We start from the raw sequence: 281,961 nt of genomic DNA, 5'->3' as shown, positions 1-281,961 counted from the left end.
TGTGGCGTGGGGCCCTGAACAATTGCCCTGCTTGCAACCCCCTAATGCTGGCCCTGGCTTTGTTGTGGCACAGCTGGGCCGGGGAGTTTTTATAGCAAGTTGGGAGGTGGGGGGGGGGCTTCAGAAAAAAAAGGTTGAGACCCCCTGTAGTAGGAGACAGTGTGAGCGGGTCACACTCGGGGCTCTTCAGGAGAACAGGATCCTGCCCCCTTTCAGAGCAGGTGTCTCTGACGGAGCAAACAGGGCCCCAGCAGCCGTTCAGGGCTGGGGAGATTCACCCACCGCTGGGGCACGAAGGGGCCTGTCTCAGGGGAGGGAGGGGCTCCGAGTTTTGTAACGGGGTTACAATAAATCCCCCCCCCCACGACTCCATTTCAGTCTCATTTCTCTCCCCTCCCCTCCCCGACAACCCAGCCCCAGGGACACAACAGGGAACCCCCCCTGGGGCCCGCCCATGCCCCCCCCCGGCCGCTCTCCCCCCTGCCCGAACCCCCGCGCTGGCCCCGGGCGCAGATCCTGGGCAGAGCCCGGGCAGCGACTCGCCGCTGGGGCCGCAGCTCCGGTCCCTCCGCCAGGCGCTTCCCAGCCAGGGAGCAGCTTCCCGGGGCGGCGGGAGCTGGGGCTGCGGGGCCGCTTGTGCAGAGTCACTGTCCTGCCCGGCCCCGGCCCCGGCCCTTTCCCCGGGTCCCCCCATCACCTGCGGGCTCCGGCTCGGGGGCTGGTGCGGGCCGAGCCCGGGGCGGAGCGGAGCGGAGCGGGTGGTTAGCGCCGGTCTCTCCCCGCACAGACCCCGCCGGGGAGCAGCAGCGGCTCGGCCCGGCCCCCGGCTCGCAATGGAGGAGCTGACCCGGGAAGATAAACAGAGGCAGAGCGTGGGCAGGCTCCTAGGAAGGGAGGATGCTCAGTACCAGCTGCTGAAGCTGCTGCCGGGACTCTGCCCGCCCTTGGCATGACACTGAGTTTTTTATTCCTTGTAGAGCCTCATCATTCCCCTTCATGAACACCCTGCCGATGGATGCCGCTGTGCTACTTAACTGATATTTTTAACAGCAAATAATCATTGAAAGTATTAATAGTTCCTAGCAGCTTCAGTATTCATGACTCACCATGTTTCTAGCAGAGCACTCCCTGTTTGCATTGCAACATTCGTTTTAGTTCTATACTTTTGTTCCTTTTTTTCTTTTTTTCTTTTAAATACACAGGTTTATCCTTTGGGATCATGTGATATTCAGGCTGACGGATTTCCAGGTTTGTTGTCTCCGATGAAGCGGGCTGTAGCTCACGGAAAGCTCATGCTCAAATAAATTGGTTAGTCTCTAAGGTGCCTCAAGTCCTCCTTTTCTTTTTGCGAAAACTTCTTCAGTTTCCTCCCATGCGGATTCCCTTTCTTACCTGTTATTTTGCCTCCCTGTCCAGCACCAGCACCCAAGTGCTTTTCCATGTCAACAATGGTGTGAAGAACCTGGTTCCCAAATATTCACTGCAGGCCAGATTTTTAAAGGATGAAAGCACCTGGATGCTTCTGAAAATCCCAGTTGCCTAATTACCTTTAAAAATCTGGCCCAAAGGACACTATAGTATCTGTATCTTGTATGAAATCCTAATCAAAGGCAAATTTCTACTGTATTTTTTTTTTACTAAATATAGGCACACCACCCTGAGATAAATTGATAACCAGGAGTATTCAAAAATCCATACACCTAAGATGGTGCACATTCCTAGAGCATTCAATACCACTTTGGACTTCCAGGAACACGATTTCCCCCTCCCTTTGTAATTGAAAACTTACTAAAAATCCTTAGTTTTAAGAATAATTCCTTATCTTGCAAACACTGAAGTGTCCACTTTACTCTTCTGTTACTTTGCTGTCATGACTGCTATCATGTCCCCTTTCAGTTGTTAGGCAAAAAGATTCTTTTCCCCAAGAATCAGGCAACCACAGACAATACTGAAGGGGGGGGTTATTCACAGTACTGGGAAGACTGACAAGCCACTTCAAAAATATGGTGCCATATTATATTATATTATGGCCAGTTATATACATTCTCTTATCAATTCATTTGCATTTATCTGTACATACGGAGACAGACATTGTTACAAATCAAGAGAAAACCCTGAACAAAGATAAAAATAAGAATGGTACGTACATATAGAGGTCATCCTAATTGCATCAAACATCTATAACTACCTTGTGGGGGAAGGAGGTGGGGTGGGAGTGGGTAGGGATGAGTGCTTACAGACATCCTGTGGGCTGTGAAAGGGCGGTTAGCATTGGTCTAAAAACTGAGTTACTGGGCGGGCATTGACCATATAAGCTGAGCTAAGGTATCAGGTATTGACAGAAACTATGTTCTTGCTTTTCAGCAGTTTCTGTCTTTTCGGCTGGCTGAATTTTAACTCTTTCCAGGCTGCCAGCTGCTGGTGTAGGCGACATGGTCATGGCTACTGTAAAGAAGGGCAAGCCTGAGCTCAGGAAGAAGGTGTACCTGGCAGTGGTAATTTGGCAGCGGAAATCGTATCGGAGAAAAGACGGGGTGTTCCTCTGTTTTGAAGACAACATGGGAGTGATAGTAAATAACAAAGGGGAAATGAAAGGCTCCACAATCACAGGCCCTGTGGCTAAGGAATGCGCAGATCTGTGGCCCAGGATAGCCTCCGATTGCTGGCAGCATCGCATAAACCTGCTCCATCCTCGTTGTAAAGATAAAATAAAAGTGGTTGCACCAAAAAACAAAACAAAACAAAGCAAACAAACAAAAAAACCCCACAGTCTTCTCTTCTCCAAAGTAAACAAAGTCCATTTTTTTCAGTCTTCCTTGCACATCACGGTTTTCTAGCCCTCTAACCATTTTTGTTGCTCTCCTCTGGACTTTCTCCAGTTTGTCCACATCTTTCCTGAAGTGTGGTGCCCAGAACTGGACACAGTACTCCACTTGAGGCCTTATCAGTGCTGAGTAGAGAGGAAGAATTACTTCTTGTGTCTTACTTATAAAACTCCTGCTAATACATCTCTGACACTGAGCGCTCTTGTATTCACACCCTACACACTATTGTAATAATCTTTGTACAAAATAGGCCTTGTGAGATAGCATTTGAAAACAAATAACTCACTGATCATTAATCATCATGCATCATGTATGTATGTGTTGGGTATTAAGAGTTATGGACATATGCTGGAATGAGAATTAAAATGTCTGCAAACAAGGTGTGTCAGGTGGAGTTGATAAACAGGTCTATCCTAAACAAAGGAATGTGTGTTCACCTCAATTTACATATAAGCAATAAAGAGACACATCAAGCTATCAAGAGGGTGGAGGCAAACCTCACACAAACAAGTGGGGGAGAAGACAGCATGGCCTCTGCACCAAGGAGATGGAAGCTTGGTCTGGGTTTTACTCTTCAGAAGAAGGCATTTCAAAGGTTTACTAGGCTATAAAGACAGAGGGGCTGAACCTCATGTGATAAACAATTGAATCAACTGATTGTATGCAATATTACTGTGTTATAAGAGAGTCTAGAGTGAGGTCTTTTCTGAAAGCTAGTGACACATTGATTAATATTATTGTGAATTAACACTGTGAAAGGAATCATGGATACTCATTTATATTAGGCTGTGGAGTCTGCCCAGAGAGGAGGGAATGTCACAGCTATCTACCCAAGATCCATAAACCTGGAAATCCTGGGCGCCCCATCATCTCAGGCATTGGCACTCTGACAGCAGGATTGTCTGGCTGTGTAGACTCCCTCCTCAGGTCCTACGCTACCAGCACTCCCAGCTATCTTCGAGACACCACTGACTTCCTGAGGAAACTACAATCCATCGGTGACCTTCCAGAAAACACTATCCTGGCCACTATGGATGTAGAAGCCCTCTACACCAACATTCCGCACAAAGATGGACTACAAGCCGTCAGGAACACTATCCCCGATAATGTCACGGCAAACATGGTGGCTGAACTTTGTGACTTTGTCCTCACCCATAACTATTTCACATTTGGGGACAATGTATACCTTCAAATCAGCGGCACTGCTATGGGTACCCGCATGGCCGCACAGTATGCCAACATTTTTATGGCTGACTTAGAACAACGCTTCCTCAGCTCTCATCCCCTAATGCCCCTACTCTACTTGCACTATAATGATGACATCTTCATCATCTGGACCCGTGGAAAAGAAGCCCTTGAGGAATTCCACCATGATTTCCACAATTTCCATCCCACCATCAACCTCAGCCTGGACCAGTCCACACAAGAGATCCACTTCCTGGACACTACGGTGCTAATAAGTGATGGTCACATAAACACCACCCTATACCGGAAACCTATTTTTTCCCCTTGTTTATTCCCCCCCCCCACTGTTCCTCAGATGTTCTTGTTAACTGCTGGAAATGGCCCACCTTGATTATCTCTACAAAGGGTTTTCTCCGCCTCCCCCCACTGCCCACTCTCCTGCTGGTAATAGCTCATCTTAAGTGATCACTCTCCTTACAGTGTGCATGATAAACATCTATTTTTTCATGTTCTGTGTGTATATAAATCTCCTCATTGTATTTTCCACTGAATGCATCCGATGAAGTGAGCTGTAGCTCGCGAAAGCTTATGCTCAAATAAATTGGTTAGTCTCTAAGGTGCCATAAGTACTCCTTTTCTTTTTGCGAATACAGACTAACAGGGCTGCTACTCTGAAATGAGCTATCTACTTGTCTCCTATTTAAATTAAGCATGGTGGAATCGAACAATGGAAGCCCCATTTACATAGAAATCACACAGGAGGATGGCAAAAATAAGGAGTTTTAGCCCACGAAAGCTTATATTCAAATAAATTTGTCAGTCTCTAAGGTGCCACAAATACTCCTTGTTCTTTTTGCTGATACAGACTAACACAGTTACCACTCTGAAACGGGAGGATGGGAAGCTCACAGGAAGGAAAGAACAGCCTGAGGTCCTCCTGCCCCTTGAAACAAGTTAATTGAACTTTGGGAGATATCTTTAGTATCCATTACTAGACAGATACAAGAGGGCAGAACTCCCAATCCCGTATTGTCCCCAAATCCAGTGCTCTCCAACGTCCAGCTCAGAGAAATAATATGGTTCCTTTGTTCCTCTAAAGACACAAAAACACATCACAGTGTGTCATTAGCTTTCAGAAAAGACCTAACTTAAGCTTCTCCTGCTGGGTGTAGACTCTGTGCTGTCTTCTCCCCCACTTGTTTGTGTGAGGTTTGCCTCTATGTGATAGCTATATGTAAATTGAGGTGAACACACATGCCTTTCTTTAGGATAGACCTATTTATCAACTCCCCCTGCATACCTGGTTTGAAGACTTTTTAATTAACATTCCAGCATATGTCCATAACTCTTAATACCCACCACATACATACATGATGCATGATTATTAATGATCAGTGAGCTATTTTTTTCAAATGCTTGTACAAAGATTATTACAATAGTGTGTAGGGTGTGAATACAAGGGTGATTAGTGTCAGAGGAGTGTTAGCAGGAGTGTTATAAGCAAGACACAAGAAGTCATTCTTCCACTCTACTCAGCACTGATAAGGCTTCAGGTGGAGTACTATGTCCAGTTCTGGGCGCCACACTTCAGGAAAGAAGTGGACAAATTGGACAAAGTCCAGAGGAGAGCAACAAAAATGGTTAGAGGGCTAGAAAACCGTGACCTGTGAGGAAGATTGAAAAAAGTGGGTTTGTTTAGTCTGGAGAAGAGAAGTCTGAGAGGGGACATGATAACATTCTTCAAGTAGGGAAAAAGTTGTTATAAAGAGGAAGGTGGTAAATATTCCACTGACTCAAGTCTCCTTTAGCAGCTCAATACATCCTATTGGCTAGGCAATGGGATGCCCTGGGCCTTCAAGAACACAGCCCTGGGAAGAGGGGGCTGAGATGTACCCTTCTGCAAAGGGAGGGAAGAAGCCCCTTTGACCCACAACACCTTATTTTTGCAACCACTCCTGCTGGCTCAGCCTATCTGGGGTGACTTTCATCCCTTCCGCCCCTCCTTATCTCTGGCGTCTCCCCTCTGCCACCATCTGGCAGAGCATCTGCCCCATTCTTAACCCCCCTGGCTCCTACCCCCGCCACCATCCCTGATTTTGCCCCTGGGCCCCTCTCCTCCCCCTGCTGCCAGCTGCCTGACCCTCCTGGGCAGTCAGTTCTCCCCCTGCAGAGATTCTGCCCCTTCCTCCCCTCCGATTGCCCCCTCTTAGCCCCTGGGAACAGCAGGGAGACTCAGTGTCATGCCAAGGGCGGGCAGAGTCCCGGCAGCAGCTTCAGCAGCTGGTACTGAGCATCCTCCCTTCCTAGGAGCCTGCCCACGCTCGGGCTCTGTTTATCTTCCTGGGTCAGCTCCTCCATTGCGAGCCGGGGGCCGGGCCGAGCCGCTGCTGCTCCCCGGCGGGGTCTGTGCGGGGAGAGACCGGCGCTAACCCCCCGCTCCGCTCCGCCCCGGGCTCGGCCCGCACCAGCCCCCGAGCCGGAGCCCGCAGGTGATGGGGGGACCCGGGGAAAGGGCCGGGGCCGGGGCCGGGCAGGACAGTGACTCTGCACAAGCGGCCCCGCAGCCCCAGCTCCCGCCGCCCCGGGAAGCTGCTCCCTGGCTGGGAAGCGCCCGGCGGAGGGACCGGAGCTGCGGCCCCAGCGGCGAGTCGCTGCCCGGGCTCTGCCCAGGATCTGCGCCCGGGGCCAGCGCGGGGTTCGGGCAGGGGGGAGAGCGGCCGGGGGGGGGCATGGGCGGGCCCCAGGGGGGTTCCCTGTTGTGTCCCTGGGGCTGGGTTGTCGGGGAGGGGAGGGGAGAGAAATGAGACTGAAATGGAGTCGGGGGGGGGGGGATTTATTGTAACCCCGTTACAAAACTCAGAGCCCCTCCCTCCCCTGAGACAGGCCCCTTCGTGCCCCAGCGGTGGGTGAATCTCCCCAGCCCTGAACGGCTGCTGGGGCCCTGTTTGCTCCGTCAGAGACACCTGCTCTGAAAGGGGGCAGGATCCTGTTCTCCTGAAGAGCCCCGAGTGTGACCTGCTCACACTGTCTCACACGTGTGCCAGGCAGCCTGAATGACCTGCTCTTGGTGTCGTGTGGGGGGGTTACAGTGAGATCAGTCTGCTCAGATTTTGTTTCTCTTCTACATACCTAGGCTTGGAAGGATGAGATTTTAGGGGGTAAAGACCAGTTTCACCTTACACACACAAACGGATGAGAAAGTACAATAAGGGCTTTATTATCCGGCATGTTGGGGGAATGGGGGGTGCCGGTTAATCAAATATTCCCGTTCACTGGGAGTAATACTTACCCACGGAATACTAATTTTCAAAGAATTAGAATACAATAAAACGAATACCGTATAAAACAGTAGACAGGTACTCAACAATCCAGTCATGGTACTGCACTGCAGAGTGGTCGGTTTCTTGAAGCACGTAGGTGTATACAGAGAAAGTTTTCTATACAGCAGGTTATCTAATGACACTGCCTATCACTCTGGGCAGCGCATGGCCTACACCCAGATCACTAAAAATACACAACACTAAAACGATACTGAACAGAATTTAATCTTTCTGGGATGATTCAGAAGGCACTTCAGGATCTTGCAGTGCCTCAAGGTCATCATCATCGACATCAATTATCATTGTAGACGTAGAAGGTGTAGGAGATTGGGCTGAATCTGTTATGACACACCCTGGAAGCTGCTTTTTTGAATAAATCCCTGATATCCTCTTGCTGACTTGTCTTCTGCCTCTTTGGCATAAAAACAGAATGCAAAATGTGCAATTGCATAACCTCCTGGGCAGTATACTTGACCCGGTTACTAGATTGAAGATTTGTATTGGGAGAGATCAGAAATGCCAGTTAATAGAGCTTGCTGGTTGATAAAAGTGCCGGACAACACAGCTTTTACTGTATTTCCATTAATAATAATCAAAATATACAGCTAGACAAAGTAAGAAATATGCTGCTTGAGAACTTCTTACAGTGTGATTTAGGGATATATAAGATTTCCTCAGTTTTGGAGGGGAAATATTGCCATGGGTCATTGATTTGATTACAAAAAGAAATATCGGGTTCTAAAAGCTTCTTGAATCTAGCAGAGCCAGGCAGAAAGAAGAAGAATGGCTGAAAACCAGATGAAATTCAAATTGAAAATTAGGCTGATTGACCATTGGGAAAATCTATCACGAGAAGTGGTAGATTTTCCATCTCTTGAGGTCAGCACTGGGTGGATTTCTGGTAGAGGCGTCTGAGTCAAACACAAGGAACTACTCGGTGCAGGAGTAACTGGATGAATTGCTGTGGCTTGTGTTGTTCAGGAGGTCAGACTAGACTTTCTAAATTCAATGGTCTCTTCCCCTTCTGGCCTTAAAAATCCATGACACCAAATGGAGATTGGGTGGATGGGGAATTAAACTCCCCAGTGATCAACTTTCCCCCTGATATCTGAGACGCAAATTGTTTCCTACATATTTAAGGAGCCTCCCTCATCTAGGGGACTAGTGTCTCCCAGAGAGTGATGGGAAAATCACCCAGGGCTACATGTACAAAGGGACTTAGGTATTACAATGATCAGCGTAGCAGCACCTAAGGTTTAGGTGCCTTGAATCACAGTGGGAACCACAACCTGAGTTTGGCTCCCAGGCTCCCTCTATTATTCCTGGGTAGAGCTAAGCACCTAAAAACGGGATCTACAAAACACAGCATGCTGACTGGGGAGTGCCTGAGCTAGCCAATAGAAAATCATAGAATCGTAGGACTGGAAGGGACCTCGAACGGTCATCTAGTCCAATCCCCTGCACTCGGGGCAGGACTATGTATTATCTAGACCATCCCTGACAGGTGTTTGCCTAACCTACTCTTAAAAATCTCCAACGATGGAGATTCCACAACCTCCCTGGGTAATTTATTCCAGTGCTTAACCACCCTGACAGGAAGTTTTTCCTAATGTCCAACCTAAACCTCCCTTGCTGCAATTTAAACCCATTGCTTCTTGTCCTAAAATGCTGAAGAGAGGAGCGAGTCAGATGCCCCACCCCCCAAAGGGACTTAGGTGGCTATCTCTGCTTGGTCATTCTCAGCTGAGAACCCTCTCCTGGAATTTGATGCATAAAACTATGGGGTTTTCCAGGGTACGTCTCTCCGAGGGCATGTCTACACTACAAAATTAAATCGACTTAAATTAGGTCGACCTACAGCTACCGCAGTAATTAAACCGGCTTTTCACGTCCACATTACACTCCTTCTGTCGGTGGTGCTGGAGCACTCCCTGGGCAGTGGGGCTCCGGCTGTCAGTCCCACACAGGCACTGCAGCTGTTAGCCCCGCGCGGCAGGGCTCAGGCTGACGAAGGCAGCAGCAGGTGATGTAAGCAAAGCAGTGTCTGCATGAACACTGCATTAACCTAAATACATTGACCTGAGAGATGCCCCTTTCATGGAGGTGGAGTTATTAACTCCATATACTGGGCGACCTACATCGGTGGGAGCAACATTTCAGTGTAGATGCTCACAGAGTTAGCTCAATGTCAGCACCTCACGTCGATCTAACTCTGTAGTGTAGACCAGGCCTCAGTCTCTCCCGTTAAAGCTGTTCCACCATGTATGAATAAATACATATGCATTGGGCGAGAAAGAGTGAGATTATCTTCAGCCCTCTGGTAGAGCCCTCACCTGGGTTTTAGGAGATCCAGGTTTCAGATCCACTCCTCTCATGTCTATTTTGACCTTTCTGTGTGGGCTGACCCAGTCTGTCTCCTTTGTGTATCTTTTCCTAGAAACATTTGTTGTTGTCGGTGGTTGTAACTTTGTGTGAATTTTCACTTGCTTTCTGAAAATGGAGCTCCCCATTGGGGTAGGACTGCCAGAACCCCAGTGACTACAACACATCCTGCTGGGGGATGGGAAACCCTTTCAGAGAGGGGAGTTTCAGGGGGCTGCTGGTGGGTTTGTGTTAGAAAGGCTGGAGCAGGAAATACACAGGGTCAGGGAGGTGGTGACAGAGTGGGGCAAACCTGCTGGGACATGTTCAGTCTGTGGCATAATGTTCAGAACAGGCCCTTTGTGGGGATGGAAATTCCTCCATTTCTGGAATGGGAAAGAAACCCCCTGGGCAGGGCTGGGAAAACGGACCAGACTCCCAGTGCTAGAGCCTGAACCCACTAGCCCGACGCTGCTCTGGAATTTGAAGGGGGCACATACCAGTGAGGCCCAGGGGAGAGGCCCAGGGGAAAGGCCCCGTCCCCTCACCCCCAGCTGCTGGGAATGGGGAAGGGGTTGGGATTCCTGTCCTTGGACCCTGCTCGAGGGCTCTGCCTCCTGTATCAGCCTCTGGCTAGTAGGTGTGTGATAAATGAGATGACCCTGCCCTCCTCCACCGGCTGAGAGGGACAAGGAACTCTCTCTTTCTCCACTTCTGAAGCTTCCCGGCTGCTCTGAGCAGGTTGGGGGTGGGATTCTGTTACTCTTCCCCGCCCCAAGCTTCCATTTTATCCGCTCTCCTCGACCATGACTAGTGGGATTGTGGCTGGGGCAGCAGGTGCTGAGTGGGGGACTCTTGTTGTTTCAGGGGCCGGTGACCTTCGAGGAGGTGGCTGTGTATTTCACCCAGGGGCAGGGGGCGCTGCTGGACCCCACTCAGAGAGCCCTCTACAGGGACGTCATGCAGGAGAACTACAAGACGGTGACCTCGCTGGGTAAGGGAGTCCTGTCACCTTGGTTATTGGAAGCTGGAGGGGACCGTGATGTGGCCAGTTTAGCTTCTGCTCAGGTTCTTCCCTGGTCACTTAGGTTACATCCACACGGCATCTGGGAGGTGGGATTCCCAGCTCAGGTAGATTTACATGCACTAGTTCTGCTCGAGCTAGCGCCTGAAAAGAGCGGCATTTGTAGCATATTGGGCTAACCACCAGAATATGTGCCCAGGGGCAGGGCAGGATTGTACTCAGGTGGCTAATCCGAGCCACAGCCTGTGCTGCCATGGCCACATTGCTATTGTCAGACACTAGTGCTTGTCCCATCTACCAAGCAGGGGATCACTCCCTCAGCCACAGGAGAGGGGAGTCGGAAACACAAAGAGGTGACAAGCATCAGATTGTCCTGTCTGTACTAATTCATTATTTTTAAAACTTCTGTTTCTGGCTTCACCCTGTGAGGCCGTTGTTATACCTGGTGCAGTACACTGTGAAATTAGAGGAAGAGAGAGGGTTTAAAAGAAAGAGGAGCCTCCATGCTTGGAGGATGAGGAGGAATATCCCAGTTCTAATGGATCATGGTGCACCAGGGACCCACTTCACAAAAGGAAAAAATTAGAGAGGGGTTAGTAAATGTTCCCTTTCTCAGTCTCCCCAGCAGTTACCATGTTGTGTTTCCCCTCTTTGCTGTTCTCCTTTCGTTCCTTTCTTCCCTGGCACAGGGGATGACTCCTGTCTGGATTCTCTCTCTGTATTCCAAAGGGTATTGGGATGGTGAATGAGAAGGAGAATCCAGAGCAGGAAGGTGGTGAGGATGTGGGTCTGCAGGGAATGGTATTGGGAAGATCTGAGGGGAATTTTTATGAGAATCACAAACGAGGAAAAACCAATGGAAATCAGCACAGGTCAGAGAGGCTGCTGGGGTATGACCCAGGGAAGAAATCGTGTGAACCCATAAATGATGGTGGAGATTGCAAGGACCTCAAGGAAACCACAGCCCAGCAGAGAATGCCCATAAAAGAGAGAAAATACACATGCACCAAGTGTGGGAAAAGCTTCATTCAGAGGTCACATCTTATTTCCCATCAGAGGATCCACACTGGAGAGAAACCCTACAAGTGCCTTGTCTGTGCAAAAGGTTTCAATCAGACCACAAACCTTATTTCCCACCAGAGGATCCACACGGGAGAGAAACCCTATAAATGCTTTGACTGTGGGAAAGGTTTCAATCAGGGTTCGCATCTTATTAGGCATGAGAGTACCGACAGAGGTGAAAAACCCTATAAATGTATGTACTGTGTGAAAAACTTCATTCAGAGCGCAGATCTTATTAGGCATGAGAGATCCCACATGGGTGAGAAATCCTATAAATGTCTGGACTGTGGGAGAAGCTTTGTTCTGAGCTCAGTTCTTATTTCACATGAGAGAACGCACACAGGAGAGAAACCCTATAAATGCCTTAAGTGCGGGAAAAGATTCAGCTGGAGCTCAAATCTGATTTCACATCAAAGAACTCATACAGGAGAGAGATCGTATAAGTGCCTGGACTGTGGGAAATGGTTTATTAACAACTCAGCCCTTTGTAAACATCAGAGAATCCATACAGGAGAGAGACCCTATAAATGCCTCGACTGTGGGAAAAGTTTCAGTTGGAGATCAACCTATATCCGACATCAGAGAATCCACATGGGAGAGAAACCTTGAATATGGGAGAAGCTTCAGCTGGGGTCTGCTTGTATCAGGCATCAGCAAACCCATATAGAGAATAGACCTCTTAAATATCTTTAACATGGAAGATGCTTCAAGTGGAATTGAAATTGGAGACTCCACACAGGAGAGAAATTCTATCAATTCCATCCCTAGGACTGGCCATAGTGTCTTAAAAAATAAATCCAATTGCCTTGAACATATCTTTGACTTCTTTCATGCTAAGTCAGACTTGTGAGGGCTGCTGATGAAAATGTTGACAGGTTCCAGAGGGGTAGCCGTGTTAGTCTGTGTCAGCCAGAATAACGAGGAGTCCTTGTGGCACCTTACAGACTAACAAAAGGACTCCTCGTTGTTTTTGATGAAAATGTTGCGGACTTGGAGGGGAGTTTCAGTGAATCCTCGATACTGTGCGATCGTTCTGAACTTAATTCCAGGATTCCATCTATGGGAAAAGCAGCTTGTGGGCTTCTTCCTGCCCAGCTCAGGTTGTTTGCAGATGGGAATTTGAGTTTTCTCCTTTCGTTAGGATGATGTTAAAACTTTTGTAACTAACGTGCTCATATAAGAAGGCTACTTTCTGAGATCTGTCATTTAGCCAGTTCTCAATCCATTTAATGTGTGCTTTATTGATATTGCTATTTTTTTAACCAGAATGTGATGCAGTAAAATGCCTCAAAAAAGTCTTAAGTGTATTCCATCTACCCAGTTATCTTTATCAACCAAATGTTTAATCTCCTCAAAGAATGAAATCAGATTTGTTTGACAAGACCTATTTTCTATAAAGCATATTGCCTGGCATTAATTATGGTCCTATTCTTTAATTAAGTATTAATTATATCCCAAACTACCTTTTCCATTATTTTACCCAGGATTGATATCAGGATAAGTGGCCTATAGTTATCCAGGTCATCCCACTTGCCTTTCTGGAATTCTTCAGGAATGTCCCTGTTATTCCACGATTTTTTAAAAATTAATATCTTTGGGGCAGAGTTCTCCTCAGAAAACTCTTTTAGAGCTGTGAGGTGGAAGTTATTCAGGGCTAGCTGATGGGAAAATGTTATTCCTTAGTAAATGTTGTTGAACATCCTCCTTAGTTACTAATGGACTGAAAAGTATTTCTTCATCTTCATGTGATACAAGCACATCATCCTGTTTCTTTCCAAACACAGAACAGAAATCTTTATTAAAAACACTTCTGCCATTTTTGCATCCCTATTAACAATTTTACTATCTCCAGATAGTAATGGGCCTATACCATTGTTAGGATTTCTTTTGTTCCTAATACACTTTACCAACTCCTTCTTACTGCCCTCAGCCCTGCCATCCATGGGTTATTCCCTGATGTCTTTAGCTTCCCATATCAATTTTCTACACTTCACAATTTCTAATGCATATCAATTGCTATCTATTTCCTCTTTTTTCCCTTCATTCTGTGTTGCTTTTTCATTTCTAATTGCTGCCTTTACTTCACCATGGAACCAGGATGGGCTTTTAGTCAAAGTTGTCCTCTTTCTCAACTGTAGAATCATGTTGGATTTTTGTTTGTTTGTTTATGCTGTTGCCATCTAATAACTCTTCTTACAAAAATCCCCATTTTCAATCACATTTTTTCTGTCCAATTTTTTCTTCCCAGTCAATTTTGCTCATAATTTTCCTTAGCTTTGGGAAATTTCTCCTTTTGAAGCACCAAGCATATACATGTTACTGGTTGGGACTAACCTTTGTTTGCCCATATTGAATGTAATCAGGTCATGATCACTGATCCCTAGGCAATCACCTACTTCCAGTCCAGTGATTATCTATCGTGAGGTCCAAAATAATTACCTCATTTGAGGGGCAATATCTTTTGTTTTAGAAAACTGCCATTTATAATTTTTAGACAATCTCATGATGTTTTACCCCGGCTACATGAAACCTCCAGCATATGTCTCCCAAACTGGAGTAATCCATAATCAACACAATTTTTCTTTCCAGAAATTACAGACAGGTGCTTATGGAGTAACTCCTCTAGTTTGATTCAATGGCCTATCACAGACCCACACTAGGATCTTCTCCTGGGCTTTGTAAGTTAGCACATTGAGCCATGCACCAACATTCTGACCCGTACAGAAAGTATCGGCTCAACAGTTCTCTCATATGTGCTGATTTTTATATTAAAATGTTTTTGGCCCTGCATACCTTGTGGAGTTGGAGTACGAGGAAAGCTAATGGGTGAAAAGATATTGACTGCAGAAATGAGCTGGTTGACGGGACTATTGAGAGCTTCAAGACTGCAGAAAATAAAAGATGAAGTGGTAAGAAAATGTGTAAGGCAAGAAATAATGCTTTTACAGAAGATTAAAAAAAGACAACTTGCAACTGGGTCAAAAATGGACCAGAAATCACACATGGCGCTTGTGACAGTCTGTAACCTAACGTTCACCCCTTTTACAAGACTCGGATACATTTTGTACAAAGTATGCCTTGTGAGGTATTATTTGAAAACTCATAATTTGCTGAACATTATTGCCCTGGTAAAATATGTGTGGCAACATTTTATGTAAAGTTATAAGATTCTACTGTATGACGTGACTGAGACATGTTCCAAGTTTAGAAAAGCAGGCACAAACCAGTTCCTCAGAGGCATAGGGCAAACTGATGCTTTAGCCAGGTGTCAGTGAAATCAAATGGACTGTCACTTGGCTAAGCGGCCATTCTTTGGTAGGAAAAAGGGTGCGAGTGAGAAATTGATATCTTGGCTAAGAAACAGCTGGAGGTTCCCGTCCCCACAGATTTTTTTCTGTCTCCTGAGCCCCAGCTAGAGTTCATTCTCAAAGAGCAGAAAAATGGATAAGCGTCAGAACAGACACCCCAAGTGATCTCCCCTTTCTGTCCACAGCAGCCACAACACCTGAAGAAAAGACACCACTTTGAAGTGGGGGAGGGGTCCTGGCTGAAAGGATTCCAGCCGGCCAGACTGCTAAAGCATGTGGTGAGAGAGATTTTTTGCTTTACATTCATTTCACTTGTTAAGTTAGGTATTAGTTGCGTTTTACCTTGTATTTCTTTGTAACCAACTCTGACTTTTATGCCTCGTTACTTGTAATCATTTAAAATCTACCTTTCTGGAGTTAATAAACCTTGTTTTATTGTTGTATCTCAACCAGTGTGTTTGGATTGAAGTGTTTGGGAAACGCCACTTGAGATAACATGATTTGTACGTATCATTCTCTATTCAGGAATTAACGGGCTTTATATGAGCTTGTGTTGTCCAGGAGGCAAGTCTGGGACTAGGAATTTGGTGGTGTTACTCCGCAGTGTCATTCAGGAGTAGTCGGCTATAGCACTCCTACAATAAGCTGGAGGCACTGTGCATGCTTGAAGCCGTGTGTCAGCAGACCAGAAGTGGCTGCCGTCAGACTGAAGCAGTGTAAAGGCATCCCAGGCTGGAGAATTGAGGGGACGCAGCTGTTCAACAGTCCAGATTGCTGTGACATTACTCAGGGTACAATGCAAACCGGAGTACCAAGCAATGAGAAATAGGGGAAGACTGAGGCTGCGTTGACTAGACATGGTGAAGAATGTCATAGAATAAAATGGACTAAAGAGGACGGAAGCCATGATCGGATATAAGACAGAAGGTGGTGGGAAGACCAACTGCTGCTGAGCTGGTGGATAGGAAACAAAGAAGGAGAAAAAGACACTGAACCACATGCATTCAAGGTCCTGCAGTTCCGACTTACCAATCACTCTAAATCAAGTAATGCCCACTCCGTCTTTCCGAAACAGGTTGTAAACAGAGATTTTAATGTTGCAATCATAAGGATCCTCCCACCAATTTTCAGTAAAGCCAATTCTATCACATTTCTCCTCATCAGGGAGAACCTCCAGCTCCTTCCTGCCTGTCACCCAGATTCCCAGTGTTTGGTACAAAGCAGCTGATTTCTTTCCCCCTCTTCACATCCTTTGCCACATGGGCTCAATTTGTTTGTGGCACGCTAAGTTGCATTTGTACTGCATGTGCCTTCTTAGCACCCTCCCCTGTCACTGCTAATTTAACATGAGCCTAGCTGCTCCCGCTCGTCTCCAGAGAAGATTAGCCCCCCTCTCTGGGAGATGCAGGCTGTCCCATTCAGACAGCCCTCCTCTCCCACAGGAACATAGCCCAGTATTCAACAAAACCCAAACTCCCAGGTTCAGACCTGTTGCACAGCTAATGATTCACCTCCAGTATTTTCCACCTTTTCTCACTCATGGAACCAGAAGGATCCTTTGCGTAGGATTCTAACACACCATTCTACTGGAGTACCAGCTGATGGTTAAGTGAGGGCCAGCTTACTGTTTCAATGTAGACACTTTGGGTCAGTGACCAAAATTATGGTCATTATAGCTCTGGGTTCTGGAGATACAGCACCCCCCACAGAAACAGCTTTTCGTAGAGTAGAGGGATTCTACCAACGTTTTTTTGTGCTGCCCGCGGGGTCAAACCGTGTCCTTCATCCTGACCACAATGGTCACAGTCGTTCGACACTTACCCTACTTAGTGTACGGCAACTGCTCTCCCTTGGGATAAGCAAAACAAAACACAATATTCGCCAGAGACTTTAGCTCTCTTGATAGGTGAGTGTCGGACAGAGTGTCTGTTGCTAGCCAGAAATTATAAACAAGACCTCAAGGGGTTCAAGGCAACAGGTTACAGCCACCGAACCTGAGTAACAGCCAAGCCCTGGACGTTTGAGTCTGGCCCTGGGGAGAAATAGAAGCATGTTGCTAAAATCTGCCTGTCAAAGGGTTCTTTTTTGGGGGAATGGAATCGAAGCTGAGCAGAAATGCACAGGCCCTGAAATAGCTTTAGGAAAGATGGGGATAAAATGGAGAGAGGCCAGAGGAGAGCAGCACAAATGAAAGGTTTAGAAATCCTATGAGGAAAAGTTAAAAAAAAACCGGGCAGGGATATTTGGCTTAGTGTCAAGCTGTCATTCAGCAGCTCGAGCACGAATGCCAACCACGGGGCAGACTGCCGCAGACAGGGCCCAAACCCCAGCCGAGTTCTATACTTAGATTTCACCAACCAGATATTATGTCTAAACTCTTCAGGCCCCAGTAGCCTAACCATGGAATCACAGACAGCCTCCTTGGACACTCATCTTTCTTGCCCTCTAGGTGAGCTTCCTTTGGTGATAGATGGTCCCTTATACCCAAAATCACAACAATATTCACGTTACTCCCAGTCCCATAGGACCGGTCACTTACCCCGGGTCAATTTCACCGTAGATCTTACACCAAAGACAACACTTGTAGTCAATCCAGCAAGATTTATTAACTAAGGAAAAGAAATGGGAGTTATTTACAGGGTTAAAGCAATTAAGCATATACATGTGAATGAGTTACAATCTTTAGTTCCAAAAAGTAAGAAGAGTTTCTATCATAAGTAACCTTTACAAGTCTTTTAGGGCTATCCCAGGCGGTATAGCTGGGGATCCCATGCTTTTGCGTAGAAACCTTGCCCTTGCAAAGTCCAGCAACGTAAAGACAATTTAGTACTTCTTTTCAGGGGATTTTTTTTATTCCTCTTTCTTTGCGACCCCCCTAACAGTAGAAATTTGCCTGCATAGCCTCACCTCATGTTGCTGGGGGCAGGGCAGGAAGAGCAATTAACAGAGTCTTTTGTTTTATGGTGTCCAATGGGTCATCTGCTGCTGATGTGCCTTCCCGAGACCAGTATTTTACCATAGTTGATGTCCGGTAATTTGCCCGGCACCAGAGAAAATGCCATTCCTTCTGTAGGAAGTGAGGTTTTTACACCAGATGATGTTTCTTTCCTGTTTGCTGACTTACACAATTACAGAGCAGACACTTTAGATCCCCTTATAACAAGATTAATGCCTGCACCAGCATCTTACAAGCAGCTTATAAAATCTAAACACACTCTTATAAATTCTACATCTATTTAAGAATACTAACACACAGGGAAGGCAGCCTGATTCCAGTGGGCTTCTTGCCATGAGGACTGTCAGCAGGTAGGTGGGGGATGAGTGTGGTCCATGGGCTATGGGTAAACGAAAGTGTAGTGTTGGATCCTCCTCGGCATGAGCGGGAAGGGGCTGTAAAATTTCACAAGTGTAGGTTGTTTCTATTCAGCAGGCTCTGTGTTTGCAGCTCACCTAAAAACAAGATCTGCCGAAGCAAAAAGAAGAGGATAGATTCTGTCCTACCATTGTCATGTGCCCTTGTCTCTCAGTGCTAGCACGCTCCACACAAGCCGAGTGGAAGTGCGTGTGCGCACTGGACGTACGGGGGCATAGCCCAAATGACTGACATTGTTTTGGTGTGTTTCAGGCTTTTCAGAGGTTTGCGGAACTCCAAGCTCTGGAATGGCCTGAGATACCACCAGGCAGTCTTCACTTGCAATTAACAAAGTTCATTGGTCAGTGAAATTCCTAGATTCTTTTCTAGTGGAAAGGGAACATGTTCTGGTGGGCGTTAGTGGTCCTTTGGGCAATTGTCATCAGTTCAGGCACTGCTGTAGCTAGCTGAAGGCCAAGGATGCTCTGATTCCTAAGCGGTCCTCCCCCCGCCCCCTCCTGGACACATTGTGACGGTGGAATTGGGATGATGGCCGCGCCTCAAAATGGTTGGAGAGTGGAGCTGCTGACAGGGCAGGGAGAGAAATCCCAGATAACGGCCTTTGGCCCAGCACCTTTACAGTTTTAGCCACGCAGGCTACAGTAACTTTAAACTCCTTCTCCACGCCCCACCAAGGGTTCCCTCTAATTTTTCCCATCCACGTGTGCAATGAATTTTGTTATGTGCACCAGTACGGAGGTGATGTGTGACTGGCCCCATCAGTGGTCGTGCTGCTGGTGATTTATAATAATCCATTGTTCAAACAAACTAAAATCTCATGGCAAAGTGTCGGAAAATGGTACAAGTAAAGTAAGAGAGTGTCCTGGCAAATGGTCCTTTGTCTTATGAAGTCTCCAATAAATCTGCACTACGTCCTGTAAAACAAAACTAATATCCTACTATGGGATCAAACAGCCTTCAGCAAATAGAGATTAACCCACAATACAGGACGGGCTGTAAGACACCCCAGGTTCATATAAATGAACATCCCAGAGCATGTTCCAGATGATTCAGAATCAGGAGAACACACTTACCCATTTTCTCCTCTGAACTGTCTACACCTGTCCCATTCGGAGCCTCCTTCTATGGTCATGTTACTTACAAAAATTTTAACGACATCCTAATGAAAGGAGAAAACCCAAACTCCCATCTAAAAACAATCTGAGCTGGGCAGGAAAAAGGCCAGAAGCTGCTTTACCCAAAGATGGAAACTGAGATTTAGGGTCAGAACAATCACACTGTTTGGGATTGAGTCAAATTCCCCCTCCAGGTCTGCAATGCTTTCATCTCCAGCCCTCAGGAGTCTGATTTGGTGGGGGTTGAGATCAGTGTTCCCTCTAATTTTTTCCATCCATGCGTGGAATGAATTTTGTTATGTGCACCAAATTACCGAAGTAATGTGCGGCTGTGTGCCACTAATAGAAACAAAAAACCTAGATATAATATATATTTTTAATAAGATACCATAGGGATAATTACTCCAGCCAGGACAGGCTAGGCATTTTAGAAATCACTGCTCAAAGAATTAAACTTAAGCGAAAGAGAGAAATAAAAATTATGAAATGCATAGACCAGTCAAAAAACTCAAATAACAGCACTTTGAAAGAATAAAATTACAGAGAATATATGTGCATTGCAGGAAGTCTCAAGAAGGAACAACAACAACAATACAAGTATATGTTGGGAGGTGTGTGAGTGTGAGAGAGACACACAACATGTGTGTGTGAGAGAGAGACATGCATTGTCCCTTTAAGTATGTGGTCTTGTAGGTAGACCGGCACTCAAAACAGACACAGCAGCAGCCACCAGAAAGCTCCCTCCATCCCACTCCTGAGCCCTGTCGCGTTCCCCCCGCTCCCCCTCTGCAGAGATGGGGTACAGGGGCAGGGGATACCCTGACATCAGCACCCCCCCTTCCCACCCGCTCTGCATAGCAAGCGGGAGGCTCCTGGGAGCAGTTCCAAGACAGAGGCCAGGAGCAGCGTGGCAGTGGAGGGAGGGGCATCTGAACTGTGCGGCACTTGATAGCTTGCTGGGTGGCTGCTTGGCCGCGCAGCTTACAGGGAACTTAGATTGGGACCACTGTATAACTGAGATGCTCAGGGTTGGTCTAGACTAGAAGTGGTAGAGGTTTGGTCCAGGTCAGGGCTAAACGTGGCAGCTACCAACCCCAACCAGTTTTCCTGCTCTAGACAACCCTCAGAGGCAGAAAGGCCCCTTGGCCCAGCAGCCACGGCTGCAGCAGGGAGGGGCTGATCGTATTCTCTGCCGTGTAAAAAGTTGTGAGTTCTGAATGAAACATTTCCCACATTCAAAGCATCTCTGTGTTCACCATGGATCCTTTGCTGTGAAATAAGAACTGAACTCTGAGTGAAACTCTTCCCACAATCCAGCCATTTATAGGACCCATCTCCAGTGTGGATTCACTGATGTATATTAAGTGGTGACTTGTCACTCAACTTTTTCCCACAGTCGAGGCATTGATGGCGATTTCTCCTACGTGGATTCTCTGGTGCCTAGTCAGGTTTGAACTCTGAGGGAATTTTTTCCCACAGTCAGGGCATTAATAGGGTATTTCTCCTGAATGGATTTGGTGATGCACAATAAGATGTGAGAAATGAATAAAGCTTTTCCCACAGTCAAGGCATTTATAGGGTCTATCTCCCGTGTGGATTTTCTGATGTCCCATAAGGCATGACTTGTCACTAAACTCTTTCCCACACTCAAGGCATTTATAAGGTGTCTCTCCTGTATGGATCCTCTGATGTCGAATTTGGTTTGACCTATGATGGCAATTTATCCCACAGTCCTGGCATTTATATGGTTTCCCTCCCATATGGATGCTGTGCTGTGAAGTAAGATCTGAGTTCTGAAAAAAAGTTTTCGCACAGTAAAGGCATTTATAGGGCTTCTCTCCCGTAGGGGTTCTCTGATGTGTAATAAGGTATGCTTTGCCATTAAATTTTCGCCCACAATCAATGCACTTATAAGGTCTCTCTCCAGTGTGGGTTCTCTGATGTGTACTAAATTGTGATTTGTCACTAAACATTTTTCCACAGTCGAGGTTTATGAGGTTTTTCCTGCCATGTGGGTGTTCTGGTGTCTAGTCAGGTTTGAACTCTGACTGAAGTTTTTCCCACAGTCGGGGCATTTATAGGGTGTTTTTCCTGTATGGATTCTCAGATGCACACTAAGATTTGAACTTTGAAGGAATCTTTTCCCACATACCAGGCACTTATAAGGTCTCTCTCCTGTGTGGGTTCTCTGATGTGCAGTCAGATCTGAGCTCCAACTGAAACTTTTCCCACACTCGAGGCACATATAGGGTCTCTCTCCTGTGTGAGTTCTCTGATGTGCAATTAGATATGAGCTCTGATTGAAACTTTTCCCACATTCCAGGCACTTATAGGGTTTGTCTCCAGTGTGGGTTCTCTTGTGTCTAGTAAGGAGTGAGTTCTGATTGAATCTTCTCCCACAGTCAAGGCATTTATAGGGTTTCTCTCCCGTGTGGAGTCTCTGGTGAATAATAAGGGCTGAACTGTCACTAAATGCTTTCCCACAATCCAGGCATTTGTAGGGTTTCTCTCCTGTATGGAGCATCTGATGTCTAACAAGCTGCATGTTCCAATCAAAACTTTCCCCACAGTCAAGGCACTTATAGACTCTTTCTCCTGTGTGGGTTCTCTGGTGTGAAATAAGATCTGAGCTCTGAATGAAGCTTTTCCCGCATTCCAGGCATTTATAGGGTTTCTCACCTGTGTGGGTTCTCTCATGCCTAAGAAGATGTGAACCTTGAATGAAACCTTTCCCACAGTTAAGGCACTTATAGGGTTTCTCTCCCGTGTGAATCCTCTGGTGTGAAATAAGGTGTGCGGTCTGGCTGAAACCTCTCCCACAGACAAGGCACTTGTAGGGTTTCTCTCCAGTGTGGATCCTCTGATGGGAAATAAGATGTGACCTCCGAATAAAGCTTTTCCCACACTCGGTGCATGTGTTTTTTCTCTCTTCTGTGGTGATTCTCTGCTGGGCTGTTGTTTCCTTGAGGTCCTTGCAATCTCCACCATCATTTATGGGTTCACAAATTTTCTTTCCTGGGTCGTATCCCAGCAGCCTCTCTGACCTGCGCTGGTTTCTGCAGGTTTTTCCTCGTTTATGACTCTCATGAAAATTCCCCTTGGATTTTCCCAATACCGTTCCCTGCAGACCCACGTCCTCACCACCTTCCTGCTCTGGATTCTCCTTCTCATTCACCATCCCAACACGCTCTGGAATACAGAGAGAGAATCCAGACAGGAGTCATCCCCCGTGCCGGGGAAGAAAGGAACAAAAGGGGAACAGCAAAGAGGGGAAACACAACATGGTAACTGCTGGGGAGACTGAGAAAGGGAACATTTACTAACCCCTCTCTAATTTTTCCTTCTGTGAAGTGGGTCCCTGGTGCACCATGATCCATTAGAACTGGGATATTCCTCCTCATCCTCCAAGAATGGAGGCTCCTCCTTCTTTTAAACCCTCTCTCTTCCTCTAATTTCACGGTGTACTGCACCAGGTATAACAACGGCACCACAGGGTGAAGCCAGAAACAGAGGTTTTAAAAATAAATTAAAGAAAAAATGGAGTCTTCATGCTTGGAAGAAATAACCTTTTTGTAACAGATAACACGGAGCACCAGGAGAAATTGGATTCTGCCTCCAGATCCCTTCCAAACACCCAGGGGGAAGTAGAATCTTGGGGCAGGGAGGTCCTACCAGATCTCAGTCAGCGTGGGTGGGTGACATTTGCCCCATAGATGGAGCTATTCCCAGGAAGTGAGGGGAACAGACATGAATGAATACAGACAGGACAACACAATGCTTCTGCCACTCTTTTTAGGCAGGTTTCAGAGTAGCAGCCGTGTTAGTCTGTATTTGCAAAAAGAAAAGGAGTACTTGTGGTACCTCAGAGACTAACAAATGCTCAAATAAATTTGTTAGTCTCTAAGGTGCCACAAGTCCTCCTTTTCTCTTTTTAGGCACTAGCTCTAGCAGAGTTAGTGCATGTACATCTACCTGAGCTGGGAATCCCACCTCCCAGATGCCGTGTAGACGTAACCTAAGGGAATTGGGAAGAACCTGAGCAGAAGCCAAACTGGCCACATCAGAGACTCCCCAGCTTCCAGTAACGCAGGGGACGGGAATCCCTTACCCAGCGAGGTCACCGTCTTGTAATTCTCCTGCATGACGTCCCTGTAGAGGGCTCTCTGACTGGGATCCAGCAGAGCCTTCGGCCCTGGGTGAAATACACAGCCACCTCCTTGAAGGTCACCGGCCCCTGAAACAACAAGAGTCCCCCACTCAGCACCTGCTGCCCCAGCCACAATCCTACCAGTCACGGGGCTGAAGGGTCAATAAAAAGTAAGCTCTTGGTGGGAGGGGGGAGAAAGGGTAGCAGAATCCCACCCTCACCCTGCTCAGAGCAGCCAGGAGGCTGCAGGGAGGGGAGAAAGAGAGAACTCCTTGTCCCTCCCAGCCAGTGGAGGAGGGCAGGGGCCTTCCCCTTTATCACACACCTACTAGCCAGAGGCTGATAGAAGAGGGGGAGCCCCTCAGCAGGGTCCAGGGACAGGAATCCCAACAACCTCCCCATTCCCAGCAGCTGGGGGTGAGGGGACGGGGCCTCTCCCCTGGGCCTCACTGCGGGGTGCCCCCTTCGTATTCCACATCAGCCTCTGCCTGGTGGGTTCAGACTCCAGCAGTGGGAGTCCAGTCCGTTTTCCCAGCCCTGTCCAGGGAGTTTGTTTCCAGTTCCAGAAATGGGAGAATTTCCACCCCGCTCCCAAGGGGCGTCTTCTGAACATACTCAGGTGACTAGCCCAAGCCGCTATCGAGGCCGTATATTTAGGTGCTAACTCTAGCAGAACTAGTGCATATACATCTACCCGGGCTGGGAATCCCACCTCCCAGGGGCTGTGTGGACGTAACCTAAGTGACCGGGGTAGAAACTGAGCAGAAACTAAACTGGGCACACGAGAGCCCCAGGAATGCCACAGACTGAACATGTCCCAGCAGGTTTGTCCCTCCCTGTCACCACCTCCCCGGCCCTGTGTATTTCCTGCTCCAGCCCTTCTAACACAAACCCACCAGCAGCCCCCTGAAGCTCCCCCCTCTGAAGGGGTTTCCTGTCACACAGCAGGATGTGTTGTATTGCTATATTTATGTACAGGATTGGCAGGATTTGATTATTTTTCATCATTTCAATGGTAATGTGAATGTTTAGTTTTAAGGATTTATTTTCAATTTTATTGATTTACATTGTGGGAACTTATGGAGTGGGTCAGACAACAATTATTTAACAACTGTAGATATTGAGAATTTAAGCTTTACAAATGTTAAACACACACAGTCATTATCACATGTCAAAATACACCGAGTAAATATCTTTAAATCAAACTGTAAGAAATTCCTGAGCAGCATTTTATTCCTTTCCCTATCTGTACATTTCGATTATTTCTGATGGAAATATTTTTTCACCCACCTTTTCTGTGTATAGGGAGAAACTGACATTTACGACAAAAATCTCATCCTTCCAAGCCTAGGTATGTAGAAGAGAAACAGAATCTGAGCAGACTGATCTCACTGTAACCCCCCCACAGGACACCAAGAGCAGGTCATTCAGGCTGCCTGGCACACGTGCGTTAGGAGACAGTGTGAGCGGGTCGCACTCGGGGCTCTTCAGGAGAACAGGATCCTGCCCCCTTTCAGAGCAGGTGTCTCTGACGGAGCAAACAGGGCCCCAGCAGCCGTTCAGGGCTGGGGAGATTCACCCACCGCTGGGGCACGAAGGGGCCTGTCTCAGGGGAGGGAGGGGCTCCGAGTTTTGTAACGGGGTTACAATAAATCCCCCCCCCCGACTCCATTTCAGTCTCATTTCTCTCCCCTCCCCTCCCCGACAACCCAGCCCCAGGGACACAACAGGGAACCCCCCCTGGGGCCCGCCCATGCCCCCCCCGGCCGCTCTCCCCCCTGCCCGAACCCCGCGCTGGCCCCGGGCGCAGATCCTGGGCAGAGCCCGGGCAGCGACTCGCCGCTGGGGCCGCAGCTCCGGTCCCTCCGCCAGGCGCTTCCCAGCCAGGGAGCAGCTTCCCGGGGCGGCGGGAGCCGGGGCTGCGGGGCCGCTTGTGCAGAGTCACTGTCCTGCCCGGCCCCGGCCCTTTCCCCGGGTCCCCCCATCACCTGCGGGCTCCGGCTCGGGGGCTGGTGCGGGCCGAGCCCGGGGCGGAGCGGAGCGGAGCGGGGGGTTAGCGCCGGTCTCTCCCCGCACAGACCCCGCCGGGGAGCAGCAGCGGCTCGGCCCGGCCCCCGGCTCGCAATGGAGGAGCTGACCCAGGAAGATAAACAGAGGCAGAGCGAGCGCAGCCCGCCCCCTCCCAGCACGAACCAGGGCCCTGTGGGGGCAGCAGCTAAGGACCCCCCCGGCCCACACCCCGCTCAGCCCGGGGCGCCCCGGCCCGAAATTCCTCCTCTCTGCCCTGTAGAGACCGGCCCGGCCAATCCCACCCACCGCCCGGGTCACTGAGAAACGCGCCCGGGCAGGCTCCCTGGGAGGCCAGGACCCGCCACCCCCGCGGATTTGGGGACCCTCGGCAGCAATCCCCGGTCCCCATAGAAACCCCCCTTCTCCCCTTCGCAGGGATCCTGCGGACTCCTCCTTTCCACCCCCCACTGACAGGCTTCAGTGCAAGAACCGCCCCGAGTGCTGGGGCAGGGGGCTGCCGGGCAATGGGTTTGTCCAGGACCCAGAAAGGGAGCTGGGGACGGAAGGGAATTGCACCCCCTACAGGAAATGATTACACAGTATAATGTTCAAAACAGTGTTCTAGGGGAAGCAGAAAAATACAGTAGCAACAGTATTCAACTAGAAGAGCACCCAGAGTCCAATTTGTGTACAAAAATGAGGTTACTCCACATGATCCTGATGTAGACAGTTTCTCTTTACTTTGTTGCTGGGTGAATTCCAGGTTCCCTGCACTGTTCCTATCCAGCCACCTGGCTACTGGGCAATAGGGACGCCTGCTTATCAGAGGTTTACACAGGGTTACCATATTTCAGGTTCCCCAAAAGAGGACGCTGCTGGAAGGGGGGAGGCTGGAAGTGAAGGGAGGGTGCAGCAGGGGAAGGGTGTGTGTGTGTGTGGGGGGGATATTTGGCAGGGAGGCTGTAGCATTTCAAGTGTAGCCAAGCCCCAAGTGAAGTGCTTTGTACTGTGTCAGACCCTAGCCCTGCATGCTTCTGGGCAGAGAGACCCAGAGCATTCCAACTAAAATCCCATGTTTTCTCCCCACTGCTTCTCTCCCTTTCTTCAGGCCAAAGACAAAGGCTGCAGTGGATTATATCAGCCTAAAATAAAAAAAAACCACTCCTTAAGGTTTGTTTACGCTAGGATTTTAGGTGGAGACGAGGGTTTCTAGGCATTGCATTTCAAGGCCCCTAAATACCCTTGAAAAAGCAATGACTCTGCGAAAGGTTTAAGGGTCATGATGGACAAGCGACTCAGCATGAGCTCCCAGCAGGATGCTGGGGCAACAAGGGCTAATGTGACCCTTGGATGTACAAACACAGGAGTGGGGAGGTCATTTTACCGCTGTCTATGGCACTGGGGAGATCAATACTGAGATAGCAAATACAGTTCTGGTAGCTTCATGTTAAAAAGGATGTTGAAAAATTGGAAATAGTGCAGAAAAGAAATGCACACCTGAAGTCTGGCCAAAATGCACACCAGCTTATGCTGCTCGCGGAGGTGGATTTATTATGCCAACAGGAGAACTCTCTCCTGTCCGTGGTGATGGGATTCGGCCTGACTTCAGGGCTGAACGGGTCTGTGGAAGAGTTCCCTGCCTGGCTTCCTTCTTGGCCATGATCTGCTCCTCTGTTTGCACAGTGCTGAGCACAAGGAAAACCCTTTCTTAGTGGGCCCTTAAGCTGTAATGAACACGATTCATAATAATAGTCAGCCTGGTCCTTTCAGCCTGATCCTTCTGTAGCTCTTTACTATTCATAAGAACATAAGAGCAGCCATACTGGGAAAGACCAAAGGTCCACCTAGCCCAGTAGCCTGTCTTCCCACAGTGGCCAATGCCAGGTGCCCCAGAGGGAATGAACAGAATAGGTAATCATCAAGTGATCCATCCCCTGTCACCCATTCCCAGCTTCTGGCAAACAGAGGCTAGGGCCACCATCCCTGCCCATCCTGGCTAATAGCCATTGATGGACCTGTCCTCTGTGAATTTATCTAGTTCTTTTTTGAACCCTGTTATAGTCTTAGCCTTCACAACGTCCTCTGGCAGAGAGTTCCACAGGGTTTATCCTCCATGTGGATTCTCTGATGTCCCATAAGTTGTGACTTTTCAATAAATTCTTTTCCACACTCAGAGCATTTATAAGGTGTTTCTCCTGTATGGATTATCTGATATCGAATTAGGTTTGACCTACGATTGAAATTCCCACAGTCCTGGCATTTATATGGTTTCTCTCCCATGTGGATTCTGTGATGTGAAATAAGATCTGAGATCTGAAAAAAAGTTTTCCCACAGCAAAGGCATTTATAGGACTTCTCTCTTGTATGGGCAGTAAGGTGTACTTTACCATTAAAATTTCTACCACGGTCAGGGCATTTCAAGGGTCTCTTTCCAGTATGGCTTCTCCAACATGTATTAAATTGTGCTTTATCACTAAACATTTTCCCCCAGTTGCGGCATTTATGAGGTTTTTCTCCCATGTGGATTCTCTGCTGTCTAGTCAGGTTTGAACTATGATTGAAGTTTTTCCCGCAGTCGGGGCATTTATAAGGTGTTTCTCCTGTATGGATTCGCTGATGCACAATAAGATTTGAGCTCTGAAAAAAAGCTTTCCTACAGTAAAGGTATTTATAGAGCTTTCCCCTTGTATGGATTCTCTGATGTGTATTAAAGTGTGCTTTGCCATTAAACTTTTTCCCAGAGTCAATGCATTTCTAAGGTCTGTCTCCTGTGTGAATTCTTTGCTGTCCAATGAGGTGTGAGTTGTCACTAAATCTTTTTCCACACTCAAAGCATTTATAGGGTGTCTCACTCGTGTGGGTTTTCTGGTGTCTAAATAGCTGCGATCTCAAACTGAAGCTTTTCCCACACTTTGTGCTTGTGTTTTTTCTCTCTTGTGTGTGGATTCTCTGCTGGTCTGTGGTTTCCTTGGGGTCTGTGCATCCTTCTCCACAATTAATGGATTTAATCACTTCCTTCCAAAGCTGATTTCTCTCAGACTTGCTACCCTGACTCTCACAGGATCTTCCCTGGTCAACACTGCAGGAAACGTTACATTCATATCTTCCTGATACTATCCCGTAGAGTTCCATTTATTCTGGACTTTCCTGCTGAGAATTCTCCTCTTCATTCTCACTCATCTTCCTTTCACCTGCTGGGATAGAGAGAGAATCCAGACAGGGGTCATTCCCCAAGCCAGGATGAAAGGGGAACAGCAAAGAGGAGAAAGATGACACAGTAACTGTTAGGGAGATTGAGAAAGGTGAAATAGACTTACCCATTGTCTCAGTTTCAGGGCCGCTGAAATTGTACTCCCCCTCTGCAGTCCACCAAGGTCACACACTTTTAGGCTTCAGGCTCCCAACCGTCAGCTCCCGTGGGTGCAGAATGATGCGAGACCTGGGGTTTCACATTGAGCAATGTGCCAGACAAGAATGGACTTTGGGGGGGAAAAGTGTTACGTGGTTTTCCTGGGGGATACATAGTGGGGGTGAATGCAAATTCCCCACCTCCAGTCATGAAGCTATGGCCTGAGAAGGGGACCATGGTCTGCCAATTAAAGGCCCAACCTGTATAAAGGAAAGATTGAATGATTTGTAGATTCCAAAGCCAGAAGGGACCACTGTGATCATCTAGTCTGACCTCCCGTATTGCACAGGCCACGGAACTGCCCCCAAATAATTCCTAGAACAGATCTTTTAGAAAAACAGCTAATCTGGATTTAAAAATTATCAGTGAAGGAGAATCCACGACACTTGGTAAATTATTCCAGTGGTTAATTATTCTCGCTGCTAAATATTTACACCTTATTTCCAATCTGAATGCCTCTAGCGTCAACTTCCAGGCATTGGATCTTGTTAGACCTGTCTCTGCCTGATTGAAAAGCCCAATATTAAATATTTGTTCCCCAGGCAGATACTTATAGACTAATAGACTTTCAAGTACATAAAAGGTTGTTACAAGGAGGAGGGAGAAAAATTGTTTTTAACCTCTGAGGCTAGGACAAGAAGCAATGGGCTTAAATTGCAGCAAGGCCGGTTTAGGTTGGACATTAGGAAAAACTTCCTGTCAGGGTGGTTAAGCACTGGAATAAATTCCCAGGGAGGTTGTGGAATCTCCATCATTGGAGATTTTAAAGAACAGGTTAGACAAATACCTGTCAGGGATGGTCTAAATAATACTTAGTCCTGCCATGAGTGCAGGGGACTAGACTAGATGACCTCTTGAGGTCCCTTCCAATCCTATGATTCTATGATAATCAAGTCACCCTTTAAAATTCTCTTTGTTAAGATAAATAGATTGAGTTCCTTGAGTCTATCACTAGCAGAGAACCGGGACTGAGAGCAGCATGCCAGGCGGGAAAACCTTCATCAACGCCCCCCCTGTGCCCAGCCTGGGTGGGGACTTTCTCCGGTGGCTGGAACCAGCCCCTGGGGCAGCCCCAGGCTCTGCCCACACCAGCCCCTGAGCTGGAGCCTGCAGGTGACTGGGAGAGACCTGTGGAAAAGGGATGGGGATCGGCAAAGTGACTCTGCCCTGAGGGCTGCCGCACCCCCTCGCTTGAAATGATTTCCATCATATGCAGGGTTTGGTTCAATGGCTCTCAGCCGCGCCCCCCCCCCCACTATACAAATTGTTCCAGCTCCCCTGGACTCTGCACAAATGATTCCCTGGATCCTCAGATCTTGCAGCTCCTGGGAATCTGCTCCCAGGGATCTGAGCTGTGTTAAGGGGGGGCGGGCATAATTTCAGAAAAATTCGGGTAGAGGCTGAGGATAAACTATTATCTAGTATATGAAATCCTGCAAACTCCAGGTGTGGGTGGGGAGGGGTGGAAAACATCATGAAGCATACAATGCTATGAAAAGTCTAGGGTGCGGGGGGCTACCCCACAGCAAATGACACCCGAGATGCCAATGAGTTGCTGCTATCTCTTCCCAGGATCTGTTCTAGGGTCCAGACCGGAGAGATTGCACACCAAACCCAACCAGCCAAATTAGACCACAGTGTTACAGCTCTCAGGAGACTAAACTGTGGCAATCCATGGGCAGAGAACCGGTGCCACTGAACCAGCAGTATCTGCCATGGCAGGGATTTGATTGAGATATACCCAGCGGATCCCTGCAGGTGACCCACTCCCCATGCTGCACAGGAATTAGAAAGAAAGAAAGAAAGAAAGAAAGAAAGAAAGAAAGAAAGAAAGAAAGAAAGAAAGAAAGAAAGAAAGAAAGAAAGAAAGAAAGAAAGAAAGAAAGAAAGAAAGAAAGTCCCTGCCAATCTGATCTGGGGGAAAATTCCTTCCTGACCCCAAATACAGTAATCAGTTAGACCCTGAGCATGTGAGCAAGACCCACCAGCCAGACACCTGGGAAAAAGAATTTCCAGTACCACCTCTGAGCATTGCCCCATCCTACCAATGTCCCCACCCTCTGATCCTTTAGAGGAAGGAGAAAGTGTCGGGGGAGGAAGAATACATTGGGGTGGGGGGATGGGTGGCGGGAGGTTAGCCCCCTCCCCCCCCGACCCCGCCCCTTCTGCCTGAATCCCAGAAACATCAGAGATGTCAGGCCTCAAAGGACTGAATGAGGCAGGGTCCTGTGTGAACGTACAGTGCAGTGTGTGACCCCGTCATTAGAGGTTAATGTTCCTAAGGCCCAGACACGTGATGGCAGAAGTAACAGTGCCCGGGCTCCCCTGGATCCTAGGACCGCTACCACCCGTGTCTTTCAGACAGTGAATTCATCACCCACACACTGCACTTCCCCGCTGTACAGTTTATTGTTCACAGGTACACCGTGACGGAGGCGATTTGTACGGTGTGGTGTCTGAAAACGGAAGGCAATATCTGGTTCTTATATTTAACCCCCCAGCACATCTTTGTAGGAACTTGCAGGTATTCTAGTAAATCAGTAATGTGAAAAGTTTGTTTCCCTGGTGGTTGCGCTTCCCGGTCTCCACTTTGAATTCCATGGGTCGGGGGGTGTAGGTATGTGTGGGGTGAGGATTAAGACGCTGGTGTACATTTTGTCATTAGTGGGTACATGCTGCTTCCCGCAGCTTGTAATAAACAGCGCGTTGGGTCATATACCAGAAACCCCTCTCTCCCCATTCGTACATTCGTCCCCACCAAATGTGGAGCCAAAAATCTACCAGGCTCTAAGGATACGTCTGACCCCCTCTGTTTCTGCTGCCACTTCCGCAGCTGGCTGCTCCTCCCAGGGGTCATCAGACAGCTCCCGCCAGTGTGGACCCAGGACGTGCTGCAGCTTCTCCAGCAACGAAACCATCTCAAGACCTGGCGTGAGCCAGGAAGGCCGGAATAAGGGAGGCCCCATCACTTTTTACCAGTCTTAAGGGCTAACGACGGGGAGGGGGGAGTGGGGAGAGTAAGGGGCATGGGCCCGGGGAAGAGGCGTCGTGACGGCGGGGCCTCGGGGAAGAGGTGGAGTGGGGGTGGAGCCTCAGGGAAGGGGCGGAGTGGGTGGCGGGGCCCCGGTTCGTGCGCCGGTGGCTCCCCCACTTCTAGGGAGCTTCTGGCGGTCCTGGTGCAAGCACGGGAGTGGCCGCACTAACCTCCTCCGGCAGCTGCTGGCTCCCCACCGATGTTATCCTAAATTCGGAGGTAAGAAGGTGGCCATCCCGGCTGAACAGGCTGGGGGGGCTCAGGGCTCAGTGCCGTGCCTGGAAAAAGCAGCAGGGGGATGGAGAATTCCCAAAGGTGCGGTTCTCATCCCTGGCTTTCCAGGATTGGCTCTGGAGCTGTTTACCCTGCTCCCTGCGGGGCCGGCCTGAGGGCAAATGGTGCCCTGGGCAAACTTGTAATTTGGTGCCCTGGCTCCCGCGGGCACCAGACCCCGGTGGGTTTCCCCCCTCCGTTCTTCCTTGGCGCCCACAGCTCCCCCCCGTTCACCCCCACTGTCACAGGCCCCCCCGGGTCCCCACCCCACCCCACCGTGAACTCCAGACCCCGCTGCCTCCCCTGCCGTGCCTAGTTTGTATCGAAAGAGGTGCCGGGGCTCACCCCCAGCCCAAATTAAGCACTGGCTGGGTGGCCAGTGCTGGTCGGGCGCCCAGCTCTGAAGGCCACACTGCCGCCAGCAGCAGTGCCATAGGCACCGACTCTGGACAGCCACCTCCCTCCCTCCCCCCAGCGCCTCCCGCCCGCCAGCGGCCCCGCCGATCAACTCCTCCCCCTCCCTCCCAGGGCCTCCCGCAATCAGCTGTTCCGCGGCGGGCAGCAGGCCCTGGGAGGAGGGGGAGGAGCGGGGACGGGGCGCGCTCAGGGGAGGGGGCGGGAACTGGGTGGACAGAGGCGGGGTGAGGGCTTGGGGAAACTGGGTGGGTGGGAGCCCATGGCCATCTTGCAGCTCTCTGGCCATGCCTGGCTCCCCCGGGCTGCCGTTTCAGACTTTGGTGGGGGGTGCAACTTTAACCAGAAAACTAGATTTTTTGCAGATAATAACTTAGGCATTAGCTGACAGGAGCACTGTATCTAAGTCCTAGATAAAGAAAGAAAATAAAATGTATACAGACACCACTTAAAGCCACATTTTAAGTTTATATGGAAGTTTAGAAAAACCAGGAGACAATACAGCAAGATATTCCCAATCCCAAACCTTGAGGGATTAGTTCTGGAGCTTTAACACAGGGATCAGAAACACATGTGTGATACTTTGCAGACTATCTTTAGGAGAGAGAAATAAAAATAAATGAAATCTGCTTAAAATCTGCTTACTTTCTCTAACAGACACACTGTGTTACAGCCATTATCTACTCTATTTTAGTCAATTGTTATATACTCCACTAAACACTTATTTACTTAATTTTAACATATGCGAGTAAGGTTTTTATTTCTCCTTTATTAAGAACAGGAATTTATTTTTCTAATTATTTTGGAGTTTATGTTTACCAATCACAATCACGTACGTGACTCACGAACATTTGACCCCATCATGGCTATTCGGTATCAGACGTGGAACCGCATTTATTGTCCTACTAATTCGAAGTTATTTCACGGGTATAACTAAAAATACCATTTGAAAATAAGTGACCTGCATCTGCACAGTGTCTACAGTTATGTGCTAATTTTTTTTGAACTGGCATTGCTAAGGTGACTACAAGTTAAATTTACATTCTAGGAGGATACTATTATTTGATTGGACCACTTTAAATAATGAAGGACAATGCACACTATGGTAATAAAAGTAATAACAATAATTACTCCAGCCAGGACAAGTTAGGCATTTTAGAACTCACTACTCAAAGAATTAAATGTAAGCATAAGAGAGAAATAAAATGATGAAATGCGCAGACCAGTTGAAAAACTAAAATAACAGCACTGTGACCCTTAACGAACTTGGAAAGACTAAAATGACAAAGAATATATGTGCCTTGAAGTACCAACTATAACAACACTAATATGCGTGTGTGTGTGTGCGTGTGCGTGTGCGAGAGTGTTGGGGGAGTGAGAGAGAGCGTGTGTGCTGGGGGAGTGTCTGAGAGACTGTCTGTGAGACAGTGTGTGAGTGTGTATTGGGGAAGTGTGAGTGTGCCGGAGTGAGTGTGTCAACGCTCGGTCTGTTTAAGCAGAGCATGCACCCAGAGTCACCAGCAGATACATGCTCCCCCGTGACCCCAGCTCAGCAGAGCCTGGGTACGCAGGTGTGGGGAGGGGGACCCCCTGAGATCAGAGCCCCCCAGCCCCACCCCCACTCTGTACAGCAGACAGGAGGCAGGCTCCAGATCCCGAGCTTGGCTGGGGTGGCTCCATGGGGGTGGGAGTGGGGGTGGCAGGAGCAGTGGTGGCTGCAGACCTAGTGGAGCAGGGCAGTGGGGGAGATGGGGCAGCCCCGCGTGGGAGGAGTTACCAGGCTGGGTCCAAATGCCCCCCGCTGCAGCTCTGTCTGTCTGCCCTCTCCTTGCACAGCTGCGCCTACCTGGCTGCCTCTAAGCCCACTTGCTGCCGGCAGGTCAGGTGGGTGGGACCAGCACGGCGCCCCCCTTAAGCACAGTGCCCAGCCCGCCCACCCACCCCTAAAGCGGGCCCTGGCTCCCTGCGCTGGTCATGGGTCTGTTTAATCCCCAACTCTGCCAGGTTGCCCATTATTTTCTGGTACACTGGGTCATTTCCGGTGCTCCGACTGACGTCAAATGTCTGGCTCGCCTCACACCGCAGATTGATCAGAATCTGAGGTGATCCCATGACCAGCGCACTGGGCTAAGGCCTTCTTCTTACCGGTGGCCGTAGCTAACGCAGAAGACGGATCTCTCTGTTTGCAGCTCAGGGGTCAGAACACAACAGCAGGGTCAAACGCCAAGCGGCCCATGGGATTGTGGGATAGCAGTAGTGGACTCTCAGAACACGAGTCTGAAGACCTGAGCCGCAGTTAAGTCCACACTGCAAAATGATGCAGTGTGAACCATGAGTTCCAATAGGACTTGGGCTCAGAGCCACCCACCCCACTTTTTGGGTCCTAGGGCATGGGTCTCAAGGGCTTACTGGCCTGAGTCAGGCAAATTTGTGTATAGATGGAAGCGGGGGGGTTGGGAGAGGATGTGCTTTTATGTTCGATTTTGTAAGCAAGTTGTTTTTAAGTGAGGTGAAACTTGGGGTATGCAAGACAAATCAGGCTCCTGAAAGGGGTAGAGTTGTCTGAAAAGGTTAAGAACCACTGATTTATAGGGTCTCTCTCCTGCATGGACTAGCTGATGTATACAAAGCTGTGAGCTGTGAATGAAACATTTCACACATTCGGAGTATGTATACAGTTGCTCTGCCATGTGGATCCTTTAATGTGAAATATGAACTGAACTCTGACAGAAACTTTTCCCATAGTCCAGGGATTCATAAGGGCTTTCTTCAACATGGGTTCTCCAGTGTGTGGTAAGATGTGATTTGTTACTAAACCTTGCTCACAAGGGGAGGCTTTTATGTTTTTTCCCCTCTCTTGTGGATTCTCTGATGCACAATAAGATCTGAACTCTGAATGAAACTTTTTCCACACTCCAGGCACGTATGGGGTTTTTCGCCTGTGTGGATTCTCTGATGTCTAGTAAGGTTGGAACTCCGAGTGAAGTTTTTCCCACAGTCGAGGCATTTATAGGGTGTTTCTCCTGTATGGCTTCTCTGATGCACAATTAGATCTGAGCTCTGAATGAAACTTTTCCCACAGTCCAGGCATTTATGGGTTTTTTCCCCCCTGTGGGTTCTCTGATGTCTAGTAAGTGTTGAACTTCGAGTGAAGTTTTTCCCACAGTCGGGGCATTTATAGGGTGTTTCTCCTGTATGAACTCTCTGATGCACAATAAGATCTGAGCTCTGAATGAAACTGTTCCCACAGTCCTTGCATACGTAGGGTTTCGCTTCTGAGTGGCTTCTGTGATGTGTAGTAAGTTGTGACTTATCACTAACTTTTTCCCCAGAGTTGAGGCTGGTAGGCACTTTTTCTCCTATATGGATTCTCTGGTGTCTCATAAGGTTTGCACTTCGATTGAAGCCTTTCCCGCAGTCAGGGCATTTATAGGGCGTTTCTCCTGTATGGATTCGCTGGTGCACGAGAAGATTGTAACTTTGAAGGAATTTTTTCCCACAGTCAAGGCATTTATAGGGACTCTCACCCATGTGTGCGCTTTGATGTGTAATAAGTTGTGAGTTGTCACTATAGCTTTTCCCACTATCAAGGTATTTATAGGGTTTATCTCCTATTTGGGTTCTCTGAAGTCCCATAAGGCATGACTTATCACTAAATTCGTTTCCACACTCAGTGCATTTATAGTGAGTCTCTCCTGTATTGGACTCTCTGATATCAAACTAGGTTTGACCTCCGATTGAAATTTTTCCCACAAGCCTATATGGTTTATCTCCTGTGTGGATTCGGTGATGTGAAATAAGATGTGAGCTCTGAAAAAAAGTGTCTCACAGTAAAGTCATTTCTCTCCTGTGTGTGGGTTCTCTGATGCATAATAAGGTTTGCTTCTGCCACTAAACTAACTCCCAGAGTCAATGCATTTATAAGGTCTCTCCTGTGTGAATTCTTTGATGTCCCATAAGGTGCGAGTTGTCACTAAATCTTTTTCCATACTGAACTGAAGTTTTTGCTGCGTGTTGTGCGTGTTTTTTTTCTCTTTTGTGTGGATTCTCTGCTGGGCTGTGGTTTCCTTGAGATCGTTGCACCTCTTCTCACAAATAAGGGATTTAATTACTTCCTTCCACAATTGGTTTCTCTGCTGTCTCTCTGACCTGCAATGACTCTTACGTGATTTTCCCTGATCAACGCTCCAGGAAACATTCCATTTAGATCTTCCTGATAACGTCCCATGCAGCTCCACTTGCTTAGGGGTTCCCTACTGGAGATTCTCCTCTTCATTCTCACTCAGCATCTCTTCACCTGCTAGGATATAGAGAGAATTCAGACTAGAGTCAGTCCCACTGCTACAGTCAAAGGAAACAAAGGGGAATAGCAAAGAGGAGAAAGAAAACACAAGAACTGTTGGGGTTTTGAGAAAGAGAAAGTTTAGTTACCCATCTGTAAGTTTTCCTTCTCTGAAGTGAGCCCCTGGTTCTCAGTGACCCATTACAACTGGGTTACTCCACTTCATCTTAGGAACATGGAGATCAAATAAAATACATTTTTCTAGGATCCCAATGTTGTGCCAGAAGATGGAGGTGTTCTGTGACCATTTTGCCTCTCTAGCTCTCAAGACAACTGCCCAAGTTGAGAAGACAAGCTATAAGTTCTGATGAATAAACTTTACAGAAGGTTAGCCATCTCCAGGCAGAACACTTTTCCTACTTATTCATTTGGTATACAAAAAATGGAAATGAAGGTTTACAGGAAAGCAAGATTCTCAATGGGTGGGAATCCTAAGTTTTCTCCATCTCTCTGTTGGAGAGCTTCATAGGGCAAATAAAGAAGGTTTGAGATTGTGACGTTATGAGTGTAATATAATATCTCATTGAAAGGTGACAGATCTGCTTTGGGTTTCAAGAGGGGGAAACCTTAAGCCATAAGGATTGAGATCCCCAGTTATTGAGTGGAGTCACCCTGAACATGGACATTGGACTGTAACCTCTGGACTATTTCTAAAAGGACTTTTGGCCACTACAAACTCATGTCTGCTATGTATCTGAACCTCAAGAATTGAACACAAGTCTGTATGTATATTGATCTTCTAACCAACACGCTCTCTCTTTTCTTTTTTAATAAATTTTAGTTTAGTTAATCAGAATTGACTGTAAGCATGTATTTGGGGTAAGATCTAAGTTATTATTTGACCTGGGTCTCGGGCTTGGTCCTTTGGGGTCAGGAGAACCTTTTCTTTTATATGATGAAATAAGATTTTCAGAATTTATCATCGTATGTTTGACATGTGTGTCTGGATGGAGGCCTGAGGCTGCGTACTTTAAGGGAACTGCGTTGTTTGGACTTCTGAGTAAGCAGTGAGGTAATAGAGAAGCTGGTTTGTGCTTGGTAAGTCTAAATATTGGAATATCCACCAGCATTTGGGGTTTGTTTGCCCCGTTCTGTTTGCAGTTCACCCTAATTGAGTGACCTCAGCTGGCTCCCACAGGCAGCATCGTCACAGAGATATATCCCCTTCAACTGGAATTTAATGCAAAATGTATGTGGCATCTCCCATTGAGCATCAGAGTCCACTTCAGAGAAGGGAAAACAATGATGGGTAGATAATTTTTACCTTTCTTCTTCTTAGGTACCTGGTGATCTATGATCCATTACAGCAGGAAAGCAGCCAATACTAAAACCAATCTCCACGAAGAAGAGGGAAACTTAAAACGTGAATAAAATTGAGCCAACAGGAAAAACAGCTCTTATTTGAGGGTTTCTTTTTCTTTTCTTCCTTTCCCCAAGATATGACGAAAAACCAAGAGAGAGAGCGCAGAACTCTTTGTCCAAATGCATTTCGGACAAACACCACCACATCTCTTCCCAGTGTCAGGAAAGAGAATACATTGAAGACCAGGGATATATAGCAAAATTACCTGAATGAAGCATTTGTGCTGTTCTGCAAAGGAAATGACCTAAGCTAGCACTCTGACCCAATCAAGAACCTGTCTAGAAAGAGATCCTATATCTCCCTGGTTGTGAGACAAAATAGGATTCTTGTCCTGTCAAGAGCACCATGAAGATCCAATTATCTGAATCGCTAGAAAAGCCCAGTTTTGTGGGCAATTTCTAGATTTGAGCAGGAAGTCCATGAGTTCTCCTGAACATTCATGCTCCAGAAGGGAAAACCTCCCAGGTTCCAGGGGAAACGGCTGAAGTGCTGTGTACCTGGGAGTCCGAGCAAAGGGTATCCTTTACCAGGAGCAAGAGAATATGAGACAAAGCACAATATGGTGATAAAAGTACTAATGAGAATTACTCCAGCCGGGATAGGTTAGGCATTTTAGAACTCACCACTCAAAGAATTAATCTGAAGCGAAAGAAAGAAATAAAATTATGAAATGCACAAACCAGTCAAAAAACTAAAAGAACAGCACTGTGATCCTTAATGAACTTTGAAAGGATAAAATTACAGAGAATATATGTGCCGTGCACATTCTGACAGGAAGTACCAAGAAGTAACAATAATAATGTGGGTGTGTGAGAGAGTGTGTGCTGGGGGGACTGTGTGAGGGAGAGTATGTGTGTGTTGGAGGAGTGTCTGAGAGAGAGTGTGTGTGTGTGTGTTTGTGTGTCAGAGAGTGTGTGTGAGAGAGAGGGAGTGTATGTATGAGGGATTGAGAGTGTGTGTGAGTGTGTGTGTGGGAGAGAGTGAGCGTGACTGTGTGTGTGTGCAACAGTACGCATGTGTGTTTGTGCATGTAGGAGGGAGTGTGTGTGTGACAGAGGGCGCATGTGTGTGTGTGTGTGTTGGGAGGAATCTGAGTGTGCCGGAGTGAGTGTGTCAGGGCTCTGTCTCTTTAAGCAGACCATTCAAGAGCCTGAACACAGCAGCACTGCCCCCCCCCCTGCTCAGTGGAGACCGGGTACACGGTGGGGGGAAGGGGACACCCCACACCAGGGCCAAACACCAAGCAGCCCAGGGGATGGTGGGAGAGCTCGGGTGGACTCTCCGAGCATGACTCTGAAGACCTGGGCCCCAGCTAAGTCCACACTGCAAAATGATGCAGTGTGAACCTCAAGTTCCAACAGGACTTGGACTCAAACACCCCCCCACACACACCCTTTTCAGGTCCTTGGGCCCAGGTCCCGAGGGCTTACCGGCCTGAGTCAGACAAATTTGTGTCCAGATGGAAGGCGAGCGGGGGGTTGGGCACGAACATGAGCCAAGACTTACACTGCCGTGTAAACGTACCCCCACAGGATCTATCTACACTGCAAAGAAAACCCCATGGCAGTGAGTCTCTGAGCCCAGGTCTACTGACTCAGACTACGGGGCCGAAAATAGCAGTGTAAACATTCCCGCTGTAAGAGGGGTGAGTCTCAGACCAGCCTGAGCAGGAACATATATACCGGTATTTTCAGCCCTGTAGCGTGATCCCAAATCAGTGAACCTGAGCTGACACTTGCTGCCGGAGTTTCTCTTTTGCCAGTGTCGATGTACCTTAAGGCTATTATCCAGTACTCATCAGCCTCTCTATATGGCCCAGCCACCAATATAGGGGGGACAAAGTGCCCTACTGAGTGGGCATGGGTTAGACAAGCAGCAGCAGAAAGGGCAGGGATGGTGTCCCTAGCCTCTTGTTTGCCAGAAGCTGGGATTGGGTGACAGAGGATGGATCACTTGATCATTACCTGTTCTGTTCATTACCTTTGGGGCACCTGCCATTGGCCACTGTCAGAGGACAGGATACTGGGCTAGATGGACGTTTGATCTGACCTAGTATGGCCGTTCTTATGTTCAGAAGTCAGCATCTGATTCTCCCTACAAGTGCTTCACACTGCTGTAGACCGTTCCAGGCACTGCCATGGGTTGACTCTGGATTTGTACCAGGCTGAGAGAGAGGGCAATTAGCCTACGTGACACCAAAGTTACTCCTGATTTACACTGGGGCAGATGAGAATCAACCCCATGTGACGCCAAGGGGGGTCACTCCAGATTTACACACGGTTGAGTGAGGGGAATGGGGCCCAAGTGACTCCGGTGGGATCTCGCCCGATTTAAACTGGGCTCAGCAAGAGGCGCACAGTGAGTTTCGACTCTAGGGGAAGTCCGAGAGCGTATGACGAGGCACATCTAAGACACTTTGGGTGACCTCCCTGCATTCCCTCAGCCTACCCGGCCTGGATGGTGTGTGTAACTTTAACAACACATTGTGTGGGTTTGTAATGCTCGCGTGACTCCCCACTTACTGTGCACCTCACGCTTGATTTAGTCAATACCTAGCTTTGACACAGCACTGTACATCAGCCCACGTCAGAGTATTTTGCAAAACTGGTCACTGTTTCTCTCCACGACTGCTCTACCGGCTTTTAAAAAAACATGCAGCAGAGTGACTGTCTGCCTCTGCAAGAGACAGGTGAACTGAAATGCCGGCCAGAAAAAGATTTCCCCTGTACACAAGGGTTTTTCCGTCACAGACTCCTGGAAGGGTCTGAAAAGCTCTGGAATCTGCAGCGCTCAGGGTTGGGGAATTAACACCTGAAAGAGGCTTCCTAGTCAGCCTCCGAGTCCACCAAAGGCCATTTGTTAGTCATTATACTAGACAAAAGATTCTGGACGGTTAAGAAACTGAAGTCTACTTTAATTATTCCAAAGACAGAAATGAAAAGCTCCCGCCCCAGGGCCCTGCTCAGCAAGGTGTGTTTCAGCCCAGCACATTGCTGCTTATGGCTCCAGCAACAGAATTCCCTTCTACCGCTGGCAGAAAAGGGAAGAGAATTCGAGAAAGACGCTGTGCCCTGAGACAGGCAGTTGGATGCTAGGTCGTCAAATGCCCCTGATTTCGGAATTAGGATATGGATGGTTTGGGGTTTTTTTTACTACGGCCCGCCCTAATCAAGGCACGGGGAGACTGTCCTTCCAGCGTGCAGGAGGAGCCTACACTGTCCCAGGTGGTGTTAGCTCCCTGCTAAGAAGATCTAAGAGGTCTCTTCTCTGTGTTCATTTGTTCACACTTGATATGGTCAGAGCCCCGTTGAAGCTTCCCTGTCACTCAAATTCTCTCTCCAGTGTGGTCTTTAACAGAGCGTGAGCTGTGATTGAAACTTTTCCTGCCATCAAGGCATTTACTGCCGTGGTTCGCTGGGGGACCGCAGAGGTCCTCAAGGGGGTATGTGAACTCATCCAGAGAGTTGCCTAGTTTCACAACAGGCTACATGAGAAGCACTAGTGAAGTCAGGACACACTAAAGTTTCATACAGATAATGACTTGTTGACACTGCTGTATATGTTATACCCATACCTGACGTGTTGGGGGGGGAGGTCATGCTGGGTCACATGCCCCCCCCCCCCAGATTTATGCCAGGGTGGGCGGTAGGCTGAGAGGGACGTGCCTGGGTGGCACCCAGAGCAGGGAAGCGAGACCAGGCTGGCAGCACTGGGGGCGTGGGGAAGGCGGCTGAATCTGTCCCTTCCATGCCAGCAGCCACCGTTACCTGCTCTGGTAGCCTGCCTGGGGTGTGCAGAAGGGCGCTCTAGGGGTCAATGGGGCCCAGGTGAGCTGGGGGTGGGATAGGGAGGCAGCGGGGGCCGGGGGTGATGGGTGGGGGCCGGGGGGAGGCAATAGGAACCTGGGGGACCAGGGGAGGCAGCGGGAGGCCAGGGCAATGGGGGGATGGGTGGTGGGACGGAGGAGAAAGCAGGGATCGGGGGGATGGGTGGAGGGCTGGGGGAGGCAGTGAGGGCCAGGATGGGTAGAGGAGGCATCAAAGGCCAGGGGGGGATGGGTGGGAGGACAGGGGAGGCAGCAGGGGCCAGGGCGATGGGTGGTGGGCCGGAAGAGGGGGATGGGGGCGGGGGAGGCAGCGAGGGCTGGGGGGGATGGGTAGGGGAGGCATCAGGGGCCAGGAGTGGTGGGCGGGAGGACAGGGGAGACAGCAGGGGCTGGGGGGATGAGGGATGGGCTGGAGGAGGAAGCAGGGACTGGAGGGGATGGGTAGGGGTCCGGGGGAGGCAGCGGGAGCCGGGGTGATGGGAAGGTTGGAGGGAGGTAGCAGAAGCCAGAGAGTACTGGAGGGCTGGAGGAAGCATCAGAGGCCAGGGGTGATGGTGGAGGGGTTGGGGGAGGCAGTGGGGGCCAGAACACCAAAATACCAGTTCCCCTGGAGTGCCATTTTCCATAATGCTGGCCCTAGGAGGGCCGCCCTTAAGGGTGGGTGACATGGGTGACCGCCCAGGGTGCTGCGGTCGGAGGGGCCCTGTGGTCAAGAGGGGGTTGACTGTGGTGGTGGTGGCGGCAAGGGGGGGGCTGCCATTGTGCCCCCACCCTCAGTAGTTACTAGTCGCCTATGCATCTGTATCAGTGTCTCTCAATCTACAGTTGATGTTTTATAATTATAGGGTAAAAATGAGAAAGGAAGCCATCTTTCAGTACTAGTGGTTGTGACCCTTTTGTATTTTGATGTCTGATTTTGTAAGCAAGTCATTTTTAAGTGAGGTGACACTTGGGGGTAGGCAAGACAAATCAGCCTCCGGAAAAGGGTACAGTCGTCTCGAAAGGTCGAGAGCCACTGATTTATAGGGTCTCTCTCCTGCATGGACTAGCTGATGTATACAAAGCTGTGAGCTGTGAATGAAACATTTCACACATTCAGAGTATGTATACAGTCACTCTGCCATGTGGTTAATGTGAAATGTGGACTTAACTCTGACGGAAATTTTTCCCACAGTCCAGGGATTCATAAGGGCTTTCTCCAACATGGGTTCTCCAGTGTGTGGTGAGATGTGACTTTTACTAAACTTTTGCTCACAAGTGGAGGCTTTTATGGTGTTTTTCCTCTCATGTGGATTTTCTGATGCACAAGAAGATCTGAGCTCTGAATGAAACTATTCCCACAGTCTAGGCACGTATGGGGTCTTTCCCCCGTGTGGATTCTCCGATGTCTAGCAAGGTTGGAACTCCGACTGAAGTATCTCCCACAGTCAGAGCATTTAAAGGGTGTTTCTCCTGTATGGCTTCTCTGATGAACAATAACATCTGAGCTCTGAATGAAACTTTTCCCACAGTCCAGGCATTTATGGGTTTTTTCCCCTGTGTGGGTTCTCTGATGTCTAGTAAGGTTGGAACTTCGACTGAAGTTTTTCCCACAGTCGGGACATTTATAGGGTGTTTCTCCCGTATGAACTCTCTGATGCACAATAAGATCTGAGCTCTGAATGAAACTGTTCCCACAGTCCTTGCATACGTAGGGTTTCGCTTCTGAGTGGCTTCTGTGATGTGTAGTAAGTTGTGACTTATCACTAAACTTTTCCCCAGAGTCGAGGCATTTATGTGGTTTTTCTCGTATGTGGACTATCTGGTGTCTCTCCAGGTTTGAACTTCGATTGAAGCTTTTCCCACAGTCGGGGCATTTATAGGGCATTTCTCCCGTATGGGTTCGCTGATGCGCAATAAGATGTGCACTCTGAAGGAACCGTTTCCCACAGTCAAAGCATTTATAGGGTCTCTCACCCATGTGGGCACTTTGATGTGTAATAAGTTGGGAGTTGTCAATAAAATTTTTCCCACAGTCAAGGTATTTATAGGGCTTCTCTCCTGTATGGACTCTCTGATATCAAACTAGGTTTGACCTCCGACTGAAATTTATCCCACAGACCTGGCATTTATATGGTTTCTCTCCTGTGTGGATTCTGTGATGTGAAATAAGATGTGAGTGCTGAAAAAATGTTTCTCACCGTAAATTCATTTGTAGGCTCTCTCTCCTGTGTGGGGGTTCTCTGATGTGTAATAAAGCGTGCTTCTGTCACTAAACTAACTCCCAGTCAATGCGTTATAGGGTCTCTCCTGTGTGAATTCTTTGATGTCCAATAACGTGCCAGTTGTCATTAAATCTTTTTCCACACTCAATGCATTGATAGAGTTTCTCTCTTGTGTAGGTTTTCTGGTGTCTAATAAAGTGCAATGGCAAACTGACGTTTTTGCCGTGCGTTGTGCGTGTGTTTTTTCTCTCTTGTGTGTGGATTCTCTGCTGGGCTGTGGTTTCCTTGAGATCGTTGCACCTTTTCCCACAAATAAGGGATTTAATTACTTCCTTCCACAGTTGGTTTCTCTGCTGTCTCTCTGACCTGCAATGACTCTCACAAGATTTTCCGTGGTCAACGCTTCAGGAAACGTTCCATTTAGATCTTCCCAATAATGTCCCATGCAGCTCCACTTGCTTAGGGGTTCCCTACTGGAGATTCTCCTCTTCATTCTCATTCAGCATCTCTTCACCTGCTAGGATACAGAGAGAATTCAGACTAGAGTCAGTCCCAGTGCTAGGGTCAAAGGGAAAGAACGGGGAACAGCAAAGAGAAGAAAGAAAACACAAGAACTGTTGGGGTTTTGAGAAAGATAAAAGTTACTTACCTGTCTGCAAGTTTTCCTTCTCTGAAGTGAGCCCCTGGTGCTCAGTGATCCATTACAACTGGGCTACTCCTCTTCATTTTAGGAGCATGGAGATAAAATAAAATAAACTTGTCTAGCGTCACAATGTCGTGCCAGAAGATGGAGGTGTTCCGTGAACATTTTGTCTTTCTAACGCTCAAGACAAATGCCCAAGTTGAGAAGACGAGCTATAAGTTCTACTCCTGTGGGAATTCTGAGCATCTGCGGATGTGCAGAATTCATAGCTCCTGTAGATTCCCCCCCGCCCTGCCCCGGAAAAATACTTTTCTGCCCAAGAACTGCTGCAGTTGAGCCTTTCGCCCACCAGAGGCTGCTGTGGTGCCAGAAAGGCAACCAGCATGAATGCAGCCGGCTGCTCTGGCGCTACAATGATCTCTGGTGGGCAAAAGGCTCAACTGCAGAACATCGGGGGCAGAATGTATTTTCTGTGGGGGGAAAAAGTTCTGTATTAATACAATAACTCCTCACTTAATGTCGTTCCGGTTAACATTGTTTTGTCCCTGACCTATTAGAGAACATACTCATTTAAAGTTGCGTGATGTTTCCTTATAAAGTTTTTTGACCATGGGGGCTTGGAACCAGGGTGGGCTGGCAGCCCTTCCATCAGCTCCCCTCTACCCCAACAATGCCTCCCGCCCCACAGATCAGCAACTCCCTCCTCCCTTCCTGCGCTTCCTGCCCACAGCAATCAGCTGTTTTACAGCATTCAGGTGGCTCTGGGGGGAAAAGGAGGGAGGAGCGATGATGCGCTCGGGGGAGGGGGTGGAGTGGGGGCGGATCGGAGGCAGAGCTGGGGGTTGAGCACCCCTTCCCCCCGCCCCCAGTACTTTGGAAAGTTGGCACCTGTGCAGCCGTGCATGCAGCGTCTGGAGAAGGGAGTGGTGCGCTCCAGAGGGATAGCGTGGGTTCATCGTCACATTCAGTTTCCCCAAGGAGCAGTTCCAGCCGCTGCTCTGCATCTATTGTGTCTCCTCCCTCCTGCCTCCCTCGGTGCTGCCTTGTAGTGTGAGGCTACATTAACAGCGTATTAACCCTTCAGGGCGCAGCCAAGTGCTAGTTCATCATTTAACAGCAAGGAATTCCCTGGGAAATATCCCACCTGATATCAACATGGTTGCTTTAGGAAAAGCTCAGGGAACACATGAGCAGGTCCCCAGACAATCCTCTGATGAGAACTTGTTTAAAACTTATACTGTATATGTATATAATGTCTTTTGTCTGGTGAAAAAAAAATCCCTGGAACCTAACCCCCCACCCCCGCCATTTACATTCGTTCTTATGGGGAAATTGGATTCGCTTTACATCATTTCGCTTAAAGTCACATTTTCGAAGAACATAACTACAACATTAAGCGAGAAGTTACTGTATGCTTAGTAGGGAATCTACTTGTCAGAAACAATTACCAGAATCTTTTTTTTTCTTTTTGTCTTTATTGTTACAGACATACTTGCCGAGAGACATTTTGAAATAAATTACCAAAATAATTGAAACTGGCATAATTATATTGTGTTATTTTGACAAACAAAATATGCAGAATTTTGCAGAATTATAAAATAATGTGTGCAGAATTTTAAATTTTTTGGCACAGAATTCCCCCAGGAGTAACGTTTTGATGAATAAATTTTACAGAAGATTAGCCATCTCCAGGCAGGATATTTCATCTACTTATTCATTTGTTACACAAAAATGGAAATGAAGGTTTTCAGCAAAGCAAGGTCCCAAAAGGTGGGAATCCTAAGTTTTCTCCATCTCTCTGTCGGAGGGTTCCATGGGGGAAATAAAGAAGGATTGAGACATTTCCCCTTCAACTAGAATTTAATGTAAAATTTGTGTCGGGTCTCATGGAGCACCAGAGCCCACTTCAGAGAAGGGGAAACAATGGATGGGTGGATAATTTTTACCTTTCTCCTTCTTAGGTACCTGGTGGTCAATGATCCATTACGGCAAAGAAGTAGCCAATACTAAAACCAATCTCCACAAACAAGAGGGAAACTTAAAAGATCAAGAAAATTGAACCAACAGGAAAAACATAATAGAGGGCTTGTTTTTTTCTCTTATTCCCCCAAGATACGATGAAAAACTAAGAGAGAAAGAGCGCAGAACTCTTTGTCCAAATGCCATTTCAGACAAACACCACCACATCTCTTCCCAGTGACAGGTAAGAGAATATACTGAAGACCAGGTAGTCACATGGCAAAATTATCTGAATGAAGCATTGTGCTGTTTTGGAAAGGAAATTACCTAAGCTAGCACTCAGACCCAACCAAGAACCTGTCTAGAAAGAGATCCTAGATCTCCGTGGTTGTGAGACAAAATAGGATTCTTGTCCTGTCAAGAGCACCATGAAGATCCTGTTATCTGAATCCCTAGAAAAGCCCAGGTTTGTGGGAAGCTTCTAGATTTGAGCAGGAAGTCCATGAGTTCTCCTGAACATTCATGCTCCAGAAGGGAAAACCTTCCAGGTTCCAGGGCAAACGCCTGAGGTGCTGCGTACCTGGGAGCTTGAGGGACACCTGGAACAGACATTTCCTCCAGCCCAGGAAGATCAAGGATGTTGAACTGCCATATCTAGGAATCTGAGAGACCAGTACTGAAAGTGGTCTGAGAAAGGGTGGGTGTGGGTGTGGTCCATCATTTTCAACCAAAATGAAAATGATGCCACATCTGCCTGTCTCCTCCGCCCCCTCCAACCCCTGCATGCATTCTCCCCCATCTCCCACATCAGTTCAGTCCCCGCCCATCAATTTTGCCTCCCCACCTCTTTTCCTACAGCTCCAGAGGTTCTTTGCCCTGTGAGGCACTGTACCTCAAAATAGCAACCTGTATCCCCCATAAGCACCAAAATCATGTAATTGTGATATTTCACACAGAGCATGCCATGTAAGATATGAAAGGTCATGATCTTCTGAAACCCACTGTTCTGTCCAAATATGTGTACCATTAGTGTTTATAAAGTTATGAGATTGTGATATGGCTGTGTGAGTGAGAGGTAACACAGACAGGACAATACACTGCTGTTGCCCCCTTGAAAGCTATGGGGATGAATCCACATCTCCAATATGTTTCTGTCTCCCCGAACTCAGGTTTGGAGTCTCAACTCTGTCTCCCACTGGAGCTAAGGAAGACGGAGCCCACTCCCGCAAAATTGAAGCAAGCAGGGAAGAACCTGAGCAGATGTCCAACAGGGCACATCAGAGATGTGGCAGTTTCCAATAACCAAGGGAAAAAGTAATCCCTTACCCAGTGAGGTCACCGTCTCGTAGTTCTCCTGCATGACGTCCCTGTAGAGGGCTCTCTGAGCGGGGTCCAGCAGAGCCCCCTGCCCCTGGGTGAAATACACAGCCACCTCCTTGAAGGTCACCGGCCCCTGAAACAACAAGAGTCCCCCACTCAGCACCTGCTGCTCCTGCCACAATCCCACTAGTCATGTGCGAGAAGGCTGATAAAATGGAAGCTCTGGGAGGTCACGGAGGTGCAGAATCTCAACCCCACCCTGCACAGAGCAACCAGGAGGCTTCAGGGTGGAGAGAAAGAGAGAGCTCCTTGTCCCTCCCAGCCAATGGAGGAGGGCAGGGGCTTTCCCGTTTATCACACGCCTACTAGCCAGAGGCTGGTATGGGAGGGCAGAGCCCTCGAGCAGGGTCCAGGGACAGGAATCCCAACCCCATTCCCAGCAGCTGGGTGTGAGGGGACAGGGCCTCTCCCCTGGACCTCACTGCTGGGTGCCCCCTTTGTATTTCAGAGCAGCCTCTGCCTGGTGGGTTCAGACTCCAGCACTGGGAGTCTGGTCTGTTTTCCCAGCCTTGTCCGGTGGGGCTGTTCCCTGTTCCACAAATGGGGGAATTTACCTTCCCCATGGGCTTGCTCCAAAAATCAGGCCCCAGATTGAACACATCCCAGCAGTTTATCCCATCCTATAACCCCCCCACACTTTCTCCCTCTGTGTATTTCCTGCCTCTGCCCCTCTAGACTCTTCCCCCCGCACCCCAGCAGCTTCCTGAAAATCCCAGCTTCAGCCAGTCATTTTCCTTCCCCATCCTCTGGGAGGATGGGACAACCTCGAGCAAAACGCGGACATGATTCTGCAGCCTGTCAGGATGAGCAGGGCAACTGGGGATATTTCCAAAGGGGCTTGCGTCCATTTCACACCCACTTCCCTCTCGGTTCTTTCCCTGCAGACAGAGGCTCTAGACTCTGGCAGACGGGGAGAATGCTGGGTCACTTTATTCCAGCGCAGACCTGGCCCCTCTCACCAAGACTAAACCCACCATGACATTTTTAGCAGCTCCCAGTAACAGAGACTCAGAGCCAAATGCTAGAAAAGAGCAAAATCAAAGGGGCTGCTTTGGAGGATTCCCCTAGACAATGTCCCCCTGGGGCAGTGCGTCCGCCCAGCAGTGCGGGTATGGGGCAGAGACAGAAACTGGCTTTTCCTCCCTCTGCTCCTTGCCTTGCTCCCAGGAAATCAATCTGCTCAGGGATGATGCAGGGAATAAATCTGGGCCGGCCTAGGAGCTGGGAACCTCTCTCCTCATTTACTGCTCCTGCTGCCCTGCTCAGTCTCTCTGTCCCTTTCTGTCTCCTTTCCCCTCTGGCTGGGGGGAGATCCTGTTAGTATCCCCTTCACTGTGGCCTGCTCTTCCTGCTCTCATAACCAGATCAGCTCCCATGAGTGCTAACTGGTGTGTGTCGCCAGTGACAGCAGCATCTCTGGGACTCTCAGACACACGGGGAGCAGAGATTGGGGGGGGGGGGGGACACGCACAAGTGGCAAACTCAGACAAAAAAGAGGTGGGAAAAATCCAAGTTGTGAGGAGATTTTTACACCAATAATCAAGAAATAGAGGGCAAAAGGCAGAGTGTGGGGAGATTTGATAGGAGAGTAGAAGAATTAAGGAGAAAGGGGTAGAAAGCAGTGGTTTTAGATCAATATGCCATCAAGATGAAGTTGAGAATGTCTGAGGATATAGTGTTTTAAATTAGAATCATAGAATAACAGAGTTGGAAGGGACCTCTGGAGGCCATCTAGTCCAACCCCCTGCCCAGAGCAGGACCAATCCCAACTAAATCATCCCAGCCAGGGCTTTGTCAAGCCTGACCCTAAAAACTTCTAAGGAAGGGGATCCCACCACCTCCCTAGGTAACGCATTCCAGTATTTCACCACCCTCCTAGTGAAAAAGTTTTTCCTAATATCCAACCTAAATCTCCCCCACTGCAACTTGAGACTATTACTCCTTGTCCTGTCATCTGCTATCACTGAGAATAGTCTAGATCCATCCTCTTTGGATCCACCTTTCAGGTAGGTAAAAGCAGCTATCAAATCCCCCCTCATTCTTCTCTTCCGTAGACTAAACAATCCCAGTTCCCTCAGCCTCTCCTCATAAGTCATGTGTTCCAGACCCCTAATCATTTTTGTTGCCCTTCGCTGGACTCTTTCCAATTTCTCCACATCCTTCTTGTAGTGTGGGGCCCAAAACTAGACACAGTACTCCAGATGAGGCCTCACCAATGTCAAATAGAGGGGAACGATCATGTCCCTCGATCTGCTGCCAATGCCCCTACTTATATACCCCAAAATGCCACTGGCCTTTTTGGCAACAAGGGCACACTGTTGACTCATATCCAGCTTCTCGTCCACTGTCACCCCTAGGTCCTTCTCTGCAGAACTGCTGCCTAGCCATTCGGTCCCTAGTCTGTAGCGGTGCATTGGATTCTTCCGTCCTAAGTGCAGGACTCTGCATTTGTCCTTGTTGAACCTCATCAGATAATTAATTAATTAATTAATTAATATCAGATAATGAGAGAAAACGGGCAAAACATAAAAGGGGTATTAAATCCATTCTAGATAATTAGACCCTGTCTCCCACATCCCTTCTGGGGAGTGAATCAGAGAAATAATTTCCCTCCAAAACACGAAGCTGGTACAGTCAAAAAAGGGTGGGGAAACCCGCTCAAATCTGAGAAAGGGCTTATATCAATATTTGAGAACTACAGGGGAGGAAATGGACTAGATGACCTTCTGGGGTCCCTTCCAACCCTGATATTCTATGATTCTATGATTCTATGAAATGGCAAAAATGGAGAGGATCTGATATTAATATTCAATAAAGGGGAGACAAAGGAGAAAATCTAAGGGAATTGTATACAATCATTTGATAACTAGACGAAGAAAAAGGGGTCCAATTTGCAGGGATTTTATAGAGTATCTGATCATTCAAGAGCGAAAAAGGTCAAAAGGTGAGAGATTTTTATATGATTATTTTACAATTAAAGAGAGAAAAGGGCAATACGTGAGGTGGGTTGTTATGATAATTGGGCCCACAGATTTACGCTAAGTGGGATCTCAACTGTAAAAAGCATGTGAAAGTTCATAGAATATAATGACCTATAATAACAAATGGTGATGGCAAAAAGGTACGAAAGGGAGACAGAGTGATGATGGCAAAAAGGTACGAAAGGGAGACAGAGTGAATTAGTCTCCAAAAAAGGCCTCCTGATATAACTCAAGGACTGTGTTGAAATCCTGCTTGGTGAAAACAGAAGACGTGGAATCAGAAATTAATTAACTAAATGGACATATATTAGGCCTCATTGGTGGAAAAATAATAAAGGGATGTGTCCACCCATCACTCCCTTTTTGGGTCCTTAAAGAAAGAGGCTTTGAGAAGAAAAGATGGAAGAACAGATAGAGGCTACTGGGGCAATGCTTCACCATCATGGTTGCCACCCTCGCCATCTCTTGGGACTCTAGACCTTCTTCGTCCTAATCCTGAGACCAGGGCCAGCCCTAGACCAAATTGCACCCCAAGCGAGGAGTGTCTTTGGTGCCCTCCACTCCCCAATTGTTAAACTTTATTGCACTTGTAGCCCATTTCACACTCTTCAAGTCTTAAAACACAAGTACACATTCACAATGACACAATAAAACAAGGTACACAATATCGCAGCTGGGCTCTCACTTCAGTTGGTTCTTATATCTCACAGACTGACTAGCGATGCCCCGCCCCCTTATCTACCGGCAAGGGCCCGGCTGACAACATTCTAGGAGGCTGCAGGAAAATTCTCAGAACGTCTGGAAGGTTCCACAAGATTCTACAAAGGTCCAGAACATTCTAGGTGGTTAGTGAAAAATGAATCCACATACGGAATACCTGAAACATGTTACTTCAAACATTCTATTTTCCCTTTTGTCGCTAACAAGAAAAACAGCACACCCAAGCCTGGTGTCCCCCAAACCCAGCACCCCAGGCGGCCACCTGCCCCCAGATCCGGCCCTCCTGAGACGTGTCCTGACCAGCCCATACCAGAAAGAGGGATCCCAATGACATTGTCACCCCTACAAGCTCCAAACAGCCACTGAGATTAAACGGGATTGGATTTTAACAGCAGTAGTAACAACTAACTTCTTCTCTTTTACCCATAAGACCAATTATTACCATCTTTGATACTATCTAAGAAACTATCAAACCAGGGGATTTTTCCTTCTAAAAACTGTCCCCAACTAAAGGGAAAGGGAACAAGGAATCTTGTTAAAATGAAAGCCTTAATTAATACTTTAAACATTTCAAATGCTTTAACTTTTTTCCTTCTTTTATCTTTTACAGTAGAACCTCAGAGGTATGAACACCAGAGTTACAAAGTGACCAGTCAACTGCACACCTCAGTTGGAACCGAAAGTATGCAATCAAGCAGCAGCAGAGACCGAAAAAAAAAAAGCAAATACAGTACAGTGTTGTGTTAAATGTAAACTACTAAAAAAAATAAAGGCACAGCAGCATTTTTCTTCAGTACAGTAAAGTTTCGAAGCTGTATTAAGTCAATGTTCAGTTGTAAACTTGAAAAAAACCACACCACGTTTTGTTCAGAGTTACAAACACTTCAGAGTGACGAACAACCTCTGTTTCCGAGGTGTTTGTAACTCTGAGGTTCTACTGTACAAAAGGATAAAATGATTTTTTAATGGTGTGTTTGCCAAGGTACTAAACAAGCGGAGGACTCTGTATTTCAGACCCCGGATTATGTTTAACACAATTTCAGGTTAGACAGTAACGGGGTTACGTTAGCACTTTTAACCCATATTTTCCATGTAAATTAATACAACAGCCCCTTAGGACAATCCCAGGTACGTAGAGAATCCCCTCCTTTTCTATGGGTCCCAGAGGCTCCTCATTTCTATCCTGTAGGCCTGGCTTGACACAAGTAACTACCCTCATTTCTTAGTGGGCGTAATTGGGACAGTGAATGGAAGGTTAAGTTGTAAATAGGGGCTTGACAAACACTATGCTGGGAGTCAGGATGTCTGTGCTAGCAACATCTTGATGAGAGAGACTATGGAAAGATAAACCTGGAAGGTAAAGATCTGGTTGCACCCGAACACCACATGGACAGAGCATGCTGTACAGGGATTGGCTCCTGCAAAGTAACCAAGCCAATCAAAAAATGTGCAGTGTAATGTATAGCAAATGCAATGTAAGGTTTAAATGTCTATAAAGGAAGAGGCTGACCACGTAAACTTTGGATGTGTGGTATGCCCTATACCCACCCCCTACGCTTGTCGCTGTAGGCCAAACAAAGGAACCTGCGTCAGGAAATCCAGAGTCAAACAGAGTGTTTTCAATCCCAGAGAACTGGAGGAACTGGACAATGTGTTCTGGATAAGCCAAACGGAAAAGGTCTTGGAGTGCATCCCAACAATCCCCACCTGCTCTGTAACAGGAGGCGGGAGGCCAATACTAATCCAGCTACATTCTCCCCTTTAGATCCCCCCCATCAGACAATAATTAGAGAGCAAACTCAGTAACTTTTAAAGAGATTTTTGTATCAGTATATAACTGAGAAAGAAAATGAGGAAAATCTGAAAAGATTTACATAAATTGGCTAACTAGACTGGAAGAAAGGCAGTTATATATTATCTAAGGGGTTATATATTAATAGTAACTATTTAGAGAAACAAATAACATTTATGCAGCTAATATATTAATAATCCATAAAGAGAAATGGATCAAAGTCTGAGGGGATTTTATACCAAAATCTTGTGACAAAAGGGAAAAAATCTGAGGGGTGGAACAACAACAACTGATATTGGGAAGAAAAGGGGCAAAATCAGAGAGGATTACAGTATATTGCTACATTGGATAATTATAACAAACAGCAAAACTGGAGGGGATTTATATTAATGTTACCTACAAAATCCACATTAAAAGAACGTTATTAAGGTTGCAAAGTCCAGCACTCAGAGTTAGGCAGGGTCAGAATCCAGGGAGCACGGGCAGTGTTAATTCTGCCCCTTTGTGCGAGTGCCTTATGAATAATCTCTAATGACAGGATCACACATTGCACTGTTCAATAACACAGGATCTTGCCTCATTCAGTCCTTTAAAACCTTACATCTCTGATGTAACAAACATGTCCCTGAGAGCACGTTAAGATTGAAGAAATTTTTGGCCTCTGTAGAATCCCTTTCCATTCATGTCTTAAATTTGTAAAATCTCATGCTTCAGGGCCAGTCACCTGCAGGGGCCAGGAAGGAATTACCCCCCTACTTATTTTAGGATTTTTGGGGGGTGTTCTTTTCTTTTTCCTCTCCTTCTTTTGAAGCAATGGTTCTCAACCAGGGGTATGTGTACTCCTGGGAGTACGCAGAGGTTTTCCAGTGGGTACATCAACTCATCTAGCTATTTGCCTAGTTTTACAATGGGCTACATAAAAAGCACTACCGAAGTCAGTACAAACTAAAATTTCATAAAGACAATGACTTGTTTGTACTGCTGTATAGACTATACACTGAAAAGTACAAGATTTATGTTCCCATAGATTTATTTTATCATTATATGGTAGAAAGGACACAATTTTTCCATACTAGTAGCTGTGACACTTTTGTATTTTTATGTCTGATTTTGTGAGCAAGTCGTTTTTAAATGAGGTGAAACCTGGAGGAACGCAAGACAAATCAGCCTCCTGAAAGTGGTACAGTAGCCTGAAAAGGTTGAGAGCCACCACTCTGAAGCATCAGAGAATTGGAGATGGGACACTGGGCAGGATGGGACAGTCCTCAGAGATGGTACTGAGAATTCTCTTTCTCAGGTGCTTGCTCACATGCTCCAGGTCTAACAGTATTCAGGGTCAGGAAGGAATTTCCCCCAAGTCAGGTTGGCAGGCATCTTCATTTTTGTTTTTTTTTAAACCTTCCTGTGCAGGGCAGGGAGCAAGTCGCCTGCAGGGTTCATCTGGATATATCTCAAGTCAATTCACTAAAACAACGAGGAGTCTGGTGGCACCTTAAAGACTAACAGATTTATTTGGGCATAAGCTTTCGTGGGTAAAAACCCAGTTCTTCCAAATAAATCTGTTAGTCTTTAAGGTACCACCAGACTCCTCGTTGTTTTTGTGGATACAGACTAACACAGCTACCCCTCTGATAGACAATTCATTGCCACTGCAGGGCCCTCCTGTTCTCGGCCCATAGCTTGGTCTCCTGAGGACTGTAATACTGTGGTCTAATTCTGGTTTGGCGTGGAGGTGGCTGGGTGGGGTTCAGTGGCCTGTGAGAGACAAGAGGTCTAATGGGATGATCTGGCAGTCCTTTCTGCCCTTAAACTCCATCAGTCTAGGAGTATTCCACATCTCCCAGGAAATTATGGGGAATATCGCAAAGGCACTAAAGGAGTTAGATTTTTAAAAGAAATAACAACCTCCAGCGAAACTCCTTTGTCACCGATGAAGTGAGCTGTAGCTCACGAAAGCTTATGCTCAAATAAATTGGTTAGTCTCTAAGGTGCCACAAGTCCTCCTTTTCCTTTGTCACCCTTTCTCCACTCACTCCTTTTTCTCTACACCTCTTACGTTTCATCCATCCCCTCCCTAACAACCCATCCTCCGAGGCACAGAGACAGACTGGGACCTGTTCATGGTCCCATACCCATTTCTCCTCCTGAGTTGGGACCCTGGAGCAGATGCTAGGCAGAATGACAGGAGCCACTCATTGCTGTCAGGAGCTTAATATCATCCGCCTCCCGCCATCCCGACTTTGCACTACGTAGTATACACCAGAACCTCAGAGTTACGAACACTTCAGGAATGGAGGTTGTTCGTAACTCTGAAATGTTCGTAACGCTGGTGGCTCTTTCAAAAAGTTTACAACCGAACATTGACTTAATACAGCTATGAAACTTTAGTGGGGAGAAGGAAAACGCTGCTTTTCACCATCTTCATTTAAACGAACCAAGCCCAGAAACAGTTTCCTTACCTTGTCAGAGCTTTTATTTAAACCCCCCCCCCTTTTTTTTTAGTAGTTTAAGTTTAAACACAGGACTGTCGTGGATTCGCTTTTTATGTTTGGCTCTGCTGCTCCTTGATGGCGTATTTCCGCTTCCAAATGAGGCGTGCGGTTGATGGGCCAGTTCGTAACTCCGAGGTCCTACGGCAATCACTTGTACAACGAGGAGTCCGGTGGCGCCTTAAAGACTAACAGATTTGTTTTTGTGGCTACAGACTAACACGGCTACCCCTCTGATACTTAGTCACATATAATGCTCCATCAGCTGACAGGACTTTGCCCCCCCCCCCTGATTTTTTTCCAAACTGATGCTCCTGATTGCTACGAACAAACTCAGATCCTGTTTGTGCAGAGTCACTTTCCTGCCCCCCACCCCAGCACCCCCTTCCCCACCCCACTTCTCTCTCATCACCTGGAGTCTCCGGCTGGTGTCAGGGGCTGCCTCCACACCAGAGAAAGTCCCCACCCAGGCTGGGCACAGGGTGGGGTTAATGCCGGTCTCTCCCCAGCACAGACCCCACTGGGTGGGGGGGGGGGGCAGCAGCTGCTCAGTCCCGGCTCCCGGCTCACAATGGAGGATCTGACCCAGGAAGAGAAGCAGACACAGATCGGTGCCGCCTTCCCCCGTCTGAACGAGAACCAGAACTCTGCGGATAGGCCAGCTAATGACTCGCCCCCTCCCTACACTCCACCCCCCCCCACCCCCCAGATGACACACACAACCCTGCCCTAATACTTCTCTCTCTGTCCTCTCACTCCAGAAGTCTGCAAAACAAAGCACCCGTAAAATCAGTGCCCCTGAGAAAGGTGTCCCCTGCGTCAGGAAGTGAATTCTGGGAGAGGCTGCCCATGGGTAGGGAAAGCAGACCCCCTTCCCCTCCTCTGCCGTCTGCCCCACACAGGGTGGGTGGCTGCCATGCAATGGGTTAATGACTGGGAAACACGTGCATTGAGAACTGGCAGTCCCAGGGAATCCCCACCACCCAGCTACAGACAGGTCCTTATATCTGCCAAATGCATTTATTTAAAAAAGGGGAGAAAATAGTCTAGATCAGTGGGTCTCAACCATTTTCCACTGAATGCATCCGATGAAGTGAGCTGTAGCTCACGAAAGCTTATGCTCAAATAAATTTGTTAGTCTCTAAGGTGCCACAAGTCCTCCGTTTCTTTTTGTGAACCAGGGGTACGTGTACCTTTGGGGGTACATAGTGGTCCTCCAGGGGGTACATCAACTCATCTAGATATTTGCCTAGTTTTCCAACGGACCACATAAAAAGCACTAGTGAAGTCAGGACAAACTAAAATTTCCTACAGACAATGACTTGTTTATCCTGCTCTATAGACTATACACTGAAATGGAAGTCCAATATTTATATTCCAGTTGATTTATTTCATAATTATGTGGTAGAAAGGAAGCAATTTGTCAGTACTAGTGGTTGTGACACTTTTGTATTTTTATGTCTGAGTTTGTAAGCCGGTAGTTTTTTAAGTGAGGTGAAACCTGGGGGTACGCAAGCCAGATCAGACTCCTGAAAGGGGCACAGTCATCTGCAAAGGTTGAGAGATACTAGTCTAAAGTGATTCTAATCCCTGAGCTGGGTTCCTGCCTAAGGGACCTGACCCAGATCCACAAAAGGACGTAAGGGGTGTTGGGATGTGGAGATGAAAGTCTTTCTCACACTGCAGTTTGGGACTTACCTTCTCATTTAGATTGCCCCATAACTTTAAATGACTAAGTAAGAATCTGAGCATAAGTCGAAGTGGGCTCATCAGAGACCCCACCCTAACTAGGGCACGGGAATCCCTTACCACAGTCTCATAATTTTCCTGCATGACATCCCTGTAGAGCCTTTAGTCATGGAGGTTTGTGATAATGATTGTTTTCCTTAAAGCCTCAGCTCCTGGAGTCAAGTGATTATTTCAGCCTTTATTCTTAAAAAAAAAAAAGTTTCTAGCCCTCGTGGCTATAGAGAAAGCTTCAAAATGTGACCCCAGTACACCCTTATAGCTCAAAAAGCAGAAGGCAAATGAAAAGATCCCCAAAGCTCTTATTCTTATATAATCTCGTGATTTTAAAGCCAATCTCGTGATTTTTTGGGGAGCCTGATTCATGATTTTTGAACATTTGGGGGTTGGCAATACTGGCAATTTAATATTTGGGACATTTACCCATCTATGTGGAAATCAAGGGGACTTGTCTTGTCAATAATGGGGTTCAATTTTAATATAACTAATGCCCCCCCAAACATACTTACCCCTCTCCTGTGTGTCACTCTCTTTCCTCCCCTCTCTCCATCTCTGTCTTACTTTTCACCCTTCCCTTTCTGCAAATCCATCCCCAGACAGACAACGGGGAAACTCCACAGGGACCCATCCATGTTCCCCCTGAACCCCATCTCCCTCCCCCTCTATTTCCCTCCTGAATCTCCCAGTTAGGCCCCTGGAAGAGATCCCGGGCAGCGTGAGAGCAGGGACTTGTCCCCGGTAATGCAAGATCAGATTATCCCTCCCTCAGGTGCATTCACAGCCCAGGGAGCAGATACTCCAGGGGGGCTGTGACATCGGAAACTCCTGGGACCATTTGTGCAGAGTCACTTCCCTGCCCGTCCCCAGCACTTTCCCCACACATTCTCACAATCAGCTGGAATCTCCGGCTCAGGAGCTATTGTTGTCAGAGCCCGGGGCTGCCTCAGGGGGCTAGTTCCAGACAAAGTCCCCTCCTCGGCTGTTGACATAGGGTGCGCTGATGTCCCTGGCATAGCCACACTGCTGGGGAACCAGCAGCTGCTCACCAGGGCAGGGGTCCCAGGCCCAGATCACAGTGGAGGCAGCAGTGTTTGACCCAGAAAGATAAACAGAAAGAAACAGAGCTCGTGCTGCCAGGGGGGCTGGAACAATTTGTATAGTGGCGGGTGGGGGGGCTGAGACCCACTGAACGAAACTGAAAACCCTGTATATAATGGAAACCACTTCAAGCCAGGGGGTGCAGGAGCACCCCTACTTCCAGCACCTATGAGTGCAACCTCCCCCCTATGAGCAAGAACCCACCGTAGCCCTCTAAATCAGTGGTTCTCAAGCAGGGGTGTGTGTGCCCCAGGGGTACGCAGAAACAAACAAAAAACCAGGCAAACAAAGACTGTCTTCACCAGGATTTTAGGGGGAGATTTTCAAAGGCACAAATGGCACGTAGACAATGCCTTTTCAGATGCTGAAACTACTTGAAAATCAGAGAATGCAGGCCGTACTTCCGGAATGGGGGATTATATCCTAGAAAGTAGTGACTCAAAGGGATTTAGGGGTCACAGTGGACAAGCAACTCAACCTGAGCTCCCAGTGTGATGCTGTGGCAAAAAGGGCTTATGTGATCCTACAGGGGCGTAGGAGGTGATTTTACCCCTGTACGTGGCCTTGGTGAGACCGCTATTGGAATCCTGTTTACAGGTCTGGGGTCCACATATTTAAAAAGGAGGCTGAAAAATTGGAGAAGGTGCAAAAAAAGAGCCACAGAAGTGATTCAAGGGCTGGAGAAAATGCCTTACTGTGAGAGTTGTAAAGAGCTGGTGCTGATTAGTTCACCAGGTGGAAGATCCAGGGTTGTGTGCTGATTCAGTGCATGTAGGGAGAAAACATGGGGTAGTAAAATGCTCTTTAATCGAGATGAATAAGGTATAACAAAAAACATACCTGGAAGTTATAGCCAGACAAATACAGACGAGAAAAAAGAAAGCACAAATTTGTAAGAGGGAGTGTGATTAAGCATTGGAACAAACTACTGAGGGATTCTGCATTTTTTTGGTATGTCTTCAAACTAAGACCGGAGGACTTTTTTGCAAGATATACTTCAGTCAAACCCAAGATATTGATCTCAATCTGGGGAGCAGTGAGTGAAATTCTCCAGCCTGAGCTGTAAAGCAGGTCATACTGGAGAAGTGTTATGATCCCTTCTGGCTTAAACTCTAAGGATTGATGAATGAATTAACCCCCTCCCTCCATGGGAATTAAACTCCTCCATGATCAACTTTCTCCCTGACATCTGAGATCCAAAGGGTTGCCTCCATATTTAAGAAGACTCCCCCATTTAAAGAAACAGTGGCTCCCACGTGTTAATAGGAAAACCAGTCAGCTCTTAACTGACTGGTTTTTGCTCCAGATAAAGCAGGATAAGGAGTTGGAGTTATTCCCCATTCTCTATGTGCGATCGGGTCTCTTTCCCTAAGCAGAATCCAGGGTGGCTAAAAAGCTCCGTCCTTTCTAGTAATCTTACGGTGTTAACTCCTTGCCTTCCCACCCCTGCCTTCACCCCAAAGGACAACAAATGGGGTGAAACTGTGGCTATACGTTCTCTGCCAACAACAGGGCAGGGGCACAGATGGGTAAGCGAAAGAAAAGATTGACTTGAGATTGTCCAATCCCATTTTCCCCCAGCCCAGCTGTTGCCCCCTCCCTGCTGCTACCCCCTCCAAAGTGCCACAGAAACTTCTGGCTCTAGCTCCCCACCCCTTCCCCTGCATGACCCTGGTCCCCTGGGACTGGCAGGGCCAGGGGATATACAGTTTTCTAGTTATTTATTGAGTATTGATGTAAATTCCCCTCATCTTTTGCTGCTTTCTCTTATGATTATATATCGAATCAAAATCTCCACACATTCCGCTCTCCCTCTGTTTATAAAGGATGGATCTACAATCCCCTTACATGGTGCCCTTTTCCCTCTCCCATTATTCAATATTAATATCAAATCCCTTCAGATTTTGTCATTGTGACCTTTAATTCTCAAATATTGCTTTAGCATCTCCCACCCTCTGACTGGAGGGGCTCCCCACCCTGGGTCACGGCACCAGTTGTCTCGGATGCCAGATGAGATGAGGCAGTGCAGAGCAAATGGGTAGGGTTGGGAAGAGAGCCCTGAAGCGTTCATGTGGCGGGAACACAGGAGCTGTTCTCTTCCAGCATGAGGGCACAGATGGACTGGAGGAGAGGAATGGCACAGCATGTGTCCCAGGTGGAAATTACACAGCCCAGTCCAGCCCTCTCCAACCACCCACCAGTGACCAACAAAATGTCCAGCCCATGCATTAGTCCTTTTCTGTCTTCCTTTTCCCTTCCCCTTTCTCTGCCAAAGCTACATCACCGCTGGCTTCCTGCTGGTTGTGTGACAGGCAGGACAGGGTAAATCAGTACTCTCTGTTCACTGATTGAATATGGGTAAGGAATGCCCCCAGATCTTCCTGCTTTTCTATTACGTTATGAAATATTCAGTGTAGTCTCTGTTTGAGCCCCATTTATCAAAGATTGATGTAAGGTCCCCTAAAAATGTTGCCACGTTTTCTGCCGTATTGCCCCCTGATCATGGGAAGACAGGCTTAAAATTATTCACAGTGAGAAATCTCTTGCGCTCAAATGGGACTCTTCACCATGCATAAAATGAAGCATTAGCCTAAATCTTTGAAGGACTGGGACCTAATTATCTATAATTGATTTAATATCCCCTCAGATGTTTGTCCCTTTTCTCTCATTATCCAATGTTAATGTCTCTCCTCTGATTTTCCCAACTTCCTTTCTCATTACATGTCGATCTAAAAACACTCCTAGCTCTTTCATTATTGAACCCGGATCTTAAATCTCCTCAAACTTTGCCATTTTTACCGCTAATGATTGAATATCGGCATAAAAATTTCCTCCGATTCTAGATTCTTCTCCACACCCATTCTTTTTTAATTACAGAGATTTCTCTTATTCTGGAGGAAAATTATAGGAGTCAGTACACCAGACAGGAGATATTCTGGTGGGGGGAGGACAGGAACTGAAGGTTGTTTGGTCACATCCTTGGATTTTAATTTTTTTGGACAGGACCTAGAGCAGGTATCTTGAAAATGTCACAAGATGCATGATCACTTACCAGAATAATCCTTTCTTACTTTATCTTTACCTTTCCCTCCCCCTTTGCCATCAGATTTTAGTGTTCGAGCAGTGGGAAAATTATGAATAACATTCTGCATGGCTGGACCCCAGTGTGAGAGTCACAGGGTGAGAGGCAGAGGCAGAAATGGGGAAGGAAGTTACTGCCTGACCCTTGCGATGATGGGAAATACAGTCAGGAGGGGGAGAAAGCATATAATGGGAGGTGAGAACTGTTAACTCACTGCCCTGAGGGCAGAGACAGGAAATCTCCTATGAACATTGGGTGAAGGACTACAAATGACACTCCAAGGGGAGTGATGGGCGGGAGGGGTAGGGGTCATCCCCTATTCATAAGAGGACAAGGCAGTGCAGAGTTGAGGAGGAATCTTTGGACATCAACAGGCTTGGCCAGCCCTGAAGTCCAGCCAACCCCATCACTGATTTGAGGATCACGATAACCCATCTGGTGACCCCCCTCGCCATCTACGGCATCAGCTTGAGTGGGAATGAGGGAGACACTCCCTGTCCTCTGGCTACCGTTCAACCTGAGCGCCCGGATTTCCTGTGCTTGGAACGTTTGTTGGGGTGACGGGATCCCGGCATCTCCCATGGATTCTCTGCACTTTTCTACCAACTCTGAAACTTGGCACTAGTGCGGGAGGGACCAGGGGACGCAGTTTGCTGGGCTGGGCGTTCTATCTGATTTCTTACTTTGAAATAATAAAGTAGAATTTAGTTTCTCAAACTCCCAGAGCCCCTTGTCTTGAATAACTGAATAAAAAAGGCCTTGAAAGCCACCTGGGAAATCTCATTGAGGGGGGATTTCCCCTGTCTTGAGGACTGCAGATTCCCCAGCTGCCAGCTCTGTGGGGTTGCAGATCTTTCTGTGAGTCTGTGTGGGGGAAAATCCTCGTCTACAGGGGTAATCTGCCCCGACTGTCATTTCATTACGTGACATTGCTCCAACCCCTCCACCTTTCCCTCCAGGGTGGGTTGGAGGCAGAACGTGGCAGGAGTGTGGAGATCCAAGATTCCTATTGAAAATCCGGGTTTAGTATATGGGGAAGGGCAGAGGTGCCGACTACCTGAGTTTCCGAGGTGGGGAGGGGGCTCGATTCCCGCTTCGCCCCAGGCCCTGCCCCCACTCCACCCCTTCCTCCAAGCCCCTCCCCTGCCTCTTCCTGCCCCCTCCACCCCAGCCCCTCCTGCATGCCCCTGAACAGCTGATCACCAGCAGGCCGGAAGCGCTTGGGGGCAGAGAGGGGAGCTGATTGGCAGGGCTGCTGTGGGGTGCTGAGCACCCACTTTTTTTCCCCCCCACATGCTCCAGGCCTGGAGCACCCATGGAGTCAGTGCCTATGGGGAAGGGGCACTACACCTCCACCTGAAGCCTATGATGCTCTGAGAGGTGAGACATGGGCTCTGTTCTAGGGGAACGCCAGGGAACCTGTAACCTGAGCCCCACCACCCAGGGCTGAAGCCCTCGGGCTTTGGCTTCGGCCCTGGGCAGTGGGGCTCAGGCTTCCACCCCGGATCCCAGCAAGTCTCAGCCAGCCCTGGTGACCCCCTATCAAAGGGGGCCGCGACCCACTTTGGGGTCCTGACCCACCGTTCTGAGAACCGCTGCCTTAGTTAAAACAGCAGCAAAGACACTTAACTGGGGTGAACCGCTCAAATTCAACCCCTGGCTCCCCTACAGGCTTTCACGCCAGCTGCTGAGCAGAGTTAAAAGCTGAGTTGCCTTCTCTTCACTGCTATTTTAACCCAAACTAAGAACACCTTTTGGGGTTTTCTGCCAGGAAAGTAGCTTGCCAAAGGACCTCGCTTTCTCCTGAGGGCAAGGAAAGGCAGCAAAACAAAGCAGTTTTGTTGGGAGCACCCTCGCCTCCCCCACAAAAACTTGAGCAATATGTTACAGGCATGGCAACGCCCTGTCATTAACAAAGCGCTCAGTCCTTTTCTGGGAAGAAGGAAATGAAACAAATTCTCTCTGGCACTCGGAGTCATGGCTGCTGCCGATCCAGCAAAAGCTCTTGAGGATGAAGCTTCTTGTCCCATCTGCCTGGAGTATTTTAATGATCCGGTGACGCTAGACTGCGGGCACAATTTCTGCCAAGCCTGCATCACCCAGTGCTGGGGGAGATCAGATACAGACTACTTCTGCCCCTGCTGCATGGAGATCTTTCCCCAGGGGAACTTCCGAGCCAACAGGCAGCTGGGGACCCTCATAGACCTAATCATCCGACAGCTGAAGGATGAGCAACAACAGGCCAAGCTGGGAGGAGAGAGGGTGTGCTGGAAACACCAGGAGGCTCTGAGACTGTTCTGCGAGGAGGATCAAACCCCCATCTGCCTGGTGTGTGACAGATCCAGGGAACACAGAGCTCACACTATAGTTCCCATTCAAGAGGCTGCCCAGGAGTACAAGGTGAGATGAAATCTGTCTAGTGTGGATCACTCGATGATGACCTGTTCTGCTCATTCCTTCTGGGGCACCTGGCATTGGCCACTGTCAGAAGACAGGACACTGGGCTAGATGGACCTTTGGTCTGACCCAGTTTGGCCGTTCTTTTGTGACCGATTATAGCTGTTTGTGGCGGTGGTGTAGCCGTGTTGGTCCTAGGATAATAGAGAGCCGAAGGCATGAGGTGATCTCTTTCATTGGACCAACTCTTGCTGGCGAGAGACAAGCTTCCAAGAGTACGCAGACCTCTTCTTCAGAAGCTTGAACGCTTGTCTCTCTTGCCAACAGTGGTTCTCAACCAGGGGTACGCAGAGGTCTTCCAGGGGGAACAGCAACTCATCTAGATATTTGCCTAGTTTTACAACAGGCTCCAGAAAAAGCACTAGCGAAGTCAGGACAAACTAAAATTTCAGACAGACAATGACTTGTTTATAGTGCTCTGTAGACGATACACTGAAATGTAAGGACAATATTTATATTCCAATGGATTTATTTTATCGTTATAGGGGAACAAGGAGAAAGTCAGCCCTTTTTCAGGACTAGTGGCTCTGACACTTTTGTATTTTCATGTCTGATTTTGTGAGCAGGTTGTTTTTAAGTGAGGTGAAACTTGGGGGTCCACCAGACAAATCAGCCTCCTGAAAGGGGTACGGTAGTCTGGACAGGTTGAGAGACACTACAACAAAAGATATTACCTCACCCACCTTGTCTCTCAGATTATAGCTGGGAAGTTAACAGATGTCTGCTGTAAGGAGGAATGGGGTGTGTGTGTGTCACTTTGGTTCCCTGTGTTGTGGAATTCAGAACTAGGATGGAGTGACGGGATGGTCAGAACCCAAGTGTTTGTTACTGGAAATGAGAACATCCCCAAAGGGCAACTGAAGTTTCATCCCACAAACCAGACCACAGAGCTACTGGTCTGGGTCATATTTTCCAGTTGTTCTCACTAAGTGTCTTTAAACAGGGCGGAGGGGAGGAGCCCCACAAACTTCTGTTCTCCAATTCTTTCAGGAGCAAATCTGGAGGCGGCTGGATGTTTTGGAGAAGGGGAAAGAAGAGATTCTAGCTCTCATAGCGTGTGAGGAAGAGCAAAGCCAGGAACTGCTGGTAACTGCCGCTGGTATCCTGTAGCCAGGAAATTCACACAGGGAAGTTCCCATGTGAGAAGATAAAGGATGATTCAGTGGTTAGGATGCTAAGCCTGGAATACAGTAGAGCTGGGTTCATTGACCTGCTCTGCCCCAACTCCCTGGGTGGTTTTGGACAAGTTATTGAGTAGCTCTGTGCCTCAGTTTACAAATCTATAGCCTGGGGAGAATAGAACTTCCCTGTTCTGGGAGGGGAGTGGCATCTAGTGGGTAGAGCAGGGGAGGTCTGGGAGTTAGGACTCCTGGGTTCATTTTTAGCTGCAGAGGGGAACAGTGTTTTGTGGCTAGAAAGCATGCGAGCTGGGAGTCAGGACTCCTGGGTTCCATCCTTACAGGAGTACTGTGAACATAAATACAACAAAGACTGTGTGTTCTTCAAATACTACAGTGATGGCAACCGTATAAGTAAATTGTGACATTGAAGCACTAAGGATGGGTTGCCTATAGATATTAAATATTTCCTCTTTGTAAAGCAAAGATCATCTTTTGCTTTAAAGGAACTGAGACTGATCCAGGAAATGGAGAACGAGGGGAAAGGGTTTTCTTGAAATATCTGAATCACATTCATTAAACAGTGACTGGTTATCTCAGTTTTCAGAGGCCCAGTTTGAGACAAAGAGGAACATAAATTCCATTTTTCTTCCTTGAAAGTTACTTTTACAATTACCCTGAAGAACACTTCAGACATTGGACAGTTTGCATGACTCTCTCTCTCTATGTTCCCGGTCTTTCTGTGTCCATCACAGAGACAAATAGAAATTGACAGGGAGACGATGGAGTATCGGTTTGAGCAACTGCAGACATTCCTGCAAGAACAAGAGTGCCTCTTGCTGGCCTGGCTGGATGAACTGGAGAAAGAGGTCACCGCCAGAAAGGATGAAAACGTCCGCCGACTCACTGAGGAGGTTTCCCGTCTCAACACCCTGATCGGGCAGATGGAGGAGAAGTGCGAGCAGCCCGCGAGTGAATTCATGCAGGTGAGACTGTGCGAGAGACACCCCAGGCTCCGGTGCAAGGAATGGAGGGCTCCCGAAGCCACCGTGGCAGGGCCCCGGGCATCACTGATCCCAAAAGCACTCTGCATCTGCACAGCCCAAAAGGGAAATGATTTGGTTCTTTGAGGGCAGAAAAATCTTCCTTTGTCCTGAAATGGAGGGGAAAAAAATTCCCCCCAAGGCCAAACCCCAAACTCTGGTCTCCACCAGAGAGCCCCTGATGGGAACTGAGAGATGAAGTCCTGCAGGGAGCTGCCTTCAGGGAGTATGGATCCAGAATGCAGAGACTGGGCATCAGACTGATTGTGATGCAAAGCAAGTCCCCTCCAGAGCGGGGTCGTGGGTACCCAGCATATGGCACTGAGCTCCTGTTTCTCTCTCTCTCCCCTCTAGGATGTCAGAAGCACTTTGAGCAGGTAGGCCGCTCCTTCTCACTCTCCCTCATGCTTCCCGATGCTGGGAAGGGGCTCAGGCACCAGGAGAGGGAAATGTGTCCTCAGGTCCCAGCAGAGAGAGCGTGGGACGGTCTCCCCGTGCAGCTACTAACCTTCCCTCCATCCCCAACGTCCTGGGGCTGCTGCCATTTCCCCAGAGTCCAGACCGGCCCAGACCTTAGGGTCAGGTGACTCTGAGAACTCAGCTCCAGTCCCATCCGTTCTCCCTGGTGCCGACACTGGGCCATCAGCTGGGAACACCGTGTGTGTGTGTCTGTCTGTCTCTCTAGATGTGAGATGGGGACGTTCCAGCCTCCAGCACCTGCTTCTCCTGAACTGAAATGGAGACTCTGGTTGTTTTCTCAAAATTTCGCTTTCCTCCAGGATGCGCTGAGGAAGCTGAAAGGTAACAGAGAGATCGAAAAGTTCAGGAGGTGTGAGAGCGTTTACACAGGGGCTGATCTAATTCGGATTTCACTGACAGCTGGTTTCACAGCATCCTAATTCTAGTGACTCCGGTGGGGTTAGTCTTGATTAACACCCGTGGGGGAAATCAGCCCCAGGGTCACTTTCTTGCTGGGTGAGAATGAAAGAGCTAAACCACCCTAAATGAGTGTAGCCTTTTATTTTACTTACAGTGAATTTAGTAACGTGGGATTACACCGCCGTAGGTTAGGCTCTGGTGGCTACAGTGTTAAGCTTAACAGAGTGAAAGTCACCTCTGCTACTTGCTCCAGATTTAGAGTCTCTAGGAACACGTAATGACCCAGGGCAGTGACCACACAGACATTCACAAGTACAAGGTCTAGTCTGTTTTACAAGTTTTATTAAAGTTACCATTAAAGTTATGAGTACCCAGGCATATAGAAATTCCATACAGACCTATGCACAAGTTACAAACATAGTTATACTCACATCCTCCTCGATAGTGTTAGGGTCTGATGGGTCTCTCATGGACTGATCGTCAGTGGAGCGATGGCTCCTGCTGGAGTTTCCCAGAGGGAGCTCAATTTTCCTAATGTAGGCAACCCCCTTTTATAATGTGATTCTTTCTTTACCTCATTAGCATTTCTGCACATCATGCACTCTGCGGTTAGAAAAATGTGACCACCAAGTATCTTGTAAGCAAAAAATTACTTTTACTGTTAATTTTTTGCAATATCACTCGTCTTTTCCCGTAACCTTAGGGAATCGGGTTATTCTTTGGTCACTTACTTATATCCGCATTCCTTAACTCTATGGCCTAGTATGGTTAAGCTAAAGTCTGAGAGGCCTGAGCTGGTAGGCCTTGTGTTTCAGCCCTACTTACTTAGATAAAACAGAATTATCCCTTCTAACTACTAATCAATCTATCTTATACGTCTATAATCCTACAATTTAACTCTAATATACAATGATTATATATAACATGTTAGTTATACCATCACACAATAAATGAACAATAAACTAAAATCACTGGCTACATGCTGTTTCTTAACTAGCCATATAAAATTCTAAGTTACTAGAAAGATCTGACTGTGGGTTTTCTGACCAGCCCCTCATTCCCCTCTTGTGACTAAGTCCATGATAGTCATCGACAAAATCTGATTTCCTCTCCGTGCTCTTCTTCCTTTAGTGAATCTGTTGCCTGAACCGAAACTGGAAAGAGGTAAATTTCTAAGGGGTCGTTGGGAGACTGGCATTATTGATGGGACTGTTTTCCTGATGTGAGGAGAACACGTTTGGTTTGGGACAACAGAAGCAGCAGGAATCAAATTAATTGCTGGAGTCAGGGCTACAAAAAGGACCTCACACTGCCAGAGCCTCTAGAAAGTTCTGTCATTGGAGATTTTTAAGAGCAGGTTGGATAGACACCTGTCAGGGATGGTCTAGATAATGCTTGGTCCTGCCTTGAGTGCAGGGGACTGGAGTAGAAGACCTGTTGAGGTCCTTTCCAGTCCCACTATTCTGTGATTCTATGCAATGCCCACTGCAGGGAGTTATTACTAGGTACTATGGTATTGTCAACGCCTGTGATTTTAATCTCAAGTCTCATGATGTCAGTGTTTGGGTTTTTTTTTGGTTTTGTTTTTTTTTAAAGACCCAGCTCTTGGACTCAAGTGATTATGGGAAAATCTCACTTTCATTTACTATTTTTAAAAAAACATCTAGCCCTTGTGGCTGCAGAGAACACCCTCCTCCCCAAAAATATGACCACTGGGTATCTTAAAGGCTCAGAAAGAAGGAGAAAGATAGCAAAAACCCAATGATTATTTTAAAAGAAAATCCATTTGATTGGGGTTGGGCTGATTCATAATGTCTACATGCTTGGGTTTGGTGATGCTTCCAGACAGGCAGGGCCCACCTTACGACTGACTCAGTCACTGTTTAACAATCAGATCGGATGGGTGACTAAATTTTATCTGTGATTTGAAGGACAGAAGTTGATCAGAGCAGAAAATGCATGAGGGGGGAATTAAAAATAGGCTTGGAGAGGGGCTGTAACAAATTACTGCAAGTAGCCACAAGATGGCAGCAGAACCTAAGGGATGAGCCACAGGCCCTTGCTGTGCTGTATGTTAAAGCAAACCTTGCCCCAGGGCTGAGCTCTGCCTCTAACACGGATTTTTTTCATCCTCTCTCTCTGTGCAGCTGAAGTGACACTGGATCCAGACACGGCAAATCCCTGGCTCGCCATGTCCGCAGATGGCAAAAGCGTGCACTGGGGAGTCGCCCGGCAGGATCTGCCCGACCATCCCGAGAGATTTGATCCTGCTCCCTGCGTGCTGGCCTCTAAGGGCTTTGACTCTGGGAGGCATTTCTGGGAGGTGGAAGTTGGAGAAGGGGCAGTCTGGGTTGTGGGAGTAGCCCTGGAGTCTGTTAAGAGGAAAGGAGTGAGCAGGTTTACACCGGAGCAGAGGATCTGGGCTGTGCGGAAATACTGGGAACGGCATTGGGCACTCACCTACCCTGAAACTCCTTTGTATTTACATGGGGTCCCTAGGAGGATCCGGATTTATGTGGACTATGAAGGGGGGTTGGTGGCGTTTTATGATGCTGGCAACGAGGCCCCGATCTTCACTTTCCAACCAGCCCCTTTTGTTGGGGAGAAAATCTGCCCTTTCTTTGAGCTGCTGAGTACAGGCTCCCAGATCAAACTGTGCCCCTGAGACACAGGATAAACCATCCTTGATTGGCCTTGGTCCTACATATGTTAGTAATAGTGCTTTTCCATAGAAGCAACAAGGAGTCAGGTGGCACCTTAAAGACTAACAGATTTATTTGGACATAAGCTTTCGTGGGCTAGAACCCACTTCATCAGATACATGGAGTGAAAATTACAGATGCAGGCATTATTATACTGACACGTGAAGAGAAGGGAGTTACCTCACAAGTGGAGAACCAGTGTTGACAGGGCCAATTCGATCAGGGTTCAATTCAATTCCATAGAAGCAATCATTGTGGTTGCCTCAGGGATGGTTTTGTTGCCAGCGGGGGAGAAGATGGTCCTCAGAATGATAAATAAGAAGCTGGTGAAGTAAACAATCAGTTAGGATGTGCTCGGCACTATGAGAGAAGTTTGGAGGAGCCCTGGCATGCAGATCACAGGGGGAGATTTAAAGATGAATATCTACATGTTCACAGTATGTTAGCACCTAGAGGTCCCAACTAAAATCAGGGCCCCATTGTGCCGGGCGCTCCACAGACACACAGCGGGAGACAGCCCCTGCCCCAGCTGAGATCAGGGATCCATTGTACAGAGTATGAAACAGTCTATGCCAGTAGTTTTCAAACTTTTGTACTGGTGACCCGTTTCACACAGCAAGCCTCTGAGTCCGACCCCCCCCCCTTATAAATTAAAAACACTTTTTAATATATTTAACACCATTATAAATGCCTGAGGCAAAGCAGGGTTTGGGGTGGAGGCTGACAGCTTGTGACCCCCTCCATGTAATAACTTCACGACCCCCTGAGGGGTGCCAACCCCCAGCTTGAGAACCCCTGGTCTATGCCCTGAAGAGTCTGCAATCAACAACATAAAGAGTGGGGGAAAGGCCATTTGTTAGGTGGGGCACCATCTTCTATCTTAGATACTTATCTGGACCCCCCATTATCTCATTGCAATGGAGCTACACTGATTTACACCAGTTGGGGACCTGCCCTTTAACTTCTATCTGTGGTACTTATGGGGACCCCCTTACAATACTACCTGAGCACGTCACAACATTTAATGCACTTATCCTCAGAGAACCCGTCCTTTAGAGAAGTGAAAATATCCCCATTTTACTGAGGTGGAACTGAGGCAGAGCTATATTTGACTACGCAGGGACATCGACTGGCAGGACTACACCAGCGTGGATGCTTTATTCCTGAATAAAAGTGATTTTATTTTGCTTCCCCAAACAATTACACCTCTGCGGTCCTGTCAGTCCATTTCACCACCCTGACAAGCCTGGAGTCGCTTGCCCAAGGTCAGACACATAGTCTATGAGAGAGCAGAGAACTGATCCCAGGTCTCCCTAGACTAATGCCCTGACCATCGGTGCACCCCATCTCTCCGAGCACTTAAGTGACTTTTCATACATAGAGGGAAACCTGGAGCAGGGCTAAGCCCTGAACCCAGATGCACTGCCTTGACTACAGAACCGTCCTCTCTCTTGCTATATTTTTTCCCCTTCCTATCACTAAGCTTCCCTTTTGCATTCTACTCTTAAATTTACATCTTGCTAAATGGAAGCAGAGGAAGGCATTTCTCTACGAATTTATTACCTAATAAACATTGCATTGGCATAGAATTTTTGAATGTTTGGTGGCTATTTATTTGGGAGGAGAGGAAGAGCAAAGCATCATTTGGTCTTATATAAATAAAGGTTCAGACGGGAGAACACAGTACAGGAGTAACTGCACCAGTCCAGGTGGGAGGGCGTACTGCACTCTGTAGCAAAGCGGCTCAGACCCATAACCCTCCAGCAACCCCTGCTTCCTAAGACCCTCACCTTTGCTGATAAGGATTCACAGATGGTGCGTTAGGGACCTCATCCTCCCTCCCCCGCTAGCCTGATCTAAGATCTCATTCAGCTCCATCTTCTGCTCACATAAGCACAAAGCACAGAAACCCCCCCGTTAGAGGAGCATGGGTAGAACTTCAGCATTGCCCCTGCTTTCCCCTTTCTAGACATAAGGCACACCTACTGAGAGCAGCAATCCTTCATCCTCACATAATCACAGATGGGCAGAGCCGAGCCCTTTTATACTCCTCTGGGCTGAAACCCGCCCCTTCTATTGTGATAAGTGAAATAATAGAATTAATAGGATGCACAAGAATCCCTTTTGTCCTGTGGAAATAGGGGATTTTGATTCCCATCTTTGGACCAGAAAGGCTGGGTGTATTTCTTGGGTTTCTGTCAAAGTGAGTTGAATTGACACAAAATTAAATGGATTTCTTTGCTCTGCACGCTGATCCTATTTCAAGGACTTCTCAAAAGCAAGCACGGGAAGGCTTTTCTTTTTAATTCAATGTTAAAACAAATTGTCCTCATCTGTGGGGCAGAGACGTGCCTGCTGAGTTTATCATTTATAGAGTCAGCCACGAGCCTGAGAGAGTAGTGTGTCCTATAGCGCGTACGCTCACATCACCATCTACTATTCTTAAACAGGACATTAGTAGACTGCTCAATACAAAGAATAGCACAGTTAACTGCTTGTAAAAAGCCAAATGTAGAAAATTTCAGTCCCTCATTTCTTCAGCTTCTTCCATCCTCACCTCTGTTGGGGACACTGGGGCATAGCCACTAGGTAACTCGAGGGGATGGAAGACCACGAGTGTCAATGAAGCCCCCTCGCACTAGGCCCAAGTGTCCTTGCCCCCCCCCCTTGCCTGGAGGCACTCGCAGCAGTTATGCTGAGAATCTGCAACAATATGTTGCAGAGTCAGACTGCCTGAAACTAAGCAAGGGCAAACAGGGCAGATATGGAAGAACAATGCTGAATAAAGCAGCTTTATGTACGGTTTAAAAAATGATACCGAGAACAAGGGAACTAGCTGGGCTGGCTATATGGATACTTAGGGCAGCTTGCTATTGGATAAGTATGCTGAAGAAAGGATGTATAAAAGCCTGTGTAACTTCCTGCTCTGTGTACAGGATTTGAGATTCTATTCTCCCTGTATCTTTTTGCAGCTGCAAATAAACTTTTCTGCTTCTCCACCCCATTGTGATTATTGGGTGTAGCACACCAGGTAGCGAACCAACCCCAGCTGTTGTGTAGCCTCTCGGCACTGGGTGCCAGCAACACCTCCAAGGGGATAAACAAACAAACTTACATAGCCCCCCCAAAAAACCTTTACAAGAAAATACAAAATTTAAGGGAATAGTATTTGTTTTATGAAATTTTCATTCAAATTGTTCCTACTTTTAAAGCCACTAATTATCATCATATCTTTCTGTACAAGTTTGTAGAGCAATTTTTCAGAGGAAAGACAGGTAGCTCTTAAAGTGGCCTTTAAGTCTGATTACTTAAAAAAGTAATTAATCTCTAATCTACAGAAACAAGAAACTTTACTTAAATCTGGTATATTTAGTAACAACCTTGGTACCTTCAGACACAGCATGTTTTGCCTGGTCAGAACTATCTGAAGCTCCCTGGAGCAAATAGTTAAAAAGCTTGTTGCACAGAGCCCAACACAACATTGCTACAACTACGCATTCAAATAGGTTAATCACAGAAAAATTCCTGAAGTCCACAGTTCCAAAAGAAATACTAGCATTAGGGCCATCCTACTTCAAGACCCCATACATGTAAATAAGCTTAAGATTCTTTCCTACTCCTCCTTTGCTTTTTGTCATCTTTTTTCCTCTAATCAGCAACAAACCCCCTCAAATTCTCCTTAGAAATCACCCATACCCCCACAACCCCTTTTTTAACTAAACATGAAAGGACTCACATGTCCTCCTTATAGTGCCTATATTCGGACCTGAGTGAGGACCTAGATAGCCTGCTCCTCCCCCTCCCCTCGGCTAGCACTGACCCCAATCTTGTTCAAGTCAACACAGAACAACCCCCCCCTTTGCTACGGCGATATGCAAATTAAGGATTCCAACATTCCACTTTTCATTGGCTCCCTTGGGAAACCAATCAACTAGCGGCAATGTTTGAAAGAAAACAGAAAACATGGAGAAGTGACTTTGCGCCCACTATTAATTAGAAGCTATTGCTTAGATTGTGAACTCCCAGGAGTAAGGCTGGTGTATTCCTACAGCGCCTAGCACAGTGGGGCTTCATTCCTGAGTGGGGTTTGTTTGATACCGCAATACAACTCAATATTTGTTAAAATAATCCTTCAATTTAATCCTTTATCCATTCATAAGGTGTCTATACTATAGACCAGTGGCTCTCAACCTTTCCAGTCTATTGCCCCCCTTTCAGGAGTCTGGTTTATCTTGCGTACCCCCAAGTTTTCACTTCACTTCAAAACTACTGGCTTACAAAATCAGACATGAAAATACAAAAGTGTCAGAGCCACTAGTCCTGAAAAAGTGTTGACTTTCTCGTTTGTACCAATTATAAAATAAATCAGTCAGAATATAAATATTATACTTACATTTCAGTGTTTAGTCTATAAAGCAGGCTAAACAAGTCCTTGACTGTCTGAAATTTTAGTTTGTCCTGACTTCGCTAGCGCTTTTTATGTAGCCTGTTATAAAACTAGGCAAATACCTAGATGAGTTGCTGTACCCCCTGGAAGATCTGCATACCCCTGGTTGAGAACCACTGCTGTAGACCACTATGGGGGAGAAGGGGCATGGTGGTTGTAGACTATTTCACACAATGTCCCTTCTCCATTCCTGTTCAAATCAGAGTCCTTGTCATAATAAAGCAGGGTGGGGAAGAGAAGTGCGTGGCCCAGAAAAGGCCCTTTGAAGAAGGCCAAGAAGCGGAGCAGAAGCTTAAGAGCAAGAACAAAGCAACGAAGAAAAAAAGCCAGGAAGAAACCAAAGGACCTTGTAAAATCAGGAGCCACTTCTGTATTTCTTATGCAGTGGGAAGCATCTAGGGAAAGTCCTCAGAGTCATACTATTGATTCACCGTAAAGAAAGAATCGGAAGGCTCTTTTAAGAGCTAATCCACAACGTTCTCAAGATGAGCTTTAACAGAGATGTCCCCGGTTTTGTTTGATTTCATTGCACGTGTATCGAGCCAAAATCCCCTGTGTGAGATCTCAGCCCTGCGGTGAATGGGAAGAAAGAAGGCACGTAGGGGCTGTGGGAAATCGTGTTTTAGAAAACCTTGCGTTGTTTACCAGGACTAAAAACCTGTTTTGACACCAGCATTAGGGTAATCTTAAAAGTCCTCGGGCTTTGTCAGGCCGTCGGCTTTCCCAAACGGCGTATCATAAACTACATTGCTCATCGCTGCGAGCACTTCAATGAGCAGGGTTTTCTTTGCAACGCTAAATAAGTTTTCTTGATCACCAGGGGTTGTCACTTAAACTCTTCCTTATGACACACTGCACACAACAGTTCGCATACAGAATTTGCTCTTTTGATGAACCCTGGGGGATGGTTCTGAAAAGAACCGTTTTGATTTCCTTCCCCCCCCCCCCCGGCCTGAGCCCTCACTCCATAAGGAAAGTGCCCTTAATAATCTCCTCTAAAATTTGCTTCCTGCGGGTTGCCACCGTCCCCCTGATTTTGCCCGGGCTCCTGCTGACCCTCTTGGGCTGTGCACCAGCCGGTTTCGTTTCCCCGCTGGGGTCATTTGGCCCTGGGGCAGCTGTTCCTGTCTTCGCCGAGCTCTGGCACCTCTTGGCCGCGGCTGATTCCCTCTTTTCCGCTTTCGGGGAGCCGCCTCCCCGCGGGAGCCTGAAAGAGCCCGAGGCGCCGCTGCCGCTGACCCGACGCAGAGCCCCGCGGCTCAGGAGATAACGGAGCACAGTCTTGATGCGGCCCTTGTTCTTCCGCACGTCGTATCCCTCGCCCTCCAGCGTCTTCTTGATGGCGGCCAGAGAGGCGCCTCTGCCGGCGGCGGGGACATCAGCCGCCCGGAGAATGACCTGGCTGAGAGTCGGTTTCTTCCTTCCCTTGCGCGGGGGATTCTCCCCAGCCGGACGGGAGGCTGCAAAAGCCGCGGGGAGAGGACGCGAACCGGGCATGTCCCTGCGAGTCAATCCCAGCTGCTGCCACCCAGACCCGCACGTCGGGCCGCCGCCCTGACACTGAGCCCAGCGGCCGCCGCTGAGGCCAGATAACGAGCAGAGCCCGACGCAGCCGAATCAATCCCCTGCTTTATTCCTGCCCCTGCGCCCTCTCCCCAGCCGGTGTTTCTTCTGCCCCACTCAAGTTGCCCGCAAAAAAGCGCCAGCCCCGATTTGCACAATCGTTTCATCCTCCCCGTTCCAGGACACTGAGCTAGTTCCCCCGCTGGCGTTGTCTGAAGTATTCATGAGTTGCTGTGTGGGATAAGTCACAAAACTGAGCTGTGGCCGCCCATTTGGCTCCTCTACTCAGGAGAGAATTCGTGCTTATCTAATTTTAATCCACATTCCCGCAGCTGCCACCTCTGGAGTTCACTGGGACAGGCTGGGGGGTGTGCGGGAGAATAAAAGAGCAAAGCAATTAGCCTGTTTCTCGGGCTTTGTTGTTGTCTAACTCGTTGTTAAAGAAATCTAAGAAACACACCCAAACACTTGCAAACACCTGGGGATTAACACTCCTTTCTTCCTATTGGACAAAAGAAAAACCTCGCTTCCGATTGGCTCTCATTCTTTACCAATCAGGGCAGGGGTCTTCACATTGTTTTCCTACAAGATTAGGATTGGAAGGGTCTGCTTCATATTGGCTTTGTTGGTTTTTTTATTGGTGGAAGAGGGTCTGGTTATATCAGGAGTTATTTTCGATGCTTACTTCAGAAGCTGATTTTCCTGTGTACTGTGTCTCCTCGTTTACAGTTTAATAACAACCCCATGAACTCGATCCTCACACGTCCCTTCTAAACTAGTTTGAAGGAAACAATTAGTGACAAATTGAGTTACTGGAGAGGTTTCTTTATGGCATTTGAAAGATGGTTATAATGGCTCCAGGAATCAAAGGGATGTAATTCCTGTTCTGGCCCAGCGTCCCCAGATTGTAAATACTTCAGAACATATTTTTAAAGGCAGGTCAGGTTTTTGAAAATAGGATTCTTCAGTAGTAAAGTGGAGTTTGATTTCCTTCTTCCAGGAGTAGTGTTAGGCCTGGTCCTGGATCCTGTTCCACTAAAGTTAATTAGAGCTTTGCCCTTTACTCACATGGGAGAAGGATCCAGCTCTTGAGTCCGCAGTTACAGAGTTAGGATTGCACTGGAAGGAGGTGGAAAAAAGTCTAGGGAATAGAGAAAAGAAAGGAGACCCCTATGCAACATCTGTCCCTACACGTTATTTAATGCTAATTTCTGGCCAATTTATAATAATTCTGCTTCAATAGACTTGGTGCCTTTTTCTAGGGTATATTTTCCCTTTAACGCTTATTTTTTCTCTCTAACGTAATGGGGGACACACAAAAGATTTACAATATTCCTATCACTGATTCTGAGATCAGAATGAAATTTGTTCATTTTTTCTAATAGTTTGTTTTGAGAGGAGAGGAAAATGTTCGAAAGGGCTGGAACCGGAGCAATCTCCCTTGCCTGTTTCCTACCATGGATGTATTTGGAGGTGGTCGCTTAAAAAAAGGCTTGTTTTTCCTCCAACCAGAGTCTAGGACTCCGTGTCGTCCTATCAGTGCCTGCCTTTCCTTCTGAGCCAATCAGCGCTCACTCGTGCCTTTATAAAGATCCCCTAGCAGGCTTTTTTTTTTTTTCTTCACTGTGTGGAGAGAAAAAGTGAATAAAGAATCACTGTTGTGGGTTTTTTTCCCCTTTCTCTATGGTTAGAGCAAAGCAGATGGCTTCTAATCTGTCCCTGCAGAGAGCCCAGTGGAGTAAGCAAGCTGAGAAAAAGGGTTGCACAAGTGCCTATTCCTATGCACCAGCGAAGAGGAAGAAACCCCCCCATGATCATCCTCATACCGAAGTGCAATGGCAGAACCGAGGGTCTCTGAAATCTTCCGAGATGTTGCTTCCTAAACGGCCTTTTCAGCGCCTGAGCAAGGTGGTTTTTCAGAGCTCTGGGGGGAGCCGCCTGCGTGTCCAGTCTCCCACCTACCTGGCCTTGCAGGAGGCCACGGAAGCTTTTCTGGTGCAGTTGTGCGAGGACTGGAAGTTATGCGCTCTGCATGCGAAGAGAGTCACTGTCGCGTCCAGCGATGTACACCTCGTGCGATGCCTGCGCGGGGGAAGACCCTGAAGGCTGTTAATGCGGATCTGTGTGACTGCAGCACCCGGGCGCGAAGCGACTTCAGATTGGTTTAAAAAATTGGTCATTATGATCAAGTAGCTAACGGTTTCTGTTATGTAAAACTAAGGGGGTGTAACTTTCATTTTTTAAATGCGCGACAGTGTCCCATGTCTTATGTCCTTTTGTTTTGTTGAATGACTTTCGAAGTTTTTTTTTTTTTTTTTTTTTTGAATCACGGACAGTGAAAATTAAGCTGCTTTTCTTTATAGGGAGAGGGGGGGATTGATTAGTTTTCTAAAACACTGCCATAGAGAACGGCGTGAAGTCTTTCTACCTCCCTCGCCCACCTCTTTCCCTGTCTCTCCCTCGCCGTAATAATTTAATGCGGAGGTTAAAGGGGTTGGTTTGTGCTTCGAGTAAATATTTCACAGAATGAGCACGTGTGTAGACGCACAATTCTGTAGCAAATATTCCTAAAACGGCGATGGACGCGCCCTTAATCCCTCCTGACACGTTTTAGGGGCGGTGCGCTAAATTCTCAATCAATTAGGTCCTCTGCTGCCGCAAGATTTGATCTGCCACATAGAAGAGTGGTGCGCTCCTGCAGGGCTTTCCTCGTGATTTCAGTACTGCTGCTGTAACATTGCAGCCCTGCGGGACCCTTCACAATGCTACACCCCACGTGCTGTTAGAGTGCAGTTTATCGGTGTTGTGATGCGAAAAAATCGTTTCAGCCTTGTGGTGCGGCTATCACGCCCCCCCTCCCCCGCCACTCTAAGAGGGTGATCATGTCTAAATGATAGCTTGCCTTTTCTGAAGCCCTTCAGCTGGAGTATCTCAAGATTGTAAGAGCTAATCAAGGGTTACAACAGCAAAAACCAAGTGCTGTTACGCCAGCTGTTAAATGCTGTTAAGGATTAAGCGAGAGAGGATAATGGATTTGCTCAGGGCTACCCTCAAACCGGAACGACAACCGTAAACACCCGACTCCCCTTCCCACAATGCTATTAATTTCCATCCCATAGAGCGGAAATTATAAAGTAAGATCCCTTCGCACCGGATTTGGCCACCCTGGAAGTCATTCCTCACTGGTTTGTGTCCCCTGGAGTCATTTCAATGTAAAGCGAAGTGACTGCAAAATCCTACCAAGGTGGTTTGAACTGACGCAAATAAATCATCCTCTCATGACTTTCCCTTTCGTGGGCGTGTAGTACTCCGAAACGGACACACGAGGGCACCCAGTCCTCATAAATGAGAAAACGCTCTGTGTAAATATTTAAATAAAAAGAAAAGGAGGACTTGTGGCCCCTTAGAGACTAACCAATTTATTTGAGCATGAGCTTTCGTGAGCTACAGCTCACTTCATCGGATGCATACTGTGGAAACTGCAGCAGACTTTATATACACACAGAGAATATGAACCAATACCTCCTCCCACCCCACTGTCCTGCTGGTAATAGCTTATCTAAAGTGATCATCAGGTTGGGCCATTTCCAGCACAAATCCAGGTTTTCTCACCCTCCACCCCCCCACACAAATTCACTCTCCTGCTGGTGATAGCCCATCCAAAGTGACCACTCTTTACACAATGTGCATGATAATCAAGTTGGGCCATTTTCTGCACAAATCCAGGTTCTCTCACCCCCTCACCCCCCTCCCAAAAACCACACACACAAACTCACTATCCTGCTGGTAATAGCTCATCCAAAGTGACCATTCTCCCTACAATGTGCATGATAATTAAGGTGGGCCATTTCCAGCACAAATCCAGGTTTTCTCACATCCCCCCCACCCCCATACACACACAAACTCAGTCTCCTGCTGGTAATAGCTCATCCAAACTGACCACTCTCCAAGTTTAAATCCAAGTTAAACCAGAACATGGGGGGGGGGTAGGAAAAAACAAGGGGAAATAGGCTACTTTGCATAATGACTTAGCCACTCCCAGTCTCTATTTAAGCCTAAATTAATAGTATCCAATTTGCAAATGAATTCCAATTCAGCAGTTTCTCGCTGGAGTCTGGATTTGAAGTTTTTTTGTTTTAAGATAGCGACCTTCATGTCTGTGATTGCGTCACCAGAGAGATTGAAGTGTTCTCCGACTGGTTTATGAATGTTATAATTCTTGACATCTGATTTGTGTCCATTTATTCGTTTACGTACTCTGAAAGCTGTCAATATTTAAATAGTGATTCGGGAGTCGGATCCTGGGTCTCCCACCTCCACGGTGGGTGCTCAAACCACCAGGCTGCAGGGTCAGTTTCTCGCTTGCTTAAGAACTAAGTGTTTCTACCCCTGGAACAGCTTCAAGAGGAGAGATTGAGGGAGCCTCACACCAGACTATCCCATAGCTCAGTGGTTCGCGCCCTCCCCTAAGGGGTAGGCAGGTTCAAATTCTTTCTCCCCCCTATGGCAGAGGGGGGAATTGAGCCTATGTCTCCCACATCCTGGAGGAGTGGTTTTAAGCTCTGGGCTAAAGATTATAAAGTGGGTAGCAGTAGCAAAGGAGTTATGGTGGGGTGGGGTGTCGATCACTGACACTGCAAAGGAGTTATGGGGGGGTCAATCAGTGAGGCACTGCAAAGGAGTTATGGGGGAGGGGGGGGTCAATGCCTGTCCTCTGCTGTTCCTGGCTTGTTTGGATCAACAGGAGAACAAACAGGATGGGGATAAATGAAATTAGCTCCAGGAAAAACCTCACCAGACACCTACTCGCTCCTAACCCGCAGCCCCCTGCTATCCCAGCCCTCAGCTTCCCGCTACTCCCCACAGCTCCGCCGCTGTCCCTCAAACCTGACCCGCAGCCCCCTGCTAGCCCCGTTCTCAGCTCGCCCCCTTTCCCCCCCCCCAGCTCTTCTGATCCCCCTCAATCCTGACCCACAGGCCCCCACTATCCCAGCCCTGGGCTTCTCACTGCCCCCCTCTCCACAGCTCTGCTGGTTCCCGCCGCTGTCCCTCCTCTGCCACACCAGATACCTAGGCTAAATCTTTTGGTGCAAGGCACTCAGGGTCTCGCTGTGCCTCACCCAACTCAGGTCAACTGTGATCAGCTTGTGACCAATGGGGAGCGGGGTGTGGGGGGGCAACTAGGAATAACAAAACCCCTGTTGGCAAGTGACTGTGAGAAGCAACTCAGGGGCTTGAGAGCAATTTCAGACACCCTCCCTCCTAGCTTCCACGAGGAATCAACACGGCCACGTGTGTCAATAATGATCATGACCCACCCGCATGTTCTCAGAACCAGGATCTTGCCCGGAGTGGCTCTTGCAAGCTAAGCGGGTCCGGGCAGAATTTCGAAAGGAGACACCAAGAAAGCTGCAGTTGCTACAGGGGGCGGGATAGGGGGCTTCTTTCCCCTGTCAGAGCTTACCCCAATGCCCCAGTGTGACGCCAGGGGGCGCTGTGCTGCAGTGATCAGGGTTGGGGGCTCGGTTGGGGGCGCGTGCCCCTGGCAGTCCCCTCCCAATGCCCCAGCACAATGCCATGCTGCACCAGGTGCTGACTTGCACTTTAGAGATAACCAACTCACCCGCCCCACTTTGCCATTAAAGGCATCCTGGTGCTTTCTCTCCTAGATCGGGTCTGAACCGTGGGGTCTTGGCTAAATACCCCCTTGAATGATTCCATTCTGCCTCCCTCCTCTAAAATCCATGTGTGCCTTATTTGGACCCAGGATTCACCATTCACTTCCTGGTACCCAGCTGCCCCACCCCCAGAGGTGGCTGCAATTCAGTGTTCACAGCCTTACCGTTCTGGTAAAACACAGGCTGTTTACTGCACTGGGTCCCTGTTTCTGAAACCCTTCGCTGCTGCTCTGTATCCCCTCTGGCCAGCGCACAACCATGCCCCCCTGTTACTATACCTCGGGGCATCAGAAGAACATGAAGGAGGGTTGCTTCCAAAATGAATGAATAGTTCAACCAGCTTTAATTTATATCTAATATCTGCACCGGGATTTCATAAAATCAGAGGAATGTAGGGTAGAAGGGGCCTTGAGAAGTCATCAAGTCCAGCCCCTTGCGCTGAGGCAAGACCAAACAGACCTAGACCAGGAGAGTTAGTTTGTGTGTGTGGTTTTTGGAGGGAGGTGGGGGGGGGTGAGAAAACCTGGATTTGTGCTGGAAATGGCCCAACTTGATTATCATACACATTTTAAAGAGAGTGGTCACTTTGGATGGGCTATTACCAGCAGGAGAGTGAGTTTGGGTGGGGGGGGGTGAGAAAACCTGGACTTGTGCTGGATATGGCCCAACTTGATGATCACTTTAGATAAGCTATTACCAGCAGGAGAGTGGGGTGGGGGGAGGTATTGTTTCATGGTCTCTGTGTATATAATGTCTTCTGCAGTTTCCACGGTATGCATCCGATGATGTAGCTCACGAAAGCTTATGCTCAAGTAAATTGGTTAGTCTCTAAGGTGCCACAAGTCCTCCTTTTCTTTTTGCAAATACAGAGTAACACGGCTGCTCCTCTGAAACCTGAAACATAAGAGCGGCCATACTGGGTCAGACCAATGGTCTCTCTAGCCCAGTATCCTGTCTTCCGACAGTGGCCAAGGCCAGATGCTTCAGAGGGAATGAACAGAACAGGGCAATTATCGAGTGATCCATCCGATGTCGTCCACTCCCAGCTTCTGGCAGTCAGAGGCTAGGGCAGAGGTGGGCAGACTATGACCAGCAGGCCACATCCGGCCTGTGGGACCGTCCTGCCAGGCCCCTGAGCTCCTGGCCAGGGAGGCTAGCCTCTGCCCGGCGCCTCCCCTCTCCTGCTGTCCCCCCTCCCTCGCAGCCATGCTGCAGCGTGGGCAGCACAACTGGCTCTGTCTGGGCAACGGGGCTGCGAGCTCCTGCCGCTCTGAGCGGCATGGTAAGGGGGCCGCGGTGGCGCACATGATGGCAAAGGAAGGTTGGGTAGGGGGTCCCGGGGGGCAGTCAGGAGACAGGAGGCGGTTGGATGGGGCGGACGTTCTGAGGAGGGGCGGTCAGGTGTCGGGGAGCAGGGGGCTGTTGGACAGGGGGTGGGAGTCCCAGGGGGCCTGTCAGAGGGCGGGGGTGTGGATAGGGGTCGGGGGGACAGGGAGCGGGGGGGTTGGATGGGGGTGGAGTCCCGGGGGTCAGTTAGAAGTGGGGGGTGCCAGGAGGGGGTAGTCAGGGGACAAGGAGGTTGGATGGGTCAGAGGTTCTGAGGGGGGCAGTCAGGGGGCGGGAAGTGGGAAGAGGTGGATAGGGGGCAGGGGCCAGGCTGTTTGGGGAGGCATACCCTTCCCTACCCGGCCTTCCATACAGTTTTGCACCCGATGTGGCCCTCAGGCCAAAAAGTTTTGCCCACCCCTGGGCTAGGGGCACTCAGAGCATGGTTTTTCATCCCTGCCCATCCTGACTAATAGCCACTGATGGATCTATCCTCCATGAACTTATCTAGTTCGTTTTTGAACTCTGTTATAGTCTTACATCCTCTGGCAAAGAGTTCCACAGGTTGGCTGTGTGTTGTGTGAAGAAATACTTTCATTTCTCCTCATATGGAAGCTGTTCCATACCCCTAATAATTTTTGTTGCCTTTTTCTGTACCTTTTCCAATTCCAATATATCTTTTTTGAAATGGGGCGACCAGATCTGCACGCAGTTCTGCACAAACGGAGAAGACCGTGCGCGCCTTTAGAGGATGCCAAAACTATTTAGGGGGATACTGCCCAGGATGGTCCAGTGGTTAGAGCACTGGCCTAGAAGTTGGGAGACTGGGGCATAATTCTGTGCTCTGCCACAAACTTCTTGTGTGACCTTGGGCACATCAGTTAGTGTCTCTGGGCCCCAGCTTCCCACCCGGTGTTGTGAGGCTTAATATATTACAGCCTGCCTGTGAAATGCTTTGAGATCTACTGGTGAGAAAAGTGTTGTATAAGAATGGGGCGTTATTATTATTAACAGCTCCTTCCCTTGTAGTGTGAAAGTCCATCAAACAAACAAACAGAAAAATCTACAAATGTGCTACTCTTTAGCAGAACCTCAGGGCTACAAACACCTTGGAAATGGAGGTTGCTCTGAACTCTGAAAAGTGCAGAACTCTGAACAAAACTTTATGGTGGTTCTTTCAAAAGTTTACAACTGAACATTGACTTAATACAGCTTTGAATCTTTACTTTGCAGAAGAAAAATGCTGTTTTCCGTTTTTTGGGTTTTTTTTGTCTCTGCAGCTGCCTGAATGCATACTTCCGGTTCCAAATGAGGTGTGGGGTTGACTGGACAGTTCGTAACTCTGGTGTTCGTAACTGTGAGATTCTACTGTAACTCAATATACAGCATGATACAAAGTAAGTCTGAAAGGTGGCATATGACTTCTACCCCTTGATTAGCTCATTCGGTATGTTAGTTTGGAAGCAGTAGCAGGCTCATGATTCTCTGTGTGTTTTCTGGCCGCTAGAAGAGGCCAGAAGCAGACCGACATACCCACAAGCAGAATTTTAAACTGGATTACACTAAATTTGAAGTACCAACTATGGCATGATCCAGCCAGTGGGTGAGTGGGACAAAGAACCACACTGTGTTTGCAGAGCTTGCAACAGCATGAAACCAAGGAAGGAAAAGTTGAGGGTAATTGTCAGGGAAAACTTCCTAACAGTGAGGTGTGCTAGGCTGTGGAATGTTCTTCCCAGGAACAACAGTGAGAGCTCCCAATTCTTGAGATATTCTGGCCAAAATCCTGGGACATGTGGTAAAGGGCATGAATGAATAACACAGCTGGTTTTTGCAGCGTCGTCGTAGAGCGCCGTGTGTGGTGCAAAAGGATTATCTCTCCCCAACAGAAGTTGGTCCAATAAAAGATTCCCCCCCACACACACACACACACCCCTTTTCCCAGCTGATCTTTGACACCCATCACTTCCGTGAATCCGTGACTCAGCTTTCAAAGAGCTAAATAACAACACAAAGATCAGCAGCACACAGACTGTGCAGGAATCTGGGGGGTGTGGGGTAGCTAACACAGTCTCACCTGCAAGAATTCACTCGCTGGCTGCTGGCGCTTCCCCTCCATCTCGCAGACCAGATCGCTGAGGCAAGAGAGCGCCTTAGAGTATTTGGTGGCATTTTCATCCCTCACCTTCACAATCGCCTTGTCCAGCTCGCCCAGCCGGCCCAGGTGGTATCTTTCTTGTTCCTCCAGAAACACGCACAACTGCTGAAATTCAGACACAACCTTCTGCCTCTCGGCTTCCACTTCTTTCTGCAGCAAACATGCACACAGACAGGGAAAAGATCAGGTCAGGGACACACAGAGAGTGGTTGGGACATTTCATAGACTCTTCTGTAGCTCTCTGCAGGATAATTACAGTAAAGGCTTTGTTATCCCGCATGTTGGGGCAACGGGGGCTGTCGCTTAGTCAAAAACTCTGGTTAACGAAAAATTATACTTACCAACGGAATACGAATTTTCAAAGAATTAGAATACAATAAAACGAATACCGTATAAAACAGTAGACAGGTACTCAACAATCCAGTCATGGTACTGCACTGCAGAGTGGTCGGTTTCTTGAAGCACGTTGGTGTATACAGGGAAAGTTTTCTATACAGCAGGTTATCTTATGACACTACATATCACTCTGGGCAGCGCATGGCCTACACCCAGATCACTAAAAATACACAACACTAAAACGATACTGAACAGAATTTAATCTTTCTGGAATGATTCAGAAGGCACTTCAGGATCTTGCAGTGCCTCCGGGACAGCATTATCAACATCAATTATCGTTGTAGACGGAGAAGGCATAGGAGATTGGGCTGAATCTGTTACGATACACCCTGGAAGCTGCTCTTTTGACTAAATCCCTGATATCAGCTTTCTGACTTGTCTTCTGTCTCTTTGTCATAAAAGCAGAGTGCAGAATGGGCAATTGCATAACCTCCTGGGCAGTATACTTGACCCAATTTCTAGATTGAAGATCTGTATTGGAAGAGATCAGAAATGCCAGTTAATAGAGCTTGCTGGTTGATAAAGTGCCGGATAACACAGCTTTTACTGTGTATGGCAACCCATAACAATACAAGTGCAGACATTTCCTGTTGTGAGTTTGTGTGTGTGGTTTTTGGAGGGGGGTGAGGGAGTGAGAGAACCTGGATTTGTGCAGGAAATGGCCCACCTTGATTATCATACACATTGTGAAGAGATTTCAGAGTAACAGCCGTGTTAGTGAGTGGTCACTTTGGATAGGCTATTACCAGCAGGAGAGTGAGTTGGGGGGGGGGGGGCGGAGAGTGAGAAAACCTGGATTTGTGCTGGAAATGGCCCAACTTGATGATCACTTTAGATAAGCTATTACCAGCAGGACAGTGGGGTGGGAGGAGGTATTGTTTCATGGTCTCTGTGTGTATATAATGTCTTCTGCAGTTTCCACAGTATGCATCCGATGAAGTGAGCTGTAGCTCACGAAAGCTCATGCTCAAATACATTGGTTAGTCTCTAAGGTGCCACAAGTCCTCCTGTTCTTTTTGCGAAGACAGACTAACACGGCTGCTCCTCTGAAACCTGTTGACAGAGAATTTTCTGATCGCTTCCCCAGTAGCAAAAGTGCCTCCTCTGGTCAGCAGCCTCCTTAAGCCAGATCCTCTGAATAGCAAGAAGGGGAGGAGGCTGGCCTCAGAAGGAGGGACTTCGGAGAGCAGGCATGGCAGAGAACAAGCATTATTAACCTCATTGTTTGGATGATGCATTTTTCTGCAGTCTCCGTTGTCCTTCTTAGGCTCCATGTACATTTGTGTTAGCACCTAGAGCACAGGCGCTGACTTTCCGAAGTGCTCGACCCGCGGCTCTGCCCCAGGCCCCGCCCCCACCCCACCCCCAAGCCTCACCCCACCCCATCTCTGCCTGCCCCATCCCGCCCCGCCTCTTCCTGCCCCTGCTCCACCCCCACCCCACCTCTTCTTGCCCAGTTCAACCCCCTCCCCCAAGCATGCTGCATCCTCACTCCACCCCCTTCCCCTCCAGAGCCTCCTGCACGCCTCAAAACAGCTGATCTCGGCGGGCCAGAGGCGCAAGGAGGGAGGGGGAGGTGCTGATTGGCAGGGCCTGCCAGTGGGCAGGCAACACTGGGGGGTGGGGTGGGAGCTGATGGGGGGCTGCTGGTGGGTGGTCAGCACCCACCATTTTTCCCCCATAGGTGCTCCAGCCCCAGAGCACCCACGGAGTCTGCGCCTATGCCAAGAGGCCCAGACCCATATAAGTGTATGCAGTACCTATCACAAACAAAGAATCTCTGAACCAGAAGAGAATTTGCAAAAGACAGCAGAGTAAGTAAGTACTGATCTCACTCCAAGTATCAGTGATGTCCTGGAGCTGATAAGCAATAACGGCACCTACCAGAAGTTCCTGGCTTTTCATTTCCCCACTCGATTGAAACGCTAGAATCTCAGCTCTCTCTTTCTTCAAAATCTCCAGGTGGCTCTGAATTTGCACCTAAGAAGTTGGGAGATGAACAAAAATAAAAATGTTTTATGAGCTCTGTTTAAACATACAACATATTTTTGAGGCTTTGCCATCAACAATAACTAATAGATTATTTTTTAGCCCTGTTGCTTATTAATATGGTGTATTCATTACTGTGTTTTAAACCGGGTGCTAATGCCTACAATATTATTAGTTAGAATGTGGTAGCAGCCATAGGCAGTGACTTCTGCAGGCGCCAGTGGGTGCTTGACCTCTGCTGCCCAGCCCTGCCTCCACCCCAGCCCTGCTCCTTCCCACCCCCATTCTAACCCTTTCCCCAAAGTCCCCGCCCCAACTCTGCCCCCTTCCTGCCCCTATTGGACTCCTTCCCCAAATCCCTGCCCCAGCCCCGCCTCCTCCCCTGAGTGCGCCGTGTTCCCGCTCCTCCCCCCTCCCTCCCACAGCTTGTTACGCCGCGAAACAGCTGTTTCACGGCGGCAAGTGCTGGGAGGAGATGCAGGGACACTGCACGCTCAGGGGAAGAGGCGGAGCTGGAGATGAACTGGGGTGGGAGGGCAGGATGCTTGGCTGCCAGTGGGTGCAAAGCACCCACCAATTTTTCCCCGTGGGTGCTCCAGCCTACGGAGTCTGTGCCTATGCTCCCGTCGACGTCTATAATCCACCTCAATGAGCGGCAGAAGTTCTGTTGCCGGGAGCACGTCTCCCATCGACATTGAGTAGTGTGGACATGGCTGTAAACTAACCTAAGGTACATCAACTTAAGTTACGTTACATAACTTAACTAGTTCAACTTAGATTGATTTACAGCACTAGTGTAGACCAGGTCTAAGTCAGTGATACTCAGACATGAGCGGTTCAGGAGCCAAATGAGCGATCAACGTGACCCAAAAGAGCCACAGTCATGTGAATTCATTGTTTCATTTACTACAATATTATTCATATTTAAACAGTAGGACAGGGGAAAGATTTCGTTTGAGCATTGGCCTACTAAACCCAGGGTTGTGAGTTCAATCCTTGAGGGGGCGATTTAGGGATCTGGGGCAAAAATTGGGGATTGGTCCTGCTTTGAGCAGGGGGTTGGACTAGATGACCTCCTGAGATCCCTTTCAACCCTGATATTCTATAATTCTCACAGCAAATAAATTAATAATCTGGTGCAAGTTAATAATTTACTTGGTTAATAAGATAGTAAAAAGCATGCTGATTGATTTAATTGTTAACCCTACAGTGTTTTAAGATCATGTGGTAAAGGAAGACACATTAAAGAACCACTTGTGGCTTGCCAGCTGCGGTCTAACTATCACTGGTCTAAATAGCCAAGGCAGAAGGGGGAAGGGGGAGTTACTCGTCCAAGGCCACCAGCAGGGCTAGAACAAGAATACAGGTGTCCTGAACACCAGTTTCACACTTAAACGCTGCCCCGGGCTGGGTCAAGTTGAGCAGGTGCTAACAAAAAAGAGACCAAATCTTGTGACTAAAAACAAACCCCCCTCTCAGTTGTTCAGGTCTTCCTCTTCCTTATTACCGGTGACGTCATAACCCTGTCATGGGGCTTTCAGGGAAACAAAACAAAACAGGCACAATAAGACCTAAATGCAGAATGGGGCTAGTGGTGAGAAAGCTCCTTGTGAATGGGTGTGTGTGGGGGGAGACGACAGAGAAATAGGAGAGACAGCAGCTCCTGAGGCTGGTAGGGTACAGCTCGCTCCAAATTGGGAATCAGTTACTGCCTGGTTCCTGGCCCAATTCAGGGTGCCAGAGAGGCTGTTCCAGCCCCTCTGGGTCCCATTCTTATCCCCCAACCCAGCTTATGGGTGAACTGATGCAGGGACAGAGCCCCCACACTATTTCCAGTGCAGAGACTCCACCCCGCACGGCAGCCCCGGTTCACCACCCCATGCAGAGTAATCCCATGCCTATGGGGGGAAAATGAGGTTTAGATCCTTTAGTGTGTGTAAAACCGTACTTTAAAAAATTCTTAGTGTATTCCCTTTAGCTATAGAGTTTGCTATGCAAGATCTCGGTAATAATGCAGTGTTTTGCCAGTGATTTCCGCTCTACTCCGTGCTGATTAGGTCTCAGCTGGAGCATTGAGTCCAGTTCTGGGCGCCGCATTTCAGGAAAGATGTGGACACATTGGAGAAAGTCCAGAGAAGAGCAACAAAAATGATTTAAAAAATCTAGAAAACATGACCTACGGGGGAAGATTGAAAAAATTGTGTTTATTTAGTCAGGAGAAAAGAAGACAGAGAGGGGACATGATACCAGTTTTCAAGTACATAAAAGGTTGTTGTTACAAGGAGGAGGGAGAAAAATTGTTCTCCTTAACTTCTGAGGATAGGACAAGAAGCAATGGGCTTAAATTTCAGCAAGGGAGGTTTAGGTTGGACATTAGGAAAAAATTCTGAACTGTCAGGGTAGTTAAGCACTGGAATAAAGTATCTAGGGAATTTGTGGAATCTCTGTCATTGGAGATTTTTAAGAGCAGGTTGGACAAACAGCTGTCAGGGATGGTCTAGATAATACTTAGTCCTGCCACGAGTGCAGGGGACTGGACTAGATGACCTCTCGAGGTCCCTTCCAGTCCTACGATTCTATGGTTCCTACCTTGTACTCCTGGGCAGCCTCTTCTATGGGAACCACCGTGTGAGCCCTGTGCTCCTTGGATCTGTCACACACCACGCAGATGGGGGTTTGATCCTCCTCACAGAAGAGTTTCAGAGCCTCCAGGTGTTTCTCACACACCCTCCCGCCTCGGGGCTCTTTGAACAGCTGCAGGCTGAGCTGTTTGGCCACCTCTGCCACATTGGCCAGCTGCCTGTTGGGCTTGAGGTGTCTCTGGGGGAAGCTGCCCCTGCAGCAGGGGCAGGAGAGGCTGGTCTCCTGTCATCCCAAGCACTGGGTGATGCAGGCTCGGCAGAAGTTGTGCCCGCAGTCTATAATCATCACCGGCTCTTTAAAATAATCCAGGCAGATGGAACAAGTAGCTTCCTCCTGGAGCGTTTTGGCTGGATTTGCAGCAGTCTTTGTACCCGGCTGAGCAGGTGCACACAGAGTTGAGCTGCACTTATCTGCTTCCTGAAGCCCAGGGCTGGGTGGAGCTTTCATCAGCAATCAGCCCCCTTCCTGACGTTGCAAGTTGTTTTGGCCGTTGTTGCAGCAGCAGCCACTGGGCCTGCTCAAGAGAACAGAGCCTGAAGGTTTGTGTGTTTCCCAACTTCTGGCCAGCCTACACGTTTTGCTCCTGGTGGGACTGATTGGTTGCCAGTTCACTGCAGTTTGCACACACCTGGATATATGCTAGCACAGTGACACCCCAGTCATGTTTTGGTTTGCCCCAGTGCAGGGGCTCTCAAACTTTTCAGACGACTGGAGTCTGATTTGTCTTGCCTTCCCCCAAGTTTCCCCTCACTCAAAACCGACTTGCTTACGCCATCAGACATAACCATACAAAAGCGTCACAGCACGCTAGTCCTGAAAAAGGGCTGACTTTCTCCTTGTTCCCCTATAACGATAAAATAAATCCATTGGAATATAAATAGCGTCCTTACATTTTCAGTGTATCGTCTACAGAGCAGTATAAACAAGTCACTTGTCTGTCTCAAATTTTAGTTTGCACTAAACTTTGCTGCTAGTGCTTTTTCTGCAGCCTGTTGTAAAACTAGGCAAATATTTCGAGGAGTTGATGTACCCCCCCCGGGAAGATCTCTGTGTACCCCCAGTGGGACACGTATCCCCGGTTGAGAACCCCTGCCCTAGTGTGGGCCACAAAGCAACCTCAGAGGCAAATATTTATGTCCTGGGAGAAATAGTGCTGGTGTTGCTCATGGGGCTTGAGCAGTGATGAGCTGCCAAAATCTTGACAACGGGTTCCCTCCTCACCCCACGAGGGGGTCGTTGCCCACCCCCGCCCCCCCAGGACTCCTGCCCCATCCAACCCCCTCCCCTGTCCCCTGACTGCCCCCAGAACCGGGCAGGAGGGTCTTGTGGGCCACTGTAGTGGGTGCCCACCCCACCCCTAAGAGCCGGAGGGACCTGCCGGGGGGCGAGGTGGGGAGTCCCGGCGGTGCTTACCTGGGGCAGCTCCCAGGAAGCATCCGGCAGGTCCCTCTGGCTCCTAGGGGCGGGGGAGCATAGCTGGGGGGGAGCAGGGGGAGCAGCCGCTCCCCCCACTGATCACATCAAAAGTGGCGCCTTAGGTGCCGACTCCCTGGGTGCTCCGGGGCTGGAGCACCCACGGGGAAAATTGGTGGGTGCAGAGCCCCCACCGGGAGGGCTGAGAAGCAGGCCGCGGCTTCTCGCTCAGGCCGAGGGTGGTGGAGGCGAGCTGGGGCGGGGAGCGGTTCCCTTGCGCCCCCCCACCCCGGGGTTACCTGCTGCGGCACGGGCGGCCCTCCTCGCGCCCCCTCCCCCCGCCCGAGCTCACCTCCGCTCTGCCTCCCTGGGCCTGAGCGGGAAGCCACCGCCTGCTTCTCAGCCCGCCCCGGCTTCCCACCGAACAGCTGATTCGCAGGAAGCAGCGTGGGGGGGCGCGGAGAAGCGGAGCGGGGCCCCGCGTTCAGGGGAGGAGGCGGAGGCGGAGCAGAGGTGAGCTGGGGCCAGGGGTGGGGTGGGGAGCTGCCAGTGGGTGCTCTGCACCCACCAAATTTTCCCCGTGGGTGCTCCAGCCCTGGAGCATCCCTGGAGTTGGCACCTAAGGCTCCACTTTGGGCCGCTTAAATTTAAAAGCCCGTTTAGAACCGGTTCTACCTCGCGGAACAACCGGTTCTAAAAGGGCATCTAAATTTAACAACCTGCTCCAGCTCAACACTGGGCTTGAGGAGCATCTGTCTAGATTATAATATTGCCAACCTCAAAGGTTGAAAAACCATGACTCAATCCCCTCTTTCCCCCCAAAAAATGTTGAGCTTGGCCCCAAACCCATGAGATTAAAAAAAAATGGAGCAGTTTTTTGGGGGTCTGTCCTCTGATATTTGAACTCCCTCCAGTGTGTGTCAATTAATGTTGCCCCCTCTCCCAAATGTGTGACTTTGGTCTCTGCTGCAGGTGTCCATCCGCCCATCTGAATATCCCCTGCCCAGCAATGAATTCTCCCCTCCCAAAACCCAGATCAATCCTGTCCCCCACTCCCAGATCTGACTGTCACCCAACCTCCACATCTGTCCTTCTCCCTTGTCTGCCCCCCTCAGCTCCTACCTGAATTCTGCCCTCAGATCTGCTGTCATCCAGCTCCCTCCATCAGTTCTGACCCCACATCTGCCCCTCAGACCCTATATCCCCTTTGCAGCTCCTGGGGTTCTTCAACACCTGAGCCAGATGAGCAGGAGAAAGAAGTGGACTCTCAGACCTGGCGGAGCTGCTGTAGTGGGGTCCCCGTTCCCAGGCTGCATGTTGCAGGGATGGGAAGGGGTGGGAGTGGGGGGGGGGGCAAAGCAGAGGAGCCATCCCATTGTTCATAGTAGGGGAAAGGAAGAAAAATGAGGGAATGGATTTGCCTTGAGCTGCTGGGTAGAGCTGAGCAAAAAAATCAATTTTTGATACAGTGACCAAACAAGAAAAAGGAAAAGAAAAGAAAAGAAATTGTTGCGGGTCAACCTGAAATGACTGTTTGCTTGTTTTCTTCTCAGCAAATATTCCAAAGCCATCTCACTTAAAATGACAATCTTCTTGAACTTAATTTTTTTTTCCAACCTGTGTTTGGCAAGCAAGGAGCTGGGAAAGGATTGAGATGCAATGAAGTAAAAAAAGGGACTCAACGTTTATTGCAAAATCAGGGATATTTCTGCTAGTTACAGAAAAGCAGGAAGGACACATTCTGAACAGAAATCCCCTCATTAACAGGTCTGGGGCATGCCTGGCACTGGGCTTTGTTTTATTCTGTGCATCTCACTGGAGTTTCCCATTGACTCACTTCACATTTATTTCATATTCCCGTTATTGCTGGGGTAGTCCCCACCCAAGCCATTGGCTTGTTTGTTAACTTGACTAAAGCAGGGATAGAGATGAGGAAGGGCCAGCCCATGAAGGGCCTGGAGCATCATTCTCATATGCCTCATGTCTCGTTCCCTTTCTGTCACAGAGCAGAGAGAATAGACCATACGTATGTCTACACAGCAACCAGACACCCATGGCTGGCCCATGCCAGCCAACTTGGTCTTGCGGGACGCAGCCTACCAGACTGTTTCATTGCTATGTGGACTTCTGGGCTTGGGCTGGAGTCTGAGCTCTGAGACCCTCCCGCCTTGTGGGGTTTGAGTGCCCTGCCTCAAGCTGGAGCACGGAAGTCTATACCGATATTTTTAGCTCCAGAGCCAGAGCCCTGCGAGCATGAATCAGCTGATCTGGGCTCCGGACTCTCTGCCGTGGCTTTTTAATTGCTGTGTAGACATACCCTACGCTGCTAGGAGAGTCTCCGCGGGAGCATGACCACAGAGACTAGGGAGTGAGTTTCACTTCCTCAAAGCTATTTAGGTACCTATCTCTTACTGAGAATCTGGGTCTAGGAGGTTAGGAAGAGGACAAGACGAAGCTCTGAGTGAACTAGGGAGTCTTCCAGGCTCATCAAAGCTAGAAAGGAAGGGCAGATCTGCACTGCATTTTGGAGCCCAAGGGAGTGAGAGACTCAAGCTCACGGGGCTGATGCTAGTGCTCTGAATGGTGCTGTGTGGATGGGGCTTTGAAATTGAGGCGTGGGCTCTGAAGCCCCTCCTCCTCCCCTGCCTTCAGACCTGAGCTGCAACGTCTACGCACGACGTTTTGGAGCCCTCGCGCACGCCCCGCTAGCCCGAGACCCTTGACCCAGGCTGGGATGATCCACACTGGGGCGTAGACATTCCTGAAGGGCTTGTCTCCATGCAACACTGCACCTGTTTAGCCACACCTGGGATTGAAGCCGCATGTAGTTCAACCCCTTCAAATGCCTGCGCGGACCCTCTTAAATCAAGACAAACGATGCTTTTAAAGTCAATTAGGAGCAAGTTTAAGCTAAAGCCAGTCTTGCCAACCCCTAGTGTTCAAAAATCGTGAGTCAGGGCTCCTCAAAAATCAGGAGATTTTAAAAAAAGATTGTTGTAGCAGCTAGTCATGGATCAGGACCATGTTGGGCAAGGTGCTATACAGACCCAGATTAGAAAATGACCCTTTGATGCAAAGATATTACAGTAATAAATGTTTTAATTTGTTGGAGACTTTAGGAGTCACATTTTCAATCTTTCCTCTGCAACTCGGAGGGCTGAAAACTTCTTTTAGGTATTGAATGAATCTTCTTATTCTGTTTGTGTTATTAACAGTTAATTAATAATTACCATCACTATTATTATTTTAACGGACTGATTTAATAAGAGCGCAGATCCGGATGGAATCATAAGAAAAAAAACACCAAATATCATGACAATCACAAGAAAACCACTTGTGCTGGCAACGCTTAAAATTGAGTCACACCGCTCTTAAGCCAAATTAAGATCATCCAGACTGGTGTTTGCTCCAGGTTCAAATTAAATCAGACCCTGGTGCAAAGCCTGCATGTAGACAAGGCTGCAGAGGCTCGGGGAGGCGGTGCAGGAAATGGCTAGAGAGAGGGGCACATTTCATGGGGGGGGGGTCCCAGTGGGATGTTTCCCCCCTAAGCCTCAAGGGATCAGTGTGAGGTGGACCCCTCCGCCCAAGTAGAAGAAGGGGAACATTTTTTCCCCATTGAAGGAGGCCAACATTATAGTCGTATGGTCATCTTCATAAAATTCCACCTGCCCCCCTTCATAATCAAGACAAACCCCGATTATCCCAGGCCTCCCACTATGGGGTTGGAGGGTCTCAGAGGAGCCCAATGCCTCCCTCCGAAGCCACCAGCGCCCTTGAGACCAGATCCCATCCTCAGGGCTAAGAGTGAGCCATTCCTTCCTCTGCACGGACTCTCTGGCAACCCCCACGGCCCACTCCCTCTGATCCCCAAACTCCACCTCCCAGTAATGTCTCCCTGAAGTGAACCCCTGGGTGCCCAGTACACAGGGAGCAAGATCAAATCTTTTGGGATTCTCGGGCAAGAACTCTTGTGGTATCTCTCCTGATCGCACAGATTTCCCGTCCGCAGACACGATGAGCCACGGGTTCGCGGTGTCAGGATCCAGAATCACATCCTCTGAGAGGGGTGAGAGAGAATCAGAGCGTTAGATCTGGCTGTGTACAGCACATGGGGTCCGAAAGATCTACAGATGCTGGGCTTCTCTCCCGTAGACCATCCCTGGGCAGTGCTCCAAGTATCTAGAGCTGAGAGGGCATCTGGCCAATATTGCCAGCAACCAGAGCTTCATGCGTTCCTCATGTATCTAGGCTCAACAGCCACAGCATTTGGGGTGCTCACCACCTGCATCCCATCTGGGAGTGCCTGGGAACTGTCATCCTCGAGGAATTGCTTTAGGAGACTCCTCAGCCACCAGCGTACCGGGGAAAGGGCATCCGCTCCTGTAGCCCCTTAGTGGTGGGGCTGGTCAAAAGTGTTCCTTCCACTGAAACTGTTCCAGTGGCAATTGTGGGGTTTGTTGAAACGGAAAGGTTCTGCTTTCCTTTATTTATTTTTTTAATTGCTATTTTTTCATTGGAAAACTAAACAACACACATCCGTGCAAAAAAAAACCAGCCCAGACTGATTATTTTTCCGCCGTTGGCCAAAACTTCTTCCATTTTCACTCTCCCTTCCACCTTCCCCCAGCCCAAAAATGTTGCTTTCCAGGTTGTTGTTTGTTTGCTGGCTTTTAAGAAAGGTAACATTTTTCAGCGCAGGGGCGGGGGTCGTCTCCAATTTTCCAGTCATCTCTACTTAACAGCATGGGGCCCTTCCCCTCTGCCCAAGGCCCCACCCCTCCTTTTCTGCCCCCTCTCACCCGCTGGAGCCCAGAGTGGGCACACACACACACACACACACACACACACACACCCCTGTGTGCCCCCAGCCCCAGTGCACCGGCTTCAGGGAGGAGCATGGGCGGGCCATGCAAGGCTGTTTGGGGAGGCACAGCCTTCCTCAGGTTATGCTATCCACCACGCATGCAAAAGCTTCCTCAGTCACTGGAGTGCACCAGGAAACTCATCGGCACCTCCAGTGGTTGTGAGAAAGCATCACACCATGGAGTGTTTTAGGCTCAGGGTTAGGATGGATTGATTACCTTTGAATTCCTCCAGAAGCTCACTTCTCTTAGGGAAAGTCCCATGGATGAGTTTTGGATCGGGAGCAAGAGTCATCTCTGCCTGAAACTTCCCTTCTGACTGCTAGAGATAAAAACAAACCAACCAACTAACCAACCAAACCCAGAGATTGATAATGCCTCTTCATCTGATTGTTCAATCCTAACAGGCTTTATCCTTGGTCTTTGCTTTGGTGTGTAAGCGCGGCGGGGTTGGTGTAAGCTTGAGTGTGACTGGGGGTGCCATCAGGAGAGGAATTAGTAAGGGTGAGACAGGGGGTGGCAGAGGAAGATCCAGGGAGGAACATGAACGTGGTCAAGTTCAGGCTGAATATTGGACAACGTCCAGATTGTGAGATGGGAAAGTATCAGGCTGTGGAATCGTCTCCCAAGAGAACTGCCAGGAGTGGCTGCTCCATCACTTTGGAGTGTGGACACAAGACTGGACAAAAACCTAGGAAATGGCCTGCAGGGAGAAATCTTGTCCATGGGTTGAAGGTGAAACTTCCCCTGGGGAAGGCTGGCTCCCTGTCCCATCTCTTCCACCCACGGCCCTGCCCACACTCTACCCCGGGCACTGCTCAATCCCCACCCCACCAGTGGCCGTGTCCCTCCTCTCCTCCACCCTCTCCTCTGTGGAGGCATGGCGGGGTGCGGAGGGGAGAAGTCGGCGGGGGGGTCTTGTGGGGGAAGGGTGGCGGAAAGGAGGGACACGGCCGGGACCTCCAGAGTGGGGGTGGAGAGGAGGAGAGGAGGGACTCCCCAGGCAGTGGTGGGGCCTCGGGGACGGGGTGGAGCAGGGAGGGGAAGAGTTGGAGCACAGACATGGCTTAGCCTCTCCTGGCCTATTATACCCACCACCTATGATCGTGCCCTAGCCCTGGGAAGATGAAACGGATGGTCTAACCGTGCCTTCCCCCTCAAAATTTATGATTCCTTGCAGTCCCTAGACAATCCACTACCTGTTCTTTGCAGTGTTGTTGTAGCCGGGCTGGTCTCAGGATATTAGAGAGACAAGGTGGAATTGATTGGGCCAACGTCCAAAGAAGAGCCCTGTGTAGCTTGCAGGCTTGTCTCTCTCACCAACAGAAGTTGCTCCAATCAAAGATATTACCTCCCCCACCACGTCTCTCTGTTTCACAACCCAGCATTTCAGGAGAACACACTCTGCCATGGGCGGCAGGTATCGTAGGCAGGGGGAGGCAGTGCCTCCCCAAACAGCCTAGCGTGGCCCCCGCCCAGGCTCTGCCTCCAGGCCAGGCCCCCTCCTGCTGTTCTCAGCGCTCTGCCCTGGCCCAGGTTGGCTGGCCTGCCTCCCGCAGGGACTTAGAGTGGCTGGTGCTGGGGCCGTGCTGCCCAGCTGCCCGGCGCTCCAGGGCTGGCCACTTTGCACACCAGAGCTGGAAACTTGCCCCCTGGCTGCCCAGCGCTGGGGCCAGGGGCAGTGGTGAGGAGCAAAAGGGGGGGGAGGGGTGGCAGAAGGGGAGGAGCCTCAGGCACTACGGGCGGGGCCAGGGGCTAGCCTTTCCCAACGGCTGGGTCACCGGCCGCCTCTGAGCCCTGCACTTAGCGGAGGAAAATATTTTCTGTAGATTTCCATTAGCCCTAACTGCATCTAAGGGTTGGGTATCATTTTTCAAAACATGACCAGATGACTTTGTTTAGTAGTCCCTGGAAAGTCATATCCTCTCAATAGCAGGTTAGGTGGCACAAGAAGGGACTTCTTGAGACCAGCCAGGGTAGAAGAAAAGCAAACCACCACAGCTTTCATTTGAATGGTGGGACTGAGGCTCTTCACACAACACACACTGAAGTGGGCACGGTCCACACAGACGTACAAGACTTGATGGCCAGACATGCTAAGAACTCAGAGCTTCCACAGCCTCTTTGTTTATTTGCAGCTTCTTCGAGGCAATTTTTTTCATTATTTACATGAAAAAATATTTTTTTTCATAATTTTGAGCCAAAAAAAATGAGAATTTGGCAGTTTGGGGCTGATTTTTGTGTGTGGCAGTTTTGGGGCAAAACTTTTTCAAGTGTTGGCACCTTTGTGGGGGGCTGAATATTTTTGGTGTGTATCTGAAAACTGAAAAATAAATCAGGTTTTCATTTTCTTTTAAGTCAAAATTTTCTGTAGAGAAAACAGACATCCCAATTTCCAGGCAGTTCTATTATTTGATACTCTTCCCAGAAAATAAAAAAAAAAAAATAAAGTACACTCTTGTTAAAAAGCAGGAATCAGCATTCAGAGACTTCACAAACCCATCCTGAGCAGACAGATTGTAATCCCTGTTAGAGACAAACCAGACGTCTGCTCTGATCAGAGGCTGTACAGCCGAGTCAAAGGAGCCCTCGCAAAGCAGTAACAGATTGACCAAACACACAGCCCACCAGATCCCTTACCTCCAAGCACAGGGTCTGCAGCTACTTCTCCGAAACTCCCCAATAGCCTTCTCAAGGACACTGGTTTGCAACTGGCTTATATACCTAGCCTCACAAACCCTCTGTTCCCAGCTCTCTCCCAGATTGCGAAACAAAATATATGTCCAGTTCGACAGGATTCCCCGCACGCCTGTTTGAGTTGAAGTTTCTCTGGCGAAAGATCTCTCTGCGCTCAGGGGAGGAGGTGTTTCTGCCTGGTTCCTCTGAGCACTGGGTGATGCAGACTCAGCAGAATTTGTGCTCATGGTTTGTAAACACCAGATTTCATACACAATCCCAGTGGTGCTGGAATACATTGAATAGTGGGGGTGCTGAAAGCCACCCCCTTTTCCCTTGTCTGTCCCCTACCCACAGAGCTGGGGCTGAGAGCAGAGTCATTTCTCTGGAAGGGTGGGACATGGATGGGGCCACAGCCGAGGGCAGGCGCTGGGCCAGCAGCAGGACCCTGGGCACAGGGCTGACAACCAGGACCCCAGGCGCGGGGCTGGGAGCCAGCATGCGGGACTGGGACCAGAGCCTCGGGAGCAGGGCCAGCAGCCAGGACCCCACATGGGGGCCAGAAGTGGAGCCCGGCTGTGGGGCCAACAGCTGGGACCCTGGGTGGGGGTCTGGGAGCGGAGCCCCATGTAAAACCCCTGCACCCCAAATCCCGCGCCTATGTACAATCTAGACAGCTGGGTGGAACAGCTTCCTGTTGGAGTATTTTCCTCGATTCACAGAAGGCAGAACTCCTTCTGTGAAGTTCAGTTCCAATCTCCTCTTCACAGAAATTAACTGAGCCTTGAGCAAGGTTTCCTGGAATGGGCTTGTGCATGTCCTTTGGCTGATTGCATTGTGTCAATTTGAATCAGTCTGTAGGTCAGAGTTAGAGACTTTGGATGACTCAAACAAGAATACCCCATGAGGTGGGGGGGGCCTCATTGAGAGATCACTAGACTGGGCCTCAGGAGACCTGGGCTGTAGTCCGGATGACCTTCCTGCCTCAGCTTCCACACATGTCAAACAGCGATGATGCGAATAACCTCCTTTGCAAAGTGCTACATAAGAGCTAGATATTATCATTAAAGTGAGTGTGTTCCCCGAAGTTGGAAAAGCCACATTCACCCGTGGCATAACTCCTCGGCAGCCAATGGTGTTATCACTGGGATGCATCTGACCCTGAGGAAATCCCTCCATGCAGATCAGAATGCAAACTCCTTGCTTTGCCTGAGAGGTCCATTGGCCATTGACCCTTGGAAGCAAAGGGTTGATGGCCCATTGAAATCAACAGTGAGTCTTTCCACTGATCGTCACAGGTGCTGGATCTTATCAATTAAATGGCACAATGACCTGATGTAGGGTAGGGAGACACACGCTAAGCGAGTGCAATTGCTACCATGTTGGCAACACTTGTGCGCCATCGCTTGTGGACCTGAGGGGTGGCACTAACATAACACATGCTCGTGATGGTGCAGGTGTAGAAAATACCAGATCTAGTGTAGACTGACTCCAAGAGACAACTCTAGGCTTCCCCGCCTCCCCACAGAAAATGTTCCTACTAGGGAAAATCTCCACGCTATTCCAGTGCTTCTCAAACTGTGGGTCGGGTTGGGACCCCAAAGTGGGTCGCAATCCCATTTTAGTGGGGTTGCCAGGGCTGGCTTAGACTTGCTGGGTACTGGGGCAAAAGCCCAAGCTGAGCGCTTCCGCTCTGGGTGGCGGGACTCAGGTTACAGGCCCCCTGCCTGGGACTGAAGCCCTTGGACGGTGGGGCTTTGGCTTTGTTACCCACACAAAATTCTCTGTCACTTGCTCACTCTAGGGCACCCACCTTTACCCAGTTCCAGGGCTCAAGGCTTCCACCTTTACCTAGTTCCTAGGGTTCAAGGCGTAACCCTCTTAATTTAGGCACTCATTTTTATCCCGTTCCTAGGACCCAGGCGTAACCGTATGTTCTAGGGCACCCACCCTTACCCAGTTCCTAGGGCTCTGGCGTAACCCTGTCAATTTAAGCACCCATTCCCTCCGAGCTCCGGGCAGACACCAGTTCCCTCTGGGCCCCAGGCTTAATCTTTTGTGGGCTTACGGGGGTCTTTTACCAGTGAAAGAGTCTTACACAGTAATATCCTACTTAACATCTATTTATTAACAATTACCAAAACCAGAATACAATGCTACACATACAATAAGGCAGTAAGGCAGATGAACTTTTCTTGATGGCCAGTCGGGATCAGGTCCATCTGGGGGACTCCAGTTTCTGTACGGTGTCATTGCCAAAGTGTTGAGGTCTGGCAGCTCTGATCTTTGGGACTGTGTCCTGGAGTTGGTTCCCCAAAGAACTTCCTTTTGGACCCCAGTTTTTATAGTGAAACTTGAGTCCTGCTTAGCTGTACCTCAACCAATCATTTTACTAAAATTTTACTAACCAATCCTAACAAAATTCTCCAACCAATCATAACCCAAAACCTTAATTAATTTACACCTAGCAAAATTAATTATATGGCAGACAGAAACAATCAAAGGACCAGACAGAGATCATACAGACAAACAATAAGGAAGTGGGGACCATAATGACAAAACAATACAGAAATGAGGATTTCCCAACCACAACTACTGATAAGTGGTCTCTTGCCAGACAGGATGCCATCAAACTAAGTTTTCTTTAACCATCTTAAGATCTGTTTCTTTATCTGGTGATAGTAGGTGCCATTGGGTCAGGATCTCCTTCTTAACAACCTGATATTACATTGTTTTAATCTAATTTAGATGGAATGTGAGGATGTGACTTCCTGCTTCTCAGCTAACGGCGGCTGCTCTTTTAATCTGGCTGCAGACAAAGGCAGTAGGCTTTCAGCCTTACGATAAGGCTATAGGCCAAACAATATGGCATCCGATGAAGTGAGCTGTAGCTCACGAAAGCTTATGCTCAAATAAATTGGTTAGTCTCTAAGGTGCCACTAGTACTCCTTTTCTTTTTGCAATATGGCTACAGGAAAAGGCCTTATCCTTACAGTTCCACTCCCCTACCTGGGGTGGTAGGGCTCGGACAGGCTCAAGCTGCGGCCCCACTCATGGAGTCCTGTAGTAATTTTTGTTGTCAGAAGGGGGTCGTGGTGCAATGAAGTTTGAGAACCCCTGGGCTATTGTATAGCCAGAGAATAGTGATTGTGAAGGGGCAGCTAAGGATCATTCACTGAAGGGTAGAAAATAGAGTTGGTCAAGAAATGTGGCTTTTTGTTTATTTGTTTGTTCCCCTTCCCCCTCCACTTGGGTTAATTTTACACAGAAAAGGGGGGAGGTTGCCTACGTTCTGAGTGGAGAATGTTGCCTTTTTTGTAAAAACAACAGCAAAAAAACCCCCATGAAAACCAGAAAACTCACCAGGCAGCAAAACATTTCAGCTGAAAAATGCACCAAACCACACAGGATTTTGGCTAGCAGCATTGCTGCAAACTGGAAAACTTTCGATTTGGGAGTGACAAAAATAAATAAATAAATAAAGTAAATATGAGGAAAGCAAACAGCCATTTTGTGCAAGAAAAAAAAAGTGAATTTCATCAAAAATCCAATTTTCCAGTGAAAAGAGGTTTTGATGGAAATATTTGACCAACCCTAGTAAAAATCATCTCAAGAACATTGTGATTCTCATTAAAAACCTATAAAAAACCCTGGTAAAGACTGAGACTGTATTGCATAGACAGGCCAAATAAACAGGGATGGCTGATTGGGGACAGCAGCCGTAGGCCCAGTTTATAAGATGATGCAACATATTTGCATCTAGTTTCCTTCTAGGATCCAGTTCCCAGTGCAACAATACCTTATCTGGGAGGAACAATTGCATCTCTCTAGCCCTGCTAGTTTTTCCTGTCCCTAGTGCCACATACTTTCCCTGAGAGCTTTTACCAGTTTGAGGGCAGGGACCAATTGTCCTCTGAGAGATGTCAAAGGATAAGACCAAATCTCCCTCATTTGGAGCGTCTTTTCCTGTGTTTTAGGGAGCCCCCAGGGATTAGAATTAGATGAAAAATGGGGTGGGGGGGGAGTTGCATTAAAATGAAATTTCCAAGTTATTTTCATTTCAAAGTGTTTGGAAATACCCAGGTTTAGAACTCTGTTTTTCTCTCTCTCTCAGAAACTTTCTTGGAAATGATTGAGATCCAATAAAGTGAGTGGTAGGTTCTGTAAAATCCGGGGTATTTCTATCAAATACAGAAAAGCAGGGGAAAGTGACTTACACAAAGAACAAATATGACACATTTTAAACACAATTCCCCCACGAAATAAACCTCGAGTGAGATGCACACAGAGCATGTTTTTATTCTGTTGTATCTCACTCACTTCACTTTTGTTTCATGTTGTTCCCATTATTTCTGGTGTATGCACCACACCAGCTGTTGGGTCCTTTGCCTAATTGCTTAAGCAGAAACCACAAGGTATGATGGGTCGTTGGCATTTGTCCTGTGTTCTTCATGTACTTTAGTCTTTCTATCACACATTCGATTGGTCAGTGGGGAAAAAGAAAAAAAAAAGCAAAAAGCCTGGACTGAGGCTTTCAAGCATCTGCTGTGGATTAAAAATAAATGCGGAAACCAACCTTCTGCTTCCATTAATACACCGACCTCAAAAGGAGTCCCACACAGCAAACCAGAATGTGTTATAAGAACGCTTTTAATGACCAGTTTCCCAGGCATACCGTACGTCTACACTGCCATAAAAGACACGCAGCACAAGGGCTGGGTCGAGGCTTGCAGGGCTGACTGAGGCTTGCAGGGCTATACAATTGCATTGTAGACATATGGGCTTGGGCCAGAGCTTGAGCTCTGAGCTCCCACAAGAGGGGAGGGTCTCAGAGCCTGGTCCCACACATCTAGGCTGCAGTTCTAGCCCTGCAGCTCAAGCGTGTGTCAATTAACCTGGGTTCTGAGACTTGGCGTTGTGGGTTTTTATCACAGTGTAGACATAAACCATAGAGTCTAGGCACCAAGGGACTAGGAAGGGCCCATTTCTCAATTACAGTGAGGCAATTATATATAGGGGAAACTCAAGAAACTCTTGACTGTCCCCAAGTGAGCTCAGCCATGAAGGCATCTGAGTCTTGCTGCCTCCTGGGGAATTCCCCTACACACGCCCTGTCCCCGCACAGCCAGATTCCCCCTGGCTTTGTGACAGTGAGAGACTACCATGGTCTATCTCAATGACAGAGAGACATACAAGGGTACTGGTGGGATGGCTGCTGTCTTGGCCAATAGTTACACACAGCAGTGAGTGTGGATGTAACTGGTCTTTCAATATGGAGTGTAGACACACATACCCTATGCACCGCTGCAAGAGTGGGCAAGGCTGTAGTCCAGAATTAGAGCGTCTACAAAGGAGCTACTATGGAATAGTTGTTCAGGCTACTTCCCAGCGTAGACAAGCCCTTAGTCTTGGATACCAAGGAGCTGCCTTCTCTGCCACTGGGCAAGTATTTTGTGACTCATGTTAAGACAGGTTTCAGAGTAACAGTTGTGTTAGTCTGAATCCGCAAAAAGAACAGGAAGACTTGTGGCACCTTAGAGACTAATAAGTGTATTAGAGCATAAGCTTTCGTGGGCTACAGCCCACTTCATTGGATGCATATAATGGAACATATAGTAAGAAGATATATATATATATATATACATACAGAGAAGGTGGAAGTTGCCATACAAACTGTAAGAGGCTAATTAATTAAGATGAGCTATTATCAACAAGGAACAAAACTTTTGTAGTGATAATCAAGATGGCCCATTTAGACAGTTGACAAGAAGGTGTGAGGATACTTAACATGAAGAAATAGATTCAATGTATGTAATGACCCAGCCACTCCCAGTCTCTATTCAAACCCAGGTTAATTGTATCTAGTTTGCAAATTAATTCAAGCTCAGCAGTTTCTCCTTGGAGTCTGTTTTTGAAGCTTTTCTGTTGCAAAATTGCCACCCTTAAGTCTTTCGCTGAGTGGCCAGAGAGGTTGAAGTGTTCTCCTACTGGTTTTTGAATTTTATAATTCCTGATGTCAGATTTGTGTCCATTTATTCTTTTACACAGAGGCTGTCCGGTTTGGCCAATGTACATGGCAGAGGGGCATTGCTGGCACATGATGGCATATATCACATTGGTAGATGTGTAGGTGAACAAGCCCCTGATGTAATTAGGTCCTATGATGTGTGTCACTTGAATAAATATGCGGACAGAGTTGGAATTGGACTTTGTTGCAAGGATAGGTTCCTGGGTTAGTGTTTTTGTTGTGTGGTGTGTGGTTGCTGGAGATTATTTGCTTCAGGTTGGGGGGCTGTCTGTAAGCGAGGACTGGTCTGTCTCCCAAGATCTGGTCGGGGTTCTAGGCATGTGTCTGCACAGATCTGTTCCTGGGCTTTTTCAGGGAGTTTCTTGAGCAGATGGTGTAGTTTCTTTTGGTAATCCTCAGTGGGATCAGAGGATAATGGCCTATAGAATGTCGAGTTAGAGAGCTGCCTAGCAGCCTCTTGTTCATATTGCAACTTATTCATGATGATGACAGCACCTCCTTTGAAGATAGTTGGTCTTCATCTCCCTCTAGTCACTGGTCTATGTACTACACCCTTTAATAAGCCTAGTCCTTTAGTACCCAGTGTTAGCGGCTGGTGCTTTTAGAGTTGAAGGACTCAGGTTCAAACCTCACTATTTCCATAATTTAACCGCAGCTCCCTACAGTGGAAGCTTTTGTAGAAGCTGCTCTTCCATCCCTGCTTCCCTGCTAGGGCTGCTTTCAGAGCAGAGACAAAGCAGGAAAGGGAAGATGAGGAAGCCACTATATTCAGTCCCCTGCGTTGACATCACACCCAGCTCTCCAGCCGCACACAGACAGGGAGAATGGAGGAGACTGTGCCTGTGAGCGGGGATACAGAGTCCTCTACAGTCCAGAAGAGAAATGACACATTTTAGATACACTATTCAGCTGGTAGAAGAAGTAATCCTAGTATCAACTCCAGCCCTGGACGAGAAAGGAAGTGGTAGCCTTGAAGAGAGAGGGCTCAGTGGACATTTCTCTGAATGCTGGTATTTAAAACAGCACGTCAATGTCTACTGGAACTAGAGCATCAGCGTTAAGGTGTTTTGGGTGCTGTTTCTATTCAATATAGAGAGTTTCTATTCAATGTTATGTGTGTGTGAGAGAGAGAGACAGAGAGAGAGAGAAATGGCTGTTTGTGTGATCGTAGCTTGTGATTTCCTTAGTTTGGAATGTTTCTATTTGTATTTTTGTGGTGGGTTTTATTTTGATATGAACGTAGAAGCTTTAGCTGGAAAGTAATTAAAGGGGTTTGGGGTTTTTTTTTGAGGGGGATTGGAAGAAAAAGTTCCACATGGGAACTTACCCTTTTATAGGGTCCCATAGTTTTAATCATTTCTTTCTCCAGGTTAGGTGGCTGAGCATCTGGTGGCTGGAACAAGTGAAAGAGACAAAACTAGTATATTATAATTCTGTATACTGTATTGTAATAGCCCATAGAAGTCCCAGGGGCTAGATCACACAAAAAGTCCCCATGGAAAATGTTGGCTTTTTATCTCCCATTTCCCCCCATATTTTTCTTTTTGTTTTGTTTTGTTTTTCAGCAACCAAAAATTCTCAGCCAAAAACTGCTGAAAAACAAACAAACAAACAAAAAACCCAAAAGTTTGACAACAATTTTTTAAAAAAATTTTGTCTAATTTTTTTTGTTTCAGTTTCCTGATTGGAAATTGAATTTTTTTCAGTTAAATTAGACAAATTCTGATATTGAAAATAATATATTAAAAAAGTTTTGAGGGAAATTGTTTTGACCAGCCCAACTCGAGCCCCAGTGTGTTAAGCTCTTAGTACAAACATGTCAGGAAAAGACAGCCTCCACTTCTCAAAATTTACAATCTCAATAGACATCTAGAGACAAGTGGATATAGCAAAGGATTGGTGAAGGAGCACAAGTGAACCATAAGATTTCATGCTGCCTGGCCCAATTTTATGGCAATGTTTTTAAAAATGTGGTTAAGGTAGTCCCTTAAAAGGAGATTGAACATTTGCAATCAAAATCAAATATTCAATCAAAAAAAATGGAAAATTGGGTTTTGGCCAAAAAAAAAGTAGAAAAATCAAATGCCTGAAAACCAAAATATGGAAACTGAAAAATTTCCATGCAGAAACACTTCCATGGTATCTCAGATGGAGCAGTCCAGAGAGAGACTGGTTGTATAGGTGTGGAGAGGTGAACGTTAGAGTCGGTGAGACCCCCACCCACCCACTCTGGCCAGTCCCCTCTTAGCAGGAGACCATGGCCGGGAATCTCCCTCTCCCTCCAGCCACTAATTCACTAATTTCGTATTGGAGAGACCTGATGGAAAACTAGCTGAGCTGAAAGCCGACCCCAGCATGTCTTTGCTGCTCTTCTGCTGGACCTGGCTGGAAACTTACTGTATTGTCGCCAGACCTCTTTTTCTTCCATATATACTGCTCTATAGGCACACAGCCTTTCAGTCACCTGGGCTTGTGCCTATATTTGCTCCCCCCGGCAGCCTCAGAATCTCCTTTTTGGGTGAACTTTGCACCCAGGGAGCAAAGGGGCAAGAATGAAGCAGACAGCTCTTGTGTGCTATCAATGCCAAGTGAATCGCTATCAGGCAGAGCAACCAACCAACATCTTCATAGAGAGGTTGATCTCCTCTAGCTCTATGCTGGTAGATTCTCAATGATTTAAACAGAAGAACACCATATTTAAATGGTTTTGTTTAAGTTCAAACTACTTCCAACAAAGTCTGATGTCAAGCCAAAAATCTGGGAAAATGAAAAGGGAATGGGGGAAAGTATTTAGAAAAGAAGAAAGACAACAACAGGGGATCTCTCTGGTCAAAGGTTTTGAGTCCTGGGTGCCTACAGTTAAAGTCTTAAATACATAAGTAAACTCCAAAAATCTGTAGGCTCCCCATCCCCCCCCAAAAAAGTTCTAAGTTATCAGCAGCATCTATTCACCTCAGGAGTAGCTGCTGGGTGGACAGTGGTTTTAGAATCAGGACACCTGTTCAGACACCTAGGAATAGATTTAGAAACCTAATTTCAGACACATAGAGAGAGAGAGATTAGATGAAATGATTTTTCCCCCAGGCAAGTTAATTGTTTAATAAAGGACAGAGATGACAAAGGTTAAAAAAATCCATTGACCCCTGCAAAAGAAGCCACATGGCTCTTTTGTACAGATGGCAAGTGCTGATCAAAACTTCTATTTTCTGTCAACCTGAAACTGTGTACCAAGAGTCAAAAGGCCAGTGGTCAGAACTGCACGGAACTGGTTCTTGTTACATCTATGATTCACATGTAAAAAGTGAAAATAAAATGATTTTTTTTAAAATATGGGAAAACAAGATAACTTCCAACACGCTAGAAATTCTCCAATGGAAATTTAAATCGTAAATATTCTGACTTTTACAAAGCTTTGTTGGAACCGTAGAGGATCAAACTGCTTTGTTGAGAGTGGGCTAATCTAAGAAGAAAGTCTGAGACAACACTAGATTATATCAATTATGCCGCCTTCTCAGTAGCAGATAGTGAACAGAGCCGTCATGTTCAGGCGATCAGACTTGACGCGCGAACGAGCAGTGGCTAGAAAAGGTGAGGACCGAAGAGCTTTCAGTCTTCATTCAGGTCGGGCAACAATCTATATAAAGAGGAACTCCGAGGGGCTTGGTGTCTTTTTATGTTGATTAGAAGCGAGAAGGGGAGTGAAGATGTCTGCGCGTGTGCCGAAGAAAGGGGGAAAGAAGCTGATTGCGGAAAGTGCGAAGAAAGGGGATAAGAAGCGTAAGAAGAGTCGCAGAGAGTCGTATTCAATTTATGTCTACAAGGTGCTGAAGCAGGTCCATCCGGACACGGGCATTTCTTCCAAGGCCATGAGTATTATGAATTCTTTCGTGAGCGATCTTTTCGAGCGCATCGCTGCAGAGGCGTCGCGCTTGGCTTTGTACAATAAAAGGTCGACCATCAGCTCTAGAGAGATCCAGACGGCGGTCCGCCTGCTCTTGCCTGGGGAGTTGGCGAAGCATGCTGTGTCGGAAGGCACTAAGGCTGTGACCAAATATACCAGCTCTAAATAAAGTTTTGCGTGCCGTGGCTGTGTTAAGGTGAAACCATCCACCGAATTAAGACCCAAAGGCCCTTTTAAGGGCCACCCACTTTTCCCATAAAAGAGCTGCTCATAGTAAGGGAAAGTAATCTAATTAAATCAGTTACTGATTGAGGTTTCATCAATTAAATACTCATCATTTTTGATTGTAGAGATGGGATAAAAGCAATATTGGGGAAGGAAACTGGTAAAAAGGTTGTTTCTTAACCTATCCGCATAAGAATCCTTCGTGGAAATTAGGTTTGGTTTATAAAATAAGGTTTACCGTGCTATAAAGTCTTTGCGTAGTAGATATTCTGACCGTTTAATAATCTTGCCTTTTATACTGAAATACAGGAATCAAACGCAGCTAGAGAATTTTTTTTTAAATAAACTTCAACTTGTTTTTATGAATATTGCAAACTCTTGAAACGTTTTCATTCGCAAAGGACTTGGAGACCAAGGACTCTTCATTTCCCAAAGGCTGAAAAAGCAGCAGCCCCAAAGCTATAACGAAACAAAAAACACCACAAGCCGAAATGAAAGGGGATGGGGAAGGAATAAAGTATAAACTGCTTTCATCTTCCTCCAAATAACCTGAAGCCACCTGGCTCTTTCTCTCTCTATACCCCTTCTTAGCCCTATGTTAACAAAATCCCCGGATAAAATTTCAGTCTAAAATGGTTGTTTTCCTTTCCGACAATTGCAGCCTGCTGTCACTGTAAAATACCCACACTGTCTGCACGGGGCTGTCGCAGGAGCCTGGGCATAGCCGTGGAGTGATGCTAACTAAGCAGCAACCTACTTGTAAATCTACAGTTAAGGTGCAGACCGCTCGCAAATACACCAGGATTACGCGGGGCAAGATCCACTCCCTGCCTTTCCAGCTGCGGGAAAACCAACCGCGCTCAGAAATATACCGGGCGGATGGCGGCTCCTCCTGCTTGAGATCACTGGTGGTGGTTATAAAACAGCTTCATCAGGTCGGGGCGGCAGCACGCGCGTGACGATTATCTGATGGGGGAGCAGGTCCTTTGGGCTGTGGAAGTCTTTTCGAAAGGCAAATTCCTCCTAAATCTTAAACTGGAGCTTTTCTAAGACAGGGCCACCTACCTACCTCCCCTGCTCCCCCCACATGTACATATTCTAATCTGCCCTTGAAAACGCCGGAATCTTGGCCCTCCACCCCAGCTAGCCCTGGCTTCAGTGGGGGGCAGAGACAGGGCAGTCCTGTCCCGTCCTTGAACCCCTCCCCGGCCACGGGTAGCCACGGAAACCTTTCGAGCATCCTGACATGACAGTATTATGGGCAATACCAGAATGCACGTAATACGTGGGGATTTAGGTTGTTCCCAGACTATTTGTACGTTTCCTCCACCCGTTACATCACATTCTGAGATAAGGCTGTGAAGAATTCTGGGGTTTAAAATTTTCATAGTTCGATACACACAACTGCTATGATTTCTGGTCACTTGCTCACCATATCTGTTGGGGGGGGGGGTTTCCACACTCGTTCCCGTCAGACACTGAGAGAGGTTCCATCATATTTAACCGTATAGCAAACCTGATCGCATATCTCGTCTCTTTCTAAAGGGCAGGGGGCAGACCTGAAAGCCTATTTCTGGTTTCCGAGCGCACCCACTATTTTCTGTTGAAATCAAAAGGAGATTTACCGGAGTGAGCAATGCAGTATTTGGTCCTAAACAATGCACATCAGGGCCTTCGTGCTTAAAGCTCTTCTGGAAATGGTTTAGGGTGGCTCTTAAAAGAGCCGTTGTTGTTTCGTTGCGGTGAATCAATAGATCGGTTAAGATTTCCCCTGGGGAGCCATTGCCCCGCGAGCAGAGGAAACCGCAGAAGTCTTGCCAGCTCCTTTGCCTTCGGCCACGTTCCTCATCTTCCCGGGGGCCTTTGTCCCCGTGCCTTTGTTTTTCTTCTTGATCTTTTTAGCTTCCTGGTTGGCAGGCGGCTTTTTATCTGCTTGTCTCTTCTGCTTTGCCGGCTTCTTGGCCTCCTTGGTCTTGGGCAGCTGCAGAACGAGCTGCGTTTTGCCGACGCCTGGTTCTTTGCAGAGCTTGTAAGAGCCTGGAGCCCCCGTCACTCCAGGCACCTTGCACAGGATGTTGTTGGTGACCAGCTTCTTGAGCGCCGATTTGATGCGGCTTTTGTTCCTCTGGACGTCGACTCCCGTCGCCGCCAGCTCCTTCTCGATGGCCACCAGGGAGAAGCCCTTGCGGCTCTTGGAGAAATCCACGCTCCACAGGATGAGCTGGGCAAAAGCCGGCCGCTGTCTTCGAGGCGGCTTCTTCTTCCTTCTCTTCTTTTTCCTTTGGCTGGTTGGAGCTGGAACTGCAGCGGGAGCTTCCGCTGTGGTTTGCGCTGCATTCATCTCGGCCAAGAGGGGGGCGCCGCTTCTCCAGCCACCAGCACCGCTCCGGTTCCTATTGCTTGGAAGCCTATTGGCTAGCTGCTCCAAGTCGCTGCTCTCGCCGCTCCAGCCGCAGACTAGAAGCCAGGGCTGCTGCCTGCGGCTAATTATAGCCTGGACCCGGACGCAACCGAATCAACCTCCCGGCCCTCCTGCCTCCGCAGCTCTAGGTTCCCCTCCAAAGCACCGAGAACCCGAGTTTCTAAGAGCCCAGGAGGCCTCCTGTCATTCCACAACAGACATCTTGCCGAGATCTGGAGGCTGTTTCATTTTCTGGCGATGGTGTTAAGGAATGAACCTTCTGCTGAGGGGCGGGGGGAGACAGAGAGAAAATAAAACCACCAAAGCCTCGCACACATCTCCAGCGCTACACTCAGGCGGGACCAGTGTTTGATAGGTTTTTCACTTAACGAATGTTAAAATTCGCAGCCTTACCTCTGACAGAAAGAGGAACAGGGATGAATGAACAAATCAACCTATGAAGGAATTCAATAGATGATTTTGTGGGGGTGGGGAGGAATTGTTTTTAAATTAAGCGGGTGAATTTATCAGTCAAGATGATCAGGGATCCAACACCATGCTCTGGGTGTCCCTAAACCTCTGACGGCCAGATGCTGGGACTGGTAGACTGGATAGATCTCAAGGTAATTTCCTTGTTCTGTCCATTCCTTCTGAAGCATCTGGCATTGGCAACTTCAGAAGACAGGCTATTGGGATAGATGGACCATTGGTCTGACCCACTATGCTCATTTGTGTTGATGGTAGAGCATGACAATTTTAGGAGAAAAAAAGAGATCGAGAAAGAAAAGGGGCTCTCTCACTGGTTTATTCAGGATCCTCATTCTCATTGGTTCAGGGGAGTTGGACTCCTACTAGCCAATCAGGATGGAGGAACTGCCCGGCTCTAAGGTTATAACAACAGTCACTCAGCCATTCACTTTTGTTGAGAAAAGAAAGCGGTCCAGTTGATGGGTTGTAAGGAAAGGAAGTTGCTTGGGTGGGTCTACGGTTCTCTGTGGGTAGGCTGAAAAGCTACTCCATGAGATGTAGTAGAAATGTTGCCTTTAGATAATTTGGTTGGTGTGCTGAAGTATCTGAGAACTAAGAATCTTCTATTAGCAGAGAATGAGTCCTGGGAACAGTGAGAAGAGCCCAATAGTTCTGTACCCTCCATAGTTTGCTGTCCACAAAGATTGAAGTGCTGAACAAGCTCTTGTGGGGTCTTGCCCAACATCGAAGCTGTGTTTTTGTGTGAGAAAGCACCACCTAGTAACTAACATGGAATGTAGTATCAAGAACTAAGGCTGTGTCCTGTTTTTGCCTTCCTATCACCTTTATGGGAACGGGCATAGCAAATTCTCCCTGACATAGATAGGAAGAAACTTCTGATAATACATCAGCCCCACTCTTCATTCTATCCAGCTATTGTTAGCTATTTCTTTCATTGATCTGTATGGTCTTCATGATAGAAAATACTCCAGAGGGAGCACTGATTACCGCTAATGCATATTCCACCCGATTGCAATGCATATAATGCCATAGTGGGTACACACAACAAAATAAGAATTTGTCTCAGTATGTGGCCAACTAAGAAGCATACAGCTCGACTGGGTAAATATGTATATGGCTTATGTTCATTTGCACATTTCTGAAAATTTGTTCGTTAAATGAGAAATGTTTAGATACATAAATGGGAGATTTTCAAAGGTATACGTGGCAGTTAAACTCAATCAGAGTTGGGAGTCTTCCTTAGAATTAGGCTGTTCCAGGTAGGCCTAATTGCTATTGGTGACTTTGAAACTCTTTCTTTAAAAGTCTACAAGGACAAAAGGATGCAGAGTTACAGGAGAATTAAGGAAAAACAACGAGGAGTCCTTGTGGCACCTTAGAGACGAACAAATTTTATTTGGGCATAAGCTTTTATGTGCTGGAACCCACTTCATCAGATGCATGAAGTGGAAAATATAGGAGCAGGTATAAATACATGAAAGGGTGGGGGTTGCCTTACCAAGTGTGAGGCACAATCATAAAGGATCTCAGTGCTGTAGGGCTTTTTGTAATTTTTTGGCAGGTGAATGTACTGCTTAATGTTTGTAATCTTCAATCAAGCACATTTGGCATATAGTGACACAGCCCAGTTTTGTGACCTATCCCAGACAGCAACTCATGAATACTTCAGACAACGCCAGCGGGGGAACTAGCTCAGTGTCCTGGAGCGGGGAGGGGGAAACGATTGTGCAAATCGGGGCTGGCGCTTTTTTGCGGGCAACTTGAGTGGGGCAGAAGAAACACCGGCTGGGGAGAGGGCGCAGGGGCAGGAATAAAGCAGGGGATTGATTCGGCTGCGTCGGGCTCTGCTCGCTATCTGGCCTCAGCGGCGGCCGCTGGGCTCCGTGTCAGGGCGGCGGCCCGACGTGCGGGTCTGGGTGGCAGCAGCTGGGATTGACTCGCAGGGACATGCCCGGTTCGCGTCCTCTCCCCGCGGCTTTTGCAGCCTCCCGTCCGGCTGGGGAGAATCCCCCGCGCAAGGGAAGGAAGAAACCGACTCTCAGCCAGGTCATTCTCCGGGCGGCTGATGTCCCCGCCGCCGGCAGAGGCGCCTCTCTGGCCGCCATCGAGAAGACGCTGGAGGGCGAGGGATACGACGTGCGGAAGAACAAGGGCCGCATCAAGACTGTGCTCCGTTATCTCCTGAGCCGCGGGGCTCTGCGTCGGGTCAGCGGCAGCGGCGCCTCGGGCTCTTTCAGGCTCCCGCGGGGAGGCGGCTCCCCGAAAGCGGAAAAGAGGGAAACAGCCGCGGCCAAGAGGCGACAGAGCTCGGCGAAGACAGGAACAGCTGCCCCAGGGCCAAGTGACCCCAGCGGGGAAACGAAACCGGCTGCTGCACGACCCAAGAGGGTCAGCAGGAGCCCGGGCAAAATCAGGGGGACGGTGGGAACGCGCAGGAAGCAGATCTTAGAAGATATTATTAAGGGCACCTTCCTTATGGAGTGAAGGCTCAGGCCAGGGGCGAAAAAACAAAACGGTTCTTTTCAGAACCATCCCCCAGGGCTCATCAGAAGAGCGAACGTCTTTGCTCTCTGGTGCCATATTTTGTATCGCGGCTTTTTCAGAGATAAGGGAGGGCTGTGTGTGTTGTATGTATTCATAGAATAGAAAGCAAACTGCAGCGCTACCATTGATGAATGCATTTTATGATAAGCAGGTCAGGAAAACCAACAGCAGGAAAAGGCAGGGAGCTTTCAAGATTAGTTAGATCCCGCCATTGAATGCGTGTGGCATTGAATGCGTGAAGTAACTGACTTAAAATAAAGGGGGGGGGGGTTGATAAAGAAGGCAACTGACCCATGCTTATATAGTTTTCATCTTCCCTAACGCCTGGGATCTGGTCCTATACAAATACAGGAAAAAAAAAAGTTGTTTTTTTTTAAAAGGTACATTTGTGTTAACGCTCTTTTAGGGAAAGTTTTTGGGGTGGCTCTTAAAAGTGCCTTTGGGTTTATTTATTTTTTCAGCAGAATGAACCGGTAGAATTATGCCTTTTAGGACTTCCCCTCGAGAGATGCTTCCCACTGCACAAAGGATACAGAAGCGACAGTTTCTCCAGTTTCCTCTTCCCGATCCACAAGATCCCCTGCTTTCTTCTTGGCTTTTTTCTTCGCTGCTTTTTTTTTTTTTTCCTCTTGATTTTCTCAGCCCCCTGCTTCTTTGCCGATTTGTCCTTCTTCACCGGCTGAGGGGGTAGCTTCGCTTCTGCGATAAGCTTGTAGGAGCCCGGGACCCTAAGCAAGACATTAGTGGAGACCAGCTTCCCGAGCCCCGCTTTGATATGCGCTTTGTTCTTCTTGACATCGATCCCCTCCGCCGCCAGCTCTTTCCTGATGACTCCCAGGGAGATCTCCCCGGAGTGCTTGGAGAAATCTGCGGTCTGGAGAATGAAGTGGGCAAAACCTTCCCGGTCTTTTCGAGTTATCAGCACCGCCTTCCTCTTCTTCCGCTTGGTTCTCTTGCTGGTTGGTGCCTGGGAAGGGCCAGCCGGCTGATCTGTGTTCATCTGGGTAGACTCAAGAGGCGCTGCGTTCTCTATTTTTTGATAGTTGTTCTCTACTTGCTCCGGCGCAGCCTGAAAATCAAGCTCGTCGCCTCCTGCACCTCAGGGTGCCGCAGATTGAAGCCGGGCCCGGCAGCTGCAGCCCGAGGGGTAGTTATACCCCAGTGTCTGACCCAACCGAATCAGCCTGGTTCCGTCCCCTGCTCCTCAGCACTAACAACCTGCGTGGTATGTTCTCCTGGTGAGGATGTTTCATTCACCAGAGTTTGGTGATCAGATAAACTAAAACAATAAAGCTCTGGCAGGGAAAACATACACAAATCTCGGATCTGCTCCCCGACTAAGGAAACAAAAATCGTGATTTTTGTCTTCAAATTACTGTTAAAATTCCATCATTTTCTCGGGATAGTCTCTAGAATAAGGATAAGAGAAGGGTTTACACTATGGCATTTTAATTTCATGACAGATACTTTAGAGGCGGGGAGACATTGGTTCTATTTTTGCTTGGCTTGCCGGATGAGCTAATGAAAAGGAGAAATGTTTGGATCCTTAATTGCACATCAAGAAAGCGAGGCGTGATGGGTAGATATAGAAGTGAAGAAGGGTGAGACTTGTAGTAGCGAAAGCTTAGGTGGTAGGCGGTCTCAGTCTCCCTTTCGGTCTGCCACTACTTAATAAATGGGAACTCTGCGCTCCTACCTTTCGTTTTTTTTGTAGGGAAAAGAATAGGGAGACAGGTGCTGATTGGTGATATCGCAAAGAAGTGGGTTGAAAAAGAGGAGGAAATAGTTTTATTCCGCATTCTTGTACGAGATGCTGAAGTAGGTTCACATGGGCACCCGGGAATGTTTTCTAAGGTCCTGTTTCAGAGTAGCAGCCGTGTTAGTCTGTATTCACAAAAAGAAAAGGAGGACTTGTGGCACCTTAGAGACTAACCAATTTATTAGAGCATAAGCTTTCGTGAGCTACAGCTCACTTCCTCAGATGCATATCGTGGAAACTGCAGCAGGCTGCATCTTGAATCACCGCAAATTACCTGTCTGAGCTCATTGCTACAGAATTTATCGCGCCCGTCCATATACAGCAAGCTCCAGGGAAGTCGAGGCTGCTTGGATCTTGTCCTGAAGCGTGAGTGGGTTTGTCCTTTCTAGGTCTCCCCCCCTCCCCCACTTGTCTCTTCCCTCTCCTTGTAATGCTAAGTGTAAATGATCTTGTTATTTATATAACTATCCAATCCTAAAGTCTTTTCCTCAATAATTTTGAGTCCTGCTGGGTAATTATTGCGTTAAATCATTCCTGTCCGTTTTAAAGTTATTCCTTTTCGATTATATGGTTATGCTGGATGACACTTTGGTCCTGTAATGTGAGACAACTGTAACACCTGAATTATCAACATCAATCAAACCACTACTTCCCCCCTCCCCCCAATAGTCTGGTGCTGGGAACTCGACATTTGAGGCACCCATAGCCTCTAGCCACTTTTGCAGATTACAGGTTAATACCTTTAAGCCAGAGGCATAAAACAATCGGGTTCTAAATTCTTCACAAATATGAAGGTTTTAATAAAACGAAATAAAATAAAATGTCTCTGTTGTAAAACCTAAAGTATCATATCATAGTTAGCTTCCCCTTTTACTAAAAACCTGTACCTTAAAACAAAATAATTATTTGCCAAACACATGAAAATAATTATTCTTCCTCCCTGTTACATTTTTTTCTGCATGTGTATCCTATAGTTTTCTCTAACTTTTGCACTTTCTACTGAAGTAAATGGATGTTCTGACATTAATTTCAGCCAGGTGAATGAGAGTAGGATGCATCCCTATAGAAATTAAAATAGCAGTACGTTTAAAGTACTTGGTAATGTTTTACTATGACAGAAAACTAGAGATATTTATTTCCTTTTGAAAGTAGACAAATCCTCATAGGCGAGCATGGGGAAGCCTAGGTGTGTTTCTTGTTTGTCTTTGGAAGGGCGCTGCACAAAAAGACAAAGAAGGAAACCATTTAATTTCTTTGTGTGGGATACCTCACTCCGCCTTAATACTGTTCCCTCGATATCTTGAAGGCAGGTACAAAAATTTAATTGTAATTTAAGATTAAACCCAAATTTTGTTTACTTTTGGGGGACAGGCCGATGGATAAATCGAGGGTTTTGTCGATTTCTGGCGGGGGGAGCCCATTCGGTGGATCCCAAAGATGCAGCGAATGAAAACACCTAACAGTCCTAGCCTGGGGACGTCTACATTAATTGAGCAAAAAGCCAGTCGGACTTTTAAAATTAGAGATCAGTGGAGTTTCAGAAACACAGATTTGTGGGACGCTGGGAGGCGAGTGGAGGCTCATTGATTCTGTTGCGTCCGCCGTCGGGGGGAGGTGGTGCGCGCGGCGAGCTGGTTGAGTCGGTTGCGTCGGGTTCTTCTCTATATAAAGCCCGGCAGGGGGCCAGTGAGATCAGTTTGGAGCGGAGAGTCGTGGAAGCTTCGTGGGAGGTTGTCGCTTTGCAGATAAGAGGCGGCGGCAGCAGCAGCGGCAGCCGTAGCCGTTGCAGCTGCAGCAGCAGGCAGGCGGTGGCGGTTCTTGTGGCTGTGAATACAGTGGGGAGACATGCGAGATTTGAGCTCCATCCTCCAGACTTCTTCCTCAGACGTAGCCTTAGCCGCATTTCCACCCAAGAAAAGAGGGAGGCCGTCTCTCCACGACCTCATTCTGCGGGCTGTTTGCGTCTCTACAGCCCGCAAGGGCGCCTCTCTGGCTGCCATCAAAAAGGCGCTCTTGGCCGAGGGATACGACGTGCAGAAGAACAACGGTCGCCTAAAGGCGGCTCTCAGCTCTCTCGTTAGCAAAGGGCTGCTGCAGCGGGTGACGGGCAGCGGCGTCTCGGGATCCTTCAGGATCAACAAGCACCAGAAGAAGGGGGGCGCCTTGAAAACAACGAAGAAAAAAACGGCCGTCAAGAGACCCAAAAACCAGATAGTAGCCAGGAGATCTCCGAAAAAAATTAACGTCCCAGCAGCTAGGAAAGCAAAGGGGCCCGGCAGAGAGACCAAGCTAGCTGTGAAAAAACCCAAGGCTCGCAAGAACCCGGCCAGAGCCAAGGGGAGGGCTGCCCCCCGCGGCAAAGCTGCTGTCAAGAGGCATTAAAAACACATTCCTTGTCCGCTAATATAAACTCAAAGGCTCTTTTAAGAGCCACCCTCAATACTCACTAAATGAGCTAATGTTTCGGCGGGAGAGCAGGGGCGGTGCGGCGTGAGCTTTCACCAACAAAGATGCTTCTTGGAGGGAAATCTTTGATTCGGAATTTTATTCTGAACAATGTAAAAAAAAATCCAAAATTTCCTATGGAAAAATATTCAAAGTTGATTTTTTAAATAGTTAATAAAACTGTCCTCCCCTGAAAAAAGAGTCCCGTGAAAGAAATCCTCACGTAAACACAGACTTTAAAAAGATCGTTTTACTCCGTAGTAATGATCAAAATCGCAACCTCAATACACTTTGACTAGGAAATATATATCCATGTTTGTCTCTTTAACAACGATTCTAGGGGAGAACTGGAGCCCGGGCTTCCACTGGTGCCTGTTTCCTATCAGGTCCAGCAAAGCGGTAACTTACTGCCCCAAGAGAGTGCAGGCCTCCTTCCCCTGCCCAATCCCTGTCCTCCCCCTCAAAAGCTCTACCAATGATTCCTCTTTTCATCCAATGAGCGCCCGCCCTTGCCTCTCTATATATGAGCTCACAACTGTACCGTATTTCCTGTTGTGGTTGTTTGATTGGTGTAGCAATGTTGAGACATTCACTGCCAGGTTGAGGTGAGACCAAGGCAGATTGCTCGGAAATCTACTTGGGGGGAGATGACACAGAGTCAGCAGGCACCTAACGCTGTTCGGAAGCATGATCTTGCTACAAGTGGGATGAAAAAGATTAATCGGTATCGATTTAGCACTTGTGGCGCTGCAAGTGGTTTGCTATTGCGGCTCCTCCCTAAACTGTTTTGCCAGCTAGCGCCTGGTCAGAAAAGTCGCTCCGGATTTCAAGAGCGACCTTCGTTTTCAGAGCTTCGCTGTCCTGGTCCCGTAAAAAACAAACAAACTGAAAAACAATGAAGCTTATCTCGTGGTCTTATTAGAAGACAGTAATTTGTGAGCTGTTCCACTAAGGGAGACACCTTCCCACCGGCCGCTGTCCGAGCGATTTGCTTTGTTCTCACTACAATAGCGGGATACAGTTTGGCTCCTTTAGGGACATTCATGGATTTATGAACAAGGCGCTGTGTTCTTGCTACCACCTGGGAGAAAAATGTAGGAATGAAACAAAGATCCTTTGCTGGGCCACAATACTTAATACTTCCCCTGTAGTAAGAGAAAAAAAGAAAACACCCCCCCCACACACACACACTTTTTGGGGTGCTCCTCTGTGATAAGGATTCTGGTTTCTTTCTCCATGAGCGACATGTGGCGAACAAAAACATTCCCCACCCATTCGGGCATAGCACTTGTGCTTTGAAAATGGATAGAGGTAGAATTAAGGGATTATTTCAGCAAATATTTCATTGTATTGATACATCAAACTGAAACCCCAATTAGGAACAAAGCCCAACTATGCTAGGCGCGGTCGGACCATACAGCCCCGGTCCCTGTGAGCAATGGTTTCTAAGTAAGAGAGGGAGCCATGTCCCCCACCATGAAACAAGTCTATATTTTCCTTCAAAAGTCAGTGCCGTTTGATTGGTTTCCCAAACAAACCAATGAAAAAGCGAATGGGCGAAACGCTTCCGTTTATTTCCATATCCAGGTAGCGAGGAGTTGCTGTTCGCTGCTGGAACACGCCAGGGGGCAGTGTTACCCCAGGGCCGCAGGGTAAGAGGTCTCAGTCTTCCTTCAGGTCGTTTCACGCTCTATAAAAGGAGCTCGGGCCGGGGCACTGGTTCATTGCCTGCCTAGAGAAGTAAGCAGGTGGGAGGCAAGCAAGCAAGCAAGCAAGCATGGATGGATGGATGGATGGATGGATTCATTTTGGTGGTAATGTAGAACTGAAAAGTTTTGTTGCTTATATTTTTAAGGGACCTTATATAGCTAGTTTTCCCAGTCACAGGCTTGTTTTCAATGGTTATGAGTGTAAGAATATATTTACACTGTTGCTTGTTTGAGTGTATCAGTGGAAGAATAATATTGCTGGCTTGGTACAGTAAGTACTTGGCCATGAATTCTAAGAAAGATCCTGAATGTGGTGTGCTTATTATTATGTGGGGAGTGATTTAAGTATGCTTTATTTAAAGGTACTACTAGGGTTGATGCTAAATACACCATCTCTAAGCAAAGTTTTTTAGCTAACCGTTTAAAATTATTAGATTCCGAACATACTCTTCAGGGTTGCCCGTTCTCTGTATTTTTTTTAAGTTCAGTAAAATCTTTAACTGAAGAATATTTTAATATTTATTGAATTAAAAATTGTTAAAGTATAGTGAACTTTTACATAAACTAAGCTTATAAATTTTTGGCATTTATAGGTTCTATTCCAGTAGCAGTAAGACAAAGAAGGACCACAATCTGTATCTGCAGAAAATATGAAATGGTGTAATGATTTGCTGTGGTTAGAAATTTTATGCAGGTGCTCTGCCTAAACTCATTCAATACTTTATCTTTCAGTAAGAATATTGCACAGGGGAGGTGTGAAATAATGAAAGTTTTATGAACCTGATAGCCTTCAGATACGTTAAGGGTTTCTATGAAGAGGATGGTGATCATTTTTCATGTCCATTGAGGGTACAACAAGAAGTATTTGTCTTAATCTTTAACAAGTGAAATTTAGGTTAGTTATTAAGAAAACTGTTCTAACTATAAAGATACTTCAGAAATGGAATAGCCTTACAAGGGAGGTTGTGGAATCTCTGTCATTGGAGGTTTTTAAAGAACAGGTTAGACAAACATTGTCAGGGATGGTCTGTCTAGGTCCTTTCCAGGCCCTACATTTCTATGACTCAATGAAAAAAATCTAGAGTACAAATTAAAAGGGGAAAAAAACTTAAAGGTATGAGGGGGATAAAAGCAAGATCCAAAATAAAATGAGGAAATAATTATCTCTATACTGATAACCACGTTTTTAGTTTAGGTTTCCCTTCCAGCAAATGCTATTAACATTTGTAAAATCAACTTCGAGCTAATTGCTTCCCTTCCTGGACACTCAGAGTGTTTATGGAAACCTTTTTAAAACTCAAAGCCAGGACAGCCTGAGCTACAAACCAGCCCTGTCAACCAAGAATAATAGAGAGACAAAGTGGGTGAGGTAGTATCCTTTATTGGACCAACTTCTGTTGGTGTGAGAGACAAGCTTTTGAGCAACACAGAGCTCTTTTTTGGGTCTCTGTATAAGCTCGTCTCCCTCACCAACAGAAGTTGGACCAATAAAGGATATCACCTCACCCGCCTTTTCTCTCTACTATCCTGGGACCACCACAGCTACACTACCACTGCATACAGTCAAGGCTACTGCAGTTTTATCAACCTGGGTATGTGACCCAGCCACCACTAGAGGGGGATAAAGCAGCACAGTGAGTGGAGTTGGATTACAGATCTATTGATAGGTTTCAGAGGAACAGCCGTGTTAGTCTGTATTCGCAAAAAGAAAAGGAGTACTTGTGGCACCTTAGAGACTAACCAATTTATTTGAGCATGAGCTTTCGTGAGCTACAGCTCACTTCATCTATTGATAAAGCTCAAAGTTCCTTCAGGCGATTTTATCCTTTCAGCCACTCCTAGCCCCCCATCATTTTAACTATCCCTGCCCCACAGGAGGTGGGGCCACCGTGACACCCTGGGAGCAGGCCAGAGATGGTGAGAACTAAGCAGCAAACTGGGCTCATTTTTTTTGGCTCTAAGTAAAGCTTCAAACACGTCTCCAAGAAGTTGCACAAAAAGTCTTTCTGGACATCCCTAAGAAGAGCTGGTGAACACACACACACCAAAGAAGCATCTGAAGAAGGGGGGTTTTTACCCACGAAAGCTTATGCCCAAATAAATCTGTTAGTCTTTAAGGTGCTACTGGATTTCTCGTTGTTTTTGTGGATAGAGACTAACACAGCTACTCCTCTGATACTTGACACACACCAAAGGAAGTTTGCCCTTCAGGCTTTTTCAGTGAGTGGGCGTCCAAATAAATCGCAGCCAGAGCACACGCTTAAACAGGTACCCCACGAACACCTGCCTCTCAGTCACTTCCAGCCAAAAAATGTTAGAGAATGTTCGAGAAGCCAAGAAATTCCCCATCCATGAGAAATGTTAAATTTCCCTCCAAGAGGGCAAAGCATCCTAGCAGCCAGTGAAGAGCAGCGAGAAGGCTCAAAAAGAGCAGCGAGAGTCAGAGCACCAGAACTCTCACAAACGCAGCCATAATTATTAACAAAGAGGACCTCTTGCTGTACACTGGCATAGGGCTGTGTTGGCCACCTCCCCATCTGATGCCAAGCTCTGTAAGGCGCTGACTGTCTTCGGTGTCTATTCTTAGCTTGGCTCCTGTCTCCTCAGCTCTGGCAGATTCCCAGCCAGTTCTCTCTCCTTCCTCTGGGAAGGAGCTGGACTTCCCTGCCCTTCTCCCAACTCTTGGTCAGCGGCTTCCTCTGCCACTGACAAGCCTCAGCTGCCTTTCAGTCAGTTTACCTTTCTCCCCATGGTAAAGAGTTCCTGGCCATTCCTTGGTCTGCCTCTGCTCCCAGCTGATCTGGGTTATCCCCTTCACTGGACCAGTCCCCCCTGCTTCTCAGCCAGCTCAGTAAATGATTTTTCTCTTGTTTGTCTCCCTGAGCGACATGTAATGCTGTCAATCTTTTCCCACAGGGAAGACTAACTGATTCACTCACTGCTCCCCTGCCCTGCCATTTGAGGAGCTTCTGGCATCCCTTGATGCTTGTGTCATATGTTTGATTGTGTTTTATCTTCCCCCACACACCACACTTTCTTAGCCTTTCATCACATCAGTGTGAGTGGCATTTCCCGTTTATGTTGAAGAATCCACGAATGAAACACACGGCAGCTAGGAAAAAATAATAAAGTGGTGGGGGGGAGAGAATAAAAACATACTTTTTTAATAAAAAATTTTTAATTAAATACACGTGCAGCTTAAAAGGAGTTGACTATAGCTGGTGTGAAAAAAAAATTAACCAATTGGTGTGGTGTTTTTTTGTCACACTTTTGGAAGTTTGCTGACCCACTCCAGTTCAGTCACGGTTTGCTAACCCAAGCAAAGCCAACAAACGGCCTACATTTGAGAAGATTATTTTGAAGGCAACTGCCGTGTTTCCATTTGTCCTAAATCGGGGGCTCAAAGGGATTATTATTGTTTGTTAGTTGTACAATACACAAACAATTGTATTGGACCGGTCAACCACACTCCTAAGTTGGAAACAGAAACTACTGTAAACTACTAAAAAAGTAAAGGGAAAATTAAAAAAAAATTTGAGAAGGTAAAATGCTTGTTTCATTTACATTAAGATGGTTAAAAGCATTTTTCTTCTGCATAGTAACATTTCAAAGGTGTATTCAGTCAATGTTTGGTTGTAAACTTTTGAAAGAACCATAATGTTTTGTTCAGCGTGACGAACAAGCTCCATGCCCAAGGTGTGTGCGTAACTCTGAGGTTCTGTATTTTCATAGCGCCAATCATTGATCGGGATGACCCACTGGGCTCGATGCTGTAGAGACAGAGACCAAAACCACAGTCCCTGCCCCAAAGAGCTCAGCATCCAAGTAATAGATTAGTGTCCCTTTCAATAACATTTAACATGCTTGTTTCTCTTTTCCCTTTGCCGCACGTTTCTTATACCTTCCCTTCTCCCTCCAGGTTACCCTGTTCAGTCCCTGCCTTTCTCCCTGAATCCTTCTCCCCCACCAGGTTCCCCTGTCCCGTCCCGACTGTTTTTCCCTTCACCCTGCCTCGCTCTCAGACCCCCATAAGCTGTCATCATGCTACATTGGCCTAGTGTGGGGTTTTAAACGGGCTTGGTGCAATGAGTTTGGCTTATCCAGCTTGATCCTTGGGTGCTCATCGGCAGGCGGGAAACTTTTACGGCTAAGTGACACTTTGTCCCCCTGCCATCGGCCGGGATGCGCCTCGCGTCTGTCAGAAAGTGTTGCTGTTGATTACGGACGGGGTTACGCAGCCTGTGATTGTTCTGGGCTCCATCGTTCATGCACCGCTAGAGGGGGAGGCAAGAAGCTCAATGACCAGCTGCCTTCACTGCCAAACTGCCTATAGGTCACTGGATTGAGAAGGACCCACATTATTCCTCCTAGAAACACCACCCTTGGCCATCCCCCCCCAAGACCTGAGGGGAAAGGGCTGATGAACAGCGAATTCTTACACATTGAAGGGTGCTGCACTAGAGGAGTGGTTCTCAGCCATGTACCCTGGGGGGTACACAGAGGTCTTCCAGGGGCGGCAGGTTTGTATAATTTTTGGTGGTGCCCAGAACAGGTCCAAGTCCCGACCCCCCCCCCACCTGCCTTGTAAGCTGATATATATTTTAAAATAATGTAAAAATGTGAGGGCTTTGGGGTGGGGCTGGTGATGAGGGCTTTGGGGTGTGGGAAGGGCTCAGGCGGAGAGTTGGGGTTCTGGGGTGGGGGGTTCATGATGCAGGAGGGGGCTCAGGGCTGGGGCAGAGGGTTGGGATGCGGGGGGTGAGGGCTTGGGCTGAGGGGTTTGGGGGGTGGGAGGGGCTCAGGGCTAGGGCAGAGAACTGGAGTGGAGGGGGTGAGGGCTCTGGCTGGAGGTGTGGGCTCTGGGTGGGGCAGGCCTGGGGATTAGAAGGAGTTTGGGGTGCAGGCAGGCTGCCCCAGGGTTGGGGCCAGAAAGGAGGACTACCCCCAACCCTCTCCCCCCCCGGCAGCACACTCACCCCACACCACTGTCACTGCACATGCTCCTAGGGCCCCTCTCAGGTCCAGGAAGCCCCCTCACCTCCCCTGTAGTGGGTGCAGTTTTGGGGGGGGGCTGCCATCACATGTGGGCCTCGTCCCCTGCTGCTGCTCCTCACTGGGATGGGGCTGCCCCTTGCCCAGCGTGGGGCAGGAACGGTGACGGCAGGCGGGGGGGGCCCTGTGCTGGTGGAGGGTCCTGCTGGAAAAGGGAAGGGTCCAAGGCAACACTAGTGGCAGGGGGGGCACTAGGACCCTGCGGCGGCAGTTGATGCCTCGAGCCAGGGGAAGCGCAGTGGGGGCCCAGGGGAGGCCCGCGGGCAGCATGTGGGGGCCAGGGGACACTCCGAGGAGGTGCATGGGAACGGCAGGTGGGGCCGGGGGAGAGACCCGGCCTTGAACATTGGTGGAGCCAGGCTCCCAGGCCCTGAATTTGCTGGATCCTGGACACCACGGGCCCATGTAACTCGCCGCCCCTGAGTACCTCATAGCTTTTAGCCCAGTGACTAGGGGTCTCAGCTGGGTGGGGGGGACTCAGCTTGGGCTAGGGCCCCTCCAATTTCAAGTCCCCTTCACCTGAAGGGAGAGAAGGCATTTGAACAGAGATCTCCTACTTCTCATTGACTTCTCCTAACCACTGGGCTGTGGGATGGCCTTAAGCAGGGCTCCCTCAATCTCTCCCTGCTGAAGCTGCTCCACTCTGGATAAATAATTAAAGACTAATTGGAGCAGGGGATTGTGGGTTTCCCCACGTCCCAGCCGAGTGGCCTACCCGCCAGGATGCAGAGGCATTCTCACGGTCGCTCTCTGGCCCGTGGAGCGCTCGTGCCTCCTGATACTGGGGGGGAACGATGTAAAAGGGGGGAGGACACGTCACTTCTGGAGCCCCGGAGCACCCACAGAGTCGGCGCCTGTGGCCCCACTGGTATCCCACACTGCACTGCTGTCTAGAGAGGCAGGAGGAAGAGCGGGGAGCTGCAGGGAGGGGCCACTGCTTTCTGGGGGGGGCTGCCTGGGGGAGGCATGACTCAGCTGTTCCGAGGTTGTGCCTTCTCCCCCACTGTCAGCAGGCTCGGGTCGGCTCAGCTCTGAAGGAATACCGGGGGTCCTCCAGGGACATGGAGACTCGGATTTCAGAGACTCGAGGAAGCCCATTGAGGTACTGAACCCAACGGCTCAGGGACGCAATCTGAGCCAGGATCCCCAGAGCCAGAAAAAAGGGCAAATTCGCTCCCCGGTGAAAGAGGCCAGCAGGAAAGTGAAGACCGGAGTCTTGTTACCAGCATCGAAAAATGTCACCTGCCCCCTGTTCGCACAGCGGGGGATAACGAAAACCTGTGGGTTCAGCTATCCCTGCCCTGCTGTACTTGCAGCCAATGCCAGGCCTGGAGGAAGGAGAAGAAAAGGGAGCCTGGCTCATTTGGGAGCTGACCAGGGGGCAGGCAGGAATTCTCTGCCTGCCTGCAAGGGATGGATCAGCGGCTTGCCAGCCAGCAGATAAGCCCCAAATGTGGGGTAAGTGGACTAAAGAGACTTGTAGGAAGTAACCCCGGTCTTGACCCCATCTCTCCTGTTTAGGGATTGAGCTACACAGGGTCCTGGGCTGGGACCCAGTGGAGAGGGAGGGCCTGGATCCCCCTACCACCAGCTTTGGCCTTACACACTGCAGACCAGCGATCTACCTGGCCATGGAAGACCCTATCACAGATGGCAAATCCCAGAGTCTCCTTAAACAAAAAAATCACATCAGAATTCAATTCCACACAGGAAGACTTGTATCTGAACTGTGATCCTGCTGCACATGCTGAGATGGGAGTTTTTCCTTTAACATGGTGCCCAAGGCCCTTCCTAGCATTATGACGTGTCAGGGGGAGTGAGAAAGAACCATGTACCTGCTCGAGGTGCTTCTGACGTCCTAGAGCGGAGAGAGAGAAAAGAGAGCTCCGTGCCATATACTGGGGATCCCTCCTGCTCTGGAGGGGTCTTGCTTTGCCGTCACCTAAAGTCAGCATCTTGTCAAATGATGACAGATTCAAATGCTCATGCTTCTGAAGGCCCTCTTCCCTGTGCAGGGACCTGGGGTGTCTCTAACACAGTCTCACCTGCAGGAATTCACTCGCTGGCTGCCGGCACTTCCCCTCCATCTCACTGATCAGCTCGCTGAAATAGGAATTCTCCTCGCAGAGCTGGGTGTCAATTTCATTCTGCCACTTTTCAGGCTCCTTGTCCAGCTTTCCCAGGTATACTGAACACAATCTTTCTTTGATTCAGAAGGCCCTGCAGGATCTTGCAGTGCCCCACGGTCGTCATTATCAGCATCAGTTATCACTGTAGATGTAGGAGATTGCGCTGACTAGACTGACCCTATGACACCCTGGAAGTTGCTTTTTTGAATAAAATCCCTGATTTCAGTTTGCTGACTTGTCTGCTGCCTCTTTGCACATTCTGCACTCTGCTTTTATGTCAATTGCATAACTTCCTGGGCAGTATACTTGACCCGGTTACTAGATTGAGGATTTGTATTGGGAGAAATCAGAAATGCCAGTTAATAGCACTTTCTGGTTGATAAAGTGCTGGATAACACAGCTTTTACTGTACCTTCAGTTTTCTAGAAAGTTTGCTGCTTTTTTTTTTTTCATTCAATCAATTGTTTTTTTTTTTTTACAGCCTTAAGTTATAGGGTTGTCATAATCATAGAATATCAGGGTTGGAAGGGACCTCAGGAGGTCACCTAGTCCAACGCCCTGCTCAAAGCAGGACCGATCCCCAACTAAATCATCCTAGCCAGGGCTTTGATATAATAGCAGAGGGAGAAATAAATCAGGCCCCAGAAGCAAACTGCAATGGAATTAAATGGTAGTTAAAATCCAGAACAATTAACTGTGACACTAGACAAAGATTTCCTATCTTGTACTCCTGGGAAGCCTCCTCCATGTGAGCTCAGTGAGTCCGGGATCCATCACACACCAGGCAGATGGGAGGGGTTGATCCTCCTCGTAGAACAGTTTCAGGGCCTCCTGGTGTCTCCCACACCCCCTCTCCCCTCCTGCTCCTTTGGCTGCCTGGAAATTCATTCATCTGGCTATTTCTACAACATTCGCTAGCTGCTGGTTTGGCCTGCTGCTCGTCTGCTGAGCAGTTTCCCTGCACTGGGGGCAGGAGATAGTGGTCTCCATCTCCCCCAGCCAGCACTGGGTGATGCAGGCTCAGCAGAAATTGTGCCCGCAGTTTATAATCATCACTGGGTCTTTAAAATAATCCAGAGCAGATGAAACTTGGAGTAGCCATTGGGAGGGTTTCCCTGCCTGGAACTGACTCATAGTCAGCTGATCTCCTAAGAGTTTACTTTTTTAAAGTGACAGCCCATCCAGCGAGCAAGGGAACCTGGTCTGTCTAAGGAGCACTAGTAAATACACAGCCCACAGCCTGGTTCACTTGGAGCTACTGCTGTGAGAATCTACTTGGATTGTCCTGAAGAGTCTCCAGGTATTGGAGATGAATCTTTAACTAAAGCAGGGGCATGCACCGGGATAAAAATTTGGCTGCGTTTGGAGGGGCACTTTCTATCCTCCCCCCGCCCCTCCCCGTGGCTGGCGGGGGCAGCCAGAGGAGCTGGATCTCCTGCCCCGGCCTGGGGAAGGAGGAGCTCCCACACTCTGAACTCCTCATTTCCGGCCCCACCCCAGATCCCGCACCCCTAGTTGAAGCCCTCACCCCAGGGATGGCTTTAGGGGTAGGCCACCTGGGCGACTGCAAGTGGGGGAGTGAGGAGCAACACCAAGCGCTCTGAGCATCCAGGTCCCCTTCCCCAGCTGGGCTGCTGCTCTCCTCCCCTTCCCTTTCGCAGCCCAGCTGGGGAAGGTGACCAGGATGCAGTGAGCCCTGACACTGCTCCTCGCTGCCCCCCAGGGTCGGGGGAGTGAGCAGCAGTGCCAGCTGCTTGACCTGCATGCAGGTCAGTTTCCCCACGTGGGTGCAGGAAGGGAATGCGTTAGGTTAGGTGTGAAGGAGGGGGTAGGGATTAGGGGCACAGGAGGGGAGTGTAGGGGTTCGGGGCAAAGGGGACACAATAGAGGAGTTGGGGGCAGGGTTTAGGAGCGCACGAGGAGGGTGCTGGAGTTAGAGGCAACGGGGGCACAGTGCAGGGGTTAGGAGTGAAGAGGATGGGGAGCCCATGGGGGCCAGGGGCAATGGGGGGTGCCACACCTGCAGGGGCCAGGGGCATCAACATACAAATTCGCTCAGGGCACAATTTTCCGAATGGCTGGCCCTGAGGCGCTTGCTCTCCCTGCCCCGGTGGACTTCTGGGCAAGCCATGTCCCTGTCCCCATGCCTCAGTTTCCCCACCTGTACTATGGGTATAATGCTACTGCCTTGCTTTGTAAAGAACTTCAGCTTTACTGATACAAAGTGCTAGGTAGGAACTAGATTTGGTATTGCCTGTCAGGAGCAGAAGCAGTGAGCTCTCTCCCCTGGGGAGCAGCAGGGAGCGCCTCTCCCCTACAGAAAGGCAGTATGGGGGCCCTGCTCCATACCCATACATATGCAGCTGAGATGTCTTTACTTGGTGGCGAGGGGAGGCTGTGCTCTTCCCCTCTTACCACAGACAGAATCCCCTGCTGGGGTTGGGTTGGTAACTGGCCCCCCTTCCCCGAGGACTGGGCCTGGGAGTTAACACCTCATTGAATTGCACAAGGTGGTTCCCTCTACTCAGAGCTATTCTCTCAGGTTCTCTGAAAACTTGGGCAGATGTTGCTCCATTGGTTAAACTCAGGGCAGCTCTTCCCCCACCCCCAGAGCTATTTTCTCAGGTTCACTACAAACTCAGACAGACGTCAGTGCCAAGGTGGCCACATTTTTGAGGTTTCCTCCCCCACGAGGGCTAGGTTTTTTGCAGCCTCTAGTAACTTATTCATTAATCACACCCTGCCCAAATACCACTAATGCTTCCCCCTCCCTTCCCCACCAGCCTCCTACCTTCATCAACCACTCTGTTTGCACAGAGGGTTAAAGGGAGGAAGAATTTTAAGTGAAAGAAATTTACAGAAGGACAAAAATCAGGCATCCTAAATTCTCCCCCCTCCCCATTCCCAGTCCATTTCATTTCCAGTATTTTGTATATGGCGTCTGGGGAATCCAAAGCACATGGCTTTGGGTTTGTATCTGTTTGTCTGTAGTGGGGCCTGCACAACTCCTTGTAAATTAGGTGTAAATTATCTAATAGTGGACTCTTTGGTAGGGCTTTTAGGGTATGTCTACACAGATTAAAAGACCTCTGGCACCTGACCGAGGTCAGCTGACTCAGGATCATGGGGCTCAGGCTGAGGGGCTAAAAATCTCTGTGTAGACATTCGGGTTTGGGCTGGTGCCCGAGCCAAACATCAACCCAGCAACTTTTCATCCCCAGAGCATGAGCCTGGTGATCTGGACTCAGTTGACCTGGGGCACCTGTGGGCTTTTTTATCTCTGTGTAGACATACCCTTATAGGGCTGGTTTGAAAAAAAGTAGTAAGCATTTTTTGGGGGGAAAAAACAACCAACCAAAAGCTTTCGAATGAATCAGTATAAAAACTGTGTTGGACAAGCTTGAATTTTGGTTCCATTTGAAATTTCTTCCAGGGTTTGGACAAAACTTGTTTCAGTTTTTGTTTCATACTGAAAACATTCACTTTGGTTTGTGCGTGAATGGTCATTTCATTCACGAAGCTCTCTCCGCACCCCCTTCAGCTCCAGATAAAGGGCTCTGCACAGCCAAACCTGAGCTGTCCTAGCAATTGGTCGTCATAAGGAAACGAGACGTGTGTTAGCTCAAGACACAAGGAGGGAGAAGTTTGCTGCTTCCCTGCTCTCTGGAAGGGGAGCACTTGCTCCCGCTGGGATGAGTTTAACCTACTTTCTGCCTCCAAGACAGCACCAGCTCGGGGGACAGAGAGGAGAGCCTGTACTGCATACACCACCAAAGAGATACAGTTCGCTTCCCGCTGCCGGGACCGATCGCTCCTGCCCGACCTCCCTTGGGTCCCCCAAATAAACCAGTTGTGCGACAGGTCCATTGCATCATGCTCGATCCCAGGGGTTCTCAAACTGGGGGTTGTGATCCTTCAGGGGGGTTAGACGGGGGTCAACTCCCCCTGAGCGCCCATTAAATTAAATTAACCCCCCATTTTTAATTGATACGGGGGGCGGGGGGGGTCACACTTAGAGGCTTGCTGTGTGAACCAATACAAAAAGTTTGAAAATCACTTCTAGTCGATCCCTTCTGCAGTGTGTTGGCTGTGATCCCAGCTGTGCTCTTCCCCCAGACGGATTTACACCGCTTTGGTCCTGTATCTTGCAGTCCCTGGCAGAGACAAGGCAGGCGAGGTAATATCTTTGATTGGACCAACTTCTGTTCCGTCAGCGAGACAAACTTGGGAACTGTCACCAGGAAGCTGCAGTGCTGAACCATGACTCAACTCCACAAAGCCTGTTTACAGGAAGGGAAACTCCCCTTTCTCGTTCAAGGGTCAACACATTTCAGGGAACAGGGAAGTGAAATTAAACTGCTCTTCTGCCTGGGATGAGCCATGGCTGCTGCTGCAAAGGCAAGGCAAAGCCTCCAGGATGAAGCTTCTTGTTCCATCTGCCTGGAGTATTTTAATGATCCGGTGACTATAGACTGTGGGCACAATTTCTGCCGAGCCTGCATCACCCAGTGCTGGGAGGGCTCGGATAAAGACTTCTCCTGCCCTCAGTGCAGAACGACCTTTCCCCAGAGAAACCTCAGGCTGAACAGGCAGCTGGCCAACATGGTAGAAATAGCCAAGCAGCTACATTTGCAATCGACAAAAGATGCCGGAGCCGGGAGAGCATGTGAGAAACACCAGGAGGCTCTGAAACTCTTCTGTCGAGAGGATCAGTCCCCCATCTGCGTGGTGTGTGACAGGTCCAAGGAGCACAGGGCTCACACGGTGGTTCCTGCAGAGGAGGCCGCCCAGGAGTACAAGGTAGGAAGGAATCATTGTCCAGCACAACTGTCTGATTTGACCACGCCTCATTGTGTGTGCTCTTCTGTGCAGTGGGCACAGACCAGGGGGAGAAGGGGCAGGGCCAACTTTAAATGGTGTTGTGCCCTCAGGATTCTGGGCTGGACAGAGACCCCTGGCATAGTTTAGAGCAGTAGTTCTCCACCGGGGGTACCCGTCCCCCTGGGGGCACGCAGAGATCTTGAGTTTTCGACTGAATTAAAGTGTTCATGGAAAGCAGGTGCTTTGTGCAAGGATGTTGGGTTTTTCCTCAGGGGGGAAAGGTTTTTGTTCAAAACTATTTCAGTTTTTGCTAAAAAATATTAGATTTTTTTTGTTGTTGTTTTTTTTTAATGAAAATTTTCCACAGGGGGGGAAAGTCGTTTTCTGGCCAGATCTCATTTCATGTACCTTTATTAGTTGTTAACTACATAACTGCAACATTCTTTCTTTTTCATGTTTAATAAGTTACTGGCATGTGCTCTTAACCGGAACTTCACCTTAGCAAAGTCTTTCGCCTGGGAGTTTGGTTACTTTGCATCAGTGACAGATAAGGCTGTGACCTGCTAAAGAAGACCTATGAAAAGAATCTTAAATGTGTGTATCATACTTAATGTTCCTAGTTCTGCCCAGACAAGAGACAACTGCTGATTTTACACCTTAAGACCTGATCTTGCAGGGATCCATAGCTTAGCTCTGTATTCCCATCATAGTGCCTGGACTGTAAATTCTGTGCTAATCTCAGAGATACTGCACGGAATCTCACCCATAATTTTGATAAATATTTTTGTTGCTGTTTTTATTATCTTAAACTGGCTGGGAGGAGGAGGCGTTCTGACTGGGGGTCATGTAGCTGTTCGTGAAAATTCATTTTCAAATTCTTTTCTTGCGAAATGTCATTAAGTTTTGTGTACGTACATGATCAAGTGCAATATTTAGTTTTATTCTAAACTGTGGATTTTAATACCCCATCCTATATTTACAATAATGTCTCTAGAGCCTAATATTCCTGTCTATTTAACTTGATTGGAGCATGCAGTTTGACTTAACTTTCTGTCTGTCAAATACATGTATATAATAATTATTTTGCTATTGAATGCATGGCTGATAGATGTGACGTCTTCTTCTATCCAGGGTGACATATGAACTTTGCTAGACAAAGCAGATTATCTTTATTCATATATAATTTCTGATGTGTATATACATTTATATACATTATACGGGGGGGAGGGATAGCTCAGTGGTTTGAGCATTGACCTGCTAAACCCAGGGTTGTGAGTTCAATCCTTGAGGGGGCCATTTAGGGATCTGGGGCAAAAATTGGGGATTGGTCCTGCTTTGAGCAGGGGTTGGACTAGATGACCTCCTGAGGTCCCTTCCAACCTTGATATTCTATGATTTTGAAGGACAGAGCTTGTGAGTGTTTTATAACCGAGTTAATAATTGTGAACCTATAAATAACTCTGAAAAATACCCTCAGGTGCACGTAACTTTTCTTTTCTCTAGGGACAAATTAGGAGTCGTTTGGAGATGTTGAAGAAGGAGATGGAAGGCATTGCTGCACTGAAATTGAATGGGGAAATAACAAGCCAGGAGCTGCTGGTACTTACTCATTAGCAAATGAACCTATGTGATGACTCTGAATACCACTGGAGTCGTACAGAGTAATGTGCGATGCTCTATAATGTATTATCACTTATTTATGTGTAACTCTGTAACACTTCTGCCAGTCACAGTTGGGTGCCTCTAAGAGGCAATACTTCCCCTCTCGCAAGCACAAAGTCTCAGTGTAGCAAAAAAACTTTTAATAAAAGGAGGAAAATAATGCAGCATTAATTTTGGGAAACACCGCAAACAGGGTTTATAAACCTGAACCATGAGCAAAAGACCTACCACCAAGGAAGTTGGGCAGTGTCCTTTTCCCCTCAGGTTCTTAAGTCTAGTAACCCAAAAGTCCCTTTAACTGTCCCTTTTCTGCACCCCACTCACAGTTGCTGTCCTTTGACAGTGCAGGCCCAGAGTTCAGAAGTGTATCTGCAGAGTTCACCTCCCACCCTGGGGCGGGGGTGGGAGGAGGCACCTTACTCACTCCACTGCTCAAGTACTCATTCACCGCCACTCTCTACAGGGCTCTGCTCTGGCACTCTCAGCTAGCTGCCCTGCCAGCCGCATCTCTCCACCAGCTGCCCTGCTGACTGCTCACCACACCTCTCCACCAGCTACTGTGCTGGAAGTACCAAGATGCCTTCAGGGCCCCCCACTTAACATAGGTCTTAGTGATTTCAGCTGTTAGTGCAGGGAGCCTCACTGATGATGCACACTGGGCAGTCTCTTGCATCAGAGACACTGTACCAAAGCAGGGCTAATACTTAGACCTAGGTATCAGTGATTTCAGCTCTGTAGTGTGTAACAAGACTCTCAATTGAGTCTAAATTACCTCTGTTATTACACAGTGGAGAGCTGCAGAGTCAAATGGTATCTAGGGCCCTTACACAAGGCCCACACCCTCTCTCCCACTCACTGGGCTTTGGAACCCATGTTCCCAACTTAGCGAATGCTGTTCAGTTGAGGGTGAGTCCCTCAATTGGAAAATGCGAAGTACAGCTCTGCTGCCCTTGATTCACACAGCAAGGATAACAACCCTTTATTACTCCTGCCCCAATAACAAGGAGACTTGGGCTGCCACACCAGCCAAACGTGACCATTTGGGCAAGCAATCCCATCATGCTGAGCACCTAGGCAGGGTGGGTGTGCCCATGCAAATGAGATCATCTCCACCCCTTGTCTATTTAGACTCAGATTTTCAGGATAGCTACTGTCTCACTGAGGGCGGCAGAACCGAGTGGTGGGAAGGGAGACTAGCACCCCCACAATGGAAATAATATGGGGCTCTGCCCCCATATGAACTCATGAGAGGGGAGAGAGGACAGCGCAGGACCCAGATGGGCAGAGGAGCAGGAAGCAGGGCAAAGAGGGGCTAGAACATTCCCGGGAAGCAGGTAGGAACCTCCAGGACCCTCCATCCCAGCCTGCAACCGGCTGTGTCTCCACTGCTCTGCCTCCCGAGTCTCAGTACATCCCTCTCTCCCCCCATTGTCCCTCCAACCCACAATCTCTCGCCGTGTGTTTGTACAGCATCTAGTGTGATCTGAGTTGGAGCTTCTGTAGGGTTGCCCGTGTTGGTGGGACTTGTTCCTGGAGGTTTCATCCCATGATGTAATCTTCAATTAAAAATTAATCTTTAATTCCTGGAGACTCTGGGACTGTTAACCCCCACACCTCTGAGCACTATCCTAATACAACTCATAATAATATGGCCCTGATCTAAAACCTACAGAAGTCAATACAAGTCTTTCCAATGACTTTAGTGGTCTTTGGATCGTGCCTTGGAAATGCTGATAAAGCTCATCAGGAAACATTTAGTTTACACCAGCAGGGTCTGCATGGACCAATTAATGTGTAACGCATTAGTTCACTATGGGAAATCACTCCGTGTAGATAAGCCCTTAGGCCATGTCTATGCTACACCTGTGGCACCATAGTGTAGACGCATCCTACATCGATGGAAGGTTTTTTTCCACCCATGTCGTTAATCCACCTCTCCGTGAGTCAGTGGCTAGCTCAGTGGAAGAATTCTTCCATCAAATTAGCTGTGTCTACATCCTAACCACAGCACTCAGGGAGCGACATTTTTCACAACCCTCAGAGATGTAGCTAGGTCAAGCTAATTTTTACATGCAGACCAGGTCTTATTGATTTAATTACCTAAGCCCCATTTTCAGTACTGATTTAGGCACTCATTGACTTTCCGTTAGAATTTTGGACTCAATTTTTAAAAGCGATTAACGATTTTAGTTGTGTCCTTTTTTGGACTGTGACAAATTTTGTGCACCATAGTTGACCTAACCACTGGATACAGACGTGGCTATCGGTTGAAATCACGATGGGGGATGGAGCTGACACCCCTAGCAAGCCTTCCTGCCTCTTGAAACAGTGCTAATAAAGTTTGCAGATGATACAAAGCTGGGAGGTATTGCTAATTTAGAGAAGGACAGGGATACCCTACAGGAGGATCTGGATGACCTTGTAAACTGGAGTAATAGGAATAGGATGAAATTTAATAGTGAGAAGTGTAAGGTCATGCATTTAGGGATTAATAACAAGAATTTTAGTTATAAGCTAGGGACGCATCAACTAGAAGTAACGGAGGAGGAAAAGGACCTTGGAGTATTGGTTGATCATAGGTTGACTATGAGCTGCCAATGTGATATGGCTGTGAAAAAAGCTAATGTCGTCTTGGGATGCATCAGGAGAGGTATTTCCAGTAGGGATAAGGAGGTTTTAGTACCGTTATATAAGGCACTGGTGAGACCTCACCTGGAATACTGTGTGCAGTTCTGGTCTCCCATGTTTAAGAAGGATGAATTCAAACTGGAACAGGTACAGAGAAGGGCTACTAGGATGATCCGAGGAATGGAAAACTTGTCTTATGAAAGGAGACTCAGGGAGCTTGGCTTGTTTAGCCTAACTAAAAGAAGGTTGAGGGGAGATATGATTGCTCTCTATAAATATATCAGAGGGATAAATACCAGAGAGGGAGAGGAATTATTTAAACTCAGTACCAATGTGGACACAAGAACAAATGGATATAAACTGGCCACTAGGAAATTTAGATTAGAAATTAGACGAAGGTTTCTAACCATCAGAGGAGTGAAGTTTTGGAATAGCCTTCCGAGGGAAGTAGTGGGGGCAAAAGATCTATCTTGCTTTAAGATTAAACTCGATAAGTTTATGGAGGAGATGGTATGATGGGATAACATGGTTTTGGTAATTAAATATTCATGGTAAATAGGCCCAATGGCCTGTGATGGGTTTTTAGATGGGGTAAGATCCAAGTTACCCGGGAAAGAATTTTCTGTAGTATCTGGCTGATGAATCTTGCCCATATGCTCAGGGTTTAGCTGATCGCCATATTTGGGGTCGGGAAGGAATTTTCCTCCAGGGCAGATTGGAAGGCCCTGGAGGTTTTTCGCCTTCCTCTGTAGCATGGGGCATGGGTCACTTGCTGGAGGATTCTCTGCTCCTTGAGGTCTTCAAACTACAATTTGAGGACTTCAATAGCACAGATATAGGTGTGAGGTCTTTTTTAGGAGTGGTGGGTGAAGTTCTGTGGCCTGCGTTGTGCAGGAGGTCGGACTGGATGATCATAATGGTCCCTTCTGACCTAGATATCTATGAATCTATGAATCTATAATGAACTTGGAGAAGATATAAGCAGAGACAAAAAGGCATTTTGTTATCCATAACAAGGCACACTAGCCACAATAGGGTACAGTGCAACTGAAGGCTCAGTAGAATACAGCACCCTTCGATTCCGGGGTGCTGAAACAATTTGTATAGTGGGAGTGCTGACAGCCATTGAACCAAACCTGTAAATCCTGGATATGACGGGAACCACTTCAGCACTCCCTGCACCCCTACTTCCAGCACCTTTGCGTTGATCCTTTGAAAGCTGTGCCTTCCTAGCCCAGAAGGCTACAGCTGCTGGAGACTTAGGCCCGGTCTACACTACAGACCTATATCAGTATAACTATGTCACTCGGGTGTGAAAAATCCGACCTACCTGTGCAGACAGCGCTATGTCGACGGGAGAGCGTCTCCCGCCGACTTAGCTCCCGCCTCTTGGGGAGGTGGATTAACTACTCCGACAGGAGAGCTCTCTCCCGTCGGCTTAGAGTGTCTTCTTTAAAGCGCTACAGTGGTGCAGCTGCATCGGTGCAGCATTTTAAGTATAGATCTGCCCTTAATGTGAGTGAGAAACCTGTTTAGACAAAGAGCAGCAACTTCCTGAAATGACGTTTTAGCCACTAAAAGCCTATTTTGTTGTGTTTTCCTTGTAACCACAATCTGTCTCTTCTAGTCTTACTCATTAGCACTTAAGTCTCAATTCTTTGTTCGCAAACGTACCCATGTTTCATTATAAAACCATCTCAGGGCTGTATATAAAGCTGAAGGGTAAAATCCACAGCTAACCTAGCAGGCTGGTGTGTATTAGCGAACTCGATAATTTTTGTGAGGTGCCAGTGATGGGAGATGGTTTCGGGGATACACAGAACTGGAAACACTTGGTGTCACCATACAAAAGTGGTCCCCAGACTGTGGGGGCGTGCCCCCCTAAGGGGGCGCAGAGGAATGTCCGAGAGGTTGTGGCAGCCTGGGCCAGCCCCCCTCCCCAGGTGCAGGAGGGAGGGAGCGCCACCCAGCCCCGCTCTGTCCCCAGTTCCATTCCAGCTCCAGCTCCTCTCCTGGCTTAGCATTGCCAGATGCCTGGTTTTCGACTGGAAGGCCAGTCGGAAACAGGACCTGGCACTATCCGGTCAGCACTGCTGACTGGACACTGAAAGTCCGGTTACTCGCAGTAACCAGCCTCCGCCACCGGGGACCAGGAAGAGCAGCAGCTGCTGCTGGAGCCTGGAGGAGCACTCAGGGAAGTCTCCGGCTAGAGAGGTATCGATGCCTCACCTATCCTGCCCTGAGCGTGGCTTCTCCTCCCCCATCCTGCCCCACTCACCCTCCCATGCCCCACCCTGGCTCTTGGGGGGTCACAGACCAAGTAAGTGGGGGGGAATTGAAGGAGTAACCGGACTGGTGGCAGGTAGGGTGAGGCCATCGTGCTCTGAGCAGGCTGCTGGAGGGCTTTGAACCAAAGACGGACAGCACAGAGACACCCAAGGTTACAGGGCAGGTGGTGAAAGAGCCCCTTGCTGGTCTGGGTGAACCCCCAAAGCGCCACAGACTCCTTTGGAAATGTTATTGTGTATGGGCCGTCACATGTTTCTCTCCACCCTTTACCTGCTTGTGTCTGCTCATCGCAGCAACAGACGGAGAGCGAGAGGATGAAGATTCTGTCGGAATTTGAGAAACTCCATCTGTTTCTAGAGGAGAAAGAATTGCTCCTGTTGGCCCAGCTGGAAGTGCTGGACAAGGAGATATTGAAGAGGCAGGATGAATTCACCACCAGGCTCACGCAGGAGAAAACTCGTCTCGGGACCCTGATCAGTGAGATGGAGGGGAAGTGCCGGCAGCCACCAAGTGAATTCCTGCAGGTGAGACTATGTGAGAGGTACCCCAGAGCCCTTAGTAAACATGTCCCTGACTCTTTGCTATCGAAGTCCAAGTTCACAATACACCGCATTGCAGAAACATACATTATTTTATTCATTGAGGTCCTGATGGTACAAGGTGCTCAACACACTGGTTCTCTGATTAAACAAACCAGTTAAACACATGAGTTTTTCCATTACTTTCGTAGATTTTATGCCCAGGAGGGATCATTTGGATCAGTTTGTCTGATCTCCTTCATTACGGGCCAGAGAATTTCACCCAGAGATTCCTGTATGTAGCTCACCGCTCTTGCTTGACTTAGAGTGTATTTTTTAGAAAGACGTCCAGTCTTGATTTAAAGGTCGCAAGTAATGGACAATCCGAGAATCTATGATTGCTCAGATTAATAGCCTGCAGACAGGGCCAAGTCAATAGCTCAGGTGAGGCTTACCTGACCTAATGTGACATCAGAGAGAACTCAACCAATCATCTCCCTTTCTCTCCAGCTAATTTGCATGCTATACTTCTATTGGTTGGAATGAGTCCGTGTCATGAGGGACACATTTCAGGAGTTCTCATTGGCAGATTAGCCCACAGCTGGATGCTAACCTGTTGTGATGCCGTGCATAACTCATGTCAACATGTGTCTTTTTTCCCCTCTAGTGGCTGTACAGGTTTATACATATACAGATTTATGAGTCTTCCACTGCGTGCCAGCTAAGGGACCTGGGAGTAAAAGTTTTAAAAGGGACCTAAGGGATGGATCCTCAAAAGTATTTAGACTTCTAAACTCCCCTTAATTTCAGTGGGAGTTAGGTGCCGAAAGCCCTTTGAGGATCTGGACCCAAGTCCCATTTTCAAAAGTCCCTCAGGCATTTTGGACCCTAAATCCCATAGACTTTCAATGAGGCTCAGAATCCTATGTGCCATGGGGCTAGATTTTCAAAGGTTTTTAGGCACCCAGAGGGATTTTCAAATAAGCAAATTAGATACCTCCGAGCAAGAGGGATCTCCAGTATATGGTGTGTGGGACTGAACTCCCTTTTCTTTCTCTCTCCTCTCTAGGACATCAGAAGCACCTTGAGCAGGTACATGGCTCCTTCTCACTCCCCCTCACACTTGAGCCTGCTGGGAAGGTGTTGGGTAAAGGACAAAGCTCCCTGCAGCTCCTAATCTACCTCCAACCCCAGAATTCTGAGCTGTCTTATGTTTCCCCAGTGTCCAGAATGCAGATTCAACTGCAGATACACTATGAATTATCCACTCCTCTGATGGTCTGGATGCCTCAGGAGATCAGAGACAGAATATGGGCTATTCACCTACCTACTTTTACCAGTTAAGGTAGCACAGGCTACCTAGCTAACAAACAACTAGCTGTCTAGTCAATAGCTACCTACCAGTATCTACCTAGGGGTGTTGTCTGCTGCCCATGACCCGAGTAACTTCTGAGTCAATGATTGCAAAACTCCACCTAGGTCAGTAATGGCGTGAAGTCATTTCCATCTGAGGACTGGTCTGTGCCCTGGTTATCCTTTCTGTTAAGCACAGTCTGCATGTTCAGGGTTGTGCCTGTCAATTTGGTGCATGTCTCAGTGAATTTAAAACGTGCCATGAGACAAGGGTGTCGTATTTATCCTCATAAATACATGACTCCTCACTCCTGTTTGCAAGGGGTCAGTGGGTCTCACTCCACCTTCTTCCAGGATGGGCAGTCCCCCCTCACAAAAGCCCTTCATGCCCCTATTGTCAACAATTTCAGCAGAGCAGCCAATGACTGAACGGAGCTGGAAAGGTTCTGTCACCTTGACAGATGTACCTCGCTACCCTCCAGGCATACATGACCCTATGGGGTGGTGGGTTGGAGAATGTCACTGAGCCAGTTCTTTGGCTCATTAGGGAACTGAAAGGCCAGATCCCGCACTGGTGTAAATCAGCAAAACTCCGTTAGTGTCATCAGAGCCAGATTCCCAGCTTGTATAATTAGCCATAACTCCATTAAAGTCATTTCAGCCAGACCCCCCCGCTACTGGGGTATGTTGACCATGACTCCATTTCAGTCAATGGGAGCAGATCCCCAACTGGTGCAAATCAAAGTCAATCCCCAGCTGGTAAAAATGAGCATTACTTCAATGGAGTTAATGGAACAATGCCAATTAACAGTTATAGATCTGAACCTAAGTCTCGACAGCCTGTCAGTTTATCGCCTTCCATTAGAACTAAATTCACTTTAAGAAAAAAGTAGAGCTGGGTGATTTGGGTGGCGTTTTTTTAAAAGAATTTCTTTGAAATTTTGAAATTTCGGATTTAGAAAAAAAGGGATTTTTTAAATCAAAAAAGTCTGATAATTCTTCCTTACCCACTACATTTTTATTGTTGTTGAAATCAGTTAACAATGACTAACAACAGGCCATTTTTCTCCCTAGATACGAGACAGGGAAGTTTCAGAGTCCACCATCCCTTCCTCTGGAACTGAAAAGGAGAGTCAAGGAATTCTCTCAGAAGCACACACTTCTGGAGCACGCTCTGAGTAAATTTAAAGGTAACAAACTCTGGGGCCGTTCTTGGCTATGATTAAAATATTGATTTACTTGTATAGGGATCAAAGCCCCATTGCTGTAGATGTTGTGCACACATATAATGAAAAGATGTCTCCAGAGAGCTCAGAGTCTTGTCACTAGCTTACAGGTTATGCATGGTCTACCTTATAGAAACCCATGAGAACCGTGGCCACCGGTTTGGGTCACTTATCTTTCCTGCCTCATATTTACAAAAGGATAATAACTTTCCTATCTCACCGGGGCAAAGGGGAAGAGGTGATGCTTAAGACAAATTTTCCAACGTTTTTTTTTTCTATGGGAGTTAGGTACCCAGTTCCCCTAAACCACTTTGAAAATTGAAGCCCAAGTAGCTAGTGGTTTGCAAAGCACTGTACAGATACCAAAATTCATTAGATTGTGGCGCCTGGTAGCCCCATGTCCCCCAGCTTATCTGGATGATTTCCCCTTGCAAAGCAATTATCTATTGGCAACAATGCTCGGATCCATCCCAGCATAGGCAACTAGGGAGCAGAGCAAGGCCAGATATAGTTGTTGTTTTTTTTCTACCCCTCCCGCCATGGAAATTTTCAGCAAAACCAAAAATGTTTGCAGTAACATTTTCTCTGGAAAAAATTGATTTTTCAGACCCTCCCCCACTCCCAAAAAATCGAACAAAATTATTTCAGTCAAATAACTAAATATTTAAATTTGGACATATTGCTGCAATGATTCCTGGGAACTGTAGTTTAGGTGACACAGGCTCCCATTCTCCTCTATGGCTTGGGCTCCCTGATTGGATTACATTTCCCATGACCCACCAGGAAGGTATGCTAGGCATCATGGAGTCCCTGACTGTGGTGCATCCTGGGTGATGTAGTCCAGTTCAAGAACCTGTCCCATAAAGGAGAATGGGAACATGAGCAAACCAAATTACAATTCCTATGAGGCACCAGGGCAGCATTTTTGGCCAAAATCTTTTCAGTTTTCAGGTGTTCAGACTGTCAACAAATAAATTGAACATTTCTTTGGAAAGTTGCCACTTTTTGTGAAAAATTTACATTTAGTCGAAAATCCAATGTTTAAGTTGAAAAGTAGTTTGGGATGGAAAATTTTTGACCAGCCTTACTGGGGGGGGTGAGTATGCTCTGTGCAGCTCGTCACTGCTAGAGGGAGAACATGTCTCTGACTCTGAGAGGAGATGCTAGTTCTGTGTTCTCAATGTGTAGCAGGTCCTACCTGTTGAGATCAGCCCAGTAAAAGCTCATATAAAACAAGCCACTTCCCAGGGAGGGTGGATTCCTGCGTCTCGAGACAAGGAAGAAATTTCTGTATCCATGCGGGAGCTCTGCAAAGCAAAGCAAACTCACTCTGGGTCCAGTTTCCAGAGCCCTGGGCCTGCTGCCACGACCATAAGGGCTTTTTCCACTTTGTCCTCTTGTCAGTGGGGGGGAGGAGGGCTCAGGGCTCCGGCCATTGGGGGAGGCCTAAGGAGGAAGGGGCGGGGCTGGGGGCTAGCTGCCCTGAAGGGGGGGTGGTTCACCCACCCATGTGCACAGGGCAAAGATTTCTGATAGCAGAGGGCTCTTTCATCTAGCAAAGGCAGGATGAGAGTCGACGGCTGCAAATTGTAGGTAGACCAATTCAGCCTGGCTATAATGCACCCATTTTTAACAGCGATAATAATTGACCACTGAGGCCCACCTACCTGTGGACATTGTGGATTCTCCATCGCTTGGAAGGTTTTAAATTAAGACTGGGTGTCTCTTTCCAAAAGATTGTAGCCAGAAATTACTGATTTCATGCAGGGTCACTGGGTGAAATTCGCTGACCTGTGTTATGCAGGAGGCCCGACTGCCCATTTTGGTCCCTGATCCAAAAATCTACAATAGACATCTCTCCCCAGTCAGAACAACCGAGATTTCACCTCTTCCATCTTTTTTTTTCCCCTCCCTTCTAGAGTCTCTGTCTGAACCAAAGCTGGACAAAGGTAAATTTCTGGAGCTAATGGGGAATCTCGTTTCAGTTGAGCTGACTCAGGGAAAGCTGATGAGGGGAACCTTCCTATAATGATGAAGTTGTATACATGTATGCATCCATAGGCGCTCACTCTGTGGGTGCTCCGGGGCTGAAGCACCCATAAAAAAAAATAGCAGCCCTGTGATCGGCCCCTCCCCCCCCCCCGAGCCTCCCTCCCACCGCAGATCAGCTGTTAGTGGCGTGCAAGAGGTGCTGGGGGAGGAGCGGGGGGCAGGGTGCACTCGCGGGAGGGGGAGGAACGGGATGGGAAGAGGCAGGGTGGAGGTGGAGCGTGGGCGGGAAGATGTGGGGTGGAACCTTGGGGGAAGGGGTGGAGTGGGTGTGGGGCTTGGGGCAAAGCAGGGGTCGAACACCCCTCAGCAATTCCCAAAGTCGGCACCTGTGTATGGATCTCTGTTTATTGATCATCTTTCTCCCACTCGATGAGAGATGGGAGATGAACACAGATTCCCTTTTATTAGTAGCATTACGGTAGCCCATAGAGGCCCCACCCAAGAACGAGGGCCCCATTGTGCTAGGTTCTGTACATACCCTTCATGCCTTGTCTACCCTGGCAGCGGTGTTTAGAGTATGTGTAGCTACATGCAGCGGTGAGAGGCTCTGGCGGAGGGAAGGCTACGGGACACTAAGTTGCTAAAAGAAAAGGAGGACTTGTGGCCCCTAAGAGACTAACCAATTTATTTGAGCATGAGCTTTCGTGAGCTACAGCTCACTTCATCGGATGCATACCGTGGAAACTGCAGCAGACTTTATATACACACAGAGATCATGAAACAATACCTCCTCCCACCCCACTGTCCTGCTGGTAATAGCTTATCTAAAGTAATCATCAAGTTGGGCCATTTCCAGCACAAATCCAGGTTTTCTCACCCTCCACCCCCCCACACACAAACTCACTCTCCTGCTGGTGATAGCCCATCCAAAGTGACAACTCTCTTCACAATGTGCATGATAATCAAGGTGGGCCATTTCCTGCACAAATCCAGGTTCTCTCACCCCCTCACCCCCCTCCAAAAACCACACACACAAACTCACTATCCTGCTGGTAATAGCTCATCCAAAGTGACCATTCTCCCTACAATGTGCATGGTAATCAAGGTGGGCCATGTCCAGCACAAATCCAGGCTTTCTCACCCCCCCCCCTTTTTTTTTTTTCCTGGGGACACACACACACACACAAACTCACTCTCCTGCTGGCAATAGCTCATCCAAACTGACCACTCTCCAAGTTTAAATCCAAGTTTAACCAGAACGTCTGGGGGGGGGGGGTAGGAAAAACCAAGGAGAAATAGGCTACCTTGCATAATGACTTAGCCACTCCCAGTCTCTATTTAAGCCTAAATTAATAGTATCCAATTTGCAAATGAATTCCAATTCAGCAGTTTCTCGCTGGAGTCTGGATTTGAAGTTTTTTTGTTTTAAGATAGTGACCTTCATGTCTGTGATTGCGTGACCAGAGAGATTGAAGTGTTCTCCGACTGGTTTATGAATGTTATAATTCTTGACATCTGATTTGTGTCCATTTATTCTTTTACGTAGAGACTGTCCAGTTTGACCAATGTAAATGGCAGAGGGGCATTGCTGGCACATGATGGCATATATCACATTGGTGGATGTGCAGGTGAACGAGCCTCTGATAGTGTGGCTGATGTTATTAGGCCCTGTGATGGTGTCCCCTGAATAGATATGTGGGCACAGTTGGCAACGGGCTTTGTTGCAAGGATAAGTTCCTGGGTTAGTGGTTCTGTTGTGTGGTATGTGGTTGTTGGTGAGTATTTGCTTCAGGTTGCGGGGCTGTCTGTAGGCAAGGACTGGCCTGTCTCCCAAGATTTGTGAGAGTGTTGGGTCATCCTTTAGGATAGGTTGTAGATCCTTAATAATGCGTTGGAGGGGTTTTAGTTGGGGGCTGAAGGTGACGGCTAGTGGCGTTCTGTTACTTTCTTTGTTAGGCCTGTCCTGTAGTAGGTGACTTCTGGGAACTCTTCTGGCTCTATCAATCTGTTTCTTCACTTCCGCAGGTGGGTATTGTAGTTGTAAGAAAGCTTGACAGAGATCTTGTAGGTGTTTGTCTCTGTCTGAGGGGTTGGAGCAAATGCGGTTGTATCGCAGAGCTTGGCTGTAGACGATGGATCGTGTGGTGTGGTCAGGGTGAAAGCTGGAGGCATGTAGGTAGGAATAGTGGTCAGTAGGTTTCCGGTATAGGGTGGTGTTTATGTGACCATTGTTTATTAGCACTGTACAGTGTAGACATGGGGGGCGCTGGTTGGACACATAGAGACTCATGTAGGGTGTATCCCCTGGGTGTATCTGGCGTGTCTGTATTCAAGTCACGTAAGCTGTGTCTCCCCATCTGCACGGCTACGTATACCCAGACTCTACGCTTCACTGCAAGTGTAGACATAGCCATAGAGAAAAACAGTCTCTGCCCCAAAGAGCTCATAGTCTGGGGCCTGGTGTACACCCAAAATTTAGGTTGACCTAGCGACGTTGCTCAGGGATGTGAAAAATCCACACCCCTGAAGGATGCAGTTAAGCTGCCTGGTCTTCTTCCATCAACCTAGCAGGGAGGTGTATTAACTACATCTATGGAAAAACCCCTTCCATCACTGTAATGTGTCTCCAGTACGACATTACAGCAGGGTAGCTGCAATGCTGCGACTGTGTCACTGTAGTGCAGACAAGCCCTAAAACAAGGGCTTTCAAAGAGGCCTAAAGGGGTTAGGCACCCAGATCTGTTTGGAAACCTCAGCCCACTGGATGAGACTGACAAAGAATAGGAAGGGAAGAAGGAAAAGATACAGACAGGGGAAGTCACTGGAGCTCGTCAGAAAATGGATTTTCCATCCCATGAAGAAAGTTGGGATTATGGGGGAAAAATTGTCCTGAATCAGGATGAAAAGCAGGATTTTATTATTAATATTATTTTGTTTTTTGTGAAATGAAATTCCGGGAAAAAAATCACTGGGGGGATCAACTGAAACGTTTCGATTCAATACGTTTGAAATGTTTCATTTTGATCTTGACCCGTTTTTTATTTCATTTATTTCAAATATAAAATGACAAATATTTTGAAACAAAAAGTGGCTTTGAAATGCAAAATGAAAACTTTTTGTTCTGAAAACGTTGAGATGGGTCATGTTGACATTTCCAGACCTTTTATTTTTTTCCTCCAAAACAAAACTTAATAAAAATTAAACCAGTTAAATTTTTAAAAATGAATCAGGATGAAAAGCAATTTTTAAAAATGACATTGCAGAAACAAAAATATTCATTTTGGGTCAGTTGAAGTGTTTTGTTTCAATACATTTGAAATGTTTCATTTTGTGTTTGACCCATTTTATTTTATTTTAATATAAAAGGGAGAACAAGAAGTAATTTCAAAATGAAAAATCAAAACTTTTTGTTTTGAAAATGTTGAAATGGGATATTTCCAGCCCCCTACTTTTCCCTCCCCAAAACAAAATTTCATCAAAATCAATACAATTTTAAAAAGTTCAATTTACTCAAAATGGAATTTTCTGACAGAAAACTATTTCAAGGAAAATTTTCCAACCGGTTCTAGAAGTGACTTTCCCAAGGTCACGCAGTTGGTCAGTGGCAGAGATAGAAATAGTACCCCGGATTCTTGACTCTGATCCAGTACCCTTGCCACTAGTTCATGCTGCCTTGCACTTGACAGAGGTGCGGGGATCAAACAAGTTAAGTAATCCTAAATACCATTTAGCTTTATCAACATTGTCTGACTAGAAAGAGCTTTGCTGGTTTCTTTGCATTTATGTCTGCCCTATTTTACATGAAATGAATCTGCAGTTATGTTTGTTAACAACAGAAATATCTTCGTAACGTTGACAGCAGCTACATTTAAAGTGTTTCACTTTTCCTCCTACTAGTGACTATCTGGAGTTGGGGCGGGGACTTCGGGGAAGGGATTGGAATGGGGGTGGGAGGGGGCGGGGCAGGGGTGGAGTTGGGGCGGGGCCAGGGGTAGAGGGGGGTCGAGCCAGTTGGACAAAGGTAAATTTTGGGGACTGATGGTGTAATTGAGTACTGTATTATACCCAGGCTAAAAACAAAAACAAAACAAAAAGAAACCTTTAAGATGGGGTTAATTTGGGATAAAAAAAAAAAACATTACAGGGATGTTGCAATGATCCCAAAACCAACTATTGTAAACCCAGGAAATTCAGAGTTAATCCTAATCCTCCTTCCCTATTTAAAACTTTTTCCCAACCCAACCCCATTTCATTCTCCTCTGTCTAAATCAATGGGTGGGGATTTAGGAGAAGGGGGAGTTTGAAATTCCACCTGAAAAGGGGACTCTAGTTTTGGGCATTTAAGAAGTGATATAAGATCCTAAAGAGCTAGTCAGTACAGTCAGTGAATCACACCATTTCTCAAACACCATTCTGCTCTAAGCAAGAAAGCCCCATGGTTTCCTCCAGGACCTCATGAATTCTCTTAACTGGTCAGATAAATGGACTCTCTAGTCCAGTATCCAATTGGACCAGTGGTCCATCTGGTCCTGTATCCAGTCTCTGATTGAAGCTGCTGGTAGTGGCTACCGAGGAAGGCTGCCAACCCTGCTCCACAGTGGAAATTTGGAATAAGATGCCCATAGGGAAAAATGACTTCCTGACCCCCACCCCCATCAGTTAGTGGTTGGCTTATGCTTGAGACAACAGGATTTATATCTCTTGTACATCTCATGGGTCAGTAACTGGTTGAAAGATAGGAAACAAAGAGTAGGAGTAAACGGTCAGTTTTCACAATGGAGAGAGGTAAACAGCGGAGTCCCTCAAGGATATGTACTGGGACCGGTGCTGTTCAACATAGTCATAAATTATCTGGAAAAAGGGCAAACAATGAGGTGGCAAAGTTTTCAGATGATACAAAACTAGTCAAGATAGTTACGTCCAAAGCTAACCGCGAAGCGTTACAAAGGGATCTCACAAAACTGGGTGACTGGGCAACAAAATGGCAGATGAACTTTAATGGTGATAAATGCAAAATAATGCACATTGGAAAACATAATCCTAACTATACACACAAACTGATGGTGTCTGTATTAGCTGTTAACACTCAAGAGAGAGATCTTGGAGTCATTGTGGCTAGTTCTCTGGAAACATCTGCTCAAGGTGCAGCGACAGTCAAAAAAGCGAACAGAATGTTGGGAATCATTAAGAAAGGGATAAATAATAAGACAGAAAATATCATAATGCCACTATATAAATCCATGGTATGCCCACACCTTAAATACTGCATGTAGTTCTGATTGCCCCATCTCAAAAGAGATACATTGGAATTGGAAAAGGTTCAGAAAAGAGCAACAAAAATGATGAGGGGTATGGAACAGCTGCCAGACAAGGAGACATTAATAAGACTGGAACTGTTCAGCTTAGAAAAGAGATGACTAAGGGGGGATATGATAGAGGTCTACAAAATCATGACTGGTGTGGGGAAAGTGAACGGGGAAGTGTTATTTACCCCTTCATATAACACAAGAACCAGGGGTCACCTGATGAAAATAATAACCAGTGGGTTTAAAACAAGGAAAAGAAAGTACTTCTTCAGACAAGGCACAGTCATCCTGTGGAACTATTGCCGGGAGATGTTGTGAAGACCAAAAGTAAAACTGGGTTCAAAAAAGAATTAGATAAATTCCTGGAGGATAGGTCCATCAATGGCTGTTAGCCAAGATAATCAGGAATGCAACCCACATGCCCTGGGTGTCCCTAAGCCTTTGACTGCCAGAAGCTGGGACTGGACAACAGAGGATCACTCAATCATTTTTTCCGTTCTGTTCATTCCCTCTGAAGCACGTCGCATTGGCCACTGCCGGCAGACAGGACACTAGGCTAGATGGACCATTGGTCTGACCCAGTCTGGCCACTCTTATGTTCTTAGGTACATTTTTTAGTGACAGAGGGGATGCCTTGCAGTCAGTGGCAGTTCTCTATCTGTAATGTGATAATTTTTGAAGACCATGTCCAATCAGTTCTAAAATTTCAGGGAACCTTCCGGGCATCGATGGGAAGAACCCTACTGATTTTGATGGCAGTCAAAAAACCCAAACACCAGAAAATCCTGATTTCCGCTCAGGGCCCATTTGGTACTGCAGGCCGAGGAGCATTGTGACATCAGAAGTATTTCAGCCCGTCATCATTCACGCTCTCCAGTTCCTTTGCAGTCCCATTGGCTGAAATGAGTCAGCAAATGAGGTCACAATGGTACAACTTGGGCTCCTCTGCCAGTAGCATCCAATGGGCGCTGTCAAGGGGAAGTTGTGAAAAGGAAGCTGATAAACCAGCAAAGAGAAGAAGGGGAGCAGTTTAGATGCCTTAACAGTAAAATGTAGGTTGGGTGGCAGGACCTTGCTACGGACTCAGGAATAGACACTCCGGCTCCTCCCACCACCTGCTGGCTGAGCCTATATCAGTGATAAAGTTGGTGACCTGCCAGTTATCCCATCTTGTGCAGCTGAAGGTTTTCCTTTTCCATTAAAGGCAGGAATTTTCAAAGGGATTTAAGGGAGTGCCCCTAACACTCTGATTCTCTCTTCCCTCCCCACCCAACCCCCAGCACACGTGACCCTGGATCCAGACACGGCTCATCCTCATCTCATCCTGTCTGAGGATGGGACAAGCGTGAGATGGGGACCTGCACGGCAGGACGTGCCCGACAACTTCAGAAGATTTGATCCTGTTCCCTGTGTGCTGGGCTGTGAGGGGTTCACCGCGGGGAGACATTGGTGGGAGGTGGAGGTGGACGGGAGCAGCTGGGCCGTGGGGGTGGCCAGAGAGTCTGTGAGGAGAAAGGGAGGGGTCAGCCTGGAGCCAGAGGAGGGGATCTGGGCTGTGGGGCAGCTGAACCCAATTCAGTATGTGGCTCTCACTTCTCCTTGGACAAGCCTGCCACTGGATAGGAGACCCAGGAAGGTCAGGGTCACCCTGGACTGCAAAAGGCGGCAGGTGGCATTTTTCAATGCTGAGAACAACACTCAGATCTTCACTTTCACTGAAGTCGCTTTTGCTGGGAGAATCTTCCCGTTCTGCTGGGTGGCAGACGAAAGCTCCCAGGTCAAAATGTGTCACTGAGCCGCGAGATCAAGTACCCCTCCCCGCCACCCCCCGGGGCCTGGATCTGGCATCTGCTCCCTAGAATCTCAGCACAGCCAGCTGGTGAAATTCTGGTCTGTCCGACCCAGCTTCTAACACTCGCTTCACAGCAGTATCTGACTGCCCACGCCACCTCTTACTGGAGCCCAGAGAGAGCGCAGTTTCTCTAATGTCTGCAGACAGTTCATAGCGCAGACAGATCATGACCCCCTATACTGCAGCATACAGGGGTCAGAGCGCGGGGACAAATCCCTCCCTGGATGAGTGGGAGAGGATCTTTTCTAAGAGGAGAGAGATCAGAGGGATTAGAGGTGGGGGAAACAAAGAGTAACTGGAGAGGATGTTTATAGAAGGAAATATGAGAGGAAAATGTACAGGAGGAAAAGGGATGAGGAAGAATATAAACTCTTTGGAGCAGGGACTGTTTTTCGCTGTATGTCCGTGCAGCGCCCTGCACAACGGGGCCCTGATCTCAGTTGGGGTTATCCTAATACATGTAATAGGCAATGATAGCTACACAAGAAACATTGAGAATCATTCAGAGGATTCATAGACTTGGGGTAGGATTTTCAGAAGTGCCTAAATCCCATTTTCAAAGGAGATGAGTGACTCTTGAGAACCCACAACTCAATGGAAGTCGACGGGACTCTGGCTTTGAAGTCACTTCGGTGCTTTTGAAAATATTAGGTACCATTCTAAACACCCATCCCATTGCTACATCAGCAGTGATTTAAGTGGGGGGGGGGTCTGTGCAGGCCCATGGCACCACCCATGTAGATTGTGGGTGTTGCAGGATGGGAGCCTTTCTTGGCTTCAGAAGGTGGAAATCGCCAAAGGATTGTCGCACGTTCCCTGGTTAGGTGAGATCAAACGGCAGCTTTCTCTATTGTCCTTGCTGCTCACGCAAATGTTCAGCGTTCAAAGCCAACTTGTGTTTATTTTAGGATTCGCATTTACCTAAGTAAGAATAAAATCCATATTTTTAAATACCCTTATTTTCTATTGTGCTTCCTCTCCCCCTATCTATATTATTGAGCATTTGTGGGGAGGAAACATAAATATAGTTCACCAGAGGGGACTGTGACATGAACACCAATGGGGAACACAGCAAACTCAGCAAGGATTGGTGGGTGGAATATGTGGCAGCGGGGGGGGGGGGGGGTTTCTGAGCAAAAGTTTGACTTTTCATCCAAAAACGAAGTTTCAGAAGCTGAAAAGCCCCTGAACATTTGGTTTTCCACTGAACATTTTCAGCTTCAATTGAACGTATTCAGGGGGTTGGTTTCCCAATAAACAACTGAAAATTTCCGAGGATAGCAGACCCTTTTTGTCAAGAATGTTATTTAGAAGAAAGTCCAAATCTGCCACAGAGGGGAAAAAAGTTTTGAGAGCAGTTTTGTGCCCTGCCCTGTTGACAAAATAGATTAGTAGATTTTAGAGGCTGAAGGAACCATTAGATTGTGTTGTCTCTTCAGCTTTCTGCAGTACACAGGCCAGAGAATTTACCCCCTGGGTCCTGCACCCGGCTAAGTTTCACAAGGCCCGACAAATACAAGTGCTCAGCTTTCACCGTCCCCCATTTCCAGCTCCACTTTCTCCCTCAGGTCCTTGCTTCTCCCCCATTCCCAAACTCCACTCCCCCATCCAAGTCCCTTCTTCACACAGTCCCCTCACCACCATGCCCCACAGTCCATGGTACAGCCGGTCCCAGTTCACTTCCCCCGGTCGCACCCAGGTGCCTCATCAGATGTCACCCCTCCCTCCTTCCCCTCACCGCCTTCCCCTTGCCCCATGGTTCCCAGTTGCTGGCCAGAGTGGGGGTGATGGGCCCGGCTGGGGAAGGGGCAGAGCTGGCCAGAAGATGGGGTGAGGGATCCAGCTGTTGGGGACCAGGCTAACACAGGGGTGAAGGGCTGGGCTGCCTGGGACTCCTGGCTGACTGAAATGGGGGCAAAGGGTCTGGTGGGAGGGTGGCTGGCTGGAGTTTAAGTGAAGCAGCTGGCTTTGGGGGGGGCCTATCCGGAGTTGAGGAGAGGGACCCTGCTGAGAGGCTGGCAGGAATGGGGGGGATAGGATGATTAAGACTGGAATTTTCCAAGACCTCTAAGGAGGCTAGGCCACGGGAGGCAGGCGGCCAACTCCCCTAAGCGACTCTGACAATTCCAGTCTGACCAGAGCTGGGGAGAGGGGACAGTCCCAGCGGGCTGAGGTGAGGGTGCAAAGGATTGGAAATTTAAATAATATTTCATTGAACAACGTCCATGCCTCAGTTTCCCCTATGTAGTAAAGAGTTAACAAGGTGGTGGGGGAAAGGGTGTTTTCTTTGCAGAAAGATCCAGGTGGGGCTGACCACTACCTGACTGGGGCTAGGCCCAGACAATGGGCCAGCGATTTGTTAACTGGCAACTGAAATAAAACCTCCAGCTGCAGTGTAAACATACCCTTGGGATGTGATTCATAAATCAGAGACGACCCTGTGCCTGCCAATAGTGGGGAGGAGGGGTGGAGTGAGGGGACAGAGTGAGGGCAGTTGGCTTCTGTGGTATTACTGAGCATGCTCATTCTGTGTGAACATGCTCAGTACAAGCCAAGAAGTAAATCTGGGGGCGGGCAGTTGACCCCTCATTCCCCCCTCCATGCATTGCCTCTGTCCCTTGTGGATCTTCATTAATGTCAGAGGAGTTACAGCGGTGGCTCTCAACCTTTCCCGACGACTGTGCCCATTTCAGGAGGCTGATTTGTCTTGCCTACCCCCAAGTTTCACCTCACTTAAAAGCAACTTGCTTACAAAATCAGACACAAAAATACAAAAGTGTCACAGTCTCACTATTACTGAAAAATTGCTGCCTTTTTCATTTTTACCATATAATTATAAAATAAAGCAATTGGAATATAAATATGGTACTGACATTTCAGTGTACGGTCTACAGAGCAGTATAAACAAGTCATTGTCTGTATGAAATTTTAGTTTGTCCTGACTTCGCTAGTGCTTTTTATGGAACCTGTCGTAAAACTAGGCAAATATCTAGATGAGTTGATGTACCCCCTGGAAGACCTCCGCGTCCTCCCAGAGATACGCGTACCCCTGCTTGAGAACCACTGAGTTACAGCAAAGGAAGATTTGGCTTTTCAGATCCACTTTTCATTCGTTTCTCTGCTGGCTCTGGCTCTGGCCCGCTGACAAAATTACACGTTGCAGCCTAAAGAAAACCCTGAAGCAAACACCAAAATAACACGCACAAACAAGCTTGCGGGGAAAGAAACATCCAGTTGCTGGATAAGACTCAAGCCATGTCTGTGATGAGGAGATTGCAGCTGATCTTCTCTCTTTTACACAGTAGGAGCGGTGGCTTCTGAGAATCCAGCCGAACCTCTCCAATAGGAGGCCGCTTGCACTATCCTTGTGACTAGCTTATAAGATCCAGTGTTCACGGTTGGAGAGAGAACGTTTGCTGTGCCTGCATTAGCCAGTGCTTGGAAGAATCACCTAGAAACATCTCTCTGCTGTGCAGAGAAACCCGGGGGAGCGTTGTAGAACTGGGCAGACCGTTCATTCTGCAATCGGCCAAAAATCCAGAAGCAAAGAGGGTGTGTGAGAACCATCAGGAGGAATTTGCTTTGTTGTCTGAAGAGGGGCCAACAGCTCACCTATGTGATCTGCACAGCGCACAAAGAAACCATGTTACAGCTTCCACAGAGACAGCCGCTGAGCAGTGCGAGGTAGGAAATTGCTGGTGAGTGAAACGTATTATAATAAAAACCACCAGTAGAAATCAAGTAACTAAATGTGAGATCTGCTGCAAGACATTTTACAACAAATCTCTAAATATTTGCTGCATTGTTTATCTTATCAGAGCTAGAATGATGGGATGGTAATTGCTAGGATCACTCTTTCACCGATAAAAAGAAAACCAGCTCCCGATGTCTCCCGAGCAGTCTAGAATTTAGAAACACTCTGCATTATGCAGTAAGTTTGTTGTTCAGTTCCCTTCAAACTGATCCTTCTCTCTTTGCAGTCAATAGCCAGTCTCCTCTTGACTACAGTAGGAACAATGCCTTTTGGGCTCCTGCTATCTGCCTTGGTTGTTTTTTATATCCTCATATTTCCTATATAGCCTTTTGTCTGTTCTTTATCCATACGTATTTTTACTTCTGTGCTAACTGCTCCAACTTCTTCTGTTTCTTTGTTGGGGAAGGAATCCAACATCTCTGCTATTTTTGAGACATCATTAATGGAGAGCAGATTGAATTATTCAACATCTAGAAATGTAACCCCTGTTTTTTCCAGTCGCGAATTATCTACATACGGGAGCTGTGCTTTTTATGAATCTGTTTGTTATTTAAACTCCATGGATTCATAAATACCCAGGAACCACTGGGATCATCAAGTCTGACTTCTGGTATAGAGGCCATAGAACTTCCCTGAAATAATTCCTGTTTGAGCTAGAGCATAGTTTTCAGAAGAAAAATAATAATCTGGTCTTAATTTTAAAATTACCAGGGTTGGAGAATCAACCACCCCCCTTAGTAAATTGTTCCAGTGGCTAATTACCCTCATGTTTAAAAACTAACACCTTGTTTCCAGTCCGAATTTGTCCAGCTTTAACTTCCCATTATTGGATCTTGTTTTTTCTTTGTCTGCTAAATTAGTTGTCTGCTAGGACTTTGACTAAAAGTTTGTGTAAATTAATTTTAGCCTCTGCATCCAGAGGCAATGCATAGAGGGTGGGGGAATGTGGGGTCCACATGCCCCACCCCAGATTTGCTGCTTGGATTGTACTGATCATGCTCACTGAGGAAGCCAGGTGCCCTCACTCTGCGCCCCCCCCTCCACACACACACACAATATCAGCTGGCACCGGTGTCTCTGCCTGGATCCATGTGTCACACCAGATCTCAGTGCAGTTCCAAGTGACCGGGCCAGCTTCCTGCGGGAGGGCGTGGTCCCAGTGCAGTTATCTCTGTGAGACACATTTTGACCGAGGCGTCAGCCCAGCATGTTAATTCCTGCAGCTCCAGTTGCAGGCACAAATTTGTAAGTGACTCCGAAACTCAGGTTTGAGCGTGCACCTGGGCCCTTAGTTTGCAGGTGGGGTATGGTTTGCTCATACACAGGCTGCTACTATGCCTATGCAATGTTCATGGTTTGCTGCTGATGCCTTGTGATTGGACGCCAAAACCACATGGTTTTGTTTCTGTTCCCTGGGTGATTTGACTTAGGGTGACCAGATGTCCCGATTTTATAGGGACGGTCCCGATATTTGGGGCTTTTTCTTATATAGAGGCCTATTGCCCCCCACCCCCGTCCTGATTTTTCACGCTTGCTATCTGGTGACCCTTTTTTTGACTTCCTATGGTTCATAAATCGGGAGTTTCTATTTTAGCGGTGGAGAAAAGGTTCCCCAAGCCCTAATCGCTGGGGTTCAGAGCGTTAACGATTAGACCTGAGAGATTAGAGACATAGATCTGAATTGACCAGCTATTGGTAACTGTGAAACTGAAGTAGTGATCAAAAAATAAGCTTATTCTGGAGCTGGAGGAGTCCCTAGTATGTGGCGTGTGGAGCTGAACTCCCTTTCCTCTCCCTCTGATTTATAGGAGGCCAGAGACACACTGAACAGGTACGTGGCTCCTTCTCACTCCCCCTCAGACTTCACAATGCAGGCCAGGGGCTTGGGCACTGGCTGAAAGACACATCTCCAATGTTACACATCTGGGTGGTGATATTTTATGGTGGGTTTTTGTTGTTTGTTTTCTTAAAGCCCCAGTTCCTGGAGTCATGTGATTACATTAAAATCTCAGCCGCTTCTTTTTTTAAGGCAATTTCTAGCTCTCACGGCTGCAGAGAGAAGCTTTCAAATATGCACCCAAAGAGCTGGAAAGCTATAAAACAGGGAATAAGCAGCTGTCAGGGATGGACATTTTGCCTAGTCCCTGTGTGGGAATGGCGGTGAAAAGACTCCCTAGTATTTATATTATCATGGTACCTATAAGTCCAGCTGAGATCAGGACCCCACTGCATATACACAAAGAGACAGTCCCTGCCCTGGAGAATGTACAGTCCAGACAAGCCAGACAGAAGGTGGGAGGGGAAGTAACTTGCCTTTAGTCACCCAGCAAGTGTGTTGCAGGACACAGGGAGCTGAAGCCTGGTGTCCAGGTTCCCAGTCCAGTGCTCTTTCCACTGCTCCACACTGCCCACCTTTGTGGGTCTTTCCCCATCACTTCCCCAACCTCGAGAGAACTTGCAGACCCATGCCAGGTCCAGGCACAAATGGGCCCCTTGATGTTTTGCTGCCACTTGATCTGAGCAATCAGGTGAAGAGTAATAAATGTGTGGTTAGTGTTTTTCCTCCTCTAGCTGTGAGAAGGGGAAGGTGCATGCTGCAATGGCTCTTTCTCCTGAACCGAGGCAGAGGACGCCGGAGTTCTCCCTCAACCTCCAAACTCTGAGGCAATTCAAAGGTAAGACACACAAATCCCTGCTCCAAAATTTCATCAGGGTGCAGTGCACTTTCCCCAGCCACTGAAGGTTCTGCTGAGTTTCCCATAGGGACCAACTCCATGGATGTTATGGGGCTGGAGCACCCAAGTCCCATGGGAAAAAAATAGTGGGTGCTCAGCACCCTCAGGCAGGTGCTCAGCACCCACTGGTGGGCCCTGCCGATCGGCTCCTCCCCTTCCCCCCAGTGCCTCCAGCCCACCACGGATCAGCTGTCCAGTGGCAAGCAGGAGGTGCTGGGTGGGAGGGGGTGGAGCAAGGGTGGGGTGGAACGGGGCAGGAAGAGGGGGGGAAGGGACAAGAAGGGGTGGGGCAGGGGTCTTGGGAGAAGAGGTAGACTGGGACAAAGACCCACACTCAGACCCATGTGGGTTACCCTGCGTTTAGCCCAGTAAGCCTTACATGGGAAGAGGGGAGCTAGGATGATAGGGCAAACACATAAAGGGTCCCGGCCCTTATCCAGGCTGTATTACAAGGGTGCTAAGGGTTCCAGGCCCAGCCCTAGGAGCCTTAAAAGGGTTACAAAGGGAGTTAGACAGCAATGATTAAATGGCATTGGTAGCTCCTCACCGTAGCTTTTAACTAGGGAAATACCCTGGTTAAAATGCCTCTGAGCAAGGCATTTACAGCTGTTCCCAAAAGCCGTTTTCATGAGCTTTAGGGAAACCATTTGTAGGGGCTGTGTTATATCTCAGACAACAACACAAAATTCAGCCAAGATAAGTGTAAGGTGCTGCACATAGGGATTTAAAACCAAACACCGAATGGGGGATAACTGGCTTGACAGCAGCACTGCAGAGAAGGATCTGGGAGCCGTGGTGGATCGCAGCCTCAGCATGTCTGCAATGCGATGCTGTTGCAAAAAAAAAAAAAAAAAAGCAAATGCAGTTTTAGGCTGCATTAACGAGCAGCATAGCATGTGTAACCCACACACCTCCTGGGTGTGGTGTTCTGTCCCATCTAGCGGCACCGATTCTAGCGGAGAACTGGAGCCCGGGCTTTCACTGGTGCCTGTTTCCTATCAGGTCCAGCAAAGCGGTAACGTACTGCCCAAAGAGAGTGCAGGCCTCCTTCCCCTGCCCAATCCCTGTCCTCCCCCTCAAACGCTTACCAATGATTCCTCTTTTCATCCAATGAGCACCCGCCCTTGCCTCTATATATGAGCTCAAAGTTGCACCGTATTTCCTGTTGTGGTTGTTTGACCGGTGTTTTTTGGTTTTTGTGGTGAAGCGATGTTGAGACATTCACTGCCTGGTTGAGGTGAGACCAAGGTAGGTTGCTCGGAAATCTACTTGCAGGGAGATGCCACAGAGTCAGCAGGCACCTAACGCTGTTCGGAAGCATGATCCTTGCTGCAAGTGGGATGCAGAAGATTAATCGGTATCGATTTAGCACTTGTGGAGCTGCAGGAGGTTTGCTATTGCGGCTCCTCCCTAGAGGGAGCGATTAATGAGTTTGCTCTACAGCCTTAGCTAACAGCCGGTTGTTTTTTAGCTCAGGCTGTAGAGGCTCATGCACTAAGCTCCAGAAGTCCCAGGTTCGATCCCGCCTGCTGACGCCCGGTGTCTGTCAGTGTTACACGCCTTACACGTCATGGGAGGTGATACTACCACTCTGTTCGGCGCTGGTTAGGGCTCAGCTGGAGGACTGTGTCCAGTTTTGGTCGCCAGTGTATAGAAAGGATGTAGAGATACTGGAAAGCAGCCAGAGGCAAGCGACAAAGATGATCAAAGGGGTGGAATGCAGCCATCTGAGCAAAGGAGGAAGGAACTGGGTGTGTTTAGTTTGGAAAAGAGGAGATTAAGGGGGGATATGGTAGCGGTCTTCAAATACTTGAAAGGCTGCCATAAAAAAGAGGGAGAAAAGTTGTTCTCTTGCCACAGAGTGCAGGACACGATTAAATCTCAAGAAAATCTTCCTAACTGTAGGAAGAGTAGGACAATGGAAATGATGCCGAGGGAGGTTGTGGAAGCTCCTTCACTGGAGGTTTTCAAATGGAGGCTGGAGAGCCATGAGTCTTGGATGGTTTAGAAACAACAAATCCTGCATCTGGGCAGGGGGTTAGAGTAGATGACCCTTCCTAACCCTATGGTTCTGTGATTCTAACCACTAGGTCAGATGACCCCAAATTTGGATCATTGACCTTAGCCAGAGCCCCCTTGAAGTGGAGCAAATTTCCAGGCAAACTGAGTAACTACATGGATTTTAGAGCGCTTAGAAGTGAACAGAAAGCTGGTCTAAACCTTAACTATAGCAGACGTGGTGGTGCAATATAACAACAAGGGGAAATCTCCTGACCAATCAACTTTCTTACCTCGAAATTGAAAGGACAAATCAGCACTTTGCAGGAACATTGGGATTTTTAAAAAAAGCACTCATTAGCAACTAGGAAATTCAGGATGAAGGGGCCAAGAAACACAAAGATACAATATTGTTTAAATAAATACATTAGGGCAGAGACAAGGTGGGGGAGGTCATATCTTTTATTGGACCAACTTCTGTTGGTGGGAGAGACATGCTTTCGAGCTACACGGAGCTCTTCTTCAGGTAAAAGATAATCCCTCACCCGCCTTGTCTCTCTAATATCCTGGGACTGACACTGCTACAACACTGCAGACATTCGGGCAGGACATTATAAGAATTACATTGCAAAAATACACAGCATGTGAAAGCAAGGAATTTCTCAGGTCAGGTCACTGATGACCGTAAGCGCCAAATTCTCCTGGCACCAGTGGGTGCTCAACCCCCGGCCCTGCCCCACCCCCATTCCAACCCCTTCCCCAAAGTCCCCGCCCCAACTCCACCCCCTCCCTGCCCCTGTTGGACTCCTTCCCCAAATTCCCACCTGGCCCTGCCTCTTCCCCACCTCCTCCCCTGAGTGTGCCGCGTTCCCACTCCTCCCCCCTCCCTCCCACAGCTCATTATGCCGCAAAACAGCTGTTTTGCGGCAGCGTGCGCTGGGAGAAGAAGCAGGATTGCGGCACACTCAGGGAAGAGGCGGAGGTGAGCTGAGCTGGGGGCGGGGAGCTTGGCTGCCGGAGGGTGCAGCACACCCACCAATTTTTTCCGTGGGTGCTCCAACGGAAGTCAGCGCCTATGCTGATGACAATCTTAACTCTTCCCCCACTGTATGAAAGACTCTGCAATATCTGTATCCATCCACACTAGGAAATATTTGGGTGTCTTGTAAGTTTAAGCTTCTTTCCAGAACTTTAGTTGGTTGATAATTATCAGTGATTTTGTTTTTGGGGGGAGGCAAGAAGGTGAGAAAATGCCTTTTCAACTAAATGGAAATTTACACACACACCCCACTGTCATTAGTTTTGTTTTATTTTATTATTGGAAAATCGAACCCCAAAATGTTTTTAGGTTTTGACAACTGTCAGTTTTATGTATAGATATAACCCCACCACCACCACCAAAAAAAAAAACCTTTACAGGGTAAAAATTTCATTCTCTTCTCATCACAAAGACTTGCTTATAGACTCATAGAAATGTGGGGCTGGAAAGGAGATGAAGTTGTCATCTAGTCCACACACCCCCGCACTGAAGCAGGCTACTCTTGACAGGCATTCTCTAACCTGTTGTTCAAAACCTCTGAGGATGGGGGATGCTAAAATCTAAAATGGTTTGGTCACATTAACCCTTCTTTAGGACCATGTGGAGTCCACAGGAGACGAGCTGCTTTGCCCATTTCTGATTCATCACGGTACATGGGCGTCAATTATCCCACCTTATTTACAAAGATCCTATGCCCCAAGAGTTGCACAAGGGTCCTCGTGCATGGAGCTGGCGTGTCTATGTAAACTTACCTCCTGTGTCTAGTTCACAGGTGTACAAAACTGGTGGGTGCAGTGAGGCAGCATATTTATTATGTATTATTGTGTATGCATGAGAGGAGCTTTTAAAATGATGGTTTATTGTTCTCATTTTCTTAACTCCACTCTCAGTGCAGTGTTCACTTCTACTCCGTCTATGGCTATGGACTAAGAACTTGTATACTTGATCCTAAAAAGACACATTTTACAGAACCAGGAGGGATGGAAGCATAGGTGCTAGAATTAGGGGTGCTGCCATACCCCCTGTCTTTAAGTGGTTTCCATCATATACAGGGTTTACAGTTTGGTTCAATGGCTCTCAGCACCCCCACTTGTTTCAGCTCCCCTGGATAGAAAAAGGGAAAGATGGAAGAGTGAGTACCTAGAGGGCAGAGTTAAGGTTATTTGAATGACCATCACTAATAATGTCCTATCTTTTCAATGTTTCTTGCTTTTAAAACATGTCCTTGTACCTTGCTTTATCCTCACCTCCGAATGTCCCAGTTTTTTAACATTGGTCGTTGATAGCTCCAGCATCCCTGCTAGGCCTTTAACATCCAAGGGTTTGGTGTGGACTTTCTGACTTACCTTTCACCTAGAGAAAAGAAGTTGTTGTCAGGGGGACACTGAGTGCACCCAATTGTAGATGATTATTTTGTACTAATGTCTAACCTCTTGAATATTCTGTCCAACCTTCCCCCCAGTGCTGAGCTCAGCGTCTAACACTCTGATTCTCTCTCTGTTATGCAGTGAATGTGACTCTGGATCCAGACACGGCAGGTCCTGAACTCATCCTCTCTGAGGACCTGAAAGGTGCCAGATGGGGAAAACCAAGTCAGGAGATGCCTGACCGTCTGGAGAGATTTGACACTGATCCCTGCGTGTTGGGCTGTGAGGGATTCACCTCGGGGAGACACTACTGGGAGGTGGAGGTGGATGGGATGTTCTGGACTGTGGGTGTGGCCAGCGAGTCTATGAGGAGGAAAGGACGTATTGTCTTTCAACCCAACACGGGGGTCTTGGGTTTGCAGAAATATCATCACCTCTGTGTGGCGCTCACCAACCCTTCCAACACCTATGTGCCCCTCAAAAAGAACAACAATGAGATCGGCGTCTATTTGGACTATGAACTGGGGCGAGTGTCATTTTACGACCTCAGCAACGAGGAGCTGCTCTTTGCTTTCCCGCCGGTCTCTTTCAATGAGGAGAGAGTTTTCCCTTACTTTTGTGTATTGTTGTCCCACATAAAACTGTCCCCCAGAGGGTGATGCATGGCTGTGATCCCAAGAAACTGGATTCTCTGGCCTGTGGTGTCATACTCTGTATGATCCTAGAAGTTCTTGCTGAACCTCTTCTAGCTTCCATTGCCCTACGCTCTATGACCCTGGAGGATTACAATGTTCTTGCTGAACCTCTTGTCACTTCCATTGCTCTAAGCTCTATGACCCTGGAGGATTACAATGTTCTTGCTGAACTTCTTCTGGCTTCCATTTCCTTAGGTTCTATGACCCTGGAGGATTACAATGTTCTTGCTAAGCCTCTTCTAGCTTCCATTTCCCTAAGCTCTATGACCCTGGAAGACAACGTCTTTCCTGTAGAGCTGCTCCGAGCTATGTTATTAGTCTCCATGCCTCAGAAGGACTCCCATGTTTCCTCACAGAAAATCCGAGGCTCTCAATCCTGGTCTCTGTAGCTCTGCAAGGAGTACAGTGTTGTTGCAGAGTCCTGTTTAGCTTCTTATTTTCTAGTCTCTATGCTCCTGTCAGGGTCCCATGTTCCTTCAGATCCCCTGCTAGCTCTCTGTCTGCAAACTGGACCATCTTGAAGTACAGAACGTGACACGTTTTAATGGCAGAAATTAAGGAAAGAAAATCCTGAGTGGGTGTCTCGATTCAGCCTGTATGACCGTTGTGACAGATATTGCAAATACATGCAGCCTCTTTGGACGCGATTGTTTCCACTTGATAAATGTGATCTGTGTGCTTGAGATGGGCCGGACGACATGGGCCTGTAGTATATTCACAGACCTATGGCTCAGTGTGTATTACAGGTAATTGTATGTTCCCGGCTCACTGGGTGGATTTTCTGGGGAAGCTGGGAAGATCAATGCAAGTTCCTGTGGTTGGTTACACAGACTCCCAGCCTTTGAGCCTGATTTTACCTGCTTCAGGAGCTTGGGAACAAATTTTGGGGTCTAAAGGGTGAGTTTAAACAGACTCTCTCATTTTGAGCCAACAAACTGACATGAACTTTTAATCAATAGGTCAAACCTTGTGAAGGAGTGGAAGGACTAGAACCTGCCAGGGTCTCCATAGGACTGATGGGGGACCTCTGGGAAGCAGAAGTCTGCTTTTCCACTTGTTATTGTTTTATTGATCTGTTTTCTCTGTAAGGCTTTTGTCCTTAAATAAATGCTCTGTGCAAAGTGCCTAATCACTGGTGCACCACTTGAGAGAGAGAGCACAAAACTGCAGTGCTGATTTAGGTCAGACGCCTGTCTTCTCTCTGCTGTGCAATGGTGCGATATAAAGGGCAAGCAGCCACGAAACACTGGCGAGATGCTAAAGATCTGCCCTTCTGGCCTCTATTTATTAAAGTAGAACAATGAGCCAATAACGGCAGTAAAAGCAACATGAAATAAATGTGAAAGGAGTGACTGGGAAATCCCAGTGAGATGCGCAGAATAAAATATGCCCAGTGTTCATCACATCACAGGCTTTTCTAGGCGGGAATTATTTATTTGGGATTTTTTTCCCCTAAAATATGTATTACATTTTGTTGTGCAATTGACTTTTCCCTGTTGCTCAGTATCTGGTAGGAAGATCCTTGATTTTGCAATAAATATTTGTTCCTATTTTTCACATTATTCTATCAGAATCCTTTCTTAGCACCACCCCTGTGACATACACATCTACAGGAACTCCTCACTTAACGTTGTCCCGGTTAATGTTGTTTCGTTGATTCATTGCTGATCAGTTAGAGAACATGCTCATTTAAAGTTGCGCAAGGCTCCCTTATTACGTTGTTTGGCAGCCGCCTGCGTTGTCCACTGCTTGCAGAAAGAGCAGCCCGATGGAGCTAGTTGGTGGGGGCTTGGATGAACTGGCAGCCCCCCATCAGCTCCCCGCTCCCCTAAGTTCCCTGTGTGGCAGCCACCCAGCAGACTATCAATTGCCAGCAGTTCAGGTGTCCCTCCCCCACACTGACCCGTGCTGCCTTGGAGCTGCTCCTGGGAGCCTCCTGCTTGCTGTGCAGGGGGGGGAAAGAGGGGTGCTAATGTCAGGGTGTCCCACTCCCCCCACACCTGCCCCCCCGTTCCTGCCCCCCATCTCAACAGAGCAGGCGGGGAGAGGACAGGGCTCAGGACTGGGAGCTTGTTGGCAGCAACTGCTGTCTCAACTTGCTGATCTACTTAAAAAGGCAATGGACTTAGAGCGCGGTCAGCGTACTTAAAGGGGCAAAGCGCGTCTCTCTCTCACACACATGATGTGTGTCTCTGTCTCTCTCTGACATGCTGTCTCCCCTCCCTCCATTCATGCCGCCTTGTAGCGTGTGAGGCAGGACATTAATAGAATTATAGAACACTTAATTCATGAATCAGGGAATCACTTATCATTCATAAGTGTCCTGCTTATGTCACGCTCCAGTCAGTGTTCTGTTGCTTAGATCCTAACTCTGCATCATTTCTACGGGGACTCCGTCTTCTCCTGACTGATCATGCTGGGGGATCCGCCTGTCTCCAGCACTCAGGACCCTGAGCTACCCCCAATACCTGGGAACCCCGACCAGTTCAAGCCTTCTGGAGTGGGTGAGATCCTTGGCCTCCATGTACTACTTCCTATATATTTAATGTTGTGGGGGTTTTTGTTTGTTTGTTTGTTTTTAAAAAGGAACTAGATTGAGCCCCCTACTCCATTTCATTCCCCCCCAGGTTTCCATACACTCCTCAGGCACTAAAGCCTCTTTATGACTGCTGACCTGGTTTGAATTGTACCCAGTGCCCTACAGGTGAAAGGCCCATATACGCTGGAGGGGATGCAGCCCACAGCTGCGTAGGGCACCAGAAAATGTGGGACAATTTGGTGCCCCAAATTTCCTGGTGCCCTACGCAGTGGCGTAGTTTGCATATGGGTAAGGACAGCCCTGACAGTGGTAGGGGTCTCCAATAGCATCAACCATTGCGTGAGGGCTTCGGCCATTAACTGTAGTCCAGAGTCTGAGGAAGAAGTTGCTACGGGGGGGCTGCACTGGGGTCCTAGGCCCTGCCCACACAGTGGAAGTTAATTTCACCTCCCCTAACTTTGCCCATTTACTTGAGATTCACGCTCACTCGGCATCTTTGTATCACTCTTGCTAACGGATGATTAATTTCCGTGCCCCTCTCTGGGAGATTACAAGGATTCATTAGAGTCCATTATGTACTTTTAACCTTAGACTCACAGGGCTGGAAGGGACCTCGAGAGGTCATCCAGTCCAGTCCCCTGCGCTCAAGGCAGGGCCAAGCATTCTCAGACCGTCCCTGACAGGTGTTTGTCCCACTTACTCTTAAAACTCTCGTTTATTTTTCTGGAACTGTTGGTTCTGGCTCCATCACGAGGGTTGAGTTCTGAAATGTAGTAAATGAAGGCGAAAGTTCCTCTTTGCTTTCTAAGTACAGGTCCTTTCAGTGAGAAACTTCACATGCATTTTTTAATGCCCTTCACATTTTAGGTGCAGTTTTGTGGGTGGTGTTTGAAATTGGGCACTTGTTGAAATTCTGATGTGATGGTCTCATTTTTTTGGTTGGCGTGCATTTTTAAAAGAGCATTGTAAACCCACAGAAAAACTAGCCGACTGGTATTTTGGGTAGATCTGGCATATTGGAAAAGGTTCAGAAAAGGGCAACAAAAATGATTAGGGGTATGGAACAGCTTCCGTATGAGGAGAGATTAATAAGACTGGGACTTTGCAGCTTGGAAAAGAGACGGCTAAGGGGGGATATGATAGAGGTCTATAAAATCATGACTGGTGTAGAGAAAGTAGATAAGGAAGTGTTATTTACTCCTTCTCATAACACAAGAACTAGGGGTCACCAAATGAAATGAATAGGCAGCAGGTTTAAAACAAATAAAAGGAAGTATTTCTTCACACAATGCACAGTCAACCTGTGGAACTCCTTGCCAGAGGATGTTGTGAAGGCCAAGACCATAACAGGGTTCAAAAAAGAGCTGGATAAATTTATGGAGGATAGTTCCATCAACGGCTGTTAGCCAGGATGGGCAGGGATGGTGTCCCTAGCCTCTGTTTGCCAGAAGCTGGGAATGAGCGACAGGGGATGGATCACTTGACAATTACCTGCTCTGTTCATCCCCTCTGGGGCACCTGGCACTGGCCACTGTTGGAAGACAGGATACTGGACTAGATGGACCTTTGGTCTGACCCAGTAGCGCCATTCTTATGTTCTTATATTGGGGAGCAGTATGCAAAGAAGCAGATATAAGAAAACTTTTCTGTAAAACAAAGGCAATAATGCTTCACTGACACTGAGCATTGTTGTGCAGTTTCATTCACCCATGTTGGTAAGTTACTTTCCACAGGTGGACTGCACTCGCGTAATGCAAAATATTAATGCCGCTCTATAAAAGCTTAAAAAAATTTTTTGTGTAAATATATTCCCTCCGGTCTAGTCGCCGATTTAACAAAATCCCCCTTGAAACTTTAAACATCTGTGTATGTCGTTTTTAAAATCTGACTCTAGTAAGGACAAGTTAATTGTGATAAATCAACGTTTGCACAGAGCATTATTTTTCTCTATTAAGTGAGCTCTACATTTGTTGTGGCAGCCCGTACATTTAAATTATGTCTTTTATTCTACCTTAACTACAGGGTGGGAGCTCTGTTGTAGTGAAGGGAGAACCTTGCATTCTGCTTAACAGCCCTTGTTTCTAAGGCCCAGATCCACAAAATAGAATTCACTTTGTGGCCCCTGTTCCATTTTAATTGAAAAATGAATATGGGTTGGGCCAGAGCCAGAGTGAGAATCACGTTCTAGTCCAGTGCTTCGGGCACTCCCCTAAGACCCCTGTTCAAATCCCTTTTCCTCATCAGGCTGGAAAGTTTCCTGAAAGTTTATAAAGAAGTCCTCCTCCATCCTGGCCATTTTGTGTAGTGCTACATGGCCTCTGAAGACACTTACCGGGGTGGCCCAAGATGCGTGATAGGTGTTCCTCCACCTATCTTCCCCCAGTTCCTGTTTCACTCTGGGGCTTAGGTGGAGATAAGCATCTGCAGGGTTAGAGGGAAGCAGCTGTGTATATCCCAAGGGTGAAACAGAAGCACCTACAGACCTCCTACCGTGAAAACTTACTCACCGAGTGAGGTTAGCAGTGTCAAGCTGTCTGCAGTGACTCAGGAGAGTGAGTACCAACCTCGGGGCAGGCTGTTAGGAACCAGGGCACAAACCCCACACTGGTCATGTGTTCTGTACGTAGATTTCACCAGCCAATGATGAAGTGTAAACTCCTCAGGTGCTATAACAGCCTAACTATGGAGTCACAGACAGGCCTCATGGGTACTCTGATATGTCTCACCACCCAGGTGAGCCTGTCTTTGTGCTAGATGGTCTTTTACACCAAGAATCACAGCATTATACAGGTTTCAGAGTGGTAGCCGTGTTTGTATCAGCAAAAAGAAAAGGAGGACTTGTAGCACCTTAGAGACTAACCAATTTATTTGAGCATGAGCTTTCGTGAGATAAAACCCACTTCATCAGATGCATGCAGTGGGAAATACAGTAGGAAGATATATGTACACACAGAGACCATGAAAAAATGGGTGTTGCCATACACACTGTAACAAGAGTGTGTTATCCTGATTATCACTACAAAAGGTTTTTTTTTTCTCCTGCTGATAATAGCTCACCTTAATTGATCACTCTCGTGATAGGAGTGAAATGCAGCGTTCAGGCTAAACACCCGGGCAGCCCTAGCACAGAACAGGCACAAAGAGGGCAGGAAGCTCAGCTCAGACACGGGGTGAATTCAGCCCGTGGTGTTCAGGCAGCTGGTGTTGTCAGTTGTTGGCGGCAGGTGTGTTCTCTCTGCATGCTGCACCGGCTCTGGCCGGAGAGCCGGTACACCATTCAGTTCGGTGGCGAAGTCACTTGGCCAGGTTTATTGTTAACGAAGCATGGTCCTCGTCCCCAGCAAACTCTACGAAGACACTAAGACCTGTATGCCCATGGACTCAGCTGAATGAGCGGGGGCACTTGCCACCCCCCCCAGTAGACAAAGACACCCCCTCTGCGACCCAAGTTACGTATTGCCCCCTGACGTGGTTCGTTACTACCCTACACCTTGTACCTGCTGGTTCGAACAAAACATTTTCATCCCTCATCTTGTCCTGTCCTCCCATCTTTGTTTCACTTGGGCTTGGTGTGTTCCTGTTCCATTTCCCAGTATTGTGTTTATGCCATCCCTTTATGAGGGTTACTTGCATCTTTTTGGAATGTGCATACATGAATACCCTGCACCTAGTATTTCTTGGGAGTGCCTGTTTTTCTTGCTAACTTCATGTACCTGACTGTTGCTCAAAGCCTGAGAGATTAATAAGACTGGGATGTTTCAGCTTGGGGAAGAGACAACTAAGCGGGGATGTGATGGAGGTCTATAAAATCATGACTGGTGTGGATAAGGAAGTGTTATTTATGCCTTTTCCTAACACATGAACTAGGGGTCGCCCAATGACATGAATAGGCAGCAGGTTTAAAACAAACCAAAGGAAGTATTTCTTCCCACAATGCACAGCCAACCTGTGGAACTCTTTGCCAGAGGATGTTGTGAAGGCCAAGATTGTAACAGGGTTCAAAAAAGAACTAGATAAATTCATGCAGGATAGGTCCATCGATGGCTATTAGCCAGGATGGGCAGGGATGGTGTCCCTAGCCTCTGTTTGCCAGAAGCTGGGAATGGGCGACAGAGGATGAATCACTTGATGATTCACTGTTCTGTTCATTCCCTCTGGAGCATCTGGCATTGGCCACTGTTGGAAGAACATAAGAGCGGCCAGACTGGGTCAAACCAAAGGTCCATCTAGCCCAATATCCTGTCTTCCGAAGACAGGGTTCTGAGCTAGATGGACCATTGGTGTGACCCAGTATGGCTGCTCTTATGGTCTCTTGCTAACTTTGCTTTATATTAGCAGAGCTTGACTTTTTTGCTCACTTTAGTTCAGGCTTTGTACCAGGCCCCATGTTTCAGGCTCTCTCCTTCTACTAGAGCTGGGTCAGGCTCTAGCAAGCTGTGCACTGGGTTATTTGCTGGGTCAGTTTCATTGAGGGGGCCGCTTTTGTGCACTCAAAGGAGGGGGGCTTAGATTGGTCTGGGTTTAGCAAATGGAGAGGGCCGGTGTGGGCACACATTGGTGCAGAAGGAAGGAAGAGGAGCTCGTGACGGAGAGATACTTACAGCCCCCATTATGGAGAGACACCCAACTCTCCAGAGCGAGTGTAAAACAGGCCTTGCACATTCTCTTCTCCAATCCCAACCAGCTTTCCCTCCTCTTCTCCCTGTCATGCCCCCACCTTTCCCCCATGTGGTTCTCACTGACCTTTTTCTCCCATCCACATACAGCATAAAGGAAGAGGCCAAAAAAAACATTGGTGATCCCAACAGCCATGGCCTCAGCAGCTCCTGTACAGGGAATCCAAGAGGAAACCATGTGTCCCATCTGCCTGGAGTATCTAACGGACCCCGTGACCATGGACTGTGGGCACAACTTCTGCCAGGGCTGCATCAGTACCTACTGTGACAAATGGGAAGGATATGGCCCCTTGGAGTGTCCCGTCTGCAGAGACCGGATCCAGAAAGGGAACCTCCGGCCCAATTGGCAGCTGGGGAATATAGTAGGGAAAATTAGACAACTGGAATTAAATCCTAGCAAAGAGAATCTGTGCGAGACACACCAGGAGAAACTCAACCTGTTCTGCGAGGAGGACCGGGAAGCCGTGTGTGTGGCTTGTTGGAGATCCCCACAGCACAGATCTCACAGGGTGCTGCTCATGGAGGACACTGCTCAGAAATACAAGGTAGGAAACACTCTGACGTCCGTTAATTCAATCCTTTCCTTTTCAGACTAAATCTATCTTTTCCCCCATAGGCGCCGACTTACTCAGATCCTGGGCGGGGGCTTGACCCCTGCTCTGTCCCAGGCCCCACCCCCGCTCTGCCTCTTCCTACCCCCTCCCTCCGCCTCTTCCTGCCCCTGCTCCTCCCACTCTTCCCCCAGCGCCTCCTTCACGCCAATAAACAGCTGATTGCAGTGGGCGGGAGGCATTGGCAGGGAGGGGGAGGAGCTGATCAGCATGGCCCCCGGTGGGTGGGAGGCGCTATGGGGGAGGGGGAGGCGCTGATCTGTGGGGCCCACTGGTGAGTGTTGAGCACCCACTTTTTTTTTTTCTGTGGGTGCCCCAGCCTCACAGCACCCACGGAGTCAGCGCCTATGTTTTCCCTCAGGGGCGCTGAAGTTTCTCTGAGCCTCTTTCAGAGCAACAGATTCTCCCAGTTTCCCGGATTTCCTTTCCCAGAAGCCAGCTCCATCAATAGCCCTGCCTTACAGAGCTACTCCCTCTGTGCTGAGGTGTCCAGAAGAGGCGCTGTCTCCTTAAAGGGAATTGACGATGACGGCTGCATGGTTCCCGTCAGACCAGAGATGGAGCGGATGAGCCTGCTGCAGCCTAGATGCAGCCAGAAACGAGGTTCAGACAGAAGAGAAAGAGACAGCAGTTCTGCTGCTGGGGAGCTGAATTATGGTGGGTTGGTAGCACTGCTACCATTAAGGTTGAAACTAGTTTACTGTTTGAAAGCCAATTTTTCTAACTGCTCTGAAATCCTCGCTCTTATTCCTGTTGTCTTGAAAATTCCCATCCCTCCTGGGATTCCAGGCTGGTGTTAGTGGGCTACATTGAAGTGGCCTGAGCCAGGTACTCCTGAGATCGAGCTTTGTTACCGATGTGACGTCCTGGAAAACACATGGGGGAAAATAACCCTGGGAAAAGAGAAAAATCAAAAGTCACTTTTCTTTTGTTTAGGATCAAATTCAGCTCCATTTGCAGAGCTTGATGAAAGAGAGCGATGAGATCCCGGCCGTTAAACTGAGGGAGGAAAAGAGACTCCTGGAACTGCTGGTAGGTGCCTTTGTTAATCGCTAGCAGATATTCCCGGGGGCATTGTCAATGTTCTCCTTGCTCTGAGTGATGGGAAAGTGACAGTGGGTAACTTTCCCCTTTCCGCGATGATTAGTTAGTTACTCCTCTGTGTCAAGTAAACTCTGTTCTGGTTTAATGGCGATAAGGCAGGCAAATGGTGAAGGCAGGAGAATGTTTATTTATGAAGACAGATCCTTTCTAGGGATAATTGGAACATACATCACAGGGCTAATAGCCAAGGTGATGCTTCCTCTCAGGTCACTTGGCCCATCGCAGGCAGGCACCATGTGCAACTCTGGTGAGAATCCCTGACCCTCCAGCAAGGGATCTACAGTGAAACGGCCCGTGACTCACCGCATATCCCCAACCTGCCCTTTCCCTCCATGTCCCTTACAGGCGAAAACGGAAGCCGAGAGGCAGAAGATTGTATCTGTATTCACGCAGCTGCACCAGTTTCTGGAGGACCAAGAGCGACTCCCGCTGGCCCAGCTGGAAAAGTTGGACAAGGGGATTAGGAAGAGCCAGGATGAAAACGCCACCAGAGTGTCCAAGGAGATACCCCGTCTCAGCGAGCTGATCGGCGAGATGGAGGAGACGTGCCGGCAGCCGGCCAGCAAATTCCTGCAGGTGAGACTGAGTTAGGGACCCCCCTCGATCCCTGCACAGGTGTCATGGCAACCGAGTCCAGGAGTCAGTAAGTCAGTCGGTGCATTCCTGGGATGGGAATTATGATTGTCCTTTGGAGAGTCACAGATTCCTAGATGTTTGAGATGGAAATGCCCCCTTCGCTCAGACACTCCATGGCCCTGGGGCCAGAGCAGGGTTGCTCCCACCAACTCACTTTCTTTGGTTTTGTGCAGCCAAAGTTCAAACCTCCCAGGGGTTGTGGCTTCCACCGTTTTTCCCCTTGGGAGATGATTCACTAGCCAGATACTTCTCAGAGTGAGGAATTTCGCCCTGATATTCAGCCACAACTTTCCCTTTCGTAGTTTCTTCCCCTTGCTCCTCAGTCTGTCCCCACGTGTCGCACCTGGCAATTCCTGCCCCTCCTTGGTCTCTGGATTCTGCAGGGCAGCAGGCTGGGATACAGGAGAGCTCTGGGCTGTGACTGCAGGAATGGGCAGCATCGGGGCTGACTTTTATTTTTCCCAGGGGGGTGCTCCGCCCCCGCTCTGCCCCGAGGCCCCGCCCTCGCTCCGCCTCTTCCTGCTCCATCCCCTCCCCCCCGAGGCCCCCGCTTGCTGCTCTCCGCCCTCCCCTAGCTGCCAAACAGCTGATTTGGCAGCGCTGCTGCACAGATGTGGCCGGTGGGTGCTGAGCACCCACCTTCTTTTGTTTTTTTTCGATGGGTGCTTGAGCCCTGAAGCACCCACGGAGTTGGCGCCTAAGACGGGCAGGACTAGGGAGGTGGGGGAAGATGAGGGTGGGGGAACAAAGTTACTGGGGCTATGGGAGTGAGGGTGGGAGGAGGAGATATTGTTTCTCTTCCTTGAGCGAAAGACCTGAGTTTTATAAACAGCAGGGTGCCCTGGTCTGGTCACAAACTCTCCACGCTCCTTCATGACCGTGAGAGGAGCACGAAGAGTTAGAGAGTTTTTCCATATGGGCATGAGAGAGAGAGCGAAAGAAAGGGCCCTTCCCGTGAGAACGCTCCTGCACATTCACGCTCCCAATACCATCTCTGTGGCTTTCGTTTTCCACAGATAACTGCAAAAACCAGCTTGGGCACAGACGCCAGCTTCCTCATTTCACCGGGGGGCACTCGACCCCCTGCTGTGCCCCAGGCCCCACCCCCTCCCCCGAGCACGCTTCTCCCTCCCCCCCGGGGCCTCCTGCATGCCGCTGAACAGCTGCTGCGCGGAGAGAGGGAGGCCCTGGGAGGGGGAGGAATTGATCGGCGGGGCCACCCGGGGGCGGGAGGCGCTGGGGGGAGGGGGAGGAACTCCGCTGGTGGGTGCTGAACACCCACGATTTTATTTTTCCTGGGTGCTCCAGCCCCAGAGCACCCATGGAGTCGGCGGCTCTGCATTTGGGGAAAAAATATTTATGAATAAACCGGTCGTAGGTCCCCATCTGCACTGTGCTGAATTCAGAGCGAGCCCCCTCCAGAGCAGGAGGGGCCCTCGACATGTGGGACTGAGCTTCCTTTTCTTTATCGTCCCTCTAGGACCTCAGAAGCACCTTGAGCAGGTACATGGCTCCTCCCTGCTTTGCAGCACCGGGAAAGGACTTGGCCACTATGTTCAAACCCTGTCTCCCCAGGGCACCACAGCTCAGCACGTGGGGCTGGGTCACATTCAGCTACAAATCTCGGTTGAATTTAACATCTGGATGTTCTCACCCTTTGACACGATGCTCTGGAATTATCCATCCTGCGGGAAAGATTCTGAACCTAAAGTGTTTCCTAGAGATGTCCCATCCCTGGGGGGACTGGCTGCCCCAGGGTTCTGGGGATGGAATACAGGCCTTTCACCACTAGGGCACAGATACAATCCCGCTCGGGTTCGCGATCATCAAGAGTCTTTACTGCTTGAGGACTGTTTCACTAACAACAAATAATGGTGTGTCACTAAATGAAATACAAGAAGGTGAAATTTTTTCTCCAGGTGTGAGAAGGGGAAGTTCCAGCAGCCAGCGGAGAAGTCTTTGGAGCTGGAAAAGAGACTCGGAGAGTTGTCTCCGAATAATATTGCTCTAACGGAAACTCTGAAGAAGTTCAAAGGTACCAAGATGGGATCAAGGAGGGCAAAGTGGGACGAGTCTAGAGACTGTGGGAGAAGATGGGCTCTGACCGGCTGGTTCATAATTAAATTATGAATCCATTTACTAAGAAAAGTGAAGCAGACAACCTGAGCAAATCCAGCAAGGTCCCAAGCATCAAGATAGCTCACGCTGAGTCATTCGATCACCTTTGGTAAATTATTAAGGTCCAGATTTTAGCAAAATGGCCTAATTTTTGGAACCTCAGTGTCTCGTCCCGCTGCAGAACTGCAAGCCATGTACTTCAGAACTTCTGTCCTCCACAGCTGCAGGTGAAGTCCGTGGGAGCTGCGGGTGCCCAACCCCTATTTGAAGCAGGCCCCAGGTGCTTCAAGTTCGGCACCCAAAATGTAGACCCTCAATTAAAGGCCACTATCGAAATTGGGACCCAGCCCATCCTTGTGCTCCGGCCCTGTGTGCCAGCTAGTTTGGGCCAAAGGGGCTGTAGGAATGATGCAAACCCCTCTCCCACCCCAAGGGAATCCCTCCAGTACAGAAGCCACTTGTTCCTTCTCCACAGCAGCTGCTGGCACAAGGAGTGTGCCCGGGCACGGAGTGGATTTGGTGAGGGCACGCTGGCGCAGGAAGTGGGTGGACCGGGATAAAGAGGTGTTGTCAGGATGAAGATGTTTCTCTTATACTCTGCTAGCTGGCAAAGCCCCATAGAGGTCGCTCAGCTGACATGAGGATGCAAATCTGGCTGGATTTCAGGACTTCCCTGTGCCAAGTTTTGCATTCGTCACTGAATAGGGAAGACCCAACCTGCCTCCCCTCTATCCCTTTGCCAGTGCAGGGGTGAATCTGGCCCATTGAGCTGAACCTCTTCCTGCCTCAGTTTCTGCATGTGTAAAAGGATACCATTATGCTTTGCATTTCAGTCTATCCAGGGCGAAGACCTTGTTTGTGCTGAGCTCAGTAGAGACACTGAGTAAACAGACCTAATGTTTACAACAAAGGGCTCTGATCCTGCAAATTCTTAACCTCCCATTAATGTCAAAGTGTGTCAAGTCACTTTCATGCTAAAGTCTTTGCAGGATCTGGGTCTAGATTAGGACGAAATGCAGCAGGTGAATGTGACGCACCAGCTGGGATCTGGGGTTGGGAGGGAGCGGATGATGGAGCCATCGAGCTTTCTTACAGCTAATATCTCCTGGGGTGTGGTGAGGGTCAACAGAAGTGGATTCTGTTGATCTGAGAGGCCAGGAGGAAAGAGAAGGTTTGGGATTAGCTTTTCTTAAAGACTTGAGTGTGTGTCTGTCCCTCTCTGTCTGTTTCTCTCTTGCTATTAAACCAAAGTTATGTCAAGTCAGAGTGGGGGTTGTAGAGAGAGGTTTGTGGAAAATTATAATTTAGAGACACTCCCTCATAGGGGACAGTATTATGAATACAGGGATTTAGAGATGTGCCCTGGAAGCTGGGGTTGAGAAAAACAGTGTAGCTGTGTAGCAATCAGGGGCACTGGAACAGGGGGAGCTGGGGGGCCGTGGCCCTATTGCTTTTCACCGGCTGTAAGGGCGAGCGATGGGGACAGAGAGGCGCGAGTGGAGGTGGGGTCTTGTGGAGAAGAGGCGGAGCAGGGGCGGGGCCTCAGGGAGAATGGGCAGCGCGAGGGCGGGGGCTCGGGAAGTAGGGGCGGTGTGTAGCCCAGTGGGCTATCTTGCCTTCATGATATATAGCAGTAATGCAAAGAACCTACAGGCCTGTATCCTGTAAGACGTTAGCTTTAGCAAGTTAGCATAAGGCTTGAGGCCTGTGCCCTTTGCACAGATAAATGGCCAATGGAAAACCCCAAATATTGGGGAGCTGAAAATAGAGTGTTTAAGGGGAAGTTTTGACCACAGGTACATGGTTTAACTGCAGAAGTGTCCTGGCAATGAGCTGACATGTGTAACAGGTACATAAGCTACATTTGCAGATACCTAACCACTAACGGGCCATGGCAACGAACGGACCTATATGAGAATAAGTTGAGAAGGCATGGGATGCATTGTCCTAGGGATGGGGGTTTCACGACCACCACTCCTAAGAGGAAGAGAAGGGTGGTCGAGGACTCCCTCCTCAGGGGGACGGAGTCCTTCATCTGCCGTCCAGACCGAGGGACTCGAAGTGTGCAGCTTGCCTGGAGCTAGAATTCAGGATGTGACAGAGTGTCTGCCGAGACAGATCAAGCCCTCAGACCGCTACCCCTTCCTACTTCTCCACGTGGGCACCAATGATACTGCCAAGAATGACCTTGAGCAGGTCACTGCAGACTACTTGGCTCTGGGAAGAAGGATAAAGGAAGTTTGAGGCGCAAGTCGTGTTCTTGTCCATCTTCCCTGTTGAAAGAAAAGGCCCAGGTAGGGACCATCAAATTGTGGAGGTAAATGCGTGGTTGGGCAGGTGGTATCGGAGAGAGGGCTTTGGATTCCTCGACCATGGGATGTTGTTCCAGGAAGAAGGATTGCTAGGAAGAGATGGGATCCACTAACAAAGGGAGGGAAGAGTATGTTTGCAGACAAGCTTGCTAACCTAGTGAGGAGGGCTTTAAATTAGGTTGGCCGGGGGACTGTGATAAGCCCAGATATAAGTGGAGAAGTGAGATACCGGGAGGAAACACAAGTAGGAGGCGCAAGGGTGGAGGCTCAGGGAGAAGGGGGGCAGGGTCACGGTTTGGTCACCAGTGCCCCCCCGCACACTTTTAGGGAGCACCCTCCGCTCCTGACAGCAGTTCACCCCTGAAGCTCTCTAGGTTGTTTTAATAAAAGCTTTATTCCTTTCTCATGCACTGGTGTGTTGTTTAATGAACTCCAAAGTCGTTACAGGGGTGTTGTTTCAGACGTGAAAACATGCCATCTTATCTCTTCTCTCCTTTCCCCCTCCAGACGCTCTGCCGTCTGAACAGGAGAAAAGAAGAAGGGAATCCCTAGGATCGCACAGATGGGGTGAGATTGCTGGTGGAGATGGTCTTCAAGTGAAGACAGAAATCCCATCGAGCCACTTTCATGAACCCAGAGCTAAAGTTACAAACCAAACTAACACTGCTCGTGCCACGCATCCACACATCCCATTCACAAATAAAATAGAGAATTGTAAATACTAAGGCAACCCTAAGCTCAAGTCACATGAACAATCCTGACACCAACCTTAATACTGAGTCCATGCCCACGCCAAGGAACAGAAACACTTTCACAAACCTGCATCTGAACACTTTCCTCTGACCCTAGGGTAGGGTTGCTGTCACGAAGTCCCTGGGCGATGCTCTGGAATGGCTCCCGACGAAGCCAGGCAGGACTCTGGTGAGGTCTCCTCTCTGTGAGCAGACTGTTTTCAGGGCAAACAGCTCACACAGCTTCCACCTTCCTGGGTCTGACCTCGGAGCATTCAGCCTCCTCTGCCCCTCTGTGCGCTTCCTGCAGCAAGTCCGCCCAGGCGGGGTCCTGGGGAAGCCAGAGGGTCCTGCCCCCCAACTTCGCAGTCAGACGTGACTCTTAGCCAGCCAGTAAAATAGAGGTTTGTTAGATGACAGGAACATGGTCTAACACAGAGCTTTTAGGTGCAGAGAACAGGACCCCTCAGCCAGGTCCATTTTGGGGGGCAGTGAGCCAGACAACCACATCTGCACTTCACTCCTCGTCCCCAGCCAGCCCCAAACTGACTCACTCTCCAGCCCCTCCTCCTCTGGGCTTTGTCCCTTTCCGGGGCCAGGAGGTCACCTGATTCCTTTGTTCTCCAACCCTTTAGCTATCACCTTGCAGTGGGGGAAGGGCCCAGGCCATCAGTTGCCAGGAGACAGAGTGTCAGCCATTTATGTACCCTGGCCCTTTGCTCTGCAACAATTACACTCCCTTATTCCACAACCTAGAGACTTAAGAAATGCATAGGGGAAACTGAGGCACCCCTACAATAATCAGAGGAAACATTAAGAACACTCCCACTTCGTCACAGTTGCCAATTTGGTAATACTTAAAAATTAACCTCCCCTGCCCTGCCTCTTCCCCCTGAGGCCCCACCCCTGCCCCGCCCTTTCCCCCCAAAGCCCCACCCCACTTCTTCCTCCTGAGATCCCTCCCTGGGATCCAGGACTGTCCCATCCAGCACCAGGCTGCTAGGGAGTGTTAGAAATGGTCCCAGCCTCCCCCAGGGCCAAGCTCTGCCCCTAATGCTCCGATTCTCTCTCTCCCCAGTGAATGTGACTTTGACAGGCTCATCCCGAACTCATCATGTCGGAGGATTGGAAAAGTGTGAGATGGGGATTCACAGAGGAGGATCTACCCGACAATCCGGAGCGATTTGACATTTTGCCCTGTGTGCTGGGCTGTGAGGGATTCACCGTGGGGAGACATTGCTGGGAGGTGGAGGTGGGGGGTGGGTGATACTGGGCAGTGGGAGTGGCCAGAGAGTCTGTGAGGAGGAAGGGATGGATCAGCCATAGCCCTAAGGATGGGATCTGGGCTGTGGAGCGGTGTGGAGGTCAATACCAGGCTCTTACGTCCCCTGAGACCCCCCCTGCCCCTGAGCCAGGTCCCCAGCAGGATCCGGGTTTCTCTGGACTGTGAATGGGGGCAGGTGACATTTTTCGATGCTGAGAACCAGGGTCCGATCTTCACTTTCCCACCCGCCTCTTTCACTGGGGGGAGAATCCGACCCTAGCTCTGGGTGGGGAGATCCCAGCTCAGATTATGGCCCTAAGACACGGGGGGAATATCCCCCCCGGGGACCCTGAAATCAGCCTCTCTAGCCTCAGATGTCCTCATCTCCATGACTCCGGCGCCTCTATTGGGAACAATGGATCGTCAAACCATAGAGAGGAAGGAGCGATGGAGATGGAGACGTCAGTTTTTCCCCCTATGGACTGGGCAGCCTATTTCTCACTGCCCTCCGTAGTCAGGAAGACTCTGGGATCCCAGCTCAGATACTGAGACACTGCGGGGAATAGCCCACCAGGAATTAAAAGATGGGTTTCTTTAGCCACCATCATCCTCATCTCCATGACCTTGGAGGACTCCTGTCTCCCCATTCTCCTGGCCCCTCCTATCTCTCACCTCCTGGAAGCTCATCCCTCTCCTTGCCAGCGCTAGGGGTGAGAAGAGGGTGGGTGAAGAACCACTGAAGCTGCAGGAAGTGCAGAGGGGCCCTGAGGGACAGGGGCCGATGCGGGGGTTGCAAGGCAGTGTGGGGCAGAATTGCATGAGTGCAAACCTCAAGAGATCAACAGTTGTGAGACTGCCCTATAAAGCATGAGTTTTTAATAAACACGTTTTTTCTTCCGTCTTTTGACTATTTACCTGCCCTCTCCTCTCCTGCTAGTGTTTGTGGGATAATTTCAGATGACAAAGTTAAACTTTAATGGACAGGCACGTGCATGTCTCTCCTTGGCTGTTCCGATGGAATTCCCATTTCCTTGCTTCCTAAATTAGGGGACCTGCCATCAACCCCCCAATACGGTCTTGCCTCTCTTCCTTCTTAGGCGAAGCCTGTCTTCACAAAACACCACGGCAGCACTGCTGTAGTGCATCCAGTGTAGACGCACACTCCAGCAATAGGAAGGGTTTTCCCATCACTGTAGTTAATCCGCCTTCCAGAGAGGTGGGAAGCTAGGTCCACAGAAGAATTCTTCCACGGATCTATGCTGGGGATTAGATCTTAACTGCATCATTCAGGGGTGTGGGTTTTTCACAGTCCTAATCAACATAGAGGCATTGACCTAACATTTTAGTACAGACACGGCCTAAGCCAACTCTACTGACAGCATAGCCCCCTGGTGCAGATGCAGCCTGACAAAAGGGGTTTTGTTCCCTCTGCAAACTAATGCCACCAGCCCAAAGTTGGGTATGCCGCCAAAAGCCTTTTTCCATCAACAAAGGTGCCTCGATCGGTTACTGGCGGTTTTGTCAGCATAGCAATGCCAGTCAAGGACGTGGGTTCTTTCCCCACCCCAACCAACCCTCCTATGGCAATGTAACTTTTCACTCTAGGCCTGTCCCTAGTTTATCTTTGAGAAAAGAAAAGATGGATGGTAAACAGTGTGAGAACCACTGACCTCATCAATGCATCACGATTCACACTCGCACATAGAACCTGTAGTGTTTGGTAGGGTTGGTGAGTTATATATATATATAATTAAAGAACTTGACATCTACTCCTGCTTTCTGAAAGTAGCTGCAGAAGAACATGGGTCAGGGCAAGGGGTGGCCGACAAAAATGAGGAATGTACCTTATATGCAACAGCAGGGGAGAAAGATGCTTTCTCGCTATGGATGCCAGTGCTACTCCAGTGGGGGCCCTAAACAGGAATACCCCCCCCCATTAAAGCAGGCACGTTCTGATCATAAAAAGTGAATAGGGAGCCCCCCCTGAGCTGCCTGGGGCTCTAAGTAATTGTTTAGTCTGTTTATGGCTAGGGCTGGCTCTGGGCGTTACATCGGAGTCAATTCCTAAGTTCAGGCAGGACTGCAGTAAAAGAACAGGATGTATTCACAACCCCGTGTTGACTTGTAGACGGGAAGGGTGGAACTGGTGTGGGGACTGGGGAGGCAGAATTCATTGCTGGACAGGGGGACAAGCAGCTGTGCGGGTGGCAGGGACACAGAACTAATTAAATGGGGGGAGGGGGTGTTTGAGGAGCAGCTAGAAGCCCTGCAGCAGCCGGAAGCGATTTGTACCAATCTGTGTCACTGGATCTCATTGGGGGTCTCCCAGCTACTGCTCCTGCTGCAGGAGCCAGAATCACCTTCCCTTATAGCTATGGGGGAGAGTTGGCAAGAATCATACATGAGCTGGGCACAGAGGGGGCTTTAATGAAGGTGCCCTCCCCCCTGCACTGGCCCACCCTGCTGGGGGAGCAGCAGCTGCTCCGTTCGGGCTCCCAGATCCTAAAGGAGAAGGCAGCAGCAGCTTGTGACTTAGGCCAAAAAACGGAGACAGATGGAGCAGGGACCAGACACAACAGCTACTGAATCAACTCCCCCAACTCCCCTCCCTGCCAGACCCGCAACCCTGGAGGGATCCCGTGCAGCCAGGGCTGGATTAAGGCACTGGCAATTTAGGGTCCAGTTTGCGTACGTGTGTGTGTGAGGGGGCTCAGAGAAGCTGCCCTTGTCTAGACTGGTAGAGGCAGGGTCTGGGGCAGGGGGCTGCAGAGCTGTCGGTTTATCGCTAGGACCCAGGAGCGGCTGGGGGGCGGCTCTGCGGGGAGCGATCGCGGGGCTCAGGCCCGGCCCAGGAAGTGACTCGCAGCCGCTGCGGGGACTCTGGCTCCCGGCGAGATCCCCGCGCCCCGGCGGCTGGTGCTGGGAGCCCGGAGCCCGGGCTGCAGCCGGGAGAGGGGAACCTCCAGCCGGGCCCTGCCCGCTGCTCCCCGGGAGCCTCTCCCAGGGCAGAGCCCCCAGCCCGGCCAGGGCCCCTTCCCGGCCCGGCCCCTGCCCCTGCCCCGGGGGGCCCCGCTCGGAGGGAAGGTAAGAGAGACCCGCCCTCCCACTGGGCTGCAGGGGGCGGGTTTGGCCCCAGGCTGCTCCCCGCGGAGCCGGCTGCGATTCCCTGCCCCGGGCCCGGGAAAGCTGCCGCCAGCCCCCGGCGTGTGCGGGGCGGGGGGAGCCCGGCCGGGCCGGGCCGGGGGCTGGGACACAGACGCGGGGGGCAGACGGGGGTGGGAGCCGGGGTCACCCGCTGCCCCTCCCAATCTGGTGCTTTGTGCTCCCAGCCCCTGGCCGCGCTGGTGGGAACGGAGGCTGCTGCTCAGTGAGATCTGCTGGCACCGCCCTGGTCCCCCTTGGGCTGACAAGCAGCTCCCGGCTGTTCCTGGGGGGCGGAGGGACAGAATCTGGGCAGGGGCCAAACTGAATGCACGGGGGGGCTGCAACAGCTTGGGGAAGGAGAGAGGCCCACAGTCCAAATGAAGGACTGGGGGTAGGAGCCGGGTACAGGCACTGCCAGACAGAGCAGAGGGGGAAACCCGGAGAGGGGATAAAAGTCCCACCAGATTGGGGAGAGCCAGGTGCAGTGATTGCAAAACGAGGGAGGGGGACGCAGAGGGGCTTTTCCTGCCCCCCTTTTGCAGGATTTTAGCTCCTGCTTCCCAGGGCTGTGTCCTTAAAGGCCATGGGCATAGGGCCCCCCTCCCTTCCTCTTTATGGTGTATCCTAGGCAGATTGACTCTTCCTGGACCAGAGGCAGGGGAATGGGAAATGACAGAGGGGATTGGCCCTGCAGATGATGGATTATCCCCACAGAGCTAGAAAAGAGCCCGAAACCAACCTCCTCCCCCCACCCAGTTTTGCAATCTGCAGTCTGGGCTCAGTGTTGCAGAAATAACACTGCAAAGTGTCTTCCAAGATGGCCTCCGACTCCTTTAAAGACCCTGTTTAATCGATATTCGAGACAAAAGGCTGGGGGGGGAGGCATTGAGAAACTCAGTTCTGCTTTATTATTTCAAAGGAAGAAAGAAAAGCAATCCCCACCCTTCTTCCACCCAATGCTCAGAGCCCAGCACCCCACATATCAGCCCCAGCCCAGCCCATTGTTGGTCCCGGTTCCTGCAGGCACCAGACACAGAGCGACCTTTTAAAGCTGGGAGAAAAAATGTCACTAATCCATGTGAGACGCTGGGATCCCGTCACAAAAGCAGGCACAGAAAACGCAGGGAGCTCGGGTGAACGGGAGCCAGAGAGGAGGGTGACTTTAGGGTCAGCAGCTCCTGTCCCAGCTCGGCTTTGATTCCCCTGGGGGACATCCCTGGCACAGTCCACATTGTCCCCAGCCCATGCTATGGCCACTGGGGATGGGGCGAGCCACTGGGCTGTGTCAGGCTCCTCATCTTCCTCTGGACTCAGCAATCCAGATCAGTCTGGCGTCAGAGCTGGCTAGGCCTGTAGACATCCCCACCTTCCTGCTCAGCTCTGCTCAGCCTCTGCCTCTCAGGAATGGAGGAATACGTCCCCCACCTCTAAGTCCGCTGATGGTGTCATTCAGAGTCCTTTGTAATTGGGATCCGGGAAGTGGGCGGGCGAAGCCCGTCCACTGCTAAAGGATCCCCCCCCCAGCCTAAGAGGGGGATCCACAGGACCTGGATACCAAATAAATCCGGGGGACAACTAATGAAATAACAGGGACAGGAGTGCGATCAAAGGGTCAAACGAAGGGAAAAAATATGGAACGCTTCACGAATTTGCGTGTCATCCTTTGTAATGTAAAGCAGTGACTCTCAACCTTTCCCAACCACTGTACCCCTGGCAGGAGTCTGATTTGTCTTGCCTACCCCCAGGTTAATAATAACTTGCTTACAAAATCAGATGTAAAAATACAAAAGTGTCACAGACACTATTACTGAAAAATTGCTTCCTGTCTCATTTTTACCATATAATTATAAAAGAAATCAACTGAAATATAAATATTGTTCTTACATTTCAGTGTGTCGTCTATAGAGCGGTATAAACAGGTCATTGTCTGTCTGAAATTTTAGTTTGTCTTGACTTCGCTAGTGCTTTTCATGGAGCCTGTTGTAAAACTAGGCAAATATCTAGATGAGGTGATGTACCCCCTGCAAGACGTCTGTGTACCCCCAGGGGTAAGTGTACCCCCAGGGGTAAGTGTACCCCTGGTTGAGAACCACTGATTTAAGGAGGGCTTCTCCCGACATTCACAGGATATTTCCTATCTCTCTCGTTATTTGGCTCTGTTATTGACGAAAGTTTTAGCATCATCGCAGAGAAAGAAAGCTAAACTAGCATCCTTCCCATCAGCAAATAGTCTGCGCATGGCAGACAGAAGCCCACAGCTACTTTTACCAATAGATGGCAACTGGGATTTATCCTCAGGAAGATCACCCCCGCGGTGGGATTCATTACATTCCCTCTCCAGGTCCCGTTTCGTTCCCGGCCCTTGAGAGTCTGCTTTAGGATCCAAGAAATCAGAGTGTGGTTCCTAAGCGTGGCGAGCGGAGAACGCTGTGGAATACGAACAGTCTGGGAGTGGTAGGGATAGAACGGGGAGCGGATGAACGCTCCAACGCTGGGACAGACACCGTGGTGTCGAAGGCAGACCCTGATACTGAGGCAGAAGGAAGAAATCTCTTGGCCTCACCCCCATCATGCTCAAATAAACCAGAGGTTGAAATTGAGCTTTTTACTCTCCCTGCTCAAGCTCTTTTAGACTCTGTTTTATTCCGTTTATACGAATGAGAAAGGGCAGAGAAAATAAATGTTTTTCAGCACATCCCCAACTCAACGGGACAATAATCAGGGATGAGACAATCTACCCCAAAGGGGAAACTTAGCAGCTCTAACATTCACTCTGCTAAAGGGGGTGGGGGCCAGAGCAGACTAAATGAGATGTTCAGGGTCGATCTGGACTAGGAAAAGTGGTGGAGGGTCAGGGGGAAATGTGCGAGTTAACCCAACCACTTTTCTCAGTCGGGACAAACCCAGTTTCCTGCTGAAGCAGAGGTAGGATCCCCCAGGCCTCTGGGCCTCTCACAAAAGGCACTGTGGGAATTAGTCCCTCTCAGCAGTGCTGTCTGAATGCAGAGGGGACAGGGAGAAAGGCCAGAGGGGGTGAGTGATAAGGGTCTTATTTATGATCCCCAAATGTTCAATAGCCCCAGCACCCTGCTCCTTCTGATTCCCAGCTCCACCAGCCCCACCCATTCAATCCCGCCATTCTCTGCCCAACATCCTCCCTCCTGGTCCCTTAGCATTTAATCCCTCAGAGCGCAGCGCCCTGGGGGATTTGGGGAGGGGAGGAGTTACCAGCCCCCAGGGACACTCCCCCTGCAGGGAACAGCTCCAGGTAATTGGGGGAGCCCAGCCTAGGGGCTGGTGGAAGATGTGGGGTGGGGACAGGTGTATAGAGTGAAGGTGAGGTCTGACGCAAGTGCCCTTCTCCTCATCTCTAAAGAAGGGGGATCCCATCTGGGAGGGGAAGGGAGAGGGGGGAACTTCAGCCAGGCAGATGGAACGGCTGGAGGCGTTTCTCTCTCCCTTCCCCAACCTGTGGCCCATCAGCTCAGCAGCCAGGGCTGCAGTGGGAGGAGAGGTAATGGGGGCTTCTCCTTCTCTGCCTGGGGTTGGAAACAGGACCCCAGCACAGTGGTTCTTGGAGTTAATGCTCTATTAGGTTGCATGGGGCAGTTCTGCCCTCTGTGGTCTTAGTCTCTCTGCAGACTCAGGCAGATCTTGCTGCACCAGTTATGGTTGGGTCTCGGTTTCAAGTTTTCCGCTGCAAACGTGAGGGCTCTAAACTTGCTCCAGGGTGGTTTTATGTAATTAGTTATTTTATTTATGAAAAGCAAAATGCTGATCTAATCAGGTGACTCCAGGAGGTGGGGCCTCATTGTCTTCTCTACTTTTCCTATTCCCTCATTTTGACTCCTTTTCTTGTAATCTGCTGTAGATAAAGTTTCACTCCTTTAAATTATTTTAAAATGTTATTTTTATTCCTCTAAGCACTTCATCATTAACGTCGTGAACATTGTGCCGATGGATGTTATTGTGCTATTTAATTTGTATTTTTAATAGCAAATAATCATGGGAAATACTAATAATTGCTAGCAGCTTGAGCAACGAGATTTCACAGCGTTTCTAGTGTAACATTTCCTGTTTGTATTGCAGTCTTGTAACTGGCAGTTTTCCTTTCTAAATTTTTGTTCTTTTTTTCTGTTTTTGATAAAGCTCACTCTTTGGGATCTTTTGAGTTTGAGGCTGACTGATTTCCTGGGCTGGTGTCAAAACTGCTTCAGCAAAAAGAATGAGGAGGACTTGTGGCACCTTAGAGACTAACCAATTTATTTGAGCATAAGCTTTCGTGGGCTAAAACCCACTTCATTGGATGCATGATGTGGAAAATACAGTAGGAAGATAGATAGATATATACACACACACAGAGAACATGAAAAAATGGGTGTTGCCATACACACTATAACGAGAGTGATCAGTTAAGGTGAGCTACTATCAGCAGGAGAAAAAAAACCTTTTGTAGTGATAAACAGGATGGCCCATTTCCAACAGTTGACAAGAAGGTGTGAGTAGCAGTAGGGGGGAAAAATAAGCATGGGGAAATAGTTTTACTTTGTGTAATGACCCATCCACTCCCCATCTTTATTCAAGCCTAATTTAATGGTGTCCAGTTTGCAAATTAATTCCAATTCAGCGGTTTCTCGTTGGAGTCTGTTTTTGAAGGTTTTTTGTTGTAATATTGTGACTTTTAGGTCTGTAATCGAGTGACCAGAGAGATTGAAGTGTTCTCCGACTGGTTTTTGAATGTTATAATTCTTGACGTCTGATTTGTGTCCATTTATTCTTTTATGTAGAGACTGTCTGGTTTGTCCAATGTCCGTGGCAGAGGGGCATTGCTGGCACATGATGGCATATATCACATTGGTAGATGTGGAGGTGAACGAGCCTCTGATAGTGTGGCCGATGTGATTAGGTCCTATGATGGTGTCCTCTGAATAGGTATGTGGACACAGTTGGCAACGGGCTTTGTTGCAAGGATAGGTTCCTGGGTTAGTGGTTCTGTTGTGTGGTTGCTGGTGAGTATTTGCTTCAGGTTGGGGGCTGTCTGTAAGCAAGGACTAGCCTGTCTCCCAAGATCTGTGAGAGTGCGGGATCGTCCTTCAGGATAGGTTGTAGATCCTTGATGTTGCACTGGAGAGGTTTTAGTTGGGGGCTGAAGGTGACGGCTAGTGGCGTTCTGTTATTTTCTTTGTTAGGCCTGTCCTGTAGTAGGTGACTTCTGGGTACTCTTCTGGCTCTGTCAACCTGTTTCTTCACTGCAGCAGGTGGGTACTGTAGTTGTAAGAATGCTTGATAGAGATTTTGTAGGTGTTTGTCTGGTGCCACAAGGACTCCTCGTTCTTTTTGCTGATACAGACTAACACGGCTACCACTCTGAAAACTGCTTCAGTTTCCTTTGATCCACCAATGGGGATTGCCTTAATCCACTGTTATTTTCCATTGTGCTTTTTCACATGTCACAGCTTGTGTGTAGAAAGAACTTGGTTCTCCAATGTTCATGGAAGGCCAGAATTTGAAAAGTTGACAGCCACTAGATCCTTTTAAAAATCCTACAAGGCGCCTAAATTCTCTTAAAAATCTGACCCTTAGGGCATTTGTATAAAATCCTTCTCCAAAGGAAATTTCCACTATATTTTTTACTAAACATACAACCCCGAGATGGATTGAGAATCACAAGAACTGAAAACTCATGTTATACCCCCAAAAGTCATAAGATAAAGAAAAAATTAAATGCATTTTTTATTCTTTTTGTTTGCCTGTCCGTGCCTTTAGGGTGCATTCATACTTTTGCTGTTAGTTCTCCCAAAGGACCCATATATCTAAAGTGGTTGTACAATCCTGTACCATTTGATGCCATTTTGCACTTCCAGTAATGTGATTTCTCCCCTTTTCTAACTGAAAATTTCTGTGAGTAACCCTCCATCCTGCACACATTGAAGTACACACTTTACTCTTCTATGACTTCATTTATTGCAGATATAAAAGGCAGTTTTTCTACTGATTTCTTTAGGCTTCCAATTGTCTGTTTTAATTTCATAGCCTTGTATGTGTGTTACCTAGTTTGTTATGATACGTTTCAGGGATGTTCTTCATTCTGACACGTTTACTGATTTGTACTGCCTATATCAAAGACTTTTTCACTTTTTAAAAAAATTATCCTGTTTCTCCTCAGGTGGCGGGAATAGTGCTGACCTCACTTAGTTTGCCTTTTGGTGAAACCAAAGGGCCTTTCCTCCATTATGTTTTTGCAGTGGGATAGCTAAAGCATGTTAGTTAAAAACACCCATTGTCTTAGCACTGCAGATACAGTGACTATAATGTTGACTGTGACGTTAAATGGGTTTGCGGGCTAAAAACTCTGATACGGATTGTATGGCTACTATTCCTGCTCCTTTGGCAGGGGTTGCATCTGAATGTCTGCACCCATTTGTGTGGGTGTCCTGGAAAACCAGTTAAAGCATTTAAAACTAAAGGAATTAGTGCCCCCCCTCCCCAATTTCCCTTGTTCCTTTCCTTTTACTTATTCATGGCTTGTCTACCTGGTGTGACACTGCAGGTGTGAAGTTAATGCAAATAACTTACAGATGTTCTCATTAAGAAGTAAGGTGGCCTTAATTTTGACAGTGGCAGTCAGGGCAATCACAGAAGATTGCAGAGAAGGAGCGAAGCCGTGGGGCGCTCAGCTCATCTTCCCTGAGTGTTGCGCTCTGTAGAAAAGCCATTAGGCTATTTCACAGGTGTCAGTTTTGGCCTGGCAGAATTTCATTAAGGCTGAAATTCAAGGTGATCTCGCTCCTCCTCTCGCTCCTGCAAAGGACAGGACATCTTTCATGAGCAGGAGAATGGAAGCCGGATAGTGTCATGGATCCTGCTGTGCCCACAGAGGTTGTTGGCCTGACTGTACAGTGATCCCCTTTATAAGCAATATAGACAAAGTGGGGGCACTTTTGTCCCATGGCAGTGAACCAGTTGATCCACATATCACTTCCAAGTCTGTTACCCCTCTTACGCTATGATGGCCAGATTAGTAAGCCCACGACTGTGGTATTCATCAAGGTGTGAGGACGCCCCCAGCCAGGCATAGCAAAAGTATTTTCAGCTCACATCAAACATTGTGATGTGTCTCGGCACATATGCAGAGCACGGGGCTAATCTGGCTCAGAAGCATCCACAAATAGGGTACGGCTGCAGTTACTAGACATGCGCTGTGTTTGTTTCTGAAGCTGTGTCGGCTGTTTTCGTTGTCGGCAAACCACCTGGCGTGGCCACTCCCTGTTTTTTCACCTGATAAGGGAGGCAATCAGAGGTTAAGGCAAGGGTTGGGAAAATGTTCTAAATATATCTGCTTAGAACAGCCCTGGGATATCAGCGACTGCTCAGTGCAGGAGCATGCATGAATGCTGGGTGGGATGGGTTTGCTGACAGCGCTGAGCAGTGTTTTGAGAGGAATGAGGCACCATATTCTTCAGATCTGATGAAGCCAGGTGGCTACGCTACTTGTGGTCACGTTATAGAGACTTAGGGGTAGATTCACAATGGTACACAGGCACCCAACGCACCCACACCCACCCCGGCGAAGCTCAGAGGTCTGAGTTTAGGTATTTAAGTCCCAGTTTAGGATCCAGTGAGAGATACAAAACTCCTGACGAGCCCCAAAACCTATACTTTCAAGGTAGAATTTCCCTAAGGAGCCTTAGTTTCTGCCAATGAGCATGAGCCCTGCTGCCTTCCTGTGGGCATCTGGATGCCTGTTTCCTGCCGAAGCCCCAGAGTGATTCAGGAACAAGGGAGAGGACAGGCAGGTGAATCTCTCTCTTGCCTTCAGGACACAATCCGATAAGTGTGCTCACAGGCCCACTGACTGGATTGGGTCCCATTCAAAATCTGGCTGGAAAAGGAGGCCCTGGGGTTGTTATCCAACTTCTAGCCCAATGGTTAGTGCACTTGCCTGGGATGTGAGAGACCCAGGTTCAATTCCTGCCTCAGAGAGAGAGGAAGGCTTTGAGGAGGGGTCTCCGACATCTCAGGCGAGTGTGGTAACCACTGGGTTAAAAGTGATAAGGTGGCACCCTTCTCCTCTGGCTGTTTTAGGAGGCGCCTGCTCTAGCTTGTTCTAACAAGGAACGGCTTAGGTGCTTGAGCCGCCGGACTCCAGGAGCAGGGCACCTCCCTGCAGTGGGGACTTAGGTACCAAACTCCAGGAGATGGGCAGGGTTTAGAACATGGCCCTGTGGTCAGTATCTCCAGTTGGTTAGCTTAGGCCAGTGGTCCCCAAACTGTGGGGTGCGCCCCGCTCCGTGGCTGGAGCCAGGCCAGCCCCACAGCGGTCAGGGAGGGAGCGCCACCCAGCCATGTCCCCGCCACCAACCGTGGCTCCCAGCTCCGTTCCCAGCCCCTGACCCAGACCCATCCCCGGCTGTGGCCCCAGCCTCAGCTCCCTTACCCCGTCCTGGTTCCCCCTCCCGCCCCCCACGAGCCACGGCCCGGCTCTGGCTCCCGAGAGGGTTGGGGCCCAGACAGGAGTAATGAGCGGGCCATCACCATGAAAAGTCTGGGGACCACTGACTTAGGCGACTCCTTGCCTAGTGGGCTGGCTTTTTCGGATGCCATTCTAAGGCACCCATCTCTCCCTATTCACTGTATAGGAAGCCTAGGCACCTAACTCCGCTTTGTGGATCGCAGTGATGTTCCCGTGACTTCCTAGGTGTCTAACAGTTAGGCATCGCGACACTCAGCATCACAACACCTCAGTCCCTTCGTGAGTCTAGCCCAGAGGCCTGTCCGTCACTGCTGAGAGAGGTGGTTTTTGTTCTTTGCTTTGGGGTAACTAAGGAGCAGGAGTGATGCTGAGGTAAAAACACAGCGAGGATAAGGCAGTTTGACTTTCGCAGTGAGGAAAAGGCCTGAGGAAATAGCTGGGAAATAAGATCAGAGAGGAACTTGTTAACATAAGTGTGCCAAAGTACAGACCTGCAGATATGTGTTACAGTGACAGTAGGGGGATAAGTCAGTCTAAGGGTATGTCTACACTACAAAATTAGGTCGAATTTATAGAAGTCGGTTTTGTAGAAAGCGGTTTTATACAGTCGATTGTGTGTGTGTCCACACAAATGCTCTAAGTGCATGTCATCGGCAGAGTGTGTCCACAGTACCGAGGCAACCATCGACTTCTGGAGTGTTGCACTGTGGGTAGCTATCCCACGGTTCCTGCAGTCTCCACCACCCATTTGAATTCTGGGTAGAAATCCCAGTGCCTGATGGGGCTAAAACATTGTCGCGGGAGATTCTGGTTACATATCGTCAGGCCCCCCTTCCCTCCGTGAAAGCAAGGGCAGACAATCGTTTTGCGCCTTTTTTCTTGAGTTACCTGTGCAGACGCCATACCACGGCAAGCATGGAGCCCGCTCAGCTCACCGTCACCGTATGTCTCCTGGGTGCTGGCAGATGCGGTACTGCATTGCTACACAGCAGCAGTTTATTGCCTTTGGCAGCAGACAGTGCAGTTTGACTGGTAGCCGTCATCGACGTATTCCTGGGTGCTCTTTTAACCGACCTCGATGAGGTCAGAGGCGCCTGGGTAAACATGGGAGTGACTCAGCCAGGTCATTTCCCTTTTTAAGTTTCGTTTCATGGCGATTCAGTCCTACCGGTAGTGCACTGTCTTTTAACCTCCAGCCAGCAGAAGACGATGGCCAGCAGTCATACTGCACTGTCTTCTCCCGAGCACCCAGGAGATGACGATGGCTAGCGGTCGTACTGCACAGTCTGCTGCCAGCAAGATGTACAAAGATAGATGAATTTTCAGAGTAACAGCCGTGTTAGTCTGTATTCGCAAAAAGAAAAGGAGTACTTGTGGCACCTTAGAGACTAACCAATTTATTAGAGCATAAGCTTTCGTGAGCTACAGCTCACTTCCTCAGATGCATATCGTGGAAACTGCAGCAGGCTTTATATATACACAGAGAATATGAAACAATACCTACTCCCACCCCACTGTCCTGCTGGTAATAGCTTATCTAAAGTGATCATCAGGTGGGCCATTTCCAGCACAAATCCAGGTTTTCTCACCCTCCACCCCCCCACACAAATTCACTCTCCTGCTGGTGATAGCCCATCCAAAGTGACAACTCTTTACACAATGTGCATGACAATCAAGTTGGGCTATTTCCTGCACAAATCCAGGTTTTCTCACATCCCCCCCATCTCACCCCCATACACACACAAACTCACTCTCCTGCTGGTAATAGCTCATCCAAACTGACCACTCTTCAAGTTTAAATCCAAGTTAAACCAGAACATCTGGGGGGGGGGGGGTAGGAAAAAACAAGAGGAAACAGGCTACCTTGCATAATGACTTAGCCACTCCCAGTCTCTATTTAAGCCTAAATTAATAGTATCCAATTTGCAAATGAATTCCAATTCAGCAGTTTCTCGCTGGAGTCTGGATTTGAAGTTTTTTTGTTTTAAGATAACGACCTTCATGTCTGTGATTGCGTGACCAGAGAGATTGAAGTGTTCTCCGACTGGTTTATGAATGTTATAATTCTTGACATCTGATTTGTGTCCATTTATTCTTTTACGTAGAGACTGTCCAGTTTGACCAATGTATATGGCAGAGGGGCATTGCTGGCACATGATGGCATATATCATATTGGTGGATGTGCAGGTGAACGAGCCTCTGATAGTGTGGCTGATGTTATTAGGCCCTGTGATGGTGTCCCCTGAATAGATATGTGGGCACAATTGGCAACGGGCTTTGTTGCAAGGATAAGTTCCTGGGTTAGTGGTTCTGTTGTGTGGTATGTGGTTGTTGGTGAGTATTTGCTTCAGGTTGCGGGGCTGTCTGTAGGCAAGGACTGGCCTGTCTCCCAAGATTTGTGAGAGTGTTGGGTCATCCTTTAGGATAGGTTGTAGATCCTTAATAATGTGTTGGAGGGGTTTTAGTTGGGGGCTGAAGGTGACGGCTAGCGGCGTTCTGTTATTTTCTTTGTTAGGCCTGTCCTGTAGTAGGTAACTTCTGGGAACTCTTCTGGCTCTATCAATCTGTTTCTTTACTTCTGCAGGTGGGTATTGTAGTTGTAAGAAAGCTTGACAGAGATCTTATAGGTGTTTGTCTCTGTCTGAGGGGTTGGAGCAAATGCGGTTGTATCGCAGAGCTTGGCTGTAGACGATGGATCGTGTGGTGTGGTCAGGGTGAAAGCTGGAGGCATGCAGGTAGGAATAGCGGTCAGTAGGTTTCCGGTATAGGGTGGTGTTTATGTGACCATTGTTTATTAGCACTGTAGTGTCCAGGAAGTGGATCTCTTGTGTGGACTGGACCAGGCTGAGGTTGGTGGTGGGATGGAAATTGTTGAAATCATGGTGGAATTCCTCAAGGGCTTCTTTTCCATGGGTCCAGATGATGAAGATGTCTTCAATATAGCGCAAGTAGAGTAGGGGCTTTAGGGGACGAGAGCTGAGGAAGCGTTGTTCTAAATCAGCCATAAAAATGTTGGCATACTGTGGGGCCATGCGGGTACCCATAGCAGTGCCGCTGATATGAAGGTATACATTGTCCCCAAATGTGAAGTAGTTATGGGTAAGGACAAAGTCACAAAGTTCAGCTACCAGGTTAGCCATGACAGTATCGGGGATAGTGTTCTTGACGGCTTGTCTCAAAACAAGAAATAGACCAGATTTGTTTTGTATTCATTTTCTCCTCCCTCCCTCCGTGAAATCAACGGCCTGCTAAACCCAGTTTTGAGTTCTATCCTTGAGGTTTTGAGTTCTATCCTTGAGGGGGCCATTCTGTTTCTCGCAAAGCCACCCCTTTGTTGATTTTAATTCCCTGTCAGCCAACCCTATAAGCCATATCATCAGTCGCCCCTCCCTCTGTCAGGGCAATGGTAGACAATCGTTTCGCGCCTTTTTTCTGCGCAGACGCCATACCACGGCAAGCATGGAGCCCGTCAGATCACTTTGGCAGTTAGGAGCACATTAAACACCACACGCATTATCCAGCAGTATATGCAGCACCGGAACCTGGAAAAGCAAAACCGGACGAGTAGGCGACGTCAGTGCTGTGATGAGAGTGATGAGGACATGGACACAGACTTCTCTCAAAGCACGGGCCCTGGCAATGCGGGCATCATGATGCTAATGGGGCAGGGTCATGCGGTGGAATGCCAATTCTGGGCTCAGGAAACAAGCACAGACTGGTGGGACCGCATAGTGTTGCAGGTCTGGGACGATTCCCAGTGGCTGCGAAACTTCACATGCGTAAGGGCACTTTCATGGAACTTTGTGACTTGCTTTCCCCTGCCCTGAGGCACAAGAATACCAAGATGAGAGCAGCCCTCACAGTTGAGAAGCGAGTGGCAATAGCCCTGTGGAAGCTTGCAACGCCAGACAGCTACCAGTCAGTCGGGAATCAATTTGGAGTGGGCAAATCTACTGTGGGGGCTGCTGTGATGCAAGTAGCCAACGCAATCAAAGATCTGCTGATATCAAGGGTAGTGACCCTGGGAAATGTGCAGGTCATAGTGGATGGCTTTGCTGCAATGGGATTCCCTAACTGTGGTGGGGCCCTAGACGGAACCCATATCCCTATCTTGGCACCGGAGCACCAAGCCAGCGAGTACATAAACTGCAAGGGGTACTTTTCAACAGTGCTGCAAGCACTGGTGGATCACAAGGGACGTTTCACCAACATCAACGTGGGATGGTCGGGAAAGGTACATGACGCTCGCATCTTCAGGAACTCTGGTCTGTTTCCAAAGCTGCAGGAAGGGACTTTATTCCCAGACCAGAAAATAACCTTTGGGGATGTTGAAATACCTATAGTTATCCTTGGGGACCCAGCCTACCCCTTAATGCCATGGCTCCTGAAGCCATACACAGGCAGCCTGGACAGTAGTCAGGAGCTGTTCAACTACAGGCTGAGCAAGTGCAGAATGGTGGTAGAATGTGCATTTGGATGTTTAAAGGCGCGCTGGCGCAGTTTACTGACTCGCTTAGACCTCAGCGAAACCAATATTCCCACTGCTATTACTGCTTGCTGTGTGCTCCACAATATCTGTGAGAGTAAGGGGGAGACGTTTATGGCGGGGTGGGAGGTTGAGGCAAATTGCCTGGCCGCTGGTTACGCACAGCCAGACACCAGGGCAGTTAGAAGAGCACAGGAGGGCGCGGTGCGCATCAGAGAACCTTTGAAAACCAGTTTCATGACTGGTCAGGCTACAGTGTGAAAGTTCTGTTTGTTTCTCCTTGATGGAAACCCCCCACCCCTCCTCGGTTCACTCTACTTCCCTGTAAGCTAACCACCCTCCCCTCCTCCCTTCAATCACTGTTTGCAGAGGCAATAAAGTCATTGTTGCTTCACATTTATGCATTCTTTATTAATTCATCACACAAATAGGGGATAACTGCCAAGGTAGCCCAGGAGAGATGGTGGAGGAGGGAAGGACAAGGCCACACAGCACTTTGAAAGTTTAAAACTTTAAAACGTATTGAATGCCAGCCTTCTGTGCTTGGGCAATCCTCTGGGGTGGAGTGGCTGGGTGGCCAGAGGCCCCCCCACCGCGTTCTTGTGCATCTGGGTGAGGAGGCTATGGAACTTGGGGAGGAGACGGTTGGTTACACAGAGGCTATAGCAGCCGTCTGTGCTCCAGCTGCCTTTTCTGCAGCTCAACCATATGCTGGAGCATATTAGTTTGATCCTCCAGTAGCCTCAGCATCCTGCCTCCTCTCATCACGCTGCCACCACCTTTCAGCTTCAGCCCTCTCTTCAGCCCGCCACCTATCCTCCCGGTCATTTTGTGCTTTCCTGCACTCTGACATTGTCTGCCTCCACGCATTCGTCTGTGCTCTGTCAGTGTGGGGGGACAGCATGAGCTCAGAGAACATTTCATCGCGAGTGCATTTTTTTCACCTTCTAGTCTTCGCTAGCCTCTGGGAAGGAGAAGATCCTGTGATCCTTGAAACACATGCAGCTGGTGGAGAAAAAAAAAGGGACAGTGGTATTTAAAAAGACACATTTTATAAAACAGTGGCTACACTCTTTCACGGTAAACCTTGCTGTTAACATTACATACATAGCACATGCGCTTTCATTCCAAGGTCACATTTTGCCTCCCCCCACCGCGTGGCTAGCCCCTCATCTCTCCCCCCTCCCCATGGCTGACAGCGAGGAACATTTCTGTTCAGCTACAGGCAAACAGCCCAGCAGGAACGGGCACCTCTGAATGTCCCCTTAAGAAAAGCACCCTATTTCAACCCGGTGACCATGAATGATATCACTCTCCTGAGGATAACACAGAGAGATAAAGAACGGATGTTGTTTGAACACCAGCAAACATACACTGCAATGCTTTGTTCTACAATGATTCCCGAGTACATGCTACTGGCCTGGAGTGGTAAAGTGTCCTACCATGGTGGACAGAATAAGGCTGCCCTCCCCAGAAACCTTTTGCAAAGGCTTTAGGAGTACATCCAGGAGAGCAGCGAATGCCAGGGCAAATTAATCATTAAACATGCTTGCTTTTAAACCATGTATAGTATTTTAAAAGGTACACTCACCAGAGGTCCCTTCTCTACCTGGCAGGTCCGGGAGGCAGCCTTGGGTGGGTTCGGGGGGTACTGGCTCCAGGTCCAGGGTGAGAAACAGTTCCTGGCTGTCGGGAAAACCGGTTTCTCCGCTTGCTTGCTGTGAGCTATCTACAACCTCATCATCATCATCTTCCTCGTCCCCAAAACTTGCTTCCGTGTTGCCTCCATCTCCATTGAAGGAGTCAAACAACATGGCTGGGGTAGTGGTGGCTGAACCCCCTAAAATGGCACACAGCTCATCATAGAAGCGGCATGTTTGGGGCTCTGACCCGGAGCGGCCGTTCGCGTCTCTGGTTTTCTGGTAGGCTTGCCTCAGCTCCTTAAGTCTCAAGTGGCACTGCTTCGGGTCCCTGTTATGGCCTCTGTCCTTCATGCCCTGGGAGATGTTGACAAAGGTTTTGGCATTTCAAAAACTGGAACGTAGTTCTGACAGCACGGATTCCTCTCCCCATACAGCGATCAGATCCCGTACCTCCCGTTCCGTCCATGCTGGAGCTCTTTTGCGATTCTGGGACTCCATCATGGTCACCTCTGCTGATGAGCTCTGCACTCACCTGCAGCTTGCCACGCTGGCCAAACAGGAAATTGAAATTCAAAAGTTCACTGGCCTTTTCCTGTCTACCTGGCCAGTGCATCTGAGTTGAGAGTGCTGTCCAGAACGGTCACAATGGAGCACTCTGGGATAGCTCCTGGAGGCCAATACTGTCTAATTGTGTCCACAGTACCCCAAATTCGACCCGGCAAGGCCAATTTCAGCACTAATCCCCTTGTCGGGGGTGGAGTAAGGAAATCGATTTTAAGAGCCCTTTAAGTCGGAAAAAAAGGGCTTCGTCGTGAGGACGGGTGCAGGGTTAAATTGATTTAACGCTGCTAAATTCGACCTCAACTCCTAGTGTAGACCAAGGGACAAAGACAGACTTTCTGCCTAATGGCTTGTGTTTACAAGGTATTCCCAAGACTGTCTAGAAAGCATTACACCCTTCACAGTGTTTTGTGTGCATTAAATGTTTGTTCACTATAGAATCATAGAATATCAGGCTTGGAAGGGACCTCAGGAGGTCATCTAGTCCAACCCCTTGCTCAAAGCAGAACCAATCCCCAATTTTTGCCCCAGATCCCCAAATGGCCCCCTCAAGGATTGAACTCACAACCCTGGGTTTAGCAGGCCAATGCTCAAACCCCTGAGCAAATGCCCACGGGAACAGGACAGTAGTCAGTTCTCCACGGCAGAGGGAAGGTGATAGAAACAGAGAGTGAACAGACTGGAAGGGGCAGCAGGAACAGTAAGTGGGGAGGGAGGTTCCCAGCTCCCAGCCCTGCCCAGATCCATTCCCTGCACACCCTGGGCAGACTGACTCTCCTGGAAACAAGGTGAGGAGCTGACAGAGCAAAAGCCACTTCCTGTCCCAGACGAGTGCTGGGGGGATGCGCTGCCCTCTGGGCCAATGTCAGGGGGATCCCCAAAATGGCTCCTTTGATTCTGCTCTTTTTCCAACATTCTGCTCAGAGATGCTCTTATGAGGAGGGTTTAATGATGTCCTGGTGGGGTTAGTTCTGCTGGGAGGGGCCTTGCCTGGGTGGTAGTAAACTAACTGGGTTTCTTCCCAGCATGGCAAAGTCCGGAGAGTCTGTCTCCAGGGAGAGAGCCTGGGGGGAATCAGGCTGTGACATGGACTCAAGCCCCTTCTGAAACCTCCCCCATCGCACCTCTCGCCCCAACAGGCTAAAGAATCACATCTACATTTCGCTCCAGATTGTCCTGTCTTCCGGGAGACGAGGAAGAGAAATGGCTGTGATGGAGCCAGCTCAGGTAGGGGATTTTCAGGGAGCTGCAGCGGGGAGGGGTGCTGCAGATGAGGAGGGGCAGGAAACACACAGGGTGAGGCAGGGAGGGGACAGGGTGTCATAAACCTGCCATGATATGTTCAACCCGGGACCTGATTTTCTGAACAGGCCCATTGGCGGGGGGGAACATTCCCCCATTTCTAAACCAGGAAATGCCACCCTGGGCAGGGCTGCGAAAACTGACCAGACTCCCAGTGCTGGAGCCTAAACCAACTTGGAAGAGGCTGCTGTGAAATACAAAGGGAAGCTTTTGGAGTTCCTGTCCCCGGCTCAGAGCTCTGCTTCCTGTATCAGCCTGTGTCTGGCAGGCGTGTGGTAAATGAGAAGACCCTGCCCTGCTCCATGTGCGGGGGGAACAAGGTGTCTGGCTGGTCTGAGACCTGGGGTGAGATTCTGTCTCTGGCCTTTGTTGTTTCAGATGCCGGTGACCTTCGAGGAGGTGGCTGTGTATTTCACGCAGGGGCAGGGGGCTCTGCTGGACCCCGCTCAGAGAGCCCTCTACAGGGACGTCATGCAGGAGAACTATGAGACGGTGACCTCGCTCGGTAAGGGTTTCCTGTCCTCTCAGTTATTAGAAGATGCAGGGTCTGCATATCTGAATCTAGACAGGTTCTTCCCTGGTCAGTTAGATCGGAGGGGAATGGGCTCCATAATGCACAGCTGCTGTGTGAGAGAAACTTGCATCTCCGTGCCCTCTCCAATGGGACTAACTTAATGGACATGCTAAACCATCACCACCCCTCCAGCTTTCAAAGGGGCAGAAGCCATGTATTGTCCTATCTATATTGTTTCTCATTTCCCCACAGAATCCCTGGTCACCTCCCTCCTTGGGAATAGCTCCAGCCATGGGGAATGCTCTGCAGGTTTAGAAATAGGAATGGATTTAACATTAGAGCTCTGTGTGTATCAGCAAGGCCCACAGAGTGCACAGATCCTGGAAACTCCTAGTGAGGGCATGACAATTCTCCTCACCTCCCCAGACATCTGCCTCTCCCAAGGGGGTTCTGTGACCATGTTCCCGTCCTCTTGAATTGCATGATCCCCCATCACAGACACAGGTTCAGCTCATGGAATGCCCTTTGTGTCAGAAAAAGAAAAGGAGGACTTGTGGCACCTTAGAGACTAACCAATTTATTTGAGCATAAGCTTTCGTGAGCTACAGCTCGCTTCATCGGATGCATTGTGTCAGATGCTCTCTCAATCCTCTGTGCACCCTGATCTGGTCTGATTTCACCCCCTATGCAGGATTTCCCATTCCCAAACCTGAGCTGATCGCCCAGCTGGAACGAGGGGAGGAGCCGTGGGTCCCAGATCTCCAGGCCTGCAAGGAAAGAGAGATCCTGAGAGGCACCCGCACAGGTGAGGACTGACACAGAAACCATCTGGGGAATAAAGGAAAAAGCTGAGCATCCCAAAATGTGGTGTGAGTGAGTGCCCCCAGTTCTTCCTCATCTCACCCAGGGCAGGGCTGTAGTCAGCAGATATCGCTCATGACTTGCTACCCATCCTGTTAGCTGCAGGAGTTTACTTCCCAACTTTTCTTCCCTGTGAGTGTTTGGCTGGGAAGTGGAGGCAGAATCCAATTGCTCAGTCTTCACAGCATTAGCATGTTGGGTTTTCCCTCTGTGCTATTCCTCTTTCTCCCCAGCACAATGACTCCTTTCTGGATTGTCTCTCTCCCAGCAGGTGATGAGCGAGGGAGTGAGAACGAGGAGGGGAATCATCATGAGGATGTTCCTAGGGAAGTGGAATCACAAGGGACCTTTGTGGGAAGATCTGAAGGGAATTTTTCCCAGTGCTTGGAACAGGGAGAAGCCTGGGGAAATTGGCACAGGTCAGAGAGGCTGCTGGGAAACCACCCAAGGAAAAAAGTGGATGAATCTATTATATGTGGGGGAGGAGACAAGGATCCCACAGCCCAGCAGACAAATCCCAAGGAAGAGAAACCCTACCACTGCCTGCAGTGTGGGAAAGGATTCATTCTGAGATCACAGCTTGTTACACATCAAACAATCCATAACAGCTCAGACTTTAATACCCATGGGAGAATCGACACAGGAGAGAGATGCTATCAATGCCTCAAGTGTGGCAAATGTTTTAATTGGACGTCAGCACTTATTACACATCAGGCAACCCACATGGGAGAGAGACCCCATAAGTGCTTGGAGTGTGGGAAAACCTTCAGTAACAGCTCAAATCTTACTAAACATCGGAGAATCCACATGGGAGACAGACCTTATAAATGCCTCGAGTGTGGGAACTGCTTCAGTCAGAAGACCACCCTTATTATGCATCAGAAAACCCACACAGGAGAGAAACCCCATAAGTGCTTGGACTGTGGGAAAAGTTTCACACAGAGATCAGCCCTGAGTACACATCAAACAATCCACACAGGAGAGAGACCCTATAAATGCCTCGACTGTGGGAAAAGTTTCATTCAGCGCTCACACCTTCTTCGACATCTGAGAATTCATACTGGGAATAAACCTCATAAATGCCTCCACTGTGGGAAAAGTTTCATTCAGAGAACAAACCTTATTTCCCATCAGACAATCCACACAGGAGAGAAGCCCTATAAATGTTTGGACTGTGGGAAAAGTTTCAAGAACAACTCCTACCTCACTAAACATCGGACAATCCACACGGGAGACAGTCCCTATAAATGCCTCCTCTGTGGGAAAAGTTTTGTTCTCAGTTCTGACCTGATTGTGCATCAGAGAATTCACACAGGAGAGAAGCCCTACGTATGCTTGGACTGTGGGAAAAGCTTCAAGAACAACTCCTACCTTACTAAACATCGGAGAATGCACACAGGAGAGAGACCTTATAAATGCCATGATTGTGGGAAATGTTTCAGTCAGAAGTCATCCCTTAGTACCCATCAGACAATCCACACTGGAGAGAGACCCAATAAATGCTTGGACTGTGGGAAAAGTTTCACCCAGCGATCAGCCCTTGTTATACATCAGAGAATCCACACAGGAGAGAGACCCCATAACTGCTTGGACTGTGGGAAAAGTTTCACGCACAGATCAGCCCTCCTTAGACATCAGGCAATCCACACAGGAGAGAGACCCCATGAGTGCTTGGAATGTGGGAAACGTTTCATTCAGAGATCAACCCTTATTAGACATCAGGCAGTCCACACAGGAGAAAGACCCCATGGGTGCTTGGATTGTGGGAAATGTTTCACCAACAGATCATCCCTTATCAGGCATCAGGCAATCCACACAGGCGAGAGACCCCATAAGTGCTTGGACTGTGGGAACAGTTTCATTCAGAGATCGAACCTTATTATACATCAGAGAATCCACACGGGCTATAAACCTCATAAATGTCTGGCCTGTGGGAAAAGTTTCAGGAAGAGCTCGTACCTTACTAAACATCTAAGAACTCACAAAGGTGTGGGAGACCCCAGGAACAGCTTGATTGCGGAAAAAGATTCAATCCTAGCTCACACATCAGTGATCCACAAAACGGAGCGACCTTAAACATGGGGGAAGCTTCATTTGGTGCTCCCAGAGTATCAGACATCCGCGAATCCGCACAGGGAAGAAACCGCTGAGATGTTCTCAGTGTGGAAAATGCTCCGAGAGGAGCTAACACCATGTGGGACATCAGAGACGCCCCCACACAGCCAGGAAATTCTCTGAGTGCCCTGACTGGGGCTGGCCATGGAGACCAACCCATTTCCTCATTTCCCACACACATCAGGGACGTTTGGCTTCCAAGGATCCAGCAGCCCATTGCTGGGGTGAGGATCCAGCAGCAGCTGAGCATCAGCTGGTCAGTGACCTTCTGGCTCTGCCTGGTCTAAGCAAACCCCAGGCAGAGGAGAAGCTCCCATCAGCCCCTCCTCCCTGCTGCAGCCTTGGCTGCTGAGCTGATGGGCCACACGTGGGGGAAGGGAGAGAGAGAAACTCCTCCAGACACTCCCCCTGCCTGGCTGAAGTTCCCCCCCCTCCTTTCCCCTCCCAGACGGGATCCACCTGCCATGGCGATGAGGAGAAGGACACTTGGGCCAGGCCCTACCTTCACTCTAGACAGCTGTCCCCACCCCCCATCTTCCACCAGCCCCTGGGCTGGGCTCTCCCACTTACCTGGAGCTGTTCACTCCCCTGGGGGCTGGTAACGCCTCCCCTCCCCAAATCCCCCAAGGCGCTGGGTTCTGGGGGATCAAATATTGAGGGACCAGGGTGATGGATTCTGGGGTAGGAAACTGGGGATTGAATGGTTGGGGCTGGTGGAGCTGGGAAGCAGGGGGAGCTGGGTGCTGGGGTATTGAGTGTTTGGGTTTCATGGATAAGGGGCGAGGGAGAGCACAGGGGTAGAGAGGTGCCTCTCCTCACAAGCCTCCTCTGCCCCTTCCCCCTGCCCCTTCTGCATTCAGACAGCGCCGCTGAGAGGGGCTGATTCCCACAGGGCCTTTTGTGGAAGGCCTCGAGATCCCACATCTGCCTCCGCAGCATCAGCTTCTGAGCGTCTGTCTATGGTAGAAAATGTGATCGGGATCAGCCAGAGTATCTCTATGACCCTGCACCAGATTTTGTGGTGTAAACTGTGTGACACTGGCCGACCAGATGCCAGCTCCTGCCAGAGCCCTAGGCCAATTCACTTGTGTATTAGGCTAGATTAAAGAGATGGTTAAATATATAAGAGTGTATTTGGTGTTTAAACTTCATGAAAAGCAATGGGATGTTACTTGCATTGTTTTCACTTAACTATATCTTGTTATAATGTAGTAGTGAATATTTTGCATTGCGTATACCCCTGTAACGAAATAACCCATCAAATGCGGAAGAAGCCTTGTGGAATGCAAATGAACTTAAACAGAAAAAAGCTAATTTCAACGCAAGTGGGCATTGTGTGTTATGACCGGAGGTCAAAGACTCAAAATGCGTTCCTCGCTCTCTGTCATCAGAGGAAGAGCCAACGTGGGTAGTGACCCTGTCAGCCTGTTTTTTGTGAGAAGAAGCTATAAGTATGGATTTAAAGAAAGATCCTGGATCTCTGGACTGTTTGGACTCTTACAGGGAAGTGTATCAGATACAAAGCTGAGACCCCAAGGGATAATCTGGATGCTCTGAAAAGACTTTTGGGAAACTGGCAGTTTATTACATCACTGCCACCCTTTGGAGTAACAAAGTGTGACTCACCTGGGCATGCATCTTACCTGCTTTAACCTCTCCATAACTCTCACTTCCTTTTCTTAACTAATGATCCTTTACTTAATTTACTATAGAACTGGCTACCAGCGTTGTCTTTGGTGTAAGATCTAGGATACCAATTGCTCTGGGGTAAGTGCCTAGTCTCTTGGGACTGGGAGCGACGTGATGTGATTTTTGGTGTAAGTGACCTTTCATCACAAAGTCCAGTTTCTCTGAGTGGCAAGACAGACTGGAGAGTCTAAGGGGACTGTCTGTGAGTCTAGGGTAAGACTGGGATAGTGATCCAGGAGTTCACATTTGTCACTGGCTTGGTGAAATCTAATTACAGGATGAACCAGCAGCTTGGGGGGGTGTCTGCCCGGTTTTCTGCCAGTCTGCCTGGAGGTCGGCATGCCCAGTTGTGAACCACTCCAGACAGTGTGACAAACTCACCTGGAGCATTTTATCTCTTCGGATCTCTCCCCCTCGCCCTCCCTCATTAGCAGTGATCATTAGTCCCTGAGTTTCCCCTGTGGGGCTGGATTGTCTCATTCCCAGATAGTCTCACATTACTCCAGGCCCTACTGAAAAGCATTTAGTGTTCGTACATTTTCTCCCTTATGGGCCAGAATTAAAAAACATGTTTAAAGAATGGGAGCAGGGACAGTGAAATGTGGTGTTTTAGCTTCTGTGCTATTTCAGGGTGATAGGGTGAGACTGAGGGATTCCCTCCTTCCCCCAGCACCGTCACACTCCACTCTCAACAGAGCAGCCTCTGTCCCAGCAATGGAGAGTTTTATCCTGTCCCCGTTCTACCCCTCCACCTCCGACGGTGTCATTTACCACCCTGTCCCTGGCTCTCCATGCCTTGGAATCACAGTTTTGATGTCTATGATCCTAAGTCAGATCCCTGAGGGCTGGAGAAAGAAGGGTCACAGACCTGGAAGGGAATCCAAATGAACCTCAAAGCACATTTTGACCTTTCTGATCTTATATCCCCATTTGCCTTTCTTGGTAAAATTGCTTCCAGTTTTTGTCTGGGCTAGTCCAGATCATTTGTAGACGGGAAGCTGGTTTGTGAGGTTTTGGTCTATTAAGATGATGCAAAAACTTTTGTAACTAACATGACCAACTGTGGTCGTGGTCACGTGGTCATGAGGTGAGAAGTCAAGCAGGTTTAGCCCCTTTAGAAGAAAATGGGTTCACTTATTGTCTGGATTTTGAGTCTTCAGATTCTCTGGAACTTCACTTTCTGAATATGAAAGTGTGTTGTAACTCGCCCTGCATTGTGGCTTTTTCTCTGTTCCCGAAGACCTTTTGGTCACATACAGTAACTCCTCCCTTAAAGTCGTTCCGGTTAACGTTGTTTCATTGCTGATTAATTAGGGAACATGGTCGTTTAAAGTGGCTCAAGGCTCCCTTATAAAGTTGTTCGGCAGCTGCCTACTTTGTCCACTGCTTGCAGAAAGAGCAGCCCGTTGGAGCGAGCTGGTGGGGGCTTGGAACCAGGGTGGACCAGCAGCCCCCCATCAGCTCCCCGCTCCCCTAAGTTCCCTGTGTGGCAGCCGTCCAGCAGGCTATCAATTACCTGGAGTTCAGCTGTCCCTCCCCACACTGCCATGTGCTGCTCCTGCCCTCGGCCTTGGAGCTGCTCCCGGAAGCCTCCTGCTTGCTGGGGGGGGGAGGGGGTTGGGGAAGAGGGGGGCAAATGTCAGGTTGTCCCCCTCCCCCCTGTTCTTGCCCCCCGCTTACCACATCTCTACACAGCTGGGGCAGGGACACAACAGGGCTCAGGACAGAGGGAGCTTGCTGGCAGCAGTTGCTGTCTCAACTTGCTGATCTACTTAAAAAGGCAATGTACTTAGGGTTGGGTCAGTGTACTTAAAGGGGCAATGCTCATCTCTCACACACAGTGTGTGTCTCTGTCTGCCATGCTGTGTCTCTTTCCTCCACTTGTGCTGCCTTGTAGAGTGAGAGGCTACATTAACAATGTGTTAACCCTTGAGGGCTCAGCTGAGTGCTAGTTCATCATTTAGCAGTAAGGCATTCCCTGGGAAATATCCCACCCCCTTCCACCCTCTAACTTCACCACCTCAACCAAGCTTCACAATCATCGTTGCTGTGCATAATATTAAATGGTTTGTTTAAAACATATACTTTGTGTGTGTGTGTGTGTGTGTATATATATACATATAGATATATATATAGATATATATTATATAAAATACAGTCTTTTGTCTGGTGAACAAATTTTCCCTGGAACCTAAGCCCCCCCCTCCCCATTTACATTAATTCTTATGGGGAAATTGAATTAGCTTAACATCGTTTCGCTTAAAGTTGCATTTTTCAGGAACATAACTACAACATTAAGCAAGGAGTTACTGTACTTGGATATTAGATTAGTAGCTCAGATTTGCTGAAGGCTTCATGGGGCAAATTTTCATTTGCCAGAACAGTCCTTTTCAATTTAATTTTGAACTTTTTCTACCCTTATTGTGTGATTTTTTTTTCTTTGAACAATGACAGTGAACAATGGCTGAGGGTGTGAGCTAGATTCACACTCCCAGAGGCAGACACTGAAATGGGGAAGCAAGTTACTGCCTGGTCCCTGCAGTGATGTGAGACACAGTCAGGAGGGGTAGAGGGTGGCAGATGGATATGAACAGAGCTGGGAAACTGTTGGGTTTGTTCCTCAGAGCCAGGCAGCTGAGGCTGAGAACTGTGAACTTGCTGCATCAAAGCCAGAGAGACACAGGAATTATCCTGCGAGTGTCGGGTCAAGCCCTACCTGAATTGTATAATGTTGTGAGTCCTGCCCAAGAGGAATGTTGTGTGGAGGGGGCAGCATCTCCTGATTGCTGAGAAGACAAGGCTGGGCCGAGACGAGAAGGCCAGGGGTGTCAGGGGACCTGGGCAGCTTTGAAGCCAGGCAGACTCACATCGTGGAAGCCAGAGGGAGATGAGGAGCCATAGAGACCAGCTGCTCACCCCTCCCCATCTACCACTGTGCCCTGTGCGGGGACGATAGCAACTGTCTCTGCCCCACTCACCTCACACTGCATCCCTCTAACTTGAGCTCTTTGGATTCCCTGCTTTCGGGGTGTTTGCTTTTGTGATGGGTTCTCATCATTCTTCATGGCTTCTCGGCACTTTTCTCCCCATGTGTAGATGTTGCTCGTGCATGGGGGAGTTGGGTGGAGCAGTGGGCTGGGCTGGGACTGAACTGGGCTGGGCTGGGGGTGGGGAAAGGAGTCTGTCTTTTGCTTGTCTGTTTAAATAATAAAGTAGAATTTAGTTTCTCCCACTCCCGGTCTCCGTTGTTTTGCATGAAATGGCTGCCAACTGCAGAGGTAAGGTGAAAGGTTAAAGCAATGCAGACGTGGTCTGGAATGGAAATGCACAGGGAGGTCACCCAGCCAACCTCATCCCTGCCCTGTCACAGGCTCCTCAAACTCCCCTTAGAGATAAAACTCTCTTAAGTCTTGTGCCCCTCTCCCTGACCCCAGTACAAATCAGGAACACTTTGACAGCTCATGGGCTCATCCCCTTCTCCCTCACCCAGGTGCTAGGCAGGAGTAATTCCACTAGGCCACGTGACCTGTCTACACCAGTGTGAAGTTGTTGTGAGGGGAGAATCAGATACTGGCCTCTAGGTCTGTTTGCAGGAGATACAGTCACACATTGTGCGATGATGATTCTGATCGCTGAGCTGGGCTTCAGCCCAGTGCCCCTGTTCTCACAACCTCACCACCTGCCTACTTCTAGCTCAGTCCCATTGCAATCACTGGGGCTAGGGGCTGAAAGACTGGAAATGGGAGGAAATGTTATAGCTGAAACTACACACGTGTGTTTTGAAAGCTTAATGTTAATAGGATCTGCTTCACTCTCCTGCTTGGAAATTTTCTCTGGAGATCCCGGGGACGTAAAGGAGCGAGCGTTACCATCTTGGCTGCGAATCCCCACTGTGACTATCTACACCAGTGGCTCTCAAACTATGGGGTGGGCCTCCCATGGGAGGCACGACCAATGTCTCTGGTGGGGGTTTTTAAGAGCACCGGCTGTCTGCCCCGGGTGGCTGCGGCTCACGACGGAGGGCTATGCACATCTGGAAGGCGGGGATAAAAGGGACAGCTGGAGCTGTGCCACTCAGGCTCGGGCTCTCCTCCCTGCCCTATCCCTCACCTGGAGGAAGAGGGGCTCGGGCTGTCAGCTCCAGGTGGAGCAGCAGCAGAGAAGTCAGGGTGGCAAGGGGGTGATAAGTCTGCTGTGAACAGCGATATTGAGGAATATCACTTTTCACGTGGCCACCCTTCCTTCTGGGCTGCTTCTGGCGCTGATGCTGCCTTCAGAGCTGGGCGCCCGGCCAGCAGCCGCTGCTCTCCGCTCTGCCTTCAGAGCTGGGTGGCGGTATATGTACTTGGGAGGGTGGGGGCGTAATGTCCATGGACACAAAGAAGGGGGCCCGAGGAAATAAATTGGAGACCCACTGGTCTACGCTCTTATGGTCCCCACTTTTACAAAATGATGATAAATCTTGCACAAAGTATGTCTTGTGAGGAGGGATAGTTCAGTGGTTTGAGCACTGGCCTGCTAAACCCAGGGTTGTGAGTTCAATCCCTGAGGGGGCCATTTAGGGACCTGGGGCAAAAATTGAGGACTGGTCCTGCTTTGAGCAGGGGGTTGGACTAGATGACCTCCTGAGGTCCCTTCCAACCCTGATATTCTATGATCCTCTGAAAAGTCATTGTCTGTTGAATATTATTGTCCTGTTAAAATGTGTGTGTCAATGTTATGAGGTTTTGTTATATGTTTGTTACTGAAACATGCTGTAAACCAGGGGTCTCAAAGTCCCGGCCTGTGGGCCATGTGCGGCCCAAGAACCTCCCCACTGCGGCCCACGGAGGAGAGATGCCGGCAGACACGCGGCTGGCAATGTCTGCTGTAGGCACCGCCCCCTGCAGATCCCATTGGCTGCGGGAGAGGGACAGTGACACCATCACTCGTCGCCGGGCAGAGTCAGCCATGGAGGCAGCATCACTTTTCCCCACAATGAATATAAACAAGTCCAAATATCAGACACAACTCTCTGATGTCCACCTCGCTGCAGTCCTGACAGCTTCAACGGCCCGGTCACCGAGGCCAAGCAGCCACAAACTGACAGAACTGAAGCGTTGCCAGGTGTCTTGAAAACACTACAAACTCTGGCATGCGAAGAACTGTATAAAGTTGTACGACAGTTTTATTATTTCTAAGAAATTTGAAATCAAAGCCACAATACAAACGTTGTCTTTTCTGAACACCATCTTCAGTGACATTATTGGCCCGCTGGGAGGAGTTGAGGACTAGCCCTGGCCCTAAGGTAAATTGAGTTTCAGATCCCTGCTGTAAATCTTGAAAACGCCCACAGATTCGCTCCTGAGAGCCAGGTGCTAGGTGGGCATTAATTGCTTAGCCAGCCATTCACCAGTGGAGTTGGGGGAGTCGTGAACAAGAAATTTGCAATTCACCTGAAGGATGGTTGGAAGCTCACATGTGCCACAGACTGATTGTCGCCTGCCCCCTACATCTGGGGGTGAACCTCAAAGAGAAGAGTGGTATAAAAGCACAAGGGAGAATTGCCTCCATTTTCACCTCTCCTCTCCCATCTTTACAGAAGGCAACAAGATGGCTTGAAAGACAAAAACAGGAGCATTGAACTGGGGAGGGTGGACCAAGGCTGGAAGGAAGTCGGCCTGGATGCTAAGAACTGTAAACTGTCTGCAACATCGGGCGGGTTGAGAAAAGCTGTTTGGTACAAATCTTACTGAGCGTGGTAAAGTTTGGGATTTAAGATGCGTGTTTACCTTTTATTTTTGCGGTAATCAATTCCAACCTTTTACGCCTTTGTCACTTGTAACCACTTAAAATCTACCTTTCTGGGGTTGATAAACTTGTTTTATCTAAACCAGTGTGTTTTCATCGAAGTGTTTGGGGAATTTCACTTCAGAGAACAAGGCTGTTGTCTGATCAGCATCCTTTGTGGAGATGACAAACTAACTAATGAGCCTGTACAGCACAGTGAAAGGGCTGGACACTATGAGACTCATGTTTCTGTGGTGCAAGGCCGGGACTAGGGAACTGGCTGGTGTTGCTCTGTAGTTTACTTCATGAGCGGCTGTGAGCGGCTGCACTCAGTCCTGTGTAGCTGGGAGTGACTTTGAAGGCTGGTGGCTGTGTGGGAGAAGAGCCTAGAGGGGTTTCTTGTTCACACAGGGAAGCAGTGTGAAAGATGCCCTGGGGTGGAGAAATCAGCAGTTCAACAGTCCCAATTGTACCCTAGGGTATGCCTGACACCCGCTGTCCCCTGGGACTCAGCATGGCACCATTGGGCTCTCATCATCCTGATGCTGAAAGACGACCTGAGCAAGGCTAACCAGAGAGGGGGAACCAGTGGACATCCTCAACTCCACTGACTTTGGCTAAATCCTGAACTTCCCCCTGGGATATGAGACTTGGGGGTCTGCTGTCACCCTTCCCCTCCCGCATCATTTCCCTTCCCCACCTTACTTCTCCTCTCTCTCCTTTTGCTTTCTGGCTCAGCCCGTCCAGTCAACGCCACCTTTTGCACCAGTGCTGGTGGCCTGTGACCGGAGAGGCAGCTCAAAGCAAAGCCTTAACCTGCCCAAAGCGAGAAGTTTTCCAAGTCTCACAGGGACTGATCAGCTGGTGGCCTGTGCCCGGGTTTCTCCTGCAGGGAGGCTGCAAGTGAGACTGAGCCATGGCAACAGAAGCCTCTATGCAGGATGTCCCCTTAATGCTGAGAGAAGCTGGCCAAGCGCAGGCCAGGTGGGGGCCCCGGGAGGCAGTGTCTGGGGCAGGGGGCTGCAGCGCGGTGGGTTGATCGCTAGGACCCAGGAGCGGCTGGGGGGCGGCTCTGGGGGGAGGATCGCGGGGCTCAGGCCCGGCCCAGAAGTGACTCGCAGCCGCTGCGGGGACTCTGGCTCCCGGCGAGATCCCGGAGCCCCGGCGGCTGGTGCTGGGAGCCCGGAGCCCGGGCTGCAGCCGGGAGAGGGGAACCTCCAGCCGGGCCCTGCCCGCTGCTCCCCGGGAGCCTCTCCCAGGGCAGAGCCCCCAGCCCGGCCAGGGCCCCTTCCCGGCCCGGCCCCTGCCCCGGGGGGGCCCCGCTCGGAGGGAAGGTAAGAGAGACCTGCCCCCGCCCCGGGAGCGGTGCCACCCGGGCAGCAGGGGGCGGTTTTGTCCCCAGGCTGCTCCCCGCGGAGCCGGCTGCGATTCCCTGCCCTGGTTCCGGGAAAGCTGCCGCCAGCCCCCGGTGTGTGCGGGGCGGGGGGAGCCAGCCCGCACCGTGCTGGGGGCTGGGACAGCGACATGTGTGGGGCAGAGGCGGGGGAGCCGGGAGGGGACGGAAGGGGGGCGGGTGTGGGCAGAAGGGGATTGAGGGGGGAACAGGGATGCGTTAGGCGACAGAAGGTCCTGGATGGGGACGCAGGGGATAGGCTGGGGGGCAGGGAGGATGGGGCGATGCAGGGGAATCGGGGGGGGGGGATTATGGGGCTGAGGGGAACGAGGCTGGAAGAGAAGGAAAATGTGACTGGGGGGCACTGCGAGGGAAAGGGGGGAGGTGGGGAGGGGACGGTGAGAGCAACAGGAGACAGGCCTGGGGAGGGGAGCGCCCGGGGGCAGGGAGCAGGCAGAGGGGTGGGGAGAAATACAAGGCAGCTCCCCCGCCCCATGGGGTAGGACAGGGTGGGGGGCTGCCCCTCCCAGCAGCCAGACGGACATTTTTTCCTCTAAACTGGTCAAACTAACATTGTGCTGGGCGGGGGCAGGAGACTATCCTCTCACGGCTCAGAAACTACAGGGCAAATATCCAGCCTCCCCCCAGTTTGTTAAAGACACACCCGTGCTGGTGGGGTCTGTCTCCTGAGCGTTCGGGGCTGCCCAGGGCCCTGGTCTGATTTCCAGGCAGGATCCAGATCTCAACCACACCGGAGTCAGACCGGAGTCACTGCTGGCTCTGAGCGCGGTCGGGCCAGCGGGATCCGCCTCCGCCTGCATGTCCCTGGGGGCTGCAGGGGCAGGACAGGGAGGCTCAGGCATGAGCTGCTGCCACCAGAGGGCTCCCGGTCTGGCTGAGGGAGAGGAGGAGGCTGGCCCGTGGGTCTCTCTGCTCAGGATACAGCTCTGGAGTGGAGCTCCCTGGGTCAGAAGCTGCTGCCTCCTGCATTTAGACCTGGGAGCCCAGACTGAGACGCTGCTTGTTACCCAGCAGAGGAGAGACCTTTGTTAAAGCCTCTCTGTGCCCAGCCCAGGTGGGGAATTTCTCCGGTGGCTGGAACCAGCCCCTGGGGCAGCCCCGGGCTCTGACGACACCAGCCCCTGAGCTGCAGCCTGCAGGTGATGGGGAGACCCCGGGGACAGGGCTGAGGCCGGGCAGGAAAGTGACTCTGCACAAAGGGCCACTTTCCAGGACCTGCTGGTGAGTTTGGCCTATGTGGGGAGGGGGCTCCCTGTGTGTCTGCAAGTCCCAGAGCTGCTGCCCTCATGGGCACAGCCAGGTTCAAACCCCTGTTAGCCATGGCAGTGGCTGATCTGCCTAATGAGAGCAAAGGCACATGTCAATGGGGGAGTCATTTGTTCTCCCAGGGCGAGGGAAGATGATAAAAAGGGAGAAAGGAGAGACTGGAAGGGGCAGCAGGAGCAAGAAGTGGGGAGGGAGGTTCCCAGCCCTGCCCAGATCCATTCTCTGCATCCCCCTGGGAAGACTGACTCTCCTGGGAACAAGGCGAGGAGCTGAAGGAGGAAAACCAGTTCCTGACTCCGCTGAACACCACATGACTTGGGGGAAGAGTGGGAGTTAGAGGGGGTGACACGACAATGTCAGGGGGTGACATGAAAATGTCAGGAGAAATCCACCAAAGTAGCTCCTTTGAGTCTGCTCTTTTTCCAGAGTTTGGCTCAGAGATGGTGTTACGGGGAGAGTTTAAAAGTACCTCGATGGGTTTAGTTCTGCAGGGAGGGGCCTGGCCTGGGTGGTAATAAACTAGTTGGGTTTCTTCCCAGCGTGGCAGAGTCCAGAGTGCCTCGCTCCAGGGAAAGAGCCTGGGGGGAATCGGGGTGAGAAATGGACTCAAGCCCCTTCTGAAACCTCCCCCATCACCCCTCTTGCCCTGACAGGCTGAGGAATCACATCCACATTTCGCTCCGGATCGTCCCCGTCCCGTCATCTGGGAGACAGGAAAGGGAAATGTCTGTGATGGAGCCAGCTCAGGTAGGGAATTTTCAGGGAGCTGCTGGCAGCGGGAGGGAGAGGCAGGGAGGAGACAGGGTGTGAGAAACCAGCTGATTTTCTGAACAAGCCCATTGGCGGGGAACATTCCCCCATTTCTCAAACAGGAAACAAACCCCCTGGGCAGGGCTGGGAACATTTCCAGTGCCAGAGCCTGGACCCACTAGCCAGAGGCTGCTGTGAAATACAAAGGGAAGCTGTTGGGATTCCTGTCCCCTGCTCAGAGCTCTGCTACCTATATCAGCCTTTGGCTGGCAGGCATATGGTAAATGAGAAGACTCTGCCCTCCTCTGTCTGCTGGGGAGGACAAGGAGCTCTCACCTTCTCCCCACCCCCTAAAGCCTCCTGGCTGCTTTGAGCAAGGTGTGGGTGAGATTCTGCTACTCTGGTCCTCCCAGAGCTTCCAAGATGTTTTTCTTTTTCTTTCTTCCTTTCCCATGTGACTAGCTGGACTGTGGCAGGGGCAGCAGGTGCTGAGAGGGGGACTCCTGTTGTTTCAGATGCTGATGACCTTCGAGGAGGTGGCTGTGTATTTCACCCAGGGGCAGGGGGCTCTGCTGGACCCCGCTCAGAGAGCCCTCTACAGGGACGTCATGCAGGAGAACTACAAGACGGTGACCTCGCTGGGTAAGGGATTCCCGTCCCCTCAGTTATTAGAAGCTGTGAGGTCTGCTTTTCTGACTCTGGTCAGGTTCTTCCCTGGTCAGTTAGATTGAAGGGGAATGGGTTCCATAATGCACAGCTGCCGTGTGAGAGAGACTTGCACCTCCATACCCTCACCAAGGGTGTCAAAATCTAATGGACATGCTAAACCCTCCCCACCCGTCCAGCTTTCAATGGGGCAGAAGTTGTTCATCGTCCTCTCTGTATTGTTTCTTCTTCACACACAAAATCCCTCTTCACTTCCCTTCTTGAGAATAGCTCCAGCCCTGGGGAAGACTCTGGGCTCGGCAGGTTTAGAAATAGGCAGGGGTCTAACTCCAGAGCTGGGTGTGCATCAGCAAGGCCCCAGAGCGCACAGATCCTGGGAACTCCTTGTGAGGGCGTAACAATTCCACTCACCTCCCCAGACGTCTGCCTCTTCCAAGGGGGCTCAGGGACCAGATTCCTGTCCTGATGGAGTCCATGTTCCCCCAGCAGAGCATGGCCACAGGTTCCACTCACGGAATGTCCTGTGTGACAGACACTCTCCCAATCCTCCATGCACCCTGATCTGGTCTGATTTCACCCCCTGGGCAGGATTTCCCATTCCCAAACCTGACCTGATTGCCCAGCTGGAACGAGGGGAAGAGCCGTGGGTGCCCGATCTCCAGGCCTGCGAGGAAAGAGAGATCACGAGAGGCACCCGCACAGGTGAGGACTGACACAGAAACCATCTGGCAAATGAAGGAAAAAGTTGAGAATCCCAAAAATATAGTGTAAGAGCCCTCAGTTCTTCCTCATCTCAGCCAGAGCAGGGCTGTAGTCAGAAGATATCATTCACACCATTCCACCCAGCCTGTTAGCTCCAGGAGTTTCCTTCCCATCTTTCCTTCCCTGTGAATGTTTGGGTGGGAAGTGGAGGAAGAATCCAATTGCTTAGTCTTCACAGCGTTAGCGTGTTGGGTTTTCCCTCTGTGCTATTCCTCTTTCTCCCCTGCACAGTGACTCCTGTCTGGATTGTCTCTCTCCCAGCAGGTGATGAGCGAGGGAGTGAGGAGGAGGAGGGCAATCATCATAAGGATGTTCCTGGGGAAGTGGAACCACAGGGTACCTTTATGGGAAGAGCTGAAGGAAATTCATCCCAGTGCTTGGAGCAGAGGGAAGCCTGGGGAAATTGGCACAGGTCAGAGAGGCTGCTGGGAAACCAACCAAGGGAGCAAGAGGAGGAATCTATTAAATGTAGGGGAGGAGATAAGGATCCCACAGCCCAGCAGACAAACCCCAAGGAAGAGAAACCCTACCACTGCCTCAAATGTGGGAAAGGATTCATTCTGAGACCACACCTTCTTACACTTCAGACAATCCATACTGTAGAGAAACCACTTCAATTCTTGGACCATGGGGAAAGCTTTAATAACCATGGAAGAAGCCACAAGGGAGAGAAACCCTATCAATGCCTCGAGTGTGGGAACTGTTTGAATCAGAACTCAGCACTGATTACGCATCAGATAAGCAACACAGGAGGGAGACCCCATAAGTGCTTAGAATGTGCAAAAACTTTCATTCGGAGGTCAGACCTTGTTAGACATCAGGCAATCCACACAGGAGAGAGACCCCATAAGTGCTTAGACTGTGGGAAAAGTTTCATACGGAGGTCAGACCTTGTTAAACATCAGGCAATCCACACAGGAGAGAGACCCCATATGTGCTTGGACTGTGGGAAAAGTTTCACACGAAGCTCATCCCTTCTTCAACATCAGGGAATCCACACAGGAGACAACCCCCATAAGTGCTTAGACTGTGGAAAAAGTTTCATATGGAGGTCAGACCTTGTTAAACATCAGGTATTCCACACAGGAGCGAGACCCCATCTGTGCTTGGACTGTGGGAAAAGTTTCATTCAGAGGTCAGACCTTGTTAAACATCAGACAATCCACACAGGAGAGAGACCCCATAAGTGCCTGGACTGTGGGAAAAGTTTCATACGGAGATCTGACCTTGTTAAACATGAGGCAATCCACACAGGAGAGAGACCCCATAAGTGCTTGGACTGTGTGAAAAGTTTCATATGGAGGTCAGACCTTGTTAATCATCAGGCAATCCACACAGGAGAGAGACCCCATAAGTGCTTGGACTGTGGGAAAAGTTTCATACGGAGATCAGCCCTTGTTAATCATCAGGCAACCCACACTGGAGACAGACCCCATAAGTGCTTGGACTGTGGAAAAAGTTTTATTCGGAGGTTTGACCTTGTTAAACATCAGTCATTCCACACAGGAGAGAGACCCCATAAGTGCTTGGACTGTGGGAAAAGTTTCATACAGAGGTCAGATCTTGTTAAACATCAGGCAATCCACACAGGAGAGAGACCCCATAAGTGCTTGGACTGTGGGAAAAGTTTCATACGGCGATCAGCCCTTGTTAGTCATCAGGCAATCCACACAGGAGAGAGACCCCATAAGTGCTTGGACTGTGGGAAAAGTTTCACACAGATATCACACCTCACTAAACATGAGAGAATCCACACAGGATCTAAACTTCTGTGACACATGGCCTGAAAGGGTTAAGAAACTTTCAGGCTAATTGACCCAGATTCAACCTTTAGAGACACATTCGAAAAGTGTGTAAATGGTATTGATGGCTATTCCACGTTAGATAGACTGAAATGTAAACTTGTATTGTTAAAGAATTGGAAGAAGATGGTAACTGTAGTAGTCTATATTTACCTATATCTTGTTAGAGATTAACAGTATAATCAAACGGTTCCTGTCTAGGGCTCTATTCTGTTAATTTAGAGATCAAAGGGAAATATTAACATTTAGATGAAATTTGTGTGTCGTAATGTCATTGCCTCTTTTTTTATTTCTGGTAAACTCTCTATGAACTGCTTTATGGATAAATGTCTTACGTTAATGCCTATAATTAATTACCGTTGATGTTTAGGAACTAGACAGTTACTTCAACAGCCTATTGTTCACCCAAGGGCTGCGTGCTGACCGGAGGCTGCAAAAATCTCTTGAAAAGCTTTTGGGACCTGATCCTTTTCTCTCAGATCTTTGTTAGCTTTATTCAGGGGGGTGGGGGGGTGGGGGGCGTTTGATTCGTAAGACTGAGATCTTCCGTCCCATCCTCACTGCCCTGATAGTGAACATTTGGACATTGGACTAGAACGTGATTAAATGATTCTGAGAAGGATTCTTTGCAATTCTAAAACACCATCTCTACTATGAAACGGCCCTAAGGACTCTAGGCATGTCTGTATGTATAATGAGCTTTTAACCAATACATTCTCTCTTTTCTTCTTTTAATAAATCTTAGTTTAGTTAATGAGGATTGGCTGCAAGCGTGTATTTGGGTAAGAACTGAAGTATTCATTAACTTGGTGGGTGATGTGTCTGATCCTTTGGGATTTATAGAACTTTTTATCTGATGAACCAGATTTTCCGTAATCCCTATCATATTTCACTGGGCTGTCTGGGAGGGAACCCAAGGCGGGGTTGCTTTAAGGGAGCCGTGCTTTGGCCTCTGTGTAGCCGGTAAAGCGTTGTAGAAGCTGTTTTGTTGCTGGCTTGGTGAATTGAAGTATTGGAATATCCACCAATTTTGAGGATTGTTGGCCCCATTCTTTACAGTTTGCCTTAATTGGCTCCCAAGGATCCAGCTGTCTAAGCAAACCCCAGGCAGAGGAGGAAAAGCCCCGATCAGACTCTGCAGCCCTGGCTGCTGAAGTGATGGGCCACAGGTTGGGGAAGGGAGAGAGAGAAACTCCTCCAGCCCCTCCCTCTGCCTGGCTGAAGTTCCCCCCTCTCCCTTCCCTTCCCAGCCGGGATCCCCCTGCCATGGCGATGAGGAGAAGGACACTTGTGCCAGGCCCCACCTTCACTCTAGAGACCTGATCCCAACCCCCATCTTCCACCAGCCCCTGGACTGGGCTCCCCCACTTATCTGGAGCTGTTCCCTACAGGGGGAGTGTCCCTGGGGCTGGTAACTCCTCCCCTCCCCGAATCCCCCAGGGCGCTGGGCTCAGGGATTAAATGGGGGAGGTGATCAGCTGTTTCCTGCTGTCGAGGACTTGAACCCCAGTCGGCAGGGTTTGTTGTCTGTCTGACCGGAGAGAGACAGGCAACACCAGCAAGGTCTGAACTCAAAGCTCTTTATTGAAGAGTGCACACAACAATAGAGAGCAGCCCGTCTCCAAAGAGAACCAGCCAGCCTCGAAGTAAAACTCATAGGTTTTTATAGACAGTCCCGTCGCGACACAGATTTATTCATAAAGCAGCCCACCCCACCCCATGTTAGTTGAAATTGGTAAAAATGCTAAAGAAAAAGAAGTTTTACTTCGAGGCTGGCTGGTTCTCTTTGGAGACGGGCTGCTCTCTGTTTTTGTGTACACTCTTCAATAAAGAGCTTCGAGTTCGGACCTTGCTGGTGTTGCCTGTCTCTCTCCGGTCAGACAACGAACCGTGCCATCTTGGGTTCGAGTCCACAACAATTTGGCGACTCCGCCGGGACCCGTCTGACTCTCCGGCGTGGGGTCAGACTCTAAAGCAACGCAGCGTACATCTTCCGGTTTCGAGGAGCCTTGCCAGTGATCTGATCCCTGCGTCGGCGATAAGGCGTGTTCTGTGAACCAGCAGGAGCCCATAGAAATCCAGCAACGTCCACCTACCGGTTGACTAGGCTCCAGATTCAGGTCTTCGGGGTTTGAGTCCCTGGAGGAGATCTTCAGGGTTCGAGTCCCTGGAGAGGTAAGCGATCGCTTGATAATAAGAGTTGGGGATTGTGGGTTTGAGTCCCCTTTCCACCTAGGATGGGACAATTTGGCAGTAAATGCCAAGGGGACGTCCCGTTGTCTCTGATACTCAGAGATTGGAAGGGAATCTCTGGAACTACTGGTTTAACTAAATCAAAAATGAATAATTTATGTCAGGTTCAATGGCCAGCTTTCACCACTCATTTGTCCCTGACTAAAGATTGGCCAGCCTATGGAACTCTTTCCGCAGACAGGATGGATTCCTTAAGAGATATTTTGGTGGATCTTAGACCGGGACAAATGGATTATTTGTTTGTATGGTATAATTATAAGCCAAAAGAAGGACGTCCTCTTTCCTCCTCCTTTTCTTATTCATCTCAGGGGTCTCCAGCCCCGCTCTGTGCTATGCCTGCTTCTGCCCCTCCTCCGGCTTTCCCTCGGCTTTCTGACCTACGCCCAGGACCAGTTGCAAGCCTTAAGAAAGGACTTCCAGGCAGAAAAGGAATCACTGGCTAAGCAAGTACCAGTCCTTCAGAGACTTGTCAAAATTTAACCTTTTGTGCTCAGCATATGCCGTAACAACAGTGTGTCTGCCATAAGAGGAACTTATATAGTTAAACCGTCAATTGGCCGTGCATTCTGTCCAGGTGACAAGCCTCCCGGGGGAGGACTCGGGTAGCCCTTGTGAGTGAGAATATTTAAGAGAAGAGACCAGGAGGGCTGGGGGCTAGTTAAGAAGCCCACCCTCCTTGTGAAATTGGTAGTGGAACAAAGCTGGTGCTCATGGAAGGGACAGTTCGGAGAGAAAAACAGGATCGAGCCCAAGCGGGCAGGCAACAGATAGAGAGATTGGAAAACAGGTTAGAAACTTGGAGGGCGTAGTGAAAAAAGAGGAGTAAATAATTACAGGAATGGGAAACGTAAATCCCGAAATAATACCTGGAATGGTAAAATCTGAGTTGATTGGGGTGTCGTTTTGGAAAATAAGCAAGTGATTTAAGGAAAGAAAGTGAGAAGTGAACTCTGTAGTTGCTGGAGGGAATTATGCTAAAGAAAAAGAATTTTTGGTTTCTTTGCAGCCATTCTGAAGGGAAAATGGGCCTTTTTTTCAAAGAAATGTCTGTAAATAAATCCAGGCAAAGAGACTATGTGATTGAAATCATTTGGCTCTGAAAAATTTAGTCAAATTAGCTAAAAGAACATAAGGGGTTTTATTGGAACTTAACCGCCCAAATGTATAAAGGAATGTAAATATATAGTGCTACTTAATTAAGATCCTATTAGACTCTAAGGGGCTACAATGGTTGGTGTTTTCCTTTTTAGAGTTGTGTGTTGTGAAAACAGGAGTTAAAAGTAAAAGGCAATCAAAAGTCTGGTAAAGTTTATTGTGCCCTTTTAAAGTAAAAGTCTTTAAGCTGTGGATCCAAAAGCAAGCCGGAAAGCATTTGTTTTAATGTAAATTACCTAACTGATAAAGCCACTGAAACCTGGGCTGCCTATGAAACAAATACAAGAAAATATGGGTAATTCCTCTGTTTTGCCTGCAATTAACAAGGGTATTTGTATAAAAAGGAAATATTTTAAGCAATGACTGACTGCCCAGAAGGGGTAGATCTGTGTTCTTTTTGTCTTTCAGAAAATCAGAGAAAACTGATGCCAGCTGAAAAGCAATTCAACATCTCATGAATTTACAGGCACAATAGGAATTCTGTTCTGTGTTCTATGTCCTGTCTTGTGGTGTTTTGTCTTGTGGCCAGAATTGCTGTGTTTAATTTTTCATAGGACAGTTTAGTTTAAAACTAAACAGAAGGGTTAAATCAAAATGCAGATGCTTGTTTTATTCAACTTGGAATACAAAGTGTTTGGATAATATCAGGAAAGTGTGATATACTAAAGTTTAATACATTTGCTTAAGAAAGAAAAATAAATTTCATTGGCCAGATCTTTTAATTGAAAAAAATTGTTGTTAAAATTCACGCACCAACAGTCTTTGGAAGCAAGGACATGAAAGTTTAACCCACTCTCCATATTATACATGGGATCCTTCTGGCTGCCTCAAATTTCTAGCCAGGCTGAGGAGGGAGGAAAGCTATTGGACACCAGAGGTTGTACCAAGTGGACTCCTCAAAAGTGGGTGTGCTTGTCCTGGCTTGTTGCTCCAAAGCTCTGTAATAAAGTCATTTTCCTCGAAGGGTGTATGTGGCATACATTGAACAGTAAGACGAAAGTGCTGTATAATGGGCAATGTATATGTGTTCATTTTTGAACAAAGGTGTGTGAGTGGAAAATGAAAGTTTCCTTTGCAGGTTAATAGAAGCCAAGAAGGGGAGAAGGAAAAGAACAGAAGACAAGCTAATTCAACGCTGTAGCTGGCAGGCTCGGTCCAAAGATAAGACGCTGGCCTGCCCAAGGACACCACTCACCGCTAGGATTTGGCTGACGGCCAAGAAAGAGGGGGGCTTGAATGTGCCCAAGCAGCTGTGAGATCTGCAAAACACTGCCAGACATTAATGAAATGTGTTAGGTCTCTGTAGTTACAGGTGAAAGAAGTCCTACTCCAAGGATCCTGAGCAAACCTGCCATTTGTTAAAACCGGGTGACTGAGTCTACATAAAGGTCCATCAATGAAAGACTATTCTGGCCCCGTGCTGGAAAGGCCCTTATTAAGTCCTGCTAACTACCAACACTGCTGTGAAGTGCCAAGGACTGACTGCCTGGACCCATGCTTCTTACTGCAAAAAGACCCCTCCACCTCCAGATGACTTCACTTCGACTACTGGTCAGCCTGTCCCTCCTTCTGGGTTTTTTTCTTTCCTCCTTTTGGACAGCAGGGGAAAGGACAAGGTGAAGTGCTAGTAACCTCTCCCTTGTCCACTGACAGAGATAACCTGTATTGCACTGCTAGGGAACCTGACCTGGAAAAAGGTTCCCCAGAATCAGACAGCATCGGACTTCGAGGGAGCCACGCACGTTCACCCCACCGTGAACCGGGTGAATCAGAAGCAGACGACATCTGTGCTCAAGACAAATGGACTGCCACCCCTTTGGGCGACCTGAAGCTCCAGCTGCAGCTAAAAAAACCTTGAGTTGGTGGTGTCCTCTCAGGGAAAGATGGCCCCGTTCTCTAAGCTGTGTTCTTGTGTTTTTAATCTGTTTAGTATTTGTTACCTTTCTTTTCTGGTGGTACGGGGAGTTGAGACTATAGAATCACACAGTTCTAACACATTTATACGTCTTGCCCATGAAATGAAATCTCGTATGCCAGCCCTACAAAACACTTCATGCTGGATGTGCTCATTAATACCAGCAGATAGCCAAAAAGGTCTTCCCATGGTTTCTATTCCCTTTAGTGCAATGAATATGACCTGGACCCCGTCCTGAAAAAATTCTTCAGGTAATTGAAATATTACCTGTGCTGATACCAGCATCTCTGAAAGCAGGTATCTAATAGTTTGGAAACAAGTTAGTCAATGGTGCCTCTTGAAAGAAGGGAAAATAGCTTTGGGTAATAGTGAGTGCAAAGCCTACTTTAATGGCACTCATTTTGGGAGTAAGAGAGGTCCTAATATCTCTCTCCTGGATGGGGCAACCTCTTGTACCTCCGCGTGGCATAGTTTCACGGATGACAAATGCAGTCTGCATGGGGAAGAACACTTTTTGTATAAAGGTCACAAATTGATTGAGCATTACGTTATAAATTGTACACTTGGGTATAACCTGCCAACTCATACTATGTGTTTATGTTCCTCGAATGCCTCCGCGGCTAAATTCTCCCTCCTCCCATCTTGGACCGGATGGTACGAACTTATTAATAATACCTGGTCCAAAGTCACTCCTACCCTTTTTGGAGTATACTGGGTGTGTGGTAACAAGGCATACCTAGCCCTCCCTCCTTCATGGAGTGGATCCTGCTATTTGGCTTGGTTAGAACCACCTGTAGTTTATCGCGCACATCTTCCTACAGGGAAAATCAGATATGTAAGAGGGGCTGAGGAAGATGTTATGGACTCTCGCCCCCTTACTTGGCGTGCCCTAAATGATTGGATGGGTGCTTGTGCGGGATTCGTCTTTGCCTGTGGAGGTGCCACCTGGCATATTGGAGAAGGAGTCATGAGACTTCAGGGAGTGTTGGAGATGATGGCAAATACTACTGCCGATGCCTTGGTAGATCTGGCAACCAAACAAAAAAAACTAAGGCAGATGGTTCTCCAGAACCGCTTGGCGTTAGATATTTTGCTGGCCTCTCAGGGAGAAACATGTGCATTAATCGGACAAGAATGCTGTGTATATGTTCTGGATGTTTATAACGCCACCTGGGAAAGAGCAAACCACCTTATACAAGTTGCAAAAGACCATGGAGGAGAGCGGGTTGACTCGTGGTGGAGCAATTTGTTCAATTGGGTTCCAGACGTAGGTGGCTGGCTACATAACTTGCTTCACAGTGCTGCTGTTGTAATTGTTTGTGGCCTAATAGTTTTGTATGTTATGCTAAGATGTGGCTGTTGGATGGGTACCAAGTTGTGCCCTACCAAGCAGTGAATATTTCTAACTCACTACTCACAGTGGCCAGTGTGTCTCAAGAGTTCCCTTACAGCACTCTGGGGACAAAGGGGGGACTGTTAGGTGAGAATAATTAAACAAGAAGCAGTTATGCCAACCGAACCAAAGTCAGGCCAATAAAGGTTGCTGGGAAAGTCCCTGAACGAGATAAGTAGAATGAAAGAATACTTGTTTAAGTTGCAGGGAGTGAGATAAGGGGAGACCTGCATTCCTGCATTTTTGTACCAGATGTTCTGAGAAAAGTTTTAGATAAGGAGACACACTGTTTCCACTCACTGTTTCTGTTCTATGTCTGTTCTTAACTCCTCGTCTCCTGTTTGACAACCATACTGATAAGAAAGTTTGGTGAGGCATTATGACTTGCTAAAAGCTATATACAATAGGGGGATAGGTATGCATGCATAATAGAGAAAGAGAACTTTTAACTAACATGGGGGGGGGGCTAAATGAATAATCTGTGACGCGAGGGAACTGTCTATAAAAACCTACTAGTTTTACCTAAAGAGGCAGCTGGTTCTCATTGGAGACGGGCCACTCTCTATTGAGTAGTGCACGCAACAATAATGAGCTTGTGTTTGGACCTTGCGGCTCTCTGCGGTCAGACAACGAACCGTGCCGTCTGGGGTTCGAGTCCTCGACACTCCCAAGATATTATTTGGTTGTTTTTTTTCCTCAAGACAGACTCATGGTCTGGGGGCTCTGATTCTTGAGTGTTGGGGGCTGCCCAAGCCCCGGTCTGATTTCCATGCAGGATTCAGATCTCAGCCACACCGGAAGACACTGCTGGCTCTGAGCCTGGCAGGGGGTGAATGTGGATGGGCCAATGAGATCATAGAATCATCATAGAATATCAGGGTTGGAAGGGACCTCAGGAGGTCATCTAGTCCAGCCTCCTGCTCAAAGCAGGACCAGTCCCCAATTTCTGCCCCAGATCCCTAAATAGCCCCCTCAAGGATTGAACTCACAACCCTGGGTTTAGCTCAATGCTCAAACCACTGAGCTATCTTTCCCCCCAGGGATCCTCTTCTATATTTTCCAAGCCGTTCAGTCCTTGTTGAAAAAGAGTATAATGAAGCCAGTCTTTTTTCGTACTTTTCCAACCTATTATACTTTCAGGTACAAGTATTTTATCATTGTATATGCTTTTAAAGTGTGTATTAATGTTGCAATTTCAATTCAACTTTCCAACCAATGACTAAATTGGCAACACTGCGTGTAACTAGTTGACCACTGTGTGTGTGTGTGTGTGTGGTGGGGGGGGGGAGAACTTGGGGGTGTCTGTGTAGGGAAGTCCCTATTTCACTGAATTAAGTCTCCTGCAGCACCTTAGTACATTACACCAGACAGAAAGGAGCTGTAGTGACTCGTCATTGGGATGCCCGTGCCTTTGAGAACCCAGCCCTGGGAAGCCCATGCTGAGAGGCGCTGTCTGTGAGAGGAGAAATAAAAAAGCCCCTCTCCTCCCCCTCCCCCCCGCACCACCACCCTATTTTGCAAAAACTGGTGTCTCAGTCCACCAGGGTAAATGTTCCCCCTCTGACCCTGCCTGTGCCAGGGTTTTACCCTCTGGCAGGGCCTTACCCCTCAGCTTAATCCCAGCTCCTTCCCCCGCAGATTTTGCCCTTCAGCCGCTATCCTAACGCTGCTTCCAGCTGCTTGACACCCCCCCCCCGACCAATGAATTTTTGCCCCCTGCTCAGAATCTGGCCAACACACACACACCCTGATTTGCCCCCCTTTTTAAGCCCTGTAAAAAGCAGTCTGCAGAATCTTATGGCTAATAAAGGCTGGGTGAAGGGCAGTGACTTCAGCAGCTGTTACTGAGCATGCTCGGTTCTTGTGAACACACTCAGTACACCCTAAGTAGCAAATTCCTACAGGGAGCAGTTTCTCCTACTACATATGGCAGGAAAGTGACTCTGCACAAAGGGCCCCTTTCAGGGACCTGCTGCTGAATTTGGCCTTTGTAGGGAGGGGCTCCCCCTGTGTCTGTGAGTCCCAGAGCTGCTGCCCCCATGGATACAGCCAGGTTCAAATCCCTGTTAGCAGTGGCAGGATCTGCCTAATGAGAGCAAATGCCCACTCAATGGGGCAGTCACCAGTTCTCCCAGGGAGAAGGAAGATGATAAAAAGGGAGAGTAGAGAGACTGAACGGGGTAGCAGGAACAGTAAGTGGGGAAGAGAAGTCCCCAGACCTGCCCAGATCCATTCCCTGCATTATCCTGGGCAGACTGATACTCCTGGGAACAAGGGGAGGAGCTGAGAGAGGAAAAGCCAGTTGCTGACTATCTTGAATCACTGCGCTGCTTGTAGAGTTGGGGGACAGGCGCTGCCTTTGGGGATGGTGTCAGGGGGAATCCCCAAAACTGGCTCCTTTGATTCTGCTCTTTTTCTAACATTTGGCTCAGAGATACTGTTACTGGGAGAGTCTCAAAGTGTCCTGATGGGTTCAGTTCTGCTGGGAGGGGCCTGGCCTTGGTGGCAATAAACTAACTGGGTTTCTTCCCAGCGTGGCAAAGTCAAGAGCATCTGACTCAAGGGAAACAGCCTGGCGGAATCGGGGTGTGACATGGACTCCAGCCCTTTCTGAAACATCCCCCATCGCCCCTCTCAACCCGACAAGCTGAGGAATCATCCAGATTTCGCTCCAGATCAACTCATCTTCCAGGAGACAGGGAAGGGAAATGGCTGTGATGGAGCCAGCTCAGGTAGGGGATTTTTCAGGGAGGTGCTGGGGGCGGGAGGGTGCGGCAGGGAGGAAACAGAGTGTGATAAACCTGCTGATTTTCTGAATAGGCCCATTGGCAGGGGGGAGCTTTCCCCATTTATGAAACAGGAAACAGGGCTTGGAACATTTTCCAGATTCCCAGTGCTGGAGCCTGAACCCACTAGCCAGAGGCTGCTGTGAAATACAAAGGGACGCTGTTGGGATTCCTGTCCCGGTCCCCGGCTCAGAGCTCTGCTTCCCGTCTCTGCCTGTGGATGGCAGGTGTGTGGGAAATGAGTAGACCCTGCCCTGCTCCCTGTACTGGCTGGAGGGGCGGGACAAGGAGCTCTCACTTTCTCCTCACCCCCTGAAGCCACATGGCTGCTATAGGGTGGGAGAGGGATTCTGCTTCTCTGGCCCTCCCAGAGCTGCTGCTGCTTCTTTTTTTTCTTCCTTTCCCGTGACTAGTGGGATTGTGGCTGGGGCAGCAGGCGCTGAGTGGGGGACTCTTGTTGTTTCAGGGGCCAGTGACCTTTGGGGATGTGGCTATTTATTTCACCCAGGGGCAGGGGGCTCTGCTGGACCCCGCTCAGAGAGCCCTCTACAGGGACGTCATGCAGGAGAACTACGAGACGGTGACCTCGCTGGGTAAGTGACTCCTGTCCCCTCGATTATTAGAAACTGGGGGGCCTCCGTGTCTGAATGTGGTCAGTTTCTTCCCTGGTCAGTTAGATCAGAGGCGAATGGGTTCCATAATGCACAGCTGCCATGAGAGAGACTTGCATCTCCGTACCCTCTCCACTGGGACATGGGAGTCAAAACCCAATGGACAAACTAAACTATCCCCACACCTCCAACTTTCAAAGGGGTAGAATTCATTCATTGTCCTGTCTGTATTGATTCCCAGTCGCACACAGAATCCTTATTTACCTCCCTCCTTGGGACTAGCGCCAGCCATGGGGAGGGCTCTGGCCTCCGCAGGTTTAGAAATAGGCAGGGGTTTAACTCTAGAGCTGGGTGTGCGTCAGCAAGGCCCACAGATTGCACAGATCCTGGGAACTCCTAGTGAGGGTGTAACAATTCCCCTCACCTCCCCAGATTTCTGCCTCTCCCAACGGGGCTCAGCAACCCTGTTCCCTTTTTCTTGGATTCCACATTCCTCCAGCACAGCACCAGGACATGGAATGTCCTTTGTGCCACGCAGTCTCTCAATCCTCCATGCACCCTGATTTGGTCTGATTTCACTCCCTGTGCAGGATTTCCCATTCCCAAACCTGACCTGATCTCCCAGCTGGAACAAAGGGTGGAGCCGTAGGTCCCAGATCTCCAGGCCTGCGAGGAAAGATAGATCCTGAGAGGTACCCGCACAGGTGAGGGCTGACACAGAAACCATCTGGGGAATGAAGGAAAGAGTTGAGACTCCCCAGAATGTGGTGTGTGGAAGCACCCTCAGTTCTTCCTCGCCTCGGCCAGCGCAGGGCTGTAGTCAGCAGATATCGCTCATGCCATTCCGCCCAGCCTCTTTGCTCCAGGAGTTTCCTTCCCAACTTTCCTTCCCTGTGAGTATTTGGGTGGGATGTGGAGGCAAAATCCAATTGCTGATTCTTCGCAACTTTAATGTGTTGGGTTTTCCGTCGGTGCTATTCCTCTTTCTCCCCTGCACAATGACTCCTGTCTGGATTGTCTCTCTCCCAGCAGGTGCTAAGAGAGTGAGTGAGAATGCGGATCGTAATCCTCATGAGGATGTTCCTGGGGAAGTGGATGAATCTATTATATGTGGGGGAGGACACAAGGATCCCACAGCCCAGCAGAGAAATCCCAATGAAGAGAAACCCTATCAGTGCCTCGAATGTGGGAAAGGATTCATTCTGAGATCACAGCTTGTGACACATCAGACAATCCATACTGGAGAGAAACCCCTTCAATGCTTGGACCATGGGGAAAGCTTCAATAATCGCTCAGACCTGAATAACCATGGGAGAAGCCACACAGGAGAGAAACCTTCTCGATGCCTCGAGTGCAGGAAATCTTTCTACTGGAAGTCAGCACTAATTACACATCAGAGAGGCCACACAGGAGAGAGACCCCATAAGTGCTTGGACTGTGGGAAAAGTTTCATATGGAGGTCAGACCTTGTTAAACATCAGGCAATCCACACAGGAGAGAGACATTATAAGTGCCTCAACTGCGGGAATGGTTTATGTTGGAAGTCAGACCTTATAACACATCAGAGAATTCACACAGGAGAGGAACCCCACAAATGCTTGGACTGTGGTAAAAGTTTCACACAGAGATCTGCCCTTGTTTCATATCATACAATCCATGCAGGAGAGAGACCCCATAAGTGTTTGGACTGTGGGAAAAGTTTCAGACACAGATCAGTCATTGTTTCACATCTGAGAACCCACACAGGAGAGAAACCCCTTAAGTGCTTGGACTGTTGGAAAAGTTTCACACAGATATCGGGCCTTGTTAAACATGGGAGAATCCATACACGAGAGAGACCCCATAAGTGCCTGGACTGTGGGAAAAGTTTCACACAGAGATCACACCTCATTAAACATGACAGAATCCACACAGCATCTAAACTTCTGTGATCCATAGCCAGAAAGGGTGAAGCAACTGGCAGGCTGATTCAACCTTTAGAGCCATGCTTCGTAAGTGTGTAAATGGTATTTAGGGCCATTCCATGTTCTATAGGCTTGAGCTTTGAAATGTATATTTGTATTCCTAAAGAATTGGAAGAAGATGGTAGCTGTAGTAGTCTCTGTTTACCTATATCTTGTTAGAGGTTAACAATATAACCAAACGGTTCCTCTCTAGGGCTGTATTCTGTTAATGTGGAGATCAAAAGGAAAAATTAACATTTAAATAAAACTTGGGTGTAATAATGTCATTGTCTGCATGTCTCTGTAAAGTTTGTGGTAAACAGTCTATGAACTGCTGAATGGATAATCACCTTATGTTAATCCATGTAGTCAGTTGCCGCTGATGTTTAGGAAATATAAGGTTCCTTCAAAAGCCTATTGTTCACCCCAGGACTACGTGCTGTTGAGAGGCTGCAAAAATCTGTGTGAAAGCTGTTGGGACGTGATCCTTTTCTCTCAGATCTTCTTAAGCTTTATTCGGGAGGAGTTTGAGTCATAAGACTGAGATCTCCAGTCCCCTTTGGACTGCCCTGATATTGAACATTTTGACATTAGACTAGAACCCGATGAAATGATTCTAAAAAGGACTCTTCAATTCTAAAGCACCATCTCTGCCATGAAACTGGCCTAAGGACTCTCTTCGTGTCTGTATGTATAATGATCAAGACTCATTCTTTTCTTCTTTTAATACGTTTTACTTTTGTTAATCAGAATTGGCTGTAAGCATGTATATGGGTAAGAACTGAAGTATTCCTTAACTTCTTGGCTAATGTCTCCGATCCTTTGGGATTGGTAGAACCTTTTAGATGATGAACAAGATTTTTCACTAATCCGCATTATATTTAACTGGGCTGTCTGGGAGGGAGCCCAAGGCTGGCTTGGTTTAAGGCAGGGGTAGTCAATAGGCAGTCTGTGAGCCAAATCTAGATACCTGGATGCTTTTAAACGGAACCCTGAAAATTTAGTATTTATTATTACTGTTGTGGGTTTTTTTATTATTATTTTCTCTGGAGTGTGGACCTTGTCTATACCTTGACAAAGAAATTTTGACCTTGACAAAAAAGAATTGACTACCTGTGCTTTAAGGGAACTGTGTTTTTGGCTTTTGGGAAACCAGTAAGATATGCATAGAAGGTGTTTTATTGCTGGCTTGGTGAATGTAAGTATTGGAATATCCACCCGTTTTGGGGATTGTCTGCCCCATTCTTTGCAGTTTGTCCTAATTGATCAAGCTCAGCATGCTCCCCTAACCCCTCTGGGAGCCTGCTCAGAATTTCATAAATGCCTTGCCTCTGGGAAAAGTTTAATTCAGCTATCGCACCTCATTAAACATCAGAGAATCCGCAAAGATGTGAGAGACCCTAGGAATAGCTTGACAGTAGGAAAAGATTCAATCTGAGCTCACACACCAGTGATCCAAACAATGGAGGGAACTTGAATGTGGGGGAAGCTTCATTTGGTGCTCCTGGAGTATCAGGCATCTACAAATCCACACAGGAAAGTAACCTCTGAGATGTTCTCAGTGTGGAAAATGCTCCAAGTGACGGTAACCCCACATTGGACATCAGAGACTCCTCTGCACAGCAGGGAAATTCTCCGAGTGCCCTGACTGGGGCTGGCCATGGCGACCAACCCATTTCCTCACTTCCCACACACATCAGGGGCATTAGGCTCCCAAGGATTCAGCTGCCCGTCACTGGGGTGAGGATCCAGCAGAAGTCAAGCAGCAGCTGGTCAGTGACCCTCTGGCTCTGCCTGGTCTAAGCAAACCTCAGGCAGAGGAGGAGAAGTCTCAATCAGCCCCTCCTCCCTGCTGCAGCCCTGGCTGCTGAGCTGATGGGTCACAGAAGGGAAGGAAGAGAGAGAAACTTCTTCAGCTGCTCTCTCTGCCTGGCTAAAGTTCCCCCCTCTCCCTTCCCCTCCCAGCCAGGATCCCCCTGCCATGGAGATGAGAAGGACACTTGGGCCAGGCCCCCCTTCACTCTAGACACTTGTTCCCACCTCCCATCTTCCACCAGCCCCTGGGCTGGGCTCCCCGACTTACCTGGAGCTGTTCCCTGCAGGGGGAAGGTAACTCCTCCCCTCCCCAAATCCTCCAGGGTGCTGGGCTCCAGGGGATCAAACGTTAAGGGACCAGGCCAATGGGTTCTGGGGATTGAATGGTTGGGGCTGGTGGAGCTGGGTGCTGGGGATATCGAGTGTTTGGGGATCATGGGATAGAAGCGAGGGAGAGCACTGGGGTAGAGAGGTGCTGGCTCTCCTCACTCTCCCCTTCTGCCCCTTCCCCCTGCCCCCTCTGCATTCAGACAGCACCACTGAGAAGGGCTGATTCCCACAGGGCCCTTTGTGGGAGACCTGGAGATCCCACCTCTGCCTTCGAGGGTCTGTCTATGGTAGGAAATGTGGTCGGGATTAGCCAGCCCGTCTCTGTGACTCTCCACCAGATTTCCTATTGTAAACACTCCCTGAGCATCTTATGCGTAGGGCTAAGATTTTGTCATGGATATGTTTAGTAAAAGTCATGGACAAGTCACAGGATCAATGATCAGGGGGGCAGCTCTGAGCCACCACGGGCTGCGTGGGGACTCCAAGGCTCCGAGCCAAACGGGGTGAAGTCACGGAGGTCTCTGGTAGTCACAGATTCCGTGACTTCCGTAACAAAATCGTAGCCTTACTTATATGTTCTGACGCCCTCCCAACTATCGGAGTGATTGTTAGTCCCTAAATTCCCCCTTTGGGGCCAGATTGTCGCATTCTCAGATAGTCTCAGATTACTCCAGGCCATGCTAAAAAGCATTTACTGTTTGTACATTTTCTGTCTTATTATGGAGCAGAATTAACTAGATGCTAAATAAATGGGGAGCAGGGACAGTAAACCGTGGTGTTTTAGCTTCTGTGCTATTTGAGGGTGATGGGGTGAGTCCAAAGGATTCCCTCCTTCTCCCATCCCTCGACACTGTCCCAGCAATGGACAGTTTTATCTTCTCCTCAGTCTACCCCTCCGCCTCTCAAGGTGTCACTTACCATCATGTCCCTGGCTCTCCATACTGAGGAATCACAGTTTTGATGTCTGTGATCCTAAATCAGACTCTGGAGGGCTGGAGAAGGAAGTGTCACAGACCTGGGAGTGGGTGGGGAAATCCCAATGAACCTCAAAGCAGAATTTGACATTTCAGATCTTATAGCCCTCTTTCCACCTACTGGTAGAGTTGCTTCCAGGCTTTTTCTAGGCTGAGTCCAGATCTTGGTCCAGGTTTTTTTTTGTCTTTCTTTTTCTTTTAATACAGTGCTGCTAAAACTTTTGCAACTAATACAACCAAATAATGAGGGGAGAAGTGAAGCTGGTTTTGCTACTAAAGAAAAAATGGGTACATTTATTTTCTGGATTTGAATCTTGAAGGATTCTCTGAGAACATGAAAGTGTCTTATAGCCCACCCTGGATTGTGGGTTTTTCCCTCTTCATGAAGGCCGTTTGGTCACATGCATTGATATCAGTTGAGTTTGACAGAATGTAACTCAGATTTATTGAGAACTTCATGAGACTAATGATAATTTGCCAGAATAGTATTTTTTTAGATTTTATTTTATTTTAATCTTTATCTATCTTTATCTTTATTTATCTTTGTTATGAGGTTTTTTTGGTGGGGTTTGAACAATGATCATTATCTCACAGCACAAACGCTGAAGGTGCAAACTAGATCCACACTCCAAGAGGAAGAGATTGAAACAGAAATGAAGTTGCTGCCTGATCCCTGCAGTGATGTGAGATACCGTTGGGAGGGGGAGAAGGTTGGGGCAGGGGGAGTGGGGGAACAGAGCTGGGAAAATGCTGGGTTTGCTCCTCAGAGCCAGACAGCTGGGGCTGAGAACTGTGAACTCGCTGCATCAGAGCCAGAGAGCCACTAGACTTGGCCTGTGAGTGTCATGGGAAGCTGCCCCTGAACTCTGAAGGACCAAGAACAACACCCCAAACAAGGATTGGGGGAGGGGGCAGTGTTTCCATATTGCTGAGTTGCCGAGGTTAGGTGCAGGCAGGAAGGGAGCTGGGGATGTCAATAGACCTGGGCAGCCTTGAAGCCAGGTCGACCCCCATTGCTGAGACCAGAGGGAGATGAGGAACCTGACAGCCCAGCTGGTCTCCGCCTCCCCCTCACCGCAGTGTCCTGTGTTGGGATGACAGAGACTCTCTTTGCCCCACTCCACCCAACACTGATCCCTCTTGTGACTAACCCCTGCTCTCCATGTTCACCACTTGTGTAGGGTTCTGATATATTGTGCACAAAGTGTGCCTGGTGTGGGATCGCTGGAAAACTCATGATCTGCTGAATATTGTGCCGTTGAAATGCGTGTAACACCACTGCATGTAGGGTGAGATTTCACTGTACGTTTGTTACTAGGGTGACCATATTCCAGGTGCCCAAAAAGAGGACACCGCTGAGGGGTGGGAACTGGGGGGATGGGGAGCTGTGGGTTAGAGGGGTTGTGGTGGGGGTATTCATAAGGTGAGGGCAGTGTCAGTCACTGTCACAGTGGCAGGGTGCTTGAACAAGCCCACAACACCGTGACAGCTATCAGTCAGGGCCTATCTGCAGGCCGCCCTCCTCAGGGCGGGGGCCTGGGGGGTTGGGATCCGGCAGCAATTAATCAGCTGCAGGTGTGCAGGGGAATGGACCAATCAGCTGTGGGTGCAGGAGGGGAGCCCAGTTGGGTAGCTGACCAATCAGGGCTGTTTCTGAGCTACAGTGTGTCTGCTCTGCAAAACCCCCGGACATTGGCTGTTATGGGGAAATTGCTCGGTCAGAGAGAGCAGGCTAAATAAAGAGGCTCTGTCTGGTAAATCCCAGACATACGGTAACCCTATTTGTTACTGAAATATGTCATAGTTCTGGGGAACACCCACAGACTAGCTCCTCAGAGATGACAAAGGACTGGCCGTCGGTGTTAGAAAACTATTATCTGGCCATCCACCAAGAGGAAGAAAGGGGTAAACAAAGACACGTACAATTTATCTGTAGGGCCATAGGCGCTGACTCCGTGGAAAAATTGCTCTGCACCCACCGGCAGCCAAGCTCCCCTCACCCCACCTCGCCTCCGCCTCCTCCCCTGAGCGCGCCGCGTCCCCACTTCCCCTCCCAGCGCTTGCCGCTGCAAAACAGCTGTTTCATGGCATAACAAGCTCCGGGAGGGAGGGGAGAGGAGGCAGGGCCAGGGTGGGGATTTGGGGAAGGGGTTGGAATGGGGGAGGGGGTGGGGCAGGGGCAGAGTGGGGTCAAGCACCCACCAGCGCCAGCAGAAGTTGGCACCTATGGGTAGGATGCTTTAGAGCTCACATATGCCATGGAGTTGCCTGATTCCCTGACCCAGCAAAGACCTTGCCAGTATAAAGGGTCAGAGTATAAGAAGGGGGGCAAAGCCTCTGGCCATCTCCCCTCCCCCATCTCTACTGAGGGCAGCAAGATCCCTTGAAAGGCAATAGGAGCATCATTGAGCTGGGGGAGTGGTCCGAGCTGGAAGGCTTTCCAATGAGCATGGACTGCTGAAAGCTTTTGGGTGAGAGAAATCCTTTTGCTTGTAAGGGTACGTCTACACTCCAAACCTAAATTGACCTATATTAGGTTGACTTACAGACACCACAGTAATGACTGCTGTAGCCAATGTTCACACTATCCTGCTTGGGTCGCTAGGGTGCGTCCTCACGAGGGCCGCTTCCACGACCTAAGAGGGGCAGTGTGGGGAGCTGAGAGCCTGGTCTCTTCTGACTGTCCCACAAGCTCTGGGTGGGCTTTTCCCCCTAAAGAGTGGAGGAAGCCACCTGGGGCTTCTCCCCCTCCCCGCATCATTCCCCTCCCAGATTGACACCAGACCATTGATAACTACTCTGAGTGCAGTCTTTAGTTGTGCACCCACCTTACAGTAATTTATATAGACCAACAAATTCCTCCCTGCTGGTCAGAACTGAGTCTAACCCAGCTTTCCCATGGTTAGTTCCCCCACCATCAGAAAGCAAAAGTTGTCCCCGACGCATTCCCAGCACTTATTGCATATTGGGTGCTGTTAGGGTGGCCAGTCAAAAAGGGGACCTGACACTTGTCTGGTCAAATCTACTGACCGGACATCCAAAGTCTAGTTACTGCGGGCGGGGAGGCACCAGGTCATCACCCTCATCAGCCCCTATTCAGCCGGGCAGCTGCATCTCCCAGCCCTGACTCCACAGGCAGTCCCTCCTAACCTGGACAGGGAGGGGGGAAGAGGAATGGATGGGGGAGGAGCCCCAGGGGACGAGGCAGGACCTTGGGGAGACTAGGTAGGGTAGGGGTGGGACCTTGGGGAGAAGAAGCAGGGCAGGAGAGGTTCTGGCACCCTCCTGTAGTATCTGGTTTTAAAATATTACCTGGTTGGCAACCCATGTTGCTGGCTGAGAGGCTGTGAAAAATATTAACCAACATATAAATATAACTTTTAACAGCAGCAGAGTTACTAGCTAACAATAAATAAATTACAATTATTTTGATGTGTATCTGAGTAAGGGGAATGTTGGCCCCTCACTGAAACTTAGTTGGGGGGGCTTTGGTTGGCCCTCTCCCAAAAGAAAGAGGAAGGGCCAGTGAGAAATAAATACCTTGAGATTAGTCCCAAGGGCCAATGGGGAGAGACTAATGCTCTTGGTCAGTCTCTTTAGCAGGACAGGCCGGCCAATGAGGGAGTCAGGAGCCCATCCTCTGTGTGAGCTGGAGCTGCTTGCCAGAGAAGGGCAGAGCTAAGGGGAGAGCAGCAGCCTGAGCTGTGCCGGGAGCAGAGCAGCACCAGCTAGAAGCAGAGAGGAGCAGCCCAGGGAGCTGAGCTGGAGGCAGAGGGAAGCTGGAGCCGTCCAGAGCCAGGTGCCGTGAGCAGATGGGGAGAGTGAGGGAGACCCCAGGCAGAGGGATCAACACAGAGAGACGCCCCCAGCCAAAGGACCTTGAAGGCCAGACTGGAAGGGGGATTGTAACCCCGACAGGAGGGGCCTGACACTGGGAAGAAGGGTCCTGCCACCTAGAGCCTGAAGGCACGGGTCCACTGTCAGAGCAAATGTTGGACCCACCGCATCTCTGCAGCACAGACAGGGCCTGAGGAGGAGGCCTGGGACGTAGGAGGAACAGACTGTGAACTGCCCTGGCATTCCAGAGATGCTGGTTGTGGTTCCCCCATGCCGGGTGACGTGTTTTCCTTTAGCTTTTCCCATTTTTTCCCCTTAATTTTTTTATTACTTGCTGTTTAATAAATTGCATTTGTTCTGAACTCTATACAATGCTGAGTGGAGACATCAGGGAAGTGTCCGGAGTGAAGAGAGAACCCTGGACTGGGGATACAACACCCTAGCCCAGGGGTTCTCAAACTGCAGGTCGGGACTCCTCAGGGGGTCTCGAGGTTATTACATGAGGGGTCGCAAGCTGTTAGCCTCCACCCCAAACTGTGCTTTGCCTCCAGCATTTACAGTGGTGTTAAGTATATAAAAAAGTATTTTTAATGTATAAGGGGGGTTGCACTCAGAGGCTTGTTGTGTGAAAGGGGTCACCAGTCCAAAAGTCTGAGAACCCCCGCCCTAGCCTCTGTCCTGAGTGATGGCAACAAGATTGGGGATGTAGCCCCCCTCAGAAACCTTGGGTCCAGCATCATCAGGATTACAGAGACTAGAGTGGAAGGGGAGCCCTGGAGGTCAGACAGGCTCTGAGTGAAGGGAGTGGGAGCGAGGACTCAGATCCTTCTGCTATTTAATTCCACTGGGGTGGTGTATAAGCCAGGAAAGTGCAGGGAGGCTGCAAGCGAGACTGAATGCTGACTGAGACGTTTCTATGCAGGATGCTCCCTTAATGCTGGGAGAAGCTGCCGGAGTCCAGGAGTGGTGGGGTTCACAGGGCGCAGGGGGACTTCTGGCTAAGTCCTGGTGCGTTTATCACTAGGACCCAGGAGCAGCTGTGGGGAGCGATCGCGGGGCTCAGGCCCGGCCGCAGGAAGTGACTCGCAGCCGCTGCGGGGACTCTGGCTCCCGGCGAGATCCCCGCGCCCCGGCGGCTGGTGCTGGGAGCCCGGAGCCCGGGCTGCAGCCGCGAGAGGGGAACCTCCAGCCGGGCCCTGCCCGCTGCTCCCCGGGAGCCTCTCCCAGGGCAGAGCCCCCAGCCCGGCCAGGGCCCCTTCCCGGCCCGGCCCCTGCCCCGGGGGGCCCCGCTCGGAGGGAAGGTAAGAGAGACCCGCCCCCCGCCCCGGCACCCCTGGGCTGCAGCGGGAGGGTTTGGCCCCAGGCTGCTCCCAGCGGAGCTGGCTGCGATTCCCTGCCCCGGGCCCAGGAAAGCTGCCGCCAGCTCCCGGTGTGTGCGGGGCGCAGGGGGCAGAGGGGGGTGAGAGCCGGGGCACAGGCCCTGCCAGGCCGTGCGGAGCGGGAAACCCGGGAATAGGGTGGGGCAGAGGGGATAAAAATTCCCCCAGATGGGCTGAGCCAGCTGCAGTGGTTGGAAAAAAATAAGTGGGGGAAGAGGCGTTTTCCTGCCAAGCTTCCCTAGGATTTTAGCTCCCATTTCCCAGGGCCGTGTCCTTAAAGGCCCAGTGCATCGCAGAGCCTGGACAGGGCCGCTCTCCCCCCGGTATAAGATGTTACTGAGCTGCTAAAAGAGACTTGATCCAGTGAAATATTTACAGACACCGCCCCAGATCTCACTGTCACAGCTGCTTCAAGTGTTTAAAAAAATCCAGGTCTCAGTTCCTGTGTCTGCGTAAAGCTCCTAGCCCCTGTCCCTGTTCCCCTGAGTTTCATTCCTTTGAAATCCAGTCTGGGCAGTTTCACTCCTTTACATTAGTTCCTTCTGAAAATATTCTTTTTATTCCTCTGAGCTCTTCATCTTGCATCCGACTAAGCGAGCTGTAGCTCACGAAAGCTCATGCTCAAATAAATTGGTTAGTCTCTAAGGTGCCACAAGTCCTCCTTTTCTTTTTGCGAATACAGACTGACAGGGCTGCTACTCTGAAAACCTGTCATTAATAGTTGCGAGTAGCTTCAGCACTCACATCTCACGGTGACACCGTAAGAGTTCCTGTTTCTATTGCAATATTGTAATTTGAGGGCAGTGCTGACTGATTTAACAGGCTGGTCTCAAAACTCATCACATGAGTGAAGTGAGCTTAATGTGTGTTTGTTACACCTGCCAGACTGTGCCTCACACCTTTGTGAGCATGGCCGTCACAGCCACCCTGATATGACCATCCCCACGTACGACAGGGGTAACAGACAATGCTGTAAAAAGAACGAGGAGTATTTGTGGCACGTTAGAGATTAACACATTTATTTGGGCATAAGCTTTCGTGGGCTAAACCCACTTCATCAGATGCATGCAGTGGAAAATACAGTAGGAAGATAGATATATATACAGAGAACATGATAAAATGGGGGTTGCTATAGCAGCTTTAACAAGACTAATCAATTAATGTGGGCTATCAGCAGGAGAAAAAAAAAGTTTGTAGTGATAATCAGGATGGCCCTTTTCAAACAGTTGACAAGAAGGTATGAGTAACAGTAGGGGGAAAAATTAGCATGGGGAAATAGTTTTTAAGTTCGTGAAATGACCCATCCACTCCCAGTCTTTATTCAAGCCTAATTTAATCGTGTCTAGTTTGCAAATTAATTCCAGTTCTGCAGTTTCTCACTGGAGTCTGTTTTTGAAGTTTTTTTGTTGACGAGTTGCAACTTTTAGGTCTGAAATTGAGTTACCAGGGGGTTGAAGTGTTCTCCAACTGTTTTTTGAATGTTATAATTCTTGATGTCTGATTTGTGGTCCATTTATTCTTTTGCACAGAGACGGTCCAGTTTGGCCAATGTATATGGCAGAGGGGCATTGCTGGCACATGATGGCATATGTCACATTGGTAGATGTGCAGAGGAACGAGCCTCTGATGATATGGCTGATGTGTTCAGGTCCTATGATGGTATCCCTTGAATAGATATGTGGACAGAGTTGGCAATGGGCTTTGTTGTAAGGATAGGTTCCTGGGTTTGTGTCTTTGTTGTGTGGATGCTGGTGAGTATTTGCTTCAAGTTGGGGGCTGTCTGTAAGCAAGGACTGTCCTGTCTCCCAAGATCTGTGAGAGTGAGGGATCGTCCTTCAGGATAGGTTGTAGATCCTTGATGATGCGTTGGAGAGGTTTTAGTTGGGGGCTGAAGGTGATGGCTAGTGGCATTCTGTTACTTTCTTTGTTGGGCCTGTCCTGTAGTAGGTGACTTCTGGGTACTCTTTGGGCTCTGTCAATCTGTTTCTTCACTTCAGCAGGTGGGTATTGTAGTTTTAAGAACGCTTGAGAGAGATCTTGTAGGTGTTTGTCTCTGTCTGAGGGGTTGGAGCAAATGTGCTTGTATCTTAGAGCTTGGCTGTAGACAATGGATCGTGTGGTGTGGTCTGGGTGAAAGCTGGAGGCATGTAGGTAGGAATAGATGTCAATAGGTTTCCAGTATAGGGTGGTGTTTATGTGACCATTGCTTATTAGTACTGTAATGTCCAGGAAGTGGATCTCTTGTGTGGACTGGTCCAGGCTGAGGTTGATAGTGGGATGGAAATTGTTGAAATCATGGTGGAATTCCTCAAGGGCTTCTTTTCCACGGGTCCAGATGATGAAGATGTCATCAATGTAGCGCAAGTAGAGTAGGGGCATTAGGGGATGAGAGCTGAGGAAGCGTTGTTCTAAGTCAGCCATAAAAATGTTGGCATACTGTGGGGCCATGCGGGTACCCATAGCAGTGCCGCTGACTTGAAAGTATACATTGTGCCCAAATGTGAAATAGTTGTGGGTGAGGATGAAGTCACAAAGTTCAGCCACCAGGTTTGCCGTGACATTGTCGGGGATACTGTTCCTGATGGCTTGTAGTCCATCTTTGTGTGGAATGTTGGTGTAGAGGACTTCTACATCCATAGTGGCCAGGATGGTGTTTTCTGGAAGATCACCAATACGTTGTAGTTTCCTCAGGAAGTCAGTGGTGTCTGGAAGATAGCTGGGAGTGCTGGTAGCGTAGGGCCTGAGGAGAGAGTCCACATAGCCAGACAATCCTGCTGTCAGGGTGCCAATGCCTGAGATGATGGGGCGTCCAGGTTTATGGATCTTGTGTAGCAGATAGAAGACCCCAGGTCAGGGCTCTAGGGGTGTGTCTGTGCAGACTTGTTCCTGTGCTTTTACAGAGAGTTTCTTGGGCAGATAGTGTAGTTTCTTTTGGTAACCCGCCTGCTGATAATAGCCCACCTTAATTGATTAGTCTCATTAGAGTTGGTATGGCAACCCCCATTTTTTCATGTTCTCTGTATTCCTACTGTATTTTCCACTGTATGCATCTGATGAAGTGGGTTTAGCCCATGAAAGTTTATGCCCAAATAAATGTATTAGTCTCTAACGTGCCACAAGAACTCCTCGTTCTTTTTGCTGATAAAGACTAACACGGCTACCACTCTGAAACCTGAGACTAAGTTACATTTCCCTGGCAGTGCCTAATTACAAGGCAAATATTCACAGGCAACCCCCTCCCTTCCTGCGCACACACACACTGCTCCAAGCTTACATTGGATTTATTAAAAAAAGAGAAACTCATGATATTTGGGGCTCTGATTCCTGAGTATTAAGGGGTTGCCCTGGGTCTTGCTCTGATTTCCATGCAGGATTCAGATCTTAGCCACACCGGTGTCACTCCTGGCTCTGGCATGGTGGGGAGTGTGGATGGGCCAGTGGGATCAGCCTTTGCCTTCCTGTCTCTGGGGGCTGCCGGGGGAGTCCAGGGCAGCTCATTCTTCAGGTGTTGCCCCCAGAGGGCTCAAACTATTGCTAAGGGGGAGGGGTTTACACTGCAATGGGGGGAAATCCCCCAAAGTGGCCCCTTTGATTCTGCTCTTTTTCTAGTATTTGGCTCAGAGATGCTGTTACTGGGAGGGTCTGAAGAGCCTGGGGGGGAATCGGGGTGTGACATGGACTCCAGCCCCTTCTGTAACCTCCCCCATTGCCCCTCTCGTCCCAACAGGCTGAGGAATCACGTCCACATTTTGCTCCAGGTCGGCCCCTCTTCCAGGAGACAGGGAAGGGACATGGCTGTGATGGAGCCAGCTCAGGTAGGGGATTTTCAGGGAGCTGCTGGGCGGGGGTGGGAGAGGCAGGGAAGAGACAGGGTGTGAGAAACCTGCTGATTTTCTGAGTAGGCCCATTGGCTGCTATGAGACACAAAGGGAATCTGTTGGGATTCCTGTTCCTGTCCCCGGCTCAGAACTCTGCTTCCCGTCTCAGCCTGTGGATGGCAGGTGTGTGGGAAATGAGAAGACCCTGCCCTGCTCCGTGTGCTGGGGGGACCTTCTCCCCAACCCCTGAAGCCTCCTGGCTGCTCCGACGGGTAGGGGTCTGATTTTGCTACTCTGGCCCTCCCACAGCTTCGAGTTTTTTTTCCTTTCCCATGACTAGTGGGATTGTATCTGGGGCAGCAGGTGCTGAGTGGGGGACTCTTGTTGTTTCAGATGCCGGTGACCTTCGAGGAGGTGGCTGTGTATTTCACCCAGGGGCAGGGGGCTCTGCTGGACCCCGCTCAGAGAGCCCTCTACAGGGACGTCATGCAGGAGAACTACGAGACGGTGACCTCGCTGGGTAAGAGATTCCCCTCCCCTCGGTTATTAGAAGTCATGGGTCTGAGTGTTGGACTCTGATCAGGTTCTTCCCTGGTCAGTTAGATCAGAGGCAAACGGGTTCCATAATGCACAGCTGCCGTGAGAGAGACTTGGATCTCCGTACCCTCTCCAATGGGATACAGGTGTCAAAAGCTAATGGACATGCGAGCTCACCCCCATCCCTCCAGGTTTCAAAGGGACAGAATTCATTCATTGTCCTGTCTGTATTGATTCCCAGTCAGACACAGAATCCCTGTTCACCTCCCTTCTTGGAAATAGCTCCAGCCATGGGGAGGGCTCTGGGCTCTGCAGGTTTAGAAATAGGCAGAGGTTTAATGCCAGAGCTGGGTGTGCGTCAGCCAGTCCCCCAGAGAGCACAGATCCTGGGAACTCCTAATGAGGGTGTAAAAATTCCTGTTGCCTCCCCAGATACCTGCCTCCCCCAGGGCAGCTCAGTGACCATGTTCCTTCCTCTTAGATTCCATATTCCCACCTGCACAGCACAGGGACAGGTTAATTTCACACAGCGCCCTTTGTGACAGACACTCCCCTAATGCTCCATGAACCCTGTGCGAAGAGTTCAGTCACAGAGACCCTCTTGGGACTGTTAGTTCCAGCAGACATCTTGGGTGATAAGCAGGGGTCTCCTCACCACAACCAAAAGCTTCCTTGTATAGATTTGGCAAAAGGCGGGAGTCCTTTGTTCCAGCTTGACGCCCTTCCCTGTTCTTTATGGAAAAGTCCACCGTTTAAAATGGATTTAAAAGTCCACGGTTTAAAAGGTGACATGGTCACTGTGACAGGGTTGGGACTCACCACCTCAGCGCCTCCTGTTGTTCACTCTGGGAATTAGCTCAGTTCATGCGGAGCGCCCTCTGCTGGTGGTGTCCCGTCCATCTCTCTCCCAAGGTTGGTGTTTCAACCCGCTTTGCTCCCAGCTTGCCGGGTCCTCTTCAAGACACTGCCCTCTGGCAGTGCCCACTGCTCCACTCTCACCCCCTTTCAGGGGTTTGATGTTATCAGCAGTCCTTCTCTTCGCCCCAGCCACAATGGCCAACTCCACTCCAAAGTCTAACTTTGTTTGGCAGGGGTCTGGTGCAGTCCGTGATGGCCACTCCAAACGGCCAGGTGGAAGTGCAAGGGGGGGACCCAGGCACACCCTCTACTCTGGGTCCCGACCCAGGGACCCTTTGGCAGCAGCCTTCCTACCTGCCCTCCTTCTCTCCCTTTGCCCATCTCTCTCCCTGGGCTGTTTCCCCTTCGGCCCCTTTGCACCAGCTAGGCCCTTTTTCTCAGGGCCCGGCAGGTACCGGGCAGGAGTTCCCTTCTGTTCTGTTCTGCCCTGCCCTGCCCTGCCCTGCCCGCTAATCTCCTCATGCAGGAGATAGACCTTCACCCTCTGAAGACCTGAAAGAGATTGCCTGCTCCTATCCTGAGCAGCCTTTAAAAAGGCTTAGCCTAGCCCTGATTGGCTGGCTGTAATACTGGCCCTGATTGGCTCTCTAACAGGCCCTCCGTGGTTGGCTGCCGCCTTGCACAGCTGCTCTGGCCTGTTGTAGCTCAATCTGGCCTGGTGGTGGGGCACCACCCCACCACAGTCACATGCCTCTGTAAGACACTAGTCTCCATTTTTCATGGGCTGATCCTCACCTACACAGGAAGATTTAAAGGTAAACAAAACCATTCTCAGCCCATTGTTCTGGATAAATGGAGCAAACAAGATCCTAAAGTATCATTAATGACCCTCACTTAGAATAATCACAATAGGACCTTAGATTTGTACTTCATATTCCTAACTTTAAATATAAGAGTGATACATACATACAAATAGGAAAACTATATTCGGTAGATTACAGCGTAGATTACAGCTTTTCCAATGATGCCTTACGTGGGACCTTTTGCATAAAGCATGTTCCAGTTATCTCATGTTCATATTGATAAGCATATTTGCAGAAAGCATATGGAACACCCCGTAACACCCTGATCTGGTCTGATTTAACCCTTGCGCAGGATTTCCCATTCCCAAACCTGAGCTGATTGCCCAGCTGGAACGAGGGGAAGAGCCGTGGGTGCCCGATCTCCGGGCCTGCAAGGAAAGAGATATCCCAAGAGGCGCCCACACAGGTGAGGACTGACACAGAAATCATCTGGGGAATGAAGGAAAAAGTTGAGAATCCCCCAGTTCTTCCTCCTCTCACCCAGGGCAGGGTTGTAGTCAGCAGATATCGCTCATGCCATTCCACCCAGCCTCTTAGCTGCAGTAGTTTCCTTCCCTGTGAGTGTTTGAGTGAGAAGTGGAGGCAGAATCCAATTGCTCAGTCTTTGTGTTGGGTTTTTCCTTGGTGCTATTCCTCTTTCTCCCCAGCACAATGACTCCTGTCTGGATTGTCTCTGTCTCCCATCAGGTGCTGAGCGAGTGAGTGAGAATGAAGAGGAGAATCATGGTGCAGAAGTTCCTGGTAAAATGGAACCAAAGGAGACCTTTCTGGGAAGTGCTGCATGGAATTTTTCCCAGTGCTTGGAACAGGCAGATGCCTGGGGAAATTGTCACAGGTCAGAGAGGCTGCTGGAAAACCACCCAGGGAAGAAAGTGGATGAATCTATTAACTGTGGAAGAGGTAACGAGGACCCCAGAGTGCAGCAGACAAATCCCAAGGAAGAGACACCCTGGGACTGCCTGCAGTGTGGGAAAAGATTCATTCTGAGCTCACAGCTTGTAACACATCAAACAATCCATACTGCAGAGAAACCCTCTCAATGCTTGGACCATGTGGAAAGCTTCAATAACTCCTTAGACCTTAATAACCATGGGAGACGCCACACAGAAGAGAAACCCTCTCAATGTCTCGAGTGCAGGAAATGGTTTTTTTGGAAGTCAGAACTAATTACACATCACACAAGCCAAACAGGAGATAGAACTCATAAGTGCGTGGACTGTGGGAAAAGTTTCAGGCGGAGGTCAGCTCTTTTTAAACACCAGGCATTGCACACAGGAGAGAGACCCCATAAGTGTTTAGTCTGTGGGAAAAGTTTCATATGGAGGTCAGACCTTGTTAGACACCAGGCATTGCACACAGGAGAGAGACCCCATAAGTGTTTAGTCTGTGGGAAAAGTTTCATACGAAAGTCAGACCTTAGTAAACATCAGAGAATCCACACAGGAGAGAGACCTCACAAATGTATGGACTGTGGAAAAAGTTTCATACAGAGATCAGACCTTGATAAACATCAGAGAATCCACACAGGTGAGAGACCTCACAAGTGTATGGACTGTGGAAAAAGTTTCATACAGAGGTCAGCCCTTGTTAAACATCAGAGAATTCACACGGGAGGGAGACCCCATAAGTGCTTAGATTGTGGGAAAACATTCAGAATCACATCAGCCCTTGTTTTACATCAGAGAATCCACACAGGAGAAAGCCCCCATAAGTGCTTAGACTGTGGAAAAAGTTTCATATGGAGGTCAGACCTTGTTAAACATCAGAGAATCCACACTGGAGAGAGACCTCACAAATGCATGGACTGTGGAAAAAGTTTCACACAGAGGTCAGACCTTGCTAAACATCAGCGAATCCACACAGGAGAGAGACCTCACAAGTGTATGGACTGTGGAAAAAGTTTCATACAGAGGTCAGGCCTTGTAAAACATCAGAAAATCCACACAGGAGAGAGACCCCATAAGTGTTTGGACTGTGGAGAAAGTTTCAGAATCACATCATCCCTTGTTTTACATCAGAGAATCCACACAGGAGAAAGCCCCCATAACTGCTTAGACTGTGGAAAGAGTTTCAGACGGAGGTCAGAGCTTGTTAAACATCAGGTAATCCACACAGGAGAGAGACCCTACAAGTGCTTAGACTGTGGGAAAAATTTCGTACGGAGGTCAGACCTTATTAAACATCAGGCAATCCACACAGGAGAGAGACCCTACAAGTGCTTAGACTGTGGGAAAAATTTCATACGGAGGTCAGACCTAATTAAACATCAGGCAATCCACACAGGAGAGAAGCCTCACAAGTGTTTGGAATGTGGAAAATGTTTCACACACAGATCACATCTTCTAGCACATCATAGGATCCACACAGGAGAGAGACCCCATAAGTGCTTGGACTGTGGGAAAAGTTTCACAAACAAATCAGCCCTTGTTTCACATCAGAGAATCCACACTGGAGAGAGACCCCATAAGTGCTTGGTCTGTGGGAAAAGTTACACACAGAGATCACACCTCACTAAACATGAGAGAATCCACACAGGATCTAAACTTCTGTAACACATGGCCAGAAAGGTTAAGCTACTTGCAGGCTAATTGACCCAGATTCAACCTTTAGACACATGTTAGAAATGTGTGTAAATAATAATTAGAGCCATCCACATTAGATACGATAGAGCTTTGAAATGTAAACTTTTATGGTTAAAGAACTGGAAGAAGATAGTAATTGTACTAGTCTATGCTTACTTACATTTTGTTAGAAGGTTAACAGTGTAACCAAAGGGCTCCTGTCTAGGGCTGGTTTTTGTTCAATCTGAGATGGACAGGAAATATTAACAAATAGAGATCACTTGGGTGTAATAATGTCATTGTCTACGTCTCTGTAAAGTTTGTGGAAAACTGTCTGTTAACTGCTTTATGGATATTTACCTTATTTTAATCCATGTAATTAATTACCTTATGTTTAGGAAATAGAAGGTTACTTGAAAAGCCTATTGTTCACCTGATGAAGGGATTCTGAAACAGTCTCTCTTAATTCTAATGCACCATCTCTACAGTGAAACTGACCTAAGGACGCTATTCATCTCTGCATGATCTTTACCCAGGCACTCTGTCTTTTCTTGTTGTAAGAAATCTTAGTTTAGTTACACACTGACAGCCAGTTCCTGTTATTTCGGTCAGAACTGAAGAAATCATTAAGTTGCTGGGTGATGTGTCTGATCCTTCGGGATAACTTAGGCTTGAATAGAGACTGGGAGTGGTTAAGTCATTATGCAAGGTAACCTATTTCCCCGTGTTCCCCCCACACACACACATTCCACAGACGTTCTTGTTAAACCCTGGATTTGTGCTGGAAATGGCCCACCTTGATTATCATATACATTGTAAGGAGAGTGATCATTTTAGATAGCTATTACCAGCAGGAGAGTGGGGTGGGGGGAGAAAACCTTTTGAAGTGATAAACATCCATTTTTTCATGGTCTGTGTGTATAAAACATCCTCACTGCATTTTCCACTTTATGCATCCGACAAAGTGAGCTGTAGCTCATGAAAGCTTATGCTCAAATAAATTGGTTAGTCTCTAAGGTGCCACAAGTCCTCCTTTTCTGATTGGTAGAACTTTTATATGATGAAGAAGATTTTCAGTCTTCCCCATCACGTTTAGCTGGGCTGTCTGGGAGCGAGCCCAAGGCTGGGTTGATTTAAGGGAGCTGTGCTTTGGCCTCTGTGTAGCCAGTAAGGTATTGTAGAAGCTGCTTTGTTGGTGGCTTGGTGAATCTAAGTATTGGAATAGCCACCAGTTTTGAGGATTGTCGGCCCATTCTTTGCAGTTTGCCCTAATTGAGTAATCTCTGTGTGTCTTCCCTGCAGGACCCTGGTCACAAGTTCAGAAATGCCTTGCCTGTGGTTAAAGTTTCATTCAGCTACCACACCTCATTAAACATCAGAGAATCCACAAAGGTGTGAGAGACCCTCGGAATAGGGGCGCTGGGTGCTGGGGCTATCGAGTGTTTGGGGATCATGGGATAAGAGGCGAGGGAGAGCACCTGGGTAGAGGGGTGCTGCCTTTCCTCACTCTCCCCCTCTGCCCCTTCTCCCTGCCCCCTCAGCATTCAGACAGCACCACTGAGAGGGGCTTGTTCAGAGCTGGAAGGCCGTATATCTACTTGTGAGATGCGGGGGGGCGGTTAAATGACGACAGACACAAATAAGGGGGACCTGGTGAAATAGATTTGAGACCCACTGGTCTACGCTATTTTGGTCCCCACTGTTACAAAATGATGATAAATCTTGTACAAAGTACAAGCCCTGTGAGGTGTCCTATGGAAAGTGATGGTCTCCTGCATATTTTTGTCCTGTTAAATCGTGTGCATCAACATTGTGTTTGGAGGTGTGAGATTTTGTTATGGGTTTGTTACTGAACCATGCTGGAAATCTGGAAAATGCCCACAGACTAGTCCTCAGAGCCAGGTGCTAAGTGGCCATTAATTGCTTAGCCGGCCATTCAGCAGCAGGAGTGGGGGGTTGGGAACTAGAAATCTATAATTCACTCGAAGGACGGCTGAAAGCTCACATATGCCACAGCACAGACTGATGGTCACTATGAGAGTTTGCTCTATGTTTGCAAAGCTGGAAAACACCCACAGACTAGCTTCCCAGAGACAATGGTACTGACAAACCAGCTAGGTGCTAAGTGGCCATTTATTGCTTAGCTGGCCATTCACCAGCTGTGGAGCTGTGAACAAGAGAACTGTGAACTGCCTGCAACAGTGGGTGGGGTGAGAAAAGCTGTTTCCTTCCAGTCTTCTTTAGGGTGGTAAAGTTTGGGATTTAAAATGTGTGTTTACCTTTTATTTTTTGTTGTAACCAATTCAGACCTTTTACGCCTTTCTCACTTGTGATCCCTTAAAACCTACCTGGCTCTAGTTAATAGACTTGTTTTTATCCTAACTGGTGTGTTTTCATTTAAGTGTTGGGGGGATTTCACTTGAGATAACCAGGGTGTTTCCTAATCACCATCCTTTGTTGGGATGAGGAACTAATGAGCTTGTACCCCACAATTGATACCAGTCAGCCCTGTGTTCTTTGGGAACCAGGGCCCAGTATCCAGCCTGCCTGACTCATGAAAGGACACCCCCCATCACCACCAGCCTCTGCTTCAACCAAAACGGATCAGAGACAAGACTTGCAGAGGGCAGTGAAGGGTGGGGGGATACACACCTTGACCCCTCCTGACAAGATTAAGGCAACTTCCCTAGCCTCATCTGCATGAAAGATGGGACAGGGAGGCATCTTCATTAGCATACAGAATGGAGACCAGAGATTCCAATGCAAGAACCGCACTGAACTCTGGGACCAGAGGAGCAAGGAAGCACTGCATCATGCGGGATCTCTGCTCCATATGTTAATGATCCTACACCTGCACACACCCAGCTCCGCAGTTATTGGACCAATTCTAGTAATAAATCCTTCATTGATATCCAGAATACTGAAGCAGCCTAATTGCATTGTGAGCTCCCTGGAAGGAACACCACCCATAGCCTTGCATAATGACAGGTTTCAGAGGAACAGCCGTGTTAGTCTGTATTCGCAAAAAGAAAAGGAGGACTTGTGGCACCTTAGAGACTAACCAATTTATTTGAGCATGAGCTTTCGTGAGCTACAGCTCACTTCACTTGATGAAGTGAGCTGTAGCTCACGAAAGCTCATGCTCAAATAAATTGGTTAGTCTCTAAGGTGCCACAAGTACTCCTTTTCTTTTCACCCATAGCCAAGAGTGGTCAGCTCCTATTGTCTAGCCTAAAGAAAATGCTTGAGTCATCGGTTTGCCCATAAACAAATCTAGTGTTTTCCCTTGAACCATTGTATTTTTCCTACAAAAACCCCATCTCACGCTCCAGTCAGTGTTCTGATGCATGGATCCAATCTCTGCAACAGTTCCACTGGGACTCCGTCTTCTCCTGACTGATCGTGCTGGGGGCTCTGCCTGTCTCCAGCACTCAGGACCCTGAGCTACCCCCAACACCTAGGAACCCCAACCAGTTCAAGTTTCATAGAAATGGTGAGATTCTCTCTCTCTCTCTCTCTGTTTTCTTTTCTACCTCAGCCAGGTATAGTTTTCTGTATATAACTTTTGTAGCCTTTAATAATGTAACTGTCTGTTTGTTTAGGCTCTCTTTGTGTAGTTATCACTATTATTCAATAAATAACTTTTATGGTTAAGCTGGTTGCTTCTCTCTCTCTCTGAACTTTACTCTTTTGTGTTTTTAGCTTCCCCATTTACCCTGCAGCAACGCTCGTCTTACCTAAGCTAGGTTTCAGAGTAGCAGCCGTGTTAGTCTGTATCCGCAAAAAGAACAGGAGGACTTGTGGCACCTTAGAGACTAACCAATTTATTTGAGCATAAGTTTTCATGAGCTACAGCTCCCTTCATTGGATGCATTCATGGGTTACTACCTGTACAATAGTGATGTGAAAGTGGGGATAGGGACATGCTGAACCTGTGACATATGAGGGTGGCAGCTTGGAAGTGCGGCTTGATCTGGTCCACTCAGACTTGCTCTGTTAATGTGTGTGTGTGTGTTCATCCGGTTCTGGGGCTGGAGGAGCCCAGCCCTTGGGAACCTAGGCCCTGCAGGATAGTTCCATTGGGAGGGGACTTGCAGAAGGGAATCATAGAATATCAGGGTTGGAAGGGACCTCAGGAGGTCATCTAGTCCAGCCCAATGCTCAAAGCAGGACCAATCCCCAATTTTTGCCTGAGATCCCAAATGGCCCCCTCAAGGATTGAACTCACAACCCTGGGTTTAGCAGGCCAATGCTCAAACCACTGAGCTATCCCTCCCCACCCCATGGAGAAGTAGAACTCCATATAAAAACACAAGCAGTACATTGATAGAATTACAGAACCCCCCACCCCAGAAAAGTAACACTGATAAATAAGCATACCCCAAAGTAACGGGCACATCTGGTAACAGCGTACAGTCTGGACAGTAGAAGACGCTCAGCCGGGGTGCAAGCCTGGAAGTAGAGAACAGACTGGTGTTGCTATGGGCTTTAATTCATCCCTGGTTGGCAAGTCGCACTCAGTGCTGCATAGCTGGGAGTGACTTTGAATCTGTTGGCTGGCTGGGTGTGAGCAGAGCGTGGAGGGGTCTGTTGTTCACTCAGCGAAGCAGTGTAAAACATGTCCTGGGACAGAGAATTAAGCAGTTCAACAGTCCACACTGTACCCTGGGGTATGTCTCACCCACCATCTCCTGGGACCCAGCATGGCCCCACTGGTCTTTCGTCATTCAGCTCAACTTTCAGCATGAGAACAGGGCTAATCGGAGAGAGGGAACCAGCCAACATCCTCAACTGCACTGGCTTTGGCTAAATGCTAAACACCCCCGGGATAGGGATTGGGGCTCTGCAGTCAGCCTTCCCCTCAGGCCTCATTCTCCTTCCTCACCTTGCTTCTGTCTTTCCTGTTGCCTTCTGTCTCCTACAAGTCTCCTACCTTAGTCAGTCGAGACAGCACCACGTTTTGCAACAGTTCAGCTTGCCTGTGACTGGAGAGGCAGCTCAAAGCAAAGCCTTAAGCAGCCCAACACAGAGAGAAATTTTTCAAGTCTCAGAGGGGCTGATCAGCTGGCAGGCCGTGCCCGGGATTCTCCTGCAGGGAGGCTGCAATTGAGACTGAGCCCTGGTAGCAGAAGCTTGTACTCATGATGCACCCTTAATGCTGAGAAAAGCTGCCCACCTGTAACCGTGCCTTTGTGGGTCACAGCTGAGAATACCACATTCAGGTCACACTGCTGAGAAACAGGATAAATACACCCCAAAATGCTGTTGGTTTTTCTCCCAAAAGATATACCAAAAGAAGTTTGACTGTTAAAATAAACTCACAGTTAGTTTTCCAAACATTTTTATAGCTCTACGCATTCTTTTAACTTTGCCAGTTTCCGTAGCGAGTGGGGAACGTAGCTTCTCAAAGTTAAAATGGATCAAAACATATCTGCGTTCAACAATAGTGCAAGAGAGACTTGTTGGACTTGCCATAATGATAATAGAGCATGAAATAGCTGGAAAACTGGACCTAAAAGAACTAGTGACTGAATTTTCAAAACTTAAAGCAAGAAAAGTCATGTTTTAAGAGCACAGAGTGTTTTTTTTTGGAGTGTTTTGTAAATACAGGTTAAAGTTCATTGAAGAGTTTTCTTATTTCTTTCTATATTGGATGTGGTGGTGATGGCAGTTAAAGCAGGATAGGGCAATGGATGATTTTGAATTTGTAATAATAAAAATTATAATTAACATTTCTAATGCATTTTTATTTGAAATCGGACTGAAATATCATCTATCTCTCATGTACAAATCTATTCTGAAAATTTCGTGTCTCTGTTTTATCTGATCTCAGAAACATTGGTTGGACAGATGGACGGATGAACAAACCGAATAGTTTAAAAAAACCCCAATGCTTAAAAACATTAAAGGGAAGAAAGGGGCAAAATGTTTCCCAGTTTACCAAAAGCTGATTGCATGGTTCGCCTAGGGCACCAGTTGCTGACAGCTAGTCTAGGGCCGCTTCTGAAGAGGACACCCTGTGCTGGGTTTGCCTGATTCCCACCTGTCCTGCTGAGAGCCAGCTGGGCTGAGGTCGGGGGCAGGTAGGTGAGCAGCAGTGTCTGGAGAGACCCCAGTTGCAGGGGGCTGTTGGATGAGGAGCTGAGCCAGGTGATTCATCTGGAAGCAGGGGTACCCCACTCCGCCCCTCCCCTGCTCAACTGCTCCTGCCTTTGCCCTCTTCCTCACTGGAGCCCCTGGCCAGTCTGGGCTGGGAGCCCCTCCTGTCTGCTGTGTGTTTGAAGTCAGGGTGTCACCCCCCATCTGGGTACTGGTCTCCAATGCGCTGGGGTGACGGCACAGGGGGATCTGTGGGTGCTGCAGCCTCCCTGGGTCTGGAGCTGCTGGCAGCTGCTTGTGTCCGAAGGGGCCTTCAGGTTCCTAACTCAGACTGGTTTCTTAAAGAGACAGTGCACTCCTACACTCACTCAGGCAGACACATGCTCCCCCACCCCCCACCCCCAACACTGGGGCTCCCTGCATCCAGGTTACTTCCCACCTGGGCTGTGCTATGAGGCAACAGCAGCTGTTGCTCTGCTGCCCTCTGGGGAAAGTGACCTGGAGGCAGGGAGCCCTGAGGGGGCTCCTGGCTCCCCGGCCTCACAGGGTGGAGGAGCAGCAGGTCAGCGAGCAGCGATGCCCACTGCCTTACGCATCCAGGGCAGTTTCCCCACGTGGGGGCAGGAGGGGGATGCGGGGTTAGGGTGAGGGGAGACTCAGAGTGCAAGGGTTAGGGGTGCAAGAGGGGAATGCAGGGACTGGGGTGAGGGGCACGCACAATGGAGGGATTAGGGTTGCAGGATGGGTACAGGCGTTGGGGTGGAGGGGGAAAAGTGCAGAGGTTAGCAGTACAGGAGAGGGGAGGGCTTGGGGTGAAGGGGGCATGCACAGAGCAGGGGTTGGGGTGACGGGGCACGGTACAGGGTTGAGGGCTACATTAGGGGGCAGGAGCAGGGGTTGGGGTAAAGGGGCGATTGTATAGGGGTTAGGGGCACAGGAGGGGAGTGCAGGCATTGGGGTGAAGGGGGAACGCACAGAGCGGGAGTTGGGGTGCAGGAGGGGGCAGGGGTTGGGGTGAAGGGCAATGCACGGTGCGGGGTGCACAAGTGGGGAATGCAGCCTGCATTCCCCAATTGCTGCACTGTGCATTGCCCTTCACCAGGAGTTAGGGGTACAGGAGGGGGCAGGGGTTAGTGGGGAGCCAATGGAGGGCACCAAATGCAAGTTTGCCAGGGTGTCATTTTCCGGTGCCAAGGCGGTGGGTTGATCGCTAGGACCCGGGAGCGGCTGGGGGGCGGCTCTGGGGGGAGGATCGCGGGGCTCAGGCCCGGCCCAGGAAGTGACTCGCAGCCGCTGCGGGGACTCTGGCTCCCGGCGAGATCCCCGCGCCCCGGCGGCTGGTGCTGGGAGCCCGGAGCCCGGGCTGCAGCCGGGAGAGGGGAACCTCCAGCCGGGCCCTGCCCGCTGCTCCCCGGGAGCCTCTCCCAGGGCAGAGCCCCCAGCCCGGCCAGGGCCCCTTCCCGGCCCGGCCCCTGCCCCGGGGGGCCCCGCTCGGAGGGAAGGTAAGAGAGACCCGCCCCCCCCGTCACCCCCGGGCTGCAGGGGGCGGGTTTGGCCCCGGGCTGCTCCCCGCGGAGCCGGCTGCGATTCCCTGCTCCGGGCCCGGGAAAGCTGCCGCCAGCTCCCGGTGTGTGCGGGGGGCAGAGAGGGGACTGGGACTCGCACGGGGTGGGGTGGGGTTGGGGGGCAGAGAGGGGGAGGCGGTGGGGGGACATTAGGGGATTGAGGGGGAACGGGGATGCTTTAGGGGACAGAAGGTGGGTGATGGGATGGGGGGCAGGGAGGTTGGGGCGATGCAGGGGGATCAGGGATCGGGGGGAAAGATTGTGGGGCTGAGGAACGGGGCTGGAATGGGGGGAAGATGTGAGGGAAAGGGGGGATGTGGGGAGGGAAGGCTGTGGGGAGACTGGCGGGGGAAGGGAGAACGGGGGGGGGGACGACACAAGGCAGCTCCCCCGCCTCATGGGGTAAGGGAGGGTGAGGGACTGCCCAGTCCAGCAGCCAGCTGGGAATTTTTTTCCCTGTAGCTGGTTAAGCAGCCATGGGCGGGGACTAATGTCTCAGGGCTCAGAAACTATTTGGCAAATATCCAGACCCCTGCCACGCCCCACTCCCCTCCTTCCAGTGTATTATCGTCAGACACACCCGTGCTGGTGGGGTCCGTGTCTCCTGAGTGTTGGGGGCTGCCCAGGGCCCTGGTCTGGTTTCCCTGCAGGATCCAGATCTCAGCCACACCGGAGTCAGACCGGAGTCACTGCTGGCTCTGGCAGAGGGTGAGCGCGGATGGGCCAGTGGGATCCGCCTCTGCCTGCCTGTCCCTGGGGGCTGCAGGGACAGGACAGGGAGGCTCAGACATTAGCTGCTGCTATCAGAGGGCTCCGGTTCTGGCAAAGGGAGAGGAGGAGGCAGGTGTGTGTGTCTCTCCCTGCTTGTGTGATTACTGCTCTATGGTATTTTTTACTAAGGATAGATCTACAACCCTGAGATTGATTGGCAACCCCAAGAATTCAAACCTCAAGAGTTATGTATCCAAAAGTCTATAAATAAGGAAATCAATAAATTTTGTTTCTTTTATTACCTTTTTGTGTCTGAGCCTTTGGGGTGTACTCGCTTTACAGTTTTACTGCTATCACTTCCAAGGGATCCATATACCTAGAATGGTTGTACAATCCTATAACGTTCGATGCCATTTTACACTTCTGGGAACATGTGATTCCCCACCACAGTCTTGCAATTGAAAATTGATTTTAAAACCTTATTTCCATAAGTAACCCCCTATCCTGCACACTCGGAAGTGCCCACTTGACTTTTCTATAACTTCATTTATTGCATAGATCAATGTGGATTTTTCTAGCGCATCATTTATACTTTTAATTCCCTGTTTTAAGTTCACAGCCTTTTATGGATGCTACGTTTTTGTTGTGATGCATTTCAGGGCTATTGTTCCTTCTGGCACATGTACTGATTTGTACGGCCAAAGTTAAAGAATTTTTAAACTGAATTGTTCAGTTTTTCCTTTGCATTGGTCAGGCCGAGGAACACACTGTGCTGACCTCACCCCTTCCTTTATGTTTCTGCAGTGGAATAGCTAATGCAGGTTAGTTACCCCATGGGAAAAACATCCATTTTCTTATAGACACAGACAGTGCTGCTGACTCTGATGTTAAATGACCCATTATTGTTCATGGGCTGAAAACTGTGATACTGATTGTGTCTCTCCTGCTTCTGCTCCTGTGCCAGGCACTGCATCTGCATGTCTGTGCCCATTTGTGGGGGCATCATGGAAATAAAATTAAAACATGTAAAACTAAAGGAAGTAGCAGAGACTTCTCCCCACCACCACCTATTTCCCATGTTCCCTTCCCTTTACTTCTTCAGGACTTTTCTGCATGGTTTGATGCTAAAGGTGTGAAGTTAATGCACATAAATTCCAATGCTTAAAAAGCCTCTGTGGTCACTTTCCTTCAGAAGTCAGGTGGCCTTAATTTTGAGGGTGGCAGTCAGGGCAGCCACAGACAAGTGCAGGAGACCTTCCCCTCAGCGCTGGAAATCATCAGGTCTTTGATCTCATCTTTGATCTCTTCTTAAACATTTTTAAAGTTTTGTATCGTCCTGGTGTAACCCACATGCAATTTTTCAAGTCCAAAGAGAAGGCGCGAAGCAGCAGGGCGCTCGTCTCGTCTTCCCTGAGTTTTGCCTTGTGTAGAAACGGCATGACGATATTTCACAGCTTTGTCAAAATTTCATTAAAGGGGTTCAGGTTGAAATGTAAGGTGATCTCGCTCCACCTCTCTCTCCTGCAAAGGAGAGGACATCCTTCATGAGCAGGAGAGCGAAGGCCGGATAGTTTCATGGCAGATCCTGCTGTGCTATACAGGGATCCCTTTTATAAGCAACACAGACCAAGTAGGGGCACTCTTGTCCCATGAGAATGACCTGATTGATCCACAGTTTTGGTGCTTTAAACTCTAAAGACTTCTTTGATCTCAGCCTCTCCATGCTCGCTAACCACAGGGCAGTTAAACTATATCTCTTACTAACTAGGCACTGCCAGGAAAATGTAACTTACAAAGGCAGCATTGTCTGTCGTACTTGAGGATGGTCATGTCAGTGAGACTGACTGTGATGCTCACAAAGGTGTGAGGCAGTCTGGCAGATGTAACAAAAATATACTAAACTCACTTCACACATTTTAATGTTGTGTCTTAGCACATGTGCAGAGCTCAGGGCCAATCTTCTGGTACAGAAGCATCAGAAACCGGGTGGGGCAGTTACCAGACATGCTCTGTATTTGTTTCCAAAGCTGCATTGAATGTTTTCATTGTAGGCCAGCCACCTGGCACGGCCACTCCCTCTTTACTCACCTGAGAGCGGAGGCAATTAGAGCTTGGAGGGGAGATAGGTGTTTACGACAGCCACACGTCAAAGAGTCACAGTCTCCATGCCCTGGGTCCGCTCTGAAAGAATGGAGCCAGGCAAGGCTCTGGTGCAGTGTCTTCCCCCCTTGGGGCACACTCTCACCAGGGCAAGAAGCCTCCTGGGTCTGACCTCATAGTGTTCAGCTCCGCTGTTCACACCGTGAGCTCCCCGCAGGGAGTCCACCTGGATGGGACACTTGGGGAAGCCTGAGATGCCCCTCACGGGCCTTCCAGCCTACCTCCCCCATCAGCCATGACTTTCAGCCAGTTTAGAAAACAGAAGGGTTTTTTAGTCACTGCGAGTACAGTGTAGAACAGATATTGTTAGCACGGAATTCAGGAAGACGCAGAAAAGTCCATCTTGGGGGGGAATCCAGCTTTGGGCTCTCCTTGCTGAGTCCCCAAACTGGAGACTGACCAGCTTCCCAACGCCCAGCCTCAGTCAAGCCTAGTTACCCTCCTCTGTGTTTTGCCTCTTTCCTGAGCAAACAGGTCAGCTGGCCTCCCCCCTCCTGCTGTTCTCCAACACCTTCGGCTGGCTCCTTGTAGGGGACAGGCTCCATCCATCACTTGCCAGGATACAGAGTGTCAGCCATTCTCTATGCCCAGGCAGCCAGTCTGCAGCCACCCCTGCCCTCTAGGGGTCTCCACAATGATCACACATCCTTATCCCTCCAGCTTGATATGAGAAACTGAGGCACGCACACCGTATTCAGAGAAAACATTAAGAACACTCCCATTTCCTCACAACCTGGCATATCAGTGGACTGCTTGGCACAAGAGCATGCTCGTCTCTGCTGTGTGGGAAGGGTTTGCTGACGAGGCTGAGAGGTGTTTTGAAAGGAAGGAGACCCAGATGTTCTTCACATCCGAAGGACCCTGGGTTCTTCTGCTTCATATGGCCATGTTACAGAGACTGCAGGTAGGGTGACCAGACAGAAAGGGTGAAAAATCGGGACAGAAGGTGGGGGGTAATAGGTAACTATATAGGACAAAGCCGTAAATAGTGGGACTGTCCCTATAAAATCGGGACATCTGGTCACCCTAACTGAGGGCTAGATTCACAGTGGCACACAGGCACCCAAACCCCAGGCTAAGCACATAAATCTGGCATTAGGTGCCAAAATCCCAATTTAGGCTCCACGGAAACATACAAAATTCCTGACAAACCCCGCAGATGCCAAAGCTCACTCAGCAGTAGCTATGTTTTCAGGGTAGAAGTTCCCTGGGGAGCCTTAGTTTCTGCCTCTGAGCATGTGCCCTGCTGCCTTCTCCGGGTCATCTGGACCCAGAGATTGGTCACGGCTACCATTAGGAAATTGTGCTCGTGGCCGTTTGGGATGTGATGCCAGTGGGGAGCCCCAGGGATAAGGAGGACGTGAGAGGTTTTGCCAGCAACCCAGTGGTGGGTTAACGTTGCCTGAGAAATAACTGCAGTGATTAACAGGGACAATTCCATGCACGGAAGCCTGGCTGGGGCAGACATAAGGAGACTTTGTCTAGAGACCAGTGTCGGGTGAATCGGACCCTGCAAATCACCAGAGAGAACCCGGTGGCAAAGCACTGACAAGTGACACCTCCATGACCAGGCCCAGGGCTAGTAACCAGCGAGCCTGGTGTGGAGCCAAGAGACCCTGTCTGCCAAACTCCTGCCTGATCCAATGTCTCACCAGAGCAAATCACGCACGGAGTCAGTATCACTGCAAAATGTGTCCCCTGCTGTTCTCTCTAGGACCGGGACCCCCTCACTCCTGAATCCCTGTTGGTATTGGGGACTCTCTGGAACAATCAGGGAGCTCTATAGAAATGCCCCTTCTCCCCCGTCCCCAGGATCTGGATGTCTCCTTTCTGTCCTCCCATTGGCTCGGTGGCTTTTCTGGATGATGCCCCCGTAGTGCTGTGGCCAGGGGACGTGGAGGCTCTGAGGGGCAAGGTTTGGGGCGGGGAGGTTTCAGTGCAATGGGTTTTTTGCTAGGGCACAAAAGGATCTGGAGTGGTGTGGGGAGTGTTACCTGCGCACTTTAGGGGCACCCACCTTTACCCAATTCCTCGGGCTCAGGGTGTACTTTTTGCAGGACCTTTTACCAGCCTTACAGAGTAACATCCTTATTCCCTCTTTATTGACGGCAGAATACACATGCTAAGCATACAGTGCTATACTCTCCAAACCAAGGCGAACTTTCCCTATTGGCCAGGCAAGGTCAGTCTGCTCTGGTCTGGATTCTGGTTGCAGCATGTCAGGGTCATGTGGAGGGTTCTTAGCAGCTTTGATCTTAGGCTGTGTCTTAGAGGTGAGTTCTTCTTCTTCTTCGTCTTCTTCTATATTCTTTTGTTCTTTCTCCTTCTTGGACCCCAGTTTCTACAGTGAAGCTTGAGTCCTGCTTAGCTAGACTTTAACCAATCATTTTACTAACCAATCCTAAGATATTGTAACAAAATTCTCTAACCAATCATCCTCCTTCCCCTTAATTAATTTCCACCTCGCAGAATTAACTGTTTATCAGACAGAAACAATCAAAGAACCAGACAGAGCTCATCCAGACAAACGGAAGAGAAGTGGGGACCATAAAGACAACCTGCTCCCAACCTATTGTTTGATTTAAAAGTAAAAAAAAAAAAGCACAGCCATGATCTCCGGGGGTCTGGATTCTGAGTGTTTGGGGTCTGCCCAAGGCCCTGGTCTGATTTCCTTTCAGGATTCAGATCTCAACCACACCGGAGTCACTGCTGGCTCTGGCCAGGTGTGAGTCTGGATGGGCCAATGAGATCATAGCATCCTGGAAGATTAGGGGTGGAAGAGACCTCAGGAGGTCATCCAGTCCAATCCCCTGCTCAAAGCAGGACCAACCCCAAATAAATTATCCCAGCCAGGGCTTGGTCAAGCTGGGCCTTAAAAACCTCTAATAATGGAGATTCCACCACCTCCCTAGGTAACCCATTCCAGTGCTTCACCATCCTCCTAATGAAATAGTGTTTCCTAATATCCAACCTAGACCTTCCCCATTGCAACTTGAGACCCTTGCTCCTTGTTCTGTCATCTACCACCACGAAGAACAGCCGAGCTCCATCCTCTTTGGAACCCCCCTTCAGGTAGTTGAAGGCTCCTATCAAATCCCCCCCACCCACTCTTCTCTTCTGCAGATTAAATGAGCCCAGTTTCCTCAGCCTCTCCTCGTAAGTCATGTGCCCCAACCCCCTAATCATTTTCATTGCCCTCTGCTGGACTCTCTCCAATTTGTCCGCATCCTTTCTGTAGTGGAGGGACCAAAACAGGACGCAATACTCCAGATGTGGTCTCACCACTGCCAAATAGAGGAGAATAATCACGTCCCTCGGTCTGCTGGCCATGCTCCTACTAATACAGCCCAATATGCCGTTGGCCTTCTTGGCAACACTGTTGACTTCTCCCCAGCTTCTCGTCCACTGTAATCCCCAGGTCCTTTTCTGTAGAACTGCTGCTTAGCCTGTTGGTCCCCAGCCTGTAGCAGTGCATGGGATTCTTCCATCCTAAATCCAGGACTCTGTCCTTGTCCTTGGTGAACCTCATCAGATTTCTTTTGGCCCAATCCTCCAATCTGTCTAGGTCCCTCTGGACCCTATCCTCCATCATTAGAGGTGATGCTGAGAGGGGCTCCCTGTGTCAGCGAGTCCCCGAGCTGCTGCCCTCAGTGACACAGCCTGGTTCAACCCCCTGTTAGCAGTGTCAGTGGCTGAGCTGCCTGATGAAAGCAAAGGCTCAAATCAACGGGGCAGTCACCCGTTCTCCCAGGGAGAGGGAAGATGATAGAAAAGGGAGAGAGAAGAGACTGGAGTGGGCAGCAGGAGCAAGAAGTGCAGAGGGAGATTCCCAGCTCCCAGCCCTGCCTGGGTCCGCTCCCTGCATCCCCTGGGCGCCCAGACTCTCCTGGGAACAAGGCGAGGAGCTGAGAGCAGACAAGCCAGTTGCTGACTCTGCTGAACACTGCACAACTTAGGGAGAAGGGGGAGATCTAGGGGGGGTTACACTACAATGTTGAGGGAATCCTCCAAAGCGGCTCCTTTGATTCTTGCATTTGGCTCAGAGATACTGTTACTGTTACGTAAAGATCCCAATGGGAATGGGGATGTGACATGAACTCCAGCCCCTTCTGTAACCTCCCCCATCGCCCCTCTCGCCCCCACAGGCTGAGGAATCAGGTCCACGTGTCTCTCCAGATCATCCCGTCTTCCAGGAGACGGGGAAGGGAAAAGGCTGTGATGGAGCCAGCTCAGGTAGGGGATATTCAGGGAGCTGCTGGCCGGGGGAAGGGAGAGGCAGGGAGGAAACTGGGTGTGACAAACCTGCTGATTTTCTGAGTAGGTCCATTGGTGGCAGGGAAGGAGGCGACATTCCCATATTTGTCAAACAGGACACAACCCCCTTGTCCATGGCTGGTAACATTTTCCAGACTCCCAGGGCTGGAGCCTGACCCCACTGGCCAGAGGCTGCTGTGAAATACAAAGGGAAGCTGTTGGGATTCCTGTCCCTGCCCCGGCTCAGAGCTCTGCTTCCCATCTCAGCCTGTGGCTGGCAGGCGTGTGGGAAATGAGAAGACCCTGCCCCGCTCCGTGTGCTGAGGGGGACAAGGAGCTCTCACCTTCTCCCCACCCCCTGAAGCCTCCTGGCTGCTCTGAGCAGGGTGGGGGTGGGATTCTGCTACTCTGGCCCTCCCGCAGCTTCACTTTTTTTCCCCTTTCCCATGACTAGTGGGATTGTGGCTGGGGCAGCAGGTGCTGAGTGGGGGACTCTTGTTGTTTCAGATGCCGGTGACCTTCGAGGAGGTGGCTGTGTATTTCACCCAGGGGCAGGGGGCTCTGCTGGACCCTGCTCAGAGAGCCCTCTACAGGGACGTCATGCAGGAGAACTACGAGACGGTGACCTCTCTGGGTAAGGGATTCCGTCCCCTTGGTTATTAGAAGCTGTGGGGGGTCTGCGTGTCTGAATCTGGTCAGGTTCTTCCCTGGTCAGTTAGATCAGAGCTGAATGGGTTCCATAATGCACAGCTGCCATGTGAGAGAGCCTTGCATCTCCATGCTCTCTCCAGTGGGACGTGGGTGTCAAAACCCCATGGACAAGTTAAACCATCCCCACCCCTCCAGCTTTCAAAGGGGCAGAATTCATTCATTGTCCTGTCTGTATCGATTCCCAGTCACACACACAATCCTTATTTACTTCTCTTCTTGAGAATAGCTCCAGCCATGGGAAGGGCTCTGGGCTCTGCAGGTTTAGAAATAAGCAGAGGTTTAACTCCAGACCTATGTGTGAGTCAGCAAGTCCCCAGGGTGCACAGTTCCTGGGAACTCCTGCCGAGGGCGTAACAATTCCCGTCACATCCCCAGATATCTGCCTCTCCCAGTGACCAAGTTCCCAACCCCTTTGGTTCCACGTAGCTCCAGAAGAGCACGGGGACAGGTTCCACTCACAGAATGTCCTCTGTGACAAATTTCAGAGTGGTAGCCATGTTAGTCTGTATCAGCAAAAAGAACGAGGAGTACGTGTGACACCTTAGAGACTAACAAATTTATCTGAGCATAAGCTTTCATGGGCTAAAGCCCACTTCATCAGATGCATGGAGTGGAAAATACAGTCGGCAGATAGATAAATACAGAGAACATGAAAAAATGGGGTTTGCCATACCAACTCTAACAAGACTATCGATTAAGGTGGGCTATTATCAGCAGGAGAAAAAAACTTTTGTAGTGATAATCAGGATAGACCATTTCAAACAGTTGACAAGAAGGTGTGAGTAACAGTAGGGGGAAGATTAGCATGGGAAATAGTTTTTAGTTTGTGTAATGACTCATCCACTCCCAGTCTTTATTCAAGCCTAATATAATGGTGTCCAGTTTGCAAATTAATTCCAGTTCTGCAGTTTCTCATTAGAGTCTGTTCTTGAAGTTTTTTTGTTGAATAATTGCGACTCTTAGGTCTGTAATTGAGTGTCCAGGAAGGTTGAAGTGTTCTCTGACTGTTTTTTGCATGTTATAATTCTTGACGTCTGATTTGTGTCCATTTATTCTTTTACGTAGAGACTGTGTGGTTTAGCCAATGTCCATGGCAGAGGGGCATTGCTGGCACATGATGACATATATCACATTGGTAGATGTGCAGGTGAACGAGCCTCTGATAGCGTGGCTGATGTGATTAGGTCCTATGATTGTGTCCCTTGAATAGATGTGTAGACAGAGTTGGCAGCGGGCTTTGTTGCAAGGATAGGTTCCTGGGTTTGTGTTTTTGGTGTGTGGTTGCTGGTGAGTATTTGCTTCAGGTTGGGGGCTGTCTGTAAGCAAGGACTGACCTGTCTCCCAAGATCAGTGAGAGTGAGGGATTGTCCTTCAGGATAGGTTGTAGATCCTTGATGATGTGCTGGAGATGTTTTAGTTGAGGGCTGAAGGTGATGGCTAGTGGCATTCTGTTACTTTCTTTGTTGGGTCTGTCCTGTAGTAGGTGACTTCTGGGTACTCTTCTGGCTCTGTCAATCTGTTTCTTCACTTCAGCAGGTGGGTATTGTAGTTTTAAGAATGCTTGAGAGAGCTCTTGTAGGTGTTTGTCTCTGTCTGAGGGGTTGGAGCAAATGCGGTTGCATCTTAGAGTTTGGCTGTAGACAATGGATTGTGTGGTGTGGTCTGGGTGAAAGCTGGAGGCATGTAGGTAGGAATAGCGGTCAGTAGGTTTCCAGTATAGGGTGGTATTTATGTGACCATCGCTTATTAGCACTGTAATGTCCAGGAAGTGGATCTCTTCTGTGGACTGGTCCAGGCTGAGGTTGATGGTGGGATGGAAATTGTTGAAATCATGGTGGAATTTCTCAAGGACTTCTTTTCCATGGGTCCAGATGATGACGATGTCATCAATATAGCACAAGTAGAGTAGGGATGTTAGGGGATGATAGCTGAGGAAGTGTTGTTCTAAGTCAGCCATAAAAATGTTGGCATACTGTGGGGCCATGCGGATACCCATAGCAGTGCTGCTGACTTGAAGGTATACATTGTCCCCAAATGTGAAATAGTTGTGGGTGAGGACAAAGTCGCAGAGTTCAGCCACCAGGTTTGCCTTGACATTATCGGGGATACTGTTCCTGATGGCTTGTAGTCCATCTTTGTGTGGAATGTTGGTGTATCCATAGTGGCCAGGATGGTGTTTTCTGGAAGATTACCAATGGATTGTAGTTTCCTCAGAAAGTTAGTGATGTCTCGAAGATAGCTAGGATAGCTACTGGAGTGTAGGGCCTGAGGAGAGAGTCTACATAGCCAGATAATCCTGCTGTCAGGGTGCCAATGCCTGAGATGATGGGGCATCCAAGATTTCCAGGTTTATGGATCTTGGGTAGCAGATAGAATACCCCTGGTCGGGGCTCTAGGAGTGTGTCTGTGTAGATTTGTTCTTGTGCTTTTTCATGGAGTTTCTTGAACAGATGGTGTAGTTTCTTTTGGTAACCCTCAGTGGGATCAGAGGGTAATGACCAGTAGAATGTGGTGTTGGAGAGTTGTCTAGCAGACTCTTATTCATATTCCAACCTATTCATGATGACGACAGCACCTTCTTTGTCAGCCTTTTTGATTATGATGTCAGAGTTGTTTCTGAGGCTGTGGATGGCATTGTGTTCTGCACGGCTGAGGTTACGGGGCAAGTGATGCTGCTTTTCAACAATTTCAGCCCGTGCATGTCGGTGGTAGCACTCTCTGTAGAAGTCCAGTCTGTTGTTTCAACCTTCAAGGGGAGTCCACACAGAATCCTTCTTTTTGTAGTGTTGGTAGCAAGGTTTCTGTGGGTTAGTATACTGTTCAGAGGTGTGTTTGAAATATTCCTTGAGTCGGAGATGTTGAAAATAGGATTCTAGGTCACGACAGAACTGTATCATGTTCGTGGGGGTGGAGGGGCAGAAGGAGAGGCACCGAGATAGGACAGATTCTTCTGCTGGGCTAAGAGTATAGCTGGATAGATTAACAATATTGTTGGGTGGGTTAAGGGAACCACTATTGTAGCCCCTTGTGGCATGTAGTAGTTTAGATAGTTTAGTGTCCTTTTTCGTTTGTAGAGAAGCAAAGTGTGCGTTGTAAATGGCTTGTCTAGTTTTTGTAAAGTCCAGCCACGAGGAAGTTTGTGTGGAAGGCTGTTTTTTTATGACAGTCTCCAGTTTTGAGAGCTCATTCTTAATCTTTCCCTGTTTGCTGTATAGGATGTTGATCAGGTGATTTCAGTTTCTTGTAGAGCGTGTGGCACAAGCTGTCAGCATAGTCTGTGTGGTAAGTAGATTGTAATGGATTTTTTACCTTCATACCTTTTGATATGATGTCCACCTGTTTGCATTTGGAAAGGAAGATGGTGTCTGTCTGTATCTGTACAAGTTTTTTCATGAATTCGGTGGATTTCCATTTCATACTGGTAAATGCACTGCCTTGCCTTGCTTATGGTTCAGTAAATTTGTTTGTCTCTAAGGTACCACAGGTACTCCTCGTTCTTTTCTCTGTGACAAATACTCTCTCAATCCTCCATGCACCCTGATCTGGTCTGATTTCACCCCCTGCGCAGGGTTTCCCATTCCCAAACCTGACCTGATCGCCCGGATGAAACAAGGGGAAGAGCCGTGGATGCCCGATCTCCAGGCCTGCGAGGAAAGAGAGATCCCGAGAGGCCCCTGCACAGGTGAGGACTAACACAGAAACCATCCGGGGAATGAAGGAAAAGGTTGAGAATCCCAAAAATGTAGTGTGAGTGAGTTCCCTCAGTTCTTCCTCATCTCACGCAGGGCAGGTCTGTAGTCAGCAGATATGTCTCATGGCTTTCCACCCAGCCCGTTAGCTGCAGAAGTTTTCTTCCCAACTTTCCTTCCCTGTGAAAGTTTGGGTGGAATGTGGAGGAAGAATCCAATTACTCAGTCTTTGTGTTTGGTTTTCCCTCAGTGGTATTCCTCTTTCTCCGCAGCACAATGACTCCTGTCTAGATTGTCTTTCTCCCATCAGGTGATGAGAGAGTGAGTGAGAAGGATGAAGGGAATCAAGATCAGAAAGTTCCTGAGGAAGTGGAACCACAGGGGACCTTTGTGGGAAGAGCTGAAGAGAGTTTTTCCCAGTGCGTGGAACAGGGAGAAGCCTGTGGAAATTGGCAGAGGTCAGAGAGGCTGCTGGGAAACCACCCAAGGCAGAAAGTGGATGAATCTATTAACTGTGGGGGAGGAGACAAGGATCCCACAGCCCAGCAGACAAATCCCAAGAAAGAGAAACCCTGCCACTGCCCCAGATGTGGAAAAGGATTCATTCTGATATCACAGTTTGATACAAATCAGAAAACCCATACTGGAGAGAAATCCCTTCAATGCTTTGACCGTGGGGAAAGCTTCAATAACCGCTCAGACCTTAATAACCATGGGAGAAGCCACATGGAAGAGAAACCCTATCAATGCCCTGAGTGCGGGAACTGTTTAAATTGGAAGTCAGCACTGATTACACATCACGTAATCCACACAGGAGACAGAGTCCATAAGTGCTTAGAGTGTGGAAAAAGCTTCATACAGAGGTCAGGCCTTCTTAAACATCAGGCAGTCCACACAAGAGAGAGATCCCATAAGTGCTTGGACTGTCAGAAAAGTTTCAGAAACAGATCAGCCCTTCTTAAACATCAGGCAGTCCACATGGGAGAGAAACCCCATAAGTGCTTAGACTGTGGGAAAAGTTTCATATGGAGGTCAGACCTTGTTAAACATCAGGTAATCCACACAGGAGAGAGATCCCATGAATGCTTAGACTGTGGGAAAAGTTTCATACGTAGGTCAGACCTTGTTAAACATCAGGCGATTTATACAGGAGAGAGACCGCACAAGTGCTTAGACTGTGGAAAATGTTTCATACGGAGGTCAGACCTTGCTAAACATCAGGCAATCCACACAGGAGAGAGACCCCATAAGTGCTTAGACTGTGGGAAAAGTTTCATACAGAGGTCAGACCTTCTTAAACATCAGGCAATCCACACAGGAGAGAGACCCCATAAGTGCTTAGACTGTGGGAAACGTTTCATACAGAGATCGGACCTTGTTAAACATCAGGCAGTCCACACAGGAGAGAGACCCCATAAGTGCTTAGACTGTGGAAAAAGTTTCATATGGAGGTCAGACCTTGTTAAACATCGGGCATTCCACACAGGACAGAGATCCCATAAGTGCTTAGAGTGTGGGAAAAGTTTCCTACGGAAATCAGACCTAGTTAAACATCAGGCAATCCACACAGGAGAGAGATGCCACAAATGCTTAGAATGTGGAAAAAGTTTCACACAGCGATCACATCTTATAATACATCAGAGGATCCACACAGGAGAAAAACCCCATAAGTGCTTGGACTGTGGGAAAAGTTTCACAAACAGATCAGCCTTTGTTTTACATCAGAGAATCCACACAGGAGAGAGACCACATAAATGCTTGGACTGTGGGAAAGGTTTCAAACAGAGATCACACCTCATTAAACGTGGGAGAATCCACACAGGATCTAAACTTCGGTGACACATGGTCTGAAAGTGTTAACTTTCAGAATAATTGACCCAGATTCTACTTTTAGTGCTGTGTTAGAAATGTGTGTAAATGGTAATTAGGGCCATTCCGCATTAGATAAGCTAGAGCTTTGAAATGTAAACCTGTATGGTTAAAGAACTGGAAGAAGATAGTAATTGTAATAATCTATGTTTATTTGCATCTTGTTAGAATATACTGTAACAAAGTCACCAAAAGTTTTCTGTCTTCCACTGTATGTTGTTAAATCTGAGATGAATAGGAAATATTAACATATAGATAAATCTTGGGTGTAATAATATCATTGTCTATATGTCTCTGTAAAGTTTGTGGTAAATTGTCTATGAGTTGCTTTATGAATAATTACCTTATGTTAATCCATGTAATTAATTTCCACTGAGATTTAGGTAAGAGAAGGTTACTTCAAAATCCTATTGTTCACCCAAGGGCTGTGTGCTGTCAAAAGGCTGCAAAAATCTGAATATGGGATATGATCTGGGACATGATCCTTTTATCTCAGTTGTGCTTAAGCTTTATTTGGGGTGAGTTTGAGTTATAAGATGGAGATCTCCAGTCCCAGCTGGACCGCCCTGATATCGAACATTTGGACATTGGACTATTCCTGATTAAATGATTCTGAAACAGACTCTTTGCAATTCTAATACACCATCTCTACAGTGAAACTGACCTTGTCATAAATATAAAGGGAAGGGTAAACCCCTTTGAAATCCCTCCTGGCCAGGGGAAAGCTCCTCTCACCTGTAAAGGGTTAAGAAGCTAAAGGTACCTCGCTGGCACCTGACCAAAATGACCAATGAGGAGACAAGATACTTTCAAAAGCTGGGAGGAGGGAGAGAAACAAAGGGTCTGTGTCTGTCTGTATGCTGCTTTTGCCAGGGACAGAACAGGAATGGAGTCTTAGAACTTTTAGTAAGTAATCTAGCTAGGTATGTGTTAGATTATGATTTCTTTAAATGGCTGAGAAAAGAATTGTGCTGAATAGAATAACTATTTCTGTCTGTGTATCTTTTTTTATAACTTAAGGTTTTGCCTAGAGGGGTTCTCTATGTTTTTTTAATCTAATTACCCTGTAAGATATCTACCATCCTGATTTTACAGGGGGGATTTCTTTATTTCTATTTACTTCTATTTTTATTAAAAGTCTTCTTGTAAGAAACTGAATGCTTTTTCATTGTTCTCAGATCCAAGGGTTTGGGTCTGTGGTCACCTATGCAAATTGGTGAGGCTTTTTATCCAACATTTCTCAGGAAAGGGGGGGTGCAAGTGTTGGGAGGATTGTTCATTGTTCTTAAGATCCAAGGGTCTGGGTCTGTAGTCACCTAGGCAAATTGGTGAGGCTTTTTACCAAACCTTCCCCAGGAAGTGGGGTGCAAGGTTTTGGGAAGTATTTTGGGGGGAAGGACGCGTCCAAACAGCTCTTCCCCAGTAACCAGTATTAGTTTGGTGGTGGTAGCGGCCAGTCCAAGGACAACGGGTGGAATATTTTGTACCTTGGGGAAGTTTTGACCTAAGCTGGTAAAGATAAGCTTAGGAGGTTTTTCATGCAGGTCCCCACATCTGTACCCTAGAGTTCAGAGTGGGGGAGGAACCTTGACAGAGCTAAAGACTCTATTCATCTCTGCATGATCTTTTAACCCATACACTCTCTTTTCTTGTTGTAAGAAATCTTAGTTTAGTTAATAAGAACCGGCTGTAAGTGTTTATTTCGGTCAGAACTAAATAATTCATTAACTTGCTGGGTAATGTATCTGATCCTTTGGGATTGGTAGAAAATTTTACGTGATGAAGAAGATTCTCAGTAATCCCCGTCATGTTTAACTGCGCTGTATGGGAGGAAGTCAAAGGTTGGCTTGCTTCAAGAGAACTGTGCTTTGGCCTCTGTGTAGCCAGTAAGGTATTGCAGAAGCTGCTTTGTTGGTGGCTTGGTGAATCTAAGTATTGGAATAGCCACCAGTTTTGAGGATTGTCAGCCCATTCTTTGCAATTCGTCCTAATTGAGCAATCTCAGTGTGCCCCTCACCTCCCGGGACCCTGGTCACAACTTCATAAATGCCTTACCTGTGGGGAAGGTTTCATTCAGTGACCTCACCTCATTAAACATCAGAGAATCCACAAAGAGAGACCCTAGGAACAGGCTGACTGCAGCAAAAGATTCAATTCAAGCTCACACATCAGTGATCCACACAGTAGGCCCAGCTCAGAGATCAGTGATCCACACAACAGAGAGACCTTGAATATGGTGGAAGCTTCATTTGGTGCTGCTGTAGTATCAAGCATCAGGAAATTTGGCCAGGGAAGTAACGTCTTAGATGTTCTCAGTTTGGAAAATGCTGCAAGTGGAGCTAACTTCATGTTGGACGTCATAACAACATAAGAACGGCCACAGTGGGTCAGACCAAAGGTCCATCTAGCCCAGGATCCTGTCTGCCAACAGTGGCCAGTGCCAGGTGCCCCAGAGAGAATGAACGGAACAGGTAATCGTCAAGTGATCCATCCCCTGTCGCTCATTCCCAGCTTCTGAGAAACAGAGGCTACGGACACCATCCCTGCCCATCCTGGCTAATAGCCATTGATGGAAATATCCTCCATGAATTTATCTAGTTCTTATTTGAACCCTGTTATAGTTTTGGCATTCAAAACATCCTCTGGCAAGGAGTTCCACAGGTTGACTGTGCGTCATGTGAAGAAATACTTCCTTTTATTTATTTTAAACCTGCTGCCTATTAATTTCATTTGGTGACCCCTAGTTCTTGTGTTATGAGAAGTAGTAAACAACACTTCCTTATCTGTTTTCTCCACACCAGTCATGATTTTCTAGATCTCAATCAAATTTCCCCTTACCCATCTCTTTTCCAAGCTGCAAAATCCCAGTCTTATTAATCTCTCCTCATACGGAAGCTGTTCCATACCCCTAATAATTTTTGTTGCCCTTTTCTGAACCTTGTCCAATTCCAATCTATCTTTTTTTGAGACGGGGCGACCACATCTGCCCGCAGTATTCAAGATGTGGGAGTAACATGGATTTATATAGAGGCAACATGATATTTTCTGTCCTGTTATCTATCCTTTTCTTAATTATTCCCAGCATTCTGTTTGCTTTTTTGACTGCCGCTGCACATTGAGTAGATGTTTTCAGAGAACTATCCACAATGACTGAGATCTCTTTCTTGAGTGGTAACAGCTAATTTAGACCCCCTCATTTTATATGTATAGTAGGGATTATGTTTTCCAATGTGCATTACTTTGCATTTATCAACATTAAATTTCATCTGCCATTTTGTTGCCCAGTCACCCAGTTTTGAGAGATCCTTTTGTAGCTCTTCGCAGTCTGCCTGGGTCTTAACTATCTTTAGTAATTTTGCATCATTTGCAAATTTTGCTCCATCACTGATTATCCCTTTTTCCAGATCATTTATGAATATGTTGACTAGGACTGGTCCCAGAACAGACCCCTGGGGGACACCGCTATTTACCTCTCTCTATTCAGAAAATTGACCATTTATACCTACTCTGTTTCCTATCTTTTAACCAGTTACCAATCCACAAGAGAACCTTCCCTCTTATCCCGTGGCAGCTTAGTTTGCTTCAGAGCCTTTGGTGAGGGACGTTGTCCAAGGCTTTCTGAAAATCTAAGTGCACTATATCCACTGGATCCCCTTTGTCCACATGCTTGTTGACCACCTCAAAGAATTCTAGTAGATTGGTGAGGCATGATTTCCCTAGATGTTGACTCTTCTTCTATATGTCTGACAATATTGTTCTTTATTATAGTTTCAACCAGTTTGCCCAGTACCGAAGTCAGGTTTACAGGCCTGTAATTGCCGGGATCACCTCTGGAGCCCTTTTTAAAAATTGGTATCACATTAGCTATCCTCCAGTCATCTGGTACAGAAGCTAATTTAAATGATAGGTTGCAGACTACAGTTAGTAGTTCTGCAATTTCACATTTGAGTTCCTTCAGAACTCTTGGGTGAATCCATCTGGTCCTGGTGACTTATTGCTGTTTAATTTATCAATTTGTTCCAAAATCTCCTCTAATGATACCTCAATCTGGGACAGTTCCTCAGATCTGTCACCTAAAAAGAATGGCTCAGGTTTGGGAATCTCCCTCACATCCTCAGCCATGAAGACTGATGCAAAGAATTCATTTAGTTTCTCTGCAATGGCCGTATCGTCCTTGAGTGCTCCTTTAGCACCTCAATTGTCCAGCGACCCCACTGGTTGTTTAGCAGACTTTCTGTTTCTGATGTATTTAAAAAATGTTTTGCTATTACTTTTTGAGTAACTGTTCCTCAAATTCTTTTTTTGGTCTGCCTTATGTATTTTTACACTTCATTTGCCAGTGTTTATGTTGCTTTCTATTTTTCTCACTAGGATTTAACTTCCACGTTTTAAAGGATGCCTTTTTGCCTCTCACTGCTTCTTTTACTTTGTTGTTTAGCCACAGTGGCTCTTGTTTGGTTCTCTTTTTATGTTTTTAAATTTGGGGGGTATACATTTAAGTTGAGCTTCTACTATGGTGTCTTTAAAAAGTTTCCATGCACCTTGCAGAGATTTCACTTTTGGCACTGTACCCGTTAATTTCTGTTTAACTAATCTCCTCATTTTTTTGTCGTTACCCTTTCTGAAATTAAATGCTACAGTGTTGGGTGGCTGTTGTATTTTTCCTGCCACAGGGATATTAAATTTAATTATATAATGGTTACTATTACCAAGTGGTCCAGCTACATTCACCTCTTGGACCAGATCCTGTGCTCCACTTAGGACTAAATCAAGAATTGCCTCTCCTCTGGTGGGTTCCAGGACCAGCTGCTCCAAGAAACAGTCATTTAAGGTGTCAAGAAACTTGATCTCTGCATCCCGTCTTGAGGTGACATTGTACCTAGTCAATATGGGGATAATTGAAATCTCCATCAGAGACTCCTCCCCACAGCAGGGAAATTCTCTCAGGACCCTGACCGGGCCATAATGACAAACCCATTTCCTCATTCCCACACATATCAGGGGCATTTGGCTCCCAAGGATCCAGCTGCCCATCACTGGGGTGAGGATCCAGCAGCAGCTGAGCATCAGCTAGTCAGTGACCCTCTGGCTCTGCCTGGTCTAAGCAAACCCCAGGCAGAGGAGGAGGAGCCCCCATCAGCCCCTCCTCCCTGCTGCAGCCCTGGGAGAAGGGAGAGAGAGAAACTCCTCCAGAAGGTCTCTCTGCCTGGCTGAAGTTTCTCCTCCCCCCCCCACCGCCGCCCTTTCCCTCCCAGCCGGGATCCCCCTGCCATGGCGATGAGGAGAAGGACACTTGGGCCAGGCCCCACCTTCACTCCACCCCCCCATCTTCCACCAGTCAAGTCTGGGCTCCCCCACTTACCTGGAACTGTTCCCTGCAGGGGGAGTGTCCCTGGGTGCTGGGTTCTGGGGGTTGAAATATTGAGGGACCAGGGTGATGGGTTATGGGGAGGACACCAGGGATTTAATGGATAGGGCTGGGGACCTGGGACTATTGAATGTTTGGGGATCATGGGATAAGAGGAGAGGGAGAGTACAGGGGTAGAGCGGTGCTGCCTCTCCTCACTCGCCTCCTCCACCCTTTCTCTCTGGCCCTTCTGCAGTCAGCCAGCACCCTGAGAGGGGCTGATTCCCACAGGGCCTTTTGTGGGAGGCCTGGAGATCCCATGTCTGCCTATGCAGCATCAGCCTTTGAAGGTTCTCTGGTATGTGGTTGAGATTAGCTAGCCCTTCTCTTTAACAGTCCACCAGTTTTTTCTGGTGTAAACTGTGTGACGCTGACAGACCAGGTGCCAGCTCATGCCAGAACCCTAGGCCAATTCATAGAATCATAGGACTGGAAGGGACCTCGAGAGGTCATCACATCCAGTCCCCTGCACTCATAGCAGGACCAGCACCATCCAGAATATCCCTGACAGGTGCTTGTCTAACCTGCTCTTAAAAATCTCCAATGATGGAGATTCCACAGTCTCCTTAGGCAATTTATTCCAGTGCCTAACCACCCTGATAGGAATTTTTTCCTAATGTCCAACCTAAACCTCTCTTGCTGAAATTTAAGTCCATTGCTTCTTGTCCTATCATCAGAGGTTAAGGAGAATAATTTTTCTCCCTCCTCCTTACAGCAACCTTTTAGGTACTTGAAAACGGTTATCTTGTCCCCTCTCAGTCTTCTCTTTTCCAGACTAAACAAACCCAGTTCTTTCAATCTTCCCTTGGAGGTTGTGTTTTCTGGACTTTTAATCATTTTTGTTGCTCTTCTCTGGACTTTCTCCAAATCCTTCCTGAAATGTGGCACCAGAACTGGACACAATACTCCAGCTGAGGCCTAATCAGCGTAGTGTAGAGTGGAAGAATTACTTCTCATGTCCTGCTTACAAGACTCCTACTAATACATCCCAGAACGATGTTTGCTTTTTTTGCAACAGCGTTACACTGTTGACGCATATTTAACTTGTGGTCCACTATGACCCCTAGATCCCTTTCCGCACTACTCCTTCCTAGGCAGTCATTTCCCATTTTGTATGTGTGCGTCTGATTGTTCCTTCCTAAATGAAGTACTTTGCATTTGTCCTTATTGAATTTCATCCTAATTACCTCAGACCATTTCTCCAGTTTGTCCAGATCATTTTGAATTTTCATCCTATCCTCCAAAGGTCTTGTAACCCCACCCAGCTTCATATCATCCGCAAACCTTATAAGTGTACTCTCTACGCCATGATCTAAATTGTTGATGAAGACATTGAAAAGAACTGGACACAGAACTGATCCCCGCGGAACACCACTCGTTATGCCCTTCCAGCATGACCATTGATAACTACTCTCTGGGAGGTTTCAGAGTAACAGCCGTGTTAGTCTGTATTCGCAAAAAGAAAAGGAGTACTTGTGGCACCTTAGAGACTAACCAATTTATTTGAGCATAAGCTTTCGTGAGCTACAGCTCACTTCATCGGATGCGTACTGTGGAAAGTACAGAAGATCTTTTTATACACACAAACCATGAAAAAATGGGTGTTTTGTAGTGGTAAACACCCATTTTTTCATGGTTTGTGTGTATAAAAAGATTTTCTGTACTTTCCACAGTATGCATCCGATGAAGTGAGCTGTAGCTCACGAAAGCTTATGCTCAAATAAATTGGTTAGTCTCTAAGGTGCCACAAGTACTCCTTTTCTTTTTACTCTCTGGGAATGGTTATCCAACCAGTTGTTCGCCCACCTTATAGTAGCTGTATCATTTCGGTATTAGGGTAGATCAAAGTTATTGTTAAATGTACCCGAGTGTATTTGATGTTTAAACTTCATGACAATTAATGGAATGTTACTAGCATTGTTTTCACTTATCTATATCCTGTTATGATGTAGTAGTGAACATTTCCAATCTGTATACCCTGTAACTAAATAACCCATCAAACGAGGAAGAAGCCTTGTGGAATGCAAATGAAGAACTTTAACAGAAATGTGCTATTTCAAAGCAAGTGGGCATTGTGCGTGAGGATTGGAGATCAAAGACTCAAAATGCATTCCTTACTCTCCATTATCAAAGGAAAAGCTCACGTGGGTAGTGACCCTGTCAGCCTGTTTTCTGTGAGAGGAAGCCGTAAGTATGGATTCAGAGAAAGCTTGTTCATCTCCGATCTGTCTGCACTCTTACAGGGATATTTACCTGATACAAAGTAGAGATCCCTAGGGACAATCTGGATACCCTGAAAAGACTTTTGGGAAACTGGCAGTTTATTACATCACTGCCACCCTTTGGAATTACACACTGTGATTCACCTGTGTCTATATTTAACCTGCTCTAACCTCTCCATAACTCTCATTTCCTTTTCTTGGCTAACGAACCTTCAGTTAATTTACTACAGAATTGGCTACCTGCATTGTCTTTCGTGTAAGATCTAGGGTACCAATTGCTCTGGGGTAAGTGACTGGTCTCTTGGGACTGGGAGTGACATGTTGGGATGTGATTTTTGGTGTAAGTGACCTTTCATCACAAAGTCCAGTTTGGCTGGCTGGCAAGACAGACTGGAGAGTCTAAGGGGACTGTCTGTGAGTCTAGGGTAAGACTGGGATAATGATCCAGGAGTTCACATTTATCACTGGCTTGGTGAAATCTAATTACAGAACAAACCAGCTTGGGTTGTCTGCCTGGTTTTCTGCCAGTCTGCCCGGAGATCAGCACTCACAGTTGTGAGCTGCGCCAGACAGCATGACAAACCAACCTGCAGCACCTTAACTATTCTGATCACCCCCCATTACAAGAGTGAGCATTAGTCCTTGAGTTCCCCCTTTGGGGCCAGTTGTCTAATTCCCAGATATTCTCACATTACTCCAGGCCCTGCTGAAAAGCATTGAGTGTTTGTACATTTTCTCCTATATGGGCCAGAATTAAACAGATGCTAAAAAAGGTGGGAACTGGGACAGAAAAATGTGGTTGTGACATTCTATACCTTGGGGGAGCATCCTGTAACCCCTGTATTCCTCATTTATTCATCATTGTGATATTGCATGTAAAGCAGGCCATGTGAGATATCAGGGGAAAGGCTATGATCTGCTGAAAGTCACTGTTCTATCTAAATATATATACCATGAATGCAGGTGAAGTTATGAGAATTGTGTTGTATGCTTGTCAGCAATACATGCTGTAAATTTGGGAAGCGCCCAGATGCTAGCTCTCCAGAGATAATGACATGAGAGGTAACCAATACCCCAGTGGATGCTAAATAGATATGACCAGCCATTGTCCAGCAAAGGAGTTACAATTCAATGACTCACCTGCATAAGGCCACAGGAGGGGTATTGCTCAACCATGTCTGGGCCAGCAACGCCCACCAGACATGCATGTCCATGTCCATGTGCATCCGCAAATCCGCACAGGGAAGAAACCTCTGAGATGTTCTCAGTGTGGAAAATGCTCCAAGTGGAGCTAACACCATGTGGGACATCAGAGACCCCGTCTCACAGCCGGGAAATTCTCTCAGGGCCCTGACTAGGGCTGGCCATGTTCACGAACCCGTTTCCTCATTCCTGCCCACATCAGGGGCATTTGGCTCTCAGGGATCCAGAAGCCCATCGCTGGGGTGAAGACTCAGCAGCAGCCGAGCAGCAGCTGGTCAGTGACCCTCTGGCTCTCCCTAGTCTAAGCAAACCCCAGGCAGAGGAGGAGAAGCCTCAATCAGCCCTTCCTCCCTACTGCAGCCCTAGCTACTGAGCAAATGGGCCACAGGTGGAGGAAGGGAGAGAGAGAAACTCCTCCAGCTGCTCCCTCTGCCTGGCTGAAGTTCCCCCCCCTCTCCTTTCCCCTCCCAGCTGGGATCCCTCTGCCATGGCGATGAGGAGAAGGACACTTGGGCCAGGCCCCACCTTCACTCTAGACAGCTGTCCCCACCCCCCATCTTCCACCAGCCCCTAGGCTGACCTCCCCCACTTACCTGGAGCTGTTCCTTGCAGGGGGAGTGTCCCTGGGGGCTGGTACCTCCTCCCCTCCCTGAATCCCCCAGGGTGCTGGGCTCTGGGGGATCAAACGTTCACTGACCAGGGCTTTGGGTTCTGGGGAGGACACTGGGGATTGAATGGCTGGGGCTGGTGGAGCTGGGAAGCTGGGTGCTGGGGTATCAAGTGTTTGGGGATCATGGGATAAGAGGTGAGGGAGAGCACAGGGGTTGAGAGGTGCTGTCTCTCCTCACTCACCCCCTTGGCCCCCTTCCCCCTGCCCCCTCTGCATTCAGACAGCTCCACTGAGAGGGGCTGATTCCCACAGGGCCTATTTTGGGAGGCCTGGAGATCCCACCTCTGCCTCCGTAGCATCAGTCTCCGAGCACCTGTCTATGGTAGGAATCGTGGTCGGGTTTAGCCGGCGCATCTCTGTGACCCTGCACTGGGTGTCTGAGTATAAATGCACTGTGAGCATCTTATGTGTAAGGCTAAGAGATTATCCTGGATGTTTTTAGTAAAATCAGGGACGGGTCACAGGCAATAAAGCTAAATTTGCAGAAGCCTGTGATCTGTCTGTGACATATACTAATGATATCCATGACAAAATGGGGAGGGAGGAGGCTCCAGCACCCATGGCTGCTGTGGCTCTGGAGTCCCATGGTATCTGGGCAGCTGTGAGGGTCTGGTAGAGGGCTGCAGAGGCCCCATGGCTGAGAGCCTCAGAGGCCCCCAACACCACTCGTGACAGCTAGGAACTGCAGGACCCCTATGGCCTGCAACAGCCCCGAGCTCTGGTGGGCAGCTCTTGGCTGCAACAGTTGGCAGGGGGACCCTGCACCTCCTTCCTGCCATGGTCTGAAGCCACCAAGGTCTCTGGAAGTCACAGATTCCATGACTTCTGCGAGCTCCATAGCAAAATTGTAGCCTTACTTATGTGTTCTGACCCTCTCTCATTAGCACAGTGATTGCTAGTCCCTGACTTCCCCCTTTGGGGCCGGATTGTCTCATTCTCAGATAGTTTCACATTTTTCCAGGCCATGCTGAAAAGCATTTACTGTTTGTACATTTTTCCCTTTATGGGCCAGCATTAACTAGATGCTAAATAAATGGGGAGCAGGGACAGTAGAATGTGGTGTTTGGGCTTCTGTGCTATTTCAGGTCAATGTGGTGAGTCTGAGGGATTCCCTCGTTCCCCCCTCACCATCATCCTCAACTCCTGACACTGTAACATCTGCCCAAGCGATGGAGAGATTTATCCCATCCCTGTTCTACCCCCCGCCTCCCAAGATGTAACTTATCACTGGGTCCCTGGTTCTCCATGCTAAAGAATCACAGTTTTGATGTCTAGGATCCTAAGTCAGACTCCGGAGGGCTGGAGAAGAAAGTGTCATAGACCTCAGAGTGGGTGGGGAAATCCCAATGAACCTCAAAGCACAGTTAGACCTTTCAGATCTCAGAGCCCTGTTTCCACCTATTGGTAAAATTGCTTCCCGGCTTTATCTAGGCTTAGTACAGATCATTTGTAGATGGGAAAGTTTCTCTTTCTTCTTCTTTTATTATAATGATGCTAAAACTTTTGCAACTAATACAACCGAATAATGAAGTGAGAAATGAAACCGGTTTGGCCACTTCAGAAGAAAATGGGTGTTTATTTTCCTGATTTTTGAATCTTGAAGGATTCTCTGAGATTTCTCTTTATGAATGTGAAAGGTTTTTATAGCCCACCCTGGACTGTGGGTTTTTCTCTTTTCGTGAAGGCTGTTAGGTCACATACTTTGATACTAATTTAGTTTGACAGGATGTAGCTCAGATTTATTGAGGACTTCACGAGACAAATGATCATTTGACAGAATAGTCCCTTTTTAGATTTTATTTTATTTCAAGCTTTATCTAATTCTTTGTCATGAGATTCTTTTGTGTGGTTTGTACAACGACAGTGATCAGTATCTCTCAGCAGGAACACTGATGGTGCAAACTAGATCCACACTCCGAGAGGCAGAGACTGAAATGGAAATGAAGTTACTGCCTGATCCGTGCAGTGATGTGAGATACCCTTGGGACAGGGAGAAGGTGAAGGGGAACAGAGCTGGGCAATTGCTGGGTTTGCTCCTCAGAGCCAAAAGGCTGAGGCTGAGAATTGTGCACTTGCTGCACCAGTGCCAGAGAGCGACTAGACCTTGACCTGTGTCATGTGAAGCTGGACCTGAAATCTAAAGGCCCAAGAGAAATGATGGGAGGAGCGAGCAGCATCTCCCTATTGCTAAGATGCTGAGGTTGGGCGCAGGCAAGAAGGGAGCCGGGGATGTTAGGAGACCTGGGAGGTTTGAAGCCAGGCCGATCCCCATCACTGAGGCCAGATGGAGATGAGGAACCTGACAGCCCAGCTGGTCACACTCTCCCCATGTCCCGCCGTGTCCTGTGTTAGCATGACAGAGAGTTTCTTTGCCCCACTTACCCATCACTGCATCCCTCTTGTGACTAACCCCTGCTCCCCATGTTCACCACTGCGTAGGGTTTGGATATGTTGTGTACAAAGTGTGCCTGGTGAGGGATCATTGGAAAACTCAAGATCTGCTGAATATTGTGCCATTGAAATGCATGTAACACCAGTGCATGTAGAATGGTGAGATTTTAATGTATGTTTGTTTCTAGGGTGACCATCTTCCAGGTGTCCCAAAAGAGGACACTGATTGGGGGTGGGAGCTGGTGGAAGGGGGGTGTTGAGTTAGGGGTGCTGGAGGGGGTAAGGTGGGGGTACTCATGAGGTGAAGGCACTGTTGGCTGCTGTCTTAGTGAAAGGGGGCTGGCAACAGCTTTCAGTCAATGCCGACCTGCAGATCCCTCCCCTGGGTTGGGAGCCTGGGCCTGGCTGGGCGGGATCCTGCAGCAATCAATCAGCTGTAGATGCAGGGGCATGGACCAATTGGGAAGTGACCAATCAGGGCTGTTTCTGAGCTGCAGTCTGTCTGCTCTGCAAGGCCACCCCCCTCCCCCCATCCCCCTGGACATTTGCTGTTATGGGAAAACCCCGCCCAGCAGGCTCAAAGGAGAGGATCTGTCCAGAAAAACCCAGACATATGGCAATGCTTTTTGTTCCTGGAATATGTCATAGCTCTGGGGATTGTCCCACTCAAACTCCTCAGAGACGACAAAGGACCTACCGTTGGTGTTAGAAAACTCTTATCTGGCTATCCATTACCAACGGGAAGAAGGGGGTAAACAAAGAAATTTATAATTCATAAGAATGTAAGAACGGCCATACTGGGTCAGACCAAAGGTCCAACAAGCCCAGTATCCTGTTCTCTGACAGTGGCCAATGACAGGTGTCCCAAAGGGAATGAACAGACAGGTTATCATCAAATGATCCATGCCCTGTCACCCAATCCCAGTTTCTGGCAAACACAGGCTAGGGACACCATTCCTGCCCATCCTGGCTAATAGCCATTGATGGACCTATTCTCCATGAATCTATCTAGCTCTCTTTTGAATCCCATTATAGTATTGACCTACACAATACCCTCTGGTAAGGAGTTCCAGAGGTTGACAGTGTGTTGCGTGCAAAAATACTTTCTTGTGTTTGTTTTAAACCTGCTACCTATTAATTTCATTTGGTGGCCCCATGTTCTTGTATTATGAGAAGGAGTAAATAACACTTCCTTATTTACTTTCTCTACACCACTCATGATTTTATAGACCTCCATCATATCTCTCCTTAGTCACCTCTTTTCCAAGCTGAAAAGTCCCAGTCTTATTAATCTCCCCTCATACGAAACCGTTCCATACCCCTAATCATTTTTGTAGCCCTTTTCTGAACCTTTTCCAATTCCAATCTATCTTTTTTGAGATGAGACAACCACATCTGCACTCAGTATTCAAGGTGTGGACGTACCATGGGTTTATAAAGTGGCAATATGATATTTTATCTATCCCTTTCTTGATGATTCCCAACATTCTGTTGGCTTTTTTGACTGCCGCAGCACACTGAGTGGATGATTTCAGAGAACTCTCCACAATGACTCCCAGATCTCTTTCTTGAGTGGTAACAGCTAATTTAGACCCCAACATTGTATATGTACAGTTAGGATTATATTTTCCAATGTTCATTACTTTGCATTTATCAACATTAAATTTCATCTGCCATTTTGTTGCCCAGTCACCCAGTTTTGTGAGATCCTTTTGTAGCTCTTCGCAGTCTGCCTGGGACTGAACTATCTTGAGTAGTTTTGTATCATAGGCAAATTTTGCCACCTCACTGTTTACCCGTTTTTCCAGATTGTTTATGAATATGTTAAATAGGACTGGTCCCAGAACAGATCCCTGGGGAACACCACTATTTACCTCTCTCCATTCTGAAAACTGACAATTTATACCTACCCTTTGTTTCCTATCTTTTAACCAGTTACCAATTCATGAGAGAACATTCCCTCTTATCCCATGACTCCTTATTTTGCTTAAGAGCCTTTAGTGAGGGACCTTGTCAAAGGCTTTCTGAAAATCTAAATACGCTATATCCACTGGATCTCCTTTGTCCGCATGCTTGTTGACCCCACAAAGAATTCTAGTAGTTTGGTGAGGCATGATTTCCTATACAAAAACCATGTTGACTATTTCCCAACAAATTATGTTAATCTATGTGTCTGAAAATTTTGTTCTTTACGATAGTTTCAACCAGTTTGCCCAGTACTGAAGTGAGGCTTACTGACCTGTAGCTGCCAGGGTTACCTCTGGAGCCCTTTTTAAAAATTGGCAGCCCTTTTTAAAAATTGGCATCTCATTAGCTATCCTCCAGTCATTTGGTACAGAAGCTGATTTAAATGATAGGTTACAGATGACAGTTAGTAGTCCTGCAACTTCACATTTGAGTTCCTTCAGAACTCTTGAGTGAATACCATCAGGTCCTGGTGACTTATTACTGTTTAGTTGATCAATTTGTTCCAAAACCTCCTCTAATGACACCTCAATTTGGGATAGTTCCTCAGATCTGTCACCCAAAAAGAATGGTTTGGGAATCTCCCTCACATCCTCAGCCATGAAGATTGATGCAAAGAATTCATTTAGTTTCTCTGCAATGGCCGTATCGTCCTTGAGCATCCTTTAGCATCTCGATCGTCCAGTGGCCCCACTGGTTGTTTAGCAGGCTTTCTGCTTCTGATGTGTTTATTACTTTTGGAGTCTTTGGATAGCTGTTCTTCAATTTTTTTTTTTTGGTCTTTCTCATTATATTTTTACACTTCATTTGCCAGAGTTTATGCTCTCTTCTATTTTCCTCATTAGGATTTATCTTCCACTTTTTAAAGGATGCCTTTTTGCCTCTCACTGCTTCTGGAGAGAGAGCAGCAGCGGTGCTGAGGCAGAGGGAAGCTGGAGCAGTCTGGAGCTGGGTGCAGGGAGCAGCTGAGGGGTACGAAGGGGGGACCCTGGGCAGTGTGGGATGACATCATGTTTTCCTTTCCCATTTTTTCCTTAATTTTTATTACCCACTA

The 281,961-nt window shown here is 48.5% G+C and overlaps 12 protein-coding genes, 2 long non-coding RNA genes and 3 pseudogenes across 24 annotated transcripts; 13 read left to right on the top strand and 4 right to left on the bottom strand.

The window, feature by feature from the left end:
* LOC140897932 (uncharacterized) overlaps positions 1-26,162 on the bottom strand; it is a 35,638-nt pseudogene extending 9,476 nt beyond the window's left edge.
* On the top strand, positions 6,345-23,357 carry LOC140897934 (uncharacterized). 2 transcript variants are annotated; one of them, XR_012154881.1, is made up of 4 exons: positions 6,345-6,499; positions 10,559-10,685; positions 15,274-15,363; positions 15,611-23,357. It is a non-coding gene; the product is annotated as an uncharacterized lncRNA (long non-coding RNA). The 2 variants fall into 2 exon arrangements; XR_012154880.1 differs by lacking the exon at positions 15,611-23,357 and having other exon boundaries at positions 15,274-15,510.
* Positions 10,696-15,257, top strand: LOC140897913 (uncharacterized). The gene has a single exon (XM_073311191.1). It carries the CDS (start codon positions 11,454-11,456, stop codon positions 12,384-12,386), a length of 933 nt encoding a protein of 310 aa, XP_073167292.1. The 5' UTR covers positions 10,696-11,453; the 3' UTR covers positions 12,387-15,257.
* Positions 26,163-33,308: 7,146 nt separating the features above from the next.
* On the bottom strand, positions 33,309-57,165 carry LOC140897520 (uncharacterized; annotated as a pseudogene).
* Positions 57,166-64,071: 6,906 nt separating this feature from the next.
* Positions 64,072-91,323, bottom strand: LOC140897928 (E3 ubiquitin-protein ligase TRIM15-like). 5 transcript variants are annotated; one of them, XR_012154878.1, is made up of 6 exons: positions 90,831-91,323; positions 88,137-88,232; positions 85,776-86,006; positions 70,865-71,007; positions 68,414-68,513; positions 64,072-67,897 (listed from the first exon to the last, which is right to left on the bottom strand). XR_012154878.1 is itself a non-coding variant. In XM_073311227.1 (4 exons), the coding sequence occupies exons 2-4, from the start codon at positions 88,155-88,157 to the stop codon at positions 83,201-83,203; spliced, it is 318 nt and encodes a 105-aa protein (XP_073167328.1). In that variant the 5' UTR covers positions 88,158-88,232; positions 90,831-91,322; the 3' UTR covers positions 81,657-83,200. The 5 variants fall into 5 exon arrangements, 1 of the variants encoding a protein (XP_073167328.1); XR_012154879.1 differs by lacking the exon at positions 68,414-68,513; XR_012154876.1 differs by having other exon boundaries at positions 68,414-71,007; positions 90,831-91,322.
* LOC140897905 (zinc finger protein RFP-like) lies at positions 64,426-72,347 on the top strand. The gene is made up of 6 exons (XM_073311162.1): positions 64,426-64,885; positions 65,933-66,028; positions 66,816-67,046; positions 67,458-67,480; positions 67,789-67,904; positions 70,130-72,347. The coding sequence occupies exons 1-6, from the start codon at positions 64,463-64,465 to the stop codon at positions 70,645-70,647; spliced, it is 1,407 nt and encodes a 468-aa protein (XP_073167263.1). The 5' UTR covers positions 64,426-64,462; the 3' UTR covers positions 70,648-72,347.
* A 4,178-nt stretch (positions 91,324-95,501) lies between the features above and the next one.
* LOC140897610 (uncharacterized) lies at positions 95,502-100,009 on the bottom strand. Its single transcript, XR_012154761.1, has 3 exons — positions 99,803-100,009; positions 97,382-97,484; positions 95,502-96,357 (listed from the first exon to the last, which is right to left on the bottom strand). It is a non-coding gene; the product is annotated as an uncharacterized lncRNA (long non-coding RNA).
* A 9,561-nt stretch (positions 100,010-109,570) lies between these two features.
* On the top strand, positions 109,571-109,936 carry LOC140897677 (histone H2B 7-like). Its single transcript, XM_073310594.1, has one exon. It carries the CDS (start codon positions 109,571-109,573, stop codon positions 109,934-109,936), a length of 366 nt encoding a protein of 121 aa, XP_073166695.1.
* Positions 109,937-119,030: 9,094 nt separating this feature from the next.
* On the top strand, positions 119,031-119,567 carry LOC140898259 (histone H1C-like). Its single transcript, XM_073311842.1, has one exon. It carries the CDS (start codon positions 119,031-119,033, stop codon positions 119,565-119,567), a length of 537 nt encoding a protein of 178 aa, XP_073167943.1.
* A 13,283-nt stretch (positions 119,568-132,850) lies between these two features.
* LOC140897519 (E3 ubiquitin-protein ligase TRIM39-like) lies at positions 132,851-165,312 on the top strand. The gene is made up of 11 exons (XM_073310238.1): positions 132,851-133,320; positions 134,845-134,940; positions 140,214-140,444; positions 141,508-141,530; positions 142,866-142,981; positions 144,937-144,966; positions 151,596-152,092; positions 155,543-155,851; positions 157,730-157,752; positions 158,493-158,596; positions 163,202-165,312. The coding sequence occupies exons 1-11, from the start codon at positions 132,901-132,903 to the stop codon at positions 163,717-163,719; spliced, it is 2,367 nt and encodes a 788-aa protein (XP_073166339.1). The 5' UTR covers positions 132,851-132,900; the 3' UTR covers positions 163,720-165,312.
* LOC140897642 (tripartite motif-containing protein 10-like) lies at positions 164,413-180,647 on the top strand. 5 transcript variants are annotated; one of them, XR_012154776.1, is made up of 10 exons: positions 164,422-164,501; positions 166,118-166,259; positions 171,061-171,515; positions 172,518-172,613; positions 173,031-173,261; positions 174,802-174,824; positions 175,241-177,733; positions 178,259-178,318; positions 178,601-178,886; positions 179,561-180,647. XR_012154776.1 is itself a non-coding variant. In XM_073310510.1 (7 exons), the coding sequence occupies exons 3-7, from the start codon at positions 171,105-171,107 to the stop codon at positions 175,449-175,451; spliced, it is 972 nt and encodes a 323-aa protein (XP_073166611.1). In that variant the 5' UTR covers positions 164,422-164,501; positions 166,118-166,259; positions 171,061-171,104; the 3' UTR covers positions 175,452-178,157. The 5 variants fall into 5 exon arrangements, 3 of the variants coding, with proteins under 3 accessions (XP_073166610.1, XP_073166611.1, XP_073166609.1); XR_012154775.1 differs by lacking the exon at positions 178,601-178,886; XM_073310510.1 differs by lacking the exons at positions 178,259-178,318; positions 178,601-178,886; positions 179,561-180,647 and having other exon boundaries at positions 175,241-178,157.
* LOC140897518 (butyrophilin subfamily 2 member A2-like) lies at positions 176,453-180,647 on the top strand (annotated as a pseudogene).
* Positions 180,648-199,347: 18,700 nt separating this feature from the next.
* Positions 199,348-218,359, top strand: LOC140897874 (uncharacterized). Its single transcript, XM_073311067.1, has 4 exons — positions 199,348-199,860; positions 200,561-200,674; positions 200,999-202,681; positions 215,882-218,359. The coding sequence occupies exons 1-4, from the start codon at positions 199,635-199,637 to the stop codon at positions 216,934-216,936; spliced, it is 3,078 nt and encodes a 1,025-aa protein (XP_073167168.1). The 5' UTR covers positions 199,348-199,634; the 3' UTR covers positions 216,937-218,359.
* Positions 211,558-215,483, top strand: LOC140897870 (zinc finger protein 707-like). Its single transcript, XM_073311063.1, has 4 exons — positions 211,558-211,637; positions 213,637-213,730; positions 214,249-214,375; positions 214,988-215,483. The coding sequence occupies exons 2-4, from the start codon at positions 213,707-213,709 to the stop codon at positions 215,110-215,112; spliced, it is 276 nt and encodes a 91-aa protein (XP_073167164.1). The 5' UTR covers positions 211,558-211,637; positions 213,637-213,706; the 3' UTR covers positions 215,113-215,483.
* Positions 215,023-230,311, top strand: LOC140897867 (uncharacterized). 2 transcript variants are annotated; one of them, XM_073311057.1, is made up of 4 exons: positions 215,023-215,101; positions 226,213-226,411; positions 226,974-227,058; positions 228,106-230,311. In XM_073311057.1, the coding sequence occupies exons 2-4, from the start codon at positions 226,388-226,390 to the stop codon at positions 229,005-229,007; spliced, it is 1,011 nt and encodes a 336-aa protein (XP_073167158.1). In that variant the 5' UTR covers positions 215,023-215,101; positions 226,213-226,387; the 3' UTR covers positions 229,008-230,311. The 2 variants fall into 2 exon arrangements, with proteins under 2 accessions (XP_073167158.1, XP_073167157.1); XM_073311056.1 differs by having other exon boundaries at positions 226,932-227,058.
* Positions 230,312-237,196: 6,885 nt separating this feature from the next.
* On the top strand, positions 237,197-268,172 carry LOC140897875 (uncharacterized). The gene is given in 7 exon segments (XM_073311069.1): positions 237,197-237,276; positions 241,082-241,169; positions 241,566-241,692; positions 243,723-243,836; positions 244,118-245,904; positions 266,180-266,947; positions 266,949-268,172. Coding segments are annotated over 6 exon segments (2,928 nt in total). The 5' UTR covers positions 237,197-237,276; positions 241,082-241,145; the 3' UTR covers positions 267,057-268,172.
* Positions 258,346-265,584, top strand: LOC140898005 (zinc finger protein 707-like). The gene is made up of 6 exons (XM_073311373.1): positions 258,346-258,441; positions 259,205-259,251; positions 260,672-260,759; positions 261,288-261,414; positions 265,060-265,173; positions 265,453-265,584. The coding sequence occupies exons 1-6, from the start codon at positions 258,346-258,348 to the stop codon at positions 265,458-265,460; spliced, it is 480 nt and encodes a 159-aa protein (XP_073167474.1). The 3' UTR covers positions 265,461-265,584.
* Positions 268,173-281,961: the final 13,789 nt, after the last annotated feature.

Source organism: Lepidochelys kempii, chromosome 14 (genome assembly GCF_965140265.1).
Source record: "Lepidochelys kempii isolate rLepKem1 chromosome 14, rLepKem1.hap2, whole genome shotgun sequence".
Classification (NCBI taxonomy): domain Eukaryota; kingdom Metazoa; phylum Chordata; order Testudines; family Cheloniidae; genus Lepidochelys; species Lepidochelys kempii.
This window is presented reverse-complemented; position numbering and strand designations above follow the sequence as displayed.

What these genes read in the sequence shown, in the direction of transcription:
- LOC140897913 (XM_073311191.1), top strand. Translation starts at nt 11,454, where the DNA reads ATGGTGAATGAGAAGGAGAATCCAGAGCAGGAAGGTGGTGAGGATGTG.
- LOC140897905 (XM_073311162.1), top strand. Translation starts at nt 64,463, where the DNA reads ATGGCTGCTGCCGATCCAGCAAAAGCTCTTGAGGATGAAGCTTCTTGT. An exon ending in AGGCTGCCCAGGAGTACAAG is followed by an intron (nt 64,886 to 65,932) that starts GTGAGATGAAAT and finishes CAATTCTTTCAG; the next exon opens with GAGCAAATCTGGAGGCGGCT. An exon ending in TGCGCTGAGGAAGCTGAAAG is followed by an intron (nt 67,905 to 70,129) that starts GTAACAGAGAGA and finishes CTCTCTGTGCAG; the next exon opens with CTGAAGTGACACTGGATCCA.
- LOC140897928 (XM_073311227.1), bottom strand. Translation starts at nt 88,157, where the DNA reads ATGAAAAGCCAGGAACTTCTG. An exon ending in TGAAAAGCCAGGAACTTCTG is followed by an intron (nt 86,007 to 88,136) that starts GTAGGTGCCGTT and finishes TGTTTGCTGCAG; the next exon opens with AAAGAAGTGGAAGCCGAGAG. An exon ending in CAGCGAGTGAATTCTTGCAG is followed by an intron (nt 83,267 to 85,775) that starts GTGAGACTGTGT and finishes CTTATGTTTCAG; the next exon opens with GTTTCAGAGGAGCAGCCGTG.
- LOC140897677 (XM_073310594.1), top strand. Translation starts at nt 109,571, where the DNA reads ATGTCTGCGCGTGTGCCGAAGAAAGGGGGAAAGAAGCTGATTGCGGAA.
- LOC140898259 (XM_073311842.1), top strand. Translation starts at nt 119,031, where the DNA reads ATGCGAGATTTGAGCTCCATCCTCCAGACTTCTTCCTCAGACGTAGCC.
- LOC140897519 (XM_073310238.1), top strand. Translation starts at nt 132,901, where the DNA reads ATGGCTGCTGCTGCAAAGGCAAGGCAAAGCCTCCAGGATGAAGCTTCT. An exon ending in CACCAAGTGAATTCCTGCAG is followed by an intron (nt 140,445 to 141,507) that starts GTGAGACTATGT and finishes TCTCCTCTCTAG; the next exon opens with GACATCAGAAGCACCTTGAG. An exon ending in TGAACCAAAGCTGGACAAAG is followed by an intron (nt 144,967 to 151,595) that starts GTAAATTTCTGG and finishes CCCAACCCCCAG; the next exon opens with CACACGTGACCCTGGATCCA.
- LOC140897642 (XM_073310509.1), top strand. Translation starts at nt 171,105, where the DNA reads ATGGCCTCAGCAGCTCCTGTACAGGGAATCCAAGAGGAAACCATGTGT. An exon ending in ACACTGCTCAGAAATACAAG is followed by an intron (nt 171,516 to 172,517) that starts GTAGGAAACACT and finishes TCTTTTGTTTAG; the next exon opens with GATCAAATTCAGCTCCATTT. An exon ending in AGAGACTCCTGGAACTGCTG is followed by an intron (nt 172,614 to 173,030) that starts GTAGGTGCCTTT and finishes TGTCCCTTACAG; the next exon opens with GCGAAAACGGAAGCCGAGAG.
- LOC140897874 (XM_073311067.1), top strand. Translation starts at nt 199,635, where the DNA reads ATGAGAAGACCCTGCCCTGCTCCATGTGCGGGGGGAACAAGGTGTCTG. An exon ending in TGAGACGGTGACCTCGCTCG is followed by an intron (nt 199,861 to 200,560) that starts GTAAGGGTTTCC and finishes CCCCCTATGCAG; the next exon opens with GATTTCCCATTCCCAAACCT. An exon ending in TGGGAAAAGTTTCAGGAAGA is followed by an intron (nt 202,682 to 215,881) that starts GCTCGTACCTTA and finishes ATCAGAACTCAG; the next exon opens with CACTGATTACGCATCAGATA.
- LOC140897870 (XM_073311063.1), top strand. Translation starts at nt 213,707, where the DNA reads ATGTCTGTGATGGAGCCAGCTCAG. An exon ending in CTGTGATGGAGCCAGCTCAG is followed by an intron (nt 213,731 to 214,248) that starts GTAGGGAATTTT and finishes CTGTTGTTTCAG; the next exon opens with ATGCTGATGACCTTCGAGGA. An exon ending in CAAGACGGTGACCTCGCTGG is followed by an intron (nt 214,376 to 214,987) that starts GTAAGGGATTCC and finishes CCCCCTGGGCAG; the next exon opens with GATTTCCCATTCCCAAACCT.
- LOC140897867 (XM_073311056.1), top strand. Translation starts at nt 226,388, where the DNA reads ATGGCTGTGATGGAGCCAGCTCAG. An exon ending in CTGTGATGGAGCCAGCTCAG is followed by an intron (nt 226,412 to 226,931) that starts GTAGGGGATTTT and finishes TTGTTGTTTCAG; the next exon opens with GGGCCAGTGACCTTTGGGGA. An exon ending in CGAGACGGTGACCTCGCTGG is followed by an intron (nt 227,059 to 228,105) that starts GTAAGTGACTCC and finishes TCTCTCTCCCAG; the next exon opens with CAGGTGCTAAGAGAGTGAGT.
- LOC140898005 (XM_073311373.1), top strand. Translation starts at nt 258,346, where the DNA reads ATGTCTCCTTTCTGTCCTCCCATTGGCTCGGTGGCTTTTCTGGATGAT. An exon ending in TGGAGGCTCTGAGGGGCAAG is followed by an intron (nt 258,442 to 259,204) that starts GTTTGGGGCGGG and finishes ATTTCCTTTCAG; the next exon opens with GATTCAGATCTCAACCACAC. An exon ending in ACTGCTGGCTCTGGCCAGGT is followed by an intron (nt 259,252 to 260,671) that starts GTGAGTCTGGAT and finishes TCGCCCCCACAG; the next exon opens with GCTGAGGAATCAGGTCCACG.